Genomic DNA, 260,267 nt, shown 5'->3' with positions numbered 1-260,267 from the left:
TGTACCTTCCACTTCAAGTACAAGTCAGTATAAAAGATTACTATTGCGCAATGTTGAATTGCAAAGTATTAGGTATGGTGTCGGTCTACGTGCCACAGCTGCCATTACAACAGCTGCATTTTTGGATGCTGGATTAATTACTGAAGAAGACAGGAGACTTGTAGTTGATCACAATAAAGTAAAAAAGGGCCCAAGAAAAAGTCATGAAATCACTTGATGAAGAATATCATGCTCGATGCCGGATAGGCAAGATTGACTGTATCTTCTTTGATGGACGCCAAGATTCCACTAAAGTTCTGTTACAAGCGGATAACTCAAGTCATCAGTTCCCAAGTATTGTGAAAGAAGAGCATTACTCTGTTTGCAGTGAGCCTGGTGGAAGGTATCTTTGCCATTTTACTCCAGAGAAAGACTTAACGAAAAAGAAACCTGCTGAAGTTATTGCTAACCATCTTGTGGATTTTTTTAAAGACAGACAATCCAACGGACACTGCACAATGCAGACCAAGGAGGACGCCACTTCTCCAAATAAGGCACACAAAAGCTCGCTTGGCCTTTGCAAAAGCTCATCTGGACAAAGAAGAAGACTTCTGGTCTTCTGTGTTATGGTCAGATGAAACAAAGATTTAATTGTTTGGTCACAATGATGTTTCCTTCATTTGGCGTAAAAAAAGGAGAAGCCTTCAACCCAAAGAACACCATCCCCACTGTCAAACATAGTGGTGGGAACCTAATGCTTTGGGGGTGTTTTTAAGCCAATGGACCAGGGAACCTAATCACAGTAAACGGCACCATGAAAAAAGAGCAATACATGAGGATTCTCAACGACAACATCAGGCAGTCTGCAGAGAAACTTGGCCTTGGGCACCAGTGGACATTTCAGCATGACAATGACCCAAAACACACAGCAAAAGTGGTGAAGAAATGGTTAGCAGACAACAACATTAACGTTTTAGAGTGGCCCAGCCAGAGTCCAGACTTGAATCCAATTGAGAATCTGTGGAGGGAGCTAAAGATCAGGGTGATGGCAAGAAGACCCTCCAACCTGAAAGATTTGGAGCTCATTGCTAAAGATGAATGGGCAAAAATACCTGTGGAGACATGCAAAAAGCTGGTCTGCAATTATTGGAAGCGTTTGATTGCTGTAATAGCCAATAAAGGCTTTTCTATTGATTATTGAGAAGGGTATGAATAATTTTGAAATGGACACTTTTTGCTCAAATGTAAATAAAAGCTGAGAAATGTTTTTTTTTCCCACAATAATGCCTCTTGTACATCGTCTTATTATCTTTTGGGAGACACCTATGTCATTTCCCGTCAAAAAATTACTTGCTGGTTGAATAAAAGTAACTTTAAGTCAAAATTTGCCTGGGGTATGAATAATTATGGGCAGCGCTGTATATACAGTACAGACCAAAAGTTTGGACACACCTTCTCATTCAAAGAGTTTTCTTTATTTTCATGACTATGAAGGCATCAAAACTATGAATTAACACATGTGGAATTATATACATAACAAACAAGTGTGAAAGAACTGAAAATATGTCATATTCCAGGTTCTTCAAAGTAGCCACCTTTTGCTTTGATTACTGCTTTGCACACTCTTGGCATTCTCTTGATGACCTTCAAGAGGTAGTCCCCTGAAATGGTCTTCCAACAGTCTTGAAGGAGTTCCCAGAGATGCTTAGCACTTGTTGGTCCTTTTGCCTTCACTCTGCGGGCCAGCTCACTCCAAACCATCTCGATTGGGTTCAGGTCCGGTGACTGTGGAGGCCAGGTCATCTGGCGCAGCACCCCATCACTCTCCTTCATGGTCAAATAGCCCTTACTTTCAAAGTTTTCCCAATTTTTCGGCTGACTGACTGACCTTCATTTCTTAAAGTAATGATGGCCACTCGTTTTTCTTTACTTAGCAGTTTTTTTCTTGCCATAATACAAATTCTAAAAGTCTATTCAGTAGGACTATCAGCTGTGTATCCACCTGACTTCTCCTCAACGCCACTGATGGTCCCAACCCCATTTATAAGGCAAGAAATCCCACTTATTAAACCTGACAGGGCACACCTGTGAAGTGAAAACCATTTCAGGGGACTACCTCTTGAAGCTCATCAAGAGAAGGCCAAGAGTGTGCAAAGCAGTAATCAAAGCAAAAGGTGGCTACTTTGAAGAACCTGGAATATGACATATTTTCAGTTGTTTCACATTCGTTTGTTATGTATATAATTCCACATGTGTTAATTAATAGTTTTGATGCCTTCAGTGTGAATCTACAATTTTCATAGTCATGAAAATAAAGAAAACTCTTTGAATGAGAAGGTGTGTCCAAACTTTTGGTCTGTACTGTATATATATATATATATATATATATATATATACAGCAAAAACGAAGGCAGCACTCCAAGTTGTGAAAAAAAAGGTGGAAGGTTTATTCACCCAACCAGCAGCAACGTTTCAGCTCTCTCTATGGAGCCTTTGTCCAGCTGAGTAACATGTGCATAATGGCATACATAAATAGTGGCAGTGATTAACATGATTGCAAATCAATTCCAATAGTCATAAACATAAATAAGATTAATATAAAAATTACAATCATATAAAAAGTATAATTCATCCATACAGCTAGTGTACATATAGTGGCGAGTAGGCGCATACATAAAAATCCATAGTGTAATTCATAAAGTGTACAATATGCCCCAATCTTGCATAATTGGTGATTATTGCAGATGTGAACAAATATGTGAATATATTGAAAGAATTACTTAAAAACCTTTGAATGGGTAAGAGGCTGAAGCAGCATGGTGGAGACTGCTGGCGTCCGGAAACAGCAGCGGCGCATGCGCCGCGCCGTATATTATCGCGAGACTTGTACCGAAACTGAGTGACGTTGCTGGCCATAACAAAGATGGCCACAAAGGAAAAAATGGAGTAAGGGCGCATGCGCCACCAGGCGTTAACGCCCATCCAGCTTAACAGAGCACTAGTTGATAAGATATATACCGCATTTTCAGCAGAGAAGCCGATCCATAGATCGGGGGCCGGCGGTTCAATGCCGGTCACCGTCAGGACATCCGTCATGACAGGGGGGCGTGGCTCTCATACCAGCTCCACCCCATCGTCCAGATATATCGGCGCATCCGCTCCAAAGCGCTCGTGCCTGTCATGTAATAACCGATCCAAATCAAGGATCAGTCACAACAGACTGCAAGAGCGCAAGGATCCAATGCATCGGTAAACTTATAATAGTAAAGATATATGAAAAAATGAGGATAACAGCAGGATTATCCAACCGTCCGTGTGATGTGACCCCGGTCCCACTTGCAGGGGCTAGAGCCACAGCAGACAGACAGGGACAATCACTTCACCATTCAGCAACGCAGATAAGTACAAGAATGTGAATAAGGATCGCCGACACAGTTCCTCCAGTCTTCACCCCAAATGTCCATTCATAATATGAAGTCATAGTAAGATCCTGTATAAAACAGAGAGGATAAGGAGAAAACCAATTAGATAAATAGCACATGTTATTTTCCATAAACGTAATCAGAAAAAGAAAGGACATGCATAGTCAGCAGTTAGACTACCCTGAACTCCACATTTAAGCCCTGGTTTCAGGGTGCCCAAAGTGTAGATCCAGTATAGTTCACGTTTTTTTAGTAATTTGACACGATCACCCCCTCGTCTGGAAGAAGTTATTTGTTCCAGAATTCTAAATCTTAGGTCATTTTGTGTGTGTTTGGCATCAGCAAAATGTTTTGACACTGGGAGATCCATTTTTTGTTTCCGAATGGAATAGCGATGTTGGTTGAGACGAGTTTTGACGTCCCAAGTAGTCTCCCCAATGTATAAAAGGTTACAAGGGCAAATCAGCAAGTAAACAACATAGGACGAGTCGCATGTTAGGTACTGTCTGATTTTCACATTCTGTCCTGAAATTGGATGGGGAAATGTATCACCTTTCAGCATCAACTTGCAGTTAATGCAATTGTAGCATGGATAGCAACCCTTCCTGGTGGACCCAAAATAAGACTCGCATGTCTCCCTGGATGTGCCAATATCTGATTTAACCAGTCTGTCGCCTAAATTGCGACTGCGTCGATAGGAGCAAAGAGGTGGGGCCTTAAATTCCTCAATTTGTTCAAAGTTACTAGCCAGAATGCGCCAGTGTTTTCTGATAATTGACGCAATAGTCGTACTATTAGTATTATACTCAGAGACAAACGGGATCCGGGGCTGGGATCGTTTAGGATCACCTAGTCCTGCCTTAATAGTCTCTTTAGTAAGGGGTTTCACCCTATTGGTGTGTTCTTGGATAAGCTTTTTAGGGTAACCGCGTATCTGGAATTTCTGGCCCATCTCTTTTAATCTGACATCAACTAATGCTGGATCTTGTACAATTTTCTTCACACGGAGAAGTTGACTAAAAGGGAGTGACCTAAGCATAGGTTTTGGATGGTGGCTCTCGTAACGCAACAGTGTGTTTTTGTCGGTTGGTTTTACATATAGGTCGGTTATTAGCTTGTCATTTTGGATGCTAACCTGGGTATCTAAAAATTGTATTGTGGATTCAGAGTGGGAGAGTGTAAATTTCACACTAGATCAATGGTATTAAGGAAAACGTGGAAGGCGATGAGGTCCTCCGTGGCGCCGACCCAAATCAGGAAAATGTCGTCGATGTATCGCCACCACCCCAGCACATGGCTGAAGTGGTGGCACACATAGACGACAGACTCCTCAAGATGGGACATGTAAAGATTTGCGTAAGTCGGCGCCACGTTGGACCCCATCGCGGTACCACGCAATTGTAAGAAAAAGTCATCCTGAAATAGGAAATAATTTCTAGTCAGGATGAACCTGAGAAGGGAACTCAAAAACTGTTGACAGTCAGTACTGTATTGTGTCTTTTCTAGTGTCTGTTCGATAACTCGTATACCTAACTCATGTTCTATAGAGGTATAGAGGCTTACCACGTCGAATGAAGCCAATATTGCCCCCTCTGGTATGGACAGATCTGCAATTTTGGTTAAAAAGTCATTGGTATCTCTGATATGGGAACGTGATGCTGTTGCATAAGGACGCAAGATTTTATGTTTAATCGTTTTTATTGAGTTTGCATAGCATTTGTATACATACTGTGTATTTTATGCAAAGTAAATTTGTATAAAGAACAATTGGTATTACACCAATAACATTGAGAAACAAAACATTTGAGGGTGAGGCACAAACCCTCCATTTGCCTCATAGTAATGATAGAAATTCGGAAACATTACAGGTAATAAAATTGTCATACTGAATGTACATTTTGGGAAGAAAATAAACTAAATTATATAAATTATATAAAAAGTAACTTAAAATTGATAGTAATTGTAGCAATTAAGGTCTCCTGAGCAGTGTGGCAGCCGAACCAACGAATAATATATGAATCAAGGTGAGTAGTGGGAGCTCAACCTCCAGGGGTACCATGTTTTCTCCTTTACCTTCTGGTTTAACATTGAGTCTGGTAGAAGACTCTCAAGTCTACATGTAGTATTTATAGTTTGGATTACTTCAGAGATAACTGGTGGATTTACTGCTTTCCAATGTCTGGTAATGACTAATTTGGCACTTAGCAGGATATGCCCTATTATACGTCTGTTATCAAACGGTACATCTTCTAAATCGAGGAATAGAAGAGCTAATGTCGGTGAGGGAGACAGTCGTATACCTGTGATATTGTCTATCAAGTCAAATATCTCGTTCCAAAAGGGGGTCAGTTTTGGACATGCCCAAAGAATATGTATGAGGGAACCTATATTTCCACATTCACGCCAACAACACGCAGAAGTGCCAGGGTAAATGATACTTAGGCGATGAGGCGTATAGTACCATCTTAAAAGAGTTTTTATCCCGGCTTCGTAATGTGTAACACATTTAAATGTGGAGCCAATAAAATGGATAGCCGCGACCCCTTTGTCCTCTGGAAAAGATAGCTTAAGTTCTTTTTCCCATTTCAGCAAGGGAGAAAATTTGCTAAAGCTAGCTTTATCATTTAATATATTGTATAAGTGATGGGTGGTATGATACCTAAATAGAGAAGGTGCCTTAAAAATTCTCAGCATTTCTATATGAGATTTAGGTGGGGTGATGAAAAGCTTGCTAAGGCAGTGTGCTAATCTCATATATGAGAGAAATTGGGAAGAAGGTAGGCCATAAATTTGGCATAATTTGTCAAAGGAGATCATGGATGAATTTTCCATCAATTGGGCAGCGGTTAAGATTCCAGCTGTGGTCCATGCTGAAAGATCAATATTATTTATGTATAAACTTAGGGCATTCATCGATATTTGTGTTAAAATGTCAAGATTAGCTGAACCTTGTGAAAGATGAAACTTGGACCATATTGTTATAGCTTGTTTCACAATAATCAGAGGATGATCTATCTTTTTAGGTTTTAGTAGAGATAGATAGAGTAGGTCTTTCAAAGATCCAGTTGGGGTGAGAGATGATTCAATCTCAGCCCATGGTTTTGTTGAAAGAGGATTCCACCATTCTCTAGTAAAAGAAAGATTGATCGATAAAAAGTAATCCTTAACGGAGGAAAGACCTAGTCCACCCACTTGTCTCCTTCTATACATAATAGATTGTGCTACTCTAGGACGACTAGATTTCCATATATATCTATTTATAATCTTCTGAGCTTCTTTAACCTCTTAAGGACATAGGGCGTACAGGTACGCCCTTGTGCCCTGGTACTTAAGGACACAGGGCGTACATGTACGCCCTGTGTATTTTCGATCACCGCCGCGCGGCGGGCGGTGATCGGAACCCCGTGCCTGCTCAAATCATTGAGCAGGCACTTGGGGCAAATGCGCCGGGGGGTCCGGTGACCCCCCCATGTATGCGATCGCAGAAAACCGCAGGTCAATTCAGACCTGCGGTTTTCTGCGTTTCCGGGTTGTTCGGGTCGAAACTTGTGTGGGACCTTATGTACCCACTGCTGGATAAGGGTTACCACCTTTACGTGGATAACTTTTATACCAGTATCCCCTTGTTCCAGTCCCTTGCCGCCAGATCCACGTCCGCTTGTGGGACCGTGCGGAAAAATCAACGCGGCCTCCCTGCCCACCCCCTCCAGGTACCTATCCCCAGGGGTGAGACCCGTGCCCTTACCACTGGAAACCTGTTGCTGGTCAGGTATAAGGACAAGAGGGATGTCCTTATGCTGTCCACAATTCATGGTAACGGCATCACCCCTGTCCCTGTGCGAGGTACCGCGGCAACGGTCCTCAAGCCCGATTGTATCGTCGCCTACAATCGGTATATGGGAGGAGTTGATCTCTCTGATCAAGTCCTCAAGCCATATAATGCCATGCGCAAAACCCGGGCATGGTACAAAAAAGTTGCGGTCTACTTGGTGCAGGTTGCCATGTACAACTCTTTTGTACTATCCCGAAGCGCTGGCAGCACAGGGACATTCCTCCAGTTCTATGAGGCAGTCCTCAAGGCCCTGATCTTTTCGGACCGGGAAAGAGCAGGCCGGAGTACCTCGGGAACTGTAGGTGCCCGGATCGTCCCTGGCCAACACTTTCCAGGTGTGGTCCCCCATACTGGAAAGAAGGGACGAACCCAAAAAAAGTGCAGAGTGTGTCGCAGGAGGGGGATACGGAAGGACACGACTACTCAGTGCGACACGTGCCCCGATCATCCGGGCCTCTGCATTGACGGTTGCTTCAGGGAGTATCACACTTCCATGGAGTACTAAATTTATATCCCAATTTAGCACTGACATCGGATAAAAAAAAATGGTTCTCAGACCTGAGACACCCAAAAAAACAAAAATAATTTATTAAAAGTAGACATATTAGGTATCGCCGCGTCGGTAATAATCTCCTCTATAAAACTACCCCATGACCAACCCCCCCAGATTAACACGATCAAGAAAAAAAAAAAAAAGGTGCAAAAAAAGTTTTTTTTTGTCACCTTACATAATAAAAAGTTTAATAGCAAGCGATCAAAAAGTCATATAGCCCCCAAAATAGTGCCAATAAAACCGTCCGCTCATCCCGCAAAAAATGAGCCCCCACATGAGATAATTGGATAAATCTTTTTTTTTTAAAATGACCCTTAGACTTTAGAGATACCCAAAAAATAATTTGTATCAAAAAAGATAATATAGTCTAAAACCTAAATAATTGTAAAAAAAGTAGACTTATTAGGTATTGCCGTGTCCGTAAGAATCTCCTCTATAAAAATACCCCATTACCCAACCCCCCAGATTAACATGGTCAAAAAATAAAAATTAAATAGGTGCAAAAAAAGATTTTTTTTGTCACCTTACATAACAAAAAGTTTAATAGCAAGCGAAAAAAAAGTCATATAGCCCCCAAAATAGTGCCAATAAAACCGTCCGCTCATCCCGCAAAAAATAAGCCCCCACATGAGATATTTGGATAAAAAAAAATTAAAAAAATGACCCTTAGACTTTAGAGATGCCCAAAAAAAAGATTTGTATCAAAAAAGATAATATAGTCAAAAACCTAAATAATTGTAAAAAAAAAGTAGACTTATTAGGTATTGCCGCGTCCGTAAGAATCTCCTCTATAAAAATATCCCATTACCTAACCCCCCAGATTAACACGGTTAAAAAAACCGCTATTTTTGGCACTTTTCCATTTCAATCCGTTTTTTCCGGTAACAAAACAAGGGTTAACAACCAAACAAAACTTAATATTTATTACCCTGATACTGCAGTTTACAGAAAAAACACAATTGTGGTCGTAAACTGCTGTATCAGTAAAAGGGAGGCCGCAAAAGGAAAGGACTGACATGGTTTCTGGAAGGCCGATTTTGATGGCCTTTTTTATTGACACCATGTCCCTTTTGAAGCCCCCCTGATGCACTCTAGAGTAAAAACTCCCCAAAACTGACCCCATCTAAGAAACTACACCCCTCAAGGTATTCAAAACTGATATACAAACTTTATTAACCCTTTAGGTGTTCCTCAACAGTTAATGGCAAATGGAGATGAAATTTCAGAATTTAAATTTTTGGTAACCTTGCCTCACAAAAATGTAATATAGAGCAACCAAAAATCATATTTACCCTAAAAATAGTCCCCAAAAAAATGCCACCTTATCCCGTAGTTTCCAAAATGGGGTCACTTTTAGGGAGTTTCTACTCCAGGGGTGCATCAGAGGGGTTGAAACTGGACACGGTGTAAATAAACCGGTCCATAAAAATCAGCCCTCCAAAAACCAAACGGCGCACCTTTCCCTCTACGCCCCGCTGTGTGGCCGTACAGTAGTTTACGGCCACATATTGGGTGTTTCTGTAAACGGCAGAGTCAGGGCAATAAAGATACAGTCTTGTTTGGCTGTTAACCCTTGCTTTGTTAGTGGAAAAAATGGGTTAAAATGGAAAATAAGGCAAAAAAATGAAATTCTCAAATTTCATCCCCATTTGCCAATAACTCTTGTGCAACACCTAAAGGGTTAACGACGTATGTAAAATCAGTTTTGAATACCTTGAGGGGTGTAGTTTCTTAGATGGGGTCACTTTTAGGGAGTTTCTACTCTAGGGGTGCATCAGGGGGCTTCAAATGGGACATGGTGTAAATAAACCAGTCCATAAAAATCAGCCCTCCAAAAACCAAACGGCGCACCTTTCCCTCTACGCCCCGCTGTGTGGCCGTACAGTAGTTTACGGCCACATATTGGGTGTTTCTGTAAACGGCAGAGTCAGGGCAATAAAGATACAGTCTTGTTTGGCTGTTAACCCTTGCTTTGTTAGTGGAAAAAATGGGTTAAAATGGAAAATTAGACAAAAAAATGAAATTCTCAAATTTCATCCCCATTTGCCAATAACTCTTGTGCAACACCTAAAGGGTTAACGACGTATGTAAAATCAGTTTTGAATACCTTGAGGGGTGTAGTTTCTTAGATGGGGTCACTTTTAGGGAGTTTCTACTCTAGGGGTGCATCAGGGGGCTTCAAATGGGACATGGTGTAAATAAACCAGTCCATAAAAATCAGCCCTCCAAAAACCAAACGGCGCACCTTTCCCTCTACGCCCCGCTGTGTGGCCGTACAGTAGTTTACGGCCACATATTGGGTGTTTCTGTAAACGGCAGAGTCAGGGAAATAAAGATACAGTCTTGTTTGGCTGTTAACCCTTGCTTTGTTAGTGGAAAAAATGGGTTAAAATGGAAAATTAGACAAAAAAATGAAATTCTCAAATTTCATCCCCATTTGCCAATAACTCTTGTGCAACACCTAAAGGGTTAACGACGTATGTAAAATCAGTTTTGAATACCTTGAGGGGTGTAGTTTCTTAGATGGGGTCACTTTTAGGGAGTTTCTACTCTAGGGGTGCATCAGGGGGCTTCAAATGGGACATGGTGTAAATAAACCAGTCCATAAAAATCAGCCCTCCAAAAACCAAACAGCGCACCTTTCACTCTACGCCCCGCTGTGTGGCCGTACAGTAGTTTACGGCCACATATTGGGTGTTTCTGTAAACGGCAGAGTCAGGGCAATAAAGATACAGTCTTGTTTGGCTGTTAACCCTTGCTTTGTTAGTGGAAAAAATGGGTTAAAATGGAAAATTAGACAAAAAAATGAAATTCTCAAATTTCATCCCCATTTGCCAATAACTCTTGTGCAACACCTAAAGGGTTAACGACGTATGTAAAATCAGTTTTGAATACCTTGAGGGGTGTAGTTTCTTAGATGGGGTCACTTTTAGAGAGTTTCTACTCTAGGGGTGCATCAGGGGGCTTCAAATGGGACATGGTGTAAATAAACCAGTCCATAAAAATCAGCCCTCCAAAAACCAAACAGCGCACCTTTCACTCTACGCCCCGCTGTGTGGCCGTACAGTGGTTTACGGCCACATATTGGGTGTTTCTGTAAACGGCAGAGTCAGGGCAATAAAGATACAGTCTTGTTTGGCTGTTAACCCTTGCTTTGTTAGTGGAAAAAATGGGTTAAAATGGAAAATTAGACAAAAAAATAAAATTCACAAATTTCATCCCCATTTGCCAATAACTCTTGTGCAACACCTAAAGGGTTAACGACGTATGTAAAATCAGTTTTGAATACCTTGAGGGGTGTAGTTTCTTAGATGGGGTCATTTTTGGGTGGTTTCTATTATGTAAGCCTCGCAAAGTGACTTCAGACCTGAACTGGTCCCTAAAAATTTAGTTTTTGTAAATTTCTGAAAAATTTCAAGATTTGCTTCTAAACTTCTAAGCCTTATAACATCCCCAAAAAATAAAATATCATTCCCAAAACAATTCAAACATGAAGTAGACATATGGGGAATGTAAAGTTATCACAATTTTAGGGGGTATTACTATGTATTACAGAAGTAGAGAAACTGAAACTTTGAAATTTGCTACATTTTTCCAAATTTTTGTTAAATTATGTATTTTTTGGTGCAAAAAATAATAATTTTTTGACTTCATTTTACCAGTGTCATGAAGTACAATATGTGACGAAAAAACAATCTCAGAACGGCCTGGATAAGTCAAAGCGTTTTAAAGTTATCAGCACTTAAAGGGACTCTGGTCAGATTTGCAAAAAATGGCCTGGTCCTAAGGTGTAAAAAGGCTGTGTCCTTAAGGGGTTAAAGAAGGAATCTGGAATTGGAATGGGTAGCGCTCTGAAAATGTAGATGAGTTTAGGTAAGGTCATCATTTGGAAAGACGCTATCCTGCCAACCCATGAGACCTCCTTCATGTTAAATGAGGCAAAGTCCTTGGTCAGGGTGCTAAGTAATGGAACATAATTGTGTTGGTATGCCAGTGAACAGGGATATGACAATTTGATTCCCAGATATGGGAGATGTGTATCTTGCTAGTCCAGCGGGAACATGTTTTTTAGAATTCTCAGTTCTGGCAAAGGAATATTAATAGGAAGTATTTGGGATTTGGAGTTATTTATTTTATAAAATGACAGACCTCCATAATGGGAGATAATGGAGATCGCCCGAGTTAATGAGTGGGTAGGGTTTGTCATTGTCAGGATAATATCATCAGCGTATAATGATATCACATGGGATTTTGATCCTATTTTCAGACCTTGTATATCAGGCGAGAGACGAATATGTTGAGCAAGGGGTTCTAGGGCTAGGATAAATAAAAGGGGGGAGAGAGGGCAGCCTTGCCGGGAGCCATTAGTAATGTGAAAACTTTGTGAAAGAATTCCATTGACAAAGATCTTCGCTATTGGGTCTGAATATAGACCGCGGATTGCATGTATAATGGGTCCAGCAAAGCCCATGGAGTCAAGAACGGAAAAGGCATATTGCCAATGGAGGCGATCGAACGCCTTTTCTGCATCGAGGGTGACCGCAACCATAGGAATATTGCGAGACTCCGCAACATTAATAATATTGAATAAACGTCTGGTATTGTCAGACGCCTGTCTACCTTTTACAAAGCCTGATTGATCATCCCCTATTAAATTGGGAAGTATTGAGGCTAACCTGGAAGCAATTAATTTAGCGAAGATTTTTATATCGGAGTTTAGAAGAGATATTGGGCTAAAATTTTGTGGTGAGTCTGGGGTTTTACCAGGTTTGGGTAAGGTGACAATTAACGCCATTAACATGTCTGATGGGAAGGGGGATCCAGCCATCGTTTTTTGAAACAGTGGAAGAAGGAAAGGGGCTAGGGTGGTATAAAATTGCTTGTAATATTCATTTGATAGCCCGTCTGGACCAGGGGATTTTCCCAAGAGAAGGGAAGAGACTAACTTATTTAATTCAAAGTCCGTAATTGGGGAGTTTAATTGTGTTAGGTGAGATTGAGATAATTTAGGAAGTTTAGCCTTTTCTATAAAGTCCTGCACCAGTGAGTCATAGTCAGTTGGGAGGGAAAGGTTATCTTTGAGGTTGTATAAGTCTTTATAATAAAGGCGGAACTGTTCTGCGATATCTCTCGGATCAATAATTTTTGCTTTAGTAGTGGGGTGCAAAAGAAAGTGTATTCTAGATTTTGTTTGTTGATGCTTAAGTTTTGAGGCTAAGAGTTTTCCTGCTTTGTTACCCTGAGCATAGAATTTGGCCTTAGAGCGCATGAGGGATTTAGTAAAATCGTTATTAAGGAGGCACATTAATCTGTCCCTTTCACCACGCAAATCGGCGGTTATTTCTACAGTAGGAGATTGCTTATTTCTAGATTCTAAGGATGCAATCTTTGCCAAAATCTCTATTAGTTCTTTTTCCTTTTTTTTCTTTTCAATATGGTATATTTGTATCAGGATACCTCTTATAAAAGCTTTGTGTGCTTGCCATACTATATATGGGTCGGGCACTGAGTTTGCATTTAAATGAAAGTATTCTTGCAGAGATTTTGTAATTTCGAGTTTGTATTTGGGATGAGAGAGTATAAAATAATTATTCCTCCATATTGGAGGTGGGGTTGATTGGAATTTCTCCGCCAGTACCAGTGAGATTGGAGCATGGTCTGACCATTTAATAATACCAATGGACGATTTTAGGGTATGGAAAAGGGTCGTTTGGTCAATTAGGAACATATCTATTCTGGAGTAAGAAAGATGTGAGGACGATAAAAATGTGTAGTCCCTTTCTTGACCATGCTGAGCCCTCCAGACGTCTATCAGACCTTCGGAGTGAAGAAAAGCTGCTAGGCCCGTTGGAGATCGTCTAGAAGGATTAGTCGAGTCAAGAGAGGGATCCACTATGGAATTGAAATCACCACATATAATCAGTTTACCTTGCTTAACTTTGTGGACTTTCTTCATTACTCTATGCAGGAAGGAAATTTGGTGTTCATTTGGTGCGTAAATGTTCACCAGAGTGTATTTAATATTGTTCACCATACATACCAAGACAACGTATCTGCCCCAAGGATCTATTTCCTGTAAAATCATAGAAAAGGATACTGAGTTTTTAACAGCTATAAATACACCTCTATTTTTCTGTGTGTTATGTGAATGAATTATAGTTGGAAACAAGCGGTGTCTAACTCTGCCAGCATCTTTCTGTAAGATATGAGATTCCTGAACACATATTATGTCCGCTTTACCAGACATCGCCTCTTTCCAAAGATAAGCCCTCTTCTGTGGACAGTTTAACCCCCTAGAGTTGAGAGAGAGAATTGTCAGTCCCATGGTTTTAATCCATGGCGCTTAAGATGACCACCACACCACTCAAGAGGACCTGAAGGAGACATAAGCAAAATTAAAAAAAGCTGCACAAAGTGAAGCAATAATGCAATATTTCTAACTAAATTAAAATAAAATAAAAGGAAAAACAGGAGTAGACATATCATTGTGTCTACGAATAGGGGCAAAAGTTCCTTGTTGAAACTAATGGTAGGATTCTTTTCCGCCTTGGATAGGTATATCATATCCTAGGGAGCACCTATAGTAGATATCTTTGAGTGTTTTGCAGAAAAGTGCAATACACCACCTGAAGTATAGAGTTGAACAAAACAAACATTTTAAAGAGAACAAACATTTGAAGGGACTATTAAAGGAAGAGAAATATGAGCTTGAATCTTCTCTTTGGGAATCCTCGCAACTTGCCCACGAAGAGTCAATGGTTTTCTTTTCTCCACTAGAGTGGATTATGTGGTTGTAGATTATAGTAAAGAAACAGGAAAATGTCTTTGAGGAGACAACAGTGCATGTCATTTTTGGTATGAAGGAGCATATGCATTGCTATTGACTGGAGTGGAGATGGATATTTGCCAGCCTTTTAGTAGGATCTTCCCTTCTTCGAGGGAACGAACTATGTGAGAGTGTCCGTCTTTTGAAATGAGTAATTTCATGGGGTATCCCCACTTATAGGCAATTTCATGTTTACGCAAGGAGAGTGTTATGGGTAAAAGCTCACGGCGTTGTTTCAGTGTGGCTGCTGAAAGATCCGTATATAATCTGACAGATTGGAAGGGAACCGGGAGAGAACCCATTTTCCTGGCAGCATTCATCACTGCTTCTTTTGTAGTGAAAAAATGTATGCGTGCTAGAGCGTCTCTAGGAATATCTGGGCCCAAATGCTTTGGTTTCGGTACCCTGTGGGCACGGTCCACAATTAATTCATGAGAGGAAAGCTTAGCGATAAGGGACACAAAAAGCTTTTGAATGTATGAAGGCAGCTCTGCATTTGATATATCCTCTGGGATGCCGCGAAATTTAATGTTGTTCCGTCGCGAGCGGTCCTCTAGGTCTGCCATTTTCAGTTTTATGCTTTCCATCTCGTCCGCCATTTCATTATGTGCGTCAATAATTTCATTTTGGGATGTAGCAAAGTCCGACATTTTCGATTCAATATGCGACACCCTTTTTTCAACGCTTTGTAGTGTAGCAGACATGGGAGCGATTAAAGCAGCTAAGTCTTGCTGCATTGCAGATTTTAAAGCTATCAGCATTTGTTTCAGCGTGTCTTCTGACACAGGTTTATCAGATACAGGGTAGTTAGTAAAAGGTTCAGTCTCCTGAGGAAAGGAAACCGGACTAACCTGGATGTCCTCCGGTAGTTCTACCCTCTGTCTCCTCTTCTGTGGGCTTGAGGAAGGAGAGTTGGAAGCGCCTGCGGCGCCATCTTGAGAGTCCCAGTGTCCCAGTCCTGCCGCTCTGATGTCCTCTGGAGTAGCGGGGAATTGCGGTGTAGCGAGGAGAGTGGGATCCGGTAAGATAGGGGATGAAGCGGAGGGGAAGTTTTCTGGTGTCTTTGCTGGAGATGGAGCACTCGGCGGAGGTGAGGCGGGAGCTGATGTAGCTTCAGGGCTCCGGGCGCCATCTTGGGTTTTCCCTCTTTCGAAATATCTCTCCATATTTTCGCTGTTCATCCTTGGGAGTAGCCTTTTATTCTTCCCCATCGTGTGCTGAGTCGAATGGGTCTCTTTTCAGCTAAATTCAGGTGGAATTGCGGGTTTTATGCTTAGTCAGAGTCGCTATGGTGCAGGAGCTGCTGAGCTAAGCGTCCATCCGACTTGGCAGCCAAGCCACGCCCCACGCAAGATTTTATCAAGGAAAATAGCTACCTTACAAAACAATGAGTCCACGCCCGAGACGATGGGGCGTCCCGGGGGTGGAGTCAGGGATTTGTGTATTTTCGGTAAAGTATATAAAATGGGCGTTGTCGGCTTATCACAATATAGAAATGAAAAAACATTGTCATCAATTATACCTTTTACTTTTGCTCTAATCAGAATATCCTTTAGTTCTCTTAACAGCACAAACTTCGGATCATTATAGATTCTCTCATAAACCTTAGTATCAGCCAATTGCTCTCTAATTTCGGCCACATAGGATCCGGTGTCCATGACCACAACCCCACCACCTTTGTCGGCGGACTTGATGGTGAGGCTGTGGTCCGAAGCCAGATCTCTAAGCGCCAAAATTTCTGCTGAAGTAATGTTGGCAAATTTCAATGGGTGCTGAAGTGTATCCTGTTTGAGGCCTTCGATGTCGCGTTTGACCGCGAGACCAAAAGCCTCAATGGCAGGGTGGTCAATGACAGGAGTAAAATCACTTTTGAGAAATAACCCCAAATTTTTCAAATTCAATTCGCCAATACCTGCATTCTCAGACAAAGGTCTAGCATCCTGCTTCGCAAAAAATACCTTCAACTTAATATTACGTATGAATCTCTGCAGATCCATTTCTAGATCAAACCATTTGGTGGCATTTACAGGGCAGAATGATAGACCTTTGTTTAGCAAGGACAATTGTGCAGCAGTCAATTGTGCCGAAGAAATATTCACCACTGTATCATGCCCTATATCTTGCGTCTTTTTCCCTTTTCTTCTGTCTATGTTGTCTCCTCCCCCCTCTGCGAGTCCTGTTGACTCGGGGGTTGCCCCTAAAAAAGGAACAGAGGGCATGGTATCCAATTGTGAATCTGTAGCAATGTCCCGAGCAGAGTGTCCCTGTGACTTTTTATTCCTAGATGGAGAGATAGGACCATATTTCTCCCCCGGCATCCTGCGATTTCTCCTTTGGTCTCCTTGCCAATTGTAAATAAATCCTGTTGCGTAATCATTCAGGTCTCGTATCCATTTGCCACGTTTTTTACTTTGCAGATCCGCCTTAAATTTATCGAAGTGTGGTACATTATTGGTCATATACGAATCAAAGTCCTCTGTGGATAGCACATTTCTCAATTTCACTATCAATTCATCCAGAGTTCCCTGTACTGTCGTTTTCTCTTTCTGCAAAAATTCAACATTGAGTAAAATAATATCAAAAGCATATTTCTTCAAAATCTGAACAAATCTGGAACAAAAATCAGCATTATTTGAAAATAAATCAGGTCTTAGATGCGAACGCATCCCTCTTGGGATCCTATGTGCAAGATGGTACTCACTCAAAGTAATAAGATGCAAATCCAGGCTAATAAGACGCTTATTTTCATTTTCATATTTCTTTTTAAGATCAGTGGCAGAAAACGTGGACAGAAAAGAGACGTCTCTCACCGACTCTTGCAATATCCTCTCTCCATCTTCAGGCGTATAGGAAAATACATCAGGGTGTAAACCTTCATTGGTGTGATCCATGTTGCAGGTGCTTGGCTTCTTAGGGTCCAAATATAGAAGAGAAAAGAAAAGAAGCAGCACTCAAGAGTAAATGCGGGTGCAAGAAGTCCTCCTTATGAGACCTGTGACCAAGGTCCAGATTGTAAACATACAGCAAAAACGAAGGCAGCACTCCAAGTTGTGAAAAAAAAGGTGGAAGGTTTATTCACCCAACCAGCAGCAACGTTTCAGCTCTCTCTATGGAGCCTTTGTCCAGCTGAGTAACATGTGCATAATGGCATACATAAATAGTGGCAGTGATTAACATGATTGCAAATCAATTCCAATAGTCATAAACATAAATAAGATTAATATAAAAATTACAATCATATAAAAAGTATAATTCATCCATACAGCTAGTGTACATATAGTGGCGAGTAGGCGCATACATAAAAATCCATAATGTAATTCATAATGTGTACAATATGCCCCAATCTTGCATAATTGGTGATTATTGCAGATGTGAACAAATATGTGAATATATTGAAAGAATTACTTAAAAACCTTTGAATGGGTAAGAGGCTGAAGCAGCATGGTGGAGACTGCTGGCGTCCGGAAACAGCAGCGGCGCATGCGCCGCGCCGTATATTATCGCGAGACTTGTACCGAAACTGAGTGACGTTGCTGGCCATAACAAAGATGGCCACAAAGGAAAAAATGGAGTAAGGGCGCATGCGCCACCAGGCGTTAACGCCCATCCAGCTTAACAGAGCACTAGTTGATAAGATATATACCGCATTTTCAGCAGAGAAGCCGATCCATAGATCAGGGGCCGGCGGTTCAATGCCGGTCACCGTCAGGACATCCGTCATGACAGGGGGGCGTGGCTCTCATACCAGCTCCACCCCATCGTCCAGATATATCGGCGCATCCGCTCCAAAGCGCTCGTGCCTGTCATGTAATAACCGATCCAAATCAAGGATCAGTCACAACAGACTGCAAGAGCGCAAGGATCCAATGCATCGGTAAACTTATAATAGTAAAGATATATGAAAAAATGAGGATAACAGCAGGATTATCCAACCGTCCGTGTGATGTGACCCCGGTCCCACTTGCAGGGGCTAGAGCCACAGCAGACAGACAGGGACAATCACTTCACCATTCAGCAACGCAGATAAGTACAAGAATGTGAATAAGGATCGCCGACACAGTTCCTCCAGTCTTCACCCCAAATGTCCATTCATAATATGAAGTCATAGTAAGATCCTGTATAAAACAGAGAGGATAAGGAGAAAACCAATTAGATAAATAGCACATGTTATTTTCCATAAACGTAATCAGAAAAAGAAAGGACATGCATAGTCAGCAGTTAGACTACCCTGAACTCCACATTTAAGCCCGGACGAGTCGCATGTTAGGTACTGTCTGATTTTCACATTCTGTCCTGAAATTGGATGGGGAAATCAGATATTGGCACATCCAGGGAGACATGCGAGTCTTATTTTGGGTCCACCAGGAAGGGTTTCTATCCATGCTACAATTGCATTAACTGCAAGTTGATGCTGAAAGGTGATACATTTCCCCATCCAATTTCAGGACAGAATGTGAAAATCAGACAGTACCTAACATGCGACTCGTCCTATGTTGTTTACTTGCTGATTTGCCCTTGTAACCTTTTATACATTGGGGAGACTACTTGGGACGTCAAAACTCGTCTCAACCAACATCGCTATTCCATTCGGAAACAAAAAATGGATCTCCCAGTGTCAAAACATTTTGCTGATGCCAAACACACACAAAATGACCTAAGATTTAGAATTCTGGAACAAATAACTTCTTCCAGACAAGGGGGTGATCGTGTCAAATTACTAAAAAAACGTGAACTATACTGGATCTACACTTTGGGCACCCTGAAACCTCAGGGCTTAAATGTGGAGTTCAGGGTAGTCTAACTGCTGACTATGCATGTCCTTTCTTTTTCTGATTACGTTTATGGAAAATAACATGTGCTATTTATCTAATTGGTTTTCTCCTTATCCTCTCTGTTTTATACAGGATCTTACTATGACTTCATATTATGAATGGACATTTGGGGTGAAGACTGAAGGAACTGTGTCGGCGATCCTTATTCACATTCTTGTACTTATCTGCGTTGCTGAATGGTGAAGTGATTGTCCCTGTCTGTCTGCTGTGGCTCTAGCCCCTGCAAGTGGGACCGGGGTCACATCACACGGACGGTTGGATAATCCTGCTGTTATCCTCATTTTTTCATATATCTTTACTATTATAAGTTTACCGATGCATTGGATCCTTGCGCTCTTGCAGTCTGTTATGACTGATCCCTGATTTGGATCGGTTATTACATGACAGGCACGAGCGCTTTGGAGCGGATGCGCCGATATATCTGGACGATGGGGTGGAGCTGGTATGAGAGCCACGCCCCCCTGTCATGACGGATGTCCTGACGGTAACCGGCATTGAACCGCCGGCCCCCGATCTATGGATCGGCTTCTCTGCTGAAAATGCGGTATATATCTTATCAACTAGTGCTCTGTTAAGCTGGATGGGCGTTAACGCCTGGTGGCGCATGCGCCCTTACTCCATTTTTTCCTTTGTGGCCATCTTTGTTATGGCCAGCAACGTCACTCAGTTTCGGTACAAGTCTCGCGATAATATACGGCGCGGCGCATGCGCCGCTGCTGTTTCCGGACGCCAGCAGTCTCCACCATGCTGCTTCAGCCTCTTACCCATTCAAAGGTTTTTAAGTAATTCTTTCAATATATTCACATATTTGTTCACATCTGCAATAATCACCAATTATGCAAGATTGGGGCATATTGTACACATTATGAATTACATTATGGATTTTTATGTATGCGCCTACTCGCCACTATATGTACACTAGCTGTATGGATGAATTATACTTTTTATATGATTGTAATTTTTATATTAATCTTATTTATGTTTATGACTATTGGAATTGATTTGCAATCATGTTAATCACTGCCACTATTTATGTATGCCATTATGCACATGTTACTCAGCTGGACAAAGGCTCCATAGAGAGAGCTGAAACGTTGCTGCTGGTTGGGTGAATAAACCTTCCACCTTTTTTTTCACAACTTGGAGTGCTGCCTTCGTTTTTGCTGTATGTTTACAATCTGGACCTTGGTCACAGGTCTCATAAGGAGGACTTCTTGCACCCGCATTTACTCTTGAGTGCTGCTTCTTTTCTTTTCTCTTCTATATTTGGACCCTAAGAAGCCAAGCACCTGCAACATGGATCACACCAATGAAGGTTTACACCCTGATGTATTTTCCTATACGCCTGAAGATGGAGAGAGGATATTGCAAGAGTCGGTGAGAGACGTCTCTTTTCTGTCCACGTTTTCTGCCACTGATCTTAAAAAGAAATATGAAAATGAAAATAAGCGTCTTATTAGCCTGGATTTGCATCTTATTACTTTGAGTGAGTACCATCTTGCACATAGGATCCCAAGAGGGATGCGTTCGCATCTAAGACCTGATTTATTTTCAAATAATGCTGATTTTTGTTCCAGATTTGTTCAGATTTCGAAGAAATATGCTTTTGATATTATTTTACTCAATGTTGAATTTTTGCAGAAAGAGAAAACGACAGTACAGGGAACTCTGGATGAATTGATAGTGAAATTGAGAAATGTGCTATCCACAGAGGACTTTGATTCGTATATGACCAATAATGTACCACACTTCGATAAATTTAAGGCGGATCTGCAAAGTAAAAAACGTGGCAAATGGATACGAGACCTGAATGATTACGCAACAGGATTTATTTACAATTGGCAAGGAGACCAAAGGAGAAATCGCAGGATGCCGGGGGAGAAATATGGTCCTATCTCTCCATCTAGGAATAAAAAGTCACAGGGACACTCTGCTCGGGACATTGCTACAGATTCACAATTGGATACCATGCCCTCTGTTCCTTTTTTAGGGGCAACCCCCGAGTCAACAGGACTCGCAGAGGGGGGAGGAGACAACATAGACAGAAGAAAAGGGAAAAATGTGCAGCCCCAGCAGGGCAGGACTCTAAGACGCAAGATATAGGGCATGATACAGTGGTAAATATTTCTTCGGCACAATTGACTGCTGCACAATTGTCCTTGCTAAACAAAGGTCTATCATTCTGCCCTGTAAATGCCACCAAATGGTTTGATCTAGAAATGGATCTGCAGAGATTCATACGTAATATTAAGTTGAAGGTATTTTTTGCGAAGCAGGATGCTAGACCTTTGTCTGAGAATGCAGGTATTGGCGAATTGAATTTGAAAAATTTGGGGTTATTTCTCAAAAGTGATTTTACTCCTGTCATTGACCACCCTGCCATTGAGGCTTTTGGTCTCGCGGTCAAACGCGACATCGAAGGCCTCAAACAGGATACACTTCAGCACCCATTGAAATTTGCCAACATTACTTCAGCAGAAATTTTGGCGCTTAGAGATCTGGCTTCGGACCACAGCCTCACCATCAAGTCCGCCGACAAAGGTGGTGGGGTTGTGGTCATGGACACCGGATCCTATGTGGCCGAAATTAGAGAGCAATTGGCTGATACTAAGGTTTATGAGAGAATCTATAATGATCCGAAGTTTGTGCTGTTAAGAGAACTAAAGGATATTCTGATTAGAGCAAAAGTAAAAGGTATAATTGATGACAATGTTTTTTCATTTCTATATTGTGATAAGCCGACAACGCCCATTTTATATACTTTACCGAAAATACACAAATCCCTGACTCCACCCCCGGGACGCCCCATCGTCTCGGGTGTGGACTCATTGTTTTGTAAGGTAGCTATTTTCCTTGATAAAATCTTGCGTCCTTATGCAACAGCATCACGTTCCCATATCAGAGATACCAATGACTTTTTAACCAAAATTGCAGATCTGTCCATACCAGAGGGGGCAATATTGGCTTCATTCGACGTGGTAAGCCTCTATACCTCTATAGAACATGAGTTAGGTATACGAGTTATCGAACAGACACTAGAAAAGACACAATACAGTACTGACTGTCAACAGTTTTTGAGTTCCCTTCTCAGGTTCATCCTGACTAGGAATTATTTCCTATTTCAGGATGACTTTTTCTTACAATTGCGTGGTACCGCGATGGGGTCCAACGTGGCGCCGACTTACGCAAATCTTTACATGTCCCATCTTGAGGAGTCTGTCGTCTATGTGTGCCACCACTTCAGCCATGTGCTGGGGTGGTGGCGATACATCGACGACATTTTCCTGATTTGGGTCGGCGCCACGGAGGACCTCATCGCCTTCCACGTTTTCCTTGATACCATTGATCCTAGTGTGAAATTTACACTCTCCCACTCTGAATCCACAATACAATTTTTAGATACCCAGGTTAGCATCCAAAATGACAAGCTAATAACCGACCTATATGTAAAACCAACCGACAAAAACACACTGTTGCGTTACGAGAGCCACCATCCAAAACCTATGCTTAGGTCACTCCCTTTTAGTCAACTTCTCCGTGTGAAGAAAATTGTACAAGATCCAGCATTAGTTGATGTCAGATTAAAAGAGATGGGCCAGAAATTCCAGATACGCGGTTACCCTAAAAAGCTTATCCAAGAACACACCAATAGGGTGAAACCCCTTACTAAAGAGACTATTAAGGCGGGACTAGGTGATCCTAAACGATCCCAGCCCCGGATCCCGTTTGTCTCTGAGTATAATACTAATAGTACGACTATTGCGGCAATTATCAGAAAACACTGGCGCATTCTGGCTAGTAACTTTGAACAAATTGAGGAATTTAAGGCCCCACCTCTTTGCTCCTATCGACGCAGTCGCAATTTAGGCGACAGACTGGTTAAATCAGATATTGGCACATCCAGGGAGACATGCGAGTCTTATTTTGGGTCCACCAGGAAGGGTTGCTATCCATGCTACAATTGCATTAACTGCAAGTTGATGCTGAAAGGTGATACATTTCCCCATCCAATTTCAGGACAGAATGTGAAAATCAGACAGTACCTAACATGCGACTCGTCCTATGTTGTTTACTTGCTGATTTGCCCTTGTAACCTTTTATACATTGGGGAGACTACTTGGGACGTCAAAACTCGTCTCAACCAACATCGCTATTCCATTCGGAAACAAAAAATGGATCTCCCAGTGTCAAAACATTTTGCTGATGCCAAACACACACAAAATGACCTAAGATTTAGAATTCTGGAACAAATAACTTCTTCCAGACGAGGGGGTGATCGTGTCAAATTAGTAAAAAAAACGTGAACTATACTGGATCTACACTTTGGGCACCCTGAAACCTCAGGGCTTAAATGTGGAGTTCAGGGTAGTCTAACTGCTGACTATGCATGTCCTTTCTTTTTCTGATTACGTTTATGGAAAATAACATGTGCTATTTATCTAATTGGTTTTCTCCTTATCCTCTCTGTTTTATACAGGATCTTACTATGACTTCATATTATGAATGGACATTTGGGGTGAAGACTGGAGGAACTGTGTCGGCGATCCTTATTCACATTCTTGTACTTATCTGCGTTGCTGAATGGTGAAGTGATTGTCCCTGTCTGTCTGCTGTGGCTCTAGCCCCTGCAAGTGGGACCGGGGTCACATCACACGGACGGTTGGATAATCCTGCTGTTATCCTCATTTTTTCATATATCTTTACTATTACAAGTTTACCGATGCATTGGATCCTTGCGCTCTTGCAGTCTGTTGTGACTGATCCTTGATTTGGATCGGTTATTACATGACAGGCACGAGCGCTTTGGAGCGGATGCGCCGATATATCTGGACGATGGGGTGGAGCTGGTATGAGAGCCACGCCCCCCTGTCATGACGGATGTCCTGACGGTGACCGGCATTGAACCGCCGGCCCCCGATCTATGGATCGGCTTCTCTGCTGAAAATGCGGTATATATCTTATCAACTAGTGCTCTGTTAAGCTGGATGGGCGTTAACGCCTGGTGGCGCATGCGCCCTTACTCCATTTTTTCCTTTGTGGCCATCTTTGTTATGGCCAGCAACGTCACTCAGTTTCGGTACAAGTCTCGCGATAATATACGGCGCGGCGCATGCGCCGCTGCTGTTTCCGGACGCCAGCAGTCTCCACCATGCTGCTTCAGCCTCTTACCCATTCAAAGGTTTTTAAGTAATTCTTTCAATATATTCACATATTTGTTCACAGCTGCAATAATCACCAATTATGCAAGATTGGGGCATATTGTACACATTATGAATTACACTATGGATTTTTATGTATGCGCCTACTCGCCACTATATGTACACTAGCTGTATGGATGAATTATACTTTTTATATGATTGTAATTTTTATATTAATCTTATTTATGTTTATGACTATTGGAATCGATTTGCAATCATGTTAATCACTGCCACTATTTATGTATGCCATTATGCACATGTTACTCAGCTGGACAAAGGCTCCATAGAGAGAGCTGAAACGTTGCTGCTGGTTGGGTGAATAAACCTTCCACCTTTTTTTTCACAACTTGGAGTGCTGCCTTCGTTTTTGCTGTATGTTTACAATCTGGACCTTGGTCACAGGTCTCATAAGGAGGACTTCTTGCACCCGCATTTACTCTTGAGTGCTGCTTCTTTTCTTTTCTCTTCTATATATATATATATATATATATATATATGACGTACCGCACCTCACAGCCCCACCTGACGTCACTGTACGTCGGAATCACACGGTACGGTTTTGGCACTGGTTACCAAGACTTGTTACACCCTTCCTGGTAGTACGCAAGGTCAGCTTGGAACTGTTTTACACAGACAGCCCCTGTCCACACAGGGAGTGAGAGAGGGTGGCCCACGCTACCTCCGGCATGGCACAACACTTGCTCACAACCCTGACAGGCTAAGAGAGCCCTTTCACTGCCCCACTAAAACAGAGCCCTGCTAACCCAGTAGACTGCCACCAGTTCCTCGTTAGATATAAGCACGGTCTATTAAGAATGTTATATCGGGTCAGAAACCAACCAAGGTAGTATGTAACGTAATACCGAGACACGGACGTGTGGATTCGTGGATCGAGACAACAGAACAGCGCAAGAATAAATGAAATATTTAATTGCCTTAAAGGGGTTGTCTCACTTCAGCAAATGACATTTATCATGTAGAGAAAGTTAATACAAAGCATTTACCAATATATTGTTATTGTCCATATTGCTTCCTTTTGTGGCTAGACTCATTCTTCCATCACATTATACATGTCTCGTTTCCATGGTTACAACCACCCTGCAATCCAGCATCGGTGGCCGTGCCTGCACAATAAAGAAGAAAGCACTGGCTTCTCTGGTGGCCGGGACCATAGAAATGCACATAGGCCAGCACTTTTTCCTATAGTGTGCAAACTGGATTGAAGGGTGGTCGTAACTATGGAAATGAGACATGTATATTGTGATGGAAAAATTTGTCTAGCCAGCAAAGGAAGCAATACGGATAATAATAATACATTAGTAAGTGCCTTGTATTAACTTTCTCTACAAGATAAATGCCATTTGCTGAAGTGAGACAACCCCTTTAAGGGAGCACTAGACATAACACTATATACACAGATCATATACAATGGTCAGCTGTGCAAATACAGGTGATGGTACAGTGAGAGTTAACAGATAAAAGTCAGTTACCAGATAAATATGTGGTCCATTAAAGTTGTAATCTTGTAGAATTCTTAGATGATACAATCCTTAGCTGTAGTCACATGGGAGGCAGTGAGGACAGCAGGTTTCTAGGTCCCTCCAAACATGACACTCCGTGACCTCCCTTCAGATTAAGACAATCACCTTTGTCCTGCACGGGCACTTAAACTTTAGGCGGTCACCCCCCTCCCCCCTCATCTCCCCCAGGAGGATCCCACTCTCCCTCCTTTTGGCTTGGCAGCCAGAGATCCAAAAACCCATTATGGATCCTAGCTCCTCACCGGAAGGAGTTCTCTGTATCTCCCCTTCTCTATGTCCCACAGGCAAATGAAGACCGGGAGAACGTCCGTCTCGGTCCCAGGGTCTCAAAGACATGAATGCTGTATTTATGAGATGTACGGGCAGTTCATCATTTCTTATGAACTCCCGATTCCATAATGTCTGGGGAGCCCCCCATCAGTGGAGCTGAGCTGCCAGCTTGTCTGAGCCGAGTGTGACATGTAAACACAGGGTCTGCTTTGAAGCAGGGCCACCTTTGGAGTCTGTTTCCTCTGCCAATTCACTTCACCTGAGCAAATGGGCAGGCATTAAATCCTAACTCCACTTATTCCATATATATATTCAAAATCTTTATTAGAAATATATTTGCATCTGCTTAGTTTTATGTTAAATATCTATCAATTGAGGAACAAAGTTATCTGAATCAGAAGGTAGGCAATCTTTATTTCCTGCCGACAGTGAGACAACCAAATAACACACAATACAATGTTGTCAAGCTATGCTAAGCATTTGTCTGATTAGTCCATGTTTTAGGCTAGGTCTACACGACGACAATAAGTCGCATGACAATTTTTATAATGATAGTCTATGGTGTCGCACTGCGACCTGCTGCAACTGCGACAGTCGCAGAAAAATCAATTTCGAAATGATTTTGCGTGTCGCATCGCAGCCGCAGCATGTCGCAGTGCAACACTATAGACTATCATTATAAAAATTGTTGCGCGACAAATGTCGTTGTGTAGACCTAGTCTTATATAAGGCTCCTTATGTAAGCAATAAAGAAATAAGCTATATAATAATAATCACTATAACTAGGCAGGTTAGTCGATACTTTGCATAGAACATATAACAGGAGGTTTCTATAGAATATGACAGGATGATGAGGCAGGATGTTCTATAAACTGTTGACCCAGATGTTCTCTGCAGTTGTGCTTTATTACCCAAGTCAACAGTCTTTACAAAAATCACTTTGTTTACCTTTAAAATGATATGAATTTCAAAAACTTTTCCAACATGGTGTAGTGGATGAATCCGTTTATGTCGGAGCTGCTTCAACTGAAGAGATCGGTCACCACCTTTGGCTAAGGCACAATGGATGGATCTGTGGAGTTCTGGTGCCAGAGCTACTGTAGACCAGCTGACTGGTGGGGGTGTCAGGTGTCTGACCCCCTACCAATCTGATAATTATGGCCTATCCTGACAACAGGCCATCGAGATCACATTACTGGAAAACCCCTTTAATGACATACGCATTATTGTCATTTAGAGCATGGGGTGGTTTAATGGTCCAAGCATCATTTTTACTTCTTGTGCAACCCGCCAAATTTTTGCTATTGTTTATACACGTCACATAGGGGTTCTTTATTACTATGTTTTTAGAGATTTATTTTTTATTTTTTTTGTTTTATTTGCGAATTCTTTAAATATGCAAATTGACACTAAAATAAATGGTTAAAATTGTTTCCCTGTTTTGGTCATTTTAATAGTATTTTTTAGTTTCATGTGAAAAGGCCGACTATGCTGACGGTTTCAGCAGGTGTGGACTGTTTTTCTATTTTATTCTCACTTGTATTTTATGATATATTTTGATACTTTTAAAATACATTTTGGCAGGTGGGATATTTACGCATTTTTATTTTTATTTTGCGATGTTCTTTATAACGGGGGCATCCAATGTGGCAAGTGATGCTTGTGCGGCATAGCGGCCCTGCCTGGCAAGGTAGAAACCACTATGTGCACAAAACAAGCAATCACCGACAGAATATATTAAGGGGCAGCGTCCAAAACCAGCCGTAAGAACAGTAAAGGATCACTACCCCCCCCCCCCATCCGAGCTATCGTAATTACTTCTAGAAGTACAGATGTAGCAGGGGTAACACACAAACTCTTAACTCAAAATGGTCACAAATGCAACATATCCAATGAATATATTTTATATCATGTCATCTTCAATGATAAAACTAAACAATCCAGAGCTGGTGGGACATACAATAAAAAATAATCAAGGATTCACCCACTGGTAAATTTGTGTGAGATGAGTGAAGCACATGACTTCTACCAATACAGAGGTGGCGGGGTCCCCACTTGTTGGATTTATCTACAGGTACATTTTGGTCAGGGAGTTCAGATTAAGAAGCTATTTCTCTAGGAAGACAAGTAATGGCTTCTATGTAATTAGGCAATCCTAGCCTGGGTCACTTTTTGGGAGAACTTGCACATTACTGATAAAATGTGCCCAGTAAGACCAGAGATGACAGTTTTTTTAATGCTACAAATACTTATAGGGGTAGAACAGACCAGGGCTGGAATAGGCAGATTGTTATCCTTTTAAATCAGGCCCTGGTTTTGTGCTTCACCAGGAATGGTTGAAAGATACACTACTCCCATAAATTTACTATCACTGTCACGCAGACAGACTTATTCTCATCAGTGGTAGCCCCTCTCTCTATTACTACCCCTGTGCTGTCCCATGCTCAGTTAAAGGTAGGTGGAGCGTCCTTAAAAATAATCTTAGTGATTTAGGTCACAAGCTCAGGTCAAGGACCTCAAACGCAGTGTTTTCCAAAATACTACCTGTACCACGAGCCACACAAGAAAGGCAGCGGGAGATTAGGAAGGTTAACAATTGGCTCAAGAACATGTGTAGGAAGGAGGGGTTTGGGTCCCTGGAGAACTGGGCCGACTTCTCTGTTGGCTACAGGCTCTATCGTAGGGATGGGCTGCAACTCAAAGGGGAAGGGGCAGCTGTTTTGGGGGAGAAAATGGCTAGAAGGTTGGAGGAGTGTTTAAACTAGGGACTGGGGGGGTAATTACATTATAGGAGGGGAAGAAAGTGCAGAGAGACTGGGGGCAAGGTAATAGAACTGGGGGAGGAATGGAAGGAGGGAGTAGAACAGTTCAGAAGGAAAAGGTGTAGGGTAAAAAATATACATAAACCTCTTAATTGTATGTATACTAATGCCAGAAGCCTGACTAATAAAACTGGTGAACTGGAATTAGTGATGTGTGAGGAGGACTATGACATAGTGGGAATAACTGAGACATGGCTGGATGATAGCTATGACTGGGCAGTTAACGTACAGGGTTCCAGTCTGTTTAGAAAGAATCGCCAAAACCGGAGAGGGGGACGGGTCTGCCTGTATGTAAAGTCCTGTCTAAAGCCCACAGTCCGAGAAGATATAAGTGAGGGACATGAACATGTGGAGTCACTGTCGGTAGAAATACATGGAGAAAAAAAAAACTATAATAAAATACTAATAGGAGTTTATTATAAGCCACCTAATATACCACAGAAAATCTACTACTAAACGAGATAGACGAGGCGGCAAATCATAATGAGATCGTTATTATGGGGGACTTCAACTACCCAGATATAGAGTGGGAAACTGAAACCTGTACATCTCATAAAGAAAACAGGTTGTTGGGAATAACCAAAGACAATTACCTTTCCCAACTGGTTCAGGACCCGACTAGAGGGAAGGACACACTGGACTTAGTAGTAACCAATAGACCTGACAAAACAACAGATGTGCAGGTTGGGGGACACCTGAGAAATAGTGACCATAAAGTATTAACCTTCAAATTGTCATTCAAAAGAGTGTTTCTTCAGGGAGGAACAAAAATACCAAACTTCAAAAAAGCTAAATTTAGCCAACTAAGAGAGGCCATTGGTCTAACAAACTGGGACACAGCCACAAAATGGGATATTTTTAAAAGCATCCTAAAATCTAATTGTGTGAGGTACATAACTTATGGGAATAAAAGGTTAACTCCTTAAGGACACAGCCTTATTTCACCTTAAGGACCAGGCCATTTTTTGCAAATCTGACCAGTGTCACTTTAAGTGGTGATAACTTTAAAACGCTTTAACTTATCCAGGCCATTCTGAGATTTTTCGTCGCATATTGTACTTCATGACACTGGTAAAATGAAGTAAAAAAAATTTAGTTTTTATTTATAAAGAAAATACCAAATTTAGCAAACATTTGCAAAAAATAGCAAATTTCCAAGTTTCAATTTCTCTACTTCTATAATACATAGTAATACCTCCAAAAATAGTTATTACTTTACATTCCCCATATGTCTACTTCATGTTTAGATCATTTTGGGAATGATATTTTATTTTTTGGGGATATTACAAGGCTTAGAAGTTTAGAAGCAAAACTTGAAATTTTTTAGAAATTTAAAAAAAAACAATTTTTAGGGACCAGTTCAGATCTGAAGTCACTTTGCGAGGCTTACATAATAGAAACCACCCAAAAATGACCCCATTCTAGAAACTACACCCCTCAAGGTATTCAAAACTGATTTTACAAACTTTGCTAACCCTTTAGGTGTTCCACAAGAATTAATGGAAAATAGAGATACAATTTCAAAATGTCACTCTTTTTTGGCAGATTTTCCATTTTTATATATTTTTTTCAGTTACAAAGCAAGGGTTAACAGCCAAACAAAAATCTATATTTATTGCCCAGATTCTGTAGTTTACAGAAACACCCCATATGTGGTCGTAAACTGCTGTACGGGCACACGGCAGGGCGCAGAAGGAAAGGAATGCCATATACGGTTTTTGGAAGGCAGATTTTGCTGGACTGTTTTTTTTTTTTACAAACGGAAAAACACAAATGCAATAGCACTCTGCAACCAGCACTCTGCCCTGCCTCTATGCTGGATGTTGAATCAGGCATTGGTGTACATTTTGGCCAAAGCGTAATAAGCCACTCACCACGTCAAGGTCGCCTCTATGAGTGGTCCCAAACACTAGTACCTACCTGTTATGGGCCATGATAGCCACACAAAGTCCAGGGAGAGCAGGTACAGCATGCACGCCAGGCACACTCTGCTTTTAACCCCGTCCGGTGCCGTGACTGCTTTCATCGGATCCAGGGATGCAAGTACCAACATGCATGCTGAGCCCACTATATACTTCTCCTGGAAGTAGGTACTAGTGTTAGGGACCACATATGGGGTCAGCATAGAGGCAGGGCAGAGTGCTGGTTGCAGAGTGCTATTGCATTTGTGTTTTTGCGTTTGCATGTGTATTTCGCCATAGCGATGTGCACCTGCATATAGGGTTGTGCTGACTGAATCTCCCACATTTTTTTCTTTGTTTTTTTTTTACACCATGTCCCATTTGAAGCCCCCCTGATGCACCCCTAGAGTAAAAAATCCAAAAAAGTGACCCCATTTTAGAAACTACGGGATAGGGTGGAAGTTTTTTTGGTACTAGTTTAGGGTACATATGATTTTTGGTTGCTCTATATTACACTTTTTGCTAGGAAAGATAACAAGAAATAGCTGTTTTGGCACCGTTTTTATTTTTTGTTATTTACAACATTCATCTGACAGGTTAGATCATGTGATATTTTTATAGACCAGGTTGTCATGGACGCGGCGATACCTAATATGTATACTTTTTTTTATTTATGTAAGTTTTACACAATGATTTCATTTTTGAAGCAAAAAAAAATAATCATGTTTTAGTGTTTCCATAGTCTGAGAGCCATAATTTTTTCAGTTTTTGGGCGATTACCTTGGGTAGGGTATGATTTTTGCGGGATGAGATGACGGTTTTATTGGCACTATTTTGGGGTGCGTGTGACTTTTTGATCGCTTGCTATTACACTTTTTGTGATGCAAGGTGACAATTTTTTTTTTTATTAAGCACAGTTTTTATTTACATTTTTTTACGGTGTTCATCTGAGGGGTTAGGTCATGTGATATTTTTATGGAGCCGGTCGATACGAACGCGGCGATGCCTAATATGTATACTTTTTTTTACTCATTTTTTTTAACTTTATTTGGGGAAAATGACGTTTTTGTTTATTTTTACTTGAAACTTTGAATTTTTGGGGTCAAAACTTTATTTTTTAAACTTTTTTTTTCACTTAATTTTTTGTCCCACTTTGGGACTTGAACTTTTGGGGATCTAATCCTTTACAATGTATTCCAATACTTCTGTATTGGAATGCATTGGCTGTATGAGTAATACTGTGTATTATTCATACAGCTTCCGGGGCCTGTGAGATCCAGGGGGCTGGATCTCACAGGCTCTTCACCGGAAGGCAGCGCAGATGCCTCAGGAAGGCATCGCGCTGCCTTCCATGCCATCGGGTCCCCCCCACAGCCCCATGGGGACCCGATGGCACCACCCGCCGCCGCAATAGGTAAAAGCCGCAAACCGCAGGTCTGAATTGACCTGTGGTTTGCGGCAATCGCCAACATGGGGGGGGTCACGGGACCCCCCCAGCATTTAGCCGAGGTGCCTGCTCAATGATTTGAGCAGGCACCAGCTTCTGATCACCGCCCGATGCGTGGCGGTGATCGGAAATACACAGGGTGTACAGGTACGCCCTGTGTCCTTAAGTACCAGGACATAAGGGTGTACCTGTACGCCCTGTGTCCTGAAGAGGTTAAGGATTAACAGAATTGATATGTAAAGAAAGCAATAAATGACAAAAAGAAAGCATTTAAAATCACTAAAACAGGAGGGATGCGAGGAAACATTAAAAAAGTACAAGGAAAAAAATGTAATATGTAAAAGACAAATAAATGCAGCCAAACTAGAAATAGAGAGATTAGTTGCCAAAGAGAGTAAAACTAACCCTAAAATTTTCTTTCATTATATAAATGGTAAAAATTACAAATCTGAAGGTGTCGGCCCTTTACAGAGTAATGAGGAGGGAGTTGCAGAGAGCGATGAGGAAAAAGTTAAGCTATTAAATATTTTCTTCTCCACTGTATTCACTGAAGAAAATAAACTGTCAGATCAAATGCAGAATGTAAAAGTAAATTCCCTATTAAAAGTGCCCTGTCTGACCCAGGAAGAAGTACAGCGGTGTCTTAAAAAGATTACAATATACAAATTGATGGGACCAGATTGCATACACCAACGTATCCTAAGATAATTTAGTAATGTCATAGCCAGACCCTTATTTCTGATATTTAAGGACTCTATACTGACTGGGGGTGTTCCACAGGATTGGTACAAAGCAAATGTGGTGCCAAAATTCAAAAAGGGTCCAAAAACAGAGCCCCGAAACTATAGGCCGGTAAGTTTAACATCTGTCATGGGTAAACTGAAGGTTTTCCAAGAGATGCTATCTTGGAGTACCTCAATGAAAATAAGCAAATAACGCCATATCAGCATGGCTTCATGAGGGATCAGTCATGCCAAACTAATTTAATCAGTTTCTATGGAAGGTAAAGAGGAGATAAGTTCTAGACTTGACAGCGGCGAATCAATGGATGTCTATATCTTGACTTCTCCAAAGCATTTGACACTGTACTGCATAAAATGTTAGTATATAAAATGAGAATGCTTGGACTGGGAGAAAATGTCTGCATGTGGGTAAGTAACTGGCTCAGTGATAGAAAACAGAGGGTGGTTATTAATGGTTCCCACTCAGATTGTGTCACTGTCACTAGTGGGGTACCTCAGGAGTCAGTATTGGGCCCTATTTATTTATTTATTTTATGCACTTATATAACGCTACTATATTCCGCAGCGCTTTACAGACATTAGCAACCAACTATCTCCAATGGGGCTCACAATCTAAGATCCCTATCAGTATGTCTTTGGAGAGTGGGAGGAAACCCACGCAAACACAGGGCGAACATACAAACTCCATGCAGATGTTGTCCTTGGTCGGATTTGAACCTAGGAGCCCAGCACTGCAAGGCACCAGTGCTAACCACTGAGCCACCGTGCTGCCCTATTCTCTTCAATATATTTATTAATGATCTTGTAGAAGGCTTGCACAGTGAAATATAAATTTTTGCAGATGACAATAAACTGTGTAAAGTAATTGACACGAAGAGGACAGTATACTGCTACAGAGGGATCTGGATAGATTGGAGGCTTGGGCAGAGAAGTGGCAGATGAGGTTTAACACTGACAAATGTAAGGTTATGCACATAGGAAGGAATAATGCAAGTCACCAGTACATACTAAATGGTAAAACACTGGGTAACACTGACATGGAAAAGGACCTAGGAATTTTACTGAACAGCAAACTAAGCTATAGAAACCAGTGTCAGGCAGCTGCTGCCAAGGACAATAAGATAATGGGTTGCATCAAAAAGGGCATAGATGCCCATGATGAGAACACAGTTCTGCCACTTTACAAGTCACTAGTCAGACCACACATGGAGTACTGTGTACAGTTCCGGGCTCCTGTGAACAAGGCAAACATAGCAGAGCTGAAGAGGGTTCAGAGGAGGGCAACTAAAGTAATAACTGGAATGGGTAGACTACAGTACCCTGAAAGATGATCAAAATTAGGGTTATTTACTTTAGAAAAAAGACTACTCAGGGGAGATCTAATAACTATGTATAAATATATCCGAGACAGTACAGAGATCTCTCCCATCATCTATTTATGCCCAGGACTGTGACAAGGAAACATCCTCTGCGTCTGGAGGAAAGAAGGTTTGTACACAAACATAGAAGAGGATTCTTTACGGTAAGAGCAGCGAGACTATGGAACTCTCTGCCTGAGCAGGTGGTGATGGTGAGTACAATAAAAGAGTTCAAGAGGGGCCTGGATGTATTTCTGGAGTGTAATAATATTACAGGCTATAGCTACTAGAGAGGGGTCGTTGATTTGGGGAGTTATTCTGATTTCCTGATTAGAGTCGAGAACAATTTTTTCCCCCTAAAGTGGAGAAAATTGGCTTCTACCTTAGTTTTTTTTTTGCCTTCCCCTGGATCAACTTGCAGGATAACAGACTGAACTGGATGGACAGATGTCTTTTTTTCAGCCTTAACAACTATGTTACATCCTATCTGTCATTCCACTTGACTGCAAATAACTGGCCATTTACAAGTGTGAATGACGCCCCTTTTTCCACATGTCTGGACACCAGCTCTTGTGGGAATCCAGCTCTATTTTTTGGACTTTCACATATAGGCCCCTGTATTTGCAGTTTAACCTCTTGGGGACATATGACGTACCGGTACGGCATGATGTCCTGGTATTTAAAGACACATGACGTACCGGTACATCATGTGACCCCCCGTATCGGCAATCGCTGCAAACCGCAGGTCAATTCAGACATGCGGTTTGCAGCGCTTTCGGAAGTTTCTGATCCCCGCGGTCCGTGACCGTGGGGATCAGAAACTTCAAAATCACCTAAATATTATTTTTAAACCTCCACCCCCCTGCAGCCCTCATTGTTATCTGGCGGCGGGCTGAGCAGGTGGGGGGGGGAGGTGCGGGCGGTGCTGGGGGGGAAGGCGGTACTTCGCGCATGCGATAATCCCGCCATCCCCCTCTCATTTTCAGGATGGCCGAGCGGTTATCAAGCAGAGTGTCAGCACATTGCTGACACTCTGCTTGAAACGGCTGACATCTGTGCTGTGATCTCAGCCGTTTAACCCCTTCCATGCCGCTGTAAATAGGGACCGCTGTATGGAAGGAGTTAACAGGGAGGGAGCTCCCTCCCTCTCTCATCGGGAACTGCTGTGCCTTTTCAACCCCCGATGGTAGAGGAAAGCGGCCCCCCTCCCTCCCTATCACCTGCTGCTCCGTTGTGGCAGTGAGTGATGGTTACCATGGCAACAGGACGCCTTCACAGGCTTCCTGCTGTCCATGGTGCTGATCAGAGGCTGTCCCTGGTGCTGATTAGACTTCTGCTAAAGGCAGAAGTCTGATCAGACTTTATAAAGTGAAAATACAGTACAGTACACTATATAGTGTACTGTACTGTATTATACTGACATCAGACCCACTGGATCTTCAAGAACCAAGTGGGTCTGGGTAAAAAAAAAAGTAAAAAAAAAAAGTGAAAACAAAACCAAAAAACACATTTATCACTGATTAAAAATTAAAAAAATAAAATGCACTACACATATTAGGTATTGTCGCGTCCGTAATAAACTGCTCTATAAAAATATCACATGACCTAACCCCTCAGGTGAATACCGTAAAAAAGTACGGAGTAAAAAAAGACTTTTTTTGTCACCTTACATCACAAAGTCATAAGCACCCCAAAATAGTGCCAATCAAACCGTCATCTCATCCCGCAAAAATCATACCCTACCTAAGATAATCGCCCAAAAACTGAAAAAAACTACTATGGACAATGGAGACACTAAAACATAATTTTCTTTTAAAAAAAGTAGATATATTAGGTATTGCTGCGTCCTGCTCTATAAAAATACCACATGATCTAACCTGTCAGATGAATGTTGTAAATAACAAAAAATAAAAACAGTGCCAAAACAGCTATTTCTTGTTACCTTGCCTCACAAAAAGTGTAATATAGAGCAACCAAAAATCATATGTACCCTAAAATAGTACTAAAAAAACTGCCACCCTATCCCGTAGTTTCCAAAATGGGGTCACATTTTTTGAGTTTTCTACTCTAGGGGTGCATCAGGGGGGCTTCAACTGGGACATGGTGTCAAAAAACCAGTCCAGCAAAATCTGCCTTCCAAAAACCGTATGTCATTCCTTTCCTTCTGCGCCCTGCCGTGTGCCTGTACAGCAGTTTACCACCACATATGGGGTGTTTCTGTAAACTAAAGAATCAGGACCATAAATATTGAGTTTTGTTTGGCTGTTAACCCTTGCTTTGTAACTGGCAAAAATTTATTCAAATGAAAAATCTGCCAAAAAAGTGAAATCTTATCTCTATGTTCCATTAATTCTTGTGGAACACCTAAAAGGTTAAAAAAGTTTGTAAAATCAGTTTTGAATACCTTGAGAGGTTTAGTTTGTAAAAATTGGGTCATTTTTGGGTGGGTTTTTATTATGTAAGCCTAACAAAGTGACTTAAGACCCGAACTGGTCCTGAAAAAGTGGGTTTTAGAAATTCTGAAAAATTTCAAGATTTGCTTCTAAACTTCTAAGCGTTGTAACGTTCCCAAAAAATAAAATGGCATTCCCAAAATGATCCAAACATAAAGTAGCCAGATGGGGAATGTAAATTAATAACTATTTTTGGAGGTATTACTATGTATCATAGAAGTAGAGAAATTGAAACTTGGAAATTTGCTAATTTTAGAATAATATTTTGTAAATTTGGTCTTTTTTTTATAAATAAAAATGATATTTTTTGACTCCATTTTACCAGTGTCATGAAGTACGATATGTGATGAAAAAACAATCTCAGAATGGCCTGGATAAGTAAAAGCGTTTTAAAGTTATTCACACATAAATTATTCACACATAAAGGGACACTGATCAGATTTGCCTGGTCCTTAAGGTGAAATATGGCCGTGTCCTTAAGGGATTAACAGGAATGGAGAGTCCCCATACCGATTACAGGTAGAATGGGAAACAGTTTTTTTTTTTTTTTTCTCTCACCTAACATTTGTGTTTAGAGGAGATTTTATATATATTATATTATACATACATACATATATACATATATATATATATATATATATATATATATATACACATATATACACACACACACACACCTTAAAAGCAAAACTGAGCACTCACTGACAATGGAGAAAAATTAAGAGCAAATTTATTAATACTGAACAAATAACATAAAATACAAATAAAATTGGTACAATAGATAGCAGCAGTCTTGGACACCTCAGGGGGGGGTCTCTAAAGTGCAAAAATCATTAGCAGCAAATGATACTACCATAAAACCAATAAATCGATAGATATAGAGTAAGATCGATTACTCCTTGGCAAAGTAAATCAACAGAAGATCATTAGGGACCAAAGGTTAGTTGCATCAGAAACTTATATCTTGGTACATACGAATATTGTGAGTATTCGAATCCTTTTGAAAGTTCTTACAGGTTATCTTCAACATTCAAGACTATTTGTGTGAATAAATAATTTAGTATAGTTGAGAAAAGTTTGCACAAGTTTGCGGCGTCCCACTACTCTTAACATACAAATGGCGTCCTAGTCTTCAAAATATTTCTTAATTAATAGATTCCTTTCGCCGGTTAAGTTCTCATATATTATCGAAGAAACTCTTGAGTAATATCGAATTAATATGGTATGCGATATATATATTCGTGAGAGATATATTAAAGTGCACTTTGTTTAACTCACGATTTGGCGTCCTCGCTACTTCTTTTTCCCACGCTTAGCTAGCACCGCACTCTGACCTTGATTCTTGTTCCGGTGCCGATTCACTTAGGACCGAAGCTTTTCTTACACGTAGGTTGATTTATGTTCTGGAAGTAAGGAGGTTCCTTTTCAATAGTGTTAAAATCGCAAAGAGTTCTTAGTGAGAAAAACCAGCAATGTCTCAAGAGTAGATCTTCTTAATCTTTCATGGGGGATGTACCAAACGCGTTTCGGGATTACCGTCCCTTCCTCAGTGGTAATTTCCTACCTATGATACCTCCCTATTTATAGGGGATTCGGTGATCTTCAAAACATGATGTGGATTCGATTAATCAACAATAGCCCCTCAAAAAATATTATAGCAATTTTCAAATTAGTCAGGAGTACATACAGTTGCATAATATAGGGTGTGGTTTCCAAATCCGCAAAAAACGCATCAAACCCCACATGCGGTTCTGGTCCGTTTCTAATGCGTTTCTTGTGGAAACTCATAAATAAAGTTCCTTAGACCCTTTCTTTCATTAATAAATAAGTTCTTCATAATAAAATATACATAAAATCAAAAATATACACAAAATCAGAAAAAGCTTTTTAAAATACACTTTGCCAAATTTTCGATAAAAAGTAGTGATCATATTCCTTAAAAATATAAAAACAACAATATGGGGATATTTCATTAAAAACTGTGGGAATTAAGAAATATTTGTATGTTAAGAGTAGTGGGACGCCGCTAACTCGTGCAAAGTTTTCTCAACTATACTAAATTATTTATTCACACAAATAGTCTTGAATGTTGAAGATATAAGTTTCGGATGCAACTAACTTTTGGTCCCCAATGATCTGGTGATTTACTTTGACAAAGAGTAATCGATCTTACTCTACACTACGTGCAGAATTATTAGGCAAATGAGTATTTTGACCACATCATCCTCTTTATGCATGTTGTCTTACTCCAAGCTGTATAGGCTCGAAAGCCTACTACCAATTAAGCATATTAGGTGATGTGCAACTCTGTAATGAGAAGGGGTGTGGTCTAATGACATCAACACCCTATATTAGGTGTGCATAATTATTAGGCAACTTCCTTTCCTTTGGCAAAATGGGTCAAAAGAAGGACTTGACAGGCTCAGAAAAGTCAAAAATAGTGAGATATCTTGCAGAGGGATGCAGCACTCTTAAAATTGCAAAGCTTCTGAAGCGTGATCATCGAACAATCAAGCGTTTCATTCAAAATAGTCAACAGAGTCGCAAGAAGCGTGTGGAAAAACCAAGGTGCAAAATAACTGCCCATGAACTGAGAAAAGTCAAGCGTGCAGCTGCCAAGATGCCACTTGCCACCAGTTTGGCCATATTTCAGAGCTGCAACATCACTGGAGTGCCCAAAAGCACAAGGTGTGCAATACTCAGAGACATGGCCAAGGTAAGAAAGGCTGAAAGACGACCACCACTGAACAAGACACACAAGCTGAAACGTCAAGACTGGGCCAAGAAATATCTCAAGACTGATTTTTCTAAGGTTTTATGGACTGATGAAATGAGAGTGAGTCTTGATGGGCCAGATGGATGGGCCCGTGGCTGGATTGGTAAAGGGCAGAGAGCTCCAGTCCGACTCAGACGCCAGCAAGGTGGAGGTGGAGTACTGGTTTGGGCTGGTATCATCAAAGATGAGCTTGTGGGGCCTTTTCGGGTTGAGGATGGAGTCAAGCTCAACTCCCAGTCCTACTGCCAGTTTCTGGAAGACACCTTCTTCAAGCAGTGGTACAGGAAGAAGTCTGCATCCTTCAAGAAAAACATGATTTTCATGCAGGACAATGCTCCATCACACGCGTCCAAGTACTCCACAGCGTGGCTGGCAAGAAAGGGTATAAAAGAAGAAAATCTAATGACATGGCCTCCTTGTTCACCTGATCTGAACCCCCATTGAGAACCTGTGGTCCATCATCAAATGTGAGATTTACAAGGAGGGAAAACAGTACACCTCTCTGAACAGTGTCTGGGAGGTTGTGGTTGCTGCTGCACGCAATGTTGATGGTGAACAGATCAAAACACTGACAGAATCCATGGATGGCAGGCTTTTGAGTGTCCTTGCAAAGAAAGGTGGCTATATTGGTCACTGATTTGTTTTTGTTTTGTTTTTGAATGTCAGAAATGTATATTTGTGAATGTTGAGATGTTATATTGGTTTCACTGGTAAAAATAAATAATTGAAATGGGTATATATTTGTTTTTTGTTAAGTTGCCTAATAATTATGCACAGTAATAGTCACCTGCACACACAGATATCCCCCTAAAATAGCTAAAACTAAAAACAAACTAAAAACTACTTCCAAAAATATTCAGCTTTGATATTAATGAGTTTTTTGGGTTCATTGAGAACATGGTTGTTGTTCAATAATAAAATTAATACTCAAAAATACAACTCGCCTAATAATTCTGCACTCCCTGTATATCTATCGATTTATTGACTTTATTGGTTTTATGGGAGTATCATATGCTGCTAATGATTTTTGCACTTTAGAGACCCCCCCCCCCCCCGAGGTGTCCAAGACTGCTGCTATCTATTGTACCAATTTTATTTGTATTTTATGTTATTTGTTCAGTATTAATAAATTTGCTCTTAATTTTTCTCCATTGTCAGTGAGAGTGCCCAGTTTTGCTTTTTAGATTTTTTAACTTGTGTAGAAGAGGTGATTCTATTTGACTGTGAGCACAACATCGTGACCCTTGACGCATTGGTGCAGCTTTATACTTTTAATTTATATATAAACTTAGTTTCACTTTTAACTGGATCTGTTCTTTGATTACCAATATTCATTCAATACAGGAGACTATGTTTGTTTGGGGAGCTCTCACAGCGGTTCCAATCATCGCTCGAAGCCCTCAGCTACCTCTGGTAACTGAAAGAAAGGTGCTGTTTTATCTCCCTGTAAAATGGAGTATTTGAAGGAATAAAGCCAGTGAGTGACCACAATAAAAACACATAAGGAAGATCACCAACGGGCTAAGCATGAAGATGGCTTTTCTTATATGTGGGTTTTTTGATGTTTAACAAGAGATGATTTATAGCAGAAACACCTTTCACATTCTGAACATAAAAATGACTTCTCCATTGTGTGAATTCTCTGATGTCTAACAAAAGATGATTTACGGTTAAAACATTTCCCACATTTTGAACATGAAAATGGATTCTCCCCTGTGTGAACTCTCAGATGTACAAGAAGATCAGATTTATTGTGAAAGCATTTCCCACATTCTGAACATGAAAATGGCTTCTTCCCTGTGTGATTTCTCTGATGTCTAACTAGATCTGATTTACAGTGAAAACATTTCCCACATTCTGAACATGAAAATGGCTTCTCTCCTGTGTGAATTCTCTGATGAACAACAAGATCTCCTTTATTGCGAAAACTTTTCCCACATTCAGAACATGAAAATGGCTTCTCTCCTGTGTGCTTTCTCTGATGTTGAACAAAACCTGATTTATATTTAAACAATTTCCCACATTCTGAACATGAAAATGGCTTCTCCCCTGTGTGAAGTCTCTGATGTATAACAAGATCAGATTTATTGTGAAAACATTTCCCACATTCTGAACATGAAAATGGCTTTTCTCCTGTGTGATTTTTCTGATGTTGAACAAAACCTGATTTACATTTAAACCATTTCCCACATTCTGAACATGAAAATGGCTTCTCCCCTGTGTGAAGTCTCTGATGTACAACAAGAGTTGATTTACAGTTAAAACATTTCCCACATTCTGAACATGAAAATGGCTTCTCCCCTGTATGAAGTCTCTGATGTACTACAAGATTTGATTTACGGTTAAAACATTTCTCACATTCTGAACATGAAAATGGATTCTCCCCTGTGTGAATTCTCAGGTGTACAAGAAGATGAGATTTAATGTGAAAACATTTCCCACATTCTGAACATGAAAATGGCTTCTTCCCTGTGTGATTTCTCTGATGTCTAACAAGATCTGATTTACAGTGAAAACATTTCCCACATTCTGAACATGAAAATGGCTTCTCCCCTGTGTGAATTCTCTGATGAACAACAAGATCTGATTTATTGCGAAAACATTTCCCACATTCTGAACATGAAAATGGCTTCTCTCCTGTGTGCTTTCTCTGATGTCTAACAAGACCTGCTTTACAGTTAAACCATTTCCCACATTCTGAACATGGAAATGGCTTCTCTCCTGAGTGAATTCTCTGATGTATAACAAGATCTGATTTATTGTGAAAACATTTCCCACATTCTGAACATGAAAATGGCTTCCCTCCTACGTGAGCTGTTTGATGTTTAGCACCTCTTCTGTGACTTTTATTCTGTGTTACAGTCTGTGATGAATCAAATGATCGGACCTGTTTAAAAGAATCAAATGATGCATTGTGGCTGTGATTGGATGAGGGTATATCTTGGATATTGGCATGCTCTTCAAATGTATCTCGTGTGATACCACAATCATCTACTTCAAAATCTGAAGATACCAGATGTTTCTCCAAGTTCCTGGTACAGTCATCTGCCAAGAATAAAACACATTTTATTATGAATGAATGAATGAATGAATTACATTAAACTTGTATTGAATTTTATAACTTTTCCAATAAAAAAAATCCACAGAAATTACAAGGCATGGCACAAAATTCAAGTATCAATTGACTAAAACAGTGGTGGCCAAACAGACCACAATCTAATAGTAGACCGAGGGGCATAACTAGAAAACGCTGGCTCCCACCTTAAGCAACTTCCCTGCAACCCCCACCCAATCAGTCATAACAGATACATAAATAAAACATTTCCTAGCGCTTTACAAGAGGTGACGAATCCCCTCTTAGTGCCGCACATAATAGTTATCTCCCCTCAGTGTCCCTTTCACAGTGGAATTCTCCTTTAGTGCCCTCTTCACAGTACTGATGCTCCCTAAGTGCCCCCACTCAGTAGTATGTCCTCTTGAGGTCTCCAAACAGTAGTTATACCCCTAAGTGCCCCCACACAGTAGTTATGCCCCCTTTGTATGCCCCCTACAGTATTGTTGTCCCTTAGTGTCCCCTTTACATCAGTGAAGCTCCTGTACTGTGAATAAAGTTAAAGTAATACCGAGCACATCATGCTCCTCCCAGCAGCAGACAAATATCTGGTGTTCAGGGGTGAGACTTTATTGTGTGACCTCTTAAGGCTACATTCACACGTGAAAAAAAAGGCCATAAAAAACAGACACACTCAGTTTTTCATGGTAATTTTTCAACCATTTTTTGCATCCCTTTCTTGGTCGTCTGGACGTTTTGCATTAATTTTTAACCGCCATTATTTGAAGATGATTTAGATGATTTTTATTAGCTTTTTTTTATTTAATTACCAATCCCTGCAGTAAACATAATGTCCCCCATAGTGGCCCCAGTTAGTAATAATATTCCCCAGGGTGGCCCCCATCAGTAATAATTAATCATCCACTTGCACGGGTAGAGAAAAGTCGCTCTTCATTTGGTGCTAAAGGACCTACACTCTCAGTGGGATGATGTCACCATGCGCTCCTAAGCAATAATGCTAGGAGAGCATGGTGATGTCATCACGTTGGTAGCACAGGTCCTTCAGCACCAAGAGAGATTGCCTTGTGTGTGCAAGCGGATAAGGCAATTTATTTTTAGTTTAACCCCTAAATGGCCATTTTCCACTAGTGTACCCATTTTAAATGGCCATTACATGGATGAGCTCCTGTATAAAAATAGTCCCATTGATTTACATGGGGTCCATCTGGCAGCGAAAAGGGCCACAAATATGACATGTCCTATTTTTCACAACCACTATTCACTCGTCTTAAAAAAAAAATGGCCATGTGAATAGCGCCATTGACTTCAATTCATTATAAAAACAGCTGTGTGCCTTTTTTAATTTTTGTGTGAATGTAGCCTTATCCTGCAGCCTTTCCCGATTACACAACTACATATAGCGCCAAAGAATAATCCTGTGACCCGAACATATTCACTGCAGCTAGGACACTGTGCACACCGAGGTCTCTCCAATTCTCAGTCCTATCACTCTCAAGTAAACAAACTGCATAGCCCACACCATAACCTCTTCCCACCGCTGGGACGCGCTCCTATCTCCTAAACGGAGCCCCGAAAGTGGTGGAGGGTGCACTGTGCATGCGCAGCACTGGCTCGGATATATCAGTCAGGCTCATAGAAGTGAATGGAAACAGAGGCTGGTCATGAACAGTGTGCTCCCATTCACTTCAATGGGGAGAGAGATTGGTGATGGCCGGACCAGAGTCCTCCAGCAACCACTTTGGCCAGCTCCATTCTTGACATAGGTGCGGGTCTCAGCAGTTGGACCCGCACCTATCAGACAATGGGGACATAGCCTAGTGATATGCCCCCATTGTCTCAGATGAAACAACTCCTTTAAGTGCTTGCGACTCATATATACTGTACACACCATACAAAGATTATAAAAAGTATATCCCTAGAGAGGAACCAATTTCTTGAAATACATTTCAGGTGTAATTCTGAACAATCAGTCAGAAGAGAGAACAAATAAATTTGACCAGAATGCAATCTGCTCCCATTGGCCTGATAATCTGTGTATGACTCTCTGGCAGATCTACTCCTTGGCATCAGCTGGAGGTGTGTGACGATGCCACCTGCCACACTGAATACCCTGCACTGGAGGCTGGACAAGACAGTACACATATCAAACTGGGCCAGTTCCAGCCACTGTTCCAGTCTCCCTCCCAGAAGTCCATAGAGTCAGGGGACAGGCTATGTGCAGAAGAAAGGGCACAGTCCAGGTACGACTGAACCCGGTTGTTCAGGCAATGCTTATCCTTTTGCGGATTTGTATCAGGCTGGCACAGCACTTAAAAAAACTTCCATCACATTAAGAAAACTAAATTGGCAGCTGCTGCTGCGCCTTCTGAGACTTATTGTAGGGGTAGCACCACCAGAGAGGGCGGGAGGTCTCTGACTCAGCCAGGTTGGAGATGGGACTCCTGGATAGAAATGCAGGTGACAGGCATCAGTAAAACAATTCTCCCCTTTTTGCTTTGATTGCAATGATCTAAAAGTATGGCTATCCAGTAGTCATCACTTTGCTTGATGCTAACCACATGCTTGCCAACATGTAGGCAACCAAGCATGCAGTTTGTCATGCTCACCAGCGTGCCCGAGGAGCCAATGATCATCAGCAGCATATATATCATACCGTGCACCAACCACCTTTCCTATCTGTGCCTGGGAAAACTCCATGTCTCCCTGCACCACAAACTTCTCCTTCTTTACTTCCTCCATTACACGACTTCGTCCGTCCAGGTTCCTATCAGCTACAGGATCCCCAGAAAGCTGTGGAGGTTGTTGTTCCTCCGCTAGTCCTTGTTGCATCAGCGTGAGCATTTGTACAACTATAAATATCAGGGTGATGCCATGTTAATGCTGGTCCCTACTCTGGTGGCCTCTTCGAAGGGGTTGAGGATGCTACACATGGCCCTGATGAGCTGCCACTGCCTGCGCTCAAAATAACATATGCTCTGCTGTGGTGGTCTCATGCATCATGTAAATCATTAATCTCTTTATGCTGCTCATAGCAACGCTTCAGCATATGTAAGGTGGAATTCAAATGGTACAAAGGCAGACCATTTATTTCAGAAGGGCCTTTTTAGCCACATAAGAATGGCTGGACAGTACCCTGGACATGACCAACACCATCTGCAAGCCACGTTGCTTTTTCACAAATTAATGCACCACTAAATGTATGATGTATGCCATGCAGAGAACATGTGTTATTTCCCCCAAATGAAGTGCAGCCACAATGTTCCTGCCATTGTCACCAACCACGTTGTCCAGTTGTAGATGGAGCAGCGAAATCCAGAAGGAAACTTGCTGCTTGATGCAGATTACCAACTGATCTATGTAGCTTCTCTCGCCCAAGCTCATCAGCTCTAAAGAGGACCTTTCATGTTTTTTGTTTGTTTAGATAAATACCTTTCCTTGCGGGGTACCCCGAGCTGATGCTGCCACCCTGTCTGTTTTTTTTTTAAATGTCGCACGCCCCTCTGTGCCTCCCTGCAGTTTTTCCGCCCAGTATGTTAATACTCAGCATCAGTACAGGGAGGAGGAGACGCCAGGGTTTTTCAATGGGCGTCTCCTTCTCCTTGGCTGTGATGTTCTCTGCTGTGTTTGGATCGGGGCACAGCCAGGGAGCAGAAGACACCCATTGGGAAACCCTGGCGTCTCCTCCTCCCTGTACCGATGCACAGTATTAACATACTGAGCGGAAAAACTTCAGGGGGGCACAGTGGGGCGTAGGAGCGACATTTTATACAAGCCGTACACTGACTACTTTACATTGTATCAAAGTGTCAGATCTTCAGTGTTGTCCCATGAAAAGATAGAATAAAATATTTACAAAAATGTGAGAGGTGGACTGACTTTTGTGAGATACTGTAGGTACCTGCAACAGATCTTGATGATTTCCTTGCCCAAATGCATTCAGCATGGCAGAACATTCCTCAGACAATCATTAGTAACCTTATTGGTAGGATGCCAAGGCGTGTAAGTGAATATATTTATGCACGTGGCTCTCATACTCAATACTGAATAAAGCGAGAGGTTTTGCAATTATTATACGTGGCGGTGGCCAGAGAGTCAGTATTTGTTGGCATACTAGCAGGGATAATAGTAAGTGCAGTGAGATCCCCGGGCGCCGCTCTCCATGTCTGTATTCTTAGTTTACATTGTCATAATCGGTGAAAGGTCCTCTTTAATACAAAGCCTCCTCACAGATTACCGGGCACAGCGCCGTCTGTTGAGTAGTAGCTGTGCTTGGCATTGCAGCTCAGGCCCATTCACTTGAATGGGACTAATCTGTGCCTAGGCCATATGACCGATGAACGTCACATTGCATGGCCAGGAAGAGGCCTAAGAGCGCGCAGAGCACTTTGTCCTCTCTATACATCTGACCGACAAGGCTGCCGGGAGTTGAGTCCGCCTCCGATCTGATATTAATGACCTCTCCTGAGGATGGACTATATGTATCATATACATACTGTATATCACCTATAACGCTGTCACATTTCCATCCATATTTTAATTAGAATTTTAGCTGAATCTGTGAATATAACGCTGAAAAAACTGACAGAAGACAGAACCTAAAAATGTAACATAAAATTGTATCATCCAGTGAAGGAGTAGAATCTTAGAGACCTCTCTGCTTTACTTAGTGGTCACTACTCACCTGGGCGGTTATCTGTAGGAATGTCTTCTGTACTCTGCTCATCACCCCTCACATATGTCTCTGGGGGATTAATATTGTTCAGATCTTCACCCGGATTCACAAGCTGTGAAACAAATATTGTAGAAGTCATCAGACGGTTGGAAAAGTCGTGTAGAAGGTTTTATATGACCTGAAAAGACGACCAAAAATGACCGAACAGCAGGCGTTATCTGACCCAAATATCTGGAGGTCTCCTGTATACAGTGGGGAACAGAACTATTTGAACACCCTGCGATTTTGCAAGTTCTCCCACTTAGAAATCATGGAAGGGTCTGAAATTCACATTGGTGCACTCCCACTCTGAGAAAAAATTGAAAAAAATATATATTAAAAAAAACAGGAATTCACATTGTATGATTTTTAAAGAATGTATTTGTCTTGCACTGCTGCACATAAGTATTTGAACACCTGGCAATCAGCAAGAATTCTGGCTCTCAAAGACCTGTTACTGTGCCTTTAAAAAGTCCACTTCTACACCACTTATTAATATAACTTAGTAGCACCTGTCTGAGCTCTTTAAAGACCCCTGTCCATCCCACAGTCAGTCAGACGCCAACTACTACCATGGGCAAGACTAAAGAGCTGTCAAAAGACACCAGAGACAAAATTGTGGACCTCCACAAGGCTGGAAAGGGCTACGGGGCAATTAAAAATAGAAAATAGATCAACTGTTGGAGCAATTGTTAGAAAATGGAAGAGGCTAAAGATGACTGTCAGTCTCCCTCGGACTTGGGCTCCATGCAAGATCTCACCTCGTGGGGTATTACTGATGATAAGAAAGGTGAGGAATCAGCCCAGAACTACAAGGGAGGAGCTGGTCAATGACATGAAGAGAGCTGGGACCACAGTTTCAAAGGTCACTGTCGGTAGAACACTACGCCGTCATGGTTTCAAATCATGCATTGCACGGAAGGTTCCCCTGCTCAAGTCATCACATGTCCAGGCCCGTCTGAAGTTTGCCAATGACCACCTGGATGATTCAAAGGAGGCATGGAAGAAAGTCACGTGGTCAGATGAGACCAAAGTAGAACTTTTTGGTCTAAACTTCACTTGTCGTGTTTGGAAAAAGAAGGATGAGTTGCATCCCAAGAACACCATCCCTACTGTGAAGCATGGGGGTGGTAACATCATGCTTTGGGGGTGCTTTTCTGTGAAGGGGGACTAGACGACTGTACTGTATTAAGGAGAGGATGAATGGGGCTTTTTATTGTGAGATTTTGAGCAACAACCTCCTTCCCTCAGTCAGAGCATTGAAGATGGGTTGTGGCTGGGTCTTCCAACATGACAATGACCTGAATCACACAGCCAGAATAACCAAGGAGTGGCTCCATAAGAAGCATATCAAGGTTCTGTAGGGGCCTAGCCAGTCTCCAGACCTAAATCCAATATAACATCTTTGGAGGGAGCTGAAACTCAGTGTTGCTCAGTGACAGCCCCGAAACCAGAAAGAAACCAGAAAGATCTAGAGGAGATCTGTGTGGAGAAGTGGGCCAACATCCCTGTTGCAGTGTGTGCAAACCTGGTCAAGAACCACAGGAAACGTTTGATCTCTGTAATTGCAAACAAAGGCTTCTGTACCAAATATTAACAACGATTTTCTCATGTGTTCAAATACTTATGTTCAGCAGTGCAAGACAAATACATTCTTTAAAAATTATACAATGTGATTTCCTGAATTAGTTTTATTTTTTATTCTCAGAGTGGGAATGCACCTACAATGTGAATTTCAGACCCCTCCATGATTTCTAAGTGGGAGAACTTGCAAAATCGCAGGGTGTTGCAAACAACATTTACTGGAAGATGGACACACAGGAGCTGGCACACATAACCAGAGCTAAGGGTAGCAGGTACGTATGACTCTTTCCATAGTAGAGGCTGTGGGCACATGTAAAAAGTTACTTATTCCTGAACAAACCCTTTAATGCTGTCTTTCTGTTCTGTCTACCAGTTTTGGGATGACTGCAGGCATGAAGATACTGTACCTAGTATAAGGGACAGCGGAGAACACAGGGGAGGTGAGAACTGATTATCTATCATCACTAGAACCCCCTGCTTATCACTGATTACAGTATAAGTGACAGGAAAGAACACAGGAGAGGTGAGGACTGATTATCAATCATTACTAGAACCCCCTCCTTATAACTCACTATAGTATAAAGGACAGGGGAGAACACAGGGGAGGTGAGAACTGATTATCTATCATCACTAGAACAGCGGTCCCCAACCGCCGGGCCAGGACCGGGCCGTGGAGGATTGTTAGCCGGGCCGCGGCGATCAGGGCAGTCTTTAACTCTGTACTAATGAAGCGCTTCCATTATGGAAGCGCTTCATTAGTACAGAAGGACCAGGGAGCGGTGAAGGATCTGTACTCACCACTTCCTGGTCCTCGGCTCGGCTATCGGCTGTGCATGGCTGCGCACAGCGTGAGGTCTCTCTGTGACCTCACGCTGTGCGCCGCTATACACAGCCAGCCGACAGCAGAATGAAGAGGATCGCGATGGTGACCAGGAACAGGAGAGGTAAGTGTTTTATTTTATTTTATTTGCACTAGGGGCTGATGGCTGACCTGGGGGACATGGGGCTGACATGAGGGACATGGGGCTGACATGAGGGGCTAATGGGGGGCTTATGGCTGACATGAGGGGCTAATGGCTGACATGAGGGGCTAATGAGTGGCTTATGGCTGACATGAGGGGCTAATGGGGGACTTATGGCTGACATGAGGGGCTAATGGGGGGCTTATGGCTGACATGAGGGGCTAATGGGGGACTTATGGCTGACATGAGGGGCTAATGGGGGGCTTATGGCTGACATGAGGGGCTAATGGGGGACTTATGGCTGACATGAGGGGCTAATGGGGGGCTTATGGCTGACATGAGGGGCTAATGGGGGCTTATGGCTGACATGAGGTGCTAATGGGGGCTTATGGCTGACATGAGGGGCTAATGGGGCTTATGGCTGACATGAGGGGCTTATGGCTGACATGAGGGTCTAATGGGGGGCTTATGGCTGACATGAGGGGCTAATGGGAGCTTATGGCTGACATGAGGGGCTAATGGGGGGCTTATGGCTGACATGAGGGGCTAATGGGGGGTTTATGGCTGACATGAGGGGCTTATGGCTGACATTGGGGGGCTTATGGCTGACATTGTGGGGGTTTATGGCTGACATTGGGGGGGTTATGGCTGACATTGGGGGGGTTTATGGCTGACATTGGGGGGGTTTATGGCTGACATTGGGGGGTTTATGGCTGACATTGGGGGGTGTTTATGGCTGACATTGGGGGGTGTTTATGGCTGACATTGGGGGGGTTTATGGCTGACATTGGGGGGGTTATGGCTGACATTGGGGGGGGTTATGGCTGACATTGGGGGGGTTATGGCTGACATTGGGGGCTGATAGATGGCTAAAGGTTTGGGGGTTGATCTGAGCCATTGGGAGTCTGATCTGAGGTCTGATTAACATTGGGGGTCTGATTGCTGGTCTGACCTGAGGTGTAATGAAAAATATTTTTTTCTTATTGTTCTCCTCTAAAACTAGGTGCATCTTATAGGGCGAAAAATACGGTACAGTGCAGCAGAGACCAGTGCAGCAGAGACCATAGTCAGTTTATATAGTCATTATATAGTGTTATATATTTTAATATGCGCCTTGTGTTTTGTTATGCGCGTGAATCAGTCAGCCCCGCCCCCCCCCCCCACCCCCCCCCCCCCCCCCCCCCACTCGGTCCCTGGGAAAATTGTCTTGCATGAAACCGGTCCTTGGTGCAAAAAAGGTTGGGGACCACTGCACTAGAACACTCTGCTATCACTGATTATAGTGTAAGGACAAAGTGGATTAACTAGAGTTCTAAGGGCCCCAGGGCAAACTGTTGTGCCACTCTTGTACAACCACCAAAGATCTGCAGCAGTTCACAGAGGACGCAATCTTAAAAGTCTGTACAGGCAGAAAATTGTGAGAAGCTACAGACATGTAACGTCTATGGTCAGCTGTAATCCTGCCATCTCCACCTTTCTCATTATACAAGGATAAAACATATAATACTGGTGGATAAAACAAGACTGAACACAAGATCTTCACAGCCTTCTACAGATCATAGGGAACATTTCATGAGACCTTATCTCCATCTACCTGATCATCCTGTGGGACATCGTGATGTTCTTCTGAACCATCCTGTGGAAGAAGAGGACTGGGACATCTCTCCGGTGTTCTTATCTCTTTCTTAACTGTAGGAAACACATCCAGTGACTGAATTCATCCCTGACATACAGATAATGAGAGGACGTGTGTATTTAGCCATGTCTGTTACCTGGTGATGTGAAGGGCCGGTGATCCTCCATCATGATGTCCTTGTACAGATCTTTGTGTCCTTCTAAATACTCCCACTCCTCCATGGAGAAATAGACGGTGACATCCTGACACCTTATAGGAACCTGACAACACAATGATACAGTCATCACCCAGATCCCTTCATAGTGTTCCTGTATAATGTCCCAGCATTCCCAGCAGTATCACCTCTCCAGTCAGCAGCTCAATCATCTTGTTGGTGAGTTCTAGGATCTTCTCTCTATTGATTTCCTCATGTATCAGGGGGTGAGGTGGAGGCTCCATGATTGGGCTCAGGGTTCTTCCCCATCCTTCAGACACAGGGGCCTGACAGCGCTCACTAGAGGTCTTCTTCACTACTGTGTAGTCCTGGTTATGGAGAGACACAGTAAAAAATATCACTCCATACATCTCCAGAGTCCCTCACCTCTCTAGTCATGTCCATCTGTTAGTAACATAGATAAGATGATGTAATGTGACATCATCAGAATCTCTCACCTCTCCAGTAATCCGGAAGAGGATCTCTAGGGTGAGATTTATTATCCTCTCAGTTATCTTGTTCCTGTCCATCCTTGATGGGTCAATCAGGAGAAGGATCTTATATAGAAGATCTCCACTGAGCGGATCCTATATTGTAGGAACCTGAATGGAGAGAAGATGAGAAGATGTAAACTGAAAATACCATTTACAATACCATTACTGGAGATATTAAGAGGAGACAATAAAGTGTAGATGTTGTGTTCTCTCTTTTTATAGTGATCGAAACATGTGTGAGGTCAAGGCAGTTTTATGGTATGTCACACCTTCACATGACCCTTACAGCCAATAGAAGACGTCATTAGTGATGCCAGTATGAACAGCACGTGACCGCTATTGACCATCCTATTCCTTAATGGTCAGGTGATATACATACCGCCATCAGAGCTCCGACCAATACTCTCGCTGCAGTGATGTAAACAGACTGAAGGAGACCACAGGAGCCTCAGTGCTGGAGCAGTGGAGGATTCTACAGGTCCTGTGTTATCCGGGTAATAGTAAAATACTGCGGAATATGTTGGCGATACATACAGTAGAATTTAGACTTACCGGTAAATATTAAAGAGTCTGACATAACAGCACACATGGTGGATGTCCATATATACACCTCTAAAGGGCCAGGAAGAACATCCAGGTAAAAAGCCCCTTCCTCCCCTCCAACACTAGTGTTTTTAAATCATCACAACGGTCAAGCCACATACACTGCTCAAAAAAATAAAGGGAACACAAAAATAACACAAGCTAGCTGAATTAATTAAATATTCTTCTGAAATACTTTGTTCTTTACATAGTTGAATGTGCTGACAACAAAATCACACAAAATTAAAAAAAGGAAATCAAATTTTTTAACCCATGGAGGTCTGGATTTGGAGTCACACTCAAAATTAAAGTGGAAAAACACACTACAGGCTGATCCAACTTTGATGTAATGTCCTTAAAACAAGTCAAAATGAGGCTCAGTAGTGTGTGTGGCCTCCACGTGCCTGTATGACCTCCCTACAACGCCTGTGCATGCTCCTGATGAGGTGGCGGACGGTCTCCTGAGGGATCTCCTCCCAGACCTGGACTAAAGCATCTGCCAACTCCTGGACAGTCTGTGGTGCAACGTGACGTTGGTGGATAGAGTGAGACATGATGTCCCAGATGTGCTCAATTGGATTCAGGTCTGGGGAACGGGCGGGCCAGTCCATAGCATCAATGCCTTCGTCTTGCAGGAACTGCTGACACACTCCAGCCACATGAGGTCTAGCATTGTCTTGCATTAGGAGGAACCCAGGGCCAACCGCACCAGCATATGTTCTCACAAGGGGTCTGAGGATCTCATCTCGGTACCTAATGGCAGTCAGGCTACCTCTGGCGAGCACATGGAGGGCTGTGCGGCCCTCCAAAGAAATGCCACCCCACACCATTACTGACCCAATGCCAAACCGGTTATGCTGGAGGATGTTGCAGGCAGCAGAACGTTCTCCACGACGTCTCAAGACTCTGTCACGTCTGTCACATGTGCTCAGTGTGAACCTGCTTTCATCTGTGAAGAACACAGGGCGCCAGTGGCGAATTTGCCAATCTTGGTGTTCTCTGGCAAATGCCAAACGTCCTGTACGGTGTTGGGCTGTAAGCACAACCCCCACCTGTGGACGTCAGGCCCTCATATAACCCTCATGGAGTCTGTTTCTGACCGTTTGAGCAGACACATGCACATTTGTGGCCTGCTGGAGGTCATTTTGCAGGGCTCTGGCAGTGCTCCTCCTGTTCCTCCTTGCACAAAGGCAGAGGTAGCGATCCTGCTGCTGGGTTGTTGCCCTCCTACGGCCTCCTCCACGTCTCCTGATGTACTTGCCTGTCTCCTGGTAGTGCCTCCATGCTCTGGACACTACGCTGACAGACACAGCAAACCTTCTTGCCACAGCTCGCATTGATGTGCCATCCTGGATAAGCTGCACTACCTGAGCCACTTGTGTGGGTTGTAGACTCCGTCTCATGCTACCACTAGAGTGAAAGCACCGCCAGCATTCAAAAGTGACCAAAACATCAGCCAGGAAGCATAGGAACTGAGAAGTGGTCTGTGGTCACCACCTGCAGAACCACTCCTTTATTGGGGGTGTCTTGCTAATTGCCTATAGTTTCCACCTGTTGTCTATCTCATTTGCACAACAGCTTGTGAAATTGATTGTCACTCAGTGTTGCTTCCTAAGTGGACAGTTTGATTTCACAGAAGTGTGATTGACTTGGAGTTACATTCTGTTAAAGTGTTCCCTTTATTTTTTTGAGCAGTGTATATACATATATCTACACAAATTTCCAAGTAATAAACCATATACAGTAGAGACCAAAAGTTTGGACACACCTTCTCATTCAAAGAGTTTTCTTTATTTTCATGACTATGAAGGCATCAAAACTATGAATTTACACATGTTGAATTATATACATAACAAACAAGTGTGAAACAACTGAAAATATGTCATATTCTAGGTTCTTCAAAGTAGCCACCTTTTGCTTTGATTACTGCTTTGCGCACTCTTGGCATTCTCTTGATGAGCTTCAAGAGGTAGTCCCCTGAAATGGTCTTCCAACAGTCTTGAAGGAGTTCCCAGAGATGCTTAGCACTTGTTGGCCCTTTTGCCTTCACTCTGCGGTCCAGCTCACCCCAAACCATCTCGATTGGGTTCAGGTCCGGTGACTGTGGAGGCCAGGTCATCTGGCGCAGCACCCCATCACTCTCCTTCATGGTCAAATAGCCCTTACTTTCAACGTTTTCCCAATTTTTCGGCTGACTGACTGACCTTCATTTCTTAAAGTAATGACGGCCACTCGTTTTTCTTTACTTAGCTGCTTTTTTCTTGCCATAATACAAATTCTAACAGTCTATTCAGTAGGACTATCAGCTGTGTATCCACCTGACTTCTCCTCAACGCAACTGATGGTCCCAACCCCATTTATAAGGCAAGAAATCCCACTTATTAAACCTGACAGGGCACACCTGTGAAGTGAAAACCATTTCAGGGGACTACCTCTTGAAGCTCATCAAGAGAATGCCAAGAGTGTGCAAAGCAGTAATCAAAGCAAAAGGTGGCTACTTTGAAGAACCTAGAATATGACATATTTTCTGTTGTTTCACACTTGTTTGTTATGTATATAATTCCACATGTGTTAATTCATAGTTTTGATGCCTTCAGTGTGAATCTACAATTTTCATAGTCATGAAAATAAAGAAAACTCTTTGAATGAGAAGGAGTGTCGAAACTTTTGGTCTGTACTGTATATTTAGGGAAGGATAAGTAGGGTGCTGTCATGTTGGACTCCTAGAAAACTATTTACCGGTAAGTCTAAATTCTACTTTCCAGGACGTCCTCCATGACAGCACACATAAGGCAATACCAGATAAACTAGGGAGGTACTACATCCTGTAGGACTTTACGTCCAAAGGCTAGGTCTCTATTAGCAGATAGATCTAGTCTGTAGAAGGTTTGAAAAATAGACCAGGTAGCTGCCCTGCAAGAAGCATCCACTGCTTGAGTAGATGGGCTGTGACTTTGAATAGGCAGTCTTTATTCTGGGAAGTATAAGCTTGCTGGATTGTTGATTTACTCCATCTTGCAATAGTGGATTTTGAGGCTTGTTTTCCCTTATTCTTCCCTGTGAATTGTACAAATAAAGCTGAATCTTTCCTGAAGGGGTGAGTGACTTCTAAATATTGTATTACTAAACGACGAACATCTAGAGTATGAAAACATTGTTATTTCACATTCTTCGGATCTGTACAAAACGACTTTTGGCATAAAGGCTGGGTCCAATTTTAAGATTACTCTGTCATCCAGTATCCTCATATATGGTTCTCTTGAAGAAAAAGCCTGCATCTCTCCTCCTCTCCTTGCCGATGTTACGGCCACTAGAAATACTCTTTTGAAAGAGAGCATTTTTATTTCACAGGGTTCTAAAGGAGGATTACATAGGTGCTCCAATACTAGTGACAAGTCCCAAGGAGGGACTGACTTTCTTTCCAGAGGCCGGATTCTGGAGATGGCACGAGAAAATGTTTTTATCCAATTGTGCCCTGCTAGAGGGAAGTCAAGAAACCAACTCAAAGCCGAAATCTGAACTTTTATAGTACTGGGCCTGAGACCCATGTCAAAACCTTCCTGCAGAAATTCTAGAATGTCCTGAATAGAAGTGGAAACTGACTCTTTGTGAAGAGAAACAAACCAGGAACGGAATTTCTTTCAAATCTTACCGTAGATGGCAGAAGAAACCATCTTGTCATTTTGTTACATGGTTGTTATAACTCTTTCTGACAGGCCCCTGGCTTATAACCATGTTATAAGGGAAAATAATACAGTGAATAGACCGTCATCTCCTAGCAACCATGCGTGAAAATCGCACCGCATCCGCACTTGCGATTTTCACGCAGCCCCATTCACTTCTATGGGGCCTGCGCTGCGTGATAAACGCACAATATAGAGCATGCTACGATTTTCACGCAACGCACAAGTGATGCGTGAAAATCACCGCTCATGTGCACAGCCCCATAGAAATTAATTGGTCCGGATTCAGTGCGGGTGCAATGCGTTCAACTCACGCATTGCACCCGCGCGGAAATCTTGCCCGTGTGAACCCAGCCTAAGGGGGGAAGAGAGAAGGAAAAAGACAAAGAAAGAGAAGAACGGAAGTAAGGAGAGACACCCCAGGAGAAAAATCTCAATGACCAAAACAGACTTTTGAGCTGCCTTCCCTTAGACTCTGCACATCATCTGCATGCTCCGTAACGTATAACTTTATTCTGTATAGTATTGATATAAATCAATTAGCCTGATATTTAGTAAACTCCCCGCTTAGTGGGGATGCTTAGTATTAAAAGGTGCACTATTGAGTAAAGATGCATATTTCTGAATAAAAAATCTAATATTGATTTTCAGAGGAAACTCTCTAGACCAGCGGTCCCCAACCACCGGGCTGCGGCCCAGGACCGGGCCCTGGAAGATTGTTTGCTTGGCCGCTGCAATCAGGGCCGTCTTTAACATGGTATTAATGAAGCGCTTCCAAGAGGACCTTTCATCGGTCCAAACATTGTGAACTAAGTATCATGACATATACAGTGGCGCCCGGGGATCTCACTGCACTTACTATTATCCCTGGGCGCCGCTCCGTTCTCCCGTTATGTTCGGTCACTTGGTTATAGTAGGAGGAGACTGCCCTTGTTCTCCTGGCAGTCTCCTGTGGATGTCCCATAACAGTGACATCCACAGCGCCCCCATAACAGTGACATCCACAGCGCCCCCATAACAGTGACATCCACAGCGCCCCCATAACAGTGACATCCACAGCGCCCCCATAACAGTGACATCCACAGCGCCCCCATAACAGTGACATCCACAGCGCCCCCATAACAGTGACATCCACAGCGCCCCCATAACAGTGACATCCACAGCGCCCCCATAACAGTGACATCCACAGCGTCCCCATAACAGTGACATCCACAGGGCCCCCCATAACAGTGACATCCACAGCGCCCCCATAACAGTGACATCCACAGGGCCCCCCATAACAGTGACATCCACAGGGCCCCCCATAACAGTGACATCCACAGGGCCGCCCATAACAGTGACATCCACAGCGCCCCCCATAACAGTGACATCCACAGCGCCCCCATAACAGTGTCATCCACAGTGCCCCCATAACAGTGACATCCACAGTGCCCCCATAACAGTGTCATCCACAGCGCCCCCATAACAGTGACATCCACAGTGTTAAATGAATTCGGCCACTGATCTCACACTGCCAACACACAGAGGGTGATGCCCCACATCATATACATTTCGGTTCATCCCAAATTCATTTAACCCTTTAAAAACACCAGTTACTTATTGAAATCAGAGACAGTGTCCGTCTGTCCACTTTGCTGCCAGTTCTTGTGCCAGAACCTGTTTGGGCTGAACTCCCCTGTATATGGTGCGGGCACCACCCTCTGTATGTCACCAGTGTGAGATCAGTGCCCGAATCCATTTCAGTCTTTAAATCACACTTTTCTGCCCATTTTGTGCCCGTCTTTTATATTTTAATGCCGCTTTCATCTGATTTCCCCTCGGGAAGCTCACTGCAACTTCTGAATAAGAAACCAACTTCATGTTCTCTGGAATTTGTAGATTAGGCTGAGTTCTCACTTCAGTTATTTGATCAGTTATTTCCATCAGTTATTATGAGCCAAAACCTGGTGTGGGAGAAAAACACAGAACAAGTGCAGATCTTCCCATTACACCTTATCTCTGAGTAGCTTCACTACTGGTCTGGGCTCAATAACTGAAGGAAATAACTGAAGTGTAAACTTGACCTTAAGGGCGGATGGAGCTGTGTATCTCTGTGGCTGTGGAGCCTTATATGTGTGGATGTGATGAGTGTTCCACTTACCTGGGGGCAGGCGTGTCCCTCTCTGACAACCCTTCACTATGGAGCCTCCTGGGCTGTCATTTCTACCACCATGCAGGAGTCGGGCTCCAGGCTGTGCTGCAGGAGAAGGTACAGGACCTGTGATGATGTCATGACCATGTGATCAGGTGTGGGCGGAGTCAGGTTATGCTGCTGCAGAAGTTACAGGACCTGTGATGATGTCATGACCATGTGATCAGGTGTGGGAGGAGTTAGGCTGTGCTGCAGGAGAAGGTACAGGACCTGTGATGATGTCATGACCATGTGGTCAGGTGTGGGAGGAGTCAGGTTATGCTGCAGGAGAAGGTACAGGACCTGTGATGATGTCATGACCATGTGATCAGGTGTGGGAGGAGTTAGGCTGTGCTGCAGGAGAAGGTACAGGACCTGTGATGATGTCATGACCATGTGATCAGGTGTAGGAGGAGTCAGGCTGTGCTGCAGAAGGTACAGGACCTGTGATGATGTCATGACCATGTGATCAGTTGTGGGAGGAGTCATGGAGATCACATGACCAGGGTTATCTGCTCTGTGTGAGACTCTGCTGTGCTGTGTGGAATTCCAGTCTGTATGTAGCAGAGCTGTAAGCCTGTAATGTTTGTATAGATGAGCTGTATCCGTGTAATGTCTGTGTAGTTGAGCTGTATGTGCATACAACCAAGCTGTTTATGTGTAATATGCCTCTAAAGACTTGTATCAGTGTGTGCAGCAGAGCTGTGTATGTGTAATGTTCAGTTACTACAGCTGAGTCTTTGTCATGTCCATGTAGCAGAGCTGTGTATGTGTAATGTTCAGTTACTACAGCGGAGTCTTTGTCATGTCCATGTAGCAGAGCTGTGTATGTGTAATGTTCAGTTACTACAGCGGAGTCTTTGTAATGTCCATGTAGCAGAGCTGTGTATGTGTGATGTTCAGTTACTACAGCTGAGTCTTTGTCATGTCCATGTAGCAGAGCTGTGTATGTGTAATGTTCAGTTACTACAGCGGAGTCTTTGTCATGTCCATGTAGCAGAGCTGTGTATGTGTAATGTTCAGTTACTACATCGGAGTCTTTGTCATGTCCATGTAGCAGAGCCGGCGATGTAATCTGCTGGTATCAGGGCTCTGTGTGTGCTCAGGAGATGTTTAGGGGTAACTCTGTCCCTTTTCTCCATATCAGTTATTAGAAATGATGTCAGCGATACCTTATGTCGGGGCAGATGTAGGAATTTCCACTGTGGGGGAAAAGGAGGAATAAACTTCTCTTCTGTTATTCCTAGTGTTAGCACATAAATGGCCGCGCTGTGTCTTATCGCTGGGGATTTTCTTTGTAGTTGATTTGAGCTTGTCTGCTGCTCCATTCCAATGGGGGAACATGGGCCCCGTTCTCCTGACTGGCAGGGGCCCCCAGCGGATGGACCCCACAATCAGTGGATAGGAGTTAAGTTCCCTTGTTTCAGTCTTGTATCATTGGCTGAATTTCAAAGATGAGATTTTAGTCTTTGTAGAAAAAACGCATCCGGCGACGCTGGAGAACGGCGGAAATGTCGGACAGATTGTGATCGGAGGCAGGACAGGCTCGGAGAGGTAAAGCGGTGATTAGTGTGACGGGGGATGGGGAGAAGGCGGGAAGGTTTTCCTCAGTGACAGCGGTAAAGCAGGTTATGTGGGAAGAGTAGCGAGTAGTAACGTAGAGCGGCTGAGAGGACGGCGGCTCCGAGCTTCATCTAACGCTGCCGATGGTTTAGAGACTAGAGGCATAGTCCTCAGCTGAGATGAGGGGTGTCAGACGGGGTACGGGGGGGGGGGGGGGCAGAGGGAGGTAAAGGTATGAAATAATTATTTGGGGTTGTGGGACAGAGGACGTAATAGAAGTGAAGAAGTCCTGCTGTGAGGAGGTGAGAGCAGACATGGAGCTGCTTCTCTGTAGGCCATGAAGTCTTCCTTGGGTGGGATTTCTTCCGGCTTCGTTCTGGACTCTGGAAGCCTCAGCTTTTCTGTTTGGTTTGTGTCGGGGCTGGGGATGGATTTGTTGGGTTCTGCTCTGTGTGAGACGCAGGGGTGACAGCTTGTGGTGTTCTAGAAGACAGCGGCTGCATCATGAAGAGAAGATATGACCTGCGCTGATGACCTGGCCACCTACTTCAGAGACAAGATCGGTTATATCCGGCAGGAAATAATTTCCCAGCCCCCAACCAGTTTCGATCCTCCTCCTTCTCACACTTCCATGTGCTCAACCTCCTCTGTTGACGCTATAACAGATGAAGAAGTCTTTAGTCTTCTCTCTGCTTCTCGACCCACCACCTGTAGCAGTGATCCTATCCCCTCACACCTTCTCCAGTCCCTCTCCCCGGCTGTCATTACCAGCCTTGACCCGACCTGTGCCGCTCACTACCAACCTGTAACCTCCCCTTCATTTCTAGACTTCTGGAACATCTCTTTTATAGTGTTGATCGAGCACCAAAGTGCACCCGAGCCCAATGGAAGTCAATTGGAGAACTCGAGCATTAAACCAGGCACCCCCTGCTCGAAAGAGGGGAGGGTGCCGGATCCCACTGAGGTGTCTATGCAGAAGATCACTACACAGTAAGCGAATCCCCCAGTGTGAGTCAGCGACTTAGGAGTCCCTGCTCTGACTCCATATAGAGCTATTTCCATATATGGAGTCAGTGCTTGGGGACACTCGGTGGATTTAAATCTAATTTAGCCTCTATTTCTGAAAAGTGTCTGCTGGGATTTGAACTCACAACCTTCTACATTACAGGCAAGAACCTTAACCACTCAGCTATAAAGCTGAATGATAAACTATGTAAGAAAAACCTCATAGTACTATAGATTCTCACGTAGTAAGTATTCCTATACAGCAGAAGTAGCATTTTATATTTCACTGCAGGTTAACATGTAGCGCTATAGTGTAGTGGTTAACATTCTTGTCTCTAATGTAGAAGGATATGAGTTCAAATCCCTGCAGAAACATTTCAGAAATAGAGGCTAAATTTAATTTAAACATATTTTTAGCCAATATATATTTACATACAGTATTTTTCGCCCCATAAGATGCACTTTTTCCTCCCCAAAAATGGGAGGAAAATGTCCCTGCATCTTATGGGGCGAATGCTGACAGTTTAACATCGCTGGATGCGATGTACGGAGCGGGGGCCGTGGGAGGGACTGGGAGGAGGAGCTGGGGGCCGGCAATATCGGCGGGGCGGTGCGGTCACTGTACTATAGCCCCGCCCCACCGCTCCGGTATTCTAATATAAAATGTATTATTGAATTAAAAGTTATTAAACATGCCCCCCTCACTCCTAATAGTACCGTATATCCTAATTGCTTCTGTATAATGCCGGCAGGCAGGCCGGGCGGGCGGCAGCGTAACTCCCTGACGTTACTTGCCTGCGCCGCCTCCTTTATGAATGAAGCAGGCGGCACAGGCAAGTAACGTCAGTGAGTGACGCGCCGGCTGCCCGGCCTGCCTGCCGGCATTATACAGAAGCAATTAGGATATACAGTACTATTAGGAGTGAGGGGGGCATGTTTAATAACTTTTAATTCAATAATACATTTTATATTTGTATACTGGGGGGGGCGGCGGGGGGGGGCACACGGAATCTGTGGATGGCACAGTTAAGGGGTGGGGGTCTGTGGATAGCACTGTTATGGGCTGGGGGGGTATGTGGATGGCACTGTTATGGGGTGGGGGGTCTGTGGATGGCACATATATAACGGTGCCATCCACAGATCCCCCCCCCTGTAACAGTGCCAGCCACAGATCCCCCCCCTGTAACAGTGTCCATCATCCACAGATCCCCCCATAAGTGTCCGTCATCCACAGATCCCCCCATAAGTGTCAGTCATCCACAGATCCCCCCATAAGTGTCAGTCATCCACAGATCCCCCCATAACAGCGTCCGTCATCCACAGATCCCCCCATAACAGTGTCCGTCATCCACAGATCCCCCCCATAACAGTGTCAGTCATCCACAGATCCCCCCCATAACAGTGTCCGTCGTCCACAGATCCCCCCATAAGTGTCCGTCATCCACAGATCCCCCCATAAGTGTCCGTCATCCACAGATCCCCCCATAACAGTGTCCGTCAGCCACAGATCCCCCCATAACAGTGTCCGTCATCCACAGATCCCCCCCATAACAGTGTTCGTCTTCCACAGACCACCATTAGTTCCAAACCCACCAAAAGCACACCTTTTGGTTAAAAAATATTTTTTTCTTATTTTCCTCCCCAAAAACCTGGGTGCGTCTTATGGGCCGGTGCGTCTTATAGGGCGAAAAATACGGTATATTATTATATATTTAGAATATTATAATATATGTAAATATATTATGGCTAAAACATCAGTATTAGTTTCCCACACATTATGCATTCATATACAGTATATCAGAAGTATGATTATATATATTTATTTATTTTTCTAGGAATTACACATTTATTGTGTGCCAGACATTTTTTACAATTACAAAAAAATATATAAAATATCTAAATTTAATTTAGCCTCTATTTCTGAAAAGTTTCTGCCGGGATTTGAACTCACACCTTTCTACATTAGAACCAAGAACCTTAACCACTACGCTATAGAGCTACATGTTAACCTGCAGTGAAATATAAAATGCTACTTCTGCTGTATAGGAAAACTTACTACATGAGAAACTACTATGAGGTTTTTCTGACACAGTCTATAATTCAGCTTTATAGCTGAGTGGTTAAGTTTCTCGCCTCTAATGTAGAAGGTTGTGAGTTAAAATACCGGTAGAAACTTTTCAGAAATAGAGGCTAAATTAGATTTAAATACACTGACTCGAGCATTGCGATGCTCTGCCGAACACCGCATATGCTCGAGTCAAAATGGTGTTTGGCCGAGCATGCTCGCTCAACGCTACTCTTTTACTCTCTTCTACCTTTTCAATCTGCCTTTCCCTCTCTCCACTCTACAGAAACTGCCTTTACTAAAATGTCTACTGATCTCCTGACAGCAAACAGGAATGGCGACTATTCTCTACTGATTCTTCTTGATATCTCTGCAGCGTTTGATATGGTAGACCACAAACTCCTTCTCACTGTGCTTCACCTCATTGGCCTTAAGGACACTGCTCTCTCCTGGTTCTCTTCCTTTCTCTCTGATCGCTCCTTTAATGTATCATTTGCTGGCCCTGCTTCTTCTTATCTCCCTCTCAGTGTTGGGTTCAGTCCTAGGTCCTCTACTCTTCTCTCTCTACACCACCCCGATCAGACAGACTATCCGAAAATTTAATTTTCAGTACAAATCTCTATGATGATGACTAGAGATGAGCGAATTGACTTTGGATAAAAACATCCGAAGTCGATTCAAGTAAAACTTTGTTCTAATTCTGTACAGAGCAGGAGCTCAGTACAGTACTAGAATGTATTGGCTCCAATGAGCCGAAGTTATTGCTTTGCGAAGTCTCGCGAGACTTCTCGCAATAAGTTCATAAATAAATTTGTACTGTAAAAAAACATTTCCCGAACTCGGGTTCCAAGTTGGAAACCAACCTGAGTTCGGGAAATGTTTCTTCTACTGGCCACAATTTGGCCATTCTCACTTAGGGGTGTACTCACGTTTGTTGCCAGCGGTTTAGACATTAGTGGCTGTGTGTTGAGTTATTTTGAGGGCACAACAAATTTACACCGTTATACAAGCCGTACACTGACTACATTGTATCAAAGTGTCAGATCTTCAGTGCCGTCCAATGAAAAAATATAATAAAATATTTACAAAAATGTGAGAAGTGGACTCATTTTTGTGAGATACTGTGTATATATATATATATATATATATACACACACACACACACACACACTTAAATACCGTATTTATGCCCTATAAGACGCCCTTTCCCCCCAAAGTGGGGTGAAACGTATAGTGCGTCTTATAGGACGAATACAGGGAGGGGCGGGTGAAAGGCCGGCGCTTTGCATGTTGGCGATACAATGCAGGCTGTACTGCATAAGGACATCAGCCTGTGATGTACCGGACATCGATCCTGGCATGTACGGTACCTACTGAGGAAGAGGGAAGAGCCGGCGCTTCTATGTGGCATAGATAATGGGACAGCCTGGCCGGCAGTGTTCCTGCCCATCTGCAGCACGTGGGCGGTGCGCCGCTTGGCGCGTATCATGTTCATTCCGGCGGCACAGCAGAGAAGGTTGGACGGAGTCCCTCTTTCCTGTGATGCAGCCGCCACTGCCCCAATGAAAACTGTGGGCTCTGAAGCTGCCCGCGCCACTGCCACCAATGAATGTGACGTTAATTACAGGAGGAGGAGGGACTGGGAAGGGAATAACCTGCTGCGCTGTCTGACCTTGTGAGCGTGACGAACAGCAGCAGCAGCCTTCCCTCCTGACTGTCCTGTCCTCCTCAGCATCAGCCCGGGCCCCAGGGTGCACTCAGCAGCTATCCCCCAGTACAAAAGTGATTAGCCTGCCTGAAAATAAGGGCAGGCAAAAACATATGTACCAGGCAACTCATTAACCCCAATCTTGCCACTGCCATGTTTTAAACATAAATGGTGCCACTTTTTTTTTATGTCAGGCTGGGCACATGCTTTTGGGCTGGGCCCCATGTGCCTCACATTAAAAGTAAGTGACCTCCAAAGTACCGTACCATCTCAAATAATGGGCAACGTGGGGTTAAAGTGAGTTACAGAATACAGGCCACTTATTAATGTTAGGCACATGGAATGATGAAAGTCAAAATTCATTAATAGTAAGTGACTGTTCATGTACCTCATGCTTTAACCCCATGTTGCCCATTATTAACACACCTTTTGTTCAAAATATTTTTTTCCTATTTTCACCCTCTAAAACCTAGGTGCGTCTTATAGGGCGAAAAATACGGTAATAAGCAATTTTTATGATTATTTGCATATAAGATAGGATGTATTACGTCTACATGGCATGGTATTGATTTTGTTATTCTGTTATTTGCACTTTTTACTATTTTGTCTTGAATAATTGGATTTGCATCTGTTTGTTTAACTTTCCGTTTGTAGAAGAGAAATGGGCAATATTAGCCAGAAATGGGCAATTAAAGGGGTTCTCCGGGCTTAACCTTTTCTTTCTTTAAAAATGTAACCTGTGGAGGAAAGAGTATTGCTCACATACTTACCTTCCACAGAGCAGCCGTTCCGGAGATCTGCTCCCGGTCACGCGGTCCCTCCAGATGGATTTTCTTGGCTTCCGGCCGAAGTCCGTCTTCTTATCTTCCTTTCTCCAGCAGGAGACATGACGTCACCACCTCCTGCTGGAGAAAGCGGCGGCTGGCAGTCTTCACAGCGCACTAAGCTGAATGCTATTGCGCATGCGCGGGATTGCCGGCCGCTCTCTGTATTGTACAGGCTTCTATGTGAAGCCTGTACTGACTCCTGCACAGCGCAGAGGCTCATTGCTATACTATGGATCTCACTGGGGGCACTGACTGGCACATGGGGGGAGGGGCGGCACTGTGGAATTGTGGATGGCACTCTGGGGCAATTAGGATGGCACAAAGGGGCACTGGATTTCACTGGGGCACAGTGGATGACGCATGGGGGCAATGGATGGCAGAAGGGGGGCAATGTAGGGCACAAAGGGTTAATGGATGGCACAATGGGGGAACTGGATGGCACAAGGGTGGCAATGGATGGCACAAGGGGGCAATTGAAGGCAAAAAAAGAGGGCACTGCATGGCATAGTGGAGGTACTGGATGTCACTGTTATGGCACAGTGGATGTCACTGTTATGGGGGCGCTGCGGATGTCACTGTTATGGGGGCGCTGTGGATGTCACTGTTATGGGGGCACTGCGGATGTCACTGTTATGGGGGCGCTGTGGATGTCACTGTTATGGGGGCGCTGTGGATGACACTGTTATGGGGGCGCTGCGGATGTCACTGTTATGGGGGCGCTGTGGACGTCACTGTTATGGGGGCGCTGCGGATGTCACTGTTATGGGGCGCTGCGGATGACACTGTTATGGGGGCGCTGCGGATGACACTGTTATGGGGTGCTGTGGATGTCACTGTTATGGGGGTGCTGTGGATGTCACTGTTATGGGGGTGCTGTGGATGTCACTGTTATGGGGTGCTGTGGATGTCACTGTTATGGGGGTGCTGTGGATGTCACTGTTATGGGGGTGCTGTGGATGTCACTGTTATGGGGGGTGCTGCGGATGTCGCTGTTATGGGAGCGCTGTGGATGTCACCGTTATGTGGGCACTGTGGATGTCACTGTTATGGGGGCGCTGTGGATGTCACTGTTATAGGGGCACTGTGGATGTCACCGTTATGTGGGCACTGTGGATGTCACTGTTATAGGGGCACTGTGGATGTAACTGTTATGGGGGCGCTGTGGACGTCACTGTTATGGGGGCGCTGTGGATGTCACTGTTATGGGGTGCTGTGGATGTCACCGTAATAGAGGCACTGTGGATGTAACTGTTATGGGGGCGCTGTGGATGTCACTGTTATGGGGGCACTGTGGAGGTCACTGTTACGGGGTCTCTGTGGATGTCACTGTTATGGGGGGGCGCTGTGGATGTCACTGTTATGGGGGCGCTGTGGATGTCACTGTTATGGCACAGCGGATGTCACTGTTATGGGGGCGCTGTGGATGTCACTGTTATGGGGGCACTGCGGATGTCACTGTTATGGGGGCGCTGTGGATGTCACTGTTATGGGGGCGCTGTGGATGACACTGTTATGGGGGCGCTGTGGATGACACTGTTATGGGGGCGCTGCGGATGTCACTGTTATGGGGGCGCTGTGGACGTCACTGTTATGGGGGGCGCAGTGGATGTCACTGTTATGGGGGCGCTGTGGATGTCACTGTTATGGGGGCGCTGTGGATGTCACTGTTATGGGGGCGCTGTGGATGTCACTGTTATGGGGGCGCTGTGGATGTCACTGTTATGGGGGTGCTGTGGATGTCACTGTTATGGGGGTGCTGTGGATGTCACTGTTATGGGGTGCTGTGGATGTCACTGTTATGGGGGTGCTGTGGATGTCACTGTTATGGGGGTGCTGTGGATGTCACTGTTATGGGGTGCTGTGGATGTCACCGTTATGTGGGCACTGTGGATGTAACTGTTATGGGGGCGCTGTGGATGTCACTGTTATGGGGTGCTGTGGATGTCACTGTTATGGGGTGCTGTGGATGTCACCGTAATAGGGGCGCTGTGGATGTAACTGTTATGGGGGCGCTGTGGATGTCACTGTTATGGGGGCGCTGTGGATGTCACTGTTATGGGGTGCTGTGGATGTCACTGTTATGGGGGCTCTGTGGATGTCACTGTTATGGGGGCTCTGTGGATGTCACTGTTATGGGGTGTGCTGGGGATGTCACTGTTATGAGAGCAATGTGGAGGTCACTGTTACAGGGTCTCTGTGGATGTCACTGTTATGGGGGGGCGCTGTGGATGTCACTGTTATGGGGGCGCTGTGGATGTCACTGTTATGGGGGCACTGTGGATGTCACTGTTGTAGGGGCACTGTGGATGTCACTGTTATGGGGGCACTGTGGATGTCACTGTTATGGGGGCGCTGTGGATGTCACTGTTATGGGCGCTCAGTAAAAGTGATAGGGCTCGTGCACAGAACCGTATCTGTTTTGCGGTCTGCAAGTCGCGGATCCACTACATAAGGTTACTGTCCGTGTGTGATTCACATTTTTTTTGCAGCCCCATTGAGTTCTATGGGTTTCAAATCTGCATTATGAGGACCAGAATAGGACATGTTCTATCTTTTGCAGAACTGACATATGGATGTGGAAAGCACAGGGACGTCATCAGTGTGTTTTCTACATCCGTATGTCAGTTCCAGTAAAGGTAGAACATGTCCTATTCTGGTCCTCAAAATGAGGTCCTCAAATCCATTGAACTCAATGGGACTGCGAAAAATGTGGATCGCAAAATGGATACGGTCGTGTGCACACAGATAGTGAGGGAAGAGACTGTGGACTGTCAGAGATGGGATTAGATACACAGCTCAGGAGGCTGTATCACACAGGATAGGATTAGATACACATGTGAGGAAAGAGCCTGCAGAGGGTCAGTGATGGGATTAGATACACAGCTCAGCAGGCTGTATCACACAGGATAGGATTAGATACATAGCTCAGCAGGCTGTATCACACAGGATAGGATTAGATACACATGTGAGGGTATAGCCTGTGGAGGGTCAGTGATGGGATTAGATACACAGCTCAGCAGGCTGTATCACAGGATAGGATTAGATACTAGATACACATGAGGGCAGAGCCTGTGGACGGTCAGTGATGGGATTAGATACATAGCTCAGCAGGCTGTATCACACAGGATAGGATTAGATACATAGCTCAGCAGGCTGTATCACACAGGATAGGATTAGATACATAGCTCAGCAGGCTGTATCACACAGGATAGGATTAGATACACAGCTCAGCAGGCTGTATCACACAGGATAGGATTAGATACATAGCTCAGCAGGCTGTATCACACAGGATAGGATTAGATACATAGCTCAGCAGGCTGTATCACACAGGATAGGATTAGATACACATGCAGGCAAAGCCTCTGGACGGTCAGTGATGGGATTAGATACACAGCTCAGCAGGCTGTATCACACAGGATAGGATTAGATACATAGCTCAGCAGGCTGTATCACACAGGATAGGATTAGATACACAGCTCAGCAGGCTGTATCACACAGGATAGGATTAGATACACAGCTCAGCAGGCTGTATCGCACAGGATAGGATTAGATACACATGAGGGCAGAGCCTGTGGACGGTCAGTGATGGGATTAGATACACAGCTCAGCAGGCTGTATCACACAGGATAGGATTAGATACATAGCTCAGCAGGCTGTATCACACAGGATAGGATTAGATACACATGTGAGGGTATAGCCTGTGGAGGGTCAGTGATGGGATTAGATACACAGCTCAGCAGGCTGTATCACAGGATAGGATTAGATACTAGATACACATGAGGGCAGAGCCTGTGGACGGTCAGTGATGGGATTAGATACATAGCTCAGCAGGCTGTATCACACAGGATAGGATTAGATACATAGCTCAGCAGGCTGTATCACACAGGATAGGATTAGATACACAGCTCAGCAGGCTGTATCACACAGGATAGGATTAGATACATAGCTCAGCAGGCTGTATCACACAGGATAGGATTAGATACATAGCTCAGCAGGCTGTATCACACAGGATAGGATTAGATACACAGCTCAGCAGGCTGTATCACACAGGATAGGATTAGATACACATGCAGGCAAAGCCTCTGGACGGTCAGTGATGGGATTAGATACACAGCTCAGCAGGCTGTATCACACAGGATAGGATTAGATACATAGCTCAGCAGGCTGTATCACACAGGATAGGATTAGATACACAGCTCAGCAGGCTGTATCACACAGGATAGGATTAGATACACAGCTCAGCAGGCTGTATCGCACAGGATAGGATTAGATACACATGAGGGCAGAGCCTGTGGACGGTCAGTGATGGGATTTAGACACTGAGTGAGAAGCAGATTCCTGTCTGGGTGTAGTAACATGGACACAGGAGTTGTAGTGGGTGGAGCTGCTGCAGGCAGAGCAGAGTGGGGGCGTGTCCAGCCTGTGACTCTATATTTTCAATTGGTCATAGACCACTAATTGTCTCTAGGTTGACACGTGCTCTGGGTTAGCAGTATTAAAATTTAACATTTATTATGTACCCATAAAATAATATTAGAACTCACACATTAAAATTATCAGTGGTGCCTGTCTTATTGCACAATTCTGAGGTGTAATTGTACTGATTGGCTACTAGGGGGCGCTGGAGCTCTGTTCTCTAATAATATCTGTGATCTAATTTTCCTAGTGGTCACAGTTATTTGTGTTGCGCACTGTTCATTCCACAGTGCGCTCCTTTACCTAAGAGCGTCCTCCCTAGGCACTAAGTACTGCTATACGTATCAAACGCTTTGGCTCGACATGGCACTTCACTGCCTAAAATCACATGTACAACACTCTGCCCCCCGACATGTTTCGCCAAGCTCCCTTGGCGTCTTCAGGGGAATGGGCAGTGTTTGTATTGGGGGCGGGACTGGGCTTATAAAACCTCCCAGCATTAGTCATGACTGCATGGACCAATAAACATCTCTTTTACATCTCACCATATTCTCCCGACCAATCGGTACTGGCATTACGTGGGATGTCCTATTATAAGACCTTCCCACCTCTTTTTCTACAAACCGGCAGTCAGCTGCGCGAACCGTCCGTGCGCATAGACTTGGTAGTGATCTTGAGTTCTTCCTCAATGCGCATGCCCAGGCACTCTAATGAAATTATCATTCTTATTTTCTTAGTTATGCGCCTGCGTCTAGACTTGTGCTGATAGTGCTTACCATATATTCTTTCAGTATATTCAAGGACTTTATAATCGTCCGTCTTACTTCCGGGTCTCGGTGCGCATGCGCCCAGACTTAGTGCCGATCGTAGAACTGCCTGTTCACTGGGCATGCTCAGACACTTGGTCTTGCGTTCAAAATAATTTCAGTGGGTCTGGTTTGCATCGCTTAGGTACAGTTTGCTCTCTAATTACTCATTTCATATATAGATTATGCCTACTGTTAGGCTGTTACACCTACTTATTCCAGGACTACCTCTCTACTTCTAATATTCGGCACCTTACATGGAGATATTTACTAGTCTAGTAGATAGTGATTTATTAGACAAATATATTTTTGCTATGTGATGCTCCCTGTATTTTTAGTATTATCTGTGTACCTGCTTAAGCACAGAAGGGAACAGGTGGGGGAGGGGGGATTCCTATTCTAATCTAACACCTTCCGATCTGTATAATTTTGAATATTTAATGATATATGATTTTATAAGTTTATGCCTGGTTTACAGTTAGGTATTAATATCTGCTGGACTTTCATGTGGAATTATTAGATGTTCCTCTTGTGCTGATCTTAGCACTGATTTTCCTATTAGATCCACTGTTCCATTAGTAGCTGATTAGCCTATAGTATAAAGTCATTGATCCACCAGTCTTCAATATACTGTTATATTTGTGCTCGCTAACCCTAAGTGTGTAAACTTTATATAACTAATTATGCTTATAAATTCCTGAGCGAGAATACAGGATGTCCACCTTCTAATCCCTAATTTTTCCCAATGTGGTTAATCGATCCTGCAACTATTAAATTTATTATTATTATGTTTTTTATTTTTATTTTTTTTATTATATTTTTATATTTTTATTTTTATTTTATTATTTATTAGTTTTTATATTTATTTATTTGTGTTATTTACTATTCTTTTTATTTTTGCTTTTTTACTAATAGGGGAGATTTGTAGTGAATCATCTATTCTCTTCCAACTCAACCTTGTGCAACTATTTATAGTGCCGCTATTAGTGATGTTGCTTGCTAATCCTATACTAATTCACCTATTGTGTATTTCTTATAGGTATCTGTCTACTACCGTTTTCCATATTCCACAGCTCTCCATCCAATCCAGCTCTTACCAGGTATGTATATTGGTACTTTTTATTTTCCATTTATTTTATTTTATTTTATTATTATTATGTGTATTATTTTCCCTTTGTTTTTAGACATGAATAAGTCCCTATATTGACTTGCATTTGTTGGTACTATTTTGGGGAGCTCCCTCACAGGATAAAATTAGTCCATAGCAATCTAACATGCAATCTTTATAAATGCTATATATGAGGTGCCTACTTCCCTGCTACCCCTATCTATTTAATGAAGTTCTATATTGATCCATTTTTTCAATATTATTTATTACAAGTGTTATTTAGAATCTCTTTCATAGGTATGATACGTACGTGAAACCCTCATTTAGACCGTGCGGGGTTTGACTATGTAGGCGGTATATCCACCGAGCTTCCTCCTGTTGTAATCGTTTATCCAGATTACCCATCCTTGGGCCTAATTTTAATTTTTGAATCCCCCATACTTCCAAGCTCTGGGTATTTCCATGATGTATATTTTGCACGTGTCTTGCAAGGGGTGTGTCACTGAGAGTGTTAATAGTACTAAGGTGTTTGGAGATTCGCCTTCTGAGTTCTTGTGTGGTTTTCCCCACATACATTTTTGGACAGCCACACTGAATGGCATATATTACCCCCATCGATTTACAGTTTATGTACTCTTTAATCCGATACTTTTTGTTATCGGCTGGATTTTGAAATTCTTTTTTCGGTATCATCCTTCCACAGAAATTACAGTCACCACATGGGTATGATCCCACCGTATGGAGCCAGGTATGTCTATCCTGTTTTTTGTCTTGCATGAAATGACTATGCACCAATTTTTCTCTTAGATTTTGCCCTCTCCTATACGTGATAGCTGGTCTCGGGGTTAGGACTTCTTTTAGTTCACTGTCTGAGAGTAGAATGTGCCAGTGTCGTCCCAAGATGTTATATATTTTTTCATGCTGTCCATCATAATTCCCTATACATCGTACCACTTCTCTATTTTTACTTTCACGTTGTTCGCCACTGTGAAGTAGAGTAGTTCTGTCACTTTTTTTAGCTCTGTTGTACGCATAGTGTAGAGTTTTCTTCGGATAACCTCTTGCCAAGAATCTATTATATAGGAGCTTACATTCCTCCTCAAAACTCTCCACGGTAGAGCAATTTCGTTTTGCTCGAATATATTGCCCTATTGGAATGCCCTTTTTAAGGGACGTGGGATGGTAACTTTGCCAATGCAAAAGACTGTTTGTAGAGGTTGGCTTCCTATATATAGTAGTATTGACACTCCCATCATTTTCTAATGTAATAGTAAGATCTAAAAAGTTGATGGTTTTTTTTTGTCAATTTCCGCAGTAAACTTAAGGCCTAGAAGATTATCATTTAATACCTTGACAAATTCAAGGAAATGTGTACTAGTGCTGTCCCACAGTATTAGGACGTCGTCTATGAAACGACCCCAATATAATATATTTTTGGTGAATTGATAATTTTCATCAGTGAATACAGTGCGTTCTTCCCACCACCCTAAAAATAAATTTGCAAAATTAGGGGCACAGATCGTCCCCATAGCTGTCCCGGTGGTCTGTAAATAAAACTTACCATCAAACAAAAAATAATTGTGTGTTAACAAAAATTGTAATAGTGATAAAACAAATGTGTTGTGCTCATGATACTGTGTGCCTTTTGTGTTTAAATAATATCTGATTGCTTCTAGGCCTAAGTCATGCTGAATACTGGTGTAGAGAGCTTCTACATCCAGGCTCGCTATCAATGTGGTGTGATTAACTTGGATATCCTGAAGCTTCATCAGCGTATCTTTGGTATCTTTAAGGTAAGAGGACAGACTTGGTACAAATGGGGATATCATCTGGTCCACATAACCACTGATCCCTTCACACAGATTTTGGTTACCCGACACTATGGGTCTACCAGGTATTGGGTCACGTTTTTTATGCACTTTTGGGATAGCATAGAACGTGGCTATCGTAGGATGAGGATTGTAGAGTACTTTCATCTCTTCTTTAGTAATAAGATCTTGCAGTCTTGCTTGGTCCAAAATGGCTTTTAATTCTTTTTTATATTTCTCCGTGGGATTTTCTTTCAATGGTTGATATGTATTGTTATCCTCTAGGAGAGCCATCACCATACGTACATAGTCATCTTTTTTAAGGAGCACTATGTTACCGCCCTTATCTGAGGGTTTTATCTCTATATCCTTATTATCCATCAGATTGTCTAGAGCCACTTTTTCCTGAGGGTTTAGATTGGATCCCAATCGTGATTTTTTGGTCTTTATTTCCTGAAGATCTTTAGTAACTAAATCTACGAACGACTCAATTTTACCGTATTTCGTGAATGGTGGGGTATATTTGGATTGCGGGGTTAGAGTACTATGTGGTGCCCTCATTGGCACTAGTTCTCCCCTATGTTCTCTTTCTAGATCCTCTAAAATTTGTATTGCTTGTGTTTCTTTTGTATTAAATTTGGTTGGGTCTTTCTCCAAATTTTTATGTTCTTTATGTAACGCTAGCTTCCTAGCAAAGAGATTAATATCTTTTACCCAACTAAAACAATCGAAATAGGGTAAAGGTGTAAAGGATAGGCCCTTGCTGAGTACATTTTCATGTTCAGGTGTTAGTGTCAGGTCTGTAAGGTTGATAATTTGCATTCCTTTATTGGGTGATCTAGTGGCTATGTCCCCTGACGATATCCCCACTTGTCTCGATCTCTGAGTTGTACCCCAGGTACTAAAAAATGAGGCATGAATGTTTGTGTTGTATTCCCTGCTTGGGTAGTAGTTACTGCTGGGACTCCTCCTGATGCCTGAGGTAACAATAAACAGGATGAGGGCTGTCCTGTAGATGACTGTCCTTCTCCTCCACTGATTACTCCACTTGTGTTTGTTGGCACCGGATTGGGACATCTCAAGATATTTTGAGAGTTACCTTGATATCTCGCTTGGTTGTAATTTGATCTATTATTGCCTCTGCGTTTGTATCTAGGTCTATAGCCTGTTCTATATGCAGGGGTGTTACTTTCAGGTTCTGAGATATCTGATTCTGATATATCGGTATATTCGTTGCGGCTGTAATTTCCGCGGTAGTTTGTTTGACTATTTTTTGTTATATAGATTTTCCCTGTTTCAAAATCTTTTTTGTCCCTATTATATTTACGGTGCTTCCTATCTTTTACTTCGCTTTGTAGATATTCAATATTCTTCTGAAGTTTTGTTTCTAGGTTTGTAAACTCGGTCTGGGTATGAAATACTTGAATGTCATTAATTTCTTTCTCAAGTTGCAATGCAATTTTGCTCAGTATCTTTTTTTCATACTCTAACAGGTATGCCTGCATTCGCAGGGAGCTCTCTGTTAACAGGGCTTCCCAGCCTTTCTGGAACTCTGGATCGTCTTGATGGGAATTTGGTCTTATATTGATCCTGATCCCTCTGTACACAATATTTTGTTGCAGGTAAGTCTCCAGACTTGTTACTTCCCATATAGATCTTATATATTGTTTATAGGTTTTATTTAATTCCTTGAAAGCAAAATTGATATCTAAAGCATTCACTGGGAGATCTTGTGTGGAGAACACTCTACTGGCTTCAGATAAAAATACAGAAGTGGTAGGCTGGTTAGATAGGAAACTAGCCATCCTCCTACACTCACCTTATTTTACTTATTTTGGAGATTCTTATTTTTGGGGTCACTAAATTAGGGGTTTTCCCCCCTCTTAGATATACTACAATTACATTGGACCCACTCGCACGTGTTGAGACTCAAACACTATATTTTCAATTGGTCATAGACCACTAATTGTCTCTAGGTTGACACGTGCTCTGGGTTAGCAGTATTAAAATTTAACATTTATTATGTACCCATAAAATAATATTAGAACTCACACATTAAAATTATCAGTGGTGCCTGTCTTATTGCACAATTCTGAGGTGTAATTGTACTGATTGGCTACTAGGGGGCGCTGGAGCTCTGTTCTCTAATAATATCTGTGATCTAATTTTCCTAGTGGTCACAGTTATTTGTGTTGCGCACTGTTCATTCCACAGTGCGCTCCTTTACCTAAGAGCGTCCTCCCTAGGCACTAAGTACTGCTATACGTATCAAACGCTTTGGCTCGACATGGCACTTCACTGCCTAAAATCACATGTACAACACTCTGCCCCCCGACATGTTTCGCCAAGCTCCCTTGGCGTCTTCAGGGGAATGGGCAGTGTTTGTATTGGGGGCGGGACTGGGCTTATAAAACCTCCCAGCATTAGTCATGACTGCATGGACCAATAAACATCTCTTTTACATCTCACCATATTCTCCCGACCAATCGGTACTGGCATTACGTGGGATGTCCTATTATAAGACCTTCCCACCTCTTTTTCTACAAACCGGCAGTCAGCTGCGCGAACCGTCCGTGCGCATAGACTTGGTAGTGATCTTGAGTTCTTCCTCAATGCGCATGCCCAGGCACTCTAATGAAATTATCATTCTTATTTTCTTAGTTATGCGCCTGCGTCTAGACTTGTGCTGATAGTGCTTACCATATATTCTTTCAGTATATTCAAGGACTTTATAATCGTCCGTCTTACTTCCGGGTCTCGGTGCGCATGCGCCCAGACTTAGTGCCGATCGTAGAACTGCCTGTTCACTGGGCATGCTCAGACACTTGGTCTTGCGTTCAAAATAATTTCAGTGGGTCTGGTTTGCATCGCTTAGGTACAGTTTGCTCTCTAATTACTCATTTCATATATAGATTATGCCTACTGTTAGGCTGTTACACCTACTTATTCCAGGACTACCTCTCTACTTCTAATATTCGGCACCTTACATGGAGATATTTACTAGTCTAGTAGATAGTGATTTATTAGACAAATATATTTTTGCTATGTGATGCTCCCTGTATTTTTAGTATTATCTGTGTACCTGCTTAAGCACAGAAGGGAACAGGTGGGGGAGGGGGGATTCCTATTCTAATCTAACACCTTCCGATCTGTATAATTTTGAATATTTAATGATATATGATTTTATAAGTTTATGCCTGGTTTACAGTTAGGTATTAATATCTGCTGGACTTTCATGTGGAATTATTAGATGTTCCTCTTGTGCTGATCTTAGCACTGATTTTCCTATTAGATCCACTGTTCCATTAGTAGCTGATTAGCCTATAGTATAAAGTCATTGATCCACCAGTCTTCAATATACTGTTATATTTGTGCTCGCTAACCCTAAGTGTGTAAACTTTATATAACTAATTATGCTTATAAATTCCTGAGCGAGAATACAGGATGTCCACCTTCTAATCCCTAATTTTTCCCAATGTGGTTAATCGATCCTGCAACTATTAAATTTATTATTATTATGTTTTTTATTTTTATTTTTTTTATTATATTTTTATATTTTTATTTTTATTTTATTATTTATTAGTTTTTATATTTATTTATTTGTGTTATTTACTATTCTTTTTATTTTTGCTTTTTTACTAATAGGGGAGATTTGTAGTGAATCATCTATTCTCTTCCAACTCAACCTTGTGCAACTATTTATAGTACCGCTATTAGTGATGTTGCTTGCTAATCCTATACTAATTCACCTATTGTGTATTTCTTATAGGTATCTGTCTACTACCGTTTTCCATATTCCACAGCTCTCCATCCAATCCAGCTCTTACCAGGTATGTATATTGGTACTTTTTATTTTCCATTTATTTTATTTTATTTTATTATTATTATGTGTATTATTTTCCCTTTGTTTTTAGACATGAATAAGTCCCTATATTGACTTGCATTTGTTGGTACTATTTTGGGGAGCTCCCTCACAGGATAAAATTAGTCCATAGCAATCTAACATGCAATCTTTATAAATGCTATATATGAGGTGCCTACTTCCCTGCTACCCCTATCTATTTAATGAAGTTCTATATTGATCCATTTTTTCAATATTATTTATTACAAGTGTTATTTAGAATCTCTTTCATAGGTATGATACGTACGTGAAACCCTCATTTAGACCGTGCGGGGTTTGACTATGTAGGCGGTATATCCACCGAGCTTCCTCCTGTTGTAATCGTTTATCCAGATTACCCATCCTTGGGCCTAATTTTAATTTTTGAATCCCCCATACTTCCAAGCTCTGGGTATTTCCATGATGTATATTTTGCACGTGTCTTGCAAGGGGTGTGTCACTGAGAGTGTTAATAGTACTAAGGTGTTTGGAGATTCGCCTTCTGAGTTCTTGTGTGGTTTTCCCCACATACATTTTTGGACAGCCACACTGAATGGCATATATTACCCCCATCGATTTACAGTTTATGTACTCTTTAATCCGATACTTTTTGTTATCGGCTGGATTTTGAAATTCTTTTTTCGGTATCATCCTTCCACAGAAATTACAGTCACCACATGGGTATGATCCCACCGTATGGAGCCAGGTATGTCTATCCTGTTTTTTGTCTTGCATGAAATGACTATGCACCAATTTTTCTCTTAGATTTTGCCCTCTCCTATACGTGATAGCTGGTCTCGGGGTTAGGACTTCTTTTAGTTCACTGTCTGAGAGTAGAATGTGCCAGTGTCGTCCCAAGATGTTATATATTTTTTCATGCTGTCCATCATAATTCCCTATACATCGTACCACTTCTCTATTTTTACTTTCACGTTGTTCGCCACTGTGAAGTAGAGTAGTTCTGTCACTTTTTTTAGCTCTGTTGTACGCATAGTGTAGAGTTTTCTTCGGATAACCTCTTGCCAAGAATCTATTATATAGGAGCTTACATTCCTCCTCAAAACTCTCCACGGTAGAGCAATTTCGTTTTGCTCGAATATATTGCCCTATTGGAATGCCCTTTTTAAGGGACGTGGGATGGTAACTTTGCCAATGCAAAAGACTGTTTGTAGAGGTTGGCTTCCTATATATAGTAGTATTGACACTCCCATCATTTTCTAATGTAATAGTAAGATCTAAAAAGTTGATGGTTTTTTTTGTCAATTTCCGCAGTAAACTTAAGGCCTAGAAGATTATCATTTAATACCTTGACAAATTCAAGGAAATGTGTACTAGTGCTGTCCCACAGTATTAGGACGTCGTCTATGAAACGACCCCAATATAATATATTTTTGGTGAATTGATAATTTTCATCAGTGAATACAGTGCGTTCTTCCCACCACCCTAAAAATAAATTTGCAAAATTAGGGGCACAGATCGTCCCCATAGCTGTCCCGGTGGTCTGTAAATAAAACTTACCATCAAACAAAAAATAATTGTGTGTTAACAAAAATTGTAATAGTGATAAAACAAATGTGTTGTGCTCATGATACTGTGTGCCTTTTGTGTTTAAATAATATCTGATTGCTTCTAGGCCTAAGTCATGCTGAATACTGGTGTAGAGAGCTTCTACATCCAGGCTCGCTATCAATGTGGTGTGATTAACTTGGATATCCTGAAGCTTCATCAGCGTATCTTTGGTATCTTTAAGGTAAGAGGACAGACTTGGTACAAATGGGGATATCATCTGGTCCACATAACCACTGATCCCTTCACACAGATTTTGGTTACCCGACACTATGGGTCTACCAGGTATTGGGTCACGTTTTTTATGCACTTTTGGGATAGCATAGAACGTGGCTATCGTAGGATGAGGATTGTAGAGTACTTTCATCTCTTCTTTAGTAATAAGATCTTGCAGTCTTGCTTGGTCCAAAATGGCTTTTAATTCTTTTTTATATTTCTCCGTGGGATTTTCTTTCAATGGTTGATATGTATTGTTATCCTCTAGGAGAGCCATCACCATACGTACATAGTCATCTTTTTTAAGGAGCACTATGTTACCGCCCTTATCTGAGGGTTTTATCTCTATATCCTTATTATCCATCAGATTGTCTAGAGCCACTTTTTCCTGAGGGTTTAGATTGGATCCCAATCGTGATTTTTTGGTCTTTATTTCCTGAAGATCTTTAGTAACTAAATCTACGAACGACTCAATTTTACCGTATTTCGTGAATGGTGGGGTATATTTGGATTGCGGGGTTAGAGTACTATGTGGTGCCCTCATTGGCACTAGTTCTCCCCTATGTTCTCTTTCTAGATCCTCTAAAATTTGTATTGCTTGTGTTTCTTTTGTATTAAATTTGGTTGGGTCTTTCTCCAAATTTTTATGTTCTTTATGTAACGCTAGCTTCCTAGCAAAGAGATTAATATCTTTTACCCAACTAAAACAATCGAAATAGGGTAAAGGTGTAAAGGATAGGCCCTTGCTGAGTACATTTTCATGTTCAGGTGTTAGTGTCAGGTCTGTAAGGTTGATAATTTGCATTCCTTTATTGGGTGATCTAGTGGCTATGTCCCCTGACGATATCCCCACTTGTCTCGATCTCTGAGTTGTACCCCAGGTACTAAAAAATGAGGCATGAATGTTTGTGTTGTATTCCCTGCTTGGGTAGTAGTTACTGCTGGGACTCCTCCTGATGCCTGAGGTAACAATAAACAGGATGAGGGCTGTCCTGTAGATGACTGTCCTTCTCCTCCACTGATTACTCCACTTGTGTTTGTTGGCACCGGATTGGGACATCTCAAGATATTTTGAGAGTTACCTTGATATCTCGCTTGGTTGTAATTTGATCTATTATTGCCTCTGCGTTTGTATCTAGGTCTATAGCCTGTTCTATATGCAGGGGTGTTACTTTCAGGTTCTGAGATATCTGATTCTGATATATCGGTATATTCGTTGCGGCTGTAATTTCCGCGGTAGTTTTTTGACTATTTTTTGTTATATAGATTTTCCCTGTTTCAAAATCTTTTTTGTCCCTATTATATTTACGGTGCTTCCTATCTTTTACTTCGCTTTGTAGATATTCAATATTCTTCTGAAGTTTTGTTTCTAGGTTTGTAAACTCGGTCTGGGTATGAAATACTTGAATGTCATTAATTTCTTTCTCAAGTTGCAATGCAATTTTGCTCAGTATCTTTTTTTCATACTCTAACAGGTATGCCTGCATTCGCAGGGAGCTCTCTGTTAACAGGGCTTCCCAGCCTTTCTGGAACTCTGGATCGTCTTGATGGGAATTTGGTCTTATATTGATCCTGATCCCTCTGTACACAATATTTTGTTGCAGGTAAGTCTCCAGACTTGTTACTTCCCATATAGATCTTATATATTGTTTATAGGTTTTATTTAATTCCTTGAAAGCAAAATTGATATCTAAAGCATTCACTGGGAGATCTTGTGTGGAGAACACTCTACTGGCTTCAGATAAAAATACAGAAGTGGTAGGCTGGTTAGATAGGAAACTAGCCATCCTCCTACACTCACCTTATTTTACTTATTTTGGAGATTCTTATTTTTGGGGTCACTAAATTAGGGGTTTTCCCCCCTCTTAGATATACTACAATTACATTGGACCCACTCGCACGTGTTGAGACTCAAACACTATATTTTCAATTGGTCATAGACCACTAATTGTCTCTAGGTTGACACGTGCTCTGGGTTAGCAGTATTAAAATTTAACATTTATTATGTACCCATAAAATAATATTAGAACTCACACATTAAAATTATCAGTGGTGCCTGTCTTATTGCACAATTCTGAGGTGTAATTGTACTGATTGGCTACTAGGGGGCGCTGGAGCTCTGTTCTCTAATAATATCTGTGATCTAATTTTCCTAGTGGTCACAGTTATTTGTGTTGCGCACTGTTCATTCCACAGTGCGCTCCTTTACCTAAGAGCGTCCTCCCTAGGCACTAAGTACTGCTATACGTATCAAACGCTTTGGCTCGACATGGCACTTCACTGCCTAAAATCACATGTACAACACTCTGCCCCCCGACATGTTTCGCCAAGCTCCCTTGGCGTCTTCAGGGGAATGGGCAGTGTTTGTATTGGGGGCGGGACTGGGCTTATAAAACCTCCCAGCATTAGTCCTGACTGCATGGACCAATAAACATCTCTTTTACATCTCACCATATTCTCCCGACCAATCGGTACTGGCATTACGTGGGATGTCCTATTATAAGACCTTCCCACCTCTTTTTCTACAAACCGGCAGTCAGCTGCGCGAACCGTCCGTGCGCATAGACTTGGTAGTGATCTTGAGTTCTTCCTCAATGCGCATGCCCAGGCACTCTAATGAAATTATCATTCTTATTTTCTTAGTTATGCGCCTGCGTCTAGACTTGTGCTGATAGTGCTTACCATATATTCTTTCAGTATATTCAAGGACTTTATAATCGTCCGTCTTACTTCCGGGTCTCGGTGCGCATGCGCCCAGACTTAGTGCCGATCGTAGAACTGCCTGTTCACTGGGCATGCTCAGACACTTGGTCTTGCGTTCAAAATAATTTCAGTGGGTCTGGTTTGCATCGCTTAGGTACAGTTTGCTCTCTAATTACTCATTTCATATATAGATTATGCCTACTGTTAGGCTGTTACACCTACTTATTCCAGGACTACCTCTCTACTTCTAATATTCGGCACCTTACATGGAGATATTTACTAGTCTAGTAGATAGTGATTTATTAGACAAATATATTTTTGCTATGTGATGCTCCCTGTATTTTTAGTATTATCTGTGTACCTGCTTAAGCACAGAAGGGAACAGGTGGGGGAGGGGGGATTCCTATTCTAATCTAACACCTTCCGATCTGTATAATTTTGAATATTTAATGATATATGATTTTATAAGTTTATGCCTGGTTGACAGTTAGGTATTAATATCTGCTGGACTTTCATGTGGAATTATTAGATGTTCCTCTTGTGCTGATCTTAGCACTGATTTTCCTATTAGATCCACTGTTCCATTAGTAGCTGATTAGCCTATAGTATAAAGTCATTGATCCACCAGTCTTCAATATACTGTTATATTTGTGCTCGCTAACCCTAAGTGTGTAAACTTTATATAACTAATTATGCTTATAAATTCCTGAGCGAGAATACAGGATGTCCACCTTCTAATCCCTCATTTTTCCCAATGTGGTTAATCGATCCTGCAACTATTAAATTTATTATTATTATGTTTTTTATTTTTATTTTTTTTATTATATTTTTATATTTTTATTTTTATTTTATTATTTATTAGTTTTTATATTTATTTATTTGTGTTATTTACTATTCTTTTTATTTTTGCTTTTTTACTAATAGGGGAGATTTGTAGTGAATCATCTATTCTCTTCCAACTCAACCTTGTGCAACTATTTATAGTGCCGCTATTAGTGATGTTGCTTGCTAATCCTATACTAATTCACCTATTGTGTATTTCTTATAGGTATCTGTCTACTACCGTTTTCCATATTCCACAGCTCTCCATCCAATCCAGCTCTTACCAGGTATGTATATTGGTACTTTTTATTTTCCATTTATTTTATTTTATTTTATTATTATTATGTGTATTATTTTCCCTTTGTTTTTAGACATGAATAAGTCCCTATATTGACTTGCATTTGTTGGTACTATTTTGGGGAGCTCCCTCACAGGATAAAATTAGTCCATAGCAATCTAACATGCAATCTTTATAAATGCTATATATGAGGTGCCTACTTCCCTGCTACCCCTATCTATTTAATGAAGTTCTATATTGATCCATTTTTTCAATATTATTTATTACAAGTGTTATTTAGAATCTCTTTCATAGGTATGATACGTACGTGAAACCCTCATTTAGACCGTGCGGGGTTTGACTATGTAGGCGGTATATCCACCGAGCTTCCTCCTGTTGTAATCGTTTATCCAGATTACCCATCCTTGGGCCTAATTTTAATTTTTGAATCCCCCATACTTCCAAGCTCTGGGTATTTCCATGATGTATATTTTGCACGTGTCTTGCAAGGGGTGTGTCACTGAGAGTGTTAATAGTACTAAGGTGTTTGGAGATTCGCCTTCTGAGTTCTTGTGTGGTTTTCCCCACATACATTTTTGGACAGCCACACTGAATGGCATATATTACCCCCATCGATTTACAGTTTATGTACTCTTTAATCCGATACTTTTTGTTATCGGCTGGATTTTGAAATTCTTTTTTCGGTATCATCCTTCCACAGAAATTACAGTCACCACATGGGTATGATCCCACCGTATGGAGCCAGGTATGTCTATCCTGTTTTTTGTCTTGCATGAAATGACTATGCACCAATTTTTCTCTTAGATTTTGCCCTCTCCTATACGTGATAGCTGGTCTCGGGGTTAGGACTTCTTTTAGTTCACTGTCTGAGAGTAGAATGTGCCAGTGTCGTCCCAAGATGTTATATATTTTTTCATGCTGTCCATCATAATTCCCTATACATCATACCACTTCTCTATTTTTACTTTCACGTTGTTCGCCACTGTGAAGTAGAGTAGTTCTGTCACTTTTTTTAGCTCTGTTGTACGCATAGTGTAGAGTTTTCTTCGGATAACCTCTTGCCAAGAATCTATTATATAGGAGCTTACATTCCTCCTCAAAACTCTCCACGGTAGAGCAATTTCGTTTTGCTCGAATATATTGCCCTATTGGAATGCCCTTTTTAAGGGACGTGGGATGGTAACTTTGCCAATGCAAAAGACTGTTTGTAGAGGTTGGCTTCCTATATATAGTAGTATTGACACTCCCATCATTTTCTAATGTAATAGTAAGATCTAAAAAGTTGATGGTTTTTTTTGTCAATTTCCGCAGTAAACTTAAGGCCTAGAAGATTATCATTTAATACCTTGACAAATTCAAGGAAATGTGTACTAGTGCTGTCCCACAGTATTAGGACGTCGTCTATGAAACGACCCCAATATAATATATTTTTGGTGAATTGATAATTTTCATCAGTGAATACAGTGCGTTCTTCCCACCACCCTAAAAATAAATTTGCAAAATTAGGGGCACAGATCGTCCCCATAGCTGTCCCGGTGGTCTGTAAATAAAACTTACCATCAAACAAAAAATAATTGTGTGTTAACAAAAATTGTAATAGTGATAAAACAAATGTGTTGTGCTCATGATACTGTGTGCCTTTTGTGTTTAAATAATATCTGATTGCTTCTAGGCCTAAGTCATGCTGAATACTGGTGTAGAGAGCTTCTACATCCAGGCTCGCTATCAATGTGGTGTGATTAACTTGGATATCCTGAAGCTTCATCAGCGTATCTTTGGTATCTTTAAGGTAAGAGGACAGACTTGGTACAAATGGGGATATCATCTGGTCCACATAACCACTGATCCCTTCACACAGATTTTGGTTACCCGACACTATGGGTCTACCAGGTATTGGGTCACGTTTTTTATGCACTTTTGGGATAGCATAGAACGTGGCTATCGTAGGATGAGGATTGTAGAGTACTTTCATCTCTTCTTTAGTAATAAGATCTTGCAGTCTTGCTTGGTCCAAAATGGCTTTTAATTCTTTTTTATATTTCTCCGTGGGATTTTCTTTCAATGGTTGATATGTATTGTTATCCTCTAGGAGAGCCATCACCATACGTACATAGTCATCTTTTTTAAGGAGCACTATGTTACCGCCCTTATCTGAGGGTTTTATCTCTATATCCTTATTATCCATCAGATTGTCTAGAGCCACTTTTTCCTGAGGGTTTAGATTGGATCCCAATCGTGATTTTTTGGTCTTTATTTCCTGAAGATCTTTAGTAACTAAATCTACGAACGACTCAATTTTACCGTATTTCGTGAATGGTGGGGTATATTTGGATTGCGGGGTTAGAGTACTATGTGGTGCCCTCATTGGCACTAGTTCTCCCCTATGTTCTCTTTCTAGATCCTCTAAAATTTGTATTGCTTGTGTTTCTTTTGTATTAAATTTGGTTGGGTCTTTCTCCAAATTTTTATGTTCTTTATGTAACGCTAGCTTCCTAGCAAAGAGATTAATATCTTTTACCCAACTAAAACAATCGAAATAGGGTAAAGGTGTAAAGGATAGGCCCTTGCTGAGTACATTTTCATGTTCAGGTGTTAGTGTCAGGTCTGTAAGGTTGATAATTTGCATTCCTTTATTGGGTGATCTAGTGGCTATGTCCCCTGACGATATCCCCACTTGTCTCGATCTCTGAGTTGTACCCCAGGTACTAAAAAATGAGGCATGAATGTTTGTGTTGTATTCCCTGCTTGGGTAGTAGTTACTGCTGGGACTCCTCCTGATGCCTGAGGTAACAATAAACAGGATGAGGGCTGTCCTGTAGATGACTGTCCTTCTCCTCCACTGATTACTCCACTTGTGTTTGTTGGCACCGGATTGGGACATCTCAAGATATTTTGAGAGTTACCTTGATATCTCGCTTGGTTGTAATTTGATCTATTATTGCCTCTGCGTTTGTATCTAGGTCTATAGCCTGTTCTATATGCAGGGGTGTTACTTTCAGGTTCTGAGATATCTGATTCTGATATATCGGTATATTCGTTGCGGCTGTAATTTCCGCGGTAGTTTGTTTGACTATTTTTTGTTATATAGATTTTCCCTGTTTCAAAATCTTTTTTGTCCCTATTATATTTACGGTGCTTCCTATCTTTTACTTCGCTTTGTAGATATTCAATATTCTTCTGAAGTTTTGTTTCTAGGTTTGTAAACTCGGTCTGGGTACGAAATACTTGAATGTCATTAATTTCTTTCTCAAGTTGCAATGCAATTTTGCTCAGTATCTTTTTTTCATACTCTAACAGGTATGCCTGCATTCGCAGGGAGCTCTCTGTTAACAGGGCTTCCCAGCCTTTCTGGAACTCTGGATCGTCTTGATGGGAATTTGGTCTTATATTGATCCTGATCCCTCTGTACACAATATTTTGTTGCAGGTAAGTCTCCAGACTTGTTACTTCCCATATAGATCTTATATATTGTTTATAGGTTTTATTTAATTCCTTGAAAGCAAAATTGATATCTAAAGCATTCACTGGGAGATCTTGTGTGGAGAACACTCTACTGGCTTCAGATAAAAAATACAGAAGTGGTAGGCTGGTTAGATAGGAAACTAGCCATCCTCCTACACTCACCTTATTTTACTTATTTTGGAGATTCTTATTTTTGGGGTCACTAAATTAGGGGTTTTCCCCCCTCTTAGATATACTACAATTACATTGGACCCACTCGCACGTGTTGAGACTCAAACACTATATTTTCAATTGGTCATAGACCACTAATTGTCTCTAGGTTGACACGTGCTCTGGGTTAGCAGTATTAAAATTTAACATTTATTATGTACCCATAAAATAATATTAGAACTCACACATTAAAATTATCAGTGGTGCCTGTCTTATTGCACAATTCTGAGGTGTAATTGTACTGATTGGCTACTAGGGGGCGCTGGAGCTCTGTTCTCTAATAATATCTGTGATCTAATTTTCCTAGTGGTCACAGTTATTTGTGTTGCGCACTGTTCATTCCACAGTGCGCTCCTTTACCTAAGAGCGTCCTCCCTAGGCACTAAGTACTGCTATACGTATCAAACGCTTTGGCTCGACATGGCACTTCACTGCCTAAAATCACATGTACAACACTCTGCCCCCCGACATGTTTCGCCAAGCTCCCTTGGCGTCTTCAGGGGAATGGGCAGTGTTTGTATTGGGGGCGGGACTGGGCTTATAAAACCTCCCAGCATTAGTCATGACTGCATGGACCAATAAACATCTCTTTTACATCTCACCATATTCTCCCGACCAATCGGTACTGGCATTACGTGGGATGTCCTATTATAAGACCTTCCCACCTCTTTTTCTACAAACCGGCAGTCAGCTGCGCGAACCGTCCGTGCGCATAGACTTGGTAGTGATCTTGAGTTCTTCCTCAATGCGCATGCCCAGGCACTCTAATGAAATTATCATTCTTATTTTCTTAGTTATGCGCCTGCGTCTAGACTTGTGCTGATAGTGCTTACCATATATTCTTTCAGTATATTCAAGGACTTTATAATCGTCCGTCTTACTTCCGGGTCTCGGTGCGCATGCGCCCAGACTTAGTGCCGATCGTAGAACTGCCTGTTCACTGGGCATGCTCAGACACTTGGTCTTGCGTTCAAAATAATTTCAGTGGGTCTGGTTTGCATCGCTTAGGTACAGTTTGCTCTCTAATTACTCATTTCATATATAGATTATGCCTACTGTTAGGCTGTTACACCTACTTATTCCAGGACTACCTCTCTACTTCTAATATTCGGCACCTTACATGGAGATATTTACTAGTCTAGTAGATAGTGATTTATTAGACAAATATATTTTTGCTATGTGATGCTCCCTGTATTTTTAGTATTATCTGTGTACCTGCTTAAGCACAGAAGGGAACAGGTGGGGGAGGGGGGATTCCTATTCTAATCTAACACCTTCCGATCTGTATAATTTTGAATATTTAATGATATATGATTTTATAAGTTTATGCCTGGTTTATGACAGGCAGTTCTACCACTTATGACAGGCAGTTCTACCACTTCTGTATTTTTATCTGAAGCCAGTAGAGTGTTCTCCACACAAGATCTCCCAGTGAATGCTTTAGATATCAATTTTGCTTTCAAGGAATTAAATAAAACCTATAAACAATATATAAGATCTATATGGGAAGTAAACAATATATAAGATCTATATGGGAACTTACCTGCAACAAAATATTGTGTACAGAGGGATCAGGATCAATATAAGACCAAATTCCCATCAAGACGATCCAGAGTTCCAGAAAGGCTGGGAAGCCCTGTTAACAGAGAGCTCCCTGCGAATGCAGGCATACCTGTTAGAGTATGAAAAAAAGATACTGAGCAAAATTGCATTGCAACTTGAGAAAGAAATTAATGACATTCAAGTATTTCGTACCCAGACCGAGTTTACAAACCTAGAAACAAAACTTCAGAAGAATATTGAATATCTACAAAGCGAAGTAAAAGATAGGAAGCACCGTAAATATAATAGGGACAAAAAAGATTTTGAAACAGGGAAAATCTATATAACAAAAAATAGTCAAACAAACTACCGCGGAAATTACAGCCGCAACGAATATACCGATATATCAGAATCAGATATCTCAGAACCTGAAAGTAACACCCCTGCATATAGAACAGGCTATAGACCTAGATACAAACGCAGAGGCAATAATAGATCAAATTACAACCAAGCGAGATATCAAGGTAACTCTCAAAATATCTTGAGATGTCCCAATCCGGTGCCAACAAACACAAGTGGAGTAATCAGTGGAGGAGAAGGACAGTCATCTACAGGACAGCCCTCATCCTGTTTATTGTTACCTCAGGCATCAGGAGGAGTCCCAGCAGTAACTACTACCCAAGCAGGGAATACAACACAAACATTCATGCCTCATTTTTTAGTACCTGGGGTACAACTCAGAGATCGAGACAAGTGGGGATATCGTCAGGGGACATAGCCACTAGATCACCCAATAAAGGAATGCAAATTATCAACCTTACAGACCTGACACTAACACCTGAACATGAAAATGTACTCAGCAAGGGCCTATCCTTTACACCTTTACCCTATTTCGATTGTTTTAGTTGGGTAAAAGATATTAATCTCTTTGCTAGGAAGCTAGCGTTACATAAAGAACATAAAAATTTGGAGAAAGACCCAACCAAATTTAATACAAAAGAAACACAAGCAATACAAATTTTAGAGGATCTAGAAAGAGAACATAGGGGAGAACTAGTGCCAATGAGGGCACCACATAGTACTCTAACCCCGCAATCCAAATATACCCCACCATTCACGAAATACGGTAAAATTGAGTCGTTCGTAGATTTAGTTACTAAAGATCTTCAGGAAATAAAGACCAAAAAATCACGATTGGGATCCAATCTAAACCCTCAGGAAAAAGTGGCTCTAGACAATCTGATGGATAATAAGGATATAGAGATAAAACCCTCAGATAAGGGCGGTAACATAGTGCTCCTTAAAAAAGATGACTATGTACGTATGGTGATGGCTCTCCTAGAGGATAACAATACATATCAACCATTGAAAGAAAATCCCACGGAGAAATATAAAAAAGAATTAAAAGCCATTTTGGACCAAGCAAGACTGCAAGATCTTATTACTAAAGAAGAGATGAAAGTACTCTACAATCCTCATCCTACGATAGCCACGTTCTATGCTATCCCAAAAGTGCATAAAAAACGTGACCCAATACCTGGTAGACCCATAGTGTCGGGTAACCAAAATCTGTGTGAAGGGATCAGTGGTTATGTGGACCAGATGATATCCCCATTTGTACCAAGTCTGTCCTCTTACCTTAAAGATACCAAAGATACGCTGATGAAGCTTCAGGATATCCAAGTTAATCACACCACATTGATAGCGAGCCTGGATGTAGAAGCTCTCTACACCAGTATTCAGCATGACTTAGGCCTAGAAGCAATCAGATATTATTTAAACACAAAAGGCACACAGTATCATGAGCACAACACATTTGTTTTATCACTATTACAATTTTTGTTAACACACAATTATTTTTTGTTTGATGGTAAGTTTTATTTACAGACCACCGGGACAGCTATGGGGACGATCTGTGCCCCTAATTTTGCAAATTTATTTTTAGGGTGGTGGGAAGAACGCACTGTATTCACTGATGAAAATTATCAATTCACCAAAAATATATTATATTGGGGTCGTTTCATAGACGACGTCCTAATACTGTGGGACAGCACTAGTACACATTTCCTTGAATTTGTCAAGGTATTAAATGATAATCTTCTAGGCCTTAAGTTTACTGCGGAAATTGACAAAAAAAACCATCAACTTTTTAGATCTTACTATTACATTAGAAAATGATGGGAGTGTCAATACTACTATATATAGGAAGCCAACCTCTACAAACAGTCTTTTGCATTGGCAAAGTTACCATCCCACGTCCCTTAAAAAGGGCATTCCAATAGGGCAATATATTCGAGCAAAACGAAATTGCTCTACCGTGGAGAGTTTTGAGGAGGAATGTAAGCTCCTATATAATAGATTCTTGGCAAGAGGTTATCCGAAGAAAACTCTACACTATGCGTACAACAGAGCTAAAAAAAGTGACAGAACTACTCTACTTCACAGTGGCGAACAACGTGAAAGTAAAAATAGAGAAGTGGTACGATGTATAGGGAATTATGATGGACAGCATGAAAAAATATATAACATCTTGGGACGACACTGGCACATTCTACTCTCAGACAGTGAACTAAAAGAAGTCCTAACCCCGAGACCAGCTATCACGTATAGGAGAGGGCAAAATCTAAGAGAAAAATTGGTGCATAGTCATTTCATGCAAGACAAAAAACAGGATAGACATACCTGGCTCCATACGGTGGGATCATACCCATGTGGTGACTGTAATTTCTGTGGAAGGATGATACCGAAAAAAGAATTTCAAAATCCAGCCGATAACAAAAAGTATCGGATTAAAGAGTACATAAACTGTAAATCGATGGGGGTAATATATGCCATTCAGTGTGGCTGTCCAAAAATGTATGTGGGGAAAACCACACAAGAACTCAGAAGGCGAATCTCCAAACACCTTAGTACTATTAACACTCTCAGTGACACACCCCTTGCAAGACACGTGCAAAATATACATCATGGAAATACCCAGAGCTTGGAAGTATGGGGGATTCAAAAATTAAAATTAGGCCCAAGGATGGGTAATCTGGATAAACGATTACAACAGGAGGAAGCTCGGTGGATATACCGCCTACATAGTCAAACCCCGCACGGTCTAAATGAGGGTTTCACGTACGTATCATACCTATGAAAGAGATTCTAAATAACACTTGTAATAAATAATATTGAAAAAATGGATCAATATAGAACTTCATTAAATAGATAGGGGTAGCAGGGAAGTAGGCACCTCATATATAGCATTTATAAAGATTGCATGTTAGATTGCTATGGACTAATTTTATCCTGTGAGGGAGCTCCCCAAAATAGTACCAACAAATGCAAGTCAATATAGGGACTTATTCATGTCTAAAAACAAAGGGAAAATAATACACATAATAATAATAAAATAAAATAAAATAAATGGAAAATAAAAAGTACCAATATACATACCTGGTAAGAGCTGGATTGGATGGAGAGCTGTGGAATATGGAAAACGGTAGTAGACAGATACCTATAAGAAATACACAATAGGTGAATTAGTATAGGATTAGCAAGCAACATCACTAATAGCGGCACTATAAATAGTTGCACAAGGTTGAGTTGGAAGAGAATAGATGATTCACTACAAATCTCCCCTATTAGTAAAAAAGCAAAAATAAAAAGAATAGTAAATAACACAAATAAATAAATATAAAAACTAATAAATAATAAAATAAAAATAAAAATATAAAAATATAATAAAAAAAATAAAAATAAAAAACATAATAATAATAAATTTAATAGTTGCAGGATCGATTAACCACATTGGGAAAAATTAGGGATTAGAAGGTGGACATCCTGTATTCTCGCTCAGGAATTTATAAGCATAATTAGTTATATAAAGTTTACACACTTAGGGTTAGCGAGCACAAATATAACAGTATATTGAAGACTGGTGGATCAATGACTTTATACTATAGGCTAATCAGCTACTAATGGAACAGTGGATCTAATAGGAAAATCAGTGCTAAGATCAGCACAAGAGGAACATCTAATAATTCCACATGAAAGTCCAGCAGATATTAATACCTAACTGTAAACCAGGCATAAACTTATAAAATCATATATCATTAAATATTCAAAATTATACAGATCGGAAGGTGTTAGATTAGAATAGGAATCCCCCCTCCCCCACCTGTTCCCTTCTGTGCTTAAGCAGGTACACAGATAATACTAAAAATACAGGGAGCATCACATAGCAAAAATATATTTGTCTAATAAATCACTATCTACTAGACTAGTAAATATCTCCATGTAAGGTGCCGAATATTAGAAGTAGAGAGGTAGTCCTGGAATAAGTAGGTGTAACAGCCTAACAGTAGGCATAATCTATATATGAAATGAGTAATTAGAGAGCAAACTGTACCTAAGCGATGCAAACCAGACCCACTGAAATTATTTTGAACGCAAGACCAAGTGTCTGAGCATGCCCAGTGAACAGGCAGTTCTACGATCGGCACTAAGTCTGGGCGCATGCGCACCGAGACCCGGAAGTAAGACGGACGATTATAAAGTCCTTGAATATACTGAAAGAATATATGGTAAGCACTATCAGCACAAGTCTAGACGCAGGCGCATAACTAAGAAAATAAGAATGATAATTTCATTAGAGTGCCTGGGCATGCGCATTGAGGAAGAACTCAAGATCACTACCAAGTCTATGCGCACGGACGGTTCGCGCAGCTGACTGCCGGTTTGTAGAAAAAGAGGTGGGAAGGTCTTATAATAGGACATCCCACGTAATGCCAGTACCGATTGGTCGGGAGAATATGGTGAGATGTAAAAGAGATGTTTATTGGTCCATGCAGTCATGACTAATGCTGGGAGGTTTTATAAGCCCAGTCCCGCCCCCAATACAAACACTGCCCATTCCCCTGAAGACGCCAAGGGAGCTTGGCGAAACATGTCGGGGGGCAGAGTGTTGTACATGTGATTTTAGGCAGTGAAGTGCCATGTCGAGCCAAAGCGTTTGATACGTATAGCAGTACTTAGTGCCTAGGGAGGACGCTCTTAGGTAAAGGAGCGCACTGTGGAATGAACAGTGCGCAACACAAATAACTGTGACCACTAGGAAAATTAGATCACAGATATTATTAGAGAACAGAGCTCCAGCGCCCCCTAGTAGCCAATCAGTACAATTACACCTCAGAATTGTGCAATAAGACAGGCACCACTGATAATTTTAATGTGTGAGTTCTAATATTATTTTATGGGTACATAATAAATGTTAAATTTTAATACTGCTAACCCAGAGCACGTGTCAACCTAGAGACAATTAGTGGTCTATGACCAATTGAAAATATAGTGTTTGAGTCTCAACACGTGCGAGTGGGTCCAATGTAATTGTAGTACAGCCTGTGACTCATCTCTGTGCAGTGCAGCCAGGATTGTGTATCAATAAAGTTATGTATTCAGCAAAACAAGAAGGGGAGAAAGTAACCAGATCTGCCAGGATAATGTGATGTCTTCCAGGGGAAGAAGGAAAGCTCGGACATGGAAACAGGTATTGGGGGCATATGTATGGAAGGTGAGGGGTGTTAGCAGCACATAAAACAAATTTTGATTTTGGGACCGGACAACCTCTTTAAGTTAATAAGATGTTTCTTTCTCTCTCGGTGCAGCTCTGGTTGTGGCTATGAATAGCTGTGTGTGAATGCGTTGTTGAGTTACAGGAAAGTTAGGTACTTGTATGAAGGCAAGTAAAGCATGCGTGCATACTAACAATAAGTCATATTAATAGCAAGGAAAAAGGGAATGTATAAATTGAGGTAGTAAATGTGTGGAGAGGAACCACTTATATTTCTATAATGTTTTATGTGTGTTATGTAATGTGCAGGGTGTCATGTTTTTATTGGCGCTCCAAGAACTCAGATGTGTGTGACATGGGCCCTTTATGTTCGCAGGGATCTCAACTCTCCCAGAGGTTCAGGGAGTCTCCCGCTATTAGATAGCGGCTCCCTGACACCCGCATGTGAGGTTTACTGATAGCAGAGCAGAGAGATAAGAGAAGTGACAGGACACATAGTTTAGATTACAGGTTGAATTAACCCTTTAGGGTCAAATTGGCTTCTCAAGGAGATCTATATGTTAAAGGCATCCCTTCTGTTCTCATTCAGTAGTTATATAACTATTGAGAGAGATGCATTTTTTTGAAAATACATTTACACATTTAACCCTCCATTTTAATTATATTATTTACCCCAGTGTTAAATTCACACCCCCTGGATGCTTTAATCATATATATAAATATGCTAATTTGGGGCAGGGTAATGAGCCCGGTCCTCCACACCATAGAGCAAAGTGTGCAGATACTTCATATGTTTGGAAAATGTAATAAAAAGTTTGTAAAAAAAAAAAATATGAAAACCTCCCTGAAATGAGTTTTTGCAGGTTGGGATGTCTGTGTTCGCCTGTTTCTATGTCTGTGGACCGTTGATCTGACCTCATACAGTTGTTAGGCCTGGGCCTTTTGCCATACCTCCCTCTGTCTCACCTGTCATATCCCAGCATCTCCTGCCTCGCTGCCCGTTGCTGTCTCCGCCAGATAGGGCAGGCGCGTGCCTACCAGACGAATCCTTCGGCCATGCTGCCTCTGTGCTCCATCCCATGCTAGTGTTCCATAGGGGTGCGCGCCCGCAGCTTCCTGTCATTTATGATTCCAGGGGTGCGTGCTTCCTGCCTCCCAGCACAGCCCCTGGGTGGGGTTACAAGTATAAATAGCAGTTACCTGAGCATTGAGAAACTACCAATAATAGTGAATGTGTTCTGTTCTGATCGTCTGTGTTTGACCCAGCCTGCTTGACCATTCTGTTTGCCTGCTGCCTGCATCAAATACCGGACCTGTCTGACCGTGAACCTGTCTGATCCTCTGCACCGCACTCCTACCTGGTACCGGCTTCTGATCTCTGGCTTGTCTCTGACCACGCTTCAGCTTCTGTCTCTGACAGCCATCATCATTATCATCTGCTACCATTACACCAGTCCTCTCTGCAGAATACCACTTCTCACCACGTGTCTGCTATTGGACTCAGTTCACACTAACTGCGGTTCTAACCACAACTTGAGCTATTTGAGTGTTACCTGTTGTCTGACTCAGTGAGTCAGCTGTCAGCCATGTTTACTAATCCTGTAGGTAGTGGTTCAGTTTCTCTCTTGCTGAGTTCTGTCTTCTCTCCTGGGAGAGTGCTGAATAACACCCTAGGGCAGTGATGTCAAACCTTTTAGAGACCGAGTGCCCAAACTGCAACCCAAAACCCTCTTATTTATTGTAAAGTGCCAACATGGCAATTTAACCAGAATACTACAGTCCTATAGTATATATTCCATGTACTTTATCACTTATCTATAATAGCCTGCCTACATTCAGTGCCCTGCCTGTGCTGTTCATAGTGCGCCCTGTGCTGATGAATGCCAGGAGAAGTCTAAGGCATATTGGTACACTGTAGACTTTTTCCAGGGGCGGGTGCCCACAGAGAGGGCTCAGAGTGCTGCTTCTGGCACCCGTGCCATAGGTTCGCCACCACTTCCCTAGGGGATAGTGGCTGCCATCCCTAGGTTGACACAGAGAAGCCACAATATCTCTGGTTTGACCAAAGGGTCCCACCCACTGGTTGTAACAGTGCGCTCAGGCCATGGCTTCTATTGACTCATAACCTGACATGGCCAAAGTCCTATGTGAACTGCAACAACAGTGTACCATTCAAAAGCAAGTAACATCTTATCTTCAGCATGTGACTGCTCATCTGGATTCCTTTTCTGCGGCTATTCAACCTCCACAAACTCCTATGGTCTCATCTGCCACTATTCCTGTGACTATTACTGCTCATCCTAATTCTGGTCTATGTTTGTCTCCATCTCCTCACTACAATGGAGATCCCAAGTCATGCAGAGGATTCCCGATTCCTGCACCAGGCTGTGGTGGATCAGTATCAAATCCCAGTTAGACTTCTCAAGAATCCCTTGGTTGTGACGTCGGTCAACTGCAAAGCCCTATCCGAATCTGTGTTATATGACACTGAGCCTCTGGATCTTCAAGTTGGAGTTCTACATTCGGAGATTTCGCTGTATGTACTTCTGGAACTGTCTCGTCCTGTCATGTTGGGGCTGCCCTGGCTCTGAGTCCATGAACCCATCCTGGATTGGAAATCAGGAGAGATAATCCGCTGGGAACAGTTGTGCCAGGGCAAGTGCCTGACCTCTGTACAGCCAAAAGTTCACTCCCAACCACCTGCAAATTTAGAAGGCCTACCTACCGTATACAATCTGTTTTCATATGTCTTCAATAAAGAAGGAGCAGAGACTCTTCCTCCCCATCGTCCATACGATTTCCCCTTTGATCTGTTGCCTGGATCTACTCCTCCTCGTGGTTGTCACGATCAGTGTGGGTTGGAAACTCCGCACTGAACACAGGAGGGAAGGGGAACAGTAACTGGGTCTGGAAACTAGAGAAGAAACAGGTCACCTCCTTGATAACCCTAATCTGGGCCCTGACTACCTATCGATATGAATAGACCTTGAAGGTAGGAACATTCATAAGCAGGATACCTAGGCCCTGATTTCCCTATAAGGCCCTAGAATAAGTATAGGCCAGAGACAACCCATTCCTCCCCAGATAGATGAATGGAAGTCTCTGTCTCAGGCCCAGATACAACAACAGGGAATATAACAAATACAAACGCGAGCCTTAACTTCTGTAGATATGGAAGAACAGGAACACCAGAGAGGATCTCACACCAGCTCAGCCAAACCCAAATGAAGCTATCAACCGCATAGTCAGAAGGGTGGGTGAGACTATAAAGGGTAGAAGTGATGAGCACTGAGCAACAGCTGAGAAAAGGGAAGTGATCATTAACCCTATTAATACTGAATCAATAGAAATCAAGGAGGCTGTTAGATTCCTCCACGCTCCACCAATCTCCTTAATTTCCTGACATTAGTCACCTGAGGGACTGTGACAGTAGTCCCCCTTCTACAGGTGACCTCCGGGCACCCAGGACCGACCTTATCAGGATGGGCTCTGTGAAAGGCCTTCACCAGATGATTCGCATTAACATCAGCCGCTGGAACCCACATCCTCTCCCCTGGTCTGTAACCCTTCCAGTGGACGAGATACCCACCCGGCTGAGACCACTCACACAGAGCCTCACCAGGACTCTGCTTCACAAGACACTCCAGAGTGAGACACACCCAAGATCCAGTAGCAGGATTAAATAGGATCCCTGGACATGAGCATGCCTCAAGTCCCGGACTGGAACCTGGGGAAACACCTCAATGTTCACATTGCCACAATATACATTATGAATTTTCAAAGCCTGAGGAAGTTCAAGACGGAAGGCTACAGGGTAAACAATGGCAGTGATCTTATATGGACCAATACATCTTGGGCCCAACTTCCAAGAAGGTACCTTAAGGTTAATGTTTCTTGTGGACAGCCACAAAGAATCACCCACTCTCAGGTCCAGACCATTCATACGTCTCCTGTCAGCCACACGCTTATACCTGTTGCCCATCTTTTTTCAGGTTATTTTGAATTTTCCGTCAAATCGAAGACAAAGAAGAGAAAAATTGTTCCTTCTCAGGAAGTTTGAGAACCAGAATGTGCCAAACTGTGGATGGAATCCATATGCACCAAAAAACGGCAACTTATCAGTGGACTCCTGTCTACGGTTATTAATGGCAAACTCAACTAACGACAAGAATGAAGACCACTCCTCCTGGTTCTCCAAAACGAAACATCTCAAGTAAGTCTCCAGATTCTGATTGGTGTGCTCCGTCTGTCCGTTCGACTGAGGATGAAAAGCCGAAGAAAAGGACAATTGTATCCCCAGTCGAGTACAGAACACTTTCCAGAATTTGGAAACAAACTGAGTCACCCGATCAGACACCACATCAGAGGAAATGCCATGTAGTTTCATGATGTTATCGACAAACACCTGTGCAAGAGTCTTGGCATTAGGTAGAGCGGGCAATGCTATAAAATGTGCCATTTTGCTAAACCAATCAACTACCACCAGGATAACGTTTAAAGTCCATGAACAAATGCGTCCAAGGTCTGGACGGGATGTGTACCGGAAGAAGAGATCCTGAATGCCTAGTATGTGTCACCTTAGCCCGAGCACAGGTACAGCAGGCTAACACATAGTCCTCAACACACTTACGCAGCCCCGGCCACCAAAATCTGCAAAAGATGAGATCGACAGTGGATCTACTCCCAGGGTGTCCAGCCAAGACAGTACAGTGATGTTCCTCAAATACCTTATGACGTAAGTCTGAAGGAACAAACAATTTTGAGGACAAGAGTCCGGAGCATCCTTTTGGGCCTCCAACACCTTAGCCTCAAGATCAGGATATAGGGCAGATATGACTACCCCTTCAGACAAAATAGGACTAGGATCTTTAGAATCACCCCCCCCCCCCCCCCCCAGGAAAGCTGCATGACAAAGCATCCGCCTTGATGTTCTTAAGGCGGTAGGTGACAATGAAGTTAAATCTGGTGAAAAACAGCGACCATCTGGCCTGCATTGGATTCAGTCATTTAGCCGAATCAAGGTAAGCCAGATTTTTGTGATCAGTAATTACCGTAATAGAATAAATTGCTCCTTCCAACCAATGGCACCATTCTTAAAAAGCCAACTTAATGGCCAGCAATTCCCTATTACCCACGTCATAATTTCTCTCAGCAATTTAATTTTTTTTGGAGAAAAAAATCACATGGGTGCCATTTACTAGGTGAAAGACCTTGTGACAAAACTGCTCCCACCCCTACATTGGATACGTTAACCTCTACAATGAATGGCTGAGACACGTCCGGTTGCACCATAATGGAGTCTGAAGCAAAACATTCCTTCACAGCAGAAAAGGCTTGTAATGTCACCTCAGACCAAACAGAGAAATCGACCCCCTTCCTAGTCATGTCTGTTAAAGGTTTAACCACAGTTGAATAGTTCAAGATGAATTTACAGTAGTAATTGGCTAATCCCAAAAAACACATAAGCGCTTTCAGATTTTCGGGTCGATCACAGTCCAACACGGCACAGACTTTCTCGGGATCCATACGAAAACCTGAGAGTGAGAGCAGGTAACCCAGTGATTGCACTTCCTGAATAGCAAAAACATATTTTTCCATTCTCGCATACAATTTATTCTCTCTTAGGATCTGTAACACCTGTCTTGCATGATCCTTATGAGTCTCTATGTCTGGAGAATAAATTAGTATGCCATCCAGATATACAACAACAAATCTCCCCACCAGATGATGAAAGATGTCATTGATAAAGTGTTAAAAAAACGCTGAAGCGTTGTTTAACCCAAAGGGCATAACTAGGTTTTCAAAATGACCCTCAGGGGTATTAAATTGCGGTCTTCCACTTATCCCCCTCCTTGATCCTTACCAGATTATATGCCACCCTCAGATCCAATTTAGAGAACACCGACAATATGACTCTGAATCAAAGGAAGGGGGTAAGGATCACGGACGGAAATACGGTTGAGCTCATGGAAGTCCAGATATGGTCTAAGGTACCATCTTTTTTTTTTTTTTTTTCGCCAAGCTCTCGGTGATATACTCTCGCATAGCCTATCTTTCGGGCTCCAAAAGAGTATTGTCACGGATAATGTTGCAGATAGCTGGAAGTTATGGATAAACATCGGACTGGCTTGATCCCAAACTAAGGAGCATAAAGGTGACCCCTATAAAACCCTAAGAGCTCACCCTGACTGCTAAGCACATACAAGGGTCTCAGAGGTAGACGATTGCATGCCCTCGTACCTAGACTGTGTGACACCTGAAAACCCTATAATAGTGAGGGTACACGACCACCGGCTCCCTGCACTTAATACGGAGGGAGTCAGGGTCACCTAGAATCAAGCCAGCAAGGAAACACAATACATGAAAGGACTTATCTGAACAAGCAGCAACCAAAGTCTCCAGCAGTGAACACTTCAATCCAGGAAGTAGTATAAACCGCAAAGTGAGGCAGTATGGGAGAGAATATAAAGGAAAGAGGATTAGTCTAAATAGGTGACACCTGGGTGAAGGAAATGAGATGACAAAGTGAAACCAAAACAAAGAACATCATGCAAGAGGAAGAAAAGGACGTCTGTCAGACCTTCTCACAGAAGTGGCGGTGACAGTACCCCCTCCTCTACGGGTGGACTCCGGACACTCAGAACCCACCTTCTCAGGAAAAGACCTATGGAAAGCCTTGATGAGATGAGTGGCCTTAATGTCCGCCACTGGGACCCACATCCTCTCCTCAGGACCATAACCCTCCCAATGAACAAGGTATTGGAGAGTACCACGGATAATGCGAAAATCCACAATCCTAGAGACCTGGAATTCAAGATTACCATCAACATAAATCGGAGGAGGAGGCAAAGAGGAGGGTACAGTGGGTTAGACATAAGGTTTTAATAGGGACCTATGAAAAACATTATGGATCTTCCAAGTCTGAGGAAGATCAAGACGGAAGGCAACAGGATTGATGACGGACAAGATCTTGGAAGGCCCAATAAACTTAGGACCCAACTTCCAGCAGGGAACCTTCAGTTTGATATTCTTTGTAGACAACCACACCAGATCACCCACATTCAGGTCCGGACCAGGCACACGTCTCTTATCCGCCACACGCTTATATCTCTCACTCATCCTCTTCAGATTACCCTGAATCTTTTTCCAAATAAATGACAAAGACTAGGAAAATCTCTCCTCATCAGGTAAACCAGAAGACCCCTCTCCAGAGAATGTCCCAAGCTGTGGATGAAACCCATATGCACCAAAAAATGGTGACTTATCAGAGGACTCCTGGCGACGGTTATTTAAAGCAAACTCAGCAAGAGACAAAAAAGAATACCAATCTTCCTGATTCTCCACCACAAAACAGCGCAGATATGTCTCCAGATTCTGATTGACGCGTTCGGTCTGACCATTCGACTGAGTCTGGAAACAAATGGCGTGCCCCTATCAGAAACAATTATCTGAAGGAATGGCATGCAATTCAACAATGTGATCAACAAACGCTTGCGCCAACGTCTTAGCATTGGGTAACCCAGGAAAGGGAATGAAATGCGCCATTTTGCTAAAACGGTCCACTACCACCAGAATCACAGTCTTCCCCGAGGAACGAGGTAGGTCCGTAATGAAGTCCATGGACAGATGCGTCCAAGGACGGGAAGGAATGGGTAACGGGAGTAGAGAACCCGATGGCCGTGAATGAGGGACCTTGGCACGAGCAAACCTTGTGTCGTAAAGCGAGAGGCACAAACAACCTCCAAGGAGGACAAAGATCAGGAGCCTCTGCCTGGGCTGCCTGAACCTCTGCCTCCAAATCAGGATAAAGAGCAGAGACGACCACCCCTTCAGCCAAAATGGAACCCGGGTCTTCAAAGTTCCCCCCTCCCGGAAAACAACGTGACAGGGCATCCGCCTTCACATTTTTAACCCCAGGGCGGAACGTGACAACAAAATTAAACCTAGAAAATAATAAAGACCATCTGGCCTGTCTCGTGTTCAGACGCTTGGCTGATTCCAAGTAGGCCAGATTCTTATGGTCGGTAAACAGGGTAATAGGGTGTCTGGCTCCCTCTAGCCAATGGCACCATTCCTCAAAAGCTAATTTGATGGCCAACAACTCCCTATCTCCCACATCGTAATTTATCTCTGTGGAGGAGAGTTTCCCTGAGAAAAAGGCACACGGTCGCCATTTGGCAGGAGAGGGATCCTGAGATAAGACCGCACCCACACCCACCTCAGAAGCGTCCACCTCAACAATAAAAGGTAGAGAGACATCAGGTTGTACCAAAATGGGTGCGGAAGCAAAACTGTCTTTGATACTAGAAAAGGCCTTAAGCGCATCTACCGACCAGGAGGAAAAATCGACCCCCTTTTTAGTCATATCAGTGAGTGGCTTAACAACAGAGGAATAATTCAAAATGAACTTTCTGTAATAATTGGCAAAACCCAAAAACTGCATCAGCGCCTTCTGACTCTCAGGAAGCTCCTAATCAAGCACAGAGCAGACCTTCTCAGGGTCCATGCGAAAACCAGAAGCGGAGAGAAGAAAACCAAGAAATTGAATCTCCGGAACCGCAAACACACATTTTTCCAGTTTAGCGTACAATTTATTCTCCCACAGAATGAGCAAGACCTGACGTAGGTGGTCCCTATGAGTTTTGAAATCAGGAGAAAAAATCAAAATGTCATCTAGATACACCAGTACACATTTCCCCATTAAATGATAAAAAAGGCTGTTCACAAAATGTTGGAAGACGGCCGGAGCAATCATCAAACCAAAGGGCATAACCAAATTCTCAAAATGACCCTCAGGGGTATTCCATTCGTCCCCTTCCCTGACCCTGACTAGGTTGTTTGCCCCTCTTAAAATCCAACTTAGAAAAAACCTTAGCCCCAACAATCTGGTAAAAAGGTCCGGGATCAGAGGAAGCGGATATGGGTCACGAATTGTGATACAGTTCAGCTCCCTGAAATCCAGACAAGGTCTTAAAAAAACATCTTTTTTCTTAACAAAAAAAAAAAACAGCGGCAACAGGTGACTTCGAGGGTTGGATGTGTCCCTTTCTCAGGCTCTCAGAGATATAAGTACGCATAGTGACTCTTTCAGGTTGGGAGAGATTGTATAAACGTGATTTTGGCAGCTTGGCGCCTGGGATGAGATAAATAGGGCAATCGTACTCCCGGTGAGGGGGCAGCTCCTGGACACCACTCTCGGAAAACACATCTGAAAATTCTGAGAGAAAAGATGGTACAGTCTTGGTAGAAACCTCTGAAAGAGACGCCGTGAGGCAATTCTCTCTGCAAAAGTCACTCCAACCATTTATTTGCCTTGCTTGCCAATCAATGGTGGGGTTATGTTTAGTGAGCCAGGGTAGCCCCAACACTAGAGGAGTAGGTAATCCGCTTAGGACGAAACATGACATATCCTCAACATGAGCATCACCCACAGTCAAACGGATATTGTGAACTATGCCCTTTAACGATTTTTGAGAAAGTGGAGCGGAATCGATAGCAAAAACAGGTATATCCTTTTCCAAAGTGCATACCTGGAAACCATGTGTTATAGCAAATTGATTATCAATGAGATTGACAGCTGCTCCACTATCTACAAAAATCTCACAAACAATGTTCTTGCTATCTAGCGCCACCCTGGCAGGTAGGAGAAAACGGGAACTACAAGCAAACTGCAAACTTCAATTTCCGCATCAACCTTGCCAATAGTAGCAAATGGAAAGTTTTTAGAAGGTTTTTTTTCTTTTTGCTTCTTTATTACCCTCAGAAAACTCCCTTAATCTCCTAGAGGGGCAAACATTAGCCAAATGATTTATACCCCCACAACAGAAACAAACCCTCCTCTGAGAGCTGAATCCTCTACTATCAGAGGCAAGGAAACCCAGCTGCATGGCCTCCTGCTCAGAGGGGATTGAAAGAGACTGAGGCCCCTGTGCACTGAATGAGACCGCCCCACTGTTCTTGGACTGAATATGACAGGAAGGAGTGGTCTCTCCTCGCTCTCTAAGACGCCTGTCAATACGAACAGCTAGAGACATGGCAGACTCCAACGAGGCAGGTCTCTCATGAAAAGCAAATGCATCTTTCAATTCCTCCGAAAGACCATGGCAAAATTGACTTCAGAGTGCAGCATCGTTCAAACCAGTATCAGCTGCCCATCTCCGAAATTCAGAACAATATATCTCTGCGGACTGTTTACCCTGGCATAAAAGACGCAGTTTAGATTCAGCCAGCGCAATACGATCTGGGTCATCATATATCTGCCCCAGGGCTACAAAAAATTCATCCACCGATCGGAGGGGCCGTGCCCCCACCGGCAGCTAGGAGGCCCAAGACTGATCGTTATCCCTGAGCAGCGAGATGATGATCCCCACCCTCTGCTCCTCATCACCAGAAGAATGGGGAAGTAGGCGAAAATGTAGGCGAAAATTCTCACTACCCCCGGAGAACGTATCTGGAAGCGAGATCTTAGGCTCGGAACAAACTCCATGAACGCAAGCAGAACCGGTCACCTGAAACTGAGACACAGTTTTACGGAGATCTGCTACCTCCAGTGAAAGACCTTGCATGCAATCAAGGCTGAAACCGGATCCATGCTTAAGACGGTAATGGCGGTTTATAATGTCACGGATGATGTTGCAGATAGCTGGAAGTTATGGATAAACATCCGACTGGCTTGATCCCAAACTAAGGAGCATAAAGGTGACCCCTATAAAACCCTAAGAGCTCACCCTGACTGCTAAGCATATACAAGGGTCTCAGAGGTAGACGATTGCATGCCCTCGTACCTAGACTGTGTGACACCTGAAAACCCTATAATAGTGAGGAGACACGACCAACGGCTCCCTGCACTTAATACAGAGGGAGTCAGGGTCACCTAGAATCAAGCCAGCAAGGAAACAATACATGAAAGGTCTTATCTGAACAAGCAGCAACCAAAGTCTCCAGCAGTGAACACTTCAATATAGGAAGTAGTATAAACCGCAAAGTGAGGCAGTATGGGAGGGAATATAAAGGAAAGAGGATTAGTCTAAATAGGTGACACCTGGGAGAAGGAAATGAGATGACAAAGTGAAACCAAAACAAAGAACATCATGCAAGAGGTAGAAAAGGACGTCTGTCAGACGTTCTCACAGAAGTGGCGGTGACAATTATACAACCAAGATTTGGGCAGTTTAGCTCCTGGAATAAAATTGACGGGACAATCATACTCCCGATGCGGGGGTAACTCCTGGTTACCACTCTCGGAAAACACATCAGAAAATTTGGAAATCAACGAGGGTAGTTTTAGTGGTGACCACAGAAAAAGCCGCATTAAGATTGTTGTCCATGCAAAAATCACTCAAATCGAGAATCTGTCTCGCTTGCCAGTCGATGGTAGGGTTTTGTTTGCTTAACCATGGTAAGCCCAAAACCATCAGAGCAGGCATACCCTCCAACACATAACACGAGACCGATTCCTGATGGAAATCCCCCATGGATGTCATTTACCACCTGCTACAGGCATTTTTGGGTAAGAGGTGCAGACTCAATTGCAAAGACAGAAATGCTTCTCTCTAATGCACTAGTAGTCAACCCATGAATATGAACAAACTGTCCATCAATTAGGTTAACCCCAGCCCCACTGTCGATAAATACCTTGATTTACACAGTTTTGGACTCTAGCGCCACCTCGGCAGACAGGAGAAATGGGGTACTACCAGTAAATGACAAAAGTAAGTTTTTTTGCTCCCCACCCACACCACCAATAGTAATTTGGGGATTAAGCTGATTTTTTTTGTTTGCACCTTGACAATGAATGTACGGACAAATATTCACGAAATGTCCTTTCTTTCCACAACAAAAACAGACTCCCTTCATATGACCAGAGCTCTTACCAGCAGTCCCAGGAGTAGCTCCCCCCAACTGCATAGGCTCCTCACAAGACGTAACCACAGATGTCTCTTTACCATAAGTGTCAAAGGAAGCCGCTAACTTATTTGGCAGTACGTCCTGAGGATGAAGACCCTTAGATCTCCCCCTCAGGCGTCTATCCAGACGTACAGCAAGGGACATGGCTGCTTCCAATGATTCAGGTTTTTCATGAAAGGCCAACGTGTCCTGCAGAACTGGCTTCGGAGAGCAAGATCATTACACTCCGTATCCGTAGCTCATCTACTAAATTCAGAGCAATAGATCTCCGCAGAGCGTTCTCCCTGCCGTAAACGTCATAACTTGGTCTCTGCCTGAGAGATCCGATCCGGGTCTTTATAAATAAGACCCAAGGCTCTAAAACATTCAACTACCGACTGGAGGGACGGTCGGCAGAAAAAAAAACAAGACTGTGCATATGTCACGAGGGTGTCAAGAACCACGCCTGACTCCGTTATACCCGGGGTCAGGAAGTCGCAGCGGTTGGCTGCACGCTCTATTTAAGATAGGGCTGTTTTCCTTATGGTAGCTTTCTGGGTTTGCTTTGCAAACCCTTTTGGCTCACTCAGGGATCCGTAGCTCCTTCTCCTCAGCTGTTCCTTGTCCAGCACTCCCAAACCTCCTTATATTCCTCTCTCACACTTCTCTGGTTGCCAGATATAGAGCTTCCTGCCTGGACATCTATTCTGACCCTCTGGAACTGTGTTGCTGCGTTCTCTGGTAGTTGGTCCAGAACGCTACCCTCCGGATCCCTGTTGGACCTTTGTGGTCTATTGTGGTCGCCCACCTGGGTGTATGTGTTTGTCTGTTTTGTCTGTCCTCTCCCTGGTGTTTCCCTCTTAGTGACAGTGGTGCGGACTAGCGATCCCACCGGCCCGTTCACTATCTAGGGCTCATTTTAGGGAAAGCCAGGGTTTAGGCATGTGATCGCCGCACGGGTGAGGAACCCGTCTAGGGACGTCAGGGCAGTCAGGTGCCAGCCGCAAGGTGAGTTAGGGGTCACCACCTTTCCCTCTCCATTGGGCAGGGCTTTCCCTTTTTCCTCCCTGTGCGTGACGCCGGTCATTACATTATATCTGGCCCTTATTTTTGTGTAGGTAAAAAAAAAAAAAAATTTTTTTTTTACCTACTTATCCAGTATGGATCAAATTGCTGCTCTGTCCAAACAATTTCATGGCCTGTCTTTGGAGGTGGCAGGATTGAAGGCGTCGGTCCTCCAGCAACAGCAGCAATTACAACTGACCGCAAGCCCAGCGGTTGCTACTGGTAACCAGGTTGTTGCGGAACCCAAGGTCCCTCTCCCTGACAGATTTTCTGGGGGAAGGGATAAGTTTTTGACATTCCGTGAGGCCTGTAAATTATATTTTAAACTGCGCCCTTACTCCTCTGGTAATGAAGAACAGCGGGTGGGTTTGTTATTTCCCTGCTGCAGGGGGACCCGCAGTCCTGGGCGTTCTCTTTACCTACTGATTCCCAGGCTCTTCAGTCAGTGGATGAGTTTTTCGGGGCCTTGGGTCTCATATATGACGACCCTGACCGAGTCGCACTGGCTGAATCAAGATTACGGAGACTCTTACAAGGAGAGCGGCCGGTAGAGGAGTATTGCTCTGAATTCCGTAGGTGGGCTACGGATACCCAATGGAACGACCCCGCTTTAAGGAGTCAGTTCTGCTCTGGGTTATCCGAAAGGGTTAAGGATGCGCTTGCATTATATGAGACCCCCTTTTCCCTTGATGCGGTTATGTCCCTTTCTATCCGAATAGATAGACGCCTTAGGGACAGGTTGAAAAAACCGGAGCAATTGGTAACCACTCCCAAGCAGCAGTTAGTCTGTACGGACTTACGCGAGCCTATGCAGCTAGGAGGAACTACTCGTCGGGTCCGTCCTCCTGAGGCTCGCCGTAGGCGTGGGGTTTGTTTTTTTTTGTGGGGAGAGGGGTCATTTCATTAATGTCTGTCCTTCTTTCCTCAGAAACAAAAGACCGTCGGAAAACTACTAACCACAGGCTGTGTGGAGGATGTCAGCCGGGGGGTATACGTTTCCTCCATACGTACATCGCAATTTGTGTTGCCAGCGGTTATTGTTTTTGGTGATAAGACGGAGACTATTTCTTTCTTTCTAGACAGTGGAGCAGGGGTAAATTTGATAGATGCCCATTTTGCCCGCACTATGGGGTTTGTCTCTCTGTACGCTACAGAGACCTATTCCCATATTCGCTATTGATTCTGCTCCCCTGTCTCAGAGAAACCTCACCCACATTGTTCAAAATTTACACCTTCGGGTAGGGGACCACCATAACGAGATGCTTTCATGTTATGTTCTGGAGGGGCTTCCCACTCCGGTAGTGCTGGGTCTTCCTTGGTTGGTAGCGCACAATCCAGTGGTGGATTGGCAGGCCAGGGAGATATTGGAGTGGAGTGAGCAGTGCAGAGAAAATAGCTTAAATAGCAATTGCTTAGTCGCCTCCATAACTACCCTACCTACATTTATTTCGGATTTTGAGGATGTTTTTTCTGAAAAGGGTTGTCAGAAGTTACCACCTCATCGTCCTTATGATTTCCCGGTTAACCTTATTCCCGGCGCAAAATTACCCAAGACCAGGTTATATAATCTTTCGGGTCCAGAGAGACAAGCCATGAAAGATTATATCTCCGAGAGCTTGGCTAAGGGACACATCAGACCCTCTTCTTCACCCGTGGCTCCAGGGTTTTTCTTTGTTAAAAAGAAAGATGGGGGCCTGCGTCCTTGCCTAGATTTTCACGAATTAAATCCGAGACCCATACCCTCTTCCTCTCATTCCTGACCTGTTTAACCAGATTGCGGGTGCTAGGTGGTTCTCCAAACTTGATCTTAGGGGGGCCTACAATCTGATTCGTATTAAGGAGGGGGATGAGTGGAAGACAGCTTTCAACACCCCTGAGGGGCATTATGAAAATCTAGTTATGCATTTCGGTCTGACCAATGCTCCTGCCGTCTTTCAACATTTCGTTAATGACATTTTTAGTCATCTAATCGGCAGGTTTGTGGTAATATACCTAGATGATATTTAAATTTATTCGTCTGATCAAAAAACACATGAGGTGCATGTCAGACAAGTACTGCAGGTCCTACGGACGAATGAATTATATGCTAAAATTGAAAAATGTGTCTTCGCCGTTCAGGAGATACAATTCCTAGGTTATTTTTTTTATCTGCTTCAGGTTTCCGTATGGATCCTAGGAAGGTCCAGGCAATTTTAGATTGGGATCTTCCTGAGAACCTCAAAGCACTACAACGGTTCTTGGGCTTCGCGAATTTCTATAGGAAATTCATTAAAAATTATTCACTTATTGTAAAACCCCTTACTGACATGACTAGGAAGGGGACAGATTTTTCTAAATGGTCTGACGCCGCTAAAGTTGCTTTTTCCTCTCTAAAAGAGAGGTTTACCTCAGCACCTGTACTAGTCCAACCTGATGTCTCTCAGCCTTTTATTGTTGAAGTCGATGCGTCAGAGGTGAGAGTGGGGGCGGTGCTGTCTCAGGGTCCGTCTCCTGGCAAATGACGTCCTTGTGCTTTCTTTTCTAAAAAACTATCTGCAGCAGAAAAGAACTACGATATTGGCAATAGGGAACTATTAGCTATTAAACTTGCGTTTGAGGAGTGGCGTCACTTTTTAGAGGGGGCAGTCCACCCCGTCACTGTGATTACGGACCACAAAAATCTTCTGTACCTCGAATCAGCTAAGCGTCTCACCCCTAGACAGGCTAGGTGGTCGCTATTTTTTTTACCAGGTTTAACTTTGTGATTACCTATCGTCCTGGGGCAAAGAATACCAAGGCTTATGCACTATCTCGTTGTTTTCCTGGAGGGGGTAATGTGAGTGATCCGGTGACCATTCTTCAAAGAGGAGTGGTTGTTTCTGCGGTACACTCTGTTCTGGAGGGGAAGGTGTTAGAGGCCCAGGGGGACGCCCCGGTCTCTTGCCCCTCAGAGAAATTGTTTGTACCGTTGAACCTACGTTTCGAATTATTAAAGGAACATCATAATTCGGCACTTGCTGGGCACCCGGGTAGTAAAGCAACCTTGGAGCTATTGTCTCGTCGCTTTTGGTGGCCAAGGTTGCGTCAGGATGTATTGGATTTTGTGTCTTCTTGTTCTACCTGTGCGCGCGCAAAAGTTTCACATACACGTCCTGCAGGGTCTCTATTACCACTCGTCATTCCCAATAGACCGTGGACACATCTGTCAATGGATTTTATCACTGACTTACCTTTGTCTGCGGGTAAAACAGTTATTTTGGTAGTAGTGGACAGGTTCAGCAAAATGGTACACTTCATTGCGTTACCCGCACTACCTAATGCTAAGACTCTTGCTCAGGTATTCGTCAGTGAAATCGTGAAGCTTCACAGGCTCCCCTCCGATGTTGTTTCAGATCGGGGTACCCATTTTAATTCTAAATTTTGGAAAGCTTTTTGTTCCCGTTTGGGGGTACACTTGTCCTTTTCCTCAGCTTTCCATCCTCAGTCGAATGGACAGACTGAGCGTACCAACCAAAACCTTGAGACATATCTAAGATGATTTGTGTCTGAAAACCAAGAGTTGTGGTCATCATATTTACCGTTAGCCGAGTTTGCCATAAATAATCGTCGTCAGGAATCCACTGGCAAGTCACCATTTCTTGGTGCATATGTGTCACGGGGTTCCGAAGGTGCACTCGGTCCCCCATTGCCCGCAGAACTGTTGCTTAGCTTTTGGAATGAGGTTCTGTGTTTGACCTCATTCCCAGGGCGGCTTTACTAGCTGGGTGGCTCCTTGCTCCTAAGTCTGCCTTGAGCGCCGAGCTGATCACTCGGTGCTCGACTGGTTGGTCTGTCGGTCATGTGACGCTGGCCACGTCACATGACCCTCACTCCCCACTATAAATACAGGCAGCCTGCTGGCTACAGGTTGCCTGTTAATTTCTAGGTTCCTGGTATTTGTTGGACTGCTGAATACTTACCTGATCCTGTTCCTTGACCTTTCCTTTTGCCTGATCCTCCTGTACTGCGCATCCGTCCTGGTATTGTGACCTCGGCTCCCACCTGACTACTCTCTTAGGACTCCTCTTGTACTTCTCTGCTCTCCTGGTATTTATGACCCCGGCTTCTCCTGACAATTCTCTGCTTGCTCCATTTGTACTTTGCAGCTTTCCTGGTATTGACTCGGTCCGTTCACGTCCTGTTGTTTGTCTGTCTGTCATCCCTGCACTTACTCCAAGTTAGGGATTGCCGTCCAGTTGTCCCCTGTCATTAGGACTCGTGAGGCAAGTAGGCAGGGCCAGGGGGAAGGGTGGAGCGCAGTGGTCACTTCCCTTCCCCCTGTGTGTGTGTGTACGCGACCGTTACAGATTAACAGGCCCAATAACCACTGTATTATGAATCCTCTGGTGACCCTGACTGACTATGTCTCTAATCTGACGCAGATGGTGCAGGAGTTAGGGGAAAAACTCAGCTCTTTTGAGTTAGGGCAAGGCTCTTCCAGTCCTCAGGCCTCCAGTCCGCATTTTGAGCCCCAGATTAAGCTCCCAGAAACCTTTTCTGGAGACCGGAAGAAGTTTCTCTCTTTTAAGGAGAGTTGTAAACTTTACTTCCGTTTGCGCCCCGTGTCCTCTGGCCCCGAGAGTCAACGCGTGGGCATTATCATTTCCCAATTACAGGGTGATCCCCAGGACTGGGCGTTCTCTTTACCTGCTGGCGCCAGTTGTTTATATTCTGTGGAGGGGTTCTTTCAGGCCCTAGGTACCCTCTATGATGAACCAGACAGGGCTCTAGTAGCAGAGACGGCTCTAAAGGCACTGGTTCAGGGCAATTTACCAGCGGAGGATTATTGCACCCAATTCAGAAGGTGGTGTGTCCCCTCAGGATGGAACGAACCAGCCCTGAAGAGTCAGTTCAGGTCAGGTCTGTCTGATAAATTAAAGGATCTTCTGGTCAGTTATCAACTTCCAGAGACCTTAGAGGAGATGATGACCCTTGTTGTCCGACTTGACAGACGGGTTAGAGAGAGACGACAGGAACAACAGTTCTCTTCCCAGATGGTGGTCCAGCCAGAGGCCTATCCCAGAGACAATGCTGAGGTCTCCACCGAGGAACCCATGCAGGTTGGCATGACCCGAGGGAATCTTCGCCGCAGACGTGGAGAATGCTTTTACTGTGGAGATTCTGACCATTGGATCAACCAGTGTCCTAAGAAGGTCCTCTCTGTCAAGTCTCCTAAGGCAAGGCAACCTAAAGACCAGGTACACCCTGAATTTTCTAAATGTAAGCTTTCGGTACCCATTACGATTTCTCTGGGAGTAGATAAATGGGCGGGTAAGGCCTTTATTGATTCTGGCTCAGCGGCTAGCTTTATTGACTCTGAGTATGCTGTTAGATTGGGTATTCCTATGTTTGCCTTACCAACTCCTATCCATGTCATGGGTATTGATGCTACTCCTCTTATTGGTGGTACGGTGAGCTTATGTACCTCGGAGATTTCTCTAACCGTGGGTGTGTGCCACTCAGAGAGATGTTCTCTTCTAGTCCTGGAGAACCTACCTGCTGAGGTGGTACTAGGGTTGCCTTGGCTCCGACTACATAACCCCACTATAGATTGGTCCAATGGGGAGTTGGTGAGATGGGGGCCTAAGTGTGACTCGTGCCTGTCCGTGGTACAGGCTGGGGTCTCAGTAAAGTCTGATACTTTACCCTCTGTTGTTAGAGAATATTCTGATGTATTCTCATCACCAACCCCAGAGGTTCTACCCCCCCATAGACCTTATGATTGTACCATAGAGCTAGTAGAGGGGGCCAAGTTTCCTAAAGGACGAATTTATAATCTTTCTATGCCCGAACGCAAGGCCATGGAAGATTATATTAAGGAGAGCCTTGGTAAAGGGCATATTAGACCTTCTGTCTCTCCTATGGGGGCGGGGTTTTTCTTCGTTAAGAAAAAAGATGGTGGTCTTAGGCCATGTATCGATTACCGGAGATTAAATAAAATCACTGTCCAGAATAGATACTCCCTCCCATTGATTCCGGATTTATTTAACCAGGTCCTGGGGGCAACCTGTTTTTCCAAAATTGACCTGAAAGGGGCATACAATCTAATCCGAATCAAGGAGGGAGACGAATGGAAGACGGCGTTCAATACTCCGGTAGGACACTTTGAATATCAGGTGATGCCTTTTGGACTCAGCAATGCCCCAGCTGTGTTCCAAAACTTCATGAATGACATTCTTAGGGAATTCTTAGGTAAATTTGTTATTGTCTATCTTGACGACATTTTGATATTCTCTCCTGACTTCGAATCCCATGTGTCTCATGTTAAACAAGTATTAGAGGTGTTGAGGGAGAATCAGCTATCCGCTAAACAAGAGAAATGTGTCTTTGGTGTGCAGGAGATTCTGTTTCTAGGGCATGTTCTGACTCCTCACGCCTTCAAGATGGATCCTGGTAAGGTACTAGCAATTAAGGAATGGGTAAGACCTTCATCCTTAAAGGCCTTACAACGGTTCTTAGGTTTCGCCAATTACTATCGTAAATTTATTATGAATTTTTCCGTAATTGCTAAACCGTTGACCGACCTTACTAAGAAAGGGGCGGATTTGGAGAATTGGTCTACTGAGGCCATTTCTTCATTTGAAAAATTAAAAAAGGCATTCAGTAGCGCTCCCATTCTGATCCAGCCTGATCAGGAGAAACCTTTTATTGTGGAGGTGGATGCGTCCGAGGACGGCGCAGGAGCAGTCCTTTCACAAGGTCCTGCCAGCCTCACTAATCTGAGACCATGTGCCTTCTTCTCCAGGAAATTCTCTCCCACAGAGAGAAACTACGACATAGGGAATAGGGAGCTGCTGGCCATTAAATGGGCATTTGAGGAGTGGAGGCATTTTCTGGAGGGGGCAAGGCATTGTGTAACTGTTGTCACTGACCATAAAAACCTTATGTTTCTCGAGTCTGCTAAGAGGTTAAATCCCCGTCAAGCCAGATGGGCTCTGTTTTTTACTCGTTTTGATTTTTCCATCACGTTCAGGCCGGGAAGTAAAAATGTGAAGGCGGACGCATTATCTCGGAGCTTCCAGGCTTTTCAACCTACTGAGGTACCACCTGAATCCATCCTACCAGCAAAAATCTTCTTAGCAGCTCTTACCCAGGATATCTCGGCTCGCATTAGGTCGGAACAACATCTGGCACCGGTATCCACCCCAACAGATAAGTTGTTTGTTCCCGTACAATTTCGTCTCCAGCTGTTGGGTGAGTGTCACGATTCTGCCTTTTGTGGACATCCGGGTGTTGAGGGCGCTAAGGATCTGGTTTCTAGATCTTATTGGTGGCCCACTCTAACTAGGGATGTCAAGTCCTATGTGTCAGCCTGTGAGGTTTGTGCCAGGTCCAAGACACCTAGGACTCGCCCTGCTGGTAACCTACGACCCCTACCCATTCCCAGTAGACCCTGGTCCCATATCTCGATGGACTTTATAACTGACCTACCGCTGGCGGAGGGTAAGACTGTAGTGTGGGTAGTGGTGGATAGGTTTAGCAAGATGGTCCATTTCATTCCCCTGTCTAAACTCCCGAATGCCAAAACCCTGGCGTCTATTTTTGTGAAAGAAATTGTTCGATTGCATGGTATCCCGGAAAATATTGTTTCGGACAGGGGTGTGCAGTTTGTGTCCAAATTCTGGAGAGCCTTCTGTCAAAGATGTAAAATTTCGTTGTCTTTTTCTTCCGCCTACCATCCTGAGAGTAATGGGCAGACTGAACGCCTTAATCAGTCTGTGGAACAATTCCTGAGGTTGTATGTTGCTGATGACCAGCAATTATGGGTCAAATTCCTTCCATTGGCTGAATTTGCTCTGAATAACCGTGTCAATTCTTCTGCTGGGGTCTCCCCTTTCTTTTGTAACCATGGTTTTCATCCTCGTTTTCATTCTGGGTCGTCAGTCTCCTCCTCTAACCCTGAAGCTGATAAACTCTCCTCCGAACTGTGCACAGTTTGGGCCCGGGTTCAATCGAACCTAGAAAAGGCTCAATGTTCTCAAAAACTCAAGGCCGATAGGAGACGTTCAAGGGGGGTAAACTTTCAGGTTGGGGATAAAGTATGGTTGTCCTCCAAGCATCTATCTCTCAAGGTAACTTCTAAAAAATTTGCTCCTCGTTTTATTGGACCATATAAGATCACGGAAGTGATTAACCCGGTATCTTTTAGGTTGGAGCTGCCTGAGTCATTCCACATTCATAATGTGTTCCATAAATCTCTGCTTAAAAAATATTTTGAACCGGTAGTACCATCAAAAGCCTCGCCTCCGCCAGTTCTTGTTAATGATGCTGTCGAGTATGTGGTGTCTAAAATAGTGGATGTCAGGAGGGTGCGTAATTCCTTGCAGTACCTGATTCACTGGAAGGGGTTTGGACCTGAAGAGAGATCTTGGGTACCTGCCAGGGAGGTTCATGCTCCTAGACTTGTTCGTAAATTTCATTTAGAACACCCTGAAAAGCCATCGCCTGAAGTCTTGGGTCCGGTGGCCCCTCGTAAAAGGGGGGGTACTGTCACGGGGTTCCGAAGGTGCACTCGGTCCCCCATTGCCCGCAGAACTGTTGCTTAGCTTTTGGAATGAGGTTCTGTGTTTGACCTCATTCCCAGGGCGGCTTTACTAGCTGGGTGGCTCCTTGCTCCTAAGTCTGCCTTGAGTGCCGAGCTGATCACTCGGTGCTCGACTGGTTGGTCTGTCGGTCATGTGACGCTGGCCACGTCACATGACCCTCACTCCCCACTATAAATACAGGCAGCCTGCTGGCTACAGGTTGCCTGTTAATTTCTAGGTTCCTGGTATTTGTTGGACTGCTGAATACTTACCTGATCCTGTTCCTTGACCATCCTTTTGCCTGATCCTCCTGTACTGCGCATCCGTCCTGGTATTGTGACCTCGGCTCCCACCTGACTACTCTCTTAGGACTCCTCTTGTACTTCTCTGCTCTCCTGGTATTTATGACCCCGGCTTCTCCTGACAATTCTCTGCTTGCTCCATTTGTACTTTGCAGCTTTCCTGGTATTGACTTGGTCCGTTGACGTCCTGTTGTTTGTCTGTCTGTCATCCCTGCACTTACTCCAAGTTAGGGATTGCCGTCCAGTTGTCCCCTGTCATTAGGACTCGTGAGGCAAGTAGGCAGGGCCAGGGGTAAGGGTGGAGCGCAGTGGTCACTTCCCTTCCCCCTGTGTGTGTGTGTACGCGACCGTTACAATATGGTTTTCATCCCCAATTCTGTACTTTCAAAGAGGGGGGGGGGGTCTTCTGGGGTTCCCGAAGAGGAACGGTTTTCGTCATCTCTTTCATCGGTATGGCAGAAGGTGCAAGCTAACTTGAAAAATATGGGAGGTAAATACAAATGCATGGCTGATAAGAGACGGTCGTCAGGTCCGGACCTAGGAGTGAATGACTATGTGTGGTTGTCTACTAGGAATATTAAATTGAAGGTTCCCTCTTGGAAACTGGGTCCTAGGTTTATTGGCCCTTACAAAATTGTAGCCATCATCAACCCCGTGGCTTTTCGCCTGGAGTTACCTCAGACTTTGAAAATTAATAATGTTTTTCATAAGTCGTTACTCAAAAAATATGTTCCACCTCTAGAACCGTCACCGCTGCCACCCCCTCCTGTTGTCGTGGATGGTAATCTAGAATTTCAGATATCCAAAATTGTTAATTCTCGTCGGGTCCGCCGCTCTCTTCAATATCTGGTGCATTGGAGAGGTTACGGTCCCGAGGAAAGAATGTGGGTTCCTGTGTCTGAGGTAAACACCGACAGGCTAGTTTGGGTTTTTCATGCCTCTCATCCTGAGAGACCTGGTCCTGAGTGTCCGGAGGCCCCTCGTAGAGAGGGGGGTACTGTCACGAGGGTGTCAAGAACCACGCCTGACTCCGTTATACCCGGGGTCAGGAAGTCGCAGCGGTTGGCTGCACGCTCTATTTAAGATAGGGCTGTTTTCTTTATGATAGCTTTCTGGGTTTGCTTTGCAAACCCTTTTGGCTCACTCAGGGATCCATAGCTCCTTCTCCTCAGCTGTTCCTTGTCCAGCACTCCCAAACCTCCTTATAGTCCTCTCTCACACTTCTCTGGTTGCCAGATATAGAGCTTCCTGCCTGGACATCTATTCTGACCCTCTGGAGCTGTGTTGCTGCGTTCTCTGGTAGTTGGTCCAGAACGCTACCCTCCGGATCTCTGTTGGACCTTTGTGGTCTATTGTGGTCTCCCACCTGGGTGTATGTGTTTGTCTGTCCTCTCCCTGGTGTTTCCCTCTTAGTGACAGTGGTGCGGACTAGCGATCCCACCGGCCCGTTCACTATCTAGGGCTCATTTTAGGGAAAGCCAGGGTTTAGACACGTGATCGCCGCACGGGTGAGGAACCCATCTAGGGACGTCAGGGAAGTCAGGTGCCAGCCGCAAAGTGAGTTAGGGGTCACCACCTTTCCCTCTCCCTTGGGCAGGGCTTTCCCTTTTTCCTCCCTGTGCGTGACGCCAGTCATTACAGCATAATCCTTAAGCAAAGAAATGATCATACCCACACGTTGACACTCATCCCCAGAAGAGTATGGACGCAGTACAATTTACACGATTACCTGAACCGCATGAAATTGTCACTACCCCCAGAAAATCTGTCCGGGAGGGAAACCTTAGGGCAGGCCTGGTACCCACCATCGGAACCAGCCGCCAGTGGTCTCTGACCCCGTAAGACGTGTAGGTCAGCTACCTCCAAAGACATTACCTGCAGTTGTTCGAACAGTACAGACATAGGATCCATAGCTGCACTGACCTGAACAAAATAGCAGTTTTTGTGGCGGTTGATAATGTCACGATCAGTATGGGGGGGAAATTCCACACTGAACACAGGAGGGAAGGGGAACAGTAACTGGCCCTGGAAAATAGGAAAGAAACAGGTCACCTCCTAGACAACCCTAATCCGGGCCCTGACTACCTAACAATATGAATAGACCTTGAAAGTAGGAACATTCATAAGCAGGATACCTAGGCCCTGATTTCCCTATAAGTCCCTGGAATAAGTATAGGACCAGAGACAACCCATTCCTCCCCAGATGGACAAATGGAAGTCTCTGTCTCAGGCCCAGATACAACAGGGAATATAAGAAATACAAACAAATGCGACACTTAACTTCTGTAGAGATGGAAAAACAGAAACGCCAGTGAGGATCTCACACCAGCTCAGCCAAACCCAAATAAAGCTATTAACCGCATAGTCAGAAGGGTGGGGTGAGACTTTAAAGGGTAGAAGTGATGACCACTGAGCAACAGCTGAGTGCTTATTTTATCAGAACAGCTGCAGGGAGAAATGTAAAAAACATACTGTTATGTAGTGCTGACATTAGCGCATTGCTAATGTCAGTCAGCTACATAACAGTATTTCTGGTGGTAGAAACCCTTTAATTGTGGAATATTGGAGAGGAAAAGTGCAAGGACAGTGTAGGGGCAGTGTAGTGAGATCATAGGGAGCGTTTTTACACACTCTAGGGAGACTGCAGGGACAGTGCAGGCTCTGTAATCTGAAGCTGAAGGGATCCATAGGAGACAGCTCAGTTTCCATCAATCGCTGCACAGAGCTATCTGACTGAACAGTGTCCACCTTGTTTAATAGATAAGCATTCCATTAGGCCTTGAGTCTCAAATTGGGGTAAATAACCTCAGTAATGTAACTGTTATTGGTGTGTCCTCATTGACATTGAAGAAATTAGTCAGCACGCAGTGGTGGGGGTAAAATGCCAAACTCGCCGGTGTGGGAATTTTTCAAGAAGTCACCAGAGGAAGTCAACGTGGCCATACGTAGGATCTGTGGGCAGGAGGTGAAGCGTGGCAAGGGTGCCAACGTTGTCACCACAGCCCTGCGTTGACACATGGAGCGTCACCATAAAGTGGCCTGGAAAAACCAGGGTGCTAATGTAGTGGTACAGCCTGACGCATATCGCAGCAGCCCGTACACCCTTCTTCAGCAGTAAGGGCTCCACCACCTCAGCAGAAGGGAACGCTGTTTACTACCCATCGTCTACTGGTCCTGATGCTCCTCGTCAAGCATTTCGCCAGCAATTGATCACTGAGGCGATTGCAAAAAGACAACAGTATGCGTGCACTCATCCAACAGCACAGAAGCTGAATGTGCTCCTGGCCAAGTTGCTGGTACTACAGTCCATCCCTTTCCATGTGGTTGACTATGCACAATTGAGAACTTATGGCTTGTGCCAAGGTAAAGTGTCCCAAGGCATCACTATTTCTCTATAAAAGCTGTACCAGCCCAGCATACGTACATACAGCAGAAGGTGGGCCAGTCCTTGAGCCTGTCGGTGTCTGGCACAGTTCATGGTAGCGCCGACTTGTGATGCTATAACTATGGTCAAGGACAATATACATCCTTTACAGCCCGCTGTGTAAATGTGGTTCCAGCCTAGACACACCAACAACTTGGCCAGGTGATAGCAATGCCACCTCCGCATTCTCAAGCTGTGATTCCAGCACCAATGTCCTCCTCAATTTCCACAGTAGGCACAGTTTGGAGTGGTCCTTCAGCATACCACCTATACAGAAAATGGCGGTGTCAGGCTGTTCTGCACCTGGCCAGCCTGGCAAACTGAGTCACATCGGGGAGGAACTGCTCCACGTCTTCAACCAAGAAATTGAATCCTCACCAACTGAAGATCGGAACCATGGTCACCGATAACGGGACATTCTATTGGTCCTGCATCAAGGAGGGCTGACCCATGCGCTCTGAATGGCGCACATCTTTAATCTGGTTGTAACACAGTTCCTGAAGTCTTCCACCTAACTGCAAGACGTCTTGAAAATTGCCAAGAAACTGCATGCACTTCAGCCACTCTTATAGTACAAAACACGCCCTCCTTGAGCTGCAAAGGCAAAATAGTGTTCCTGTCATGGTCTTACCTTCTTGCTGTTCTCCTTCGTTTGACATGTGCTGGCGGCCATCTTGGTTTCTGGGTTTCTTGTAGCCTTCCACCCTGCGGCTCCTCCTTCCCACTGGGAGGAGCTGGATGCCTAGCTCATATATATAGGAGGTCTGTGGCTTCAGTTCCTTGCTTGGTCCTCCTGTGTTCACATGCTTCTAAGACTGCTGCTGCTTCTGGTTCCTGATCCTGGCTTCGTCTGACTACCCTGCTGGTTCCTGATCCTGGCTTCGTCTGACTACCCTGCTGGTTCCTGATCCTGGCTTCGTCTGACTACCCTTCTGGTTCCTGACCCCTGGCCTCTCAAAGACTCTGCTTCGGTTTCACCATCCGTTTGGACTTTTGCTTTACAGCTTTATTTTCAATAAAGCCTTCTTATTTTCACTTATCTCTTGTTGTACGTCTGGTTCATGGTTCCGTGACATTAGGACCAAGCCATGAATTCTGACGGTACAGGGCCATCCTCGCTACCCATGCTGGTTGCCAGACTTGATCAGCAGGATCACCTGTTGGGTCGGTTCGCTGTGGCGTTGCTAACCCTGCTTGAACGCATGGCTCATTTCGCTCCCGTTGCCGATGGGTCGGTTGTCGCTCCTACTGCCGCTCCGGTTGTTGCGCCAGAGTCTACCCCGACACCTGTTGTTGCGCCTGCGGTGTTTCGGGGTATGACCGGTTCTGCCCCTCTTCCACAGCGCTTTGGGGGAGAGCCAACTCAGTGCCGAGGTTTCCTTAACCAGGTGGGCATTTATTTCGAGTTGCTGCCACATGCCTTTCCTACTGAGAGATCAAAGGTGGGCTTCTTGATCTCGCTGCTCTCGGACAAGGCCTTGGCCTGGGCCAGCCCTTTATGGGAGAACAACAATCCGGTGGTTGCCGAGTTTTCCGGTTTTGTTGCTTCTCTTCGGAAGGTATTTGATGTGCCGGCTCGTGCTGCCTCTGCTGCGAAGCTCCTTATGTCCATCAGACAGGGTTCACGATCCGTAGCTGAATACGCCATTGAGTTTCGTACCCTGGCAGCAGAGGTGGGCTGGAATAATGAGGCTCTGGTCGCTGCTTTCTCTCATGGTCTCTCGAAAGCCTTGAAGGATGAGGTTGCAGCTAAGGACCTACCAGTGGAGCTCGAGTCTCTTATTTCTTTCCTGATTTTGATTGACACCAGACTCAGGGAGAGACCTTCCTTTAAGGAGAGCCTGCGGAGGTCTTCTAACAGATTGGCGCCTATGTTTGCTGTCCCACCCGTGCCTCCCTCTCCTCCCACGCCTCCTGGGGATGACTTGTCTGGGGGTGAACCCATGCAGCTGGGGTTTGCTCGCCTGTCCGAGGGGGAGAGGGTACTCCGGAGACGCGAGGGCCGATGCATGTACTGTGGTCTCGGTGGGCATTTTCGGTTGGCATGTTCGAACCGTCCGGGAAAACGCTCGCACCTGAGATCCTGTCGGAGGCAGATCTTGGGTGGAGTCTCCTCGTCCCCGGTTTCCCGTGTTGACAAACCACTGATCACTGTTGTCCTCTCCTGGGTCGGGGGCTCGGTGACGACCCAGGCGTTGGTGGACTCTGGTGCTGGTGGTTTGTTCATTGATAGTGTGTTCGCTGCCGCCAATTCCATTCCTCTGCAGGCTCGAGGTTCCCCACTGGCTCTTGAGGAGATAGACGGCAGACCCCTTCTGCCGCCACACGTGACTCATGAGACCCTTCCAGTGGGGATAGCCATTGGTGCCGTTCACAGAGAGTCGGTCTGCCTCCAGGTTATTTCGTCTCCACACTACTCGGTGGTCTTGGGGTACCCCTGGCTCCAGAAGCATAATCCGACTTTCGATTGGAGATCGGCCGAGATCCTCTCGTGGTCACCGCAGTGTGGGGCTAGTTGCATCCATGGGTCTGTCAAGTTGCTGTGTACTTCCTCGGACTCTCTGTTGCCTCCTGAATACGAGGAGTACCGGGATGTATTCGATAAGGTGCGCGCAGTTGCCCTACCTCCGCACCGCCCATACGATTGTGCCATAGAGTTACAACCTGGTGCCGTTCCTCCTCGTGGCAAAGTCTATCCACTGTCGGTAGCGGAGAATGTGGCCATGGAGGAGTACGTGAGGGAGGCGCTTTCACGCGGACACATTCGCAAATCCTCGTCCCCGGCAGGGGCTGGATTTTTCTTTGTGAAAAAGAAGGGCGGTGAGTTGAGGCCTTGCATTGATTACAGGGGTCTCAATCGCATCACGATCAAGAACGCTTACCCGATACCCTTGATTTCCGAGCTGTTCGATCGCCTTAAAGGGGCCACGGTCTTTACCAAACTCGACCTGAGGGCGGCATATAACCTGGTAAGGATCAAGGCGGGCGATGAGTGGAAGACCGCGTTTAACACCAGGACCGGTCATTATGAATCCTTGGTTATGCCCTTTGGGTTGTGCAATGCGCCCGCAGTCTTTCAGGAATTCATCAACGATGTTTTCCGTGACCTGTTGCAGCAGTGTGTGGTGGTCTATTTGGATGACATCTTGGTATATTCTGAATCCATGGAGGCCCACATTCTGGATGTCAGACGAGTGTTGCAACGGTTACGAGAGAACAAGCTGTTCGGTAAGCTTGAGAAATGCGAATTTCACCGATCCCAGGTAACCTTCTTAGGTTACATCATTTCCGCTGAGGGGTTCTCCATGGATCCTGAGAAGGTTTCGGCTGTCTTACAGTGGCCCCAGCCCAGTGGTCTTCGTTCCCTGCAGCGCTTTTTGGGCTTCGCCAATTATTATCGGAAGTTCATCAGGGACTTTTCCATGCTGGCCAAGCCTCTCACGGATCTGACCAGGAAGGGCAGTAATTCCCAGGTCTGGCCGCTCGAGGCCATCCGAGCTTTTGAGGCCCTAAAGTCCGCTTTTGTGTCGGCTCTGATTCTGTCGCATCCCAACCCTGGGTTGCCCTTTGTCCTCGAGGTGGACGCGTCTGAGACGGGAGTAGGCGCCCTTCTGTCTCAGCGTAGAACACCAGAGGGTCCTCTGCTTCCTTGTGGGTTTTACTCCCGGAAACTGTCTTCCGCGGAGTGCAACTATCAGATTGGTGACAGGGAGTTATTGGCCATCGTGCAGGCCCTTAAAGAATGGAGGCACTTGCTCGAGGGTTCGGTGGTTCCGGTTCTCATCCTGACGGACCATAAGAATCTGACCTACCTTTCTGAGGCCAAGAGATTGACACCACGTCAGGCCAGATGGGCTCTGTTCTTGTCACGTTTTAATTACGTGGTCTCCTACCTACCCGGTTCCAAGAACATCAGGGCGGATGCCCTATCACGGCAGTACTCCGAGCTGTCCAGGGAGGAGTCGATTCCGACTTCGGTCATACCTCCGAATCAGATCCTGGCCGCCATTCGCACCAGCCTGACCTCTCCCCTGGGTGAGCAGATTTTGGCGGCTCAATCTGGTGCTCCCTCTGGGAGACCCAACGGCAGATGTTTTGTGCCTGAGGAGTTGCGCACTCGGTTGTTGCGAACCTACCATAACTCCAAGACCGCGGGGCATCCTGGAAAGAATCAGCTGTCCTGGGCTGTTTCACGTCTGTTCTGGTGGCCTTCCCTACGTTCCGACATCGCCGCATATGTAGCGGCATGCTCCGTTTGTGCCCAGAGTAAGTCCCCTCGGCACCTTCCGTTGGGCCTTCTGCAACCCATAGCCACCGGGGAGCGCCCATGGTCACACCTGGGGATGGATTTCATTGTGGACCTCCCTGCATCCCGAGGCCATACGGTCATTCTCATGATTGTGGATCGGTTTTCCAAAATGTGCCACTGTGTTCCTCTCAAGAAGTTACCCTCTGCACAAGAGTTGGCCACGATTTTTGCCAGGGAGGTCTTCCGGTTGCACGGTTTGCCCAAGGAGATTGTGTCGGATCGGGGGAGTCAGTTTGTGTCCAGGTTCTGGCGCGCCTTTTGCTCCCAGTTGGGGATTCATCTCTCCTTCTCCTCGGCCTACCACCCTCAGTCCAATGGTGCCGCAGAACGATCCAATCAGGCCTTGGAGCAATTCCTTCGTTGCTATGTCTCCGATCACCAAGACAATTGGGTTGACCTCCTGCCTTGGGCTGAGTTTGCCAGGAACACGGCGGTGAACTCTTCCTCTGGGACGTCTCCCTTCATGGCCAATTATGGGTTCCAACCTGCCGTGTTACCGGAGGTATTCTCTCCCCAGGATATTCCGGCTGTGGAGGATCACCTTTCCGTCCTACGTGCTTCTTGGGTACAGATCCAGAAGTCCCTTCAGGCCTCTGCGCAGCGCCAGAGACTCCAGGCTGATCGCAGACGAGCGCCTGCTCCTTCCTACCAGGTCGGAGACCGTGTATGGTTGTCCACCCGCAACCTCAACCTTCGAGTGCCCACTCCCAAGCTGGCGCCTCGCTTTGTTGGTCCCTTCCGAGTGCTTCGCAGGGTAAACCCGGTAGCCTATGCCCTTGCGCTTCCTCCTGGCATGCGGATCTCTAACGTGTTTCATGTCTCCCTGTTGAAGCCACTGGTGTGTAATCGTTTCACTTCCTCGGTTCCTCGGCCTCGTCCGGTCCGAGTGGGCAATCGTGAGGAGTATGAGGTAAGCAATATCCGGGACTCACGCCTGGTCCGCGGTCGGGTGCAGTTTTTGGTCCATTGGCGTGGTTATGGTCCAGAGGAGCGTTCCTGGGTTCCCTCCGCAGATGTCCATGCTCCTGCCTTGCTCCGAGCCTTCCACGCACGCTTCCCTCAGAAACCGTTTTTTGCTCCGCGGAGGAGGGGCCCTTGAGGGGGAGGTACTGTCATGGTCTTACCTTCTTGCTGTTCTCCTTCGTTTGACATGTGCTGGCGGCCATCTTGGTTTCTGGGTTTCTTGTAGCCTTCCACCCTGCGGCTCCTCCTTCCCACTGGGAGGAGCTGGATGCCTAGCTCATATATATAGGTCTGTGGCTTCAGTTCCTTGCTTGGTCCTCCTGTGTTCACATGCTTCTAAGACTGCTGCTGCTTCTGGTTCCTGATCCTGGCTTCGTCTGACTACCCTGCTGGTTCCTGATCCTGGCTTCGTCTGACTACCCTGCTGGTTCCTGATCCTGGCTTCGTCTGACTACCCTGCTGGTTCCTGATCCTAGCTTCGTCTGACTACCCTTCTGGTTCCTGACCCCTGGCCTCTCAAAGACTCTGCTTCGGTTTCACCATCCGTTTGGACTTTTGCTTTACAGCTTTATTTTCAATAAAGCCTTCTTATTTTCACTTATCTCTTGTTGTACGTCTGGTTCATGGTTCCGTGACAGTTCCCCAACATCGCCTCATATGCAAGGTTTCCACACATTGGAACTCCACCCTCCACATGTTGGACTCACTATACGAGCAAAGGAAGGATATCAATGATTTCTTGATGATGCAAGCGGACAGGAGTACTCTCCTGTGTAACTTCGGCGTTAGCCAGTGGCAGCTCATGCGTGACACTTGCCGTTTGCTCAGGCCCTTTGAGGGGGCCACTTTATTTTACAGTCGCCAGGACTAAGGAATGAATGATGCCATTGACATCCTGAAGCAGATGCTCAAATCTGGCTGGCGTGGGGACAGGAGATGTGGTGCCTACATTTTACGGTCATCTGAGCTCTGTGGGGGCAGAACTGGTGGAGGAGGAGGACATTAACGCACAGGAATTGTACAAACCGGATTCCAAAAAAGTTGGGACACTAAACAAATTGTGAATAAAAACTGAATGCAATGATGTGGAGATGGCAATGTCAATATTTTATTTGTAATAGAACGTAGATGATAGATCAAACGTTTAATCCGAGTAAATGTATCATTTTAAAGGAAAAATACGTTGATTCCAATTTTCACGGTGTCAACAAATCCCCAAAAAGTTGGGACAAGTAGCAATAAGAGTCTGGAAAAAGTAAATTTGAGCATAACGAAGAGCTGGAAGACCAATTAACACTAATTAGGTCAATTGGCAACATGATTGGGTATAAAAAGAGCTTCTCAGAGTGGCAGTGTCTCTCAGAAGCCAAGATGGGTAGAGGATCACCAATTCCCACAATGTTGCGCAGAAAGATAGTGGAGCAATATCAGAAAGGTGTTACCCATCGGAAAATTGCATCTATCATCATCAACTGTGCATAACATCATCCGAAGATTCAGAGAATCTGGAACAATCTCTGTGCGTAAGGGTCAAGGCCGTAAAACCATACTGGATGCCCGTGATCTCCGGGCCCTTAAATGACACTGCACCACAAACAGGAATGCTACTGTAAAAGGAAATCACAGAATGGGCTCAGGAATACTTCCAGAAACCATTGTCAGTGAACACAATCCACCGTGCCATCCGCCGTTGCCATCCGTAAGCAAGATCCACAAGCTCAGGCGTTTTCACTGGGCCAGGGATCATTTAAAATGGAGTGTGGCAAAATGGAAGACTGTTCAGTGGTCAGACGAGTCACGATTCGAAGTTCTTTTTGGAAATCTGGGACGCCATGTCATCCGGACCAAAGAGGACAAGGACAACCCAAGTTGTTATCAACGCTCAGTTCAGAAGCCTGCATCTCTGATGGTATGGGGTTGCATGAGTGCGTGTGGCATGGGCAGCTTGCATGTCTGGAAAGGCACCATCAATGCAGAAAAATATATTCGGGTTCTAGAACAACATATGCTCCCATCCAGACGTCATCTCTTTCAGGGAAGACCCTGCATTTTTCAACAAGATAATGCCAGACCACATTCTGCATCAATCACAACATCATGGCTGCGTAGGAGAAGGATCCGGGTACTGAAATGGCCAGTCTGCAGTCCAGATCTTTCACCTATAGAGAACATTTGGCGCATCATAAAGAGGAAGGTGCAACAAAGAAGGCCCAAGACGATTGAACAGTTAGAGTCCTGTATTAGACAAGAATGGGAGAGCATTCCTATTTCTAAACTTGAGAAACTGGTCTCCTCGGTCCCCAGAAGGCTGTTGAGTGTTGTAAGAAGAAGGGGAGATGCCACACAGTGGTGAAAATGGCCTTGTCCCAACTTTTTTGGGATTTGTTGACACCATGAAATTCTGATTCAACATATTTTTCCCTTAAAATGGTACATTTTCTCAGTTTAAACTTTTGTTCCGTGATTTATGTTCTATTCTGAATAAAATATTAGACGTTGGCACCTCCACATCATTGCATTCAGTTTTTATTCACGATTTGTATAGTGTCCCAACTTTTTTGGAATCCAGTTTGTATACGGAAATAGGTGGTTTATCTCCCCAATGACAGGAGAGGAACATGAGGAGCTGGAGGGTGATGTGGGAGACCAGGCAGATGACCCCCGACAGACGGTGGCAATATGCAATGGAGATGGAGGCAGGGAGTCCCTCCGATTCCCCTGTTCAAATGGGCAGATACATGCTCAGTTGCTTGCGTAGTGACAACTGCACTATCACCATTCGGAAGAGGCATGACTACTGGCTCTCCACCATGTTAGACCCTTACTACCAGGCCAAAATGGGGGCCTTTTTACACCTGCTGAGGAATAATAAACCTAACTACTATTGAGACATTATATGTAGTCCGTTGGTCTCTGCCTATGTGCCCCATTGCCCATCCTCACAAAGGTCTGACCTGGGGGACCATCTGAGCTCACGCTCCACTGCCATGACTGCTGGGGGGCAGGAGGAGCACCATCTCCTTCAGCAGAAACTTAATGGGGTTGGCCACTTTCTGGTTATTGTTGACCAATATGCATGTAAGATGATTATATGACACTTATTAATATAGCTTTTGTTGTTTTTATGTGACGTTTGCTATATTTCATTAAATATAGAAAATGTTGCAGAATATCAGCAAAGACTATATTAGTAAATGTTATATACTCATTTTGCAAACACATTGATCATCAGTAGCCGGAAAGTGGCCTACCCCTTTAAGTCTTGAGCCTCTAATAAGCACTTTTCTTCACCCGCCTACTGAAGAAACCACCCAGCAGCAGCAGGACATGGAACCAGCAGCTGGTGGCATACTTGGACTGCACCCTGTAATCCCAGATCCCTTGGACTACTGGGCAGCCAAACTCGAATCGTGGCCGCAACTGGCCGAGTTTGCTCTGGACAAGCTTTCCTGCCTAGCCAGTAGTGTGGCATTAGAGAGAGTGTTCAGTGTGGCGGGGGGAATAGTTACCCCAAAGAGATCTCACCTTTCAACACAAAATATAGAGAGCTTAACCTTTATAAAGATGCTTGGATCAGCCATCACGTCCACACACCGATCCCTGATGCATCAGACTAGATCATTCTAGCAGTAATGTTCTGACTGCAGTGTGCTGCCACACCAGAACAGGGCCACTATGTTAACTCCTCTTGCTATTGCCACACTCACCACTCTGTGACTGGGCCACTGTTATCTCGTCTTGCTTTTATCACCCTCGCACGTGTCCGTGTTTAGCCTTGTTGTGATCACTGTGTATTTGACCCTTCTTCTTATCTGTCAGCAGAACAAAAAAATGAAAACCACATCAGATCCTGTCTTTGATGCATCCATAAGGCCTCTATCACACGGACAGTATTTTGCATCAGGATTTGATTATGACTTGGAAGCCAAAAGCAGGAGGGGGTCCAAAACACAGAAGACATGAAAATATTCCCATCATGTGTCATTTCTGTTTTGGACCCACTCCTGTTTTTGCTTCACGAATACTGACCAATTACTGACCGTGTGAAGGCGGATGCTCAAAAGACAGGATCCATTATTTTGCGGTTGTTCTTGTGACGGATCAGAAGAAGGGAAAAATAAATGTCAACACAAACTTACTGCTAACACCCTCTCCACTCATGGGCCCGCTACCTGTATCAGCGTGTAACAGAACAGGTTCCCTAGCAATCTATGTGGAATCAGCAGACGGTGTAAAATAAGAGAGCCATTTCACTCTATAGTAGAATCTTGGGCCACTGTACAGTTAAGTACATTATTCCTGACACTAACATTGACCTGTAAGGCTCAGTTCACACTTCAGTTATTTGGTCAGTTAATTCCAGCACTTACTGTATGGTGAGCCAAAATCAGGAACCAAACCTACTCTCAGATAAGGTATCATGAAAAGATCTTCACCTGTTCTGTGTTTGTTCGACCCGTAATTGAACAAATAATTGAAGTGTGAAATGAGCCTATAGGGGTCCATTCACACATCTGTATTTTGTATTCCGCATCCGTTCTGCAAATTTGTGGAACGTTATGCGGACCCATTCATTTCAATGGCCCCGCAAAAAATGCGGACAGCACTCATTGTGCTGTCCGCATCTGTCATTCTGTTGTGCGGAACCGCAAAAAATTATTACCCTGTTCTACTATTGTCCGCAAAATATGCGGATGACATGCGGAATGTAGCAATGTGTTCTGCATGTCATCCGCAATTGCGGATCCGTTTCCAGGAAATAGAAAAAAATAAAAATAAGGCCTGCCCCCTGCTGTGACATGTGCTTCAGGAGCCAGGAAAAGTAGTGTGGATGTGCAAACTGTCTCTTCAATAAAAAATGCCAGCATTTGAGGTGGAGCGATTAATAGTTCTTATTCAAGAATGCCCATGCCTATGGGACACCCGCAAAGAAGTGTATCAAGACCACGCTGCGGTCCGCTGCTGGGAAGAAATAGCGGCAGATTTGATCCCATCTGCCTGGGAATCGGCGAACATCGCAAAAAGAGAAAAAAATCAGTGAGTATTAAATATTAAGATATAAAAAGTGTAAATTTAATGTATAGATTCAGACATAAGGTCTGTGAGTGGGCCTTATGTCCTTGAATAGCATAGATAGTGTACATTTGAGTGACCGTGAAATTGGGATGGGATGCTCATTTGAACATTTTCTATGCTGTTTCAGGACATATGGCCACTCACTGTGTTATAACTTATATATTTTCACATTTTGTGCATGAGGCCTAGTGTTTCTTGCATTGCATTCTTTAATTTTTCCCTATCTGCAATGCATTATTCAACTTGTTGCATAGCAACCGTGTTTTTAAAAAAATATTCTTATGTTAAAACTTTATTAAATCCTTTATATTGCTGATTTTAACAATTTTATATAGGCCTCTTTCACAATTGATAGTGGATAGACAGAAGGATGATTTTAGGTACAGAGTCACAGTCATAGAACCCTTTAAAGCTCAGGCACACAACCGTGGACACTTATGTCGGCTTATGTAAAAGTAAATTCCCCATTAAAAGTGCCCTGTCTGACCCAGGAAGAAGTACAGCGACAGCTTAAAAATATTAAAATAGACAAATTGCTGGGACCAGATGGCATACACCATTGTATCCTAAGAGAATTAAGTAATGTCATAGCCAGACCCTTATGATATTTAAGGACTCTATACTGACAGGGAGTGTTCCACAGGATTGGCACAAAACAAATGTGGTGCCAATATTCAAAAAGGGTCCAAAAACAGACCCCAAAAACTATAGGCCGGTAAGTTTAACATCTGTCGTGGGTAAACTGTTTGAAGGTTTTCTAAGTTCTAGACTTGACCGCGGTGAATCAATGGATGTCATATATATCTGGAATTCTCCAAATCATTTGACACTGTACCACATAAAAGGTTGGTATAAAAAAATGAGAATGCTTGGACTGGGAGAAAATGTCTGCATGTGGGTAAGTAACTGGCTCAGTGATAGAAAACAGAGGGTGGTTATTAATGATTAATACACACTCAGATTGGGTCACTGTTACTAGTGAAGTACCACAGGCGTCAGTATTGGGCCCTATTCTCTTCAATATATTTATTAATGATCTTGTAGAAGGCTTGCACAGTAAAATATCAATTTGTGCAGATGACACTAAACTGTGTAAAGTAATTAACACGGAAGAGTACAGTAAACTGCTACAGAGGGATCTGGATAGATTGGAGGCTTGGGCAGATAAGTGGCAGATGAGGTTCAACACTGACAAATGTAAGGTTATGCACATGGGAATGCAAGTCACCAGTACATACTAAATGGTAAAACACTGGCTTACACTGACATGGAAAAAGACCTAGGAATTTGAGTGAACAGCAAACTAAGCTGTAGAAACCAGTGTCAGGCAGCTGGTGCAAGAGGCAATTAGATAATGCTTTTTTTTTTTTTATATTTTCTTTCCTTTTCGTTGCAGCAAATAAGGGAAATGGGGAGGGGGTAAACATGTATTTGTTCCGAACTTAAATGTGGTATAATGTTTTGTATGATGTAAGAAACTGTATAATAAAATTATAATAATAAAAAAAAAAAGATAATGGGTTGCATCAAAAGGGGCATAGATGCCCATGAAGAGAACATAGTCCTGCCACTTTACAAAACACTAGTCAGATCACACAAGGAGTACTGTGTACAGTCCTGGGCTCCTGTGAACAAGGCAGACATAGCAGAGCTGAAGGGGGTTCAGAGGAGGGCAACTAAAGTAATAACTGGAATGGGTGGACTACAGTACCCTGAAAGAATATCAAAATTAGGGTTATTCATTTTAGAAAAAAGACAACTCAGGGGAGATGTAATAACTATGTATAAATAAATCAGGGGTCAGTACAGAGATCTCTCCCATCATCTATTTATCCCCAGGACTGTAACTGTGACCACGGGACATCCACTGCGTCTGGGGAAAGAAGGTTTGTATCCAAACATAGAAGAGGATTCTTTACGGCAAGAGCAGTGAGACTATGGAACGCTCTGCCTGAGGAGGTAGTGATGGTGAGTTCACTAAAAGAGTTCAAGAGGGGCCTGGATGTATTTCTGGAGTGTAATAATATTACAGGCTATAGCTACTAGAGATGGGTCGTTGATCCAGGGAGGTATTCTGATTGCCTGATTAGAGTCAGGAAAAACTTAACGGGAAAATTGGCTTCTACCTCACAGTTTTTTTGTTGCCTTCCTCTGGATCAACTTGCAGGATAACAGGCCAAACTGGATAGACAGATGTCTTTTTTCAGCCTTATAAACTGTTACATCCTATTGGTCATTCTACTTGACTGCAAATAACTGTTTATTTACAAGTGTCAATGACTCCCCTTTTTCCACATGTCTGGACACCAGCTGTTGTGGGAATCCAGCTCTATTTTTTGGACTTTCACATATAGGCCCCTGTATTTGCAGTCCCCATACCGATCACAGGCAGGGTGGAATACATTTTTTATTTTTTTTTCTCACCAAACATTTTTGTTTAGAGGAGATTTATATAAAAAATAACACCTTAGTTTCACTTTTAACTGGATCTTACTTTTGATTACCACTATTCATTCAATACAGGAGACTATGATTGTTTGGGGAGCTCTCACAGCGGTCCCAATCATCGCTCCAAGCCCTCAGCTACCTATGGAAACTGAAAGCAAGGTGCTGTTTTATCTCCCTGTAAAAAGGAGTATCTGAAGGAATGAAGCCAGTTAGTGACCACCATAAAAACACAAGGGAGGTCACTAACTGGCTAAGCATGAAGATGGCTTCTCTTATATATGGGTTTTTTGATGATTAACAAGAGATGATTTATGGTTAAAACACATATCACATTCTGAACATGAAAATGGCTTCTCCCCTTTGTGAATTCTCTGATGTATAACGAGATCCGATTCATGGTTAAAACATTTCCCACATTCTGAACATGAAAATGGCTTCTTTCCTGTGTGAATTCTCTGATGTATAACAAGAACTGATTTACAGTGAAAACATTTCCCACATTCTGAGCATACAAATGGCTTCTCCCCTGTGTGAATTCTCTGATGTATAACAAGATCTGATTTCTGGGTAAAACATTTCCCACATTCTGAACATGAAAATGGCTTCTCTCCTGTGTGAATTCTCTCATGTACAACAATATCTGATTTCTGGTTAAAACATTTTCCACATTCTGAACATGAAAATGGCTTCTCCCCTGTGTGATTTCTCTGATGTATAACAAGACGTGATTTACGGTTAAAACATTTCCCACATTCTGAACATGAAAATGGCTTCTCTCCTGTGTGTGTTCTCTGATGTCTAACAAGATGTGAATTATGGTTAAAACATTTCCCACATTCTGAACATGAAAATGGTTTCTCCCCTGTGTGATTTCTCTGATGTATAACAAATTCTGATTTACTCTTAAAACATTTCCCACATTCTGAACATGAAAATGGCTTCTCCCCTGTGTGAGTTCTCCGATGTGTAACAAGATTTGATTTTTGGTGAAAACATTTACCACATTCTGAACATGAAAATGGCTTCTCTCCTGTGTGAATTCTCTGATGTATAACAAGATATGATTTATACTCAAAACATTTACCACATTCTGAACATGAAAATGGTTTTTCTTTTACGTGAGCTGTTTGATGTTTAGCACCTCTTCTGTGACTTTTATTCTGTTTTACAGTCTGTGATGAATCAGAAGATCGGACCAGTTTAAAAGAATCAAATGATGCATTGTTGTGATTGAATGAGGGTATATCTTGCATATTGGCATGCTCTTCAAATGTATCTTGTCTGATACCACAATCATCTACTTCAAAATCTGAAGATATCAGATGTTTCTCTAAGTTCCGGATACAGTCATCTGCCAAGAATAAAACACATTTTATTATTGAAGAATAACATTAAAATTGTATTGAAAGTTTTATAACTTTTGCATATAAAAAAATCCACAGAAAGTATAAGACATGGCACACAATTAGAATATCAATTGACTAAAACAGTGGTGGCCAAACAGACTACTATCTAATAGTAGACCAAGGAGCATAACTAGAAAACACTGGCTCCCACCTTGAGCAACTTCCCTGCAACCCCCACCCAATCAGTAATTTAAAAGATATATAAATAAAACATTTCCTAGCGCTGGACAAGAGGCGACGAATCCCCTCTTAGTGCCCCACACAATAGTTATCTCCTCTCAGTGTCCCTTTCACAGTGGAATTCCCCCTTAGTGCCCTATTCACAGTACTGATGCTCCCTAAGTGCCCCACTCAATGAAATGTCCTCTTGATGTCTCCAAACAGTAGTTATGCCCCCTTTGTGCGCCCCCTTTAGTAGTGCTGCCCCTACCCCATTACATCAGTGAAGCTCCTATACTGTGAATAAAGTTAAAGTAATACCGAGCACATCATGCTCTTCCCAGCAGCAGGCAAATATCTTGTGTTCAGTGGTGAGAGACTTTTTTGCATGACCTCTTAATCCTCTACATTCACACGTGAAAAAAAGGCTATTAAAAACGGACACTCAGTGTTTTTCAACCATTTTTTGTATCCCTTTCTTGGTCGTCTGGACGTTTTGCATTCATTTTTAACGGCCATTATTTGAGGATGATTTTGATTAGCTTTTTTTTATTTAATTACCAATCCCTGCAGTATACATAATGTCCCCCATATAATTAATAATGTGCAGGGTTTTATTTTTACGGGAAAAATTCTTTTTTACTCCTCTCATCCACTTGCACGCGTAGAGAAAAGTCGCTCTTCATTTGGTGCTAAATAGTGATGATCGAGCAGCAAAGTATTCGGGTTTTCGGCCCGAACACATTGCTATATACATGTGCTCGGCCTAGCACCCGAGTATAATGGAAGTCAATGGGAGACAACCAGGCACCCCCTGCTCTGAAGAAGGAAAAATGCCTGGTCCATTGTAAAAAAGGTCAGAAAGTGACACATCCGGACAGCGTGCCATCTTGGAGTCCCCAGCGCGATGCTCTGCACTGGGGACTCCAAGATGGCGCTCGGTCTGGATGTCTAGAAGCTCAAGTTCTCGCGAGTACTTGAGCTCCTTCTCCCTGGCTAAGAGCGGGGCGCTGCGATTGGATGCGCTCGCTGCCAGGGAGAGCATAACCGTGCCCACCAGAACTTAGAGAACAACACCTACTGTAACTTCGTCGCCTCATTTGCACATAAGGCGACAAAACTAATGGAGAGCAAAATGGCGCATTTCATTCCCTTTCCTGGGTTACCCAAAGCTAAGACGCTGGCACAAGCGTTTGTTGATCACATTGTTAAATTGCATGGCATTCCTTCAGACATCGTTTCTAATAGGGGCAAGCAATTTGTTTCCAGATTCTGGAAGGCCTTCTGTTCTCGCTTGGGAGTTCGGTTGTCGTTCTCTTCTGCTTTTCACCCGCAGTCGAATGGTCAGACCGAACGCGTCAATCAGAATCTGGAGACATATCTGCGCTGTTTTGTGGTGGAGAATCAGGAGGATTGGTATTCTTTTTTGTCCCTTGCCGAGTTTGCTTTAAATAACCGTCGCCAGGAGTCCTCTGATAAGTCACCATTTTTTGGTGCATATGGGTTTCATCCGCAGTTTGGGACATTCTCTGGAGAGGGGTCTTCTGGTTTACCTGATGAGGAGAGATTTTCCTCGTCTTTGTCATTTATTTGGCAAAAGATTCAGAGTAATCTGAAGAGGATGAGTGAGAGATATAAGAGTGTGGGGGATAAGAGACGTGTGCCTGGTCCGGACCTGAATATGGGTGATCTGGTGTGGTTGTCTACAAAGAATATCAAACTGAAGATTCCCTCCTGGAAGTTGGGTCCTAAGTTTATTGGGCCTTACAAGATCTTGTCCGTCATCAATCCCTTTGCCTTCCGTCTTGATCTTCCTCAGACTTGGAAGATCCATAATGTTTTTCACAGGTTCCTATTAAAACCTTATGTCCAATCCACTGTACCCTCCTCTTTGCCTCCTCCTCCGATTTTTGTTGATGGTAATCTTGAATTTCAGGTCTATAGGATTGTGGATTCTCGCATTATCTGCGGTTCTCTTCAGTATCTCGTTCATTGGGAGGGTTATGGTCCTGAGGAGAGGATGTGGGTCCCAGTGGCGGACATTAAGGCCACTCGTCTCATCAGGGCTTTCCATAGGTCTCATCCTGAGAAGGTGGGCTCTGAGTGTCCGGAGTCCAGCCAAAGAGGGAGGGGTACTGTCACCGCCAGTTCTGTGAGAAGGTCTGACAGACGTTCTTCTCTACCTCTTGTATGACGTTATTTGTTTTGGTTTCACTTTGCCATCTACTTTCCTTCTGCCAGGTGTCACTTATTTCGATTAATCGTCTTCCTTTATATTCCCTCCCATACTGCCTCATGTGGCGAAACCAACCTCGCCACTGGGTTTTGGAGGGGCCTGGCTACCAGCCTCTTGCCCCAGGATGATGGGCCCTCTCATCAGCCCATGCAAAACTTAAACCCCATGGCGATTTGACTGTGTTTGTGGCATCTGAGCGCTCAGATCCAAGCCATATGGGGACATGTGGGGTTTTGAGATGTGTGACAGAACCATCTGTCTGTGTAATTGTATTGTATGTTATGTGAGGGTACCCAGTTAGCTCATTTTATTGTATTCATGTTGTCTGAGTGCCATTCACCTAATAATATGCACTCAGACTTGAGCTGTCTGGGAATGTGTTAAATGTCTATGTGTATTGTAAAGGGTGGGACATTGTATGTTTGAGTAAGTGATGTCTGTTCCATTGTCCCCACGTGTGTATTGGCCATTCCCCTTTGTCCTGAGAGATAATTGAATTGCTCCTCGGGTGTCTCCAGGGCAGAGAGGAGGAAACCATGATGCATTGTGGGGATGTCTTGTGTCTGTGTATCTTGAATTGCTGCATATCTGTCCTGTGTCACAGTATTCATTCTGGTCCCCTAGGGGCGTGTCCACCAGATGGGGACCTGCATAAATACGGGCGGGTAGCCCTCAAAGGGTTCCTGTTTTATCTTTCATCATGTTGAGGCTGATGTTTGGGTAACTGAACGACGCTGGGGATTGCTATACGCTGGGAGATTTGCTATACTCCCCTGGCTATAACTACTAGCTCTTTTAAGAGCTGTTCCGGCTCTCTGGTTTTAGGAGAGGTTCACCCACTGGAGCCTGGAGCCTTGTCGTAGGTCCAGGGTGGGTAGGAGACAGTGAGACCGCAACCAAGCTTCGGCGGTTCGTGGGGTCTGCAGTGCGTACGGTGTCAAGTGGAGTGCTTGGAGTCCTCGGAAAGCACTAGGAGCCACTATCAACGGAGGTACCCGGTCTGGGTGCTAGGATATCCGTTACACCTCACTTTGCGGTTTATACTAGTTCCTGGATGAAGTGTTCACTGCTGGAGGCTGCTGCTGCTTTTTGTTCAGATAAGTATTTTCCTTTATTGTGTTTCCTTGCTGGCTTGATTCTAGGTGACCCTGACTCCGTCCGTATTAAGTGCAGGGAGCCGGTGGTCGTGTCCCCTCACTATTATAGGGTTTTCAGGTGTCACACAGTCTAGGTACGAGGGCATGCAATCGTCTACCATTGAGACCCTTGCATGTGCATAGCAGTCAGGGAGAGCTCTTAGGGTTTTATAGGGCTCACCTATATGCTCCTTAGTTTGGGATCAAGCCAGTCAGTCGTTTATTTATAAGTTCCAGCTATCTGCAACTTCACCCATGACAGCTGAGTACCACAGTGGTCTCTTCCTTTTTTGCTTTTACTGACAAGCCTAATGCAATTATCTGTTGCCTCCAATAGTGCCACTTTTAAGTAGTCCCATTTCTCCTGGACTTGAAACTGTTCCAATCTGATAGGGGCTATACTATACCACTAATCTAATTTTAGAAAAGTCAGTTTTTCTAAAATCTAAAACTTTTGTTTTGTGTGGTGTGACTCAGTCACTGTACTTATAGTAAACCACACTGACTGGTGATCACTAGATCCCAAGCTTTCCCCTACAGTAATATCAGATACCAAATTCCTATTTGTGAATACTAAATCTAAAATGGCCTCCTTCCGGGTTTGCTCCTCAACTACTTGCTGTAGAGATAATCCCAGTAGGGAATTTAGAATATCTGTACTCCTGGCAGAATTAGCTATTTTGGTTTTCCAGTTTACATCAGGAAGATTGAAGTCTCCCATAATGATAACTTCCCCTTTCAATGTCATTTTAGCTATTTCCTCAACTAGTAGATCATCTAATTCTTTGACTTGGCTAGGTGGTCTATATATCACACCTACACGAGTTACCTTATGATTATCAAGCTGCAAGGTAACCCAAACTGACTCTAAATTGTTCTTGCTAACTTGTATCAAATTAGATTTTATGCTATCTTTCACATACAGGGCCACCCCTCCCCCTTCTTGCCTTCTCTGCCTTTCCTATATAGAGAGAACTCTGGTATTGTTATATCCCAGTCATTACTCCCATTGAACCATGTCTCAGTAACAGCCACTAAATCTATATTCTCAGATGCGATTATAGACTCAAGTTCATTGATCTTACTCCCTAAACTGTGAGCATTTGTAGACAAGACTCTGAGCTTGTCATTTCTTAACCTCTGTGCTACTAGACTCTTCTGGCATTGTTCCGGGGGGAAGTCAGACTGCTGGATCATCACCCTTTTGCCCCCCTTTCCTAGTTTAAATGCTCCTTAGCAAATACTTGGAACTGTTCACTGAGGACATATGTTCCCTTGAGAGAAAGGTGCAAACCATCTTTCTTGTACAGTTCTTTTCCATTCCAATGAGAGCTAACATGAGACACAAAGCCAAACCCTTGGTTCAGACACCATTCACCAAGCCATACATTGAATTACTTAATGCGCATCTTCCTGTCATGCTGAAGGTTATGCGCAGGCAAAACTGCAGAGAATGAAACAGTTGATGCAACCTCCTGTATTTCATTTCCAAGTGTGTTAAAAGCTTCCTTCACCTTTGAAACCTCATTGCAAGCCAGATCATTTGTCCCAAGATGGACAATAACATCCACCTCCCTTCCCTGCTTTGCTTGCCTAACAATATTAAGGATACGTCGTCTATCCCTGCTAGCGGTAGCACTAGGGAGACATCTCACAAAACCATTTTCCTCAAACTTCACACCTCTTATGATAGAATCGCCCACCAACAGCTGCTTACTATCAGTCCTCACCTTCTCCTTTTTGTCTTTGGCTGCAGTCTTGCATACTTTAGGCATGGGAGATGATTGTCCCTCACCCACTGTGGCTGAGCCATCCTCCATGTTGCTCTTAATTATGGAGAGCCACAGACTGTGGGACTTGTCTTCTATCCACAACTCTCAGTCTACCAGATCCTGCAGTAACCCTAACTCTAAAAAATTATATGCGAGGGCCTGCTGGTGAGCTGACCCTGTAAAACGGAAATAGATGCACTAAAAATATATATTGCTGCTGTCACACACAATAGTCCTTAAAGGGACTTTTGGGTCTCTGAAAAGCTTTTTGTATAAAAAAAATTCAATTACACTCCCTACACCTTCTGTTCCTTCCTATGCTCAGCTCTCCCTGACTACGAATGAGTCGAACATGTGTCATCGGGTGCTATAGTGTTCCGGCCAGCCAATCACTGTAATGCCAGTAGCAAACATGGCTACTGGCATTACAGTGAGGGCAGTATTACCTGCACGTTTATTAGCTGCGTAGTAGCCACGAAACGTGCGGGAAGGAGACACGAGCATGGCGCTCAAGGACATGCGGGACTCGACCGAGTACCGCCATATGCCGAGCATTGAGATGCTCGAGCCGAACAGGTGTTCGGCCGAGCATGCTCAATCAACACTAAGCATTATTCTCATATTGCATCAGAATCTTAGAGACCTCTCTGCTTTTCTTAGTGGTCACCACTCACCTGGGCGGTTATCTGTAGGAATGTCCCGTATACTTTGCTCATCACCCCTCACATATGTCTCTGTAGGATTAATATTGTTCAGATCTTCACCCGGATTCACAAGCTGTGAAACAAATATTGTAGAAGTCATCAGATAGTTGGAGAAGTCGTGTGGAAGGTTTTATATGACCTGAAAAGATCGGCAATTAGAATGATGACTAAAAATGACCAGACAGCAGGAGTTATCTGACCCAAATATCTACAGGTCTCCTGTATAAATCCAATCTGATTGCTTCGTTATTCCAACCAGTTTTGAATGCACGGAGAGTAGCCCTTATATTCCATCCCTTACATTACATTGTGTGTATATAACGTTACATTGTTTGTGCACCTGTTGCCCTTGCTGGCCGCCCCAGGGCTGTGAAGCAGGTAAGCCAAAGTTCTTTCGGTCTATGGCTTGTTTACCTCCTAGGAATGGGCATAATCATCTGCTCTGCTGCAGCCAAAGACTGGATTCAACGGTAACATGTCCACAAGATACACATCACCACTGAAGCCAGTTATTAGCTGCAGTAAAGCAGGTGACCATGCATGTGCAGGCGAGGGAGCAAACAAGATTTGCTGGAAGATGGACACACAGGAGCTGGCACACATAACCAGAGCTAAGGGTAGCAGGTACGTATGAATCTTTCCGTAGTTGAGGCTGCGGACACATGTGAAAAGTTACTTATTCCTGAACAAACCCTTTAATGCTGTCTTCCTGTTTTATCTAGACGTTTTGGGATAACTGCAGGCATAAAGATACTATACCTAGTATAAGTGACAGGGGAGAACACAAGAGAGGTGAGAACTGATTATCTGTCACCACTAGAACACTCTACTATCACTGTTAATAGTATAAGGACAAGAGAGGTAAGAACTGATTAACTGAGTAACTGAAACGTGGATGTGTCAATAGGACCTGGCCTTCTTGCTACAGTGCTGCCTCGCTGCAAAAAACATTGATCTAATGAGCTGTGAAAGGCATGAACTGTTCCAGTCCGTAACCGTTGTTTCAGGTGTCCTTCGTTTGCACCATGCTGCACAGCTAGAATTGCAAGGAGTGGCCTACATTCATCCCCACTTGAGAGTACAAAGCAGGGATGGCTTTTTTTTTTTTTAAATGCCAGCTAGATAACTTCTAGTGACGCTGAGCACATGCCCTTAGCCCCCTAAAGGCAACAGAATCCACAAAGTGGTACCACAGAGACTGCACCACCAGCAACTTGTGCAAGCAGAGTTGTTTCTTGGCCACACATTCCATTATTGATGGCTGATGGTGGGACAGAATAGGAGGAGGCATAGTCTGAGCAGGAGAAGCAGTAACTGATAATGACTTGGACACAGTACTGCACGTGGATGCCGCCTGGCTGCCACAAAGGAGACCGGAAGAAGGAGGAATCTCTTGTTGTGGTAGCTGTCGCTCCCATGGCTTATTTTAATCTGGCAGATCTTGCACAGGGCATTGCTTTTGTTTTCCAGCACCGTGGAGAAGAACTGCCAGACAGGAGATTCTTGCACACTCCACACAGAGCTAGCTTCAGCCGAGCTTGTTTTAGGTCTGAAACGTTTTCAGCCTGCGACCACAGTATCCTCAGCATCACCAGTTCCCAAGCTGACAATACTAGAAGCAGATCTGGCCCTGGCAGGTTTTGGGAGGTTCTAACTGTATGTTGCCTTCACTCTATATTGCTGCCACTGCCACCATCCTCTTCCTCTGATGTTACCTTCTTCTCAGCACCCTGATCTAGTTCCCAGATCCTTTCCAACACACAATCATTGTAATAGTCCTTAACCTCCCCGCCATGAAAACTATGATATGTCATCATGGGCTTCCTAGCCTCCTCCAGATTACCTGCTTTATACTTGCCTTGAGTTCCACTGCTGCTACGACTGCCCCTACCACCACCAGTGCAGCTACAGGTGCCACTACTCCTACCACCACAAACACAGCTATGCATGGGGTGCCTCTCCTCCCCTGAATATCTTCCTCATGGTAGTCTAAACACTGAGCCATCCAGTCCACAATTCCATCCTCTGTGTCTTCAATAATATTAGGAGCCAGTGAGAACTGTGGCCAATACTGATGGTACTACATACATTCTGACTCTGGGAGGACGAGGCATGGCTCTTTCGTTTGGCACTCATCCATTTCTCAGATATTTTATTATGAGGCCTATAAATGAAAAATCAGGGGTTTGGTACAGACAGAATATTTAACAGTACAAGCAAAATGGCAAGTGTGTTTTTTGTAATTTAACCCCTTCCCAACAAGTGACATACTACTAAGTCATGGAAGTCAGTGACTTCCCGCATTTTTACGTAATAGTACGTCATGGTGATCTGGCCGGCACTGGAGCGGTGCGCGCCCGATCACTGCAGGGGTCCGGCAGTCTCTGATAGCCGGGCCCCTTCTGTATCCGCCGTCATCGCTGTTAAAGCCGGTGGATTAACCCCTTTCTACTCCGCGGTCCTCGCTGACCGAGATATAGAAGGGGTTTGTGTCGGGTGAGGGAGCGCATCGAGTCCCCACACTGCTGTGGCGGGGACCCGATGTGTGAAAAAGCAGCCCGATGCCATGCAGAGGCTGCCCAATGCCTTGCACGGCATCGGGACCTGTCTTCTACGGGTGCCCAGGAGATCCAGCCTCAGGCTCGTCTCCCAGGCAACCTGTTAGTGTACTACTCAGTGTAATCCACTAACAGGCAATGCATTATACACTGCGTGCAGAATTATTAGGCAAATGAGTATTTTGACCACATCATCCTCTTTATGCATGTTGTCTTACTCCAAGCTGTATAGGCTCGAAAGCCTACTACCAATTAAGCATATTAGGTGATGTGCATCCCTCTAATGAGAAGGGGTGTGGTCTAATGACATCAACACCCTATGTTAGGTGTGCATAATTATTAGGCAACTTCCTTTCCTTTGGCAAAATGGGTCAAAAGAAGGACTTGACAGGCTCAGAAAAGTCAAAAATAGTGAGATATCTTGCAGAGGGATGCAGCACTCTTAAAATTGCAAAGCTTCTGAAGCGTGATCATCGAACAATCAAGCGTTTCATTCAAAATAGTCAACAGGGTCGCAAGAAGCGTGTGGAAAAACCAAGGCGCAGAATAACTGCCCATGAACTGAGAAAAGTCAAGCGTGCAGCTGCCAAGATGCCACTTGCCACCAGTTTGGCCATATTTCAGAGCTGCAACATCACTGGAGTGCCCAAAAGCACAAGGTGTGCAATACTTAGAGACATGGCCAAGGTAAGAAAGGCTGAAAGACGACCACCACTGAACAAGACACACAAGCTGAAACGTCAAGACTGGGCCAAGAAATATCTCAAGAGAGTGAAATGAGAGTGAGTCTTGATGGGCCAGATGGATGGGCCCGTGGCTAGATTGGTAAAGGGCAGTGAGCTCCAGTCCGACTCAGACGCCAGCAAGGTGGAGGTGGAGTACTGGTTTGGGCTGGTATCATCAAAGATGAGCTTGTGGGGCCTTTTCGGGTTGAGGATGGAGTCAAGCTCAACTCCCAGTCCTACTGCCAGTTTCTGGAAGACACCTTCTTCAAGCAGTGGTACAGGAAGAAGTCTGCATCCTTCAAGAAAAACATGATTTTTATGCAGGACAATGCTCCATCACACGCGTCCAAGTACTCCACAGCGTGGCTGGCAAGAAAGGGTATAAAAGAAGAAAATCTAATGACATGGCCTCCTTGTTCACCTGATCTGAACCCTATTGAGAACCTGTGGTCCATCATCAAATGTGAGATTTACAAGGAGGGAAAACAGTACACCTCTCTGAAAAGTGTCTGGGAGGCTGTGGTTGCTGCTGCACGCAATGTTGATGGTGAACAGAGCAAAACACTGACAGAATCCATGGATGGCAGGCTTTTGAGTGTCCTTGCAAAGAAAGGTGGCTATATTGGTCACTGATTTGTTTTTGTTTTGTTTTTAAATGTCAGAAATGTATATTTGTGAATGTTGAGATATTATATTGGTTTCACTGGTAAAAATAAATAATTGAAATGGGTATATATTTGTTTTTTGTTAAGTTGCCTAATAAGTATGCACAGTAATAGTCACCTGCACACACAGATATCCCCCTAAAATAGCTAAAACTAAAAACAAACTAAAAACTACTTCCAAAAATATTCAGCTTTGATATTAATGAGTTTTTTGGGTTCATTGAGAACATGGTTGTTGTTCAATAATAAAATTAATCCTCAAAAATACAACTTGCCTAATAATTCTGCACTCCCTGTAATAGAGATGTATTGTAATGCATTGCAGAGGGGATCAGACCCCCAAAAGTGAAAGTCAAAAATAAATTAAAGAAAAAAAAGTAAAAAAATGTGTTAACAAATAAAAAAAAATCTGTTTTTAAGTAAAAAAATAAAAAAAACGCCCCTTTCACCTTATTTTATAAAAAACAACAAAAAAAACACACACACACACACATATTAGGTATCGCCGCATCCGTAATGACCGTCTCTATAAATATATCACATGACCCACCCTGTCCGATAAACACCATAAAAATAAATAAAAAAACTGTGTAAAAGAAAAGCCATTTTTGTCACCTTACCTCACAAAAAGTGCAACACTAAGCGATCAAAAAGACGTATGTCCCACAAAATGGTATCAATAAAACCGTCGCCTCATCCCGCAAAAAATGAGCCCCTACATAATAAAATCACTCAAAAAATAAAATAAAACTATAGCTCTCAGAACATGGAGACACTAAAACATTTTATTTTGTTTCAAAAATGCTATTATTGTGCTAAAGTGAAACAAATAAAAATATATACATATTAGGTATTGCTGCGTCCATAACAATATCACATGACCTAACACCTCAGGTGAACACCGTAAAAAAAAAGTAAAAAAAAACGGTGTAAAAGAAAAGCCATTTTTGTCACCTTACATCACAAAAATTGCAACACCAAGCGATCAAAAAGGCGTATGCCCCCCAAAATAGTACCAATCAAATCGTCACCTCATCCTGCAAAAAATGAGACCAAAAAATAAAAAAGCTATGGCTCTCATACTATTGATTGTAAAAGAAATCTGCAGCACTCGCCAGTATGAAAAATCCAATAGTGGTTTTATTCCAAAAACATCAGGACAATGCATACTATTGAGACACTAAAACATCATTATTTTGGTTTTCAAAAATGCTATTATTGTGTAAAACTTAAAGAAATAAGAAAAAGTAGACATTTTAGGTATTGCCACGTCTGTAATGACCTGCTCTATAAAAATGTCACATAACCTAACCCCTCAGGTAAACGCTGTAAAAATAAATAAAAACTGCACCAAAACAACCAATTTTCTGGTCACCTTGCCACATAAAGTGTAATGATGAATGATCAAAAAATCATACGTACACAAAAATGGTACCACTAAAAACGTCAACTCTTCCTGCAAAAAACGAGCCCCTGTACAAGATGATCGGTAGAAAAATAAAAAAATAGGGCGTTTAGAAATTGGAGACACAAAAACACTTTATTATGTAAAACTGAAACAAATAAACATAGAAAGTAGACATATTTGATATAAAAGCATCCGTAAGAACCTGCTCTTATAAAAATGGCACATGATCTAACCTGATGAAAGTTGTAAAAAATAAAAAATAAAAACGGTGCCAAAACATCAATTTTTTGTTTACCTTGCCTCACAAAAAATGTAATATAGAGCAATTAAAAATCATATGTACCCCCAAATGGTACCAATAAAATTGGTACCTTATCCCCTAGATCCCAAAATGGTGTCACTTTTTGGAAGTTTCTATTGTAAGGGGGCATCAGGGGGGCTTCAAATGGTACATGGCATCTAAAAACCAGTTCAGCTAAATCTGGCTTCCAAAAACCATATGGCGTTCCTTTCCTTCCCGCGTGCAAGTACAGCAGTTTACGACCACATATGGGGTGTTTCTGTAAACCGCAGAATCAAGGTAATAAATATTGAGTTTTGTTTGGCTGTTAACCCTTGCTTTGTTACTGGAAAAAATTGATTAAAAAGGTAAAATCTGCCAAAAAAAAGAAATTCTGAAATTTCATCTCTATTTTCCATTAATTCTTGTGGAACACCTAAAGGGTTAACAAAGTTTGTCAAATTAGTTTTGAATACCTTGAGGGGCGTAGTTTCTAAAATGGGGTAATTTTTTGGTGGTTTCTATTATGTAAGCCTCACAAAGTGACTTCAGACCTGAACTGGTCCTTAAAAAGTAGGATTTTAGAAATTTTTGGAAGAATTTCAAGATTTGCTTCTAAACTTCTAAGCCTTCTAACATTCCCAAAAAATAAAATGTAATTTTTAAAATGATCCAAACATAAAGTACACATATGGGAAATGTAAAGTAATAACTATTATATGAGGTGTCACTATCTATTATAAAAGTAGAGACATAAAAATTTGAACATTTGCAATTTTTTTTAATTTTTTTTTAAATCTGGGAATTTTTCGCAAATAAAAGTGAAATATATTGGCTCAAATTTATGACTATCATGAAGTATAATGTGTCACGAGAAAACTGTCTCAGAATGGCTTGGATAAGTAAAAGTGTTCCAAAGCTATTACCATATAAAGTGACATGAAAGATTTGCAAAAAATGGCCTGGGCAGAAGGGCGAAAACCGGGGGAGAAGGAGTTAAAGAAAGTGGCACAATTAAATGTCTCTCCACTTCTACAAGGTTTAGACTCTAAACCTTTGCTCTTCATGTGTAATGGATAATATAGGAATGATATCGTCAGCACCATGATATGTTTAGGGACATACAGAAGACAAGGAGGAGTAGCTGGTGGGGAGGGAGCTCTCCAGAGGGATCTGATAAATGATGCTGTAATCTTGTAGTTCACAGGATGTCAGCCACACAGGAGAGAGACAGCAAGCCTCAGACTGGAGGTCAGACTAGAGATCACATGACTAGGTATCCATAATCAAAGGTTCAAAATGTATGGATGCATCTGAGCAGCCAGAAAATTGTTGGCGAGTTAGAATTATATGTGCTGATGAAAATAATCCTATATAGCTTTTCCAATAATCAAGTTCCAATATTATCAGGGGCGTAGCTGTAAGAGAGGGGTGGGGTACCTCTGGCCCGCGGGACCATTTCATGTGGCCCCCTGCCAGTAGATATTGTGAAAATGCTAATACCCACTTCCATTATGAAAGCGGTCATTAGCATGCGGGAGGCAGAGGAAGGTGAGAACAGCGCATTGCTAGCTGTACTCACCTTCCCTGGTCTTCTGGCCCTACGCTGTGTCCTGACACGTACAGTATCAGGACTTAGAGCATGTATATGCGCATTATGACTGTGCGCTGTCAGGTCACAGTACAGCGTGGCGGGAAGAAGACCAGGGAGGGCAAGTGAATCTGCCAAGTGGCAGCGCCGTCCAGAGCTGGAGAGGCAAATTTATTTTAAAAAAAGAAATGTCTGATCCGAGGTCTGATTGGGATCTGATCTGAGGCTGGGGGCTCTGATGAGGGTCTGATGTGAGGCTGGGGGCTCTGATGAGGGTCTGATGTGAGGCTGGGAAGGGTCTGGTGAGGGTCTGATCTGAGGCTGATGTACGCTGGGGGGTCTGATAGGAAGGTGATTTGAGGCTGATAGAGGTGGGGGGCAGATCTGAGGCTGAGAAAGGGACAAAGGCAGGGACATTTGCGAAGAAAGAGGCAGGGACAGTGGCAGGGAGAGTCCCTCTCTGGGCCCCTTTGGGTTTAGTTTGGATGCCATTAACGGCAAATAAAAGAACTAAATATATAACATTCTCAACTTAAAAATTAGACTGCAATATGTGGTCAAAATTGCTCATGTACTATTTGTAATATATAACACAGGCGCCAATTTGTGCTGAAAATATACAGCGCTCTATATTTTTTTAATTGAAGCGCAATTTCTGTAACTTACCCCCAAGTCACTTATATGTTTGACCAAATATAGCCGTCAAATTTTTAAGTTGAGAATTTTGTATGGCTCCCAAACGATGTTACAAATATCCAAATGGCCCTCGGCATCAAAAAGGTTCGCGATCCCTGCTGTAAGGGGTGCAGTCGCTACTGGGCCTAGGAGCCTGAGGGGGCCCAAAGACCTTTGTGCCACATAAGAAGACACCGGTACTATACAAAGTTCATGCAGGTCGAGTTACATCTCTGGCTGCAGGAAAGGGGTAAGGTCAAGAATTTGGCATAGGGAAGGGGATGCCGTTTCAATTTTCGCCTCAGGTAGCACGAAGGCTATGTGCTTCCCTTCCCCTGGCCACAAAGCACTGAGGGAAGGGGGATCAAGCTGAACTCTTGCACCAGGGCACATGAGCTTTTAGCTACGCCCCTGAATATTATATTATACTCCATACAAGTAAGAAGGATGACTTGCATCTATATATGTGCTAGAATAGAATCTGTGGTATGATCTTGGTACTGCCATTCTGACAGTAAGGAGACACCAGGAGACTGCACCCTAGACTACAAAACCTTTAAAGATAATGATGCATTTATCTCCTGATGTTCATGGTCAAGCAGACAATCCGGGCACAACTTTGGTTGACCATTTGTAGTATTGCATGGTCCCGGCCGAGGACCTCTCAGAAAAATGCCACTCTTGTGCAACCACAAAAGATCTGCAGCAGTTCACAGAGAAGGCCATCTTAAAAGTCTATACAGGCAGAAAATAGTGAGAAGATCCAGACAACATGTAATGTCTATGGTCAGCTGTAATCCTGCCATCTCCATCTTACTCATTATACAAGGATAAATCATATAATACTGGTGGATAAAACAAGACTGAACACAAGATCTTCACAGCCTTCTACAGATCATAGGGAACATTTCATGAGACCTTATCTCCATCTACCTGATAATCCTGTGGGATATTGTGATATTCTTCCGAACCATCCTGTAGAAGAAGAGGACTGGGACATCTCTCAGGTGGTCTTCTCTCTTCCTTAACTGTAGGAAACACATCCAGTGACTGAATTCATTCCTTACATACAGATAATGGGAGGACGTGTGTATTTAGTCATGTCTACTACCTGGTGATATGAGGGGCCGGTGATCCTCCATCATGATGCCCTTATATCCATCTACCTGATCATCCTGTGGGACATAGTGATGTTCTTCTGAATTATCTTGTGGAAGAAGAGGACTGGGACATCTCTCGGGTGTTGTTCTCTCTTCCTTAACTGTAGGTATTGCAGAATCAGTATTAGATCGGATGGTCAGCCATGTTGTCTTAGGTATACATCTTGGATCACATTTATTAAAACCTGTGTTTTAGGTGCAGGTCTTAACAAAGCTGGCGGTGGTTCCCCCGAAGTTATGAAGAGGCGCAGGCCTCTGCATTACTTCAGGGCTTCCAGCACCAGTTCTATATGTAAGACGGCTTCCAAGCTATCTTACATTTAGACCCTTTTCTACACCTTGTAAGGGATCGCCTCTTATTCGGGGGTCATTCTCACAATGATCTTCATCGACCACAGGGTTAGGGGCCAAACATTGCTTTTATTTGGCACCTCAGCAAAACCAAAACAAACAATACAAATAAAACACCTGCCCGGCTGGGCTCTAACTAAACATGAGGACTCCCTACCTCACTGAAAGCCCCGTTCACACACGGGAAGAACATGCGGCTTTTCCTAGCCTAACAATCCAGCACTTCCAGGCTGTAACAAAGTCTAGTACCTTTTGGGGGATTGTGGCCCAGAAGTCCTCCTGACTCTGGCCTAGCGACCGTTGATTCCAAGACCTTGCGGGGTCCCCCAAAGTTCAGGCTAACACCTAGCCCCTGTGGCCCCTCAGCCAGCTCGGCTGAGCCCACTTGTACAGAGCCTTCCCAGGCCTCTGCTGCACACAGACTCTTCCTCCTCCTAACAGTCTGGACTGGGCTCTTATCCCAGACTGATTGTTCCACCTGGTGCGGCCTCTGACCTGCTGATTGACAGCGAAGAAATGGAAACTCCTGCCATAGCTCTCCCCTAGTAGCCGTGAGGCCTGTAACTGCCTCACAACCTGAAACATTTGTAGAAAATGGTAAATGAGTCAGGCCTGCCGGCCCGTTCCCTTTCCCGTGCACTCGACGCCGACAATTGTAAACCTGCCCCCCCATTGCACCAACATCTGTGCCTGAAATACGTCTAATTTAGGCTTATTTCAGAATAGTAATGGACCCCCTTGTGTTTACACCTCAAAAAGAGCTTAGCTAAAGAGTTAAAGGATAACTGTCGTATATATTTTTTTGGGGAGTATTGGATTGTGGTGATTAAAATCTCCTTGGTGGCCCTATTTCAACTTTTCACTGTGTATTCAATTACCTCTTATTTCCACATTTTTGTTCCCTGTACTGCCTACTTTTACCTGTGCTTAAAATAGGGTTGCTAGGCATGGTCCTCTATCTGTTGAAGGACGGAGCACGCAGCGTTCAGGCTCACATTATTGACAGCCAGGGACTGTAAGTAAATTATTAAAGCCAGGTCCTCCCCAGCAGCTGATAACAGTGCCTAGGCTGCGTCCACTTCTTCCTGTCCCTGCGCTTGACAGACGCTCCCACACTCAGCAGAGCTGGAGAATGCAGAGTTGAAGCAGCGCACAACAGGAAAGGGAGATCTGCCGTCTGCTCAGTGTATAAATGAAAGCGACATGTGGTAAGAGGACCCCTTTGTGCTGCAGGAGATTAACCCTTTAGGGGGATTGCTCTGTTACTGAAACTTTTGGGGGGCTATTGTTACTGGCTAGTGCATGTGAGGAGCTCAATGCATTGTGGGTAGTGAGGGCAGGCGGGATTAGCCTCAGGGTGAGGGCAGTGGTGGCCATCTTAACTGAATAGTGAAATTGCAGTTAATGCAGACTGGTTGCTAAGGGCTGAATCTTATTAAATATGGGGTAATTCAGTCTAATAGTAACTGATTCTGGAATATCATGTTATTAGTAACTACATATATGAAAATTGAAATTAAAGGTCTACATTTGACAGTTATCCTTTAATCACCATTTTGAAGTGAATACTGAGTACTTTTAGTACTAACTACTTTTGCTGAGAAAATAGAGGCCTTTAAGTAATCGATTAAAGATGTTATGATGGAATGGTGACCTTTAGAAAGTAGATAATAATTGCACTAGTAGTGGAAGCCTTGGCCAAGATAAATGTATTTGTCTATTAAAACTAACCATTTGCAGGTTTATGATCAGGATCGATCCTCGGTGTTGGACCGGTGATAAATGAAAGAGCCGATCTTGGCTTTATGGACCATGGGGCTCTTTGGAAAAAACAATGGAGATTGGTACTTGAATTGGAGAGGATTAATGGAAGGCCCCAGGAACAAATTATTTATGTAAGAAGAGATCGTGATAAGGAACTTTTATCCAAGTAGCAGTTGTTGTCGGTGTAACTTGTGTAGATCTATGGTTACGTATGATAATGATGGAATGATGGAATCTGTGTGTAAAACACTGAAGTCTATGTACAGCGACACACTGCGGAAAACTGGAATTAAAATATTAATTATTCCTTTGTTCTCTGAGGTATAAAGGACGGTGTCCAGGACTTATAACAGAGCGCTGCCTTTTACCACGGCTGTAATTCCCTTCCATTTACCTCTTATGCCATAATCTGCCTACATTTGACATCAACTTCAATGAGGTCTTGCTGCTCTTCAGATTTCCATCAGAGATTTTAAGCCAAAACCAGGTGAGATTCTAAACACAGAACAGGTACAGATTTTCCCCTATACCTTATGCCTGTGGAGGCTGAAATCCTGGTTGTGGCTCACAATCACTGATGGAAATCACTGACCAAACACTGATGTGTGAATGAGGCTTAAACAAAATAATCTTCTGAAGAAGAAGTTGCTTCAAGAAGTTTTGTGTTGTTGGGGCCAATTTCCAACAGTAGGAAACACATCCAGTGACTGAATTCATTCCTTACATACAGATAATGAGAGGACGTGTGTATTTAGTCATGTCTATTACCTGGTGATGTGAGGGGCCGGTGATCCTCCATCATGACGTCCTTGTACAGATCTTTGTGTCCTTCTAAATACTCCCACTCCTCCATGGAGAAATAGACGGTGACATCCTGACACCTTATAGGAACCTGACAACACAATGATACAGTCATCACCCAGATCCCTTCATAGTGTTCCTGTATAATGTCCCAGCATTCCCAGCAGTGTCACCTCTCCAGTCAGCAGCTCAACCATCTTGTTGGTGAGTTCTAGGATCTTCTCTCTATTGATTTCCTCATGTATCAGGGGGTGAGATGGAGGCCCCATGATTGGGCTCAGGGTTCTTCCCCAATGTTCAGACACAGGGTCCTGACAGCGCTCACTAGAGGTCTTCTTCACTACTGTGTAGTCCTGGTTATGGAGAGACACAGTAATAACTATCACTCCATACATCTCCAGAGTCCCTCACCATTCCAGTCATGTCCATCTGTTAGTAACATAGAGAAGATGATGTAATGTGACATCATCAGAATCTCTCACCTCTCCAGTAAGCCGGAAGAGGATCTCTAGGGTGAGCTTTATTATCCTCTCCGCCATCTTGTCCCTGTCCATCCTTGTCGGGTCAATCAGGAGAAGGATCTTATATAGAAGATCTCCACTGAGCGGATCCTATATTGTAGGAACCTGAATGGATAGAAGATGAGACAATGTAAAATCCTACAAAATCTCATGTAAAATACAATAACTGGAGATAAGAGGAGACATCGGAGGAGATAATAAAGTGTAGATGTTGTGTTCTCTCTTTTTATATGGATCGAAACGTGTGTGAGGTCAAGGCAGTTTCATGATATGTCATAAAATCCAATATATATAAAATACAAAACATAAAAGTTGATAAACAAGTCATAAAACTGGGAATAAAAAAAATATATAGAATAAAATGAAGACAGACATGCACAGCGAACTAACATCCCGGAATGAAGACCACATTAACCCTTTTACATACATGTGTCTATTTTATTCTATATTTTTTTATTCCCAGTTTTATGACTTGTTGATCAACTTGGATGTTTTGACTTATTTCGTATTTTGGTGCCTCACAACCTGGAATTAACATGGATTGTTTGAGGATTTGCATAATTTAATTTACAGAACATGCCCACAACTTTTTTTTTTTATTATTATTGTGAAGCAAACAACAAATAGGACAAAATAACAGAAAAAGTCAATGTGCATAACTATTCACCCCCTAAAGTCAGTACTTTGTAGAGCTGCCTTTTGCGGTAATCACAGCTCCAAGTCTCTATGAGCAGTTGCCACATCTTACCACTGGGATTTTTGCCCATTCCTCCTTGCAAAACTGCTCCATCTCCTTCACGTTGGATGTTTGCGCTTGTGATTAGCAATCTTTAAGTCTGACCACAGATTTTCTATTGGATTGAGATCTGGGCTGTGACTCGGCCATTCCAACACATTTACATGTTTCCCCTTAAACCACTGAAGTGTTGCTTTAGCCGTGTGTTTGGGGTCATTGTCCTGCTGGAAGGTGAACCTCCATCCTAGCCTCAGATCACGCACAGAGTGGAACAGGTTCTGCTCAAGTATACCCCTGTATTTAGCCCCATCCATCTTTCCTCCACTCTGACCAGTTTCCCAGTCCCCCCAGCATGATGCTGCCACCACCAGATCTCACTGTGGGGATGGTGTTCTTTGGGTGATTTGTTGGGTTTGCGCCAGACATAGCGTTTTCTTTGATGGTCTCATCAGACCAGAGCACCTTCTTCCATACATTTTGGGAGTCTCCCACATGCCTAAGTAATGGCTTTCTTCTGGCCAGTCTGCCATAAAGCCCAACTCTATGGAGCGTACAGCTTATTGTCTTTCTATGTAGAGATACTCCATTCTCTGCTGTGGAACTCTGCAGCTCCTCCAGGGTTACCTTAGGTCTCTGTGCTGCCTCTATGATTAATGCCCTCCTTGCCCGATCCGTGAGTTTTGGTGGGCGGCCGTCTCTTGGCAGGTTTGCTGTTGTGCCATGTTCTTTCCATTTGGTTATTATAGATTTGATAGTGCTCCTGGGGATCATCAAAAACATGGATATTTTTTTATAACCTAACCCTTTTAAATAATGAGAGAGAAAAGGAAATGAATCGCACATCCACTGCTAATGCTATGATCTCATCCCTGCATTCCTGCAGGAGACAGCACTGAATAGCGCATGTGTACTACCTCCATGCTACATGTTAAATGAGGCATTTGTGTACATTTTGATCAAAAGGCAATAAGCCCACTCACCACGCCAAGGTTGCCTCTATGAATGGGTCCTAACCTAAAAATTGCCGCGGCGAGTTCCTGTGAGCTTCAGAGCAGGTGAGCTTTGACAACTGTTCACATGGTGCGGGTTGCATGGGGGCCGCTGTGCTGTTTTCCTGGCTGGTTGGTGGGACCCAGAGCTAGGTTTGGCATGGTCAGGCAGCAGGGGTGCTGTTTGGCCACTGGGTCCCGCTGCCGGCCGGGATCGCGCTACAGCGCTGGCGGTCGCCGTGTAGCGCCGTGCAAATTTTTAGGTTAGGACCCACTCATAGAGGCAACCTTGGCGTGGTGAGTGGGCTTATTGCCTTTTGATCAAAATGTACACAAATGCCTCATTTAGCATGTAGCATGGAGGTAGTACACATGCGCTATTCAGTGCTGTCTCCTGCAGGAATGCAGGGATGAGATCATAGCATTAGCAGTGGATGTGCGATTCATTTCTTTTTCTCTCTCAATATTTTATAACCTAACTCTGACTTGTCCTTCTCAACAACATTGTCCCTGACTTGTTTGGAGAGTTCCTTGGTCTTCATGGCAGTGTTTGGTTAGTGATGGCTCTTGCTTAGGTGTTGCAGCCTCTGGTGTGTATATGTCATGACAGATCATGTGACACTTAGATTGCACAAAGGTGACATCATGTCACTAATTGTGTGACTTCTGAAGGTAATTGGTTGCACCAGAGCTTTTTATGGGCTTCCTAACCAAGGGGGTGAATACATACGCACATGAAAATTTTCTGTTTTATATTTCTAAACAATAGTTTTATTTATATATTTTTCTCCTTTCACTTCACCAACTTAGACTATTGTGTTCTGATCCATCACATAAAATTCAGATTAACAAAACATTGAACTTAAGGCTGTAATGTAACAAAATGCGAAAAAAGTCAAGGGGGTGAATACTTTTGCAAGGCACTGTATATTATACACTGATATAAAAAGGATTTTCAAACACAGCAGCGCCAACCCCAAGATGAAGGCAGCAGCTGAAACGCGTGTCGGTGTCATAAGAGTAGGTTTATTTCAGTCACTTTACTTTTCTGTCTCGTCAGCGCCCCACATTGGAGACCTGCGCACTTCTTCTCTATTATTATTAATTCTCTATTTATTAATATCTTCTTAGAGCCCGTTATATCATATTTATCATCTACGAGTAGAATTCCTGGCTTCACATCGCCGCCCCCATAACAGTGTTATCTACAGAGACCCCCATAACAATGTCATCCGCAGCCCCCCCCCCCCCCCGGGAGAGGTGTCATCCGCAGCGCCCCCCCCCCCCCCCCATAACAGTGACATCAGCATCGCCCCCATAACAGTGACATCAGCATCGCCCCCATAACAGTGACATCCGCAGCGCCCCCATAACAGTGACATCCGCAGCGCCCCCATAACAGTGACATCCGCAGCGCCCCCATAACAGTGACATCCGCAGCGCCCCCATAACAGTGACATCCGCGGCGCCCCCATAACAGTGACATCCGCCGCGCCCCTATAACAGTGACATCCGCAGAGACCCCCATAACAGTGACATCCACGGTGTTAAATGAATTCGGCCACTGATCTCACACTGCCAACCAGGGTGGATAAAAATCAATTATTATTTTTTTTATTTAAATCAGATTTTTTGTTATATAAAATGCTTTTTGAGGAAAATATAATACCATCCAAAGGTTATTCCATCATGAAATAAAGATTAGTTTTTTAATTATGTAGAATAAGGCTGTACGTAGACTCCCATATTGTTGAATGGATTAGGCAGTGGCTGAGGGACAGACAACAGAGGGTTGTAGTCAATGGAGTATATTCAGACCAGGTCTTGTTACCAGTGGGGTACCTCAGGGATCTGTTCTGGGACCCATATTGTTTAATATCTTTATCAGCGAAATTGCAGAAGGCCTCGATGGTAAGGTGTGTCTTTTTGCTGATGACACAAAGATTTGTAACAGGGTTGATGTTCCTGGAGGGATACACCAAATGGAAAAGGATTTAGGAAAACTAGAGGAATGGTCAAAAATCTGGCAACTAAAATTTTATGTTGATAAGTGCAAGATAATGCACCTGGGGCGTAAAAACCCAAGAGGAGAATATAAAATCAGTGATACAGTCCTAACCTCAGTATCTGAGGAAAGGGATTTAGGGGTCATTATTTCAGAAGACTTAAAGGTAGGCAGACAATGTCATAGAGCAGCAGGAAATGCCAGCAGAATGCTTGGGTGTATAGGGAGAGGTATTACCAGTAGAAAGAGGGAGGCGCTCATGCCGCTCTACAGAGCACTAGTGAGACCTCATTTAGCGTATTGTGCTCAGTACTGGAGACCATATCTCCAGAAGGATATTGATACTTTGGAGAGAGTTCAGAGAAGAGCTACTAAACTGGTACATGGATTGCAGGATAAAACTTACCAGGAAAGATTAAAGGACCTTAACCGCCTCCGGACCGCCTAACGCAGGATCGCATTCCGGAGGCGGCAGTCTCAGGCAGAGTCACGCATATACGCGTCATCTCGCGAGACGCGAGATTTCCTGTGAACGCGCGCACACAGGCGCGCGCGTTCACAGGAACTGCAGGTAAGCGAGTGGATCTACAGCCTGCCAGCGGCGATCGTTCGCTGGCAGGCTGTAGATGCGATTTTTTTTAACCCCTAACAGGTATATTAGACGCTGTTTTGATAACAGCGTCTAATATACCTGCTACCTGGTCCTTTTGCTTGGATCGACCACCAGAGGACACAGGCAGCTCTGTAATAAGTACCACCAAGCACCACACTACACACTACACCCCCCGCTGTCACTTATTAACCCCTGATCACCCCATATAGACTCCCTGATCACCCCCCTGTCATTGATCACCCCCTTGTAAGGCTGGCTCCATTCAGACCTCCGTATGTGTTTTGCGGATCCACGGATCCATGGTTTGGATCCGCAAAACACGTACGGACGTCTGAATGGAGCCTTACAGGGGGGTGATCAATGACAGGGGGGTGATCACCCCATATAGACTCCTTGATCACCCCCCTGTCATTGATCACCCCCCTGTAAGGCTCCATTCAGACGTCCGTATGTGTTTGGCGGATCTGATCCATGGGTATATGTAAAATGACACCCCAAAACACATTGCCCAAATTCGGTGAGTACGGTGATACCAGATGTGTGACACTTTTTTGCAGCCTAGGTGGGCAAAGGGGCCCACATTCCAAAGAGCACCTTTAGGATTTCACAGGGCATTTTTTACACATTTTGATTTCAAACTACTTCCCACACATTAGGGCCCCTAAAATGCCAGGGCAGTATAACTACCCCACAAGTGACCCCATTTGGGAAAGAAGACACCCGAAGGTATTTCGTGATGGGCATAGTGAGTTCATGGAAGTTTTTATTTTTTGTCACAAGTTAGTGGAATATGAGACTTTGTAAGGAAAAAAAAAAAAATCATCATTTTCCGCTAACTTGTGACAAAAAATAAAAAGTTCTATGAACTCACTATGCCCATCAGCGAATACCTTAGGGTGTCTACTTTCCGAAATGGGGTTATTTGTGGGGTTTTTCTACTGTCTGGGCATTGTAGAACCTCAGGAAACATGACAGGTGCTCAGAAAGTCAGAGCTGCTTCAAAAAGTGGAAATTCACATTTTTGTACCATAGTTTGTAAACGCTATAACTTTTACCCAAACCATTTTTTTTTACCCAAACATTTTTTTTTATCAAAGACATGTAGAACAATAGATTTTGAGAAAAATGTATATATAGATGTAGTTTTTTGGGAAAAATTTTACAACTGAAAAATGTCATTTATTGGCAAAAATTTCGTAAAATTTTGATTAATAACAAAAAAAGTAACAATGTCAGCAGCAATGAAATACCACCAAATGAAAGCTCTATTAGTGAGAAGAAAAGGAGGTAAAATTCATTTGGGTGGTAAGTTGCATGACCGAGCAATAAACGGTGAAAGTAGTGTAGTGCAGAATTGTAAAAAGTGGCCTGGTCATTAAGGGTGTTTAAGCTAGGGGGGCTGAGGTGGTTAACATGTATAGCTTGGAAGAAAGGCGAGACAGAGGGGATATGATAGAAACTTTTAAATACATAAAGGGAATCAACAAGGTAAAAGAGGAGAGAATATTTAAAAGAAGAAAAAATGCTACAAGAGAACATAGTTTTAAATTAGAGGGGCAAAGGTTTAAAAGTAATATCAGGAAGTATTACTTTACTGAGAGAGTAGTGGATGCATGGAATGGCCTTCCTGCAGAAGTGGTAGCTGCAAATACAGTGAAGGAGTTTAAGCATGCATGGGATAGGCATAAGGCCATCCTTCATATAAGATAGGGCCATAGCATTCAGTATATTGGGCAGACTAGATGGGCCGAATGGTTCTTATCTGCCGACACATTCTATGTTTCTATATGTGTAATTTTTTTGGTAAATAAATTCCATTAATCCATTCACAATGTCATGCTCTTCCAGAGGTTTTTGTAAGATTATTGGGCAGTTTCTCTGCCTACAAGATATTATCACAGATGCTTGGTTTACTTTTGCAGTTCTCAAAACTGAATTTGACTCAGCAGAGATCACATGCCTCTTCTTCACAGCAAAAATGTTATAACATGAACAGAGTTGAGAAAAATACCCTAATCCTAACTTCTACAAACCTATGAATGCAGAATCAACCTAATCAAACTAATATGAAAAGTTGTTTAAATTTTCATCTACTTGCATATTATAAGTTATACCAGCAAGAATTAGTCTTTATGTAGAAAACTATGATTTAAATCAAGCCTTACTGACTAGTGATTTAAATCGTGATTTAAATCGTGATTTAAATCAAATCCACCCTGCTGCCAACACACAGAGGGTGATGCCCCACATCATATAAATTTCAGTCCAGCCCAGCCCATATTTATTTAACCCTTTAAAAACACCAGTTACTTATTGAAATCAGAGACAGTGTCCGTCTGTCCATTTTGCTGCCAGTTCTTGTGCCCAGAACCTGTTTGGGCTGAACTCCCCTGCATACGGTGCGGGTACCACCCTCTGTATGTCACCAGTGTGAGATCAGTGCCCGAATTCATTTCAGTCTTAAAATCACAATTTTCTGCCCATTTTGTGCCCGTCTTTTATATTTTAATGCTGCTTTCATCTGATTTTCCCTCAGGACGCTCACTGCAACTTCTGAATAAGAAACCAACTTCAGCCTCGTGTCCTGTATTTATATATCCTTGGAGGGTGTGATCCAATCATGTGTTTAGTGATTTTTAGAAAAGTATGACTTTGTGTGTTTTGGTTGTTCCAATCCCCTGCTCCAGTGCATGTCTCTGGATATGTCTTCTATATAACACCCCTGCTCAGTCCACATCTCTGAGATCTCCTGGATATATCTTTTATATAACGCCCTCTGCTCCAGTCCACGACTCAGATCTCCTGGATATGTCTTCTATATAACCGTCACGGATAGAGTGTGGGAAGAAGACTCACACGGCACACAGGAGGAAAGGGGACAGGAACTAGGCCTGGATACTAGGGTAAAGGAACAACCCTAATCTGAGCCCTGACTAACTATCAATATGAGCTGACCTCGATGGTAGGAAAGCTCATACACAGGAACCTTGAGCCCTACAAAACCCTGCAAGGTCCTGGAATAGTGTCAGGGCATGAGAGACGACCCATTCCTCCACTAGATGGAAGAACAGGAGTCTCACTCAGGCCTAGATACAAACAACAGCGAAATATAACAAACAAAATACAAATAGGGAAGACAAGACTTAGCTTCAAGGAGAACAACAGCAGCACCATCAGAGATCCAATCAACCAGCTAGCTTGAAGTCCAGGGAAATAAACTATAAACCGCAAACCTGAGAGGGAGACAGCACTAAATAGGCAAGGTCAGATGACCAAACAAACAACACCTGAAGCAAGGGGTATGGCAATTACCAAAACAACAAAACCCTAATTGATCCAAAAGGAACTTGTAAGATTAACGTGTTGCCAGTCTTTCTGATCTCCTGACACCTGTTATAGGAACGTTCATGACAATAACGCCCCCTGCTCCAGTCCACGTCTCTGACATCTCCTGGATATGTTTTCTATATAACGCCCCCTTTGCTATACTCCCCTGGCCATAACTACTAGCTCTTTTAAGAGCTGTTCCTGCTCTCTGGTTTTAGGAGAGGTTCACCCACTGGAGCCTTGTCGTAGGTCCAGGGTGGGTAGGAGACGGTGAGACCTCAACCAAGCTTCGGCGGTTCGTGGGGTCTGCAGTGCGTACGATGTCAAGTGGAGTGCTTGGAGTCCTCGGAAAGCACTAGGAGCATCCATTCAACGGAGGTACCAGGTCGGGGTGCTAGGAGATCCGTTACATTTGCTGGCAGCAGTGGGATGGCGTCCTAGTGTGAGGAGAAGCAGCTCGGAGACACCGTTCGTGGATTTACTAAATTGAGGGCAACGCTAGTATCCATACAGCGCCCCTGGCTACAGCAGGATGGAATCGGCTAGTCTTCAGACAGTGTTCTATGACGAGGAGGAGGCAGCCGCAGACTACAGGGATGCAGACAGAAAGGAAGTCTGGTATGATGCCCTGGAAAATGCCCAGCGGCGGCGAGGTGAGAGTCTCCCCAGTTATGAGCAGCGGCTACAGAAGCGTGTGGCGATGCGGAGCAGCCCCTGGATGACTGGGTAACAGAGCTCCAGAACCTGGTATGTAAGGAGCTTTGGCTAGAGGACGCTTACCAGGCCCTAAGGTGGCATGTCATTTAACATTCCCCCTGGATGGCTGAGCACGACGGACCCGAGGGTGAGGAGTTTGATGGACCGGGGTTACTATGGGATGCCTTGGAGGAGGACATTGATCTTGGCAGCACGGAGGAGTCTAGGTTTTGGGATATCTACGAGCACCGGATGGGCATGCATGTTTATGCTGACGGAAGGGAGGTGAGCAAAGACATGACCCACCTGGTAACAAGGGAGTGGGAGCTGGAGCAGACCTACCAACACCTGCTCAGCTCCATTCATCCCCAACCTACTCGACAAGCAGAGCCAGATCTGCCCTCCTGCAACTGGGAAGACTTGCCGGCGATACCCCCTGCTTCCCTAGCAACTCCCAAAGTAGGGAACTTCATCGACTGGTTCTGGGAAGACCTCCCGATGGCAAGTGGAGATGGGACCGAGGTCTCTCCACCGGCCCTACAGAGATGCTGGACGGCCGGTTCAGATCCCCCACCAACCCTGCAGGAATGCCAGGAGGAGGAGGTAAGCGATTCCTCCTCTCCACAGCCGATCTGCAACAAGGTCCTGGGGATAGGATTCCCTGACCACATCCCAGTAGAAGAGCTGGCATCTGGGCAGAGCACAGTCAGCCTCTGCCCTCCCCTATCCTCTTCTCCAGAGCCGGACATCCCACAGGGTACCCCAGCGGAAGAGCTGGCATCTGGGCAGAGCGCAGTCAGCTTCTGCCCTCCTCTATCCTCTTATCCAGAGCCTGACTCCCCACAGGCTACCCCAGCGGAAGAGCTGGCATCGGGGCAGAGCGCAGTCGGCCTCTGCCCACCAAGTACCTACAGCTCCAAGCTAGAGAGCAACAAGGAAGCAAGGAGAGGCAGATGCCCACTCAACAGCTGGGGACATACAAAATTCAACAGGTCCAGTATTGGGTTGTGGGTGGACTGCCAGACTAACTCAGGTATCTGGTTAGTCTTCCCTGGGAGGGGGGAGATGTGTGGCGAAACCAACCTCGCCACTGGGTTTTGGAGGGGCCTGGCTGCTGGCCTCTTGCCCCAGGATTATGGGCCCTCTCATCAGCCAGGCCTCATTTGTTCACAAAGGACTTGAACTAACATAAACTCCTGGTCTAATTCGTGCCATTTTGGGATGTTAAATGTCTGTGTATTGAAAAGGGTTGTGACATTGTATGTTTAAATGGTGATTTGTGTTCTGTTGTCCCCACATGTGTATTGGTGATTTCCCTTTGTCTTGAGAGATAATTGGATTACTCCTCGGGTGTCTCCAGGGCAGAGAGGAGGAAACCATGATGCATTGTGGGGATGTATTGTCTCTGTGTATCCTGCAGTGCTGCATATCTGTCCTGTGTCACAGTCTTCATTCTGGTCCCCTAGGGGCGTGTCCACCAGATGGGGACCTGCATAAATACGGGCGGGTAGCCCTCAATAAAGAGTTCCCGTTTTACCCTTTATCATGTTGAGGCTGATGTTTGGGTAACTGATCGACGCGGGGGATTGCTATACGCTGGGAGATTTGCTATACTCCCCTGGCTATAACTACTAGCTCTTTTAAGAGCTGTTCCTGCTCTCTGGTTTTAGGAGAGGTTCACCCACTGGAGCCTGGAGCCTTGTCGTAGGTCCAGGGTGGGTAGGAGACGGTGAGACCTCAACCAAGCTTCGGCGGTTCGTGGGGTCTGCAGTGCGTACGGTGTCAAGTGGAGTGCTTGGAGTCCTCGGAAAGCACTAGGAGCATCCATTCAACGGAGGTACCCGGTCGGGGTGCTAGGAGATCCGTTACACTTGACAATAAAGCTCCAGTAACAGGCAACTTCAGACATAAAGTGGGCGGAGCAGGCAAGACACTTGAGTTAGTGAGGTTACGCCGCCGCCCGCTCTGCCTGTTACTGGAGCTTCATTGTCAGGTAATAAAGATGCGCTGATTTAAAGTTGAAGTAAAAGTTACTGCCAGATCAGTCTATTAATGTGATCGGCGGGGCCGTGGCTGTTATGGGGAGGGGGATCTGTGGATGGCACTGTTATGGGGAGGGGGATCTGTAAATGGCACTGTTATGGGGAGGGGGATCTGTGGATGGCACTGTTATGGGGAGGGGGATCTGTGGATGGCACTTATGGGGAGGGGGATCTGTGGATGGCACTGTTATGGGGAGGGCGATCTGTGGATGGCACTGTTATGGGGAGGGCGATCTGTGGATGGCACTGTTATGGGGAGGGCGATCTGTGGATGGCACTGTTATGGGGAGGGCGATCTGTGGATGGCACTGTTATGGGGAGGGGGATCTGTGGATGGCACTGTTATGGGGAGGGCGATCTGTGGATGGCACTGTTATGGGGAGGGCGATCTGTGGATGGCACTGTTATGGGGAGGGCGATCTGTGGATGGCACTGTTATGGGGAGGGCGATCTGTGGATGGCACTGTTATGGGGAGGGCGATCTGTGGATGGCACTGTTATGGGGAGGGCGATCTGTGGATGGCACTGTTATGGGAGGGCGATCTGTGGATGGCACTGTTATGGGGAGGGCGATCTGTGGATGGCACTGTTATGGGGAGGGCGATCTGTGGATGGCACTGTTATGGGGAGGGCGATCTGTGGATGGCACTGTTATGGGGAGGGCGATCTGTGGATGGCACTGTTATGGGGAGGGGGATCTGTGGATGGCACTGTTATGGGAGGGGGATCTGTGGATGGCACTGTTATGGGGAGGGGGATCTGTGGATGGCACTGTTATGGGGAGGGGGATCTGTGGATGGCACTGTTATGGGGAGGGGGATCTGTGGATGGCACTGTTATGGGGAGGGGGATCTGTGGATGGCACTGTTATGGGGAGGGGGATCTGTGGATGGCACTGTTATGGGAGGGGGATCTGTGGATGGCACTGTTATGGGGAGGGGGATCTGTGAATGGCACTGTTATGGGGAGGGGGATCTGTGAATGGCACTGTTATGGGGAGGGGGATCTGTGGATGGCACTGTTATGGGAGGGGGATCTGTGGATGGCACTGTTATGGGGGAGATCTGTGGAAGACACATATAGCATAAGATGCTATATAGTGTCATCCATATATCCCTCCCATAGCAATGTCATCCACAGATCCCCCCCCATAACAGTGCCATCCACAGATCCTCCCATAACAGTGCCATCCACAGATCCTCCCATAACAGTGCCATCCACAGATCCTCCCATAACAGTGCCATCCACAGATCCTCCCATAACAGTGCCATCCACAGATCCTCCCATAACAGTGCCATCCACAGATCCTCCCATAACAGTGCCATCCACAGATCCTCCCATAACAGTGCCATCCACAGATCCTCCCATAACAGTGCCATCCACAGATCCTCCCATAACAGTGCCATCCACAGATCCTCCCATAACAGTGCCATCCACAGATCCTCCCATAACAGTGCCATCCACAGATCCTCCCATAACAATGCCATCCACAGATCCCCCATAACAGTGCCATCCACAGTTCCCCCTATAATTAGTCTTTTTTACATTGTAATGCAATTTTTTTTTAATTATGTAACTCCTAAATTTGTTTTAATATGGCTTTTGAACATAATTTTTCAAGTGAAATCAGATAAACCTCTTTTTTTGTCATTTTGGTGTTTTTTCCCAATTAATCGATGAAATTATCGACAACTAATTGTTAGCTGCAGCCCTAGTGTTAACCTCATTTATGTTCCCGTTGATTACCAGCAGACAGAGCTACGGATCTTTCTGTCTGTAGAGTCTTAAATTAGTTGTCAGGGTTCAGAGCCGAACCCGGACATATTTCCATTTTCACCCAGGCAGCCCCCCTGCTCTTCTTTGCCGTGAGCTAAATTGCGCAGAACAAAGGCATTTTGTGGAGCTCCGGTGATGAACTGGGCTCTCCATAGGGCTGCCAGGTGGAGGCACTGATGGGCGGTCTTCAGCCTGTAAAACGGCTAGGGCAGCGCTAAAGCTCGCCTATCAGAGCCGATGACGTCATCGAACACACTGCCGGGCGGAAGCCTCTGTCTGACAGTGTGTTATTGTAAATAAAAGAGCCCGCGCCGTGCGCGATCCTGCGGAGGGGAAGGGAGAGCATCGGAGGATGAACTGCTCTGATGCTAACAACAGGGGTGAAAATGGGGACATGTCCTGGTTCAGCTCTGATCCCGGACAACCCCTTTAACGAGATATGAGCGAATTAAAGGTTATAAAATTCATTCACTCTTCGTTTACTGATAAAAGGTGAAGTGCGTTATGGATTCTGTTACCGCGGACATAACGCAATTCTATGACGGAATGTCTTTAGAGGTTTTCCAGTATTCATTCCGTCATAATAGAAATCTATGGGCTGTATAACTGCAAAAAGGCATTCCGTCATAGAATTGTGTTATCTCCGTGGTAACAGAATCCATAACGCACTTCACCTTTTACCAGTAAACGGAGCGTGAACGAATTCATAACCTGAAATTCACTCATCTCTAGTCTCAACATGTGTGGATGTGTTGAGTGTTCCACTTACCTGGGGGCAGGCGTGTCCTCCTCTGACAACCCTTCACTATGGAGCCTCCTGGGCTGTAATTTCTACCACCATGCAGGAGTCGGGCTCCAGACTGTGCTGCAGGAGAAGGTAGTGGTACAGGACCTGTGATGATGTCATGACCATGTGATCAGGTGTGGGAGGAGTCAGGTTATGCTGCTGGAGAAGGTACAGGACCTGTGATGATGTCATGCCCATGTGATCAGGTGTGGGAGGAGTCAGGTTATGCTGCTGGAGAAGGTACAGGACCTGTGATGATGTCATGACCATGTGATCAGGTGTGGGCGGAGTCAGGCTGTGCTGCAGGAGAAGGTACAGGACCTGTGATGATGTCATGACCATGTGATCAGGTGTGGGCGGAGTCAGGCTGTGCTGCTGGAGAAGGTACAGGACCTGTGATGATGTCATGACCATGTGATCAGGTGTGGGCGGAGTCAGGCTGTGCTGCAGAAGGTACAGGACCTGTGATGATGTCATGACCATGTGTGGGAGGAGTCAGGCTGTGCTGCAGGAGAAGGTACAGGACCTGTGATGATGTCATAACCATGTGATCAGGTGTGGGAGGAGTCAGGCTGTGCTGCAGGAGAAGGTATAGAACCTGTGATGATGTCATGACCATGTGAACAGGTGTGGGAGGAGTCAGGCTGTGCTGCAGGAGAAGGTAAAGGACCTGTGATGATGTCATGACCATGTGATCAGGTGTGGGAGGAGTCATGGAGATCACATGACCAGGTTTATCTGCTCTGTGTGTGAGACTCTGCTGTGCTGTGTGGAATTCCAGTCTGTATGTAGCAGAGCTGTAAGCCTGTAATGTTTGTATAGATGAGCTGTATCCGTGTAATGTCTGTGTAGTTGAGCTGTATGTGCATACAACCAAGCTGTTTATGTGTAATATGCCTCTAAAGAGTTCTATCAGTGTGTGCAGCAGAGCTGTGTATGTGTAATGTTCAGTTACTACAGCGGAGTCTTTGTCATGTCCATGTAGCAGAGCTGTGTATGTGTAATGTTCAGTGACTACAGCGGAGTCTTTGTCATGTCCATGTAGCAGAGCTGTGTATGTGTAATGTTCAGTTACTACAGCTGAGTCTTTGTCATGTCCATGTAGCAGAGCTGTGTATGTGTAATGTTCAGTTACTACAGCTGAGTCTTTGTCGTGTCCATGCAGCAGAGCTGTGTATGTGTAATGTTCAGTGACTACAGCGGAGTCTTTGTCATGTCCATGTAGCAGGACATCCTATGTGCGCTTCCATGATCCTGGCCACCAGAAAGGGCTGGTGCTTTTTCCTACAGTGTGCAAGCATGACCACCACTGATGGATTGCAAGATGGTCGTAACCATGGAAACAAGCAGTGTATTATTGTCATTCTATACCGGTCACGTAATCCGATCTAACGCTTCTAGTTCATTTCCGTTGTCTGGTACGTTACTCAGTCCAGCCTGTCACTCCAGGCTCATGCGAATTACCCTTCATTCCCCTAAACGTTTTCTAGGTCTGATCCCAGGTGTTTCTCATCTTCGTTTTCTCTCGTCCGTTCTTCAGGTACCATCAGCAGACTCCTTCACATGGGTGTGCACGTTTTGATCATAGTTCACCCCTTCCGTTCAGTTCACACCCTTTCCTCCACTTTGCTCTTTTTTCCCCAGGTTCCTCAAAGGTAAGCATCACGCGGTAGTTTCAATAGGTCACCAACATCGATCAAAGTCACTTTGCATCATGTCTTTTGTCCGCAGACTAGTCTGGCTTTCTCTGTGCCATCATTTTCTTGTATCATGTAGGCACATTCAGGGCACTCAATGTTTTATTGCGTTTTAATTTTCATAATTTTTTCCAGCCTATGCCGGAGGCGGAACGAGTGAGATTATCCCCTCCAGCTTTTCTATTTTTTTTAATTTAACCTCTTCAGGTCCTGGTACTTAAGGACACAGGGCGTACGGGTACGTCCTGTGTATTTATCATCACCGCCGCCCGGCGGGTGGTGATCGGAACCCGGTGCCTGCTCAAATCATTGAGCAGGCACCTCGGCTAAATGCGCAGTGCATTTTGCGGCTTTACCTGCGGTTTGCGATTGCGTGTGGCGGTGCCATCGGGTCCCCATGCGGCTGTAGGGGGGACCCGATGACATGGAAGGCAGCGCGATGCCTAAGGAAGGCATCGCGCTGCCTTCCGGTGACGAGCCTGTGAGATCCAGCCCCCTGGCTCTGACAGGCCGGAAGCTGTATGAGTAATACACACAGTATTACTCATACAGCCAATGCATTCCAATACAGAAGTATTGGAATGCATTGTAAAGGATTATACCCCAAAAGCTCAAGTCCCAAAGTGGGACAAAAAATAAAGTGAAAAAAAAAAAGAAGTTTTTCCCCAAAAAAATTAAAAGTTTCAAGTAAAAATAAACAAAACGTCATTTTCCCCAAATAAAGTAAAATAAAATTGGTAAAAAATAGGGGGGGAAAAAAAGTATACATATTCGTTATTGCCGCGTCCGTATCGACCGGCTCTATAAATATATCACATGACCTAACCCCTCAGATGAACACTGAAAAAAATAAAAACTGTGCTAAATAAACCATTTTTTTGTCAACTTACATCACAAAAAGTACAACAGCAAGCGATCAAAAAGGCGTTTGCCCACCAAAATAGTACCAATCTAAACATCACCTCATCACGCAAAAAATTAGCCCCTACCTGAGACAATCGCCTAAAAAATAAAAAAAACTATGGCTCAGAATCAGTGGCGTCGCCAGGGGGGGGGGGGGGGGGGCCAACTAAAATGTGCCCCCATTCATTTTGGTGTGCTGCAGGCAGGGCCGGACTGAACCGCTCGTCACAGGTGTGTACTGTGTACTGTACATTCTTCTAAACTTCGATTCCGTACAGGGGCGGACTGACCGGTCGGGCACTTCGGACATGGTCCGAGGGCCCGGCCGGGATGGGGGCCCGCCCCAGAATAACATAACACCGGGCCCCGCTCATTGTAATAGTAATATTCCTATGTGAACAACTTGAAATCCCCTGCGATCCTCTCCCTCTCTGTACTCACAACCTCAGTAGCATAGAGGCAGTAGCAGGCAGTGTAATAGCAGCCGACAGTGGAAGCTAGCCCCGCCCCTCCCCGCCCTCCAACCAGTCAGAGGCAACCAGCAGTCCAGCACTGACTCACAGCACAGGGGGAGTCGCAGGGACTCAGAGAATCGTCTGAGTCTATTAGTTAAAAGAATCGAATGAGTCAGAGACTTTGTCACCGAGTCCCTGACAAGTCCGTCCGGGGGGTGGTATAGTATTGCATGTAGCAGAGCTGTGTGTGTGTACAGGGTGCTTGCAGCAATGTAGCAGAGCTGTGTGTGTACAGGGTGCTTGCAGCAATGTAGCAGAGCTGTGTGTGTACAGGGTGCTAGCAGCAATGTAGCAGAGCTGTGTGTGTACAGGGTGCTTGCAGCAATGTAGCAGGGCTGTGTGTGTACAGGGTGCTTGCAGCAATGTAGCAGAGCTGTGTGTGTACAGGGTGCTTGCAGCAATGTAGCAGAGCTGTGTGTGTACAGGGTGCTTGCAGCAATGTAGCAGAGCTGTGTGTGTACAGGGTGCTTGCAGCAATGTAGCAGAGCTGTGTGTGTACAGGGTGCTTGCAGCAATGTAACAGAGCAGGAAGCCTGGCAGGGACTCGGTGACAGGATTATTTTAACTTAAAGAATCAAATGAGTCTCTGACTAATAAACTCTTAGACCATTATCTAAATCCCTGCAATAACTATACAGTGTAATTACATCAGTCTGCTCCACTGCAGCAGAGCTGTGTTTGCCAGGAGCAAATCCCTCCAGACCTTCGGTTCACTTGAGAGCCGACTCAGCAAGTGAACTGAAGATTCAATTCATGAAAAAGATCCGAACTTCCCATCTCTAAAACTCAGTAGCAGGCCGGGCGGCAGCGTAACTCACTGACAGGGCCGGCCTTTGGGGTGTGCGGGCTGTGCGGCCGCACAGGGCGCCATAGCAACAGGGGCACTGGGCGGCCGACAGCTCGCAATGTAATATGCGGCAGGCGAGGCTGCACTTGTGTTCTCCCTCGGGGCGGCCCCTCCATCTCCCCCTCCCCTGTCTGACCTGATTCGTTCCTCCTCCCCTGTGTCTGACCTGCCTGCTGCCAATAAGAAGAGAGACAGGAGGAGGAGGAGGGGAGGGGCTGTGGCCACTGCGCCACCAATGAAGATAACTGACCTGTAATACAAATACAGGAGGCGGGTGCTGGAATCAAATAGCCGGCACCCGACCTCTGTGACAGGGAGCTGCGATCAGCTGCAGTTGAGTTAACCCTTCAGGTGCGGTACCTGAGGGGTTAACTGCCGCTGATCGCAGCTCCCTGTCACAAAGGTCGGGTGCCGGCTATTTGATTCCGGCACCCGCCTCCTGTATTTGTATAAGAAACGTTGGTGGCACAGTGCGCCCCCCCCTCAACACCCCAGTATAAGAAACATTGGTGGCGCAGTGGGAAGTGCCAATGAGGGTTAAAAAATACTAAAAAAAATTAACTCACCTCCTCCAGTTGATCGCGTAGCTGCCTGTTTCTTCAGGACCTGTGGTGACGTCACTGAGCTCATCACATGGTCCATTACCATGGTGATGGATCATGTGATGTATCATGTGATGAGCACAGTGATGTCACCACAGGTCCTGAAGAAAGAACAGGAGACGATCAATTGGAGGAGGTGAGTTAATTATTTTTTATTTTTTAACCCTCATTGGCACTGCCCACTGCGCCACCAATGTTTATTATATTGAGGGGGGGCGCACTGCGCCACCAATATTTATTATACTGGGGTGTTGGGGGGGGCGCACTGCACCACCAATGTTTATTATATTGGGGGGCGCACTGTGCCAATGTTTATTATATTGGGGGGGCGCACTGCGCCACCAATGTTTATTATACTGGGGTGTTGGGGGGGTGCACTGCGCCACCAATGTTTATTATATTGGGGGGGGCGCACTGCGCCACCAATGTTTATTATACTGGGGTGTTGGGGGGGTGCACTGCGCCACCAATGTTTATTATATTGGGGGGGGCGCACTGCGCCACCAATGTTTATTATATTGGGGGGGGCGCACTGCGCCACCAATGTTTATTATACTGGGGTGTTGGGGGGGGGGGGGGCGCACTGCACCATAAATGTTTATTATATTGGGGGGTCGCACTGCGCTCATGTTTATTATATTGGGGGGGCCCACTGCGCCACCAATGTTTATTATACTGGGGTGTTGGGGGGGCGCACTGCGCCATCAATGTTTATCATACTGGAGTGCTGGGAGGGGCGCACTGCGCCACCAATGTTTATTATATTGGGGGGGCGCACTGCGCACAACGACGGGTTAGGGAAATTTCACAGCAGAGTACGCATGCGCTGGGAGCCTCGCCGGCGGTTAGGGTAGGGAAAAACTATGGGCCAGTGCACAGGTGCGGTGATCGGATGGATGTTCTCAGCTGGACACCGGCCGACACTGCGCATGCGCTGGGAGCCTCACCAGCGGTTAGGGAAGGGAAAAAGCACTGGCCCGTACGTAATTTTTCCCTTCCCTAACCGCTGGTGAGGCTCCCGGTGCATGCGCACTCTGCTGTGAAACTTCCCTAACCTGTCGTTGTGCGCCTGCGCGGCGCTGCACACCTCCTCACGTCATGTCCGGTGCGACCGGAAGTGACGAGGGTAGGGAAATCTCACGAAGTAGGGAAGTATAACATTACACCGGCCTTTGGGGTGTGCGGGCTGGTAACTACTTGGTTGGATAGTCAGCCAGCCTATGCCATGATGCCAGCAACAAGCAGTGTTTTGTTAGTTTTTTTTGGGGGGGGGTGCGCCACAAGGTTAGCTCGCACAGGGCGCCTGAACACCTAAGGCCGGCCCTGCTCACTGACGTCACGCGCCTGCTCCGCCTGCTTCATTCATACAGTGGGAGGAGCAGGCGCGTGACGTCAGTGAGTTGCGCTGTCGCCCGGCCTGCTACTGAGTTTGTGAGTACAGAGAGGGAGAGGATCGCAGAGGATTTCAAGTTGTTCACATAGAAATATTAGTATTACAGTGAGCGGGCCCCGGTGTAATAGAATACAGTGACTGCATCGGGCCCCGCTGCTATTACAACACCAGATGCCGGTGTTCCGTTTACTTGACAGTATTATGTCTATATCGTGGGAGATAGTTTTGCATTACGTCTAGCTTGAACTGCTGACTAATATAAAATTTTAAATCTTTATTTCATTTCCTTAAAACTATTTTCCACGATATAGACATAATACTGTCAAGTAAACGTCACAGGGGTGCTGAAGAGGTCTAGATATTTGCATTTTTTTAACCTTTATTTTTGTTTGAATTTTGTTAACCTCTACTGCGCCTGCGCCAAGTCGTCTTTTTCGCGCATGCGCAGTGTATTGGGGATCATTCACTCACAGGGACACAGTTATGGGGGATCTGTGGATGACACTGTATATGCTGCTATATATGTGTCATCCACAGAGCCCCCTCCCCCCCCACAACAGTGTGTCATCCACAGAGCCCCCCCCCCCCCACAACAGTGTGTCATCCACAGAGCCCCCCCCCACAACAGTGTGTCATCCACAGAGCCCCCCCCCCCCCACAACAGTGTGTCATCCACAGAGCCCCCCCCCCCACAACAGTGTGTCATCCACAGAGCCCCCCCCACAACAGTGTGTCATCCACAGAGCCCCCCCCCACAACAGTGTGTCATCCACAGAGCCCCCCCCCCCACAACAGTGTGTCATCCACAGAGCCCCCCCCCCACAACAGTGTGTCATCCACAGATCCCCCCATAACAGTGTCATCCACAGATCCCCCCCCATAACAGTGTCATCTACAGATCCCCCCTATAACAGTGCCATCCACAGATCCCCCATTCCCCCCATAACAGTGTCATCTACAGATCCCCCCTATAACAGTGCCATCCACAGATCCCCCATTCCCCCCATAACAGTGCCATCAGCAGATCATAATGATCTGATGCTCTCAGCATTACTTAATGCTAGGAGCTTTAGGTACTTATGCACTTGGCCAGCAGCTGTGGGCGCTTTCCTGTATTCAGCTGTATCACTGCCCTCAGTGAACTACAACTCCCGTTGGCTGTCCAGGCATGCTGGGAGTTGTAGTTTTGAAATATCTGGAGCTCCACAGTTTGGAGACCGCTGCTCTATAAGCTAAAGCAGTAGATGGGCGTCTGACCACTGGGGCCCCCACCAATCCTGAGAATGGGACATAATTGTGCCTGGAGTGAATGGTGCGGACTGCACCTGCGTGTCCACCACTCCATCCATTCCCTATGCATGTCTACATTCTCAGGATCGGCAGGGGTTCCAGCAGTCAGACTCCCACCTATCTGCTTGTTATCCCCTATACTGTGGATATATAGAACTTAATGAGATGGGGGAAAACCCTTTAACCCCTTCCCACTTCAGGATGTATGCCTATGTCCTTGCAGCTGCAATGTTCACACAACTGGAGGTATGCATACGTCCTGCATTCTCACTGCACCTCGAGATCGGTGGCAGAACCTGGCTGGTTGCCATGGCAACAGGAAGCCAGTGGATCTCACAGGCAAACTGTCATAATATACTGACAGTTATACTATGCTGCAGTACAGATCTAGAATAACATTAAAGTGCAGAAACGCCTATCATTTTGACAGGAACCCCTGCTCTTCTACTGTAAACAGGGATACGCTATTCAAATGTATATATTTTTTATTTTATTTACTTTATTCTTTTAAATCATTGCTGAAGGTCCTAAGAACACAAGATAAAACCCTGGGACACGAACTCTTGTATGGTGAAAGGGCAGTGGGTGAGGCTCAGCTTCAGTGTGGTGGGCCCATAAGAGCTTGATGCCCCCCTGCAGAAAAGAAGGGAAGACTGCAAAGGTATGTATAAAGCTGAAGGCATTCCTTACACAGTAGTTATTTAGGAGTAATATTTGCACACAATTTTCCACCATTTCCTTTGTGCCTCTATTTTTGTTACAGATATTGTCTTTGTACAAGTACTTCAGGTGCTCGCAGATAGCGATACTATCGGGTCATGCCATGTGACAAAGAGAAGGGGACTTACCTCTGACTCAGGAGTAATTCCAGCATGCCCAGGCAGCTAGGACATGTTGAAATCTGAGTGATTGTTTTTTTTTTTTTTTAACCACTTCCCGCCACGCTAACGCCGAAAGGCGTCATTTCTGCGGCGCTCCCAGGTCACACTAACGCCAATAGGCGTCATCTCGCGTGAGCCGAGATTTCCTGTGAACGCGCGCACACAGGCGCGCGCGCTCACAGGAACGGAAGGTAAGAGAGTTGATCTCCAGCCTGCCAGCGGCGATCGTTCGCTGGCAGGCTGGAGATGTGTTTTTTTTAACCCCTAACAGGTATATTAGACGCTGTTTTGATAACAGCGTCTAATATACCTGCTACCTGGTCCTCTGGTGGTCCCCTTTGTTTGGATCGACCACCAGAGGACACAGGTAGCTCAGTAAAGTAGCACCAAGCACCACTACACTACACTACACCCCCCCCCCCGTCACTTATTAACCCCTTATTAGCCCCTGATCACCCCATATAGACTCCCTGATTACCCCCCTGTCATTGATTACCCCCCTGTCATTGATTACCCCCCTGTAAAGCTCCATTCAGACGTCCGCATGATTTTTACGGATCCACTGATAGATGGATCGGATCCGCAAAACGCATCCGGACGTCTGAATGAAGCCTTACAGGGGCGTGATCAATGACTGTGGTGATCACCCCATATAGACTCCCTGATCACCCCCCTGTCATTGATTACACCCCTGTCATTGATCACCCCCCTGTAAAGCTCCATTCAGACGTCCGCATGATTTTTACGGATGCACTGATAGATGGATCCGATCCGCAAAACGCATCCGGACGTCTGAATGAAGCCTTACAGGGGCATGATCAATGACTGTGGTGATCACCCCATATAGACTCCCTGATCACCCCCCTGTAAAGCTCCATTCAGATGTCCGCATGATTTTTACGGATGCACTGATAGATGGATCCGATCCGCAAAACGCATCCGGACGTCTGAATGAAGCCTTACAGGGGCATGATCAATGACTGTGGTGATCACCCCATATAGACTCCCTGATCACCCCCCTGTAAAGCTCCATTCAGATGTCCGCATGATTTTTACGGATGCACTGATAGATGGATCGGATCCGCAAAACGCATCCGGACGTCTGAATGAAGCCTTACAGGGGCATGATCAATGACTGTGGTGATTACCCCCCTGTAAAGCTCCATTCAGATGTCCGCATGATTTTTACGGATGCACTGATAGATGGATCGGATCCGCAAAACGCATCCGGACGTCTGAATGAAGCCTTACAGGGGCGTGATCAATGACTGTGGTGATCACCCCATATAGACTCCCTGATCACCCCCCCTGTCATTGATTACCCCCCTGTCATTGATTACCCCCCTGTAAAGCTCCATTCAGACGTCCGCATGATTTTTACGGATGCACTGATAGATGGATCGGATCCGCAAAACGCATCCGGACGTCTGAATGAAGCCTTACAGGGGCGTGATCAATGACTGTGGTGATCACCCCATATAGACTCCCTGATCACCCCCCTGTAAAGCTCCATTCAGATGTCCGCATGATTTTTACGGATGCACTGATAGATGGATCCGATCCGCAAAACGCATCCGGACGTCTGAATGAAGCCTTACAGGGGCATGATCAATGACTGTGGTGATCACCCCATATAGACTCCCTGATCACCCCCCTGTAAAGCTCCATTCAGATGTCCGCATGATTTTTACGGATGCACTGATAGATGGATCGGATCCGCAAAACGCATCCGGACGTCTGAATGAAGCCTTACAGGGGCATGATCAATGACTGTGGTGATTACCCCCCTGTAAAGCTCCATTCAGATGTCCGCATGATTTTTACGGATGCACTGATAGATGGATCGGATCCGCAAAACGCATCCGGACGTCTGAATGAAGCCTTACAGGGGCGTGATCAATGACTGTGGTGATCACCCCATATAGACTCCCTGATCACCCCCCCTGTCATTGATTACCCCCCTGTCATTGATTACCCCCCTGTAAAGCTCCATTCAGACGTCCGCATGATTTTTACGGATGCACTGATAGATGGATCGGATCCGCAAAACGCATCCGGACGTCTGAATGAAGCCTTACAGGGGCGTGATCAATGACTGTGGTGATCACCCCATATAGACTCCCTGATCACCCCCCTGTCATTGATCACCCCCCCTGTCATTGATCACCCCCCTGTCATTGATCACCCCCCTGTCATTGATCACCCCCCTGTCATTGATCACCCCCCTGTCATTGATCACCCCCCTGTAAGGCTCCATTCAGACATTTTTTTGGCCCAAGTTAGCGGAATTATTATTATTTTTTTCTTACAAAGTCTCATATTCCACTAACTTGTGTCAAAAAATAAAATCTCACATGAACTCACCATACCCCTCACGGAAACCAAATGCGTAAAATTTTTTAGACATTTATATTCCAGACTTCTTCTCACGCTTTAGGGCCCCTAGAATGCCAGGGCAGTATAAATACCCCACATGTGACCCCATTTCGGAAAGAAGACACCCCCAGGTATTCCGTGAGGGGCATATTGAGTCCATGAAAGATTGAAATTTTTGTCCCAAGTTAGCGGAACGGGAGACTTTGTGAGAAAAAAATTAAAAATATCAATTTCCGCTAACTTGTGCCAAAAAAAAAAAATTTCTATGAACTCGCCATGCCCCTCATTGAATACCTTGGGGTGTCTTCTTTCCAAAATGGGGTCACATGTGGGGTATTTATACTGCCCTGGCATTCTAGGGGCCCCAAAGCGTGAGAAGAAGTCTGGTATCCAAATGTCTAAAAATGCCCTCCTAAAAGGAATTTGGGCACCTTTGCGCATCTAGGCTGCAAAAAAGTGTCACACATCTGGTATCGCCGTACTCAGGAGAAGTTGGGGAATGTGTTTTGGGGTGTCATTTTACATATACCCATGCTGGGTGAGAGAAATATCTTGGTCAAATGCCAACTTTGTATAAAAAAATGGGAAAAGTTGTCTTTTGCCAAGATATTTCTCTCACCCAGCATGGGTATATGTAAAATGACACCCCAAAACACATTCCCCAACTTCTCCTGAATACGGCGATACCACATGTGTGACACTTTTTTGCAGCCTAGGTGGGCAAAGGGGCCCACATTCCAAAGAGCACCTTTAGGATTTCACAGGTCATTTACCTACTTACCACACATTAGTGCCCCTGGAAAATGCCAGGGCAGTATAACTACCCAACAAGTGACCCCATTTTGGAAAGAAGACACCCCAAGGTATTCCGTGAGGGGCATGGCGAGTTCCTAGAATTTTTTATTTTTTGTCACAAGTTAGTGGAAAATGATGATTTTTTTTTTTTTTTTTTTTTTCATACAAAGTCTCATATTCCACTAACTTGTGACAAAAAATAAAAACTTCCATGAACTCACTATGCCCATCAGCGAATACCTTGGGGTCTCTTCTTTCCAAAATGGGGTCACTTGTGGGGTAGTTATACTGCCCTGGCATTCTAGGGGCCCAAATGTGTGGTAAGGAGTTTGAAATCAAATTCTGTAAAAAATGACCTGTGAAATCCGAAAGGTGCTCTTTGGAATATGGGCCCCTTTGCCCACCTAGGCTGCAAAAACGTGTCACACATCTGGTATCCCCGTACTCAGGAGAAGGTGGGGAATGTGTTTTGGGGTGTCATTTTACATATACCCATGCTGGGTGAGAGAAATATCTTGGCAAAAGACAACTTTTCCCATTTTTTTTATACAAAGTTGGCATTTGACCAAGATATTTATCTCACCCAGCATGGGTATATGTAAAAAGACACCCCAAAACACATTCCTCAACTTCTCCTGAATACAGAGATACCAGATGTGTGACACGTTTTTGCAGCCTAGGTGGGCAAAGGGGCCCATATTCCAAAGAGCACCTTTCGGATTTCACTGGTCATTTTTTGCAGAATTTGATTTCAAACTCCTTACCACACATTCGGGCCCCTAGAATGCCAGGGCAGTATAACTACCCCACAAGTGACCCCATTTTGGAAAGAAGAGACCCCAAGGTATTCGCTGATGGGCATAGTGAGTTCATGGAAGTTTTTATTTTTTGTCACAAGTTAGTGGAATATGAGACTTTGTATGAAAAAAAAAAAAAAAAAAAAAATCATCATTTTCCACTAACTTGTGACAAAAAATAAAAAATTCTAGGAACTTGCCATGCCCCTCACGGAATACCTTGGGGTGTCTTCTTTCCAAAATGGGGTCACTTGTGGGGTAGTTATACTGCCCTGGCATTCTAGGGGCCCGAATGTGTGGTAAGGAGTTTGAAATCAAATTCTGTAACAAATGACCTGTGAAATCCGAAAGGTGCTCTTTGGAATATGGGCCCCTTTGCCCACCTAGGCTGCAAAAAAGTGTCACACATCTGGTATTGCCGTACTCAGGAGAAGGTGGGGAATGTGTTTTGGGGTGTCATTTTACATATACCCATGCTGGGTGAGAGAAATATCTTGGCAAAAGACAACTTTTCCCATTTTTTTATACAAAGTTGGCATTTGACCAAGATATTTATCCCACCCAGCATGGGTATATGTAAAAAGACACCCCAAAACACATTCCTCAACTTCTCCTGAATACAGAGATACCAGATGTGTGACACTTTTTTGCAGCCTAGGTGGGCAAAGGGGCCCATATTCCAAAGAGCACCTTTCGGATTTCACAGGTCATTTTTTACAGAATTTGATTTCAAACTCCTTACCACACATTTGGGCCCCTAGAATGCCAGGGCAGTATAACTACCCCACAAGTGACCCCATTTTGGAAAGAAGAGACCCCAAGGTATTTCGTGATGGGCATAGTGAGTTCATAGAAGTTTTTATTTTTTGTCACAAGTTAGTGGAATATGAGACTTTGTAAGAAAAAAAAAAAAAAAAAAAAAATCATCATTTTCCGCTAACTTGTGACAAAAAATAAAAAGTTCTATGAACTCACTATGCCCATCAGCGAATACCTTAGGGTGTGTACTTTCCGAAATGGGGTCATTTGTGGGGTGTTTGTACTGTCTGGCCATTGTAGAACCTCAGGAAACATGACAGGTGCTCAGAAAGTCAGAGCTGCTTCAAAAAGCGGAAATTCACATTTTTGTACCATAGTTTGTAAACGCTATAACTTTTACCCAAACCATTTTTTTTTTTTACCCAAACATTTTTTTTTTATCAAAGACATGTAGAACTATAAATTTAGAGCAAAATTTCTATATGGATCTCGTTTTTTTTTGCAAAATTTTACAACTGAAAGTGAAAAATGTCATTTTTTTGCAAAAAAATCGTTAAATTTCGATTAATAACAAAAAAAGTAAAAATGTCAGCAGCAATGAAATACCACCAAATGAAAGCTCTATTAGTGAGAAGAAAAGGAGGTAAAATTCATTTGGGTGGTAAGTTGCATGACCGAGCAATAAACGGTGAAAGTAGTGTAGTGCCGATTTGTAAAAAAGGGCCTGGTCTTTAGGGGGGTATAAACCTGTGGTCCTTAAGTGGTTAAACAGACAGCAGGACTTTTCTTCCCTGTTGCGGTTTTAGGTATTGGGTAAAGTATCGCAGCATTTCTGACCATACTTGTGTAAATGTATCGTTGTTATAGCTGCCCCCCCTACTTTTGTCCTGGCCCCCAGTGTGCCCCCCCCAAAATTTAAAAGCTAGAGACGCCACTGCTCAGAATATGGAGACACTAAAATATAATTTTTTTTTGTTTTAAAAAAGCTGTTATTGTGTAAAACTTACATAAATAAAAATAAAAAGTATTCATATTAGTTATCGCCGCGTCCGTATCGACCGGCTCTATAAAAATATCACATGACCTAACCCCTCATATGAACACCGTAAAAAATAAAACATAAATACTGTGCTAAATAAACCATTTTTTGTCACCTTACATCACAGCAAGCGATCAAAAAGTCACACGCACCCCCAAAATAGTGTCAATAAAACCGTCCTCTCATCCTGCAAAAATCATACCCTACCCAAGGTAATCGCCCAAAAACTGAAAATATTATGGCTCTCAGACTATGGAAACACTAAAACCTGATTTTTTTTTTGCTTAAAAAATGAAATCATTGTGTAAAACTTACATAAATAAAAAAAAGTATACATATTAGGTATCGCCGCATCCGTGACAACCTGGTCTATAAAAATACCACATGATCTAACCTGTCAGATGAATGTTGTAAATAACAAAAAATAAAAACTGTGCCAAAACAGCTATTTCTTGTTATCTTGCCTCACAAAAAGTGTAATATAGAGCAACCAAAAATCATATGTACCCTAAACTAGTACCAACAATACTGCCACCTTATCCCATAATTTCTAAAATGGGGTCACTTTTTTGGAGTTTCTAGTCTAGGGGTGCATCAGGGGGGCTTCAAATGGACATGGTGTCAAAAAAAACAGTCCAGCAAAACCTGCCTTCCGAAAACCTTATGCCATTCCTTTCCTTCTGTGCCCTGCCGTGTGCCCGTACAGCAGTTTACAACCACATATGGGGTGTTTCTGTAAACTACAGAAACAGGGCCATAAATATTGAGTTTTGTTTGGCTGTTAACCCTTTGCTTTGTTTCTGGGAAAAATGGATTAAAATGGAAAATTTGCCAAAAAATGGAAATTCTGAAATTTCATCTCCATTTGCCAATAACTCTTGTGGAACACCTAAAGGGTTAACGCCGTTTGTAAAATCAGTTTTGAATACCTTGAGGGGTGTAGTTTCTTAGATGGGGGGACTTTTATGGAGTTTCTACTCTAGGGGTGCATCAGGGGGGTTTCAAATGGGACATGGTGTCAAAAAAAACAGTCCAGCAAAACCTGCCTTCCAAAAACCGTATGGCATTCCTTTCCTTCTGCGCCCTGCCGTGTGCCCGTACAGCGGTTTACGACCACATATGGGGTGTTTCTGTAAACTACAGAATCAGGGCCATAAATATTGAGTTTGGTTTGGCTGTTAACCCTTGCTTTGTAACTGGCAAAAAATTATTAAAATTGAAAATCTGCCAAAAAAGTGACTTCAGATCTGAACTGGTCCCTAAAAATTGGGTTTTTGAAAAATTTCAAGATTTGCTTCTAAACTTCTAAGCCTTGTAACATCCCCAAAAAAGAAAATATCATTCCCAAAATGATCCAAACATGAAGTAGACATATGGGGAATGTAAAGTAATAACTATTATTGGAGGTATTACTATGTATTATAGAAGTAGAGAAATTGAAACTTGGAAATTTGCAATTTTTTTAATTTTTTTTGTATATTTGGTATTTTTTAATAAATAAAAATGATTATTTTTTTTTACTTCATTTTACCAGTGTCATGAAGTACAATATGTGACAAAAAAAACAATTTCAGAATGGCCTGGATAAGTCAGGGCTCCAGATGGCGACCAAAATGGTTGCCAATGCGACTTAGAATTGAAAAATGGCGACAAGACTTTGTAGTCTTGTCGCCATTTGCGCCTAGACCCTCCGCTGCTCTGCCGCTTTAAGAAGAACGGGATTTCATACATCAGACAGACGGCAATCCAATAACAGAGCTCAGCACAGTACAGAGCTCTGTTATTAGTGAGGAGGCTGCTGATTGGTCGTAGTATCCCCAGGCTGCCCTGCCATTGGCTGCTCCTCTCACACCACCCCCATTCTCCCGCGCTGAAAACAGTAGCAGCTTGATCTTCAGTCATGAAAACGGGGAGCCGCTCCATGCCGACTGCTCCACAGAACAGGTTAGTTGAGAAGTTTTTCAGCGCATACTTAACATTCTACAAACAGTCACCCCTGCGCTGCCGCTGGTAAAGGCTAATCCTTATGTCTTTACGACCCTGATAATACTCAGGGGTCGCTGCTGGTGCTCCGTGTGAGCTCCCTGCCTGGGCTCACAAAAATGATCCTAATAAGGTTAGAAAAGGGTTAATAGGAGCCCCGCGCTGGTCAAGACACTAAAATGCCAGGGAACCATATCTATTTCAATAGTCCGTGCTTAGTAGGAGGAGATAACCTCCCCTCCTACTAAGCACGGACTTTTGAAAGATATATATGGTTCACTGGCTATTTAGTGTCTTGACCAGCGCAGCGCTCCTATTAACCCTTTACATACTTAACATTAGCAAGTGGCGAGATGACTGATCATCACCTCGCCACTTGCTAATGGCTGCTGCTGCCCAGTATCCCCCCGCCTACCTAACTCTCACCTGAGGGGTTAATAGCGGCGGATAGCAGCGCGCAGTCATAGAGACTGGGTGCCGGGTATGGGATATGTCCGGCACCCGCAGCCTGCGTTTGTATTAAGCATAAACTATATTCATTGGTGGCGCAGTGCACCGAACCCCCCAACCCCAGTATTATAAAGTAGAATCATTGGTGGCGCAGTGCGCCCCCAACCCCCTCCCAAAGTATTATAATCATTGGTGGCAGTGGCAGTTCCGATCGGAGCCCCAGCAGTGTATTGCGGGGCTCCGATCGGTTACCATTGCAGCCAGGACGCTACTGAAGCCCTGTCTGCCATAGTCGGCTCCCTGCTGCTGTGTGCACAAAGCACAGGGCAGCAGGGAGAGTGTGAGGTCCTATTCACCCTAATAGAGATCTATTGGGGTAAATAGGACAAGGGATGAAAGATCCAGGTTCTAGCCCATAAGGGGGGAAATAGTTATTAAACAAAAAGTAAAAAAAAATAAAAATACACCAAAATATTACGTTTAAATCACCCCCTTGGCCAATTTTACATATAAAATATCTAAACAATAAAAATTATGTTGAGAGATGAATGAATGGAGATATGAGATGGAAGACAAGCATTGGTGGTGTGGAGGGAATTCTTTTGAGAATTCCTTAATTGGGAGTATAGGGCCTTCAGGTTCAAAGAATGAAAGGATAGAAGTGGTTGATTCCCTCAGTTCACGTGGGGTGCAGTCGATCACAGAAGGGAGAGCTGTTCCTTGTATATCCCTGATTGAAAGGAGAGGGGATGGGAAAGGTATTGAGCAGTGGGTGGATTGAAGCCATTTCCACGTGGTAAGAGTGGCTTGAATGATTGGTTATGGCGAGGAGGGGATATTGGTTAAACTAGCGTTTCCTAGTAGAAGCGACCGTATTGGTTTGTTCAAAAGTTCTTGTTCCATCGCCACCTATGGTTTGGAGTTTGGGTCCTGAGCCATTCAACCACCCTGGACAAGAGAACAGCCCTACCATATACACTGCTCAAAAAAATAAAGGGAACACAAAAATAACACATCCTAGATCTGAATTAATTAAATATTCTTCTGAAATACTTTGTTCTTTACATAGCTGAAAGTGCTGACAACAAAATCACACAAAAATAAAAAAAAGGAAATCAAATTTTTCAACCCATGGAGGTCTGGATTTGGAGTCACACTCAAAATTAAAGCACAACTGAACTAAGAGGGAAACACCAGGCAGAGGACAGACAAATACAGACAAACACATACACCCAGGTGGGCGACCACAGCAGTCCACAAAGGTCCAACAGGGATCCGGAGGGTAGCGTCTCTGTATCAACAACCAGAGAACGCAGCAACACAGCTCCAGAGGGTCAGAATAGATGTCCAGGCAGGAAGCTCTATATCTGGCAACCAGAGAAGTGTGAGAGGGGAATATAAGGAGGTTTGGGAGTGCTGGACAAGGAACAGCTGAGGAGAAGGAGCTACGGATCCCTGAGTGAGCCAAAAGGGTTTGCAAAGCAAACCCAGAAAGCTACCATGAGGAAACAGCCCTATCTTACATAGAGCGCGCAGCCAACCGCTGCGACCTCCTGACCCCGGGTACAACGGAGTCAGGCGTGGCTCTTGACACCCTCGTGACAGTACCCCCCTCTCTACGAGGGGCCTCCGGACACTTAGGACCAGGTCTCTCAGGATGAGAGGCATGAAAAACCCGAACTAGCCTGTCGGCGTTTACCTCAGATGCAGGAACCCACATTCTTTCCTCGGGACCGTAACCTCTCCAATGCACCAGATATTGAAGAGAGTGGCGGACCCGACGAGAATTAATAATTTTGGATATCTGAAATTCTAGATTATCATCCACGACAACAGGAGGGGGTGGCAGCGGTGACGGTTCTAGAGGTGGAACATATTTTTTGAGTAACGACTTATGAAAGACATTATGGATTTTAAAAGTCTGAGGTAACTCCAGGCGAAAAGCCACGGGGTTGATGATGGCTACAATTTTGTAAGGACCAATAAACCTAGGACCCAGTTTCCAAGAGGGAACCTTCAATTTGATATTCCTAGTAGACAACCACACATAGTCATTCACTCCTAGGTCCGGACCTGGCGACCGTCTCTTATCAGCCATGCATTTGTATTTACCTCCCATATTTTTCAAGTTAGCTTGCACCTTCTGCCATACCGATGAAAGAGATGACGAAAACCGTTCCTCTTCGGGAACCCCAGAAGACCCCCCCTCTTTGAAAGTACAGAATTGGGGATAAAAACCATATGCACCAAGAAATGGTGACTTGCCAGTGGATTCCTGACGACGATTATTTATGGCAAACTCAGCTAACGGTAAATATGATGACCACAACTTTTGGTTTTCAGACACAAAACCTCTTAGATATGTCTCCAGGTTTTGGTTGGTACGCTCAGTCTGTCCATTCGACTGAGGATGGAAAGCTGAGGAAAAGGACAAGTGTACCCCCAAACGGGAACAAAAAGCTTTCCAAAATTTAGAAATAAACTGGGTACCCCGATCCGAAACAACATCGGAGGGGACCCCGTGAAGCTTCACGATCTCACTGACGAATACCTGAGCAAGAGTCTTAGCATTAGGTAGTGCGGGCAACGCAATGAAGTGTACCATTTTGCTAAACCTGTCCACTACTACCAAAATAACTGTTTTACACGCAGACAAAGGTAAGTCAGTGATAAAATCCATTGACAGATGTGTCCATGGTCTATTGGGACTGACGAGTGGTAATAGAGACCCTGCAGGACGTGTATGTGAAACTTTTGCGCGCGCACAGGTAGAACAAGAAGACACAAAATCCAATACATCCTGACGCAACCTTGGCCACCAAAAACGACGAGACAATAGCTCCAAGGTTGCTTTACTACCCGGGTGCCCAAGAAGTGCCGAATTATGATGTTCCTTTAATAATTTGAAACGTAGGTTCAACGGTACAAACAATTTCTCTGAGGGGCAAGAGACTGGGGCGTCCCCCTGGGCCTCTAACACCTTCCTCTCCAGAACAGAGTGTACCGCAGAAACAACCACTCCTCTTTGAAGAATGGGCACCGGATCACTCACATTACCCCCTCCAGGGAAACAACGAGATAGTGCATCAGCCTTGGTATTCTTTGCCCCAGGACGATAGGTAATCACAAAGTTAAACCTGGTAAAAAATAGCGACCACCTAGCCTGTCTAGGGGTGAGACGCTTAGCTAATTCAAGGTACAGAAGATTTTTGTGGTCCGTAATCACAGTGACGGGGTGGACTGCCCCCTCTAAAAAGTGACGCCACTCCTCAAACGCAAGTTTAATAGCTAACAGTTCCCTATTGCCAATATCGTAGTTCTTTTCTGCTGCAGTTTTTTAGAAAAGAAAGCACAAGGACGCCATTTGCCAGGAGACGGACCCTGAGACAGTACAGCCCCCACTCCCACCTCTGATGCATCGACTTCAACAATAAAAGGCTGAGAGACATCAGGTTGGACTAGTACAGGTGCTGAGGTAAACCTCTCTTTTAGAGAGAAAAAAGCAACTTTAGCGGCGTCAGACCATTTAGAAAAATCAGTCCCCTTCCTAGTCATGTCAGTAAGGGGTTTAACAATCACCAAATAATTTTTAATGAATTTCCTATAGAAATTTGCGAAGCCCAAGAACCGTTGTAGTGCTTTGAGGTTCTCAGGAAGATCCCAATCCAAAATTGCCTGGACCTTCCTAGGATCCATACGGAAACCTGACACAGATAAAAAATAACCTAGGAATTGTATCTCCTGAACGGCAAAGACACATTTTTCAATTTTAGCCTATAATTCATTCGTCCGTAGGACCTGTAGTACTTGTCTGACATGCACCTCATGTGTTCTCAGATAAGACGAATAAATTAAAATATCATCTAGGTATATTACCACAAACCTGCCGATTAGATGACTAAAAATGTCATTAACGAAATGTTGAAAGACGGCAGGAGCATTGGTCAGACCGAAAGGCATAACTAGATTTTCATAATGCCCCTCAGGGGTGTTAAAAGCTGTCTTCCACTCATCCCCCTCCTTAATACGAATCAGATTGTAGACCCCCCTAAGATTAAGTTTGGAGAACCACCTAGCACCTGCAATCTGGTTAAACAGGTCAGGAATGAGAGGAAGAGGGTATGGGTCTCGGATGGTTATCAGGCCCCCATCTTTCTTTTTAACAAAGAAAAACCCTGCAGCCACGGGTGAAGAAGAGGGTCTGATGTGTCCCTTAGCCAAACTCTCGGAGATATAATCTTTCATGGCTTGTCTCTCTGGACCTGAAAGATTATATAACCTGGTCTTGGGTAATTTTGCTCCGGGAATAAGGTTAACCGGGCAATCATAAGGACGATAAGGTGGTAACTTCTGACAACCCTTTTCAGAAAAAACATCCTCAAAATCCGAAATAAATGTAGGTAGGGTAGTTATGGAGGCGACTAAGCAATTGCTATTTAAGCAATTTTCTCTGCACTGCTCACTCCACTCCAATATCTCCCTGGCCTGCCAATCCACCACTGGATTGTGCGTTACCAACCAGGGAAGACCCAGCACTACCGGAGTGGGAAGCCCCTCCAGAACATAACATGAAAGCATCTCGTTATGGTGGTCCCCTACCCGAAGGTGTAAATGAACAATGTGGGTGAGGTTTCTCTGAGACAGAGGAGCAGAATCAATAGCGAATATAGGAATAGGTCTCTGTAGCGTACAGAGAGACAAACCCATAGTGCGGGCAAAATGGGCATCTATCAAATTTACCCTTGCTCCACTGTCTAGAAAGAAAGAAATAGTCTCTATCTTATCACCAAAAACAATAACCACTGGCAACACAAATTGCGATGTACGTATGGAGGAAACGTATACCCCCCGGCTGAAATCCTCCACACAGCCTGGGGTTAGTAGTTTTCCGACGGTCTTTTGTTTCTGAGGAAAGAAGGACAGACATTAATGAAATGACCCCTCTCCCCACAAAAAAAACAAACCCTACGGCGAGCCTCAGGAGGACGGACCTGACGAGTAGTTCCTCCTAGCTGCATAGGCTCGTCTAAGTCCGTACAGACTAACTGCTGCTTGGGAGGGGTTACCAATGGCTCCGGTTTTTTCAACCTGTCCCTAAGGCGTCTATCTATTCGGATAGAAAGGGACATAACCGCATCAAGGGAAAAGGGGGTCTCATATAATGCAAGTGCATCCTTAGCCCTTTCGGATAACCCAGAGCAGAACTGACTCCTGAGAGCCGGGTCGTTCCATTGGGTATCCGTAGCCCACTTACGGAAGTCAGAGCAATATTCCTCTACCGGCCGCTCTCCTTGTAGGAGTCTCCGTAATCTTGATTCAGCCAGTGCGACTCGGTCAGGGTCGTCATATATGAGACCCAAGGCCCCGAAAAACTCATCCACTGACCGAAACGCCTGGGAATCAGTAGGTAAAGAGAACACCCAGGACTGCGGGTCCCCCAGCAGCAGGGAAATAACCCCCACCCGCTGTTCTTCATTACCAGAGGAGTAAGGGCGCAGTTTAAAGTATAATTTACAGGCCTCACGGAATGTCAAAAACTTGTCCCTTCCCCCAGAAAATCTGTCAGGGAGAGGGACCTTGGGTTCCGCAACAACCTGGTTACCAGTAGCAACCGCTGGGCTTGCGGTCTGTTGTAATTGCTGCTGTTGCTGGAGGACCGACGCCTTAAATCCTGCCACCTCCAAAGACAGGCCATGAAATTGTTTGGACAGAGCAGTAATTTGATCCATACTGGATTCTAAGTAGGTAAAAAAAAATATTTTTGTGTAGGTAAAAAAAAAAAAAAAAAAAAAAAAAAAAAAAAAGGGCCAGATATAATGTAATGACCGGCGTCACGCACAGGGAGGGAAAAGGGGAAGCCCTGCCCAAGGGAGAGGGTAAGGTGATGACCCCTGATTCACCTTGCAGCTGGCACCTGACTGCCCTGACGTCCCTAGACGGGTTCCTCACCCGTGCCTAAACCCTGGCTTTCCCTGAAATGAGCCCTAGATAGTGAACGGGCCGGTGGGATCGCTAGTCCGCACCACTGAACTAAGAGGGAAACACCAGGCAGAGGACAGACAAATACAGACAAACACATACACCCAGGTGGGCAACCACAGCAGTCCACAAAGGTCCAACAGGGATCCGGATGGTAGCGTCTCTGTATCAACAACCAGAGAACACAGCAACACAGCTCCAGAGGGTCAGAATAGATGTCCAGGCAGGAAGCTCTATATCTGGCAACCAGAGAAGTGTGAGAGGGGAATATAAGGAGGTTTGGGAGTGCTGGACAAGGAACAGCTGAGGAGAAGGAGGTACGGATCCCTGAGTGAGCCAAAAGGGTTTGCAAAGCAAACCCAGAAAGCTACCATGAGGAAACAGCCCTATCTTACATAGAGCGCGCAGCCAACCGCTGCGACCTCCTGACCCCGGGTACAACGGAGTCAGGCGTGGCTCTTGACACCCTTGTGACAGATGTAATGTCCTTAAAACAAGTCAAAATAAAGCTCAGTAGTGTGTGTGGCCTCCACGTGCCTGTATGACCTCCCTACAACACCTGTGCATGCTCCTGATGAGGTGGTGGACGGTCTCCTGAGGGATCTCCTCCCAGACCTAGACTAAAGCATCTGCCAACTCCTGGACAGTCTGTGGTGCAACGTGACGTTGGTGGATAGAGCGAGACATGATGTCCCAGATGTGCTCAATTGGATTCAGGTCTGGGGAACGGGCGGGCCAGTCCATAGCATCAATGCCTTCGTCTTGCAGGAACTGGTAACACACTCCAGCCACATGAGGTCTAGCATTGTCTTGCATTAGGAGGAACCAAGGGCCAACCGCACCAGCATATGGTCTCACAAGGGGTCTGAGGATCTCATCTCGGTACCTAATGGCAGTCAGGCTACCTCTGGCGAGCACATGGAGGGCTGTGCGGCCCTCCAAAGAAATGCCACCCCACACCATTACTGACCCAATGCCAAACCGGTCATGCTGGAGGATGTTGCAGGCAGCAGAACGTTCTCCACGACGTCTCAAGACTCTGTCACGTCTGCCACATGTGCTCAGTGTGAACCTGCTTTCATCTGTGAAGAACACAGGGCGCCAGTGGCGAATTTGCCAATCTTGGTGTTCTCTGGCAAATGCCAAACGTCCTGCACGGTGTTGGGCTGTAAGCACAACCCCCACCTGTGGACGTCGGGCCCTCATATCACCCTCATGGAGTCTGTTTCTGACCGTTTGAGCAGACACATGCACATTTGTGGTCTGCTGGAGGTCATTTTGCATGGCTCTGGCAGTGCTCCTCCTGTTCCTCCTTGCACAAAGGCGGAGGTAGCGGTCCTGCTGCTGGGTTGTTGCCCTCCTACGGCCTCCTCCACGTCTCCTTATGTACTGGCCTGTCTCCTGGTAGCGCCTCCATGCTCTGGACACTACGCTGACAGACACAGCAAACCTTCTTGCCACAGCTCGCATTGATGTGCCATCCTGGATAAGCTGCACTACCTGAGCCACTTGTGTGGGTTGTAGACTCCGTCTCATGCTACCACTAGAGTGAAAGCACCTCCAGCATTCAAAAGTGACCAAAACATCAGCCAGGAAGCATAGGAACTGAGAAGTGGTCTGTGGTGACCACCTGCAGAACCACTCCTTTATTGGGGGTGTCCTGCTAATTGCCTATAATTTCTACCTGTTGTCTATCCGATTTGCACAACAGCATGTGAAATTGATTGTCACTCAGTGTTGCTTCCTAACTGGACAGTTTGATTTCACAGAAGTGTGATTGACTTGGAGTTACATTGTGTTGTTTAAGTGTTCCCTTTATTTTTTTGAGCAGTGTAGTTCAGGGTCTGGCAAAGCAATTCCTCCTGTGTGTTTGGGATGTGAGAGTAAACCATATGATAGTCTTGGTTTCTTCCCATTCCAGATGAATGAGTGGAATAGCTTTCTAAGGGAGTTGTAATAAGATTTAGGAACAGGGATGGGCAGAACCTGTTGAAGATATGTAAGACGGGGTAATATCAATGACATAAGGAGGTTTTTGCGGCCAAACCAGGAAATAGTAGGGATGTCTAGTTTATCTTTGCTGGATGTAATGGATTGTAGCAAGGGGGAGTAGTTGAGTGCAAAGAGTTCATAAGGGTTGGGGCTTATTTTAATCCATAAGTAAGTTAAAGAAGGGGATGACCAATCAAATGGAGAATCCTTTTTTAAGCTTTACTGTGTTTATAAGGGGATCCCAACACATATCACTAGTGATTTTTGCTTATTAATTTTGAAGTTAGAAAGGAAGCTATAAGTATCCAAATCTTTTTGAATCACAGGAAGTGAGTTTTTTGGGTTAAATGTCATGATCATAATATCGTCTGCGAAGGCAGCTAATTTATGTTCCTGACCTCCCAGCACTATTCCTCGAATTTCTGGATCTGCTCTCAGCTTGAGTAGGAGGGGTTCTAGGGCTAGGACGAAAAGCAGGGGGGAGAGGGGACATCCTTGTCAGGTGCCATTCTGAATGCGGAAGGTGTCATGTCGCCATTGATTAGAACTGAGGCGATGCTTGAGCGTACATTGCAAAGGTGGCTTGCAGAAAGGGATCAGGTATGCCAAATCTACACAGGATTTGCTGCAGAAACGTCCAGCTAATTCTATCAAATGCTTTCTCCGCATCTGTACTCAGGAGAAGAAGAGGTTTAGAGCGGATGTTGGAGTAGTATACTACATTTAGAACTCTGGATGTATTGTCTCTGCCTTCTCTGCCTCGGACAAAGCCCACCTGATCCCCATGTACCAACAAGGGGAGAAGGGTTGATAGTCGATTTGCTAGCATCTTTGCCAGCAGTTTGAGGTCTATGTTAAGGAGGGAGATAGGTCTATAATTAGCGCATTGTTTAGGGTTTTTCCCTTCTTTGGGTATCAGAGTTATGTGGGCCATTGTCATATCTCTGGATAGTTGTTCTTCCTGCAGGGCAAGGTTACAAACTGAGAGCAGAGGAGGGAGGGGAGGAGGTGTTGTTGGTAGGTTTTATAATATAAAACAGGTAGTCCATCTGGGCCTGGACTTTTGCCAGGTGGGGATTGTTTCAAGGCTGTAGTTAGTTCTCCTAATGGAACGGGGAGGCTAGTTTTTGTTTTTGATTCGTGGAGATGGTTGGTATTGTAAGTGAATCTAGGAAGGATGAGAGAAGGGAGGAATGGGCCTCTGGGGTAACCGTTGGGGGTAAGTTATATAGGGCTTCGTAGAATTCACGAAATTGGGTACCTCATAATTTAGAGGAGTATAGGGGAGTCCCTTGAGGGGATTCTATTTGATGAATATAGTTAATTGATCTTCTGTTTTTTACTCTGTGCATCATAAATTTAGATGCCTTATCTCCATGTGCAAAGAATTTTTATTGTGAATTTAAGAAGTATTTGGCTGTGGAATACTGTAGAAGGGATTTCATTTCTGCTCTACAGTTTGATAGTTCTTGTAGTTGTGACTCCGAGAAGGAGTGTTTATCTAGGGATTCTAGTTTGTTTGTTTTTTACATAGGTAATCAAGCTTTTTCTTTCTTTCTTTCTTTCTTTAAAATGCTCCAAGGCTTATGTAATGTCCTCTAATCTAGGATTTATGGGCGTACCAAAGGGATTGGTCTGATATGCCTATTTTAAAAGAGAAATATTCCTTGAGGAGCTCAGCTATCTTTTCTCTAACAGTCTGGTCACCTAATAGGGATTCGTTTAAACGCCATTTAAATTTGCCCGGGTTGGGTATAGGAGCAGAGATCAAAAGAAAAATAGGGGCATGGTCAGATAGGTGAATGGACCCTATTTTAGGCCCGTGATAGAGATGTTCCTTGGATACAAACAAATAATCCAAGCGTTTGTAGGTACCGTGGACGTGGGAGTAAAAGGTATAGTCAGCTGTGTTAGGGTTTAATGTGCGCCATATGTCGATAAGGTGCAGATTCCAAAAGCCCTCTCTTATGGAGCGTAGGGTTCTAATTGCAAGGGCCGATTTTCGGGCTGAGGAGTCGAGTTGTGGGTTTAAAGTGGCATTTAGTTCACCTTCTGCAACAATTAGGCCCTCAGCGAAGGTCTCAATAATAGGGAAGATTCTGGAAAACCAGGTATACTGTCCAGAGTTAGGGGCATAGAGATTAATTATAGTGTATATTTGGGGGCCAATATAACCCTTAACCAATAAATATCTCCCCCTAGGGTCTTGCAAATGGGAGATGTATTTAAAGGGGACCTTCCTCTGGAACCCAATACTCACCCCCCCCCAGAAGCAGATGAGTCGCCTCCACAGTGGTACCACTGTGAATAGTGGGCGAAAGATAGATTGGGGTAGTGATTGAATTTAAAATGCGTTTCCTGGAGGAGTAGGACACTAGCTCCAGATTTGCGTAGCAGTGTGAAGACCTGACTCCTTTTAGAAGCGGAGTTAAAGCCTCTAACATTGTAGGACGCAAATGATAGATCAGCCATAGTGTCTGAGGTATATAAGAAACGTTTGTCCAGCTCACCTATTCGGCATGTAATATCCTGTGTGCCCGGAGTCAAACCAGCAAGTTCCTGGACGTGTAGGCAAAGTGAAATGAAATGAAAAAGATGATTCCGTCACTGTATTTTCTTCCCATAAAATCATCCTCTTTATTAAATCACAGCATGTGTGGACAGTATCACAAACAAGCAGTTGTTTACGCGTTTCGGAGACCTTCTCCCAAATCGTTGTTTGTGATACTGTCCGCACATGCTGTGATTTAATAAAGAGGAAGATTTTATGGGAAGAAAATACAGTGCCGGAATCGTCTTTTTCATTTCATAGTGTCTGAGGTAGTGGATATTACCTTGCTGAAGCATGACCTCTCCCCAGGTGAACGCATCTTGAGTGAGTATAGTCTGAAGAGTCTGGACTGGTGAGATGGATTCCAGAGGGGCCCCCTGTGCATATAGGTTTATTGGAATATAAGAGACATGTACCTTAAAAAAAGAATAAACAAAAAAACATGTAACAAGGGTATAAATTTCTGTATAACAACACCCACTGAAATGGGTTGCTCTAGTGTTTGAAGTGAGGGTCGCAAGGGGAGAAATGGTTGATCAACCCTGTTGTGATCCTCTTGGCACTAGACAGAAACCTCTAGGATGAGGCATTTTGACAGACAAGTATGGAGTCATGGAGGGTAGAGGGTAATTCAGGTATAGCAGGTAAGGGATGGGGTGGGAATAGGTTTTAATGTCAGTAGCGACTAACTGACAATATAGAGGGAGGATGGAGTGAGTAGGGGGGGAGGTAAGTCAGAAGGAGAGGTAAAGAGAGAGGCTTGTAAGATGTCAAAATGGCTCAAGTGAGTAAATTGCAATATTAAAAGCAGTCTCTATGGGGTCAGCTGTGTGTTCCTCCGCTTGAACTTTTGGGTCTTCGGGGTGCGTGGGAGTTCAAAAGGTGAAATGTTCGGTAGGTCTGGCAGCTCTGTTTTATCTTGATACAGCTCCTGTCGGGGGGTAATAATTCAATTAAGAATTATTAATTATGGTCATAAAGATAATTAAGCATAAAAAAATAAAATTTATAAAATTTGTTATAAATTCTTAAATCATGACCTGGTGAATTGTAGACAACCTAATTGATACAATTCACATCTGAGTCCGACTATTTCCTCAGATAAATAAGTTCTTTTTGACGTGAGATGACGTTAATGATTAAGTGTAGTTCTGCATTATACAATAATACACAGGTATTATAAAAATATGCAGATTTATTGGTTACAAGATTATAAACTTATAGAAGTAAATAAACACAATGATATATGCAAATGAATATATATATAGCGTTAATATAAAGCATTACAAGCTTAACAATACATGTGAGTGGAAATACACAAGCTATTATTAGGTTAGGATATCAAAATATGAACATAAGTTATATACATTACTTCTGTTCAGAGAAAACCTCATGATATCAGGATGGGCATGTCTAATCCTAGACATCAATATAGAATGCTAGATACATTCTGCCCCCCTAACCAACTACACATCACATGACCTCAAGATGGGCAAATCCATTCAAGGATATAACTTAGAAGAGACAATTGTATCCTTCCGTCCCATCCTGGACTATTTTCACATATATAACATTGGTAAGACTATTAAGACAAATAACAGGGACCTAGGATCTTAAATGGAAAGGACTTAACGTCTTTCCTGTGGGAATCCATCACTTAGCTTGGCGAAGAATGTTCTATCAATATCAATATATATATATTAGCAATCATTTAATGCTTTGCTAGATTATGAGTCTAGATTCTTCTGCAGGTAGAATGAAGCCTCACAATATCCTAATACTACATCTCAATATGGAGATGATCAATTTATTTAATCATTTATTTATTCGCCAATCTAGATGGTATAATTTCACCCACACTATCAAATTAGTCTTAATAAAATGAAATATAATTTTCTGTGTCTCTTACCAAGTCCTAGCAGGAATCTCACTTCTGCTCCTAGGAAAGCTGGGTGGTCCATCATAGCGCATCTCATTATGGCTTCCATCTTGATAGACCTCAACTTCTCCTCTCCTCGCTCACTCTTTCTAGCTAGCTCTCCCCATGCTACTCCGCACACGAATAATTATTCCCCCCCTTATCTAAGAATCATCCCCTTTAGATTAGGGATTCCCAATCAGGTAAGGTGGGTGTATTCGTATGCTAATAACCTCATGACGTTATCTCAACTCCTAATATGGTATAGAGCAAATAATGAAATAATATAATGTTGTCCATCTGCCTCCAGATGGCACTGCGGTATTGTAGATGAACATAACAACTTTTAAGCATTAAAATTAAATATCTAATAATACGTTCTCAGGACCTCGTTGACCTTTCCATATAAATCATTGAGGAAGGTCTTTCCTGACACTTTTAATTACCTATATCCTGGCTTTGATGCTTGGCATTGGAACTTGTACATTTCACTTATGTACTCCCATGAATAACTATTGTTTTGAAATCCAATTAACTTAAACTTACTTGTTTCTGTAGTTGTTTCTTCTAAATGGTAAATACATGGTATAACATATATAAATCGATACGTTGTTACACATAGATAACACATTATATGAATTATTGATTAACATATGTTGTAAACTAAATATATCATGCAAAGATATATATAATATAATTATGAATATATAAATTGAAGCTCATACAGCAGGTGTGCTCCAAGGACATGAGTCCTTATCAAGTAACCATGTTCCCTCCAGACAGATATGTCTTAGGGAGTTGACTTACTTCTTACAGATGGTCTCATATCTTTAGCACTAACTTTTAAATACAATGTCCGTTTATGTTCACAATTATTATTATTATTATTATATATAAACTGAACTTGCCATGAACTCATCTTGGCTTTTTCAGCATCATAACAAAACTTTGGTTCAGGCTGATCTTATTCTTAAAGGCAATGAGATGAGCATTCATTTTGATTATAATGTCATTAGATAATATTGTATATGTATGAAAATGCCCAACACACAGGTATCTGTAGATGATTGTAGACTCCGATTAAGTCGGCGAATGTGGCAATGGTGAGGCGACGTCCCGCATGGAAGAAAGATAAACCAAATGGAAAAGTCCATCTGTATGGGATCTTGTTTGCCCTGAGCCAATCGGTCAAAGGCTTCAGGGTTCTGCGTTTCTTAAGTGTTGAGGGTGCTAGGTCTTGGTAGATCGAGATGGAGGCTTCCTCATATGTCAGATCTTCATGGTTCCTAGCAGCCTCCAAAACCGCTGTTTTGATTTGGAAGTTAAGGAACCTGCAAATCACGTCTCTGGGTGGTTCCGATGTTTTGGGCTTAGGTCTCAGTGCTCTATGAGCACGTTCGATGGTAATCTCCGTCTGATACTCCGGGCCCAGTAGGGAGCAGCAAATCGCAAGCACAGCCCCAGGGATGTCAGCCGCGGGGACGGTTTCGGGTATTCCCCTGAATCGCAGGTTATTCCTGCGTCCTCTGTTTTCTTGGTCCTCCAGGGCATTTTGCATCGTTGAGGTAAGTGCGGCATTTCTGTAGGGATGATGCGGTAGCTGTTTGATGGTCTAGGACTGTGGCCTGGCGCGTTTCTAGAGCTACTACCCAGTCTCCTAAGCGGTGCATGTCATGGCGGAGGGTTGTGAGCTCGCTCAAGACCGGCTCCATGGCTTTGCTTAGTGACTGATTTAAGAAGCGGCGTGTAATCGGAAGCGCCATTTTGCTGTGAGAGTCCTCTGTGTCACTCTCTCCTTCAGAGAAGTCAGTGGTGCGCTCGCTCACCTTGTGAGACGGGTTCAGCACCATCTTGGTTTCTCGGGCCACCAGAGTAGCCGCAGCTTTTTTTATGAATTTATCCACGTCCCTGCTATTATTCTGAGGTTTGCTGGTATTAGAGTTGACCCTGGATTTGGGGTGCCCAATCTTGACCATTTTTTAATCTGTCAGCTTATGTAGGCTGGTGCTTTACAGGATCTAGTACGGAGAGCTCCTAACTATGCGGCCATCACAGTGAGGTGCAGGCTCCGCCCCCACCCCTTCCAGCTTTTCTAACCTTGGTCATGGATTAAACTGTCACATCTCTTCAGCCAAGCTCCTTTGTGCAAAAATCTCTGTCTGTCAACACGGCTAGGAACTATAAAACCAGCTGAAACGTTTTTAACCGATTCACACTCCTTCACCCAAGAGACAATGGTGTCAATATCACGTACATCACGGCCCCATGGCCTGCCACACTGACCCCAAGCTGTCCTACACACCATTAAATTGTATCTAGCCGGGGTCCAGCATTTTCTCTTGGTAGAAGAACCAGACAGCAGGTCGGTCTTTATGTCCCACACTATATGAGCCACCCTCAGGGGCATACAGAAGAGTGGCGGGGGGACCATCACAAATAGACAGCCAGTGTCAGGAGAGCTTTCAGGAAATTATCCACCTCCCTATATGGCAATCCTTTTGGGCTCCTTTCCAGTATAGTCATCAAAGTGGCCATGTATCTTGGGTTTATGGTTTTGATTCTGTTCAAGGTCAGGTCCATCACTTCATCTCAGTTCATTTCGCACATCCGCATGCTTGTGGCCAGTTTAGGTCTCAACCTCAAATCTATTTCAGGGCATTCTTTCCGCATTGGGGCTGCATCCGCGGCGTCTAAACACAATGTACCCAGCCACATTATTCCAAAAATGGGCCGCTGGCATTCTTCGTGTTGTACTCGGTACATTCCGAATCCTCACGCAGAAATATCAGAGGCGTTCTGTAGTTTGGTTTTATGACTTGCTCGCACGCATTAATAAAATTATTTTCCACCCTACCTGGCTTACTTTTTGCCCCCTTATAGGCCTACCCTTGTTCATGGCTAAGGGCACTCCACCAGCCATCCAGTTCAGGTCAGTAATCTATGCTCAGGATAGGCTAGTCCTCGTCACCTGCTGCATGCACGCCTCGAAGTGCCGCTCCCACCCTCCCCTTTTCTCTTATATCTCTCTCTCTAGGCTAGTCCTCGTCACCTGTCACCGTCCAGGCTCCTCTTCCTCCGTAGCCTCTACCACAAACAAGGTATGATTTATGATTGAAACACATATCACATTCTGAACATGAAAATGGCTTCTCCCCTGTGTGAATTTTCTGATGTGTATCAAGAGTTGATTTCTGGTTAAAACATTTCCCACATTCTGAACATAAAAATGGCTTCTCTCCTGTGTGATTTCTCTGATGTATAACAAATTCTGATTTCATCTTAAAACATTTCCCACATTCTGAATATGAAAATGGCTTCTCCCCTGTGTGAATTCTCTGATGTATAACAAGAGCTGATTTCTGGTTAAAACATTTTCCACATTCTGCACATGAAAATGGCTTCTCCCCTGTGTGAATTCTCTGATGCATAACAAAATCTGATTTCTGGTTAAAACATTTTCCACATTCTGAACATGCAAATGGCTTCTCCCCTGTGTTATTTCTCTGATGTATAAAAAAATTCTGATTTACTTTTAAAACATTTCTCACATTCTGAACATGAAAATGGCTTCTCTCCTGTGTAAATTCTCTGATGTATGACAAGATCTGATTTACGGTTAAAACATTTCTCACATTCTGAACATGAAAATTGCTTCTCCCCTGTGTGAATTCTCTCATGTGCAACAATCTGAGATTTAAATCTAAAACATTTTCCACATTCTGAACATGAAAATGTATTCTCTTTTACGTGAGCGGTTTGATGTTTAGCACCTCTTCTGTGACTTTTATTCTGTGTTACAGTCTGTGATGAATCAGAAGATCGGACCTGTTTAAAAGAATCAAATGATGCATTGTTGCTGTGATTGGATGAGGGTATATCTTGTATATTGGCATGCTCTTCAAATGTATCTCGTGTGATACCACAATAATTTACTTCAAAATCTGAAGATGCCATGGAACGGCACCCCGGGCATAAAAGGGGGTAAAAGCCGTTTAAGAGATATTCCCTTTGCAGATGCTACTAAAGACGCCCCTCTCCCGAACTGGAAACTATATGAATGCTGCATACAGCCGAATAGGAAAAACCATATGAAAGGTTTACACTCCTAGCAGTCGAACTGGAACAGCATACAATAAATCCCCCCAAGAATGAGACAAGGCGCCGTGTTGAGGGTCAAGCAGTGGTCAGCCAGAGCTGTGGGTTTATTGTTCTTATATACACATGCTTACACATTAGTACCACCCACAGGGTTTTGTAAAACAACCAGCAACCACGTACAAGACACTCAGACACTCCCACACAAAATCCTCCCCTCTGCCTGTGATACAATTACCTTGTATAATACAATGGGTTAATGTAATTATCACAGGCAGGAAAATACACAGTTTTACACAATATTCACAACTTTAAAAGTATGCATCACATTCACATAAAACTTACATTTACAGAATCGGCATACTCCAAATACAAACATACGTCAAAATCATACAACTTAGTCCAGTGGGTCAAAAGTTAGATCGAAGTCCTTTGTGACCAAAGGAAGCATGGCTTTCCGGCCCAAACCAGTTTCCACAGAGTCTTCTGTCCTGGAGATAATTGGGAAGTAATCCAATTTATCTCCAAGGACAGAGGCAAAACTCCATTAGCCACATGGTGGCAAAAGACAATGAAAGACATGAAAATATATAACTGTGCAGCTATTGCATAAAACAGGTACATTCAACATATCCCCAGATAGCTTGGATCTGAGCGCACATTATTACCGAATGGCGCTCAGATCACATACATACAGTTCAATTGCCATGGAGCCAAATTCTTTCACATAGTCTTTCGTTATCCGAATGGGCTCCATGGCATAGCTATCTGGGGTATCACTGTTCAAATAGGACAAGTACCAAATGACCCGGCTTTCATGTCTTTGCAGGGGAAAATCAAGTGTTTCAACATGGGGCCATAGTCTAAAGGAAACAGGCGGGCAACCAGGCTTCTCCAATGCAATGTGGCGAGAGTGGTCTCGTCACATACCAGTTGTTTCTCTAAGTTCTTGGCACAGTCATCTGCCAAGAATAAAACACATTTTATTATTGATAAATAACATTAAAATTGCATTGAAGTTTTAGAACTTTTCCAATAAAAAAAATCTACAGAAATTACAAGACATGGCACAAAATTCAAGTATCAATTGACTAAAACCGTGGTGGCCAAACAGACCACAATCTAATAGTAGACCGAGTTTCATAACTAGAAAACGCTGGCTCCGGGACCTGCCGACTATAATCCTTCTCCATCCTCCTTCTGCAGCGCTCGCTGATTCAACTTAAGTGCTCCTGGGGCATCGCTGGAGGTGTGGATCCTGCCTGTACCACTATGACCCACACCGGGAAGACTGAAAGGGAGCTGAGGGATGTCGGGCCTCCTACACCAGCAAAACAAGATGGCGCCGCATCGGAAGCAAGAGCTGCGGAGGTTGCGGCCCACCTGGGCAAATATGCCCGCTCATTCTCGGTGCCCCCTCCAGTAGTAGCCTGTCACGGCTGAGGATGGGGAAAACCCTCAGCCGTGCGGTATCAGCAGATGGAGTGGTCGCTGCTCGACCAGGACAACAGGATTAGGGAGCAGGTGACCTCCTAATCGCATCCCTAACCTGACCCTGACTCCTAGCTACATGTGCCGACCTTGATGGTAGGAGGGCTCATGCTCCGGAACCTTGAAGTCCCTGCTAGCCCTCAAGATGGCCCTAAACTAGGAGCTGGGTAGACAGCCCGTTCCTCCTGGACATGGAGGAACAGGAGTCTAAAGTGGCCAAGCAACACAGACAAGGAAACATAAACAGACATATGGCAGTGACAGGTAAGTGAACCTAGTACCACACTTACCTGCCACAGACACACAACCTGGAACCCAAGTGCTGCTGTCCACAAACACCAAAGACAGTGCACACCACACACATCACAGGAAACCAGGAAACCATATGCTGCAATAAGAAACGACCAAACAAACATCTACCAAACACCATACATGAAGTAAACACACATCTTCATAAACATAGTGAATCACAATTTATGACCACAAGGATGGCCCTCACTGGCAGATGGAAATGTGACCAGGAGAGTTCCTCCAGTTTACAACAAGGCTGGAGTACCCCTCAGACATCAGGTCTAAACTGAGGCTTTATAGCCCATGCAGCCACACCCACAAACGGACACACCCAGTGCACACACACACTAGGAAGGAAGTTAACCCTTCCAAGCCAGGGAAGGGAAACACACACTTAAAGGAGAAGTGTCCAAAACACGAGACACACTGTGGCTGTTGCCGCAGGCAACGACATGGGTGGCACCTCATGTCCTGGGAGTCAGCCCGAAGGCCGGGACACTGCCACCACATGTACACAACGACTAAACGTTGCCACGGGCAACCACAGTGAGGGGAACATGTAAGTGCACACCACACATAACACAGAGTGCACACAAACATACCAAAGTGCATACATACAGACACACAAACTCCAAAGGGACCGCACACATACCTGTTGTCCGCGGCAACCGCACTTGAGGCAAACTACATCAAGCCCCAAGCTGCGGTTGAAACAACAACCCAAACCGCGGGCAACTGTATGCGGCTCCCAAGGAGTCACAGCCAGAACCGTGGCCGTGACATAGCCACTGCTCCTTCTAGGCCCCCTGAAGAAACAGCCTCAATCCCTGCTGCTGGCACTGACTCTGCGCTTGAGATGTCTGCAGTGGAGTCCCAGCAGCCTGCAATGGCAGGAGCCTCTGGCCTGCAGATTCCTCCTGATGGTGCTGGGTATGTCCCTATGAAACATGGACAGCCTGCTACTGAGTGTAGTGAACCCACATCCAAAGATATCTATGATGCTGTGCAACATTGCAGCAGCTCTCTGGCTCTACTTACCACACATATGGGCAGCTTGCAGGAGAATGTTTCCCTTATCAGACAAGATCTTAAAAAAGTCAGTGAGAGGATCACAGAGGTTGAAGTCAGAGTGGGTACTATTGAAGACCAACTGCCCCCTGTAAAGAGGGATCTTGGTAGGATTATACATAATGTGACTCTGCTGATGTCTAAAACTGATGACCTGGAGAAAAGGTCACGGAGAAACAACTTGCGGCTAGTTGGGGTCCCGGAAAAGGCAGAAGGTTCTGATCCAGTGTCTTTTTTTGAAGATTGGCTCACGCTTAAATTTGGCAAAGACATAGGGTGCCATTCCGTGCTTCACCACCGGGGGCCCCCTCTCCCAGTTTTGATGAAACTACTGCACTTCAGAGATAGAGACACTATCCTTAAGAAAGCAAGAGATCATCCTGAGCTTTTAATTGAAGGTTCAACGGAAAAGAGTTAAATTACAAGATGTGAAACACCGTCTTCGGAACCTGCAGATTCCCTACTCTATGCTGTATCTGGCCAAGCTGCGAGTGGTGGCACATGGAGAAGTCAGCATTTTCTAAACTCCGTTGGATGCGGCACAGTGGGTGGACGCCAACGAACCAGCACTTAAAGCATCGGCGAACAATGGATGAACATTCCTCGTACAAGGTTCCTAGAACTGTGCTGAATCCTATGAGAGCTGAAAGATGCGCTTGATAAGTATCACAAGCCGTGGTTGTGTTTTTTTTACCTTTTTCTTTCTTCCTTATCAAAGGACTATTGTTTTTAACGGAAATAGTGGTACAAATTGCACTAGCTTCTGTTCAGTAGGCACTAAGCTACCTCTGTTAGAATTCTCTGTGACTCTCAGATTATTCGGACAGTAAATTTGTGGTCTGTTTACTTCTGGCACGCTGCAGAATTCAAAATCTATTGGGCAGGTCCGTAAGACCAACCCGGTGCATAGTAATTGATTTGATCAGTTCTTATGTTTTTGACAGTTACTTTGAAATGTGGGTGCCCGGTTACAGGGTATATTTTCGCCCTACTTGTTATTTTAAATGTTGGGATGCTGTATTAATGTTTATGGTTGCATCATGGGGGTTGGGACTGGGTGAGTCTGGCGATGAGGCGGGCATGAGACTAATTGGGTCAGAGTGGAAATGGCCGAAAGGTCATTTTAATATACGGGCGGTACCCCTTGTTACTACATATAACTCTGAGAAATATGGCGGACAGGCTTAAAATAGTAGGGTGGAACATAAGAGGATTGGGGGAGCCCACTAAGAGAGCTGTGATGTTTTTAGCGCTACAACGTTTCCAGCCTACAATAATCTGTTTATCAGAGACACATCTGATTCCCACTACTACCTATGTCATACACAAATCTTGGGTGGGTAGTTCCTACCACTCCACATTTTCCACGCATTCTAGGGGTGTGAGTATCGTTGTGCACAAATCTATATAATTTATCTGTCATTCGTCCCGTATAGACTCAGCAGGAAAGTGGAAATACACAAGCTATTATTAGGTTAGGATATCAAAATATGAACATAAGTTATATACATTACTTCTGTTCAGAGAAAACCTCATGATATCAGGATGGGCATGTCTAATCCTAGACATCAATATAGAATGCTAGATACATTCTGCCCCCCTAACCAACTACACATCACATGACCTCAAGATGGGCAAATCCATTCAAGGATATAACTTAGAAGAGACAATTGTATCCTTCCGTCCCATCCTGGACTATTTTCACATATATAACATTGGTAAGACTATTAAGACAAATAACAGGGACCTAGGATCTTAAATGGAAAGGACTTAACGTCTTTCCTGTGGGAATCCATCACTTAGCTTGGCGAAGAATGTTCTATCAATATCAATATATATATATTAGCAATCATTTAATGCTTTGCTAGATTATGAGTCTAGATTCTTCTGCAGGTAGAATGAAGCCTCACAATATCCTAATACTACATCTCAATATGGAGATGATCAATTTATTTAATCATTTATTTATTCGCCAATCTAGATGGTATAATTTCACCCACACTATCAAATTAGTCTTAATAAAATGAAATATCATTTTCTGTGTCTCTTACCAAGTCCTAGCAGGAATCTCACTTCTGCTCCTAGGAAAGCTGGGTGGTCCATCATAGCGCATCTCATTATGGCTTCCATCTTGATAGACCTCAACTTCTCCTCTCCTCGCTCACTCTTTCTAGCTAGCTCTCCCCATGCTACTCCGCACACGAATAATTATTCCCCCCCTTATCTAAGAATCATCCCCTTTAGATTAGGGATTCCCAATCAGGTAAGGTGGGTATATTCGTATGCTAATAACCTCATGACGTTATCTCAACTCCTAATATGGTATAGAGCAAATAATGAAATAATATAATGTTGTCCATCTGCCTCCAGATGGCACTGCGGTATTGTAGATGAACATAACAACTTTTAAGCATTAAAATTAAATATCTAATAATACGTTCTCAGGACCTCGTTGACCTTTCCATATAAATCATTGAGGAAGGTCTTTCCTGACACTTTTAATTACCTATATCCTGGCTTTGATGCTTGGCATTGGAACTTGTACATTTCACTTATGTACTCCCATGAATAACTATTGTTTTGAAATCCAATTAACTTAAACTTACTTGTTTCTGTAGTTGTTTCTTCTAAATGGTAAATACATGGTATAACATATATAAATCGATACATTGTTACACATAGATAACACATTATATGAATTATTGATTAACATATGTTGTAAACTAAATATATCATGCAAAGATATATATAATATAATTATGAATATATAAATTGAAGCTCATACAGCAGGTGTGCTCCAAGGACATGAGTCCTTATCAAGTAACCATGTTCCCTCCAGACAGATATGTCTTAGAGAGTTGACTTACTTCTTACAGATGGTCTCATATCTTTAGCACTAACTTTTAAATACAATGTCCGTTTATGTTCACAATTATTATTATTATTATTATATATAAACTGAACTTGCCATGAACTCATCTTGGCTTTTTCAGCCACATGACAAAACTTTGGTTCAGGCTGATCTTATTCTTAAAGGCAATGAGATGAGCATTCATTTTGATTATAATGTCATTAGATAATATTGTATATGTATGAAAATGCCCAACACACAGGTATCTGTAGATGATTGTAGACTCCGATTAAGTCGGCGAATGTGGCAATGGTGAGGCGACGTCCCGCATGGAAGAAAGATAAACCAAATGGAAAAGTCCATCTGTATGGGATCTTGTTTGCCCTGAGCCAATCGGTCAAAGGCTTCAGGGTTCTGCGTTTCTTAAGTGTTGAGGGTGCTAGGTCTTGGTAGATCGAGATGGAGGCTTCCTCATATGTCAGATCTTCATGGTTCCTAGCAGCCTCCAAAACCGCTGTTTTGATTTGGAAGTTAAGGAACCTGCAAATCACGTCTCTGGGTGGTTCCGATGTTTTGGGCTTAGGTCTCAGTGCTCTATGAGCACGTTCGATGGTAATCTCCGTCTGATACTCCGGGCCCAGTAGGGAGCAGCAAATCGCAAGCACAGCCCCAGGGATGTCAGCCGCGGGGACGGTTTCGGGTATTCCCCTGAATCGCAGGTTATTCCTGCGTCCTCTGTTTTCTTGGTCCTCCAGGGCATTGTGCATCGTTGAGGTAAGTGCGGCATTTCTGTAGGGATGATGCGGTAGCTGTTTGATGGTCTAGGACTGTGGTCTGGCGCGTTTCTAGAGCTACTACCCAGTCTCCTAAGCGGTGCATGTCATGGCGGAGGGTTGTGAGCTCGCTCAAGACCGGCTCCATGGCTTTGCTTAGTGACTGATTTAAGAAGCGGCGTGTAATCGGAAGCGCCATTTTGCTGTGAGAGTCCTCTGTGTCACTCTCTCCTTCAGAGAAGTCAGCGGTGCGCTCGCTCACCTTGTGAGACGGGTTCAGCACCATCTTGGTTTCTCGGGCCACCAGAGTAGCCGCAGCTTTTTTTATGAATTTATCCACGTCCCTGCTATTATTCTGAGGTTTGCTGGTATTAGAGTTGACCCTGGATTTGGGGTGCCCAATCTTGACCATTTTTTAATCTGTCAGCTTATGTAGGCTGGTGCTTTACAGGATCTAGTACGGAGAGCTCCTAACTATGCGGCCATCACAGTGAGGTGCAGGCTCCGCCCCCACCCCTTCCAGCTTTTCTAACCTTGGTCATGGATTAAACTGTCACATCTCTTCAGCCAAGCTCCTTTGTGCAAAAATCTCTGTCTGTCAACACGGCTAGGAACTATAAAACCAGCTGGAACGTTTTTAACCGATTCACACTCCTTCACCCAAGAGACAATGGTGTCAATATCACGTACATCACGGCCCCATGGCCTGCCACACTGACCTCAAGCTGTCCTACACACCATTAAATTGTATCTAGCCGGGGTCCAGCATTTTCTCTTGGTAGAAGAACCAGACAGCAGGTCGGTCTTTATGTCCCACACTATATGAGCCACCCTCAGGGGCATACAGAAGAGTGGCGGGGGGACCATCACAAATAGACAGCCAGTGTCAGGAGAGCTTTCAGGAAATTATCCACCTCCCTATATGGCAATCCTTTTGGGCTCCTTTCCAGTACAGTCATCAAAGTGGCCATGTATCTTGGGTTTATGGTTTTGATTCTGTTCAAGGTCAGGTCCATCACTTCATCTCAGTTCATTTCGCACATCCGCATGCTTGTGGCCAGTTTAGGTCTCAACCTCAAATCTATTTCAGGGCATTCTTTCCGCATTGGGGCTGCATCCGCGGCGTCTAAACACAATGTACCCAGCCACATTATTCCAAAAATGGGCCGCTGGCATTCTTCGTGTTATACTCGGTACATTCCGAATCCTCACGCAGAAATATCAGAGGCGTTCTGTAGTTTGGTTTTATGACTTGCTCGCACGCATTAATAAAATTATTTTCCACCCTACCTGGCTTACTTTTTGCTCTCTTATAGGCCTACCCTTGTTCATGGCTAAGGGCACTCCACCAGCCATCCAGTTCAGGTCAGTAATCGATGCTCAGGATAGGCTAGTCCTCGTCACCTGTCACCATCCAGGCTCCTCTTCCTCTGTAGCCTCGACCACAAGTAGTAAGGCTGACTTGTCAGCCTGTATTTGTGGGAGGGGCGAAGGGCCCTTTAAATTCGGCGGCATGCTCCTCCAGCTGCATGCACGCCTCGAAGTGCCGCTCCCACCCTCCCCTTTTCTCTTATATCTCTCTCTCTAGGCTAGTCCTCGTCACCTGTCACCGTCAAGGCTCCTCTTCCTCCGTAGCCTCTACCACAAACAAGGTATGATTTATGATTGAAACACATATCACATTCTGAACATGAAAATGGCTTCTCCCCTGTGTGATTTCTCTGATGTATAACAAATTCTGATTTCATCTTAAAACATTTCCCACATTCTGAATATGAAAATGGCTTCTCCCCTGTGTGAATTCTCTGATGTGTATCAAGAGTTGATTTCTGGTTAAAACATTTCCCACATTCTGAACATAAAAATGGCTTCTCTCCTGTGTGATTTGTCTGATGTATAACAAATTCTGATTTCATCTTAAAACATTTCCCACATTCTGAATATGAAAATGGCTTCTCCCCTGTGTGAATTCTCTGATGTGTATCAAGAGTTGATTTCTGGTTAAAACATTTCCCACATTCTGCACATGAATATGGCTTCTCCCCTGTGTGAATTCTCTGATGCATAACAAAATCTGATTTCTGGTTAAAACATTTTCCACATTCTGCACATGAAAATGGCTTCTCCCCTGTGTGAATTCTCTGATGCATAACAAAATCTGATTTCTGGTTAAAACATTTTCCACATTCTGAACATGCAAATGGCTTCTCCCCTGTGTTATTTCTCTGATGTATAAAAAAATTCTGATTTACTTTTAAAACATTTCTCACATTCTGAACATGAAAATGGCTTCTCTCCTGTGTAAATTCTCTCATGTGTAACAATCTGAGATTTAAATCTAAAACATTTTCCACATTCTGAACATGAAAATGTATTCTCTTTTACGTGAGCGGTTTGATGTTTAGCACCTCTTCTGTGACTTTTATTCTGTGTTACAGTCTGTGATGAATCAGAAGATCGGACCTGTTTAAAAGAATCAAATGATGCATTGTTGCTGTGATTGGATGAGGGTATATCTTGTATATTGGCATGCTCTTCAAATGTATCTCGTGTGATACCACAATAATTTACTTCAAAATCTGAAGATGCCATGGAACGGCACCCCGGGCATAAAAGGGGGTAAAAGCCGTTTAAGAGATATTCCCTTTGCAGATGCTACTAAAGACGCCCCTCTCCCGAACTGGAAACTATATGAATGCTGCATACAGCCGAATAGGAAAAACCATATGAAAGGTTTACACTCCTAGCAGTCGAACTGGAACAGCATACAATAAATCCCCCCAAGAATGAGACAAGGCGCCGTGTTGAGGGTCAAGCAGTGGTCAGCCAGAGCTGTGGGTTTATTGTTCTTATATACACATGCTTACACATTAGTACCACCCACAGGGTTTTGTAAAACAACCAGCAACCACGTACAATACACTCAGACACTCCCACACAAAATCCTCCCCTCTGCCTGTGATACAATTACCTTGTATAATACAATGGGTTAATGTAATTATCACAGGCAGGAAAATACACAGTTTTACACAATATTCACAACTTTAAAAGTATGCATCACATTCACATAAAACTTACATTTACAGAATCGGCATACTCCAAATACAAACATACGTCAAAATCAAACAACTTAGTCCAGTGGGTCAAAAGTTAGATCGAAGTCCTTTGTGACCAAAGGAAGCATGGCTTTCCGGCCCAAACCAGTTTCCACAGAGTCTTCTGTCCTGGAGATAATTGGGAAGTAATCCAATTTATCTCCAAGGACAGAGGCAAAACTCCATTAGCCACATGGTGGCAAAAGACAATAAAAGACATGAAAATATATAACTGTGCAGCTATTGCATAAAACAGGTACATTCAACATATCCCCAGATAGCTTGGATCTGAGCGCACATTATTACCGAATGGCGCTCAGATCACATACATACAGTTCAATTGCCATGGAGCCAAATTCTTTCACATAGTCTTTCGTTATCCGAATGGGCTCCATGGCATAGCTATCTGGAGTATCACTGTTCAAATAGGACAAGTACCAAATGACCCGGCTTTCATGTCTTTGCAGGGGAAAATCAAGTGTTTCAACATGGGGCCATAGTCTAAAGGAAACAGGCGGGCAACCAGGCTTCTCCAATGCAATGTGGCGAGAGTGGTCTCGTCACATACCAGTTGTTTCTCTAAGTTCTTGGCACAGTCATCTGCCAAGAATAAAACACATTTTATTATTGATAAATAACATTAAAATTGCATTGAAGTTTTAGAACTTTTCCAATAAAAAAAATCTACAGAAATTACAAGACATGGCACAAAATTCAAGTATCAATTGACTAAAACCGTGGTGGTCAAACAGACCACAATCTAATAGTAGACCGAGTGTCATAACTAGAAAACGCTGGCTCCGGGACCTGCTGACTATAATCCTTCTCCATCCTCCTTCTGCAGCGCTCGCTGATTCAACTTAAGTGCTCCTGGGGCATCGCTGGAGGTGTGGATCCTGCCTGTACCACTATGACCCACACCGGGAAGACTGAAAGGGAGCTGAGGGATGTCGGGCCTCCTACACCAGCAAAACAAGATGGCGCCGCATCGGAAGCAAGAGCTGCGGAGGTTGCGGCCCGCCTGGGCAAATATGCCCGCTCTTTCTCGGTGCCCCCTCCAGTAGTAGCCTGTCACGGCTGAGGATGGGGAAAACCCTCAGCCGTGCGGTATCAGCAGATGGAGTGGTCGCTGCTCGACCAGGACAACAGGATTAGGGAGCAGGTGACCTCCTAATCGCATCCCTAACCTGACCCTGACTCCTAGCTACATGAGCCGACCTTGATGGTAGGAGGGCTCATGCTCCGGAACCTTGAAGTCCCTGCTAGCCCTCAAGATGGCCCTAAACTAGGAGCTGGGTAGACAGCCCGTTCCTCCTGGACACGGAGGAACAGGAGTCTACAGTGGCCAAGCAACACAGACAAGGAAACATAAACAGACATATGGCAGTGACAGGTAAGTGAACCTAGTACCACACTTACCTGCCACAGACACACAACCTGGAACCCAAGTGCTGCTGTCCACAAACACCAAAGACAGTGCACACCACACACATCACAGGAAACCAGGAAACCATATGCTGCAATAAGAAACGACCAAACAAACATCTACCAAACACCATACATGAAGTAAACACACATCTTCATAAACATAGTGAATCACAATTTATGACCACAAGGGTGGCCCTCACTGGCAGATGGAAATGTGACCAGGAGAGTTCCTCCAGCTTACAACAAGGCTGGAGTACCCCTCAGACATCAGGTCTAAACTGAGGCTTTATAGCCCATGCAGCCACACCCACAAACGGACACACCCAGTGCACACACACACTAGGAAGGAAGTTAACCCTTCCAAGCCAGGGAAGGGAAACACACACTTAAAGGAGAAGTGTCCAAAACACGAGACACACTGTGGCTGTTGCCGCAGGCAACGACATGGGTGGCACTCATGTCCTGGGAGTCAGCCCGAAGGCCGGGACACTGCCACCACATGTACACAACGACTAAACGTTGCCACGGGCAACCACAGTGAGGGGAACATGTAAGTGCACACCACACATAACACAGAGTGCACACAAACATACCAAAGTGCATACATACAGACACACAAACTCCAAAGGGACCGCACACATACCTGTTGTCCGCAGCAACCGCACTTGAGGCAAACTACATCAAGCCCCAAGCTGCGGTTGAAACAACAACCCAAACTGTATGCGGCTCCCAAGGAGTCACGGCCAGAACCGTGGCCGTGACATAGCCACTGCTCCTTCTAGGCCCCCTGAAGAAACAGCCTCAATCCCTGCTGCTGGCACTGACTCTGCGCTTGAGATGTCTGCAGTGGAGTCCCAGCAGCCTGCAATGGCAGGAGCCTCTGGCCTGCAGATTCCTCCTTATGGTGCTGGGTATGTCCCTATGAAACATGGACAGCCTGCTACTGAGTGTAGTGAACCCACATCCAAAGATATCTATGATGCTGTGCAACATTGCAGCAGCTCTCTGGCTCTACTTACCACACATATGGGCAGCTTGCAGGAGAATGTTTCCCTTATCAGACAAGATCTTAAAAAAGTCAGTGAGAGGATCACAGAGGTTGAAGTCAGAGTGGGTACTATTGAAGACCAACTGCCCCCTGTAAAGAGGGATCTTGGTAGGATTATACATAATGTGACTCTGCTGATGTCTAAAACTGATGACCTGGAGAAAAGGTCACGGAGAAACAACTTGCGGCTAGTTGGGGTCCCGGAAAAGGCAGAAGGTTCTGATCCAGTGTCTTTTTTTGAAGATTGGCTCACGCTTAAATTTGGCAAAGACATAGGGTGCCATTCCGTGCTTCACCACCGGGGGCCCCCTCTCCCAGTTTTGATGAAACTACTGCACTTCAGAGATAGAGACACTATCCTTAAGAAAGCAAGAGATCATCCTGAGCTTTTAATTGAAGGTTCAACGGAAAAGAGTTAAATTACAAGATGTGAAACACAGTCTTCGGAACCTGCAGATTCCCTACTCTATGCTGTATCTGGCCAAGCTGCGAGTGGTGGCACATGGGGAAGTCAGCATTTTCTAAACTCCGTTGGATGCGGCACAGTGGGTGGACGCCAACGAACCAGCACTTAAAGCATCGGCGAACAATGGATGAACATTCCTCGTACAAGGTTCCTAGAACTGTGCTGAATCCTATGAGAGCTGAAAGATGCGCTTGATAAGTATCACAAGCCATGGTTGTGTTTTTTTTACCTTTTTCTTTCTTCCTTATCAAAGGACTATTGTTTTTAACGGAATTAGTGGTACAAATTGCACTAGCTTCTGTTCAGTAGGCACTAAGCTACCTCTGTTAGAATTCTCTGTGACTCTCAGATTATTCGGACAGCAAATTTGTGGTCTGTTTACTTCTGGCACGCTGCAGAATTCAAAATCTATTGGGCAGGTCCGTAAGACCAACCCGCTGCATAGTAATTGATTTGATCAGTTCTTATGTTTTTGACAGTTACTTTGAAATGTGGGTGCCCGGTTACAGGGTATATTTTCGCCCTACTTGTTATTTTAAATGTTGGGATGCTGTATTAATGTTTATGGTTGCATCATGGGGGTTGGGACTGGGTGGGTCTGGCGATGATGCGGGCATGAGACTAATTGGGTCAGAGTGGAAATGGCCGAAGGGTCATTTTAATATACGGGCGGTACCCCTTGTTACTACATATAACTCTGAGAAATATGGCGGACAGGCTTAAAATAGTAGGGTGGAACATAAGAGGATTGGGGGAGCCCACTAAGAGAGCTGTGATGTTTTTAGCGCTACAACGTTTCCAGCCTACAATAATCTGTTTATCAGAGACACATCTGATTCCCACTACTACCTATGTCATACACAAATCTTGGGTGGGTAGTTCCTACCACTCCACATTTTCCACGCATTCTAGGGGTGTGAGTATCCTTGTGCACAAATCTATATAATTTATCTGTCATTCGTCCCGTATAGACTCAGCAGGAAGGTATGTGTTTGCATTGTACATGTAATCCTTTCTCCTTTGTTTTAGTGGCGGTATATATTCTTCCTCCTTATAGTAGTGAAGTGTTAAAAGAGATTATGATATACGTTGAAGGGCTATCTCAATGTTCTCTGCTAATAGTAGGTGACTTTAATACTTGCCCCTCTGCACGGTTGGATAGGGTAGGCAGTTCAGGCGAGGGCAGAGATACAGGTAGGGAACTGGACCTGCATGACATATGGCGGATGAGGAATCCAAATGCACACCAGTTTTCATGTTTCTCCAGCTCTCCTCATTCACTGTCTAGGATTGATTTGGCCATGGGCACCCCTAATGTATTGTCTCTTGTAGTGGAGGCCACCTATTTGCCCAGAAGTCTGTTCGATCACTCCCCTATGTATGTGGAGCTTAAATTAGGTGTACGACATTCTTTTGGAATTGGTAAATGGACACTTAATCCTTTCTGGCTGCAGTTGGTAGATTGTGATACAGGTATTGAAGAGGAGATTAAGGAATTCTTTGCTACTAATAATGGGTCGGCGCCTGTTGGGGTAGTGTGGGATACGTGCAAGGCGTTTATCCAGGGCCTTTGCATTCAGCCATAAAACTAAATCCAGGGACACTCAAAGAAAACTGCAGGCTCTAGTCGTGAAAACGGAGGAGAGGTATGTTAATTACCCCTACAGTGCTCACGAAGAGTCATTTATAGCAGCTCAGGCAGATTTAAAGCTGCCCCCCGACGAATATAAACATTTCTTTCTGAAACAAAAGTATTTTGAAGCGAGGGAAAGTTCTGGGAGGTTATTAGCCAGAGTTCTCAGGGCGCAAGATGGGCCGTTTAAAATACTGTCTATCCGAGGAACTGATGGATCTGTGGCTACAGCAGACACTGATATCCTGGAGGTATTTCATACATATTTCAAATCCCTATATAGAACACAGCTTACGGTTGATTCATCTAATATTACTGAATATCTTGCTGGGATTAGTGTTCCGCGGCTCTCTGCGGAGAGTCTGGCCTATCTAGACCGGCCTTTGACGCTGCCCGAGTTAGAATTGGCACTCAAATCATTTCCTAATGAAAAAGTCCCTGGAATAGACGGCCTGCCAGCTGAGTTTAAAAAAATATATAAAGCGGTATCCCAATTGCTATCTGTATTTAATGATGCCCTACTAACAGGAGAAATTCCTGCTTCCATGAAGGAGGCCATAATTGTTGTACTGCCCAAGCCTGGAAAGGATCCAAATCTTCCTGACTCATATAGGCCAATCTCACTATTGACTTCTGATGTTAAGATTTTAGCGAAAGTCCTAGCAAACCGGTTACAAACGGTCATTTTGACCATTATACATAGGGATCAAGCGGGATTCATGCCTGATAAATCCACTTCGGTAAATCTTAGAAGACTCTTTCTTTTTTAATATTCAAAGGAGGGCAGAATCAGATGGAGGACGGGTCATACTTTCCCTAGATGCAGCCAAGGCCTTTGATAGTGTAGAATGGCAGTGTTAACTTACGAGTCATGGGCTTTAGGGAAACCTTTATATCTTGGGTTCAGTTAATATACTGGGGCCTCACAGCTAGGATTAGAGCTAATGGGGGGATATCAGAGGCATTTAGGCTGGGTAGGGGGAACGCGTCAAGGGTGCCCGCTATGCCCTCTTTTATTTGCCATTGCGATTGAGCCGCTGGCATGTCTACTCCGTTCCTCAGACAAAATTGTAGGATTTCCTATGGGAGATGGGGAAGAGTGGGTATCTCTCTACGCTGACGACATGCTTATATATGTGGGGAATATAGAGAAGTTGCTAGGTCCTATTATGTCCCTCATAAAGGATTTTGGTGACAGGTCTGGCCTTCGTATTAATTGGGATAAATCCACTCTGTTGCCACTAGATGTGTCCTCCGATAGTTCCCTCCTGCGGTCCACTCAGCTGCAGATTGTTCAACAATTCAAATATCTGGGAATAGTTGTTTCAACGAACCTGGGGCATTATTTGAAAAATAATATAGAGCCGCTCCTGGACATTATATCTGAAAAAATTAAGGCGTGGTGGAAACTCCCAATGTCAGAAATTGGTAGGAGTAATCTCCTTAAAATGGTTCTTCCAAAACTTATCTATGCCCTGCATAATTCCCCTGTATGGGTACCTCGCCGGATTTTTATTAGAATAGATAGACTATTTAGGAATCTTATTTGGCGCCAAAAAACAGCTAGGATCCAACTGGATACGTTGCAGAGAGGAAAAGATGCAGGAGTGCTCTCTATCCCTAACTCCTGGCTATATTATATATCTTCGCAGCTGCCGAGGCTAAAGGGGGTGGGAAAGGATCCCTGGGGACGTTGCGTCTGCCCGGCTGATAGCATATATTATAGGTCATGACTCACCGGTAGCTTTACTGGAAAATAGTGGTCTCTCTGATAAGATAGTGGAATATCCTACACTCAGTATGATACATAAAGTCTGGAAGAGGTGTTGTGTATTGCTGTCTATACAGGGTTTCACCCAAATCACTCCTGTATGAAAGAATCCTCAGTTGCCTGAAATATTTCGCCTAGAAGGTTTTTCGCCCTGGGATCGTAAGGGCGTGAAATTCTTATATCAGCTGCAGAAGGATGGTGAGTTTAAGTCCTTTGAGCTGTTTAGAAATGAGTTTGCTCTTCCTCATACAGCCTTTTATTAGTTTTTGCTGCTACGACAATCCTTTCAGGTCCAGGCGAAATCTATGTCACTTAAATGTACGACTGTCCCACTGTTCCAACAAATACTCACGGGTTACTCCTCGAGTGGATTAATTTCGTCCATTTATAGGAATCTACGGTATTTGTGAAATCAGTAAAACAGGATACACTAGTGGTCAAGTGTAAATGGGAGGGGGAGGTTGGACCAATATCAGAGGAAAAATGGAAGTCGATATTGGCATTGACACCTCAGTTGTCGCTTTGTGAGGACCAACGCATGTCTCAACTGTTTCTTGTTCACAGGGTGTAAAGGACTCCAGCATTTCTGTTCAGGATAGGGGTTAGACCTGATGCATCCTGTCCTTGATGTGGAGAGAGTCCTGCTTCCTTGCTACACATGTTCTGGGACTGTGCAGAGCTTAATAAATTCTGGAGTGATGTGTTGGTAACTATTAAAAACGCGTACAATATTGAGATCTCGGCTAATCCAAGGACATGTGTACAGGGAATACTGGACATTAAAAATCGTCATTATCGCCTGGGAGTGCAGCGTCTGTTTTTCCAGGCTAGAAAACTGATTACTAAATACTGGCTTAGACCCCAGGCCCCATCGAGGCCAGAATTCATAATCAGAATGACTGATATCCTTCGCCTAGAAAAAGGAATATATCTTAAGAGGCAGTGCCTGGGAAAATGTAACAAAATTTGGGACAAATGGGTGGACTATAGGACTGGTGTAATGTAATTAGGCCTCTCACCGTGGAGTTGCCTACATACGAAGGCAGTATAGTGTTGTGTGTACATGTGCTCATGCCTAGAATTGGAAGTCATACATGGAAGGGGTGATTGATTGATGATCTGGTATGGTACTTTAGGAAGGTTGGTTCTCCTGTGAAATTGTGAAACAGCTATTTCTGCATACTGTCTTTACTTAAACTGTCATTTGGCATTCCGGGCACTAGAGGCCACTGTTTTGCAGCTACAGCAGCACACTCGGAGATTTAAATATGCAAAACAGATGATGACTCATGCTGATGACTCATGCTGCTGCCTGTGAGTAAACCAGGAAGTGTGTTGATCTGGCATGGTGGAAGGATTGTGCTGTGAGGGACTGAATCCGATTCCATCCTGGCTTGCAGATGTCCGGCAGTTAATGGAAACTCAGAAGAAGGAGAGTAGCTGTAATATCCTTTCTGTATCCAGCTCTTTTGAAAGAGAGGTTGTCCCAGGAAGACCAGTCCAGTGTGTGGACAGAAGGCCTCACTATTAAGCAAGGCCGTACGGTTGCTGAGAAGTTAGTGGCCATCTCTGGTAGGCTGCATCCTTGGGCCCAGAACGGACACAGGTCAGTACACCTGGTTACTGATTGCAATATATTGTGTGGCGCCTGAAGTTACAGAGACTAGCCTAGGCCTAGCATTAGTTAGTCAGTTAGGATTTATATAATTTTTGCTAGGCTGTACTGTACTGGACTGCAGCGCAGTTATTGACTTGCAGGCTCTGCTGCGTTTGCCACCGTCTAGGGGTGTCCTCTGTAGCGGCACAGCACGACTTGCAGGCTCTGCTGTGTCCGCCATCGGCTAGGCCTGTCCATTGAGCAGGGATGTTTACTGTGGGTCCGGGATATAGCGTTTCTATGCATGTTTGTATTGCTTTGGTGATGCTTATGTTATTACTTGTCGTTTAAGTAAAGTTTTCTGTTCTTGCATATTAAGCTGGTGTCAATGTCGCTTTCCTTGTCTGTGACTTCGCTGTATTCTGGGGAGCCACCCCGGTACACGGCTTACAACTTGGCGTAGTCAACAGGATACAGCGACCCTTATGGATGGGAACGCGGCGGGAGATCGTCCCCCGGCGCCAGTGGTGCCGGATCAGGACCCAGCCCAGGGTGCACAGGCACAAGTCCAGCTTGCCCCCAACAATATGGCTACCCCAGTAGGATACATCCCTGTAGGGGCACTGCTGCGTCATCTGCCAAAGTATGACGGTAACAACATGACATTGCAGGACTGGACTGAAAGGGTGCGAAGTGCGGTTAAAATGTGTAACCTGACCCTCGAACTGCAGGCCGAGGTTGCATTGGGAGCCCTAGAGGGTGACGTCAGGCGGACAGTGATTGTAAGGCCTGACTCTGAGAGAGATACCCTAGAGAAGATATTCTCCCTGCTAAAGAGAGGCCAAGGAGGGCGGGCCAAAGTGGTACAGAAACGGAGTCACTTTTTTAACTGACCCCAGCGAGAGGGCGAGACCCTGATGCAATATTCCAATGCTCTACAGGAGACACTGAATGAGATACAACGACGAGACCCTGAGGCTATGGGCGCCTTCCGGGAGGTGGACCGGCTTCTACGAGATAAGTCCATAGTGGGGCTCCCCAATAAATTCCTACAAGATAAATTACAAGAGATGACCCGAACAATGGCCGATATGACATTCTACAGCGTTTATTTAGCCGCCGTAGAGAGGGAGGAAGAGCCCATACCTACGGCAGCGAGAGTGGTGAATAGCGCACATGTTACAAGGGACCGGCCGGGATCTGAAGAATCTGAGTCCTTAAAGGATGTGGTCCAGGCCCTGCGGGCGGAATGGAAAGAGCTTCGGCTGGAAGTGTCCCAGATGAAGGTAGAACGGTCCCGGCCTCCGGAAACTGTCCCCGCACCTCGTGTCACTCCACCCAGAACAATGAGGGGGCCGGGCAGAAAAGGGCCCCTCTGTTGGGTTTGCCGAAAGTACGGCCATATGGTCAGAGAGTGCCTAGAACAGGTAGCATCAGAGCCGACGTTAAACTTTCGACTGCTGCAGTAGCTGGGCGTCCTGCGGCGGTGCACCAGAAGTTAAGCCCTCTGCATGAGGAACGTGATCTGCATGCCAGCAGCCCCGTATTAGAAGCCGAGCTGGAAGGCCGAAAGGTTTGCTGCCTAGTTGATACAGGGTCAGAGTGCACTCTAATGCCTTTGGAGTTCTTCGAGAAGCACTTCGGGCATATGATGGAGCCCGAAGATGGGAGCGTCATCAGGCTGACGATAATAGAGAGATGGATGTTTCGAGGGATAGTCTGGATGCGGGTCCGACTGTTTGGGCAAGACATAGGCAAGAAAGAGGTCGTGCTGGTGGACCATTCGTCCCGGAAAGGAATGGACGTGACCCTGGGCATGAATATACGGAGAGACCTAAATCATCAACTCCAAGGAAGGGTCGATGTACTGGCAACACCGGCCTACCCAGAAGGTCTTACAACAAATGGTGAGGAGCTGTAGCCTGCAAAAGAGTAACCTGTCCGGACGGGCCATTGGAGACATGAGGGTGCTACGGAGGACTCCGTTGAAGATCCCACCTCGACAGGAGCGAATATTTATGCTGCCAGTGGGGGCTGGACGACGACTGAATGGACTAGAGGTATGATCGAGCCCCCTTATCAAGAAGAAACGCAGATTCGCCCACTGGTAGCCCGGGCCCTTGCCGTTATGAAAGACGGAAGTGTGCCTATACGCTGCTGTAATGTTGAGGACTGCGAGTTAACCGTCCCCGCAAACACCCTGCTGGCCAAAGTTTATGTGTCCGAAGGGGGTATCGCTCGACGAAGGGGCTTTACGCTGCAGCCAGATAGGAGATCAGCCTGGACCTATGCTGTGGAGATCCATTCAAGGGAAACCCAGACAGCGGAGTGGAACGGTCGAGTGATCATGGCCCGTATGGGGGTGGACTGCAGAACCCTGACCCCGGGGGAACAAAAGCTGCTGAAAGACACACTCTGGGAATTTCAGGAGGCCTTCTCAAGACATGATGAGGACTTTGGGTGTGCTACTGCCATCGAACATGAAATCCCAACCTGCGATGCTGCGCCGATCAGGGAACGCTACCGGCAGATCCCACCTAAGATGTATCAGGAGGTGAAAGATATGGTGGCCAGCATGTTGGAGAACCGGGTGATCCAGGAGAGTCAAAGTCCGTGGGCTGCTCCGGTAGTCTTGGTGCGGAAGAAAGACAGGAGTCTCTGGTTCTGCGTGGATTATCAGAAGCTGAATGCTCAGACCGTCCGGGATGCCTACCCCTTTCCGCGTATTGAAGAGTCATTATCAGCCCTAAGCCAAGCTTAGTTCTTCTCAACTCTTGACCTGGCTAGTGGGTACTGGCAGGTGCCGGTGGCCAAGAAGGACAAAGCCAAGACTGCCTTCATTCTACCTATGGGACTCTACGAGTTCAACCGAATGCCCTTCGACCTCTCAAATGCTCCGGGGAGATTCCAGCGATTGATGGAACACTGTCTGGGGAACCTCAACTTCGAATCAGTATTGATATACCTGGATGACATAGTAGTGTTCGGGGCCTTCTTTGAAGATCACCTCCAGAAGCTGCGACAAGTCTTGGGACGGCTACGAGACCATGGGCTCAAGATCAAGCCAAAGAAATGCCAGCTGTTCTGACAGCAGATAGAGTACTTAGGACATGTGGTCACCCAGGAGGGGGCAAAACCGGCTTACAGCAAGGTGGAGGCCGTTCAGATGTGGCCCCGGCCAAGTACGCTACGGGAGGTATGGGCGTTTGTGGGACTGGCCGGCTACTACAGGTGGTTTATACCCAAATTCGCTCATCTGGCGGGCCCGTTAAATGAGTTGCTAAGAGGCACGGCTGGGGGCCCAAAGAAACGCCCTGTCAACAAGAGGCCTTTGAAGCGGTGAAAAATGCGCTGACCAATGCCCCGATACTGGCTTACGCACCGTTTGATACCCCATTCCTGCTGTATACTGATGGAAGCCTACATGGTCTGGGGGCCGTATTGTCCCAAGTCCAGGATGGACGGGAGAGAGTCCAGGATGGACGGGAGAGAGTCATCGCCTATGGGAGCCGGTCCCTAAGAGAGTCAGAATGCAACCCTGATAACTATAGCTCCTTTAAACTGGAACTACTGGCACTGGTGTGGGCCATGACCGAAAGGTTTGCCGAATACCTGACTGGTGCAGAAGTGACCGTGATGACGGACAACAACCCTTTGGCACACCTGGAGAATGCCAAGCTCGGCGCACTTGAGCAAAGATAGTTGGCCCGTCTCTCTAAGTACCAATACCGCATCACGTTCCGGTCTGGTAGGGAGAACGGCAACGCCGACGCACTCTCTTGAGTTCCAGTAGGACAGTCGACTCAGAGAGCCGATAAGGAGTTAGAGGATACTGAAACTCCTGACCTTGGTCGCTTACCTCTGTTCCCGGATATGGCACATTCAAGTGGGGTGGCGTCTGGAATGACGCTGGTGCTGGGGAAAACGTTGACTGATTGGGAGAGAGTCCAGGATAGCTGCTGGGATTTGTGGAAGGTGAAAGAATGGGTTTGGAGCAAGATCTGGCCTCGGCCAGAAGAACGAGCCCTCCTAACCCCGGAGGGTCAGAAGTTGTTAAGGCAGTGGGACAAGCTGACAATTACTCAGGGCCTCCTGTGCCAGATCATATACTTACAGTCAGAGCTGCAGTATCGGCAACAGATTGTCATTTCCATGTCGTTGGGACCGGAGGCCGCCAGAGAAGCTCATGAAAAGGGAGCTCATTTCGGGAGCGACAAAACGTTCAAGTGGCTCCAACGGCTGGTGTACTGTCCAGATCTGGCCGACACGGTGGCCGTGGCATGTCTTAAGTGTCAATCCTGTAGGTTGAGTAAGAGTACTGAACAGCGGGCTCCTGTGAAGACCATCCGCACCTCAGCGCCCCTAGAACTTCTGATGATCGATTATGTACAGGTCGGATATTCTACCTCGGGACACTCGTACTGTCTAGTTATGACAGATCACTTTACCAAGTATGCAGTGGCTGTGCCCACCAGAGACCAAACCGCAGAGTCGGCCGCCGAAGCTGTCTGTAAACACTTTATACAGGTGTTCGGGTGTCCACGGAGGATACTTTCTGACCAGGGAGCATGCTTTCAGGGTACTCTAATGAATGAACTGTACCAACTGTATGGGATTGAACGCTCCCAAACCACTCCATATCACCCACAAGGAAACCGGGCGTGCGAACGCTTTAATCGCACCTTGCTTCAGATGTTGCGGACTCTGGAAGACAGTCAAAAAGCCCAGTGGCCTGTATACCTACCTGAGTTGATGTGGGCCTATAACAACAGAGTACATAGTACCACCGGATACTCTCCACATATGCTCATGTTTGGACGAGCCAGACGGGAGATTGAAGATCTCCACATGCCTAACCCGATGGAGCCCCCACCAAGAAGTACCACCGCATGGGTGCAGGAGCACCGCCGCCGGCTGAGAGCGGTACACAAGGTTGTGGGGTAGCGCCTGGGACAGGTGGTACACCCTAACTCAAGACCAGTGCAGAAAGATGGGTATGTCCCTGGTGATCGGGTGATGGTCAAAGCCAAACGGCCGTCAGGGAAGTTGGATGGACGGTGGGAGGCAGTTCCATACATGGTGAAGAGAAGGGTAGACCCCGCTATTCTGGTCTATGAGGTAGAGCCAGTAGGGACAGGGGGACCCTAACGGAACTTACACCGTAATATGTTGAGACGTTGCAATTTTTTCTTTAAATCAGATAATTTTTTTTTTATTTTTCCTAAAATCACAAAAAAGCAAAGGAAGACAGTCTGTACAGCATACATGCAACAGTTGATGACAAAAATACCATAGCATTACACGATCGGACAGAAAGTATCACAAGTAACATAAACCATGGTACAAGAAGCACATAAAATCACGTATTCTAGTTACAAAGTATATCTGGTACAGAACCACATTTCCCATCCAATAAATTATAAACAGGAAACCCACCCTCCCTACCCAACTAAAGCCCAGTACCCCCCCCCCCCCTCCCTACCCGAGCGATGGAGCGGATCCAAACTCCAAGATTGGACATCTTATTAACATGTCAAAGGCACATCCATTGGTGTACACCTCCTGTCTGTGTATCAGACCTCTCTGCACATCCGACCTGCGTAGTACTACACACCTTAATACAGCATACATCCAGAGCAAAATAGGATAGAGGAGATAGAGACCCTACATAAACAAATCCTGCGCCTCTCCCTACCCCGTAGTCCAACTACGAGGAAAGGCTAAACCGGACACTGTGCCCTGCATTTCTCCCAGTTATCCCATATTTTGTCATACTTCCCAGCACAGTTTCTTTTAACATACACACTTTTCTCTAAGCGTAATATATCTGACATTCTATTGAGGAATTCTCCCCTAGTCGGAGACTGAGGTCTAAGCCAAAATCTAGCTATGAGTTTTCTAGCTTGAAATAGTAGACGCTGTACTCCCAAACGATGATGACGATTTTTGATGTCTAATATCCCGACCACACACGCTCTCGGACCAGGCGGGACTGCAATATTATATGCGTCTTTTATTAGGGCTAAAACCGCGGACCAAAAGTTCCGGAGCTCCGCACAATCCCAGAACATGTGTAACAAGGATGCAGGACCCCTGCCACATCTAGGACAATCCGCATCTTCCCGAACACCTATCCGGCATAAAAACTCTGGCATCCTATACACCCGGTGTATTAAAAACAGCTTGGACATACGCTGCCCCTCGCAAACTGACAGTTGTGGAGTGAGCGCCAAAAGCGATTTCCACTGCTCTTCTGAGATCGGCCCGACCTCCCTTTCCCATTTAGATTTGACTGCTAAGACCCCTTGCTTCAATGACTTCACATACAAGTTCCTGTAGATAGAGGATATCAGACCGCTCGAGGAGCTGTTTGTGAGGAGTTGCTGAAACAACGGGACCACAGTGCATTTCAACGACACAGATTTAGCCTGTGTCTGAAAGGCATGACGAAGTTGTAAAAATTGATAGAAAGCCGTGTGCGGGAGACCAAATTCATTTCTCAACTGTTCAAAGGACTTGAAAACAGCAGCACTCTGAAGTTGACATAAATATCTCACTCCTTTGCGCTCCCAGGGTGAGAAGCCATCTAACTGGAATAGTTCAGGAAGGTGCGGATTTCTCCAAATAGGGGAAAACTGCGTAAACCCCTGTACTGATAACAGCGCCCGGCTTTTTTGCCAAACCTTGTGCATCATAAAAAGTGTGGGGTGCCCCGACAGCTTACCTACAATTCTGCTATTTTCCAATAGAGGCACCGGAGAACTGTGCCCAATAATATGTGCCACCAATCTGGCTGAGGCAACATCTCCAGGAGTTCTTCCCCATCCCCTCAACTGTTGCAACTGGGCCGAGATGTAATACAACCATGCATTCGGTACTGCTAGCCCTCCCTCCTCTTTTCCCCTCTGCAGAGTGTCCAGTCCAATCCGCGCTTTTTTATGGCGCCAAATCAAATCCCTAAACAACCTATCAATCTTTATGAATATTCTGCGAGGAATCCATACCGGGGAATTATGCAATATATACATGAGTTTGGGCATGAGAATCATTTTAAGAAGGTTACTCCTCCCAATTTCAGATAGCGGTAACTTGCACCATGCCTTGATTTTATCTAACATTGTGATTAATAACGGCTCAACATTCAGTTTAATATAACTGTTAGGATGTGCTGTAACCATTATCCCCAGATATTTGACCTGATGCGCAATCTGCAATGGACAAGAATTCGGGACAAGAGTTACAGCAGATTCATCCAGCGGTAGGAGAGTGGATTTGTCCCAATTGATACGGAGGCCAGACCTATCACCAAACTCCTGTATAAGTGCCATGACAGGACCTAATGACTGTTCCACATTGCCCAAATATATTAACATGTCATCAGCGTAAAGGGACACCCTCTCCTCCCAAGTCCCGCAGGGGAGACGTTGCAATTTTGATGAGTCGGTGTGCGTAGAGGGGGTGCCTCCTCATGCTCAGGGTATGGAGGAAAGTCCCTCAGACGAGGAAGAGGAGGAATGGTGGGCCGTCCCTGCTCAAGTGTCCACAGAGGTTCCGGCCATGGCAGGTTTGCCACCCAGATGCAATGCTGAGCAATCAACAGCTCCTCTCTTGTCAAATATGCCTGATGTCCCCAGTATTTCTGAAACCCCCAATCTGAGAAGGTCAGCAAGGCCCAATGCTGGTGTGCCTCCACAGCGCTATGCTCAGGATGAGTTTGTATGGGGAGAGTTGCTGAGGTCGACAACTTCTAGTGGGGTGGCATGTGAGATTGTGAAACAGCTATTTCTGCATAATGTCTTTACTGTCATTTGGCATTCCGGGCACTAGAGGCAACTGTTTTGCAGCTACAGCAGCACACTCGGAGATTTAAATATGTAAAACAGATGATGACTCATGCTGCTGCCTGTGAGTAAACCAGGAAGTGTGTTGATCTGGCATGGTGGAAGGATTGTGCTGTGAGGGACTGAATCCGATTCCATCCTGGCTTGCAGATGTCCGGCAGTTAATGGACACTCAGAAGAAGGAGAGTAGCTGTAATATCCTTTCTGTATCCAGCACTTTTGAAAGAGAGGTTGTCCCAGGAAGACCAGTCCAGTGTGTGGACAGAAGGCCTCACTATCAAGCAAGGCCGCACGGTTGCTGAGAAGTTAGTGGCCATCTATGGTAGGCTGCATCCTTGGGCCCAGAACGGACACAGGTCAGTACACCTGGTTACTGATTGCAATATATTGTGTGGCGCCTGAAGTTACAGAGACTAGTGTAGGCCTAGCATTAGTTAGTCAGTTAGTGTTTATATCGTTTTTGCTAGGCTGTACTGTACTGGACTGCAGCGCAGTTATTGACTTGCAGGCTCTGCTGCGTTTGCCACCGGCTAGGGGTGTCCTCTGTAGTGGCACAGCACGACTTGCAGGCTCTGCTGTGTCCGCCATCGCCTAGGCCTGTCCATTGAGCAGGGACATTTACTGTGGGTCCGGGATATAGCATTTCTATGCATGTTTGTATTGCTTCGGTGATGCTTATGTTATTACTTGTCGTTTAAGTAAAGTTTTCTGTTCTTGCATATTAAGCTGGTGTCAGTGTCGCTTTCCTTGCCTGTGACTTCGCTGTATTCTGGGGAGCCACCCCGGTACACGGCTTACACTCCTATGGAGTTCAATTGAACGGTTGATGTCGTGCCCGTCTCATCGCCTGGAGGGGAGGGGGGTTGGGGTTGATGGGGCGTTGGGTGTTTTAAGAGTGAATAGGTTATGATAGCTACCATTCTTCACTGATAAGGAATCATATTGATATCTTGCACCATTGTTAGATAATATGCATAATGTGTATTACTGCTGAGATAATACCGTATTTTTCGCCCTATAAGACGCACTTTTTTCCCCCAAAAGTAGGGGGGAAATAGCAGTGCGTCTTATGGGGCGAATGCTGCTGATTTTGCCGTATTTTCAATGATACACCCGCCGCGAGGGAGGAGGGGCTGGGGGCCGGCGTCTGCATTTATAATGACAGCGGGGCCCGTGCAGTGACTGTATTCTACTACACGGGTCCCGCTCACTCTATAATCGTATCTGTATTCTGTAATAGTTAATTGTGTATATACCGGTAATCGCATAATCAGCGCTACTTACAACTACAAGCGCTCGGTAGGTAGCAGAGAGGAGGGAGGAGGCAGGCCGGGAGGACGGGCGAGCGGCGCGTCACTCACTACGTCACGCGCCTGCGCCGCCCACTTTATGAATGAAGCAGGCGGCGTGGGCGCATGACGTAGTGACTCACGCTGCCAGCGCCCGTCCTCCCGGCCTGCCTCCTCCCTCCTCTTCTGCTACCTACCGAGCGCTTGTAGTTGTAAGTAGCGCTGATTATGCGATTACCGGTATATACATAATTAACTATTACAGAATACAGATACGATTATACAGTGAGCGGGGCCCGTGTAGTAGAATACAGTCACTGCACGGGCCCCGCTGTCATTATAAAAGCAGATGCGACCCCCACCCCTTGTACTGAGGGTCATTCACTACAAGGACACTGTTATGGAGGGGATCTGTGGATGACACATAGCATAAGATGCTATATATGTGTCATCCACAGATCCCCCCCATAACAGTGTCATACACAGATCCCCATAACAGTGCCATCCAGAGACCCCAATAAGAGCCACCCACAGATCCCCCATAAGTGTCACCCACAGATCCCCCATAAGTGTCACCCACAGATCCCCCATAAGTGTCACCCACAGATCCCCCATAACAGTGCGTCACCCTCAGATCCCCCATAACAGTTCGCTATCCACAGATCCCCCGTAACAGTGCGCCATCCACAGACCACAATTAGTTCAAAACCCACCAAAAGCACACCTATTGGTTCAAAATATTTTTTTTCCTATTTTCCTCCTCAAAAACCTAGGTGTGTCTTATGGGCCGGTGCGTCTTATAGGGGCGAAAAATACGGTATATGTCAATTAACAGAGATTATGTATACTTCATACTGTAATTTGTATGTGCATTTATATTTATATCTTATCTCTACCTCTTGGAAAATGAATAAAAACTACATGCACACGAACGTTGTTTGTTTCCGTGTCCGTTCCGTTTGTTTTGCGGATAGGATGTGGACCCAATCATTTCAATGGGTCCGCAAAAAACGTGGATAGCACACTGTGTGCTGTCCATATGAGTATGTCCGTTCCGTTGCCCCACAAAAAAAAAAATGCATGTCCTATTTCTTTCTAGTTTGCGGACAAGGATAGGCATTATTACAATGGATCCGCAAAAAAAACGGATGCCATACGGAATGCTATCCATTTTTTTTTTGCAGATCCGCAATTTGCGGACTGAAAAACATATACGGTCGTGTGCATGTAGCCTAATACCGAGCACATCATGCTCTTCCCAGCAGCAGGCAAATATCTGGTGTTCAGTAGTGAGATTTTTTTGTATGACCTCTTAAGTAGGGTTGAGCGAAACCAAACTGTAAAGTTCGGGTTCGTACCGAACTTTTGGTTTTTGGACCCCAAACCCAAACATTTCAGTAAAAGTTTGGGTTCAGGTTCGGTGTTCGGCGCTTTTTGAAAGGCTGCAGAGCAGCCAATCAACAAGCGTTTAACTGTCTGACCTTAGAAGCCATCACAGCCATGCCTACTAATGGCATGGCTGTGATTGGCTAGTGTAGCATGTGACCCAGCCTCTATATAAGCTGGAGTAAAAAAAAAAAAAAAGTCAGTTAGGTGGGCGGCGGCGGCGGCCATTTTATGCAAGCTCAGCGCACTAGCACTGCATCTGAGCTTTTGGGACATTGAAAATCAAATGTATTTTGGCAATTTACAACATCTGGTGCATTTGCAGGCTTAGTCAGTGTGCAATTTAAGCTAGAAATACAGCCATCATTTTCTGGGTTTTTAAAAACACACTTTTTTTGCCAAAAAACACTATTTTCCTGATCTGCAAGTGTCAAATTCAAGTTTAATATATACAGCTTTCATATTCTGTTACCAAAAAAACACTTTTTTGGCAATACACAACATCTGGATTAGTCAGTGTGCAATTTAAGCTAGAAATACAGCAATAATTTTCTGGGTTTTTATCCCACTATTTTTATGGCCTTGCAGCATCAGCACATGTGAAATTCCAGGGTTATATACCGCTGCAAATTTAGTTATTAAACAAACACCCGTTTGGGCAAAAAAAAGTTTATTTGGCAGCCTTTGCTGCATACCGTATGTCATTGTGAGATACTTATATATAACCCAAATATATAAAGGGTGTATTTGAAATACCACCATTTGGTGTACAAATCTTTAATTGAGGCCTAGTCTGGTTCAGGGCGTATGAGATACAACCTTTAAATACAGAGCTTCTATTCAGGTATTTGAAATACAGCCATTTTGGGTAAACTAATTTAATTGAGGCCTAGTGTGGTTCCGAGCGTGTGAGATACACCCTGTACATACTGTCGTTCTATTCTACTATTAAGGGCAAGATCCTAAATTCGAGAAATATGAGGAGAGCGTCAAATAAGGGACGTGGCCCAGGTCGTGGTGCTGCTGGTGGAGCTCCTGTTGCAGGAAGAGGACGTGGTCGATCTGTGCCAGCTACACGCACAAGTGAAAACCCTTCCTCAGGTGCGAGTAGACGACAGAACCTGCAGCGGTATTTGGTTGGGCCTAATGCGGCTCTACGAATGGTGAGGCCTGAACAAGTATAGGCGATAGTAGATTGGGTTGCTGACAGTGGATCCAGTTCCTTCACATTGTCTCCCACCCAGTCTCCTGCTGAAAGACCCAGTCTCTTCTGCTTTTTGATGACTCTGGAAGTGGAAGAGATTGAGTGCACCGATGCCCAACCACTTATCTTTCAAGATGAGTACATGGGAGGACCTCAATAATCAAATGGTCAGAGACCGAAAATCTCTGTAGGGGTACTACTATACGTGAATTAAAAATATATACTTTATTGAATTCTTATTTAAAATATTGGTTTCTAACAAACCATAAGACCCCACAACATTAAAACTCTCAGGTGAAGCGCTGGTTAACTACTTATTGATTTAGGTCCCTGCAACTATGTAGCAAAGGGAGTATGAGTGGCTACTCGTTACATGTGCAGTTAGCAAATGCTCCAATTGAGATATATCCCTATAGGAGAATATGAGTTGGCTTTGCCACTCTCAATACATCATTTTAGGATTTAATATTTGTATCTTCAGGGTATTAACTCAAATATGCATTGCTAAATGGCTGTATATTTAGCCAATTAAACTGTAACGTGCACACACTTCCCAGTCATCTTTAGAGTATTAGCTCAAATATGCATTGCTAATTGGCTGTAGGTTTAGCCAATTAAACTGTAACGTGCACACACTTCCCAGTGTCACGGCGGGCGTGCACTCAGTCTAACAGATAACGCACCAACCAGGCTCTGGGCGAGAGACAGGGGAAGGGTCACCTCCTAACTAATCCCTGACCTCTTTCCCTGCACTGCTCAGCCCACCTACAGACCTTTAAGGTAGGTATGAGGTGTCCCCGTGCCTGGGCTGACAAAACTCTGAATTCCCTGAGATGGTGAAGTAGGGAAATAGGAGCAGCCTGCTCGCACAGAACCTGGATGGGATAGATGACACAAAACAACCAAACTTGAAATAACACTTATCTTCCTGAGCTGGAGCAGACAGACAGCCAACCTTCCTTCCTAGCTTCCAAGACCACAGTGATTAGTATAATCCGCCCAGAGCACTGGACTGGTGTACTATTTAAACTAATGACCCCACCCAGTGCACTTGATGAGAGGCGGATCCAGCACGGCTCCAAAACAAACACTAAACTCGTGCTGCTATCCTGGCCGACCTCCGCACATCATCAGAGTGGGGCATGACACCCAGTCACGGAAAGGCCACACTTGTTGCAATTGGGTATTAGATGTATTTGCATATATACCAAAGCCAAAGCACCAAACACCTGCCTAAAAAAGCGCCTAACACTACTCCCCACCCAACATGTTTCGCTGCGATGCGGCTTCATCAGGGGTTCGGGGTATTAGCGTCGGCGCATTGCGAGGAGCCGAAATATATTAACTATGCCACACCCCTTATTTGCTGACGATCCCTGTTGTAATTGGCCGCAGCAAAGCGGATGTGATATCAATGCGTCCGTAGGTGCCTGATGATCATGTGACTCTGACGTCATCCGGATGCGTCCCCATTCAGTCCATTTGGATGCGCGCGGTGATCGCGTCAGCAGGGTGCGTCCCCCTTCCTTTAGGTATGATGCGCACAGTGATCGCGTCACAGACGCGTCATCAGTGTGCGTTCCGGTCACTGAATATGACCTAACATAGTAAACACTATTCCGGTTACTAAATATGACGTAACATAGTAAACAAGCATCGAGGGTAATTTTATTTATCCCTATTGGGGAAGCCTGTTTATTCTTTCTATTGGGGATAATCACCATTAGTCAATCCATTTTATGTTACCATAAATATCCACTCAAGGTTAGACTTGCGAACTGTATAATAGCAGCAGTCCACAATTACATACTGGATTGAACATATATTAATGGTCCATAATTGGATGTCGTTCCATCACATGAATCCCACCCTATACTTTTACAATATTTTAGACATATAACACCTCCAGCTAAATCCTCATTTGTAGGGTATAAATTAACTGTTCTTCCAGCTATCAATATTTATTAATTACATTCAATGGCAGTCATATTACAGTTCGCAACCTCTCTAAGTTGCATAAATGGCACAGGGCCAATAATTATATGAAGGCAGAATATGAGAAGCCTTCATTCAGGCCATTCGGGGACATACTCTGTAGTCTATAGATCCATTTGGCTTCTTCTTTAAGAAGTTTCAGGTCAATAATTCCATGCCGGGGACCCAATCTAACTTAGGATACACCCCAGAATTTTAAAACCTCGATGTTGCCATTGTGAGCGTACGAGATGTGTCTAAATAGCGTTGTGTCCTTTTTTGTATTTATTGCACTAATATGGCCAGAGATCCTCCTTCTTAGCTCTTTCCAACATACAATTTAGGACACATACACAAAGCTATATAGACCACCCCACTACATTTTCAATTAAACCATTCTCTAATTTCATATTCTCGCCCATCCACTGGGTTTGAGAATCTTTTTATTTTAGGTAAGAATTTACAGAAGGTACAATTCCCACATGGGTACGAACCTGTCACCTTAGATTTTAACCAAGTACTATTGTCCTGTCCAATTTTGGGGAGAAAGCTATGCACCAATTGGTCCTTCAAATTTGGTCCCCGCCTAAATGTGACACTTGGGTGCGGCGCTAATACTTTACGCAGGTCCGGATCACTCGTAAGTATTTTCCAGTACTTTCTCAAGATATTAGTGATAAAATGATGATGGCCATCGAAGGTGCATATACAACGGATGGTTCTGCTGTCCTGGGAGGTCCCAGAGGGAACGTCCCCACAAACCAGGAGGGTCTCCCTCCTTATATCCCTTGCTCGATTATAGGCTCTTTTTAGAGCTTTTCAGGGATAACCCCTAGCACGAAACCGTCTGTATAGATCATCTGCTTGTATTTTAAATAATTCATCTGTCGAGCAATTTCTCCTGGCACGTAAATACTGCCCAAATGGTATACCATTTTTTAGGGCAGTTGGATGCCAGCTTGACCAATGTAACAAGCTATTTGTTGATGTCGGTTTGCGGAAGATATCTGTCTGGATCTGACCATTTTCATCCTTCTGGATTTAAAGGTCCAGAAAATTGATTTGATCTGGATGGATCTCAAAGGTGAAATGCATCCCGATGTCATTGTTGTTTAGTATATCCACAAATTCATGGAAACATTCACTCTCCCCCTCCCAGAACAGCAGAACATCATCAATGAACCTTCCCCAATAGCTTATATACTTTGTGTATGGATCCATAACCTCAGAAAAAAACAATTTTGCCCTCCCATCACCCAAGAAATAAATTTGCGTAAGTAGGTGCACAGGGCATGTTCATCGCGGTCCCATTTATTTGGTGAAAAAAGTGCCATTACATAAAAAATAATTGTGCGTCAGAATAAATTATTCAAAAGTAAAAGTTATATGAGCGGCTCTCACCTGCCTGGGATTCCAATGCTGAGGCACGCAACAGCTCCTTCACTCGGATTAGGAGCAAGCGAAGATAATGTGAAGAAAAGAGGTTTGTTCAGCCCGTCTTGATGGTAATCCAAAAGCACTTTATTCAATATTCAATGTAAAAACATCCAGGTACAGAATGCAAGGTCTACGCGTTTCGGGCAGGGTACAATCACCCTTCCCCCTATAAAGGTAAATCTCTCAGTGTATCTGAAGCAGTCAGGGCTAAAATTGTACCCTGCCCAAAACACGTAGACCTTGCATTCTGTACCTGGATGGTTTACATTGAATAAAGTGCTTTTGGATTACCATCAAGACGGGTAGAACAAACCACTTTTCTTCACATTATCGTCAGAACAAATTGTAATAACTGTGAGACAAAATCATTATGTGCATGAAAGAAAGTTCTTTTGGTATGTAGGACGGACTCAACCGCCTGTATCCCAATTACAACAGGGATAGTCAGCAAATAAGGGGTGTGGCATAGTTAATATATTTCGGCTCCTCGCAATGCGCCAATGCTAATACCCCGAATTCCTGACGAAGTCGCATCGCGGCAAAACATGTCGGGTGGGGAGTAGTGTTAGGCGCTTTTTTAGGCAGGTGTTTGGCGCTTTGGCTTTGGTATATATGCAAATACATCTAATACCCAATTGCAACAAGTGTGGCCTTTACGTGACTGGGAAGTGTGTGCACGTTACAGTTTAATTGGCTAAATATACAGCCAATTAGCAATGCATATTTGAGCTAATACTCTAAAGATGACTGGGAAGTGTGTGCACAGGTTCCCGTTAAGTGCAAAGCACAAGCTGCAGTGGAATAGACACCTCAAAAACCAATAAAGGTCTCTGGCTCCTCCTGCTTCCTCTTCTACTGCAGTCTCGGCCTCTTTATCCACCTCTGGAGTGACAGTGCCACCTGCCACCCCGCAAACAGAGGATCTGCCAGCAACACCAACACCTGGGTCACCAAGCATCTCCACAATGTCCCACGGAAGCTTTCAGCTCTCCATCTCCCAAACGCTGTGCAACGCCATCTGTGGCAAGGTGCACCTCAGTACAGTGTTTGGGAGATAGAGAGCTGAACGCTTCCGTGGGACATTGTGGAGATGCTTGGTGACCCAGGTGGTGGTGTTGCTGGCAGATCCTCTGTATGCGGGGGGCAGGTGGCACTGTCACTCCAGAGGTGGATGAAGAGGCCAAGACTGCAGCAGAAGAGGAAGCAGGAGGAGCCAGAGACCTTTCTTGGTTTTTGAGGTGTCTACTACACTGCAGCTTGTGCTTTGCACTTAAATGCCTGGTCATGCAGGTTGTGCTCAGGTTGAGAACGTTTATGCCTCGCTTCAGGTTCTGATTGCACAGCGTGCAAACCACTCGTGTCTTGTCGTCAGCACATTGTCTGAAGAACTGCCACACCAGGGGACTCCTTGGAGCTGGCTTTGGTGTGCTCAGTCCCTTGCTGCGGTGGGCAGTAACAGGCGTACTGTCTAGGGGACGGTCGCTCCGCTTTTGCACCCTGCTCCCTCTTCTGCTGTGCTGGTGGCTCTGTGCGACCACCGCCTCTACCTTCAAACTACATAGGTCACTCGCATGACCTTGATTCCATGTGGGGTCGAGGACCTCATCGTCCTCCACATCATCTTCCACCCCGTCTTAACCCCTGCCCTCCTTGTCAGTCTGCACACTTTCTAAAGCCCCAGCAGTTAGCACCTGTGTTTCGTCATCATTCGAGACGTGCTGCGATGGTCCTCCCATGTACTCATCTTGAAAGATAAGTGGTAGGGCATCGGTGCACTCAATCTCTTCCACTTCTGGGGCAGAGATAGGTGGATGGCTCTGGAAAACCCTGCTAACACAGTCATCAAAAAGCAGAAGAGAATGCTGCATGACTTGGGGATCAGACTGCTTGGCTGATTTGCAAGGGGGTGAGGTGAAATACTGATGGACATCGGCTGCAGGTGCCAACTCTGATCTTTCAGCAGGAGACTGGGTGGGAGACAATGTGAAGGAACTGGAGGCACTGTCAGCAACCCAATCTACTATCGCCTGTACTTGTTCAGGCCTCACCATTCGTAGAGCCGCATTAGGCCCGACCAAATACCACTGCAGGTTCTGTCGCCTACTCGCACCTGAGGAAGGGGTTTTACTTGTGCGCGTAGCTGGCACAGATTGACCACGTCCTCTCCCTGTAACAGGAGCTCCACCAGCATCACCACGAACTGGGCCACATCCCTTAGTTGAGGCTCTCCTCATATTTCTCAAATTTAGGATCTTGCCCTAAATGGGTGTTTAATTAATAGCAGAATAGAACAACAGTATGTAAAGGGTGTATCTCACAATGACATATGCAGCAAAGGCTGCAAAATAAACCTTTTTTTTGTTTAATAACTGAATATAACAGCAGTATATAACCCTTGAAGTTCACAAGTGCTGATGCTGCAAGGGCAGAAAAATGTTGTATTTTGCCCAAAAAAGGGTGTTTTATTAATAGAAGAATATAACCACACTATATAAATGGTGTATCTCACACCGACGGATCCAGACTAGGCCGCAATTAAATTTGTTTGCCCAAAATGGTTGTATTTCAAATAACTGAATAGAACCACAGTATGTAAAGGGTGTAGCTCACAATGACATAAGGGCTGCAAAATTAACTTTTTTGACCAAAACGGGTGTAATAACTGAATATGACAGCAGTATATAACCCTCGAATTTCACACGTGCTGATGCTGCAAGGGCAGAAAAATTGGGTATTTTGGCAAAAAGTGTGTTTTTAAAAACCCAGAATATTATGGCTGTATTTCTAGCTTAAATTGCACACTGACTAATCCAGATGTTGGATATTGCCAAAAAAATTGTTTTTTCACTGACTGAATATGAAAGCTATATAGACGCACAGGCCCATAGGTTTTTGAGAAGGAAAATAAGAAAAATAATATTTTGAACCAAAAGGTGTGCTTTTGGTGGGCTTTGAACTAATGGTAGCCTGTGAATGGCACTATTATGGGGGTCTGTGGATGGCACTGTTATGGGGGTCTGTGGCCGACACTGTTATGGGGGCATCTGTGGATGGCATGACACTGCTATGGGGGGGATCTGTGGATGACAGATAAATAGCATCTTATGCTATTTGACATCAACATTCCCCCCCCCCCATAACAGTGTCAGCCACTGTGAATGACCCAGGGGTGGGGGCTGGCATCTACACTAGTTTTTAAATGGCAGCGGGGGCCCAGTGCAGTCATTGTATTCTATTGCACCGGGCCCCGCTCACTGTACTAATCGTATCTACTATAACTGCAGGCAGGCAATGTTTAACTATAGATATGTTTGATCCAGCAGCCTGTACTTATGAGCATAGCAGGCAGGAGGCTGGCCTGAGAGTGTAGGGTCCCGGGCTACTTGAGAAACCTTGTCGCGGTGTGCGGGCTTAGACATGTTCTACACCGTAGGACATGTTGACTAATCTCTCAATTTTAAAATCAGTTTGAGGATTTAGTATTACTGCAGAGTGCACCTGTGTTTGTTATTGTTTTGTTATATTGTTATATTAATTATTACATCCGCACTTGTTATCTTGTGTAGGATGTCTATTGTGGTACTTGTGGTTCGCCGCGGGCATCCTCCATTGTATGCATTTTGCTGGGGATTGCAATTAGCAACGGGCCACAAGTGCAAGATTTGCTCCCCTATATATATGCACAACTGCATGTGGGTTTGAAGCACCTCCTGCTAATGCCAACCTGTCTTCTTAGTTTGTATATATAGATTCCTGGAGGTGTATAAACTCCTATTTAAATGTGCCTGTTTTCCATCTACAGGTCACATTTAGGTGCGCCTGTGAGGCCTGGTACATATCAGCCAGTCTTGAGTGGGACTCACAGACTCCTCCCTCCTCCCATTGCAAGCATGGCCACATGCTGGAGGTAACTGGTGAGTTGTTTGTGAGTCGGCCTTATGCTCCTGTAATTTGCCCACTGGCTCCTGGTATCGCCCATACGGCTCAGGTAGGAGAGTGTAGGGTCCCGGGCTACTTGAGAAACCTTGTCGCGGTGTCCGGGCTTAGACATGTTCTACACCGTAGGACATGTTGACTAATCTCTCAATTTTAAAATCAGTTTGAGGATTTAGTATTACTGCAGAGTGCACCTGTGTTTGTTATTGTTTTGTTATATTGTTATATTAATTATTACATCCGCACTTGTTATCTTGTGTAGGATGTCTATTGTGGTACTTGTGGTTCGCCGCGGGCATCCTCCATTGTATGCATTTTGCTGGGGATTGCCATTAGCAACGGGCCACAAGTGCAGGATTTGCTCCCCTATATATATGCACAACTGCATGTGGGTTTGAAGCACCTCCTGCTAATGCCAACCTGTCTTCTTAGTTAGGAGGCTGGGCAGGCAGGCACTGGCAGCGTAACTTACTACGTCACGTGCCTGCGCCGCCTGCTTCATTCATAAAGTGGGCGGAGCAGGCACGTGACGTAGGAAGTTATGCTGCCAGTGCCCACCTGCCTGCCCAGCCTCCTATGATCGTAAGTACAGGCTGCTGGATCGAACATATCTATAGTTAAACATTGCCTGCCTGCAGTTACAATAGATACGATTTGTACAGTGAGCGGGGCCCATTGCAATAGAATACAGTGACTGCACCGGGCCCCGCTGCCATTACAAAACTAGAGGCCGGCCCCCAGCCCCTCCTCCCTCCTCGCTGATACACACACCGGCCGCGCTGTGCAGCATGCGGTCGGCGGTGTATCAGTGTAAAAATGGCAGCATTCGCCCCATAAGACGCACTGCCATTTTCCTCCCACTTTTGGGGGTGGGGTGAGTGCGTCTTATAGGGTGAAAAATTTGGCCAAAAAAGGGTGTTTATGAATATGAAAGCTGTATATATTAAACTTGAATTTCACACATGCACATCTGTAAAATAGTGGATTTTGCAAAAAAAAAAAGTGTGTTTTTAAAAACCCAGAAAATTATGGCTGTATTTCTAGCTTAAATTGCACACTGACTAATCCAGATGTATATTGCCCAAAAAGTTTTTTTTAGTAACAGAATATAAAAGCTGTATATATGAAACTTGAATTTCACACGTGCAGATCTGTAAAATAGTGGATTTTGCCAAAAAAGGGTGTTTTTTTTAAAAGCCAGAAAATTATGGCTGTATTTCTAGCTTTAATTGCACACTGACTAATCCTGCAAATGCACCAGATGTTGTATATTGCCTAAAAGGGTGATTTTTTTTAAAACCAGATTATTAGTACAGTATTTCAAGCTTGGATTTGAATGTCACAAAAGCTTAGATGCAGTGCTGGTGCACAGAGCTTGCATAAAATGCCCGCCGCCGCCGCCCACCTAACTAACAGACGGATAAAAGTTATTTTTTTCTGTCACTGGGCTCAGGGCAGGGTAAAAAGATTGTGCCCCGCACCCACACAACTAAATGTATATAGATCACTGAGTTAGATTCAAGTTCTGAACAAAGATTCTCTCCTATTCTCTCCCTAAAATCAGCAGCAGCATCCTCTCAATACACTAGTAACAGCAGAGTGACGTGCAGCGCTACGTGACTCCAGCTTATATAGAGGCTGGGTCACATGCTGCACTGGCCAATCACAGCAATGCCATTAGTAGGCATGGCTGTGATGGCTTCTAAGGTCAGACAGTTAAACGCTTGTTGATTGGCTGCTCTGCAGCCTTTCAAAAAATGCCAAGAAAGCGCCGAACACCGAACCCGAACTTTTACTGAAATGTTCAAGTTCGGGTCCGGGGTCCAAAAATCCTAAAGTTCGGTACAAACCTGAACTTTACAGTTCGGTACAAACCTGAACTTTACAGTTCGGGTTCGCTTAACCCTATCTGCCTGTTAGATCAGTATCATACATTTTTTGTATATTAATAGATGAGGATTTCAGTAATAATAGTCCTCACACTATAAGGAAAGAACAGTTACTCATACTCTGCTGGTTGTGTTGTATTCAAAGTTCTGGTTTGTTTTCATCATTGTAGTATTAGTATCTATCTTTGTTTTCAACATATTTTGCCTGAATTTTATAGTCCATTTCTCAATATTATTTGATTTATAGTTAATTTCCTAATATTGTTTTATTTAATATGTTAGTGAGGTAATGGATTAATGGATTGTTTGTATCTGCCTATTATTTGTATCTGCCTATTATTATGTTGAAGGAACTTCTTATCTACGTAGAACCTTGATGAGAATATGTGTGAGGGAGGGGTGCCTCACGAGGAGAGGAGTTAGAGGTTCTGGTAAAACTGCCTGACCTCTATTTCTATGTCCTCAAGAGGCGCCCCCCCCCCCCCCAAATGTATAGGAATCCGAAAATTTCAAGTTCAGCGTTAAGGCCTGCAGGTGATAGAGTGTCAAATTCATATATTCGTTTTGATTCTATTCTTGACATGTTGTCTATATGGTACCCTCCTCTCCAAGGTTTATAGATTTTTTCGAGGGCTCTGAACTTTAGTGATGAGGGGTCACTGTTATGATAGGTCTTATAATGCTTGGATACAGTATGTTGTTCCTATCCTTTTTTAATATTGGCCATGTGTTCGGATATTCTTTTTTTCATTTGTCTTTTTGTTCTACCGATATATTGTTTAGAGCACGGACACTCCAACATGTAAATAAGATTGGTTGTATTACATGTTAGGCAATCTTCAATTTGTAATTTTAATGAATTTTGTGTGGAGCAGACTTGTGTTGTTTTTTTCGGGAAGTTTGTTGATTTACAATTGCTGCAGCGAGTGCATCGAAAGAAAACCTTTAGTGAAAGCCAGTTTTTAGGTGTCCCTTTCGTTTTTTGTTTTATTGTAGGGGCTATTTTAAGACCTAAATTGGGGGTTCTGGTGTATACAATTGATGGAGTAGTGTTAAGTAGTGGGCCAATGGTCTTGTCATTTAATAAATGATGCCAAAGTTTATTAATGATTTTTTAAATGATTTTATGCTGCGCATTATATGGGAGGATCAGTCTTGCTTCCTCATTTTGTTGTATAGTTTTCTCTTTCTCTTTAAAGAATTCCTGTCTGTCCATTTTTTTTCACCTTGTTTAGTGAACTCTCTATTAATTTGTCTGGATATAATTTATCTATAAATTTTTCTTTCATTTGTATGGCTTCTTCTTCGAATTTGGTATTGTTGGTGCAGTTTCTTTTTAATCTTCTGAACTGGTTAGTTGGAATATTGGTTAACTATTGTGAAAGGTGTCAGCTGGAAAAGAGTATATGGCTGTTTTTCATAACGGGTTTCTGGTAATTACTACATATTAGTCGGTTGTTGTTTACTTGAATGAGTAAGTCTAGGAACTCTATCTGCGTTTTGGTTATGTTTGTTGAAAACTGTAGATTTAAATCATTTTTATTGATGTTATCCAGGAATGATTGTAGGGTCTTTCTGTATCTTGCCAAATGAATATGAGGTCGTCAATATTCACTCCAAGCTACGCCAACATCTTCATGTCCCAATGGGAGGAGGATGTTGTGCAGCCACTACTTGGGGGGAGTCTGGTGCTCTGGAGACGATATATTGACAACATCATATTCATTTGGCAAGATACAGAAACGGCCCTACAATCATTCCTGGATAACATCAATAAAAAATTATTTAAATTTACAGTTTTCAACAAACATAACCAAAACGTTAAACCTTGTTTCCTATCTTCCTGGAACTATAGCTCATTTATATGATCTCTCTGATTTCGTTTATCATTTAGTTTTCCTTTATCTTCCTCTCTACGACACAATTTACTACCAATTCCTAGTACTAATATGTTTCTATTTTTACAGCGATGATTTGATAAAGGTTTAACGGACCGAAACGTCTCCCCAAGCAATCGCAATATAAAGTGCTTCATCTATAACACATATGGAGATTTGCTTATAATTTTTTTCTTTTTTCTTAATAATTTTTTCTTTATTGCATTCCTGAGATATATACCTACTTGGTATAATGGAGCTTTACATTAAACCTACCCTTGCATATCACTTTAAGAGTGCATGGTTTCATTCATATTGACTAAGTGGGTTTTCACCCTTATACCACTGCACCTCCCCCGAGCGGAGTGCATCTTCCATTTTTTCTATGTTTAACTTATCTGTAGGTTTAACATATATACAGTTGCAAGAAAAAAATGTGAAGCCTTTGGAATGATATGGATTTCTGCACAAATTGGTCATGAAATGTGATCTGATCTTCATCTAAGTCACAACAATAGACAATCACAGTCTGCTTAAACTAATAACACACAAAGAATTAAATTTTACCATGTTTTTATTGAACACACCATGTAAACATTCACAGTGCAGATGGAAAAAGTATCTGAACCCTTGGATTTAATAACTGGTTGAACCTCCTTTGGCAGCAATAACTTCAACCAAACATTTCCTGTAGTTGCAGATCAGATGTGCACAACGGTCAGGAATAATTCTTGACCATTCCTCTTTACAGAACTGTTTCAGTTCAGCAATATTCTTGGGATGTCTGGTGTGAATCGCTTTCTTGAGGTCATGCCACAGCATCTCAATCGGGTTGAGGTCAGGACTCTGACTGGGCCACTCCAGAAGGCGTATTTTCTTTTCTTTAAGCCATTCTGTTGTTGATTTACTTCTATGCTTTGGGTCGTTGTCCTGTTGCAACACCCATCTTCTGTTGAGCTTCAGCTGGTAGATTGATGGCCTTAAGATCTCCTGCAAAATGTCTTGATAAACTTGGAAATTCATTTTTCCTTCGTTGATAGCAATCTGTCCAGGCCCTGACGCAGCAAAGCAGCCCCAAACCATGATGCCCCCACCACCATACTTCACAGTTGGGATGAGGTTTTGATGTTGGTGTGCTGTGCCTCTTTTTCTCCACACATAGTGTTGTGTGTTTCTTCCAAACAACTCAACTTTTTATCTGTCCACAGAATATTTTGCCAGTACTGCTGTGGAACATCCAGGTACTCTTGTGCAAACTGTAAACGTGCAGCAATGTTTTTTTGGACAGCAGTGGCTTCCTCTGTGGTATCCTCCCATGAAATCCATTCTTGTTTAGTGTTTTACATATCATAGATTCGCTAACAGGGATGTTAGCATATGCCAGAGACTTTTGTAAGTCTTTAGCTGACACTCTAGGATTCTTCTTCACTTCATTGAGCAGTCTGTGCTGTGCTCTTGCAGTCATCTTTACAGGACGGCCACTCCTAGGGAGAGTAGCAGCAGTGCTGAACTTTCTCCATTTATAGACAATTTGTCTTACCATGGACTGATGAACAGCAAGGCTTTTGGAGATACTTTTATAACCCTTTCCAGCTTTATGCAAGTCAACAATTCTTAATCGTAGATCTTCTGAGAGCTCTTTTGTGCGAAGCATTATTCACATCAGGCAATGCTTCTTGTGAAAAGCAAACCCAGAACTGGTGTGTGTTTTTTATAGGGCAGGGCAGCTGTAACCAAGACCTCCAATCTCATCTCATTGATTGGACTCCAGTTGGCTGACACCTCACTCCAATTAGCTCTTGGAGATGTCATTAGTCAACGGGTTCATATACTTTTTCCATCTGCACTGTGAATGTTTACATGGTGTGTTCAATAAAAACATGGTAACATTTTATTCTTTGTGTGCTATTAGTTTAAGCAGACTGTGATTGTCTATTGTTGTGACTTAGATGAAGATCAGATCACATTTTATGACCAATTTTTGCAGAAATCCATATCATTCCAAAGGGTTCACATACTTTTTCTTGCAACTGTATCAGAAATCAAAGAGCTATCCTGAATCCTAATTTCTGTATCCAAAAATTGGATCTTCTCTTGAGAATGAACTAGAGTGAACTTAACACTTGGGTCAATGGAATTCAAATAGGAGTGGAACGCCATTAGGTCCTCTGTGGTGCCCACCCACAGCAAAAAAATGTCATCGATGTAGTGCCACCACCCGAGCACATGGCTGAAGTGGTGGGCAACATAGACGAACGTCTCCTCCAAATGTGCCATATATACAGTCAGGTCCATAAATATTGGGACATCAACACAATTCATTTTTGGCTCTATACACCACCACAATGGATTTGAAATGAAACAAACAATATGTACTTTAACTGCAGACTGTCTGCTTTAATTTGAGGGTATTTACATCCAAATCAGGTGAACAGTGTAGGAAAAACAACAGTTTGCATATGTGCCTCCCACTTGTTAAGGGACCAAAAGTAATGGGGCAATTGGCTTCTCAGCTGTTCCATGGCCAGGTGTGTGTTATTTGCTCATTATCCCAATTGCAATGAGCAAATAAAAGGTCCAGAGTTCATTTCAAGTGTGCTATTTGCATTTGGAATCTGTTTCTGTCAACTCTCAAGACGAGATCCAAAGAGCTATCACTATCAGTGAAGCAAGGCATCATTAGGCTGAAAAAACAAAACAACCCCATCAGCGAGATAGCAAAAACATTAGGCGTGGCCAAAACAACTGTTTGGAACATTCGTAAAAAGAAGGAACGCACCAGTGAGCTCAGCAACACCAAAAGACCCGGAAGACCACGGAAAACAACTGTGGTGGATTACCGAAGAATTATTTCCCTGGTGAAGAAAACACCCTTCACAACAGTTGGCCAGATCAAGAACACTCTCCAGGAGGTAGATGTATGTGTATCAAAGTCAATAATCAAGAGAAGACTTCACCAGAGTGAATACAGAGGGTTCACCACAAGATGTAAACCATTGGTGAGCCTCAAAAACAGGAAGGCCAGATTAGAGTTTGCCAAACGACATCTAAAAAAGCCCTCACAGTTCTGGTACAAGATCCTATGGACAGATGAGACCAAGATCAACTTGTACCAGAGTGATGTGAAGAGAAGAGTATGGAGAAGGAAAGGAACTGCTCATGATCCTAAGCATACCACCTCATCAGGGAAGCATGGTGGTGGTAGTGTCATGGCGTGGGCATATATGGCTGCCAATGGAACTGGTTCTCTTGTATTTATTGATGATGTGGATGATTGAGGATGAATTCTTAAGTGTTTCGGGCAATATTTTCTGCTCATATTCAGCCAAATTCTTCAGAACTCATTGGACGGCGCTTCACAGTGCAGATGGACAATGACCAAAAGCATACTGCAAAAGCAACCAAAGAGTTTTTTAAGGGAAAGAAGTGGAATGTTATGCAATAGCCAAGTCAATCACATGACCTGAATCCGATTGAGCATGCATTTCACTTGCTGAAGACAAAACTGAAGGGAAAATGCCCCAAAAACAAGCAGGAACTGAAGACAGTTGCAGTAGAGGCCTGGCAGAACATCACCAGGGATGAAACCCAGCGTCTGGTGATGTCTATGCGTTCTAGACTTCAGGCTGTAATTGACTACAAAGGATTTGCAACCAAGTATTAAAAAGTGAGTTTGATTTATGATTATTATTCTGTTCCATTACTTTTGGTTCCTTAACAAGTGGGAGGCACATATGCAAACTGTTGTAATTCCTACACCGTTCACCTGATTTGGATGTAAATACCCTCAAATTAAAGCAGACAGTCGGCAGTTAAAGCACATCTTGTATGTTTCATTTCAAATCCATTGTGGTGGTGTATAGAGCCAAAAATTTTAGAATTGTGTTGATGTCCCAATATTTATGGACCTGACTGTATGTTTGCGTAGGTGGGTGCCACGTTCACATCACTTAATTGAGATCTAATCTCTTCCACATAGTATCTGATAAGGGTGTTGGGGTTGTGGTCATAGATGCCAGATACTATGTGGAAGAGATTAGATCTCAATTAAGTGATGTGAATGTGTATCAGAGAGTTCATAATGATCCTAAGTTTACATTACTTAGGGAATTGAAGGTGATCTTGAATCAAGCTAGAGAGGGCAGTATTATAGATGAAAAACTGTTTCCTTTCTATACTGTGATATTATCATGGAGGGAAGTGGGGGAAACCCCCCACCGTACAATGTCATTGATATAAGGTAGCAACTAAGCCTGGATGCTGGGATAAGGGAGCAGGTCATCTCTTAAAGCATCCCTAAATCTGGCCCTAGTCTCCTTTCTGTATGAGCCGACCCTGATGGTAGGAGGGCCCATACGCCAGAACCTCAGAACCCTGAAATACCTGAATTACTCTGAGGTAAGGAGAAAGGGACAAGAGACCAACTGTTTCATCCACGACACAGATGAACCAGAGTCTCCCACAGGCCTAGCAACAAAGGACAACAACACCAAGGAAATGACAGGTAAGTAACCAGTGGCCAAAGACAACTGAACAAACAACAGAAAATCTGGTCACTTACCTGCTGCAGCTGCTGGAAGACACCAATGAAGAACACAGCTGAAGTAACCTGGAACCCAAAAGACGCACTGCAATCCAAACACCTTCCGGATGCAGTCCGCACTGACACAGAGGAACCAGGACTCCAGCAACTGCACATCCCAGGAAAATGGTTCACCCCTCCAGGAAACCAACCCCCTTCCTGAGGGACAACACACACAGGGAAACGTCTTGCACACATGCAGGGACAAACACCAACAACATCCCAGACATGTAACAACAAACAAGACGTACAACAAACCCTGTACATTAACCCACACCAAACATACAACAAGTGAGGATGGGTACATAGAGGATACAAGGGAGACAAAGGAATGACATTGCTATTAGACCTCGATGTCCAACAAGGTGGCCCTCAATGACTGGGCAGATGGAATAGCCACAGAATGGAGCATAGCTTGAACAACAAACAAGGCTGGAGTACCACTGCCCCCAGCCAGGAATCCACAGATAAAGTCAAGCTAGTGGCCACAACTAAATCCCCACTAGCTAGAGGATTAACCCCTCGCTCATCAAACCACAGGGAGACACACCTTAAAGGGGAAATGCACGTGCAAACCAACAACACGTTGTTACCGGCAACCAGTCTGCACGGCAACCAAGTCACAGTCAAACAACAATATGACCGTGACAGATAAACCAGTCACACCAATATTGTATACCCTCCCTAAGATTCACAAGTCCCTGTCAGTCCCACCAGGACTCCCCATTGTTTCTGGCAGAGGCTCACTTTTTTGCAACATAGCGATTTTTTTGGGATAAGATTCTAAGGTCATTTGCCACTTCGGCTAAATCCTCTATTAAGGATACAAGCAATTTTATTTTTAATCCCAAATTAATAATATGGAGATTCCCACAGATTCTATTTTAGTATCTTTTGATGTTTGCAGTTTGTATACGTCTATTGAACACGAGCTAGGCCTTCAAGCTGTACAATGCTGCCTTATGGAAACAGATTAAGGCCTCTTTCACACTTGCGTTGTCCGGATCCGTTGTGTACTCCATTTGCCGGAAGTGCCCGCCGGAATCGTAACACCGCAAGTGAACTGAAAGCATTTGAAGACGGATCCGTCTTCAAAATGCGTTTAGTGTTGCTATGGCACCCAGGACGCTATTAAAGTCCTGGTTGCCATAGTAGTAGTGGGGAGCGGGGGAGCAGTATACTTACAGTCCGTGCAGCTCCCGGGGCGCTCCAGAATCACGCCAGGGCGCCCCATGCGCATGGATGGCGTGATCCATGCGATCACGTCATCCATGCGCGTGGGGCGCCCTGACGTCACTCTGAAGCGCCCCGGGAGCCGCACGGACTGTAAGTATACTGCTCCCCCGCTCCCCACTACACTTTACCATGGCAAACAGGACTTTAGTGTCCTGGCAGCCATGGTAACCATTCAGAAAAAGCTAAACGTCAGATCCGGTAATGCGCCGAAACGACGTTTAGCTTAAGGCCGGATCCGGATTAATGCCTTTCAATGGGCATTAATTCCGGATCCAGCCTTGCGGCAAGTGTTCAGGATTTTTGACCGGAGCAAAAAGCGCAGCATGCTGCGGTATTTTCTCCGGCCAAAAAACGTTCCGTTCCGGAACTGAAGACATCCTGATGCATCCTGAACGGATTTCTCTCCATTTAGAATGCATGGGGATAATCCTGATCAGGATTCTTCCGGCATAGAGCCCCGACGACGGAACTCTATGCCGGAACAGAACAACGCAAGTGTGAAAGAGCCCTCAACTGAGTAATGTGAAACCTACAAATAATTACCAGACCGCTTATGAATTAATGTCATATTATTACATGATTACAAATATCTCACAAACATGATTAAAAGAACATAGGTGCAGGGAAAAAGCGACATCATCTGGAGGATAAACACAGCGGATACTACGTCCATAAATCAGTCCATCTGTATACACATGATTAACAATAAAGTGCAAGTAATGTAAAAAAAATGTATTTGCAATCGTGTAATAAAATGACATTAATTCATAAGCGGTCTGGTAATTATTTGTAGGTTTCATATTATGGTGTGTACCATAGGCTTATGCTGGTTATTTACTCTTTGAATAGTACAAGAATCCCTGTTGGGGCATATATTGGGTTTCTATACTGAGTAATGCAGAGTTTTTTTTATTGTTTCCTTGTTGAGATTTATTCTCACAAGAAACTATTTTCTTTTTCAGGGTGATTTTTTTGTACACTTATGCGGGACCGCTATGGGGTCCAACGTGGTGCCCACCTACGCTAACATATATATGGCACATTTGGAGGAGACCTTCGTCTATGTGGACACCACTTCAGCCATGTGCTGGAGTGGTGGCGCTACATCAATGACATTTTTTTGGTGTGGGTGGGCGCCACAGAGGACCTCATGGCGTTCCACTTTTATTAGAATTCCATTGAACCAAGTGTTAAGTTCACTCTAGTTCATTCGCAAGAGAAGATCCAATTTTTGGTAGTACTTACTTTGGATCAACCCGCAAAGGCTGTTATCCATGTTACAACTGTGTTAATTGTTTCCTGATTCTTTTATGAATCCCTCCACAGGTAAAACAATATGGATACATCAATGTCTTACATGCGATTCCACACATGTAGTTTATCTACTTTCTTGCCCTTGCCAGCTGTTATATGTCGGTGAGACTATTTGGGATGTAGAAACCTGACTAAATCAGCATAGGTATTCCATTAGGAAACAAACGTTGGACCTACCTGTATCAAAACATTTTTCAGTAGATAACACAGAAAGGGATCCAAGGTTCAGGATTCTGGAACAGGTACCTATATTGAGACGCGGTGGAGATAGAATAGCTTTGCTCAAGAAAAGAGAACTTTATTGGATTTTTATGTTACAGACCTTACAACCAAATGGTTTAAATGTAAAATTTAAGGTGTTCTGAAGGATATCTGGGTTACATTTGCACCTATTTTTGTAATAGTTTTTTTTTTTGTCCTTTTTTGGATAGCATTTGACATGTGCTATCATGGCTTGTTGTTTCTTTATAGGAATATGTTCAAGAAATGAAGTTGACGGACAGTCAAACAGGAGGCCGAATATCAGGCCCATATAGGCTATTGGTTATTCTAATATTATATATATATATATATATATATATATATCACTAGCTGAAGGACCCGGCTTCACACTGGTATATTTAATCTATTTCATTTAATGTTTGTATGTGTCGTTAAAAGATATCAACACTATCCACTATAACAGTGACATCTACAGCACCCCGCCCCCAAAACAGTGACCCCCCCCCCACAGTGCCCCGTCCCTTAAAATTGGACCTCTACAGCAGCCCACCCCCTTAACTTTGATATTTACAGCAGCCTTCCGCTTTAACGTGACTTTCACAGCTAATCACCCCCTTGACAGTGACCTCCACAGGGGCCCGCCCCCTTACTGGATCGGGGGCGTGTACTTTTGAACAGCTCACTCTAAGATAGCAGCACTGTATTGTCTGAGTGTGAGCTGCAGGGAGATAGTCACCCTCCCTCCCACCTCTGCAGCTGACAGAAGTTAATTTTTACCTTCATTTTTTTCAATCCCTCTCAGCTGAGGCATAGATGGGGCGTGGCCTAGCCAGATCAGGGGCGTGGCTTAGCGGGACCTAGAAGTTGATTTTTAACTGCATTTTTTCAAACTCAGTCGGCTGAGTGGAAGGGGGTGTGGCCTAAGTGGTTGGGGGCGTGTCCTTTTGAACAGCTCACTTTAAGACAGCAGCACTCTACTGTCTGAGTGTGAGCTACAGGGAGAAAGTCACCCTTCATCCCACCCCTGCAGCCGATATGAGTTGATCTTTAACTTCATTTTTTCAATCCCTGTCCGCTCAGGAGTGGGAGGTGGCGTGGCCTAACCAGATCTGGGTGTAGCTTTACAGGACATACAAGTTGATTTTTAACGTAATATTTTCAATCTCATTCGGCTGAGGAATGGTAGGGGGTGTGGCCTAACTGGGTAAGGGGCGTGTCCTTTCAAACATCTCACTCTAAGACAGCAGCACTTTGCTGTCTGAGTGTAAGCTGCAGGGAGAAAGTCACCCTCCCTCCCACCCCTGCAGCTAACAGAAGTAGATTTTTACCTTGATTTTTTTCAATCCCCGTTGGCTCAGGAGTGGGAGGGGCATGGCCTAACCAGATAAGGGGCATGGCTTAGCGGGACCTGGGGGCATGGTTTTAAGTCTTTTGAGGGTGGACACATGGCAGGGGGTGTGTCTGGGCGCCTTACTGCAGGAGTGACGCCGCTCTGGGCACCTTAATGGCTCATTTGCATACCAAATAAACTGGATTTTCAGAGGATAAAAACATCTAATGCTGGAACAAAGGCACATCTGGAAATGAGGTACTAAGTGCTATTAGGCCATGGCTTTACTTCAAGAGTGATTATCCTGGTGACAGATTTCCTTTAAAGCTCTCCTACTGCAGTGAAGGTAAATGGCTGGGTTGTTATGGAAGCCTGGAGTAAAACTGTGTATGTGGAGGCTGGAGGAACTGCGAGCTTCTATTGGCTGATAAGGGTCATGTGACCAAGCTTCTATTGGCTAATGCATTTTTTGGGAATATCTCAGGAACGGTACGTCCTAGAGAGCTGAGACCTAGTCTAAAACCTTCCCGGACACCTGATGTACCTGTGTGCCAAACTTCGTGATTGTAAATGCGATGGTACGGATTCATTTAGAAGACATACAGACATATATATATATATATATATATATATATATATATATATATACACACTGCTCAAAAAAATAAAGGGAAACTTAAACAACACAATGTAACTCCAAGTCAATCACACTTCTGTGAAATCAAACTGCCCACTTAGGAAGCAACACTGAGTGACCATCAATTTCACATGCTGTTGTGCAAATGGGATAGACAACAGGTGGAAATTATAGGCAATTAGCAAGACACCCCCAATAAAGGAGTGGTTCTGCAGGTGGTGACCACAGACCACTTCTCAGTTCCTATGCTTCCTGGCTGATGTTTTGGTCACTTTTGAATGCTGGCGGTGCTTTCACTCTAGTGGTAGCATGAGACGGAGTCTACAACCCACACAAGTGGCAGACGTGAAAGAGTCTGGAGACGCCGTGGAGAACGTTCTGCTGCCTGCAACATCCTCCAGCATGACCGGTTTGGCATTGGGTCAGTAATGGTGTGGGGTGGCATTTCTTTGGAGGCCCGCACAGCCCTCCATGTGCTCGCCAGAGGTAGCCTGACTGCCATTAGGTACCGAGATGAGATCCTCAGACCCCTTGTGAGACCATATGCTGGTGCGGTTGGCCCTGGGTTCCTCCTAATGCAAGACAATGCTAGACCTCATGTGGCTGGAGTGTGTCAGCAGTTCCTGCAAGATGAAGGCATTGATGCTATGGACTGGCCCGCCCGTTCCCCAGACCTGAATCCAATTGAGCACATCTGGGACATCATGTCTCGCTCTATCCACCAACGTCACGTTGCACCACAGACTGTCCAGGAGTTGGCAGATGCTTTAGTCCAGGTCTGGGAGGAGATCCCTCAGGAGACCATCCGCCACCTCATCAGGCGTTGTAGGGAGGTCATACAGGCACGTGGAGGCCACACACACTACTGAGCCTTATTTTGACTTGTTTTAAGGACATTACATCAAAGTTGGATCAGCCTGTAGTGTGTTTTTCCACTTTAATTTTGAGTGTGACTCCAAATCCAGACCTCCATGGGTTGAAAAATTTGATTTCCATTTTTTTATTTTTGTGTGATTTTGTTGTCAGCACATTCAACTATGTAATGAACAAAGTATTTCAGAAGAATATTTAATAAATTCAGATCTAGGATGTGTTATTTTTGTGTTCCCTTTATTTTTTTGAGCAGTGTATATATATATACACACATTCAGCTTTATATATTAGATTGACACATGTGAGACCACAGTTGGCGGTGACTTCGTCTTTTTCTTTTTTTAGTGGCTGTTTCCGACTGTGTCCCCCATTTGCCCCAATGGACATGTGTGGGACCGATTTGTGAAACAGAGCCCTACTGGTATTCCCACATTATCATTATGGATTTACTTTTTTTTCATGGATTTAAATGGGCTGCTTTCTCCATGAGTTGGGGGGGGGGGGAGACTCTAGTCCCTAGGGATGTGGGGCTAGATTCTGCCTCCTAAAAGAGCTTGATGGCCTCCTTTAGGGTGCCCCTGGAAGGTCACCTCGCCCCTTGGATAATATGGAGCCTGTTATTACTGGGCTATTTATGGTTGCTATGGGAATGATGGAGTCACCTATGACATGGAAATGCCAGGGGTGGCTCGATTTTGAACCTGGATTAGAGGTGGTTGTAATACTCCATGGTCACACTCTGGTTCATGCAGCCTGGCCAATGTTCTCTATACTAAATGTGTTATTGTGTTCTCCGTGATCAATAAATGCGATCATGTGACCAAGAGTGGGAGTAATGACATCCTGTGGGCGGACGCATGCGCCCTATACCGTTGGGAAGTTGCGGCCTTCTTTAGTGTGGTCTTTTATGTGTATAGAACAAATTCCATCTCTCGCGAGAGGACGGACTGGCTGCGTCTGCGCAGATTGTATTTCCTGACGTCGATTGGGTCTTCGATACTTTCGGCACCATGTGAGACTGCCAAACTGTTTTTAAAATTTTTATTATCAGTTTTTTGTCTCTCTCAAGCATCAATAAGACATTGTTTACAAACAATGGGCATATACAATATCAATCATATATAGTATATACAATACACACCACATGACTACAAAAGACATGGCATATATCTATGCATAGAATCAAATAGAATATGCAATTTTAACGTAAACGCGTAACCACCCATCAACAAGTAACCCTACAATCCCACCCCCCACCCAGCCAAACTGTTTTTAATCATGTTTTTAACACACTAATCATGTACACATGTTTTCGGATCAAGTTTGGATCACGATATGACTTAAATATGGACAATATATTGATTAAAAAGATTAGATTTTAGAAAAACTGACTTTTCTAAAATTAGATTAGTGGTATACGAGTTCCTATCAGATTGGAACAGTTTCAATGGAGTCCAGGAGAAATGGGACTACTTAAAAGTGGCACTATTGAAGGCAACAGAGAATTGCATTAGGCTTGTCAGTAAAAGCAAAAAAAAGGAAGAGACTACTGTGGTACTCAGCAGAAGTTACCAACATCATTAAAAACTAAAAAGATAGCATTTAGTAATTATAAAAAAAAAAAAAAGGAGGATGACAGGCAAATTTATAAAATTAGGCAGAGAGAAGCCAAACAAGTTATAAGAGCTTCTAAAGCACAGGCTGAAGAGAAATGAGCTCAGTCAGTGAAAAAAGGCGATAAGACATTCTTCAGATACATAAATGAAAAAAGGAAACTAAAACAAGGAATTACCAAATTAAAAACAAAAGAAGGAAGGTATATGGAAGAAGATAAAGAACTAGCTGACTGCCTCAATGAATACTTCTGTTCAGTTTTTACAAAGGAAAATTAAGGAAAAGGACCTCAGTTAGGAAAGAAGACTAATTCATCTTTTGATGCATGTGTCTTTACAGAGGAAGAGGTTCTAAGTCAGCTGTCTAAAATTAATAAGTCACAGGGGCCTGATGGGATACACCCAAAGCTATTAAAAGAGCTCAGCGGCGAACTAGCAAAACCATTAACAGATTTATTTAACTATTTACTGGCAACAGCAGTCGTCCCAGAAGATTGGAAATTGGCAAATGTTGTGCCCGTTCACAAGAAAGGTAGTAGGGAGGAATCGGGCAACTATAGGCCAGTAAGCCTTACATCAATAGTGGGGAAATTAATGGAAACCATACTTAAGGTAAGGATTGTGGAACATCTCAAATCCCATGTATTGAAAGATGAAAAACAGCATGGGTTTACTTAAGGGAGATCATGTCAAACTAATCTTATTGATTTTTTTTATTGGGCGACTAAAATAATAGATGGCGGAGGTGCAGTAGACATCGCTTATCTGGACTTTAGTAAGGCTTTTGAGACTGTCCCACATAGAAGGCTTATCAATAAATTGCAGTCTTTGTGCGTGGACTCCCATATTGTTGAATTGATTAGGCAGTGGCTGAGGGACAGACAACAGAGGGTTGTAGTCAATGGAGTATATTCAGACCATGGTCTTGTTACCAGTGGGGTACCTCAGGGATCTGTTCTGGGACCCATATTGTTTAATATCTTTATCAGCGAAATTGCAGAAGGCCTCAATGGTAAGGTGTGTCTTTTTGCTGATGACGCAAAGATTTGTAACAGAGTTGATGTTCCTGGAGGGATACACCAAATGGAAAAGGATTTAGGAAAACTAGAGGAATGGTCAAAAATCTGGCAACTAAAATTTAATGTTGATAAGTGCAAGATAATGCACCTGGGGCATAAAAACCCAAGAGCAGAATATAAAATCAGTGATACAGTCCTAACCTCAGTATCTGAGGAAAGGGATTTAGGGGTCATTATTTCAGAAGACTTAAAGGTAGGCAGACAATGTCATAGAGAAGCAGGAAATGCTAGCAGAATGCTTGGGTGTATAGGGAGAGGCATTACCAGTAGAAAGAGGGAGGTGCTCATGCTGCTCTACAGAGCACTAGTGAGGCCTCATTTGGAGTATTGTGCGCAGTACTGGAGACCATATCTCCAGAAGGATATTGATACTTTGGAGAGAGTTCAGAGAAGAGCTACTAAACTAGTACATGGATTGCAGTATAAAACTTACCAGGAAAGATTAAAGGACCTTAACATGTAAAGCTTGGAAGAAAGACGAGACAGAGGGGATATGATAGAAACTTTTAAATACATAAAGGGAATCAATAAGGTAAAAGAAGAGAGAATATTTAAAAGAAGAAAAACTTCTAAAAGAGGACATAGTTTTAAATTAGAGGGGCAAAGGTTTAAAAGTAATATCAGGAAGAATTACTTTACTGAGAGAGTAGTGGATGCATGGAATAGCCTTCCTGCACAAGTGGTAGCTGCAAATACAGTGAAAGAGTTTAAGCATGTATGGGATAGGCATAAGGCCATCCTTCATATAAGATAGGGCCAGGGGCTATTTATAGTATTCAGTATATTGGGTAGACTACATGGGCCAAATGGTTCTTACCTGCCGACACAATATGTTTCTATACTTTGCACGATGGACACTTATCGATCATATATGGAATGATCACTGATGAAATAATTTATGTACTCAATATTTTATTGTTATATGCATGTTTCACTTTTTAATTATGTATGTTGATTGATACTGCTATATATACCTTGCACTAGGCAGATGTTTGCACAGCTTGACAAAGGCTCCAGTGAGTGAGCTGAAACGTTGCTGTTAGATGGGTTAATAGGGCGTGTCAAATTTTTTGACTTTTAAAAAAAATGAGGGTAAAAGTGTTTTGGTTAGCAATTCACAATGATATTTACAAGAAATCGCAATTACATTGTTTTGCCTGGCAAATAGCTACTTCAATTTTGTGATATTTTGACATTTTACGTAAAATTCGCAGCAAACTGTCTTCTTTCAAGAAGTGCCTACTTCTCATTATTTCTGTCTGTACTTCTAAGGTTAAGAATATACTTATATTATACTACTTATTTTTCCCACGCTTAGCTAGCACCGCACTCTGACCTTGATTATTGTTCCGGTGCTGGTTCACTTAGTTCCGAAGCTTTTCTTACACGTAGGTTGATTTATGTTCTGGAAGTAAGGAGGTTCCTTTTCAATAGTGTTAAAATCGCAAAGAGTTCTTAGTGAGAAAAACCAGCAATGTCTCAAGAGTAGATCATCTTAATCTTTCATGGGGGATGTACCAAACACGTTTCGGGACTACTGTCCCTTCCTCAGTGGTAATTTCCTACCTATGATACCTCCCTATTTATAGGGGATTCGGTGATCTTCAAAACATGATGTGGATTCGATTAATCAACAATAGCCCCTCAAAAAATATTATAGCAATTTTCAAATTAGTCAGGAGTACATACAGTTGCATAATACAGGGTGTGGTTTCCAAATCCGCAAAAAACGCATCAAACCCCACATGCGGTTCTGGTCCGTTTCTAATGCGTTTCTTGTGGAAACTCATAAATCAAGTTCCTTAGACCCTTTCTTTGATTAATAAATAAGTTCTTCATCATAAAATATACCGTACATAAAATCAAAAATATACACAAAATCAGAAAAGCATTTTAAAATACACTTTGCCAAATTTTCGATAAAAAGTAGTGATCATATTCCTTAAAAATATAAAAACAACAATATGGGGATATTTCATTAAAAACTGTGGGAATTAAGAAATATTTGTATGTTAAGAGTAGTGGGACGCCGCTAACTCGTGCAAACTTTTCTCAACTATACTAAATTATTTATTCACACAAATAGTCTTGAATGTTGAAGATGACCTATAAGAACTTTCAAAATGATTCGAATACTCACAATATTCGTATGTACCAAGATATAAGTTTCGGATGCAACTAACTTTTGGTCCCCAATGATCTGGTGATTTACTTTGACAAAGAGTAATCGATCTTACTCTATATCTATCGATTTATTGACTTTATTGGTTTTATGGGAGTATCATATGCTGCTAATGATTTTTGCACTTTAGAGACCCCCCCCTCCCCCCCGAGGTGTCCAAGACTGCTGCTATCTATTGTACCAATTTTATTTGTATTTTATGTTATTTGTTCAGTATTAATAAATTTGCTCTTAATTTTTCTCCATTGTCAGTGAGTGCCCAGTTTTGCTTTTGCTTTTTAGATTTTTTAACTTGTGTAGAAGAGGTGATTCTATTTGACTGTGAGCACAACATCGTGACCCTTGACGCATTGGTGCAGCTTTATACTTTTTAATTTATATATAAACTTAGTTTCACTTTTAACTGGATCTGTTCTTTGATTACCAATATTCATTCAATACAGGAGACTATGTTTGTTTGGGGAGCTCTCACAGCGGTTCCAATCATCGCTCCAAGCCCTCAGCTACCTCTGGTAACTGAAAGCAAGGCGCTGTTTTATCTCCCTGTAAAAAGGAGTATTTGAAGGAATAAAGCCAGTGAGTGACCACAATAAAAACACATAAGTAAGATCACCAACGGGCTAAGCATGAAGATGGTTTTTCTTATATGTGGGTTTTTTGATGTTTAACAAGAGATGATTTATAGCAGAAACACCTTTCACATTCTGAACATAAAAATGGCTTCTCCCCTGTGTGAATTCTCTGATGTCTAACAAAAGATGATTTACGGTTAAAACATTTCCCACATTCTGAACATGAAAATGGATTCTCCCCTGTGTGAACTCTCAGATGTACAAGAAGATCAGATTTATTGTGAAAACATTTCCCACATTCTGAACATGAAAATGGCTTCTTCCCTGTGTGATTTCTCTGATGTCTAACAAGATCTGATTTACAGTGAAAACATTTCCCACATTCTGAACATGAAAATGGCTTCTCCCCTGTGTGAATTCTCTGATGAACAACAAGATCTCCTTTATTGTGAAAACATTTCCCACATTCAGAACATGAAAATGGCTTCTCTCCTGTGTGCTTTCTCTGATGTATAACAAGACCTGCTTTACAGTTAAACCATTTCCCACATTCTGAACATGAAAATGGCTTCTCTCCTGAGTGAATTCTCTGATGTATAACAAGATCTGATTTATTGTGAAAACATTTCCCACATTCTGAACATGAAAATGGCCTCTCCCCTGTGTGAATTCTCTGATGTCTAACAAGATCTGATTTATTGTGAAAACCTTTCCCACATTCTGAACATGAAAATGGCTTTTCTCCTGTGTGATTTTTCTGATGTTGAACAAAACCTGATTTACATTTAAACCATTTCCCACATTCTGAACATGAAAATGGCTTCTCCCCTGTGTGAAGTCTCTGATGTACAACAAGAGTTGATTTACAGTTAAAACATTTCCCACATTCTGAACATGAAAATGGCTTCTCCCCTGTGTGAAGTCTCTGATGTACAACAAGATTTGATTTACGGTTAAAACATTTCCCACATTCTGAACATGAAAATGGCTTCCCTCTTACGTGAGCCGTTTGCTGTTTAGCACCTCTTCTGTGACTTTTATTCTGTGTTACAGTCTGTGATGAATCAAAAGATCGGACCTGTTTAAAAGAATCAAATGATGCATTGTGGCTGTGATTGGATGAGGGTATATCTTGGATATTGGCATGCTCTTCAAATGTATCTCGTGTGATACCACAATCATCTACTTCAAAATCTGAAGATACTAGATGTTTCTCCAAGTTCCTGGTACAGTCATCTGCCAAGAATAAAACACATTTTATTATGAATACTTCTGTTCAGTTTTTACAAAAGAAAAAGGAGAAGGACCTCCACTAGAAAGAATGACTAATAAATCGTTTGATGCATGTATCTTTACAGAGGAAGATGTTCTAAGTTTGCTGTCTAAGGTGAAGACAAATAAGTCACAGGGGCCTGATGAGATACACCCAAAATTATTAAAAGAGCTTAGTGGTGAGCTGGCAAAACCGTTAACAGATTTATTTAACCAATCATTAGTAACAGGAGTCGTCCCGGAAGATTGGAAATTGGCTAATGTCGTGCCCATTCACAAGAAAGGTAGTAGGGAGGAATCGAGCAACTATAGACCAGTGAGTCTGACATCAATAGTAGGCAAATTAATGGAAACCCTATTAAAGGATAGGATTGTGGAACATCTAAAATCCCATGGATTGCAAGATGAAAAACAACATGGGTTTACTTCAGGGAGATCATGTCAAACAAATCTTATAGATTTTTTTGACTGGGTGAATAAAATAATAGACGGTGGAGGTGCAGTAGACATCGCATATCTAGATTTTAGTAAGGCTTTTGACACTGTCCCTCATAGAAGACTTATCAATAAACTGCAGTCATTGAGCATGGACTCCCATATTGTTGAGTGGATTAGGCAGTGGCTGAGTGACAGACAACAGAGGGTTGTAGTCAATGGAGAACATTCAAAACAAGGTCATGTTACCAGTGGGGTTCCACAGGGATCTGTACTGGGACCGATTTTGTTTAATATCTTCATAAGTGATATTGCAAAAGGCCTCGCTGGTAAGGTTTGTCTTTTTGCTGATGACACAAAGATAGGTAACAGGGTTGATGTTCCTGGAGGGAAACGCCAAATGGAAAAGGATTTAGGAAAACTAGAAGAATGGTCAGAACTCTGGCAACTGAAATTTAATGTGGATAAGTGCAAGATAATGCACCTGGGGCGTAAAAAACCAAGGGCAGAATATAGAATATTTGACACAGTCCTGACCTCAGTATCTGAGGAAAGGGATTTAGGAGTAATTATTTCAGAAGACTTAAAGGTGGGAAGACAATGTAATAGAGCAGCACGAAATGCCAGCAGAATGCTTGGATGTATAGGGAGAGGTATAAGCAGTAGAAAGAGTGAAGTGCTTATGCCGCTGTACAGAACACTGGTGAGACCTCACTTGGAGTATTGTGCGCAGTACTGGAGGCCATATCTCCAGAAGGATATAGATACTCTAGAGAGAGTTCAGAGAAGAGCTACTAAACTAGTACATGGATTGCAGGATAAAACTTACCAGGAAAGGTTAAAGGACCTTAATATGTATAGCTTGGAAGAAATAAGAGACAGAGGGGATATGATAGAAACTTTTAAATACATAAAGGGAATCAACTCGGTAAAGGAAGAGAGCATATTTAAAAGAAGAAAAACTACCACAAGAGGACACAGTTTTAAATTAGAGGGGCAAAGGTTTAAAAGTAATATAAGGAAGTATTACTTTACTGAGAGAGTAGTGGATGCATGGAATAGCCTTCCTGCAGAAGTGGTAGCTGCAAGTACAGTGAAGGGGTTTAAGCATGCATGGGATAGGCATAAGGCCATCCTTCATATAAGATAGGGCCGGGGGCTATCCATAGTATTCAGTATATTGGGCAGACTAGATGGGCCAAATGGTTCTTATCTGCCGACACATTCTATGTTTCTATGTTTCTATGAATGAATGAATGAAAAACATTAAAATTGTATTGAATTTTATAACTTTTCCAATAAAAAAAATCCACAGAATTACAAGGCATGGCACAAAATTCAAGTATCAATTGACTAAAACAGTGGTGGCCAAACAGACCACAATCTAATAGTAGACCGAGGGGCATAACTAGAAAACGCTGGCTCCCACCTTAAGCAACTTCCCTGCAACCCCCACCCAATCAGTCATAACAGATACATAAATAAAACATTTCCTAGCGCTTTACAAGAGGTGACGAATCCCCTCTTAGTGCCCCACACAATAGTTATCTCCCCTCAGTGTCCCTTTCACAGTGGAATTCCCCTTTAGTGCCCTCTTCACAGTACTGATGCTCCCTAAGTGCCCCCACTCAGTAGTATGTCCTCTTGAGGTCTCCAAACAGTAGTTATACCCCTAAGTGCCCCCACACAGTAGTTATGCCCCCTTTGTATGCCCCCTACAGTATTGTTGTCCCTTAGTGTCCCCTTTACATCAGTGAAGCTCCTGTACTGTGAATAAAGTTAAAGTAATACCGAGCACATCATGATCTTCCCAGCAGCAGACAAATATCTGGTGTTCAGTGGTGAGACTTTTTTGTGTGACCTCTTAAGGCTACATTCACATGTGAAAAAAAAGCCCATAAAAAACGGACACACTCAGTTTTTCATGGTAATTTTTCAACCATTTTTTGCATCCCTTTCTTGGTCGTCTGGACGTTTTGCATTAATTTTTAACGGCCATTATTTGAAGATGATTTAGATGATTTTTATTAGCTTTTTTTATTTAATTACCAATCCCTGCAGTATACATAATGTCCCCCATAGTGGCCCTAGTTAGTAATAATGTTCCCCAGGGTGGCCCCCATCAGTAATAATTAATCATCCACTTGCACAGGTAGAGAAAAGTCGCTCTTCATTTGGTGCTAAAGGACCTACACTCTCAGTGGGATGATGTCACCATGCGCTCCTAAGCAATAATGCTGGGAGAGCATGGTGAGGTAATCACGTTGGTAGCATAGGTCCTTCAGCACCAAGAGAGACTGCCTTGTGTGTGCAAGCGGATAAGGCAATTTATTTTTAGTTTAACCCCTAAATGGCCATTTTCCACTAGTGTACCCATTTTAAACGGCCATTACATGGATGAGCTCCTGTATAAATAGCCATTAAAAATAGTCCCATTGATTTACATGGGGTCCATCTGGCAGCGAAAAGGGCCACAAATAGGACATGTCCTATTTTTCACAACCACTATTCACTTGTCTTAAAAAAAAAATGGCCATGTGAATAGCGCCATTGACTTCAATTCATTATAAAAACAGCGGTGTGCCTTTTTTAATTTTTGTGTGAATGTAGCCTTATCCTGCAGCCTTTCCCGATTACACAAACTACATATAGCGCCAAAGAATAATCCTGTGACCCGAACATATTCACTGCAGCTAGGACACTGTGCACACCGAGGTCTCTCCAATTCTCAGTCCTATCACTCTCAAGTAAACAAACTGCATGGCCCACACCATAACCTCTTCCCACCGCTGGGACGCGCTCCTATCTCCTAAACGGAGCCCCAAAAGTGGCGGAGGGTGCACTGTGCATGCGCAGCACTGGCTCGGATATATCAGTCAGGCTCATAGAAGTGAATGGAAACAGAGGCTGGTCTTGAACAGTGTGCTCCCATTCACTTCTATGGGGAGAGAGCTTGGTGATGGCCGGACCAGAGTCCTCCAGCCACCACTTTGGCCAGCTCCATTCTTGACATAGGTGCGGGTCCCAGCAGTTGGACCCGCACCTATGAGACAATGGGGACATATCCTAGTGATATGCCCCCATTGTCTCAGATGAAACAACTCCTTTAAGTGCTTGCGACTCATATATACTGTACACACCATACAAAGATTATAAAAAGTATATCACTAGAGAGGAATCAATTTCTTGAAATACATTTCAGGTGTAATTCTGAACAATCAGTCAGAAGAGAGAACAAATACATTTGACCAGAATGGAATCTGCTCCCATTGGCCTGATAATCTGTGTATGACTCTCTGGCAGATCTACTCCTTGGCATCAGCTGGAGGTGTGTGACGATGCCACCTGCCACACTGAATACCCTGCACTAGAGGCTGGACAAGACAGTACACATATCAAACTGGGCCAGTTCCAGCCACTGTTCCAGTCTCCCTCCCAGAAGTCCATAGAGTCAGGGGACAGGCTATGTGCAGAAGAAAGGGCACAGTCCAGGTACGACTGAACCCGGTTGTTCAGGCAATGCTTATCCTTTTGCGGATATGTATCAGGTTGGCACAGCACTTAAAAAAACTTCCATCACATTAAGAAAACTAAATTGGCAGCTGCTGCTGTGCCTTCTGAGACTTATTGTAGGGGTAGTACCACCAGAGAGGGCGGGAGGTCTCTGACTCAGCCAGGTTGGAGATGGGACTCCTGGATAGAAATACAGGTGACAGGCATCAGTAAAACAATTCTCCCCTTTTTGCTTTGATTGCAATGATCTAAAAGTATGGCTATCCAGTAGTCATCACTTTGCTTGATGCTAACCATATGCTTGCCAACATGTAGGCAACCAAGCATGCAGTTTGTCATGCTCACCAGCGTGCCTGAGGAGCCAATCATCATCAGCAGCATATATATCATACCGAGCACCAACCACCTTTCCTATCTGTGCCTGGGAAAACTCCATGTCCCCCTGCACCACAAACTTCTCCTCCTCCACTTCCTCCTTTACACAACTTCGTCTTTCCAGGTTCCTATCAGCTACAGGATCCCCAGAAAGCTGTGGAGGTTGTTGTCCTTCAGCTAGTCCTTGTTGCATCAGTGTGAGCATTAGTACAAATATAAATATCAGGGTGATGCCATGTTAATGCTGGTCCCTACTCTGGTGGCATCTTCGAAGGGGTTGAGGATGCTACACATGTCCCTGATGAGCTGCCACTGCCTGCGCTCAA

General features: G+C 44.0%; 3 protein-coding genes and 2 long non-coding RNA genes across 5 annotated transcripts in view; all 5 read right to left on the bottom strand.

The window, feature by feature from the left end:
• Positions 1 to 41,262: 41,262 nt before the first annotated feature.
• On the bottom strand, positions 41,263 to 140,032 carry LOC121003532 (oocyte zinc finger protein XlCOF7.1-like). The gene is made up of 4 exons (XM_040435428.1): positions 140,000 to 140,032; positions 133,084 to 133,967; positions 112,062 to 112,066; positions 41,263 to 42,610 (listed from the first exon to the last, which is right to left on the bottom strand). Exons 2-4 carry the CDS (start codon positions 133,867 to 133,869, stop codon positions 41,497 to 41,499), a joined length of 1,905 nt encoding a protein of 634 aa, XP_040291362.1. The 5' UTR covers positions 133,870 to 133,967; positions 140,000 to 140,032; the 3' UTR covers positions 41,263 to 41,496.
• A 31-nt stretch (positions 140,033 to 140,063) lies between these two features.
• LOC121003631 lies at positions 140,064 to 149,089 on the bottom strand. The gene is made up of 3 exons (XR_005779572.1): positions 149,043 to 149,089; positions 148,865 to 148,959; positions 140,064 to 140,102 (listed from the first exon to the last, which is right to left on the bottom strand). It is a non-coding gene; the product is annotated as an uncharacterized LOC121003631 (long non-coding RNA).
• Positions 149,090 to 149,151: 62 nt separating this feature from the next.
• LOC121003630 lies at positions 149,152 to 152,014 on the bottom strand. Its single transcript, XR_005779571.1, has 3 exons — positions 151,975 to 152,014; positions 151,174 to 151,262; positions 149,152 to 149,192 (listed from the first exon to the last, which is right to left on the bottom strand). It is a non-coding gene; the product is annotated as an uncharacterized LOC121003630 (long non-coding RNA).
• A 54,410-nt stretch (positions 152,015 to 206,424) lies between these two features.
• Positions 206,425 to 207,427, bottom strand: LOC121005747 (gastrula zinc finger protein XlCGF7.1-like). The gene is made up of 2 exons (XM_040438516.1): positions 207,151 to 207,427; positions 206,425 to 207,065 (listed from the first exon to the last, which is right to left on the bottom strand). The coding sequence occupies exons 1-2, from the start codon at positions 207,425 to 207,427 to the stop codon at positions 206,425 to 206,427; spliced, it is 918 nt and encodes a 305-aa protein (XP_040294450.1).
• Positions 207,428 to 253,808: 46,381 nt separating this feature from the next.
• The window catches only part of LOC121003529 (zinc finger protein 268-like), a 948,872-nt gene continuing 942,413 nt past the window's right edge, over positions 253,809 to 260,267 (bottom strand). The window contains exon 6 of the mRNA XM_040435426.1: positions 253,809 to 255,318. Coding sequence (XP_040291360.1) covers positions 254,417 to 255,318 — 902 coding nt within the window. The 3' untranslated portion in view covers positions 253,809 to 254,416. The remainder of the gene's footprint in view (positions 255,319 to 260,267) is intronic.

The sequence above is a fragment of the Bufo bufo genome, chromosome 6, assembly GCF_905171765.1.
Source record: "Bufo bufo chromosome 6, aBufBuf1.1, whole genome shotgun sequence".
NCBI lineage: Eukaryota > Metazoa > Chordata > Amphibia > Anura > Bufonidae > Bufo > Bufo bufo.
This window is presented reverse-complemented; position numbering and strand designations above follow the sequence as displayed.

Bases quoted from the DNA above. Each gene is read 5' to 3' on its own strand.
- LOC121003532 (XM_040435428.1), bottom strand. From the start codon at position 133,869: ATGCAAGATATACCCTCATTCAATCACAACAATGCATCATTTGATTCT.
- LOC121005747 (XM_040438516.1), bottom strand. From the start codon at position 207,427: ATGGCATCTTCAGATTTTGAAGTAAATTATTGTGGTATCACACGAGAT. The intron at 207,066-207,150 runs ATGAGAGAATTT...ATTTTTTTATAC, and splicing joins TAAATCTCAGATTGTTACAC to ATCAGAGAAATAACACAGGG.